The 257,990-nt window shown below is 37.4% G+C and overlaps 2 protein-coding genes, 1 long non-coding RNA gene and 1 pseudogene across 5 annotated transcripts; 1 reads left to right on the plus strand and 3 right to left on the minus strand.

The window, feature by feature from the left end:
* Window positions 1–3,037: 3,037 nt before the first annotated feature.
* C1H16orf46 (chromosome 1 C16orf46 homolog) lies at window positions 3,038–49,906 on the minus strand. 3 transcript variants are annotated; one of them, XM_074209735.1, is made up of 4 exons: window positions 44,492–44,518; window positions 30,934–31,005; window positions 30,181–30,419; window positions 3,038–4,122 (listed from the first exon to the last, which is right to left on the minus strand). In XM_074209735.1, exons 3-4 carry the CDS (start codon window positions 30,391–30,393, stop codon window positions 3,070–3,072), a joined length of 1,266 nt encoding a protein of 421 aa, XP_074065836.1. In that variant the 5' UTR covers window positions 30,394–30,419; window positions 30,934–31,005; window positions 44,492–44,518; the 3' UTR covers window positions 3,038–3,069. The 3 variants fall into 3 exon arrangements, with proteins under 3 accessions (XP_074065836.1, XP_074065837.1, XP_074065838.1); XM_074209736.1 differs by lacking the exon at window positions 44,492–44,518 and adding an exon at window positions 44,276–44,417; XM_074209737.1 differs by lacking the exon at window positions 3,038–4,122 and having other exon boundaries at window positions 30,395–30,419; window positions 44,492–49,906.
* A 7,153-nt stretch (window positions 49,907–57,059) lies between these two features.
* LOC141504613 (polycystin-1-like protein 2) lies at window positions 57,060–215,043 on the minus strand. Its single transcript, XM_074209734.1, is given in 44 exon segments — window positions 57,060–58,656; window positions 60,696–60,775; window positions 69,959–70,093; window positions 75,174–75,305; window positions 76,027–76,128; window positions 80,371–80,581; window positions 84,575–84,735; window positions 87,792–87,919; window positions 90,205–90,338; window positions 93,021–93,348; window positions 94,113–94,298; window positions 95,201–95,338; window positions 98,362–98,458; window positions 99,477–99,708; window positions 100,676–100,904; window positions 108,773–108,989; window positions 111,418–111,635; window positions 112,861–113,060; window positions 122,193–122,339; window positions 134,180–134,358; window positions 143,584–143,685; window positions 144,957–145,187; window positions 147,477–147,670; window positions 152,693–152,918; window positions 157,689–157,820; window positions 162,194–162,320; window positions 162,516–162,634; window positions 163,200–163,388; window positions 168,316–168,441; window positions 170,341–170,535; window positions 171,450–171,595; window positions 176,974–177,150; window positions 180,075–180,228; window positions 180,878–180,995; window positions 182,275–182,482; window positions 184,691–184,808; window positions 186,542–186,591; window positions 188,841–188,939; window positions 192,011–192,415; window positions 194,274–194,503; window positions 200,050–200,197; window positions 202,228–202,338; window positions 204,401–204,583; window positions 214,884–215,043. Coding segments are annotated over 44 exon segments (7,230 nt in total). The 3' UTR covers window positions 57,060–58,628.
* On the minus strand, window positions 64,374–64,885 carry LOC141515337 (transcription initiation factor TFIID subunit 12 pseudogene; annotated as a pseudogene).
* Window positions 120,607–157,936, plus strand: LOC141504615 (uncharacterized). The gene is made up of 3 exons (XR_012473429.1): window positions 120,607–120,705; window positions 155,749–155,856; window positions 157,707–157,936. It is a non-coding gene; the product is annotated as an uncharacterized LOC141504615 (long non-coding RNA).
* Window positions 215,044–257,990: the final 42,947 nt, after the last annotated feature.

Here is a 257,990-nt window from a genome sequence, read left to right on the forward strand (position 1 = left end):
ACTTTAAATAAAAACACCTACATGTCCAAAAGTTCTTTAGTTTCCTGCCCAATACATCATAATTCTTTGCAGGTTTCTTTCAGCAGTTATTATTTATCTCCATATGAGTCACCAAAAGTGAAAGTGATTTGTGGGATCAGAAAATCCATTAAAAGTCTTGAAAAGTTTCTCTGTAATGCCCTAGGATCTAGGAATAAACCTAGCTTCCCAAATAGTCGTGTTAGGTTCAACTAAAGACTCATTTCCCCTGTGTTAGTCTGGTTCTAGTTACTGTTTGTGGTTTGAAATAATTAAATGGCTTTTCTTTTTTAAAAACTATACAATTTTATCCTTCATTAATTCACACTGATTTTTACAATTAGTTTGCCTAAGTGAGAGCACAGGATAGGGAGTCCTATCTGCCATTAATTAGCTGTGTACTTTTTTGATAAGTCACTTACCTGATTTGTCTCAGTCTCCCAATTTGTTAAATTATGAGGTTGGAACAAGATAGTTTCTAAATTTCCTCTGAATGCTAACATTCTATAATTTTTAGTTAGAAGGCAGAAACCTGCAAGTTTTAAAAAGCTAAGTCATTTGTACCTTTAATTACTCCAAATTAAAACAAGATAAATTAATGTAATTTAGGTCACATTGTTTTGGAATTAAGTGAACACTCAGAATTATCTAGTCTAACCTCATTTTGTAGGTGAGAAAACTGGGTTTTTAGATATGGTCATTGATTTGTCTAAAAAAGAAAACAACTAGTAAAAGGAGAAAAGAAAATTGGAAATTAGTCTCCTGTTAGTTCAGTGAAGTGACCTTTCTTCTGCAATCAATATTTGTATTTTGACAAATAATATTCTATTTCCTTTGTCAGTGTAAATATAACTATCATATAATAACTATAATTCTGGAATTCAAGTTTACAGATCACTTTGGAGTCCTCTCTGAAAGATTCCATAAAATGTAAAATTACTGTTGTTATCAAATCAAGTACCAATACTGGATTTCTACATTATTTTCAAGTCAGCCAGGGTTAGATTTCTGTTATATACAAAGTAATTGAATAATAAATAGGGTGTTTAGAATCACCAGTATGCAAAATGTGCTCCAAAGGAAAGGCAAAGGATTGTGTCACAGAAATGATAGTTCACTCAGTCAATGTGGACCACGAGAATCTTGCCCCACACAGAAAAAGTTGTAGCTGGTAAAATCATTAAAAAATAATAATTAGGGGTGGCTAAGTGGCACAGTGGATAGAGCACTGGCCCTGGAGTCAGGAGTGCCTGAGTTCAAATCTGGCCTCAGACAGTTAATAATTACCTAGTTGTATGACCTTGGGCAAGCCACTTAACCCCATTGCTTTGCCAAAAAACCCCTAATAAAAATAAAATAAAAAATAATAATTAACAATGACTCATTACAGCTCTTCCAGAAATGTTTCTGTTAATTTCTTGCCTTCTAGCCAGAGTACCTGCAATATGGATTTTGTAACCAACTGAGCAATAATACGTAACCTCATTGGTCCTACACACCTAGTCACAGAATATGTGGTTTCTTTCTTGCACCAGGTTCCAAATGGCTAATGGGAAACAAAGTAAGGTAGAAAAATACAGTTATTACCTGTCTTAAACAAATACAACATAAGAAAATACAGATTTATAATTCATAGGAGTTAGTGCATAGACTATTCACTTTACAAAATAGCTAAGGAGAAAGCTCACCTGGTACAATAAAAAAACAATTTAGTATGCAAAAAATGGATTTTTAGGTACATGTGTACTGTGTAAAGAGCAACAGGTCTGTATATAGTATAGGTAAAGTGACACAGAAGGGAAAAGGCAAGACTCAAATTTCAATTCATATAACTCCCAGTCTGGGAGTTAAGGAATTATAATTAGTTAAGGAAATATATCTATGATGATATGAGGCGTTAAGGAATGGGGAAACATTGATGAAAGTTGTCAGTGAGACATTTTTTCTACACAATTGGTTTTCTCAATTTGAATTCTGTAGAAGTAGTTAGAACCTTCTAAATACTAAGGAAGAGTATGATACAGCAATGGATAATAATAATATATTCTATATATCTATTCATTTTATTATAAGATGGGATTTTCTATTAAAAGTGATGTATGAAATATTATACAGTACGGACAACTCAAAAACAAAGTAGTAATCTTAATTTTTGGTTTTCCAGCCTCATTTTTTTTCTGACTCACAAAATAATCTTTATTTTTTATTTTTTTTTAGGTTTTTGCAAGGCAAATGGGGTCAAGTGGCTTGCCCAAGGCCACACAGCTAGGTAATTATTAAGTGTCTGAGACCCCATTTCAACCCAGGTACTCCTGACTCCAGGGCCAGTGCTTTATCCACTGCACCACCTAGCTGCCCCGAAAAATAATCTTTAACCAAAATATTCTCAACTATCAAACTGCAGGAGTGGTGAAAATAATAAAATAATACACATGGATGGAGATGAAAACTGAGCTACAAGTTCATATATCCCCATTTAGAATATACTAGCTCTATTTGCTAGTCATTTTCAAATACACCCTTCCCACCCACAGCTATTACCACAAAGCTCTTTTCTTTAAGTAGGGGAAGAAAGTACTCTAATTTCTTCCTTAAAATGAACTCTCTCTTCTAATTCATCATAGGAGAAAACAGAAGTAGGGAGTTTCAGATTTAGTTAATGAAGGAAATATCTCTATGCTGAGAAGACTCAGTTTAGTCTAAATAAACTCTTTCAGTGAGATCAGATTATAGGACACGGAAATGGCCCTGCAGACACACCTGGAGCCAATACTAGTAAAAACAGTCAATTCTTTGGATTCACCCTGAAATATTATTCATTTCACTCCCACTAGACGTGCCAAAGGTAGTCAGAAGAATTCCCAACCTGGAATGATAAGTTTACAGTTTGCAAAATACCTAAGTATTATTTATAGAAGGTAAAAAAGACGCATTGTTTCTAAGCACAAAATAAAAGACAAACAGTAGACCTTTAGATTCCTCAGGCTCTAGAGGAAAAATAAGAGAATTTCAAAAAGTGTTTTGTTTCCAGAAGATTATAATATGAAAACATTATAGGAGTCTATGTGGCAACATGGGGATTACAACTCTGTTCGCAGTTAGAGATGGCAACACAGGACCTGAAAAAACCTTGGCCTCCACAATTTTATATTGGCTTTCTTGCTTGGCCTCAAGGAAATTTCGCTTTCTGATATTAACAGGAGATCTTAACTCATTTCTGATTTTGTCTTTACCATTCTGCATTCCCTGTTTTTCCAAAAGGTGCAAGGTAGCAAGATGGCTAAATTTTTTGGAATTAACTGAATTAGGGCTGGATGCCAAATCTTGCTCTGGCAGGAAGGACCAGTGCAGACAGCATGGCTCAGGCTCAGGAAACAAAGTCCTTGTAATTTGAGGAGAAAGGGAAGGTACATCATTTAATTTAAGATGCTTGTCCACAGAACTCCTTATTGTTTCAACAATTCTCTTTTCTCCTTTGTGATCAAAAGTCTTGTTCTCACAGGTACAAGTAACATTCTCAGCTTTATCTGAACTGGACAATTTCTCTTCCAAATGAGTGAAAATGCCTTTATTCTTCTTTACAATGACATCCAGGTTATTTTTGGAAGGTGCTTTGAGGGGAGGAAGAACCAAAAGAGTCTTGGAAGTCAGGGACTCCAAAAGAAGGCTATCTTTGTCTGAGTGGACACCAGTACTTTCTGACCTTTTGACATCCTTGAAGCTGTCTGGCACAAACCATTTCTCTGAGTTCCAAACAAACTCTTTTATTTGAAGGCTCTTCTGTTCCTCTTGACTGGGAGGTGGGAAACAGATTTTGCTGATTTCCTTGCACAGACTTTCTGTGCAGTTGACTCCATCCTGACTTGGGGGACTGACCTCTTCTTTTTCTGTCATTGCAGGGATTGGTGTGCTGTCTTGCAGTGTCACCTCAGGCTTGGGGGGCTCAGCCAAAAGCTTAGGCTCAGGCACCACGTTTTTGTCAGTGACTTGTAACATATTTAAACAAAGCAAGCAGTTGCTAACACGTTCTCCTGCCTTTGGTTTTTTGAAATTCTTTCTTGGCCAAATGCAGGCAGTTGGAGAAGCCATACCCCAGCCTTGTACCTGAAAGCAAAACAGGATGTTAATCTCCAGAGCAGACCTGAAGGGACAGTAAAAGACTATGGGCAGGCAAGCTTAATTTACAAATAGCCTAGACTTTCTGCCGCCACCCTTATCCTAACTGCTACTCCCATAAGAACCCTTGGAGGAAGAAACAATTTGGAACTTTCAGAAAAAATTTAACTCAGAAAGGAAAGAAGAGAAGAATCTGAGAAAATCAAACAATTTAGGTGAGTTCCCAGATTCCTAGATCAGGCCGTTAGCCTGTCAGTCACTCATATTCCACCAATGGCTACTTGAAATTTTCATCTCATTCTGCAACACTGACTGAAATTTTACCAGTGAGAAGATCATTGTTTTAACATGTACAAACGTCGAGAGAATTAATTAAGCCATCATCCATTCTCACTTTACAATAAATTATACATTGTTCAACTTAGAGTGCTTTGTTCTTATTGTGCTGTGACTAGCTGCATTTGAAGGTAATTAGATTTTGGATGAGGGAAGTCAGGGGAAGGGAAGTAATTTTGGAGTATGAAAACTTTGAAGAGCAGGAAGGATCTGAGTGGAGAACTACCTGGAGGCCCTTTAAGATGAGTGTCAAGGATAACTCAATCTTAAAAAGTCCTCTTCATAATAAGTATTTATATACATGTGTATTTGTGATACACAAATATATAATATTTTAGAGGAAAAATTGCAGAATCAACAATGTTTTTAGAGAATCTTTTATTAAGGCCCCATAAATATTGATAACTGATGCTCTGAATTATTTTTCAACCTTGGTTTTTCTCTAGCTATCTTAAGGTTTTGTAGAATATAATAGATCTGGAGCAGCTAGGTGGCAAAGTGGATAGAGCACCGGCCCTGGAGTCAGGAGTACCTGAGTTCAAATCCAGCCTCAGACACTTAATAATTACCTAGTTGTGTGGCCTTGCAAAAACCTAAAAAAAAAAAAAAAAAAAAAAAAAGCAAAAAAGAATATAATAGATCCTAAACTTGATTTTAATTCAATTAAATGCTTAAAATATATTTATTCAAAGTAGCGTGTTAAGGTGTTTCAATTCCAAAAAAGTTTAAAGTTGCTTTTCTAGACTTTAAAAACTTTCTGTCACTGTTTCAAAAAACACAAACCTGAAATGGAAGTACCTTTTCAGTTTTTCACTCGGAGATTTCAATTTAACTTTGCAAAGAATAATTATTACAATACTGAATAAATGACCTTTTGTTTCACAGAATTTACAGATAGAAGGGACCCAAGAGATTATGAGTCCAACCCCTAATTTTTTAGAGGAGGAGATTTAAGTCCAGAGAAGAATTTACCTAAGCATCAGAGCTGCTAAAAAGTAATTAGGATTCAAATCCAGGTTCTGTAACTCTGAAGCTAGTGCTTTTACAATTAAACCATGTTCCTTTTCTAATATACAAGGTATATATATATATGTGTATAGTTAGTATGTTACTAAACTTACATTTGACAAAAATAAAATATAAGTTAACATAACATAATTCATAATTTTTAAAAAGCACAGTTGTTTAGCTAGTTATAATAGGTCACTCTAATTTTTATTAAAAATGTACATAAGTGCCACTTATGATTTATAAATTTATAATCTGTTCAAAATAAGTTTTCTTAAGTATAGACCTGGTCATGAAACTCTGTAGCTCAAAAATCTTCTGTGGTTCTCTACCCTCACTTCAAGCTCCTTTATGTGAGATACAAGGTCCTCCACAATCAGATTTCTACTACCTTTTCCAGATTTATATTATTCTCTTCCATATACTTCCACTGTAATTAAACTGAATTACTCTCTGCCCCATGAACACGTACTGAGCTCTCCATAGTCATACTTTCCATTACATGGTTCCCTTCTTCCCTGCTCTACCTGTTGAGTTCCTAACAATCCTTTAAAACTAGACTTAAAACCTCCAGAAAGTATTATGTCAGTAAAAACATTCCTCTTGGATGTCACAAAGCACTTTGTTTTTCCTCTACGGGCTACTTATCATGTGATAATTATGTAATATAGTTACCTATGTTTTTATTTTATCGGCAAGATAGTAAGACTGATGTGGACAGGGTTTATAAACATTTAAACTTTATACCTTCCCCAGTGCCTAGAAGAGCTTTGTAACTGTTTACTGAATGTCAATTCAGTCAAATGAATATTCCTTGAAAGTTTGTCATTTTGATAAGCAAATAAATTTTAAGAGACTTTTTTCTAATATGAATAATAAAAATTGCATTTTATAAACACTCAAAACTATTAAAGATTAATAAAATACAATAACTTTGCAATTTTTTTATAACCAGAAGGATGAAACGAGCAAACCAAAAAGCATGTCCAAAGATCTGTAATCTCCTTGATAAGAAAGTTACTTTAACCAATACAAATCACAAGCTATTTATACAATGGTCATAATGAGTTGGTGTGGTAGAAAAATTCAACCCCCTGTAGCCAACCATCTGGTGATGAGCCTCCCAAAATTTATCTGTAGTGATTCTCAGACAAAAATATGTTCCTTTACTGGACCCATGGTCAAGTCCTTTCTGACTTACTAGGACCTGACAGAGCTTGGATTCCAATGTCATCGTCTTGCAATAAAGCATAAAAAAAAAAGTTTTGTGGAGTTTTAAATTAAAACAGTAAAATTTTGTTTGGATATTAGAAAAAAGCAACTTTTTATATACAAGAATTATATATTATTTAAATAATCTACAGATAGAAGTACTTGAGTCTCTTCTAGAGACTGTTAAGAAAAATAGACAACTATCTTTCTATATTAGATGATTTAATCAACTGTTTGCATTAAGTCAGGAGATTGACCTGGATGGCAATCTGAAGTCTTTTCTTCTTATTCCATGACTTTAATTCCCAAGACATTGTATGAATTAATTTAAAGTAAATTTTTTTTCTGGAACCTACCTACAATTTACTCTAAATCAAACAGCCAATTTTGCTTTTATGATACCAACAGTAATAATAATAATTGGTTCTTTCTTTTCACAAATCTACTTAATTCTTAAATGATTAAAAATCCTATACCTATTACTGGGTTTTATAATTTAATAGATATTTAATGCATATTTATTGACTTTAATTGAACTTAAGTTCTGTTTGAACTCAACTGCTTGGAATCTTGCATTTGTGGTTTTTTCCAGGATTACTTTTAAAGGCGTTCATAAATTATGGTCAAAGTTCAGTACAACATAAAACAAAATCAAGACACTAGGTTTAATTTGTAGGCTAGTATTCAAATGGACTTATCCTTTGTGACTGCATTTCATGGCTTAGCCAAGTGGCAGAACCTGGATTCAAATCCAGAATTTCTGTCTCCAAATCCAGCATTATTTTCACTTCACCATGATGCTTCCTGGTCTGTCATAACTGGACAATGTGTTCTCCAGCAGCAAAATCTGATGATCACTTTGAGTTCCGTGTTACAGAGGAAAACCACTGGCCACAAATGAGGTTTCTCTAGAGAAATGGTGAAAGCCAAATCTAAAGAGACCCAGAACAAAGCAGATTTCCTTTCAATTAAAGACTAATTTGAAGAACCATTCTGGCACAGTCAGAGGATCTGACACACTGCTCAGATTGCATCCACTTTTGCATGGTGTGATTCAGGGAATATAGTTTACAATAGTTTGTTCAGGGCTTTGATCAAGATATTGTCTGCAAAAAAGTAGCAAGTAATGAGTTGCTCTCTGAGAAGGGGATTAAGAGGGGAATTTCAGGTCATATGAAAATAAAAGGTATTACATACATTTTTATTTAAAAAAAAGAAAAGGAGCAAGTACCCTCTCCCCTATGATTGGTTTTGCTTTGTTTCCATTATGATGATGATGATGCACTGAATTGGTCTAAGAATCAGGAAGACCTGGGGTTCAAGTCTCATTAGCTTTGACATATACTGATCAGTTTGGTCATGTGTTCCTCAGCAAGTCATTTAAAACTCTTAGTGTCCCAGGCAAGTATGCTGCTATGCTGCTGAGCAGGCACTGATCTATGGTGGTAGAGGGAGTCTCTCCCTTCACTATAATCTTATTTCAATGCTTCATTGTGGTATGGATAATAAATCCCTCCAGTGAAGTCCTATTTTAGCACTTCAGGGTACTGGAAGTAACCCTGGGCTCCTGAAGTTTATGAAACACAAATTCTGATAGGTTCTATCAAGCTGGAAACAGAGCAAGCATGGACTCAATAATGCTCTATTATAGCTTTCACTTGGTCTCACTTAGTCCAGCCCATATGAGTTTGGAGCTTATCACCACCAGTTTGACTGCAGTCACAAAATTTCATCCATTATCCACAGACTGCTGTGTTAGTGGAAAGAGAGCGCCCCCTCCCCTCACCCCTGCAAAGAAATACCGATCCCTGAAATAACAAAGTATTAAAATAATTTATTAAGCCTCCAGTAACATTCTCCTCTAATATTTCCTCAAGACATGGAAAGGCTTATACCCTAGAAGCTTTAACTATCTGTTATCTGTGAACTAGCATAGGTAAGTTTAGAGAGGCTTGTGACTGTTACAAGATGATTTTTGTGAATGGAGCCCAGTAAGGCAGGAAAGGGCTGAAAATGGTGTCAATTAAAAAACATGTAAATGAACTAATGACCCTGAAGTAACAAATAGTAATACCAATTCACATTTATACAGTTTTAAGATTAGTGAAAGATTTTCCTCATAACAATTAAAGAATAAGAAAAGTATTTTGAAAACCTAAAAGCACTAGATTAGTTAATACCTATTATCCCAAATCTATGACAGTAGTATTGATTAACTTACCATATAAAACTTTAACCAATACCCTAAACATATTTATAATTATCCACATTTTATAACATGGATTTTATTATACAAAATGTTACTCATTATTAGTCATTACCCCTTCCCTTCTCTTTGCCAATTATTCTTGTATTTCTGGAGACATTTCATACAATTGCAACCATTTAATACAATGTTTTAGTTCTCCAAGTCTTATTATTTCATGTCATTTCTTCATAAATCTCATTTCTCATTGTTATTACTCTACATTATTCTGTTATGTTGCAATATACTATTTATTACCCATTCACTATGAGATGTTATTTTGATTCTCTACAATTACGAATAATGTTGTCATAAATATTTTAATAGATATTTCCTAGTTACTGTTTCCAATATTGCTAGATCTTTTGACAAAAAAAGATAGCAATGTGAAATCCTATCAGCAATGAATAAGCATGTCTTCTATAAACCTGTTGTTTTGTAGTATATAATTCATTTTGCTTACTTGATGGATATAAAAATCATAGTTCATGATGCTGAGTGAGATGAGCAAAAGCAGAAAAACACTGTACACCCTAACAGCAACATGGGGATGATGATCAACCTTGATGGACTCGCTCATTCCATCAGTGCAACCATCAGGGACAATTTGGGGCTGCATGCAATGGAAAATACCATCTGTATCCAGAGAAAGAACTGTGGAGTTTGAAACAAAGACCAAAGACTATTAGCTTTAATTTAGGGAAAAAACCTGATATCTTATTGTCTGATCTTGCTATCTCTTATACTTTATGTTTCTTCCTTAAGGATATCATTTCTCTCTCATCACATTCAATTTGGATCAATGTATACCATGGAAGCAATGTTAAGATTGGCAAATTGCCTTCTGTGGGGAGTGGGGGGGAGGGAAGTAAGATTAGGGGGAAAATTGTAAAACTCAAAATAAATAAAATCTTTAAAATATCATATTTCAAGGGGCGGCTAGGTGGCGTGGTGGATAAAGCACCAGCCCTGGAGTCAGGAGTACCTGGGTTCAAATCTGATCTCAGACACTTAATAATTACCTAGCTGTGTGGCCTTGGGCAAGCCACTTAACCTCGTTTGCCTTGCAAAAACCTTAAAAAAAATCATAGTTCAAAAGTTTTAATTTGCCTTTCTTTGATAATAAGATTGAATATAACTTTCACATGCTTATTTGTAAAATGTGTTGTATTTTGTTTGAGAAAGTCTTGCTAAGTTTGGAAAGCCTCATCACCCAGTAAGTATAAGATGATAAAATGTTTGGGCCATGGTAACTTTTTTTTTAAACCATAGTTATATTAGTCACAAATTATATATATTAGTCACAAATGTCTCATTATAAGAGTTCAAAAAAGAAATTGTTAAAAAAAATCAACAAATAAATCTGGGACGAGTTTTAATTTAAAATATTCTTCGTTGCCAATTTTCAACCCAGAATGTTTTTTTACAACCCCACTAGAAAGATCTCTGAAGACAATTTTCTTTAGGTAGGTCATAGTAACTCTTTTAGGAGGTTTATAATCTGTAGGTAGAGGGAGTAGTCTCATTGATAAAACTAGAGATAACAAAATATTTATAATGTGTATATAACCTTTGTTCACATGCTATGACTATTAAATGAAAACTGACTATTGTTTTCAAATATTTATATAATTCCTTAAAAATTATGTTAAACTTTCATTTGTTATATTTGCTGCAATATTCTCCCCAAGTTGTTATTTTTCTTTTTATCCTGATTACATTTTTTTTTGGTTGTGAATTTTATTTTTATACATTCTGAACCATTCAAATATTTTAATAGATTTACAATATAGTTTCCTCTGGAAAATTCCTCTGGAATTTGGCCACAACATTCCTTAGTGTTTTCATTTTAGGATCTTTCAGGAGAGGATCAATGTATTCTTTCAATAACTATTTTGCCCTCTGGTTCCATGATATCAGGGCAATTTTCCATCACTAAATACTGTAATATTAAGTCCAGGCTTTTTTTTTCCTCTTCAATGTTTTCAGAAAGAATTATAGAATTCTTAGGTTGTTCCTTCTTGATCTATTCTCAAGGTCAGTGGTTTTGCTGATAAGGTTTAAAATATAGTTTCCTAATTTTTCCAATTCTTTCTTTATGTTTGTCTGATTAAGAAGGAATTTATTATGGCATAAGACATAAAAATCTAAGTTTCACTTTTATTATATTACTATCTATAGTTTTCCTAAATTTATTAACTAATGAATTATTTCTACAATTTACATTTTGATAGGTTTGTCAACATGATTCTACATATTTGATTTTATTTATGATACTTCTTTTCTGGCATTTTTATTTATCATACTTCCAATCACTTATCTAAATTTTGGTTAGTGCAATGTAGTTTTTTTAAAATAATACTTTATAATGTTTTCAGATCGAAGTGGACAAGACTACTTTCTTTTCAGCATTTTATTCCTAATTCCTCGACCAATTTTATGTATTTGCTTTATTTTTTCTCTAAATTTTCATAATAACTATATTCAAGTTTTCATGAAATTTATTGGTATTTTGATTAGCATTGACATTATATTTTAAAATTAATATAGGAATTGTAATTTTTGTTATATTAAACTGAACCATCTATAAATGAAAGATTTTCTCCATTTATCTTATCCTTCCTTTTTTCTGTCAGTATACTTTTATAAAAGAGGGTGTTATAGACAATGCAATCTTTGTAAAAGATACACATGTATGTTGAGAGACAATTTTTTGTTACTGTCATAAATGTGGCTTTTAATAAAATTTCAACGAAGCTGAACTGAATTTGTATTCTTGATCTTTATTTGTAATAAAAATATATTTCTTGGTTTATCTGGTGTCTTGCATCCTTGTTGAATTCATCATCTGAAATCTTTTTTGGTTGAGACAGAAGGATTTTCTAAATTATTGCCATTTCTAATAATTATTTATGTCTCTTCATTTTTATTTGTTTTCCCCTAAAACATATTTTTCTTAACCTATTGCAATTGCTGGCATTTCTAATACTGTGAAATATAAAAATGTATAAGTAGACCTTTAGAGTTTTAATATTGGCTCTGGATTTCAAGTAGATACTTTTTATTAAGTTGAGGAGGTAAAAAATCTATACTCCTAGATGTTTCAGTTTTGTTTTTTTTCTAAATCATGAATAGATATTGTAGTTTGCCAAAGGTATTTTTTAAATTTTTTTCTGGCTATCATATGTTATAGTATTTATTTAATAAACTGAACAACCATCATATTCTTAGTACAAATCATACTTGGCCATGATAAATTATGTTTTAAATATTCAGTGAAGGGCAGCTAGGTGGCTCAACAAATATCATACTGGTTTTGGAGTCAGGAGGTCTGGAGTTTGAATCCAGTCTTAGGCTTGACACTAACTAGCTGTGTGACCTGATTGCCTCGAATCCAGGGCCATCTTCAGTCGTCCTGATTTATATCTAGCCACTGGACCCAGATGGTTCTGGAGTAGAAAGTGAGGCTGATATCTTATCACAGCATCCCTTCACTCAAATCCAATTCATGGGCTTGTCTTGTTACCACATCCTTGATGTTGTGGTCTTCTTTGAAAATGAAGGAAAAACATTGAAGAATGTGCAGTGCTGCTTGTATTTGCTAATATTATACTATTTTCACAATATAAGATAGTACATAGAATTCTCCAAGTCAGAAAGACCTGGCCCATCTGTTATCCATACTGGCTATGTGACTCTGAGAAAATCATTAATATCTCAAAATCCCAGACAATTCTCTAGGCCTAAGTTATAAAAATCTGGCCAGTCTATACTAGTAGGAATTTTCTTATCAGGTGCTTCCTTAACCAATTTAATCACAAATCTGTTTCCCCCCACCCTTTCAAATTTCATCTATATACAAATCAGCTTCAAATTTCCTTTTCTTAGTATTCCTTTACCAGATTTAGGCAGCACCTCTATATATGCACTTTATAAAAAGGAATGAGTATCATTTGAGCTTTCTATTTTTATAGGCTTCTTATATAAGAATTATTTCTTCCTTGAAGGTCTGGAAAAATTCACCTAAGATAACAACCCTATGTCAGTCAATTTTTTTTTAAAAAAACAGGATAATTCACAGCTGCACATCCTATTGTTCACTATAAAATGACTCTATATACATTCTTTTATTTCCTGTTTCATCCAACTTCATCATTTATATTCTGGCATCTTCACTCTTCAGTTGTTATGGGAGTAGCTCATAATTCTTCAGACTTGCCTGTAGTTGAATGAAGAGGCAGCATAGTATAAAAGAAATAATACTGTGAAATCACAGAACCTGAATTTGTATACTGATGGGGCTACTTATTTAATCCGTGTGAACCTGGACAAATAACTTTGCCTATGTGGCATTAAATTTTCCAAACTAAAAAATGGTGTAAATGATACTTGTGTTATGTCCCACCCTCCCTTCTTTGCAGAGGTAGGAACACTGCATGTTTTAAATTGGTTGGGTATAACTGAATTGCTTTTTCTCTTTTTCATTTTTTATTATAAAAACTGAGTTTCAGAAGAGAAAAGTAAGGATATATTAGGAATGAATGTGATATGAAAACAAATCAATACAGATTTTAAAACAAAAACAGTTAATACCTAACAGGATTGTGAAGAAAGACTTGGTAAATCTTAATGATGTTAATATAAGCTATAATTATTTTCTCCTGTAAAATCTTCTTTAAATATGTTACTTCTTAGACAATGACATATCAAATTAAGTTCCTTCTCCATTTGAGGAATTAAACTTAGATTTAGTTATTCACTTATATTAATGATGATTTTTTTTTAAGTCACAGTAACTTATCAAGAGAAGGGAATGTCTAGGACAATGAAATTGTGGATCCTATGAGGAACTAAAATAAAGAACTGATCATTTGGAAGTATATCCTAAGTAAAGTAACCAATAGGATTAGTTAAAAATATTGAGATGTCTGGACTCAAAGCTATACAGGGAGTAATTGAAGATATTTTGGATATTTGGCATGAAGAATTAGTTTAGAAGGGGAAAAATGACATTCTTCAAATATGTGTGAAGGATTATCGTATAGAAGAGTGATTAGATTTATTTTGCTTGACCCTAGAGGGATGAATTAGGACCAGTGGGTTAAAATCTAGTGGAAGATATTTTAGCTTAAACATATGAAAAAATTTTAATTAGAGTGGTTCAAAAATTGAATGGGAAAATATCTGGGGATAATAACTCATTATTACCTATAATGGATCCTCTATTCTCTATAGAGTCTGAATGGTTCTTATGTAAAATATGGATGCCCTTATCTTGTTAGGAATGTTGTACAAGTCATTCACACTTTTAGTAGGTATTAGACTAAATTTTGTCTAATATCCTTCCAACTAAGTCACTTGTGCTGTGAACTACTTTCTTTTACACAGTCAAATTCAGATTATTTATCTATATGTAAATTAGATGTATATTTTTCAAAACATTTTGCCTTCATTTCCAAACTCAGACAGTTCCAATGTCACTCATTCCCCCTCACCCTTACTTTTCCTCTTGCTATCTTCTGTTCAAACCATTTCCTTTTCTTAATGGGTAAGTGCCTTTTTACTGTTGCTTGGTCAAACGTTGCTAGGTCAATAAGGACCTACTGTGTACCAAAGCACCATGCTAAGCATGCAGATATAGATGCATAAGTGAGACAATCCTTGAATTCAAGAAACTTAAAATTCTTACAGAGGAAGACAATACACCTAGAGTAGTTAAAAGTTGGAAAGGGAGAAGGGGCAGCTAGGAGGCCCAGTGGATAGAGCACCAGTCCTGGAGTCAGGAGTACCTGAGTTCAAATTTAGCCTCAGACACTTAATAATTACTTAGCTGTGTGGCCTTGGGCAAGCCACTTATCCCCATTGTCTTGCAAAAAACTAAAAAAAAAATGTTGGAAAGGGAGGCAGACTGTATGCATTCTTGAACTGGCTACATCAGGCAGGTCTAATTCTGGGTATGATAAAGACAAAGGGTCCCAGGGGTAGGAAGTCCTAAGTAATGGTGGGAGCAGAAAGACCCATAAGTGGTATGGTTTGGAGATGAAAAAGATAGTCTTGGCCATTCCACCAAGTTAAATGCTTTTTATACTCTTCTTAGGGAATAGTAATACCCTGTTACAAATATTCATTTATAAAATTCCAACATTTTTCTTGGTAATACCATAAGGCTGGAAATCATGAAATGCTAGAATCTCCAAAAACTAAAAGTTCAGGAAAGTCAAAGGACAAAAGAAGCACATGGTATGCTGCAACATAAGGATATAAGCAGGAGGAAAAAATATTCTATCTAGGAATTCTATGATCAAAAAAGGAGGTAGGTCCTATAGAAAAATAAAGAAGAATGGATAGAGCACCGAAGTGCTGTACTGGTATGCAGCAAATATTAAAAAGGTCTAGAAGACTTCCAGTGTATTCACTGGATAATCTATAAAGAACTGTGAAAGGGTATGAAGAAGAATTTCACACGAGAGGCCAGATAAATCCTGATTTCTCCTGGTGGAGGGGGCACTCCCATCACTTAGAAAACAGATCTAATGAAGTACTAAAGTATTTATAAAGAATTCCTTAAATCTCTTGGCTCATTTCCACACTAATTTATCTTTCTATCTCCATGAATCCCAAAGGTCTTGGCTAAACAGGGTGAATTCTCTTCACTTAAGATGGTATTCTGGTAAATGCTTCCATTTAGAAGTTTGAAAAATCATCAAGCTACCTGGGTAATATGATTGAACTTTTTTACCAATCTATTCAAAGATCATGGAGGACAAATTTTTAAGAATACTCAACATTTTGACCTTTTTTGTACTTCATTAACTTGTTAAAAGTAGCCATAGCAGTGTCTTTCCTTTCATTTTAGAACAATCCTTTTCAAAGAGGGTTTTCTACTAACAGTATCTGAATTGCTGGTGAGCTTAGCATTATCTTCATATGCTTAAAAGTTAAGGATTTGTATCACTTTCCATATTTTTAAATGATCTTGAAATTTTTTTTAAAGAAGTGACTCTGTACTGTGAATTCTATTTAGAATTTTAAAATTTCAAATTTCCTTTATTGTTACTCAACTATCTACTTAAGTAATCTACCATTTATCCAGAATGGTTGGTTATTAGTACAGCTGTGGGATAAATTTATTGGTGTTGTCAGAGTCTAATACTTTTTAATTCTATTATTTCTGATAAAAAATTAGTTTCTTAACCTCTAACTAATAGTTATAAATTCGAATGTTGTCTCAGTGTGCAAAAAATGTTAGCTTGCTATATAAGACCTGCCTCCTACATCTAAAAGTTTGACTTGGCCTGTGTCAATACTACCTTGAAAGCTCAGTGATAGCACCAATAAATTCCTTTACCTGCATCAACAAACCACAAGATAAGAGACATCCTGGATGAGGAGTCCTATGATTATTTGTAAATATTCCTTCTACAGCCTAAGTGGGATTCTGATCAACAGGAATTTGAAGCAAATATTATAAGGTATGAGAAGGATCATATTTTAAAACTGTCATCTATGTGGAAATCTCATTGGTTCCCTGACTCAGTTTTATGATTCTTTGACCTTTCTATAAAAAATGCCCCCGAAATTTTGTATCAGGGTTGGCATCTATAAGGATGTCATCCACCCATGGGTTATTGGTGAGATCCTAGAGACTAAAACTTCATTTATAAAACTAACTGTGTTATCCTATTTTTAATGTAAGAAAATTATGGTTAGCATTACTTGTGCTATGGACTAGAATAGACAGCAATTTGAGGAGGGACAGAGCCTCTGTTTGGACTCAAATATTCTCCTTGGAAGGAAAGAGATCTGTAAAACAGGTTCTCAGTTGGTAGTAAGATGTGCTCCTTGAGTGCCATAATCAGGGACAATTTTAGGTTATCTGCACAGAGAATACCATCTGTATCCTAAGAAAGTGTAGAGTTTAAACAAGGCCAAAGACTATTACTTTCAGGGTTTTTTTTAAAGTTGTCTTATGTACTACATAATTTTGCTATCTCTAATAATTTATTTTTTCCTCAAGGATATGATTTTTCTCTCAACCCATTCCAGTTTGATCATTCTATATAGCATGGAAACAATATAAAGATTATCAGACTGCCTTATATGGGGGGTAGGGGGAAAATTGTAAAATTAAAAAAAACTTGTATATAATTGGAAAACAAATAAAATATTTATTAAAAAAAAAGATGTGCTCCTTGGAAGGAAAGAAGTCTGTAACTTTTAAAATCTCAGCTCTATTCTGAACTAGTGTTTTTGAGTTGACAGATGTGGGTTTAGACAATTTTGACTTGGAAATGGGGTAGACTGCTTTTTAACAATACTGGATATGGGATGCCTAAAAAAACCCAAAACAGGACAGTTTTTGAGCCTAGCCAAAACTGGCCTTGAAATAAGGTGAGGCTACTTCAACTCAATTAATTTATTTGGAAATTAAATATTCTCTAGGATTTTTTACCTGATTTGGGGGATTCTCACAACTTGAGAATTTTCTGGCTGGTGTGGGTGCTTAGGACTTATTTCTAGATCTAAGGGAGTTATCTTGGTGATGAGGAAGTTCAGTGGTCAGGTCTCTGGCATTTTTGTTTGATAAAATGTAAAGGAATATAGCCTGGCATCTTTGACATATGTCCAGTATCTGTGTTGTGTTTAAGAGACCCTCTAGTGTGAGAATAATGTGAATTTTCCCTGGAGTTTGGGGGCCTCTGGTTCAAGGTGCTCTGATTTGGTTTATGTGTTTTGTAGGTGTTTCCTTTTAATTGTGTGTTCTGTGTGGTGCCGGCAAAGTGAAGCTCTCAGCTCTCTCTGCCTAGTTGGGCTTGCTATCATGTCTCTGTGTGTCTGATGGGCCAGCTTTCTTCCTCAATCTCCCTTTTCAAATTAGATCTTTTTCTTTTCCAAAAACTCATGATTTGGTGCCACAGAACAGATTTCCTGAAAATCATGAAATCATGTTGTCTTTGGAGGAGAGAAGGGTTCTGCTGTTCTCTTCCTAACTTTCTTAAGTTCTGGCCTGACTGGCAGGATTCTCTCTCTCTCTCTCTCTCTCTCTCTCTCTCTCTCTCTCTCTCTCTCTCTCTCTCTCTCTCTCTCTCTCTCTCTCCCTCCCTCTCCCTCTCCCTCTCCCTCTCCCTCTCCCTCTCCCTCTCCCTCTCTTCCCCAAACTGCTGATGAGCAGCTAGCGAAATGTTAAACTCCTCTTTCCCCTTTCTAGTTGGGAGAAGTGAGTTTCCTAGGTGAGTAACTGTTTTTTAAGTTCAGTTGGCTATGGCCTACACTCTCTCTCTGAAAATGAGTGGTGTCTTCTCCTTCTATGATTTTTTTTTTACTTCCTCTTTTAACTGTAAAATGGGGAAAAAATTAAGTTTCTATTTTGGAATAAGAAAAGACAATCTTGATTTTTTTCCCTATTTCAAACTGACCCATTCAATTCTTAAACACTGCTGCATAGTCTCTCCCTCTGTAGCTGTTCTTATCTTTCTCCTTATCTCATTCACTTTGGAGATTTTCTCTCCAGCATCTCTCAATTCTGTCTCTCTCTAAATCTAAAGAAGATAACACAGGCTAGTTGTTATTCTGAACTGAAAGTTTGTTTTTAAAAAATTAGAGAAACATTTAGGTTATTTGGGTATTTTAAAGATTACAACTTAGGTAAAATGTTCTGTTGCTTTGAAAGGTATAGTATGGACATTTAGAATTTGGATGCAAATTACATGAAATCTAAATACATTTTAAATCTGTTTTAAATTTTAAAATAAATGTCTTAGTTCTCTTCATAAATTGATAGAATAACTTGAAAAATATTTTGTTGCTTGTGAGTAGTTTAAAGGGTTTATAAAAAGGATATCAGAGTTATAACAAAGAAAAATTAGTGTGATACATTATATGTTTAAATATTTTATTTACTAATTGGCTATTTAAATTTTTAATATGCATAATGAGGTACTCAAAGAAACCAAAATTGGCCCTAAAATTGTTTTCTGAACAGTCTTAATTAGCATATAAAAACTACTAATAATAATAATTTAGATTAGAGGTCTTTCTGTGTCGCTCCCCTAGCAGCTCTTCTTAGTCTTTACTGACTGGCAAAACTAAGAAGATGCCACTTGGCCATTTTTTTGAGGGAAGGCTAGACCAGAGTCCCTAAAAATCTCTCAATACAGGATGCCAGTGCACAATCTTTGTTCTACTAAAATTATCTCTTTAAACAATACTGGTTTAGTGAATTCATATTAAATACTCAAGTGTTAAGTTTCAGAATAAAGAAGGGAAGCTGAAAATCTTATTCTGATATTAACTATTTTTCTAAAATTGCAGAAAAGCTTTTTTGGGGTTTTGTTTTGGAGGCAAAAAAAGAGAAGATTTTATGTATCAGGAGTTAAGGACATATAAATTCAGATTTTGGTTTGATTTAATCCAAAATTTAGTTCTGAAGGGAAAAGAGGACTACATAAATTAAGAAATGTATTAAAGTTATATGATCATCTTTTTAATTAGATAACCATATATAGGTTTATTTTCTGTGCATGACTAAGAATATACATTGTTTAATTTGAGAGGCTTTTAAATTGAAAATATATAATTTAGATTATGATATTGTGCTATTCATGAATGTTCAAATATTAAGAAATATTGCCCAGTGATTGGGAATTTAAAATTGTGCTGTAAATAAATATAATAAAGACAAACTAAATTTCTTATTTATGATTATTACTTATTGTAACTACAGTTTTTGACATTTGATTTATGAATTTCATAAGATTGTGAAGTACAAAGAAAATTTTATAATCATAAGGAAATAATTTTTAGAACCAACAGGTCATAAATCTTTATCAAGAATTTTCTGTAAGGAAATCTGATGAGCACTTAAGTTTTAGTCACTTGATTTTAGTAATTTTAGTAATTAACTTTAGTAATTTAGTAATTAACTTAATTGTCAATAAATGGTTTAGATCACTCTTTAAAGTCATTTGACTTTAAAGGCTGTTTGTAAGAGTAATTTAGTTAGATATCTTTCTTCCTGGTTTAAACCAACAGAATCTTCCTTTTGTAAACACCCTTGAGTTCAAGGAAGGTGGTATTTGGGAACTGGGTTTATTGCTTATGAATTGCTTATTCACTTAGGTGAATAAGATAATGACATTTGTAGTCATATTACATGGGATAGAAGAGATAAATTTTTCATGACCAAATGAAGAATATTTAAAAGAACTTCCCTTCATAGCCTGGAAAGAAATGCAAAATTAAAAGGCCCTCTTTCTTCTTGGTCTGCAGGTAGTGTTCTGCTCCCCTTTGATTCAAAAGGGGCAATAGAGATATGAAGTTATTATTAGTATAATGGATTGATATAAAATTTATTATAATTGTTAGTAAAATTTTGTAACAATAGTTTTGTATTTTAAAATATGGTAGTACTAATTCTGTAATGATCAGACATTTTCTGAATAATATTATCAGCCTTATATATGTTAGGGTTACTATCCTTAAATTTTTATTACTACTTATCTTCTCTTCATTTTATTTCCTACAATGATATCATCATTATATGTATTGTTTGTTTTACATTCAAGTGTTTAAGGATATTAATAGAAAAAACTTTTTAAATTTTTTTCCAAATGTTACATGTTCCTAACTTTTTGTTGTAAAATCACCTGTGCAACATGGAAAACATATGATTTTTTTCCCTGTATTATCCATTGTTATTCTTCTGATCTTCTGATTATAGGAAATTGCTAAAAAAATTTCATGGAAACGAAAATTAGCTTTCTATCTTAAGTCTGATATTGAGGTATCAAAGAAAAATGCTGGTGGACCATATCCACAGAAGCCAGAAAAACTCAAAGAAGGGGATTTCAGGTGAAAGGTTTATTTGGATGATTAGAAAGAGTGGCTGTTCATTGTGGTCTGAGGTCAGACCCTTCTGGCTCAGTTTCCCAAAAATGTGACAATTAGAAAATGTATCTCACCCGGCAAAATGAAGTTCTGGTTTGAGATATTTGGCTACCTACATGACCTCTGCCTGGAACAGACATCTAAATACATAAAAGATCATTGTCCTTTCTTTTATGTCCCTGATCTTTATGCTAAATTGCTATAAATCATGTCAGATAATCAATATTAAATCAATATTAAAATCAGATAAAGAAATTTAAGTACAGAAATGACTTACATTTATCTAAATTCTAATAACCACTTAGATTGGTGTATAGTTTGGCATCACTTTTGTAGTAGAAAGCCTCTTTGTTATGGAAGTTTATTTTGTTAAGTGGAAGAGCATCCTCCAAATGGAGGAATAACAAAAAATAATAATACCAATTGATTGTAATTGAATTTTCTGTGAATATTAATAAGACAATTGACAAATCAAATGGTAAATCATCATGATTTAAGGGATTCCAGAATTTCATTTTCTAGTAATGATAAAAGTTGACTTGTTTAAAATGTTAAGAAGTTTTAACAGAAAGAAAAATCTGTACAAATAACCTGAAGAGAAATTTCTGGAATAACATCCTAAGCCACAGAACTGCATAAAGTAGCTCCAGAAGAAATAGACCTGAATCTCTCCTTGTTGATTTGTGCTTTATATGAACTATATAATTGAAATGGGACTGTCCCTCCCTTTGAATCTCTGTAATTTGCTTCTTGACATTGTTATTGTATTACCCCACTTTATGTTCATTATGGATTTTATTTTTTGCCTGCCTATATTTCTTGGAAAAACTTAAGTCTCAAGAGATATGTTAATTTTTTCCTCTTCCAATGGTCCCATTATCTCCCTAAATCTTTATTTCATTGATTTATAAATGACATTTATATCTTCCTAGATCAAAATGGGGAAATGTCTGTCTGATACTTTTAAATTCCATACTTCTGATAAAAAATTAGTCTCTTAACTTCTAACTAATAGTTATAAATCTGAATGTTGTCCCAGTGTATTAAAAAATGTCACTCTGATAAATAAGGCCTGTCTCCTACATCTAAAATGTTGACTTGGCCTGTGTCAAATCTACCTTGAAAGCTCAGTGAAAGCACCAATAAATTCCTTTACCTGAATCAACAAACCACAAGATAAGTCATCTTAGATGAGGAGAGGGGAAATCCTATGGATATTTGTAAACATTCCCTCTCCAGTCTAAATAAGATTCCTATTAATAGGAATTTGAAGCAAATATTGTAAGATAGGAGAGGATCATATTGTAAAACTATGTCATCTATGTGGAAATCTCATTGGTTACCTGACTCAGTTTTATGATTCTTTGACCTTTCTGTAAAAAATGCCCCCCAAATTTTGTATCGGGGTTGGCATTGATAAGGATGCCATCCACCTATGGATTGTTGGTAAGATCCTAAAGAATAAAACTTCATTTATAAAACTAACTTTGTATTCCATTTTTAACCTAAGAAAATTATGGTTAACAGTCTTATAAATTATTAAAAAGGGTGGTTCAGCAGCAAGAATACTATACTAAATACTATACTTATACTGGTTTATAATCCTAACATCACTCATAAAATAATGTCCTCATTTGATTTTTCTGGCAAATTCCTCTGTGAAATTAGATTGGACCAGATAATCTTTAATTTCTAAAATTATTATTATCATATAATATTAAATTAATAATTTAAGAAGACACTGCCACAGCAACATTTTCATCACCTAACTTTCTCAACTCTTTGAAATCTGATTTGAGAGATCAGCAATCAAATAGCTCTCCTTACAATTATCAATATCTTCTTTAGTGTGAGATCCAAAATGTTTCTCACATTCCTTCTCTATTTAAGGCCTTCATTTGCTCTTAACTATTTTAAGTCTCCTAATTGTTTAATTTACTTTTTTTTCTAATCCATCCTTCATACAGCTGCCAAAGTAATCTTCCTAATTCACAGAATTGATAACCCCCACTTTAAAAAAAAATACCAACACCTTAATTGTTCCTATTGTTAACTGAATAGATCAACTCCTTTAATTGGTATTTAATGCTTTCACCAATCTTGTCCTAATCAATGTTTCTACTTTTGTTTCACACAACTACCCTCTGCACCCTCTGAACTCCAATCAAACTGGTCTACTTACTTTGCTCTCTTCTCTTTCTTCCCTCTCCCACTTCTGCTCTTAGTATTCAATGTCCCTAAATGCTTGGGGGATTTCCCTCTTCTTTACCTACAGTCATCTTTTTCCTTCCTTTGTCACCCAGACTAGATGCCATATTCTTAATGACTTCTCTAATTTCCTTATTAAAAATTATTCCTTTCCTCTGAATTTAGGCTGCTTTACATCATTTTTCCTAGGTACATCCCATGTTGTGTACATATCTCACCCTCAACTATGTTTAAGTGTTTCTAAGGGCAGATATTATGATCTTTTTCATTTCTTTATCTCTAGAACTAAGCATTTTAAATAGTAGATGGCATATATGTCTATGTATATATAATTATGTATATATATATATACATACAAATATAATGTCAAAGTTAGACATCTTTAATTCTATTTCTGATCAAAAATTATATCAGCCTCAAATTGGAGTTTGCAAATGTGAATGCTAACCTCTGCCCTCCTCAAGGTCTGAGTCTCTTTATCTGTAAATCTGAATGCAGACTGTCTATGTGCAGCCTGGTCCCCTTCTAATTGCATTTGCAAGTTTGGCTTTCACAGTTTGTGTCAGCAATTAAACAAAGACCATCCTGAGAAGGTAGGCAATTGGTCTGTTATCTCTCTAAGAGACTTAAATAAATTCTTATACTTATTGATATTTTGGAAAAGGAGAAATTTCAATGTTTTATATATCTATATTATATCTGATAACATAAAATATAAAATCAAAAAAGGTGACAGTAGTCCTGCTAACTGTAACCTTGTCAGTTCTGACATAGGTCAGACCTTATGGATAGGTTAGGGAGTCTAGAGTAATCAATGACACTTTTATGTACTTATGTATAATCAAAATTTTATGACTGTGATTTCTATAAATACTTTCCTTTCATTAAGCTCTTGAGTCTTTAATGATGTATATAGCTTTTTCAGTAAGATCCTAGAGAATAAAAATCCATGTTAACTTAATTTTTTGTTATTTCATTTTTAGCCTAAGAAAATTAAGGTTAATAATAAGGAGGGAGGAAGGGAGACAGAGAGAGAGACACACAGAGAGACAGAGACAGAGAAAGACAGAGAGACAGGGAGACACAGAGAGCAAGAGAGACACATGCCAAGAGAGAGAGAGAGAGAGAGAGAGAGAGAGAGAGAGAGAGAGAGAGAAATGAATTTCTAGGGAAGAAGTTCTTATTCTTTGGAATTTTCAAAAGAAAAACAGTCTCAAGAAGCAGCATAGGAGAGTGAATAAAATACCTGAAGATACGATACAAGAAGATCTTTGTTCAAATCCTGCCTGAGATTCTATGATATTAGGTAAGTCTAAGATATTAGGTAATTTCTTTCAGGCTCTGTTTCCTCATTTGTAAAGTGATGCAGTTAGAAGCAATAATCTCTAAGATCCCTTTCAGTCTGAATTTATTATCCTCTAAGTTAATAAAAATAAAAGTATTTATGATTGTAAATGATCTTTAAACACTCCCCTTTACTTCATTTTACAGATATGAAAATAGGCCCAGTCTGAAGAAGAGGCTTGTAACTATATACAAAGGTATGTTAATTAGCAGAGCTAGGATTTTTTTTCTGGTTTTTGCAAGGCAATGGGGTTAAGTGACTTGCAGCTAAGTAAGTATTATGTGTCTGTGGTTGGATTTGAACTCAAGTCCCCCTGACTCTAGGGCCAGTGCTCTCTCTATCCACAGCACCACCTAGCTGTCCCTGAACTCAGATCTTCTAACTCCAAATCCACTGTTCTCTTCAATAAAGCATATTTAAATTTAACATAATAATAATAATATTAATTAACAAGAGTATGCTTACCAGGAACCTGGGAGGATTAGGTTAAGTTTTTGTCCTCTAGGAGAACTGGTTCTGGTTGGTCGAAGGAAAAAATTCTATTCTGGAATAATATCTTCAGCATCCAAAGAACCACCTATCTCTTTCCTTTCCACTATTTTATTACTGAGGACACAGATGAATAAGGGGTGGAAATAGGAAAAGAACTACTTGTCTGGCTTCTTTTTACTGTCAGCACTCTAAGTTCTATACAAAACTGCTAAAGCTTTTATTTCCAATCAGATTGCAATGGAACATGTCATGGTGTGCAAGTATACTGATGATGGAAGCATCTAAGTGAACCAAGACATTGGTTGTGCCCTCATGGTGCTCACAATCCAATATGGGAGAATAGAGTAGGGGAAACCAATAACAATAATACAAAATATAAATCAGAGATGGAAAAAAGGAGACAACCCAAGTGCTAGGAAGTAGTTTCAGAACAGAAAGATCATTTCATGATTTTCCATGGTGAAGAAGAATCAGGGAAAGCAATACAGATAAGTTTTTGGATTGATTCAATTTCATCACATCTCTGTACCTAAAACAAAGATTCATCTAAGCTTCTGTTTAATGTAAATTCCCCTTATATGTTTAATGAAAAGTACTGAACTTTTTCTTATTATCCTTCCATTTTCGAACTGTGTTTATCCTCAATTCCATTTGACAATCTACACAGCTCTAACTAGGTGGCACAGTAGAAAAGAGCACTGGGTCTGTAGACAGACCTAAGTTAAAATCTACTAGCTGTGTGACCTTGGGCAAGTCACTTAACCTCTATAGAATAAGATGGAATTAATAGTAAAACTTATATCCCAGAATTGTAAGACTCAAATGTGATATTTTGTAAAGTAGCACAATGTTGGCACATAATTTTGACACATTTTATATTGATATTAACTAGAGTTCTAGGAACTAGATTTACTAATATTTGATTGTAAATGCCAACGGCTTCTTGAGAAGAAGGATATGTTGGGGGCAGCTAGGTGGCATAGTGGATAAAGCACCAGCCCTGGAGTCAGGAGTACCTGGGTTCAAATCTGGTCTCAGACACTTAATAATTACCTAGTGTGTGGCCTTGGGCAAGCCACTTAACCCCATCTGCCTTGCAAAAAAAAAAACCCTAAAAAAGAAGGACATGTTATATTTGTATTTGTATTCCCAGCATCTAGAACTGTAACTGGTATGCATTAGTTGCTTAATAAATGTTTATTGACTGCTCTCAGATTTTCAAATTCAATTAGCCTGCCTGCACATGAAAAAATATAGTTTTCAAGAATCTTAATATTAAATAAATAAGCTTATTATTAAATAAATATAAATTAATATTTTGATTAAATAAGGTCTGTCATATATAAATTACTATTTTTAAAGACTTAGAACCCAGTGTAATGTTTTCAATCAGTAAAAGATAATTTTTTTCTTTCTTTAATAGATTATGCTGGCACTTCAGAACCTTTCAAGAATCATTATGAAGTTAGCCATTACTGTAAATTCAGGATAGGAAATGTTACTCCTAGGCTCTCTTTTTTTCTCCCTCTGAATTATTTTGCTTGTTTATCAGTTTCAATGATCAACTGGATGCAGATGATTTCCATTTCTAGATACTCAGGCCTAGTCTCCTGAGCTACAATCCTACATCATCAACTGCCTTTTGGAAATCTTGAACCAAATGTTCTATAGATATCTCAAACTGATTATGTCCAAAATATTCCCCAAAACTTTATCCTCTTCCCAACTTTCCTATTACTATTAAGACTACCTCCATTCTCCTAGGCACCCAGGTTCACAAATTCAGTGTCATCCTTAATTCCATATAATCAATTAATTTCCAAATCTTATGACTTCCACCCTCAAAATATTTGCTATATATATTCCCTTCCCTTCATTCACATGATCAAAAATATTAATTCAGGTTCTTATCACCTCTTGCCTAGCCTAGAGGTGTCAAACAAGTGCTGCCCATGGACTACATACAGTCTGTGGTACAGCTGAGTGTGACCTGAATCAGAATAAAATGTGTCTGGAAAATATTTAATAAAGTAATTATATAAGAAAACATATAAGTTTACATTTTAAAACTAAATCAGTAAGCAGCTGTCAAGAATTCTTATATACAGTTTAGTGACTCTGGTTTTTTTTTTTTTAGTTTCTTTTTGCAAGGCAAGGGGGTTAAGTGGCTTGCCCAAGGCCACATAGCTAGGTAATTATTAATTGTCTGAGGCCGGATTTGAACTCAGGTCCTCCTGACTCCAAGGCCAGTGCTCTATCCACTGCACCACCTAGCTGCCCCAGTGACTCTGTTTTTAGATAAGTTTGAGACCATTGGTCTAGATTATTGCCTAATTGGTATCTCACTGTCTCAAATCTTTCCCTTCCTCAAGTCTCTTTCTGTCTCAAGTCTCTCCCTGCCTCAGACCACTCTATCTTCCACTCAGCTAACAATGGTATTTTTCTAAAGCAGTTAGTTGGCCCTCTAGTCAGGAGGACCTGAGTTCAAATCTAACCTCAGACATGTGACACTTACTAGCTTGTGACCCTGAATCACTTAAACTTCCATTGTGCAGTAGGTTAACACCTATTCCATTGGCTCCCTACTATCTCCAGAACCAAATTTAAAAGTCCACTATTTGGTACTTAATAAAGTTCTTTATATCTTAGCCCCTTCCCAGCTTTCTAGTCTTCTACCACTTTACTTTGTCCCATGTTACCTATGTTATATCAGTATTGTCCGACATACTGTTCCTTGAACACAAAACTCCAATTCTATCTGTGTCTTTGCTCTGTCTGTCCTCACATCTGAAATGCTCTATCTTCTCAATTCCTTCAACACTCTGCTCAAATTCTACCTAGTACACTTGGCAACTCAGTTACTAATATCTTCCCCTTTTACAGTCTTTCATATATTCTATATTTATCTTGTATCTATCTAGTTATTTATATAATATCTTCCTCATTTAGGATGTAAGTTTCTTGAGAATAAGGACTTCTTTGCCTTTATTTGTATACTCAGGTTTAACACAGTTTACAATATAATAAGAAGTGCTTAAGAGATCCAGAAGAACTAGTTTCAAGTTTTGGATCCAATGAACCACAGATACTGAGTTTCAGTTTCCTTATTGAAGAGTTGGCAAATGATTACTAGCGCTATCTGCCTCAAAAAAGGAGTTGTGAGGACCAAATGAAATAATGTATGTTAAATGCTTTGTGACCCTAGTGTATGAATTATTTCAGAATACATTCTGATGGGGCAGCTAGGAGGCACAGTGGATAGAGCACTGGCCCTGGAGTCAGGAAGACCTGAGTTCAAATTTGACCGCAGACACTTAATAATTACCTAGCTGTATGACCTTGGGCAAGTCACTTAATTCCATTGCCTTGCCAAAAAAAAATACATTCTGGTTATTGAAATTTATTGCTTGTTTGGATTCTGGATAAAGTGAGAATTTCATATATTATTTCTAGGGACCTGATTAACAGTCTCATGTTTTTTTTAGTAATTGCGGGTCTCTGATGTGATGGTTAGTAAGGTTAGTCAGGTTAGTAAGGAGAGTCCTTCAGAAAAACTCCCTTGAGCACTTCATAGATTTTCCATGGAACTTCTTTGAGGAAGACTGCCCCAGAGTTTTCATCCCCCTCAATTTCACATTTTTCTGGTCTACAATGAGATTTACCCACCAGAGAGTTAGGAAAGATTACCATATATTCCCCATGTATAAGATAGACACTTTTTCAAAAAAAAATTGGGATCCAAAAACTAGGAGCATCTTATACAGTGGTTGTAGATGTTTTTTACTTGCATTTCTCTATTTTTCACACTTGTCTTTGCACTCACTGTTTCACATTTGTTACCAGTATATTAGGTTAATTTTGCCACGTTCGCAGAAAAAATTTCTGTAAAGTGATAAATTCAAGTTCAAAGTGATCTAGTTTGCAAAAATGAATGGAAATTGTGCTTCTGAACTTAAGTTTGATGCTTCTCCAACTGAGAAAACAATCCAAGACTGACTATGGGAAGAAGAAACCCTCCTGAAAACTCCCCAGCAGCCATGAGAGGCAAGTCAGCCAAATGGCCCCAGTTAGAGAGGGAATTGAAGAGATGAACTGAAGAGCAAAAGGGCCATTGGAATTCCTGTGTCCACAAAGATGGTTCAGCATGAGGCAAGAAGAATTGCTGACGAAAAAGAAGTGACTGATTTCAAAGGAGGACACAAACTGGTGCTTCAGGTTCATGAAACAGAATGAACTAAGCATGTGGCCAGGCACCAGACTTGCTCAGGAAGTGCCTGTGGTCAACTCCAGACCACAGCACAGGCAGGAGAGCAGTCAGAGCCTCTCCTAAGACAGTAATTCATCATCAAACATAGATGAGGATGAGCTAATGGATGGGAGTTTTGACAGTGATAAAGAATTGTTTGAATTTTATGAAGAATAAAACTTGAGTTCAATAAATTTGTGTAATACTTTTTTTTCAAAGTTCAGTCCCCCAAATAAATGGGGAAATACGATAACTGCTAAAAACATCTTAATCAATTTTGGAGGCCTGTAGATTAAGAAGAATGGAAAATAATTATTAAGAGTTTGTTTCAATTAGGTAACAACTTAAAACTGAGTAAAATTTAATTAACAAAAAGAAGGGGTGATTCAAATGAGAGGGATCCTTGAAGAGGGACCATCAACCCCATGTCCATTATTGCCAGATACTGGATATATGCATAAGGAGAATATTTATAATGACGGTAGGGAGTGGGTGACTGGGAACTAAGAATATTTTGGGGAAATCTTCAATGAAATATATAACAATCAATTTTTAGGTAAATTAATTACTAAATGACCAAAAGTCATCAAAGAAAGGAAGAAACCATGTATTTATAAGCTATAACAAACCCAGTAACAGTGTTGCAATTAGAGTGGTGTAAAATTTTGAGCTAAATTACAAAAAAAAAAATGCAATGAATGAAGATTAGTTATTTAGATAGTTTGGTATATGTTCATGAATACAGTGCTCTGCCCCTGGAACCATTTGAAGGGTGTATTCTTTAGAATCTCTTGAATTCCAAAGCAAGGGCATGGGAATTCAAGGTTGCTGCTTAATATATCTCCCTATCTTTCACTCTGGGTTAAAACTAAAAAGCCTTAGGGAAAGAGAGAGTGGGACTAGGTTATGGATATTAAAGGAAATGATTTAGCTATTTGGGTGATATTTAATATATGTATTTTAAAGTTGTGGTAAAACATTTCAAGATCTGAGAAAGAATGTAGCAAACATTCAAAAGATATACTTTTGAGAAATATGTGATAGTTTAATATTTAAAATAGAACTCACTGCTTCCTCCCATCCGGTGCCAATAAAAAACTCCTTGGATCTCATGTTTTGTTCTTGCTCAAGTATATTGTCACTTATATCAAGAAGACAATAAACATGATTCTTTTCTCTTTTTTCATCTGTATTAGTACATTTGAGTTGACTTTCTTCTGTCTTGTAAATTTCATCACCATTTGATGAATCCATTTTATTTTTTTGACAGAAATTCATCATGGTTTCAATTTCTTAAAACATTTATCCTGCAATTTGAAAAACAGTATAAATTTAATGTTAGATATTCAAACATAGCTCCAAAATACAATGCATTTGAGCTGTAGACAAAGCACCAATTCCAGAAAGTGAATCCAATGCCAAATACTAAGCCAGAGGCTGGTATTACAAAGACAAATTCAATCTGGCTTAAAGACAGATGGCCTCTTGTCATTCTCAGCAGAAGATAATTCTAAAAGTATTGTGTACATATCATTATAGCACTTATGCTCAGTATTAGTTAGGGCAGAAAATATAGTTCAGACTAATCATTTCTTCCCTCTTTCATATCCCCATCAGTCAGCTAAATCTAAACAATAGCAAAAAATGAGCTAGAAAGACACATCAATAAATTTTCCATTTTTGGTTAAGGTACTAAGACAAATCATTGGGTAACCCTGGTTTTTAGTCTAAGCATGTGAACAAACTAGTAATTATCTTACACTTGTAGGTTTTTATTATTCCATGTATTTTAACAATAAGAAAGAAAGCATTTTGCTTTACCTTGGATGATTCAAATATGTTCAGCAGCACTTAAATCTTTCCACATGTGACAGTAATGGAGTTGAATGAAATCTGAAAAGGATATATCATGGTTACAAGAGGACTAAGAATTTGAGGCAACTTTTTCATTGCAAAATAGAAGGTGATTAAAAAAAAATTCAAGTGAGAGCCTTGGAGCATAACCTGTAGGAGTCTCCCAGATTAGGGAAAGTAGGGATACTAGGCTACCTTTGTTCTCTGGAACCTATGAACTTCACTGATAGTTTCTCAACACTAAAGAATCCAAATTACATTACTTTAGCACTAACATTAATAAAAGAGGGAGGAAAGGGTAGTGGGAATCTGAAGTTCCTAAAGGCAGGTTTAAGGATAGTACAATAGCAAGACCATTGATCTACATAAGTAATTCATAATCCTTTTGTATATTAGAACCACTTTTTAGCATGAAAAAAGTCACAGATTCCATTCCCATGACAGCAATATATTGAGAAAATAACTTTTTTAAAAGCAACTTTGAATCAGTCATACTTTCACAAATATTCATATTTTATTAATCACAATTTCTACATTCAAGAAGTTGCTACACTTAAAAATATATGAAATAGTAATAGTAATTTGCAGCATTTTATTCCTTCAATTTACAGCATATAGATTCACATATTACTTAAAATAACTCTAGGTTTTGAGTTGGAAAATAATAAACTTGGGAATCTGGAGATCTGGTTTCTAGCTCTGGCTCGACCAGGACCTTTAGCTGTGTGATGAGAAAAATCCTCCTCTAAAAGACTGTTTCTTCATTTGGAAACTGGAAATTATATTTTCACTGCCTATTCCCTAAGGTTGTTGTATGTAAAATGTTGAGTACTATAGAAATAGGAGCTATTATAATGAACGAGTTTCACCTGCCAGTACAGTCAAAGGCAAAGAAAGAAAAGGGTTTTAAAGTTTGTAAAACATTTTATAAACCTTAATGCCATTTGACTCCCATAACAACCCTGTGAGATAAGGGAACCCTGACTCCAAATCCAAATCATGCTCCCTCAGTAAGTATAATTAAAAAACAAAATAACCAATCTAGGATATTAATAAATGTGGAAAAGAGCTTTAAGTAATTATAATTACCTATCTTAGTCCTAGAGAATATACAATGAAACAGACTTCTCTTCTTGGTAGAGAAAGAATGTATTCTACATTGTTAGACATGGTCATTGTTTTTAGTTGTTTTTTTGCTTAATTAAATCAACAAGCATTTATTAAGCACCTACTTTGTATAAAACATGGTGTTAGGAGGTGGGGATACTAGAATAAATATGAAACATTTCCTGTTGTCAAAGAGTTTATGTTCTAGGCAACATGCAACATGTACAAATAAAATATATTAAAAAATAGATAAAGGGATAATGGGGAAAACAATGCTAGCCATCAGAGGGAGGAAAGGCTTTATACAGATGATGGTGCTTGAGCTAAGCCTTGATGGAAAAAAAGGTTTCTAAGAGTCAAAAATGAGGCAAAATATGTGAAGAAAGAAGATAGAATATCATATGTAAGAAAAAGAAAGAAGGCCAATTTGGCTAGACCAAAAAGTGCATGAAAGGAGGTAATATATCTGATCCTAGAGACAAAAATGAGCCACTAAAACAAGGGTAACATGGCCATAACTGGGGGGGGGGGGGTGGAATCAAGATGGCAGCATGAAGAACAGCCTTTCCTAGGAGCTCTCTCAAAAAATATTCCAAAAACCTTAAAATTATGGCTCTAACTAAATTTTCAAGAGACAGACCCACAGAAAGATCCAGTGAGGCAATTCTCCAGCCCAAGGTAACCTGGAAAATCGTTCTGTTCCACGGGGCTGGAGGGGGTAGCAGCACAGTCAGGATTATCACGCTAGAGCAAAGGAGCTCTAGGCCTCCAGGAATACCCTGCTGAGCGCTTAGGTGTCTGGGTCCCAGGGAGCACTGGCTTCCAGCAACAGAAGCAATTTCCTTTCTTGACAATCCAGGGAACACCAAGCACAACTTAGAAGATCGGCGGGGAAACCTATGTCAGAATGAGTGGGAACCAGCTTGGCCCTCAGCACAGCTGGCCATCAACATAGCTGTGGCCCTCGGTGCAGCTGAGATCCCAGGAAATGGAAGCGGGCCTGCAGAGCCACCTGGCAGTGAGGCACCTGGCAGCTGCTCCCAGAATGCTCAGCCCACAGAAGGTAAGGGGGCGGGGGGAGACTGCTGAGGTCTCTCCTCTGGCCCTGGGACAGGACCCTTGTGCTTTGTTCATAAGTCAGACCCTGGCCACCATCTGGGAGCCCCCTATTGTCATTGAGCAGGTTCCCTCCTCCAGGGCAGCTTAACTGTGTATATGCCCTTTAACCCAGATTGGTGCACAAAAAGGAGAGCAGTCAGTGCCTCTCATAAGACTTTGAGTGAACTGAGGTCCCTGGTGGGGGAGTATCCCAATAATACTCAAAAGCTCAGGAAGCACCCCAAACCAGGGACAGGATAGGGAAATGAGTAAACAGGAAAAAAAGGGACCTGGTCATAGACAATTGGAGGACCAAAACACATACTCAGAAGATGAAAAAGTTCTAGCTTTTGCATCTAAATCCTCCAAGAAATATAGAAGTTGTTCTCAGGCTATTTCAGAGCTCAAAAAAGATTTTGAAAATCAAGTAAGGATGGTAGAAGAAAAATTGGGAAGAGAAATGAGGGAGATACAGGAAAAACATGAAAACCAAGTCAATAGCTTAGTCAAGGAGATCCAAAAAAATGCTGAAGAAAATAACATGCTAAAAACTAGTTTAGGTCAAATGGAAAAAACAGTTCAAAAGGTTAATCAGGAGAAAAATACCTTAAAAAGCAGAATTGACCAGATGGAAAAGGAGATAAGAAAGCTCTCTGAGGAAAACAAATTCTTCAAATGCAGAATGGAGTTAAAGGAAGCTGATGACTTTGTGAGGAATCAAGCTTGTCACAATAAAACATGACCATACCTGTGCCTTAGGAAAATCAATTTGACAGATATGTGGAGCATAGATTGAAGAAAGAAAATAAATAAACAGAGTTCCTTAAAGGTAGCAATGATAAAACATTGTTAATTTTATCCACTGGTTTGGGATTTATACTTTAAGGCTTTTCATTCATATCTAATTCAAAGTAGTACGACAGAATACCATGTATGTAGAACAGTAAGAAGGCCAGTCTGACTGTAACCTAGACAAGAGCAGAAAGGGAAAAATAGTTTAGACTCAGGTTGCAAAGACTTTTAGATATCAAATAATTGCTTTCCTTTATTACAAAGGAAAATTAAATTTGGCCATAGGCATAAGGAAAGGATAAGTATATCCAAGAATTATTTGATATGAAAATAAGGGAATTGAACCCCCAAGTAACAAATGGTCAACAATGATAAGTAATTTTCTAAAAAAAAATTCAAGTTATCAAATATCTTATGAAAAAATACTTTAAAAATCACTAATAATTAAAAAATGTGAAAGTAATTGCTGGGGCAACTAAATGGTTCAGTGGACAGAGCAATGACCCTAGAGTCAGGAGAACTGGAGTTCAAATCTGGTTTTCGAGATTTACCAGCTATATAATGCTGGGTAAATCACTTAATCCCAATTGTCTCTCTGCTCCCCCTCCAAAAAAAAAAAACAAACTCCAATTGGCAAGGTTCCCTCTCATTCCATCAGTTGGAAAAAAATGTCAAAAAAAAAAGGAAAATGACAAATGTTGGAGTTCCTATAGGAAAATAAATATTAATAAGACCATTTGGTGGAGTTATGAATTGGTCCAATCATTCTAGAAAGCAATTTGAAATTATGCACAAAAAGTTACTTAACTGTGTATATGCCCTTTAACCCAGCAATACCATTCCTAGGTCTATAGCTTGAAGAGATCAAAGAAAGAGGGAAAGAACCCATGTGTACAAAAAACTTATGGTAGGAAGAAGCTAGAAACTAAGGGGATGGTCATCAACTAGGGCATGATTGAACAAATTATATAAATGTAAAAGAGTATGTCCATACTGTAAGAAATTATGTAATTCAGTATTGTCAAACTCAAATAGTAATGGGGCCACTGCACATTGACTTAAGTTTTAAAATGTTATCAATGTTTTATTATATTTTTATTTTGTTAAAAATTTCCCAATTACATTTTTTTTAGGTTTTTTTGCAAGGCAAATGGGGTTAAGTGGCTTGCCCAAGACCACACAGCTAAGTAATTATTAAGTGTCTGAGACCCGATTTGAACCCAGGTACTCCTGACTCCAAGGCCGGTGCTTTATCTACACCACTTAGCACCCTAAAATATGAATCATGGTTTTTATAATTTTTTTAGGTTTTTGCAAGGCAAATGGGGTTAAGTATCTTGCCCAAGGCCACACAGCTAGGTAATTATTAAGTGTCTGAGACCGTATTTGAACCCAGGTACTACTCCTGACTCCAGGGCTGGTGCTTTATCCACTGCACCACCTAGCCGCCCCTCCCAATTACATTTTAATCTAGTTCAGGCTGTGTGTTTGACACTTCTGGTGTAAATAATAATAATAATGTTTGTCCTTCATTCTCAAAGACCATGAAATCAGGGAGGTGATGCTATGACAAGCACATGAACTGGATTGGAATGAGTGGATGCTGTACTAAGTTGCCAGCCTCACTTTCTCCTCCGGAGTCATCTGGATCCAGTGGCAAGATAAGAATAAGGATGACTGGAGATCACCCTGGATGTGAGGCAATCAGGGCCCAGGGTCACACAGCTAGTTAATGTTAAGTGTTTGAGCCTGGATTCCAACTCTACTCCTTCTGATCCCAACACCAGTGCTTAATCCACTGCATCACCTAGCTCAATTTTTACTCCTCTAGAAACAATGAGTAGACTTGAATGAACTGATGCAATGTAAAATGAGCAGAAATCAGGAGAAAAATTTATATAATAACAACATTGTAAAGACAAATTTGAAAGATTGACGATCTCTGATTAATACAATGATCAAACACAATTCCAAGGACACAGTGATGGAGCATGCTTGCTTACCTCCTAACAGAAGTGAAAGATTAGGGATAAAATGAGATATATGTCTTGGATGTAGTCAATTTGGGAATTTATTTTACTTAATAATACACATGGTTTTAAGGATTTTTTTTTCTTGGGCAGGAGGGAGTAGGATGGAGAGAAAATAGATTTTTGTTCAATAAAAACATTTTAATTTTAATAATACAGGCTATTATTATTCCAATGGCCATTTGGAAGATAAGAGAAACTAAAGATAAGGAGACTGTTGCAATTTCCAAGAATGAGGAAATAAGGACCTGGCCTACAGTGGTGACAGTGAAAATAAGAAGAAAAGAGTAACTATGAAAAACATTTGCAGGATTAATCAAAAGGACTTGGGAACAATTTCAATAAAATGGATTGAGTGGTGGGAATAGGCAAATACATGTCTACACCAAGAAAATGATAGCTCTTCACTGACAGTCACTTAAAATTTGGGAATGGGGCTGTGTTTTTGGGAAGTGGAGAATAGGGGAATATAATGATTTTGACTTTAAGTGTATTAAATTCGAGGTTATAGCAAATAAGATAATATTATAGCATAACTAAAAATCATAAGATTACTACCTTGGCTAAAAATATATCAGAAGGGCCTTGCACACGACAAGCATTCAGTAGTATTACTGAATTAATAAATGAACACCTTTTGCCCTCTGAATTAAAATGGAAAAATGTGATTAGAGAACATACAACCTATATAATTTCAAGGTGGAAAAGTTCACTAGTAAGGGTCCATGGAATCTGAAGTTCCAAAGAGGGGGAGAAGCACAAGTGATTCTCAAGTCCTAATGTCACACACTCCTGGTGTAAGTCAAATACTCATTTTTGTTACATTTGTATCATATCATAGGTTGATCTCCACACAGTGTAGTGAGGGAAAAAAGCACTGGATTTTAAGGAAAGACACCTGTATTTGAAATTCAGGTCTGGGTTACTATAAGCATTTGGTTCTGAATTTCCCTGGGTCTGTTTTTCTTTTTACAAAATGAAGGGAAAATTTTGAGTTTTCTTTTGAACTCTAAAATTCTATGATTTTATTTGCAAATGTGTAAAGATGACTGTAAAATATGGCCACAGACTCCAAATACCTGATGATGAAATATACTTCTCTCCTCTTAGGAAATTGCAGAATGAGGCATAATTAGATTTGTTCAATACATCTGTTTTTTCTTAATTGTATTTCTTAGTTACAAGGAAAGGTTTTTATGGATTAGGAGTATTGGGGGGCAGCTAGGTGGCGCAGTGGATAAAGCACCAGCCCTGGAGTCAGGAGTACCTGGGTTCAAATCCGGTCTCAGACACTTAATAATGACCTAGCTGTGTGGCCTTGGGCAAGCCACTTAACCCCATGTGCCTTGGAAAAAACCTAAAAAAAAAATATAAAGCTGGATTAGGGGTATTGCTTTTGGAAAATGACAGCAATATGTAAAAGAGGATCAGTAAAAGTTTTTCTTTTTAATGTGGTAAAAGAAAATACTCTATATTGACTTCTAATTATTTGTTCCTTCTCTGTTTCTATCTCTAAATGCTTGCTATTTAAATACACTGTTTAATAGATTTCATTTTGAGAATCATCTCATCACCTGTTAATTACAATTTACTTAAGTGCAGAAAGAATATTCAAACAACAATGCATTCTGTACACTCCTCCAACATCTCCATACCTTGATGACTATTCTCTTCCCATTATCCTTATTTTAATTCTTCTTTATATCTTATCTTCTATCATTAGAATGTAAGTTCTTTGAGGACAGGGGCTGTCTTGCTTCTATTTGTATCTCTTGTGTTTAGCTTATGCAGTACAGGTATTGGCACATCATAAGCATTCAATGCATTTTGTGTGTGTGTGTGTGTGTATTGATTTGGCAACATGGTAAGCATTTAATGAGCTCTCTCCCTCTCTATGAAAAACACACACACACACACAAATACACATGTGCATGTCAGAGAGGTGGCATTCCAGGGTAAGGAGGGGTTGCAAGTCTACTAAATGGGGTTAGGGTATGGGAGGCAACTTTAGAAGCAAACAGTAGTTATGTGGCTTAAACAACAAGAGCAAAATAGGGTCTTAGTTTCAACTACTAGCACAGCCTGAAGCTTGTAGTTGAATAATCAGGAAAGAAATCCTAGACCTACAGTTCTGTCATTCTGAAACAAGGAGAGCTTTCAAGCTAGCTGATAGTGGTCATGTCTGACATCAATCTACTGAAACTCTAAACATACATGCCCACAGACCTACTGCTTGAACTCAAACCCATGTCAGGTACTCGCAGAGCTCAGACCAAGGAAGCAGTGATCAGACTTTGCCCTGAATCAGACTGTTTTGGGAACACTGAAAGCTCACAGGTCCTCAGCCTTAACTGTCCCTGAAATCCTGGAATGATACAGCACTCAATACTCTTAAGAAAGCAATGGTAGGACCAGTTCAGACATTAGCTCTAGAAATATATAAACATTGACCCTAGCATTCTCTGAAGTCAGGAAGAAGTTGGAAGAATAAGCAACCAAACAAAAAAATTCCCAACATAAAACACTATTGTGTAGACAAGATCACTCTAGACACAAAGTCAAAAAAAGAAAAGCTCCAAAATATTTACAAATAAAACCAAAAAGAAAAACATAGCTTGGACACAAATTCAATTAGAATTACCAAGAACAAGATTTTAAAAGAGAGAAAGAAATGTTTTCATAAGGAAAATAATAGTGCTGGGGGGGGGGGGCGGAACAGAAAAGAAAAAGGAAGAAAGAAATAAAACAGGAATAAATAGCTTGGCATAAGAAGCAGAAAACCCTACCAAAGCAACAAATTCCCTGAAAATTAGAGTTAAACCAAATGGAAACAAATAACTTCATGGGACGACAGAAGAGTCAAGACTGAAAGAGAAAGAAAAAGTAAGTTATCTCTTAGCAAAAACAACTGACCTGTCAGATCAAGGAGAGAAAAATTTAAGAACCACTGGACTAATTGAAAGCCATGACCAAAAATAAATAAAAATCTAGACTTCATAGTTTTTTTTGGTAAAAAAAACATTGTATTTTTTTAGGTTGCAAATGGGGTTAAGTGGCTTGCCCAAGGACACACAGCTAGGTAATTATTAAGTGTCTGAGGCTGGATTTGAACTCAGGTACTCCTGACTCCAGAGCCAGTGCTCTATCCACTGTGCCACCTAGCCGCCCTCAACATTCATTTTTAATAATATTTTTATAATAATTTGAATTTGAAAAGGGAGCAGCTAGATAGCACAATGGATAGACCCTGGAATCAAGAGGATCTGAGTTCAAATTTGACCTCAGACATTTGACACTTACTATGTGATCCTGGACAAGTCACTTAATCCAAACTGCCTCAAAGAAAAGAAAAAAAAAGAAATGATGAAGGGAATTTTTTTTTTTTAAAGCTACCCCGGAAGGCCTGTATGAACTGATGGCTGAATGAAGTGAGAAGAATGAAGAGAACAAAATATAAAAAGGAAAAAAAAATATCATATAGTCAAATACCTTTTAAAAGACTTTAAAAATTCTGGCTGTAATGATTAACAACAATTCCACAGGACTAATCAATGAAATATGTTATTCACCTCCTACTAAACACTTTTTTCTTCTGGACATATATTTGTATTGTTTTTCTTTATCACCTTGAAAGGAGAGAATGGAAAGAAGGAAGAGCAGTTTCTTGCTATTAAACAGAAATAGTCATAGGTAGTTTTTCAATTAAGAAAACAAAAGTATATATTGTCATATGAAAAATTGCTCTAAATCATTACTGATTAGATAGGTTAAAATGTTGGAGAAGATGTGGAACATTAAATACACTGTTGGTGGAACTATGAATTCAGCTAACCATTTTGATGAGCAATCTGGAATTATTCCCACAGATTAAAAAGTACATATACTATTTGACCCAGCAATACCAATATGGGATTTGTTTCCCAAGGTGATCAGAAGTACCTCTATGTTCTAAAAGATTTAGAGCATCACTCTTTGTGGTGGCAAAGAACTGGAAATTGAGGGAATATACATTAACTGAAGAATGGCTAAACAAGTTGTAGTATATGATTGTGATGGAATACTACTATGCTATAAGAAATGATGAGCTGGTTGATTTTAACATTTTTTTTTTTTGCAAGGCAATGGGGTTAAGTGGCTTGCCCAAGGCCACACAGCTAGGTAATTATTAAATGTCTGAGGCCGGATTTGAACTCAGGTACTCCTGACTCCAGGGCTGGTGCTTTTTCACTGTGCCACCTAGCCGCCCCTGGTTGATTTTAGAAAAACAGGGAAAGATTTATATGAAATAATGAAAAGTAAAGTGAGTAGAACCAAGAGGACACTGTATATGTTAATAGTTTTATTGTTTGAAGGATAATTATGAGCAACAAATGTTATTCTGAGAACTAGACATACCTGAAGGAAGTAAGTTGTTCTCATCAAGGATGAGTTCCAGCATCAATCAGTTATGGGGAAAGGTAAGGTATAAGGAGATTTCTTTCCCTACCCAACTGGGTCTCCCCAGCAACAATAGCATCACCTTATAGGAATATTAATACAGAGGGCTCTAGTGAAAAAACAGATTTAACCTTTTCCTTTGTTACTCTGACTGGGTATTTGCACAGGAAAGTATGCTTTTTCTGTTTTTTGGTTTGGACCTATGATTGCACTGACATGAAAAACTCTTGGTAATTCTTTTGTAATTTAAGAGTTTGTAAAGAGTTATCCAAGGAACTTAGGGCAGCTAGGTGGCATGGTGGATAAAGCACCGGCCTTGGATCCGGTCTCAGACATTTAATAATTACCTAGCTGTGTGGCCTTGGGCAAGCCACTTAACCCCATTTGCCTTGCAAAAAAAAAAAAACCTAAAAAAACCCTAAAAACCTAAAAAGAGTTATCCAAGGAACTAATATGTTGAGTTACATGGCTAGTATGTGTTGGAGACAGAACTTGAATACAGATTTTCTATACTCCAAACTATCTACTAGGCCTCTCATAAGATGATTATTGTCTACTTTTATCATTTTATCTATTCAAATGTAAAATAAGGGAATATATACACAATTTAAAATTATCTATAAATATATAATATTTTATTATTATTCATATATTGCTTCATTATTCTATTATTTCACTGTTTATCATCTGTATATAACCCTCTTTTAGACCTTTGTTACCTTCAAATAGAAGAACATAGAGTGTGATTTCAATATTAGGACACTCCTTCTATCAATGTAGGTTGGTATCTTCTCTACAATTTTATAGTCCTAAAGAGTTGCCTAGGACATTGAAAATTTAGATGACTTCTGAGAGATGAGACCTAAATTCAGAATTTCCTGCCTCTGAGGTTAGCTTTCTCATGATATGCTACTTCTTGTTTGAAATTCTACTTACCTTAAAACATTCTCTGAGCCTGATAGCGATGATGCATATCACTGAAATCCACTGCCTAAGCAGATACTATACTTTTAGTGGTGAAGCAGGATTAACTGGAAATTAAACTAATCCAAACTAAAAGGAGCTATGCTTAGTATTCAATCTTCCTTATATTCATAAAAATAGAACTGCTTTTAATATGCTAACTTCTACAATGCATCAAAACAAGACAGTAACAGGTACCACAAATTAGAAAGGGTTAATAATGGGAAGGGTTTGGAATGAAGCAAGTTCATCAAAATTGAAACTCTTCCAAGGTAAAAATCCCTTTTCACACTTTGAGTTTGTTTCCCATGTATTAAGCAAAACCTTTAATATTGTCTTTTATAGTTTCAGTATCCTAAAATTCTAACATTTCATCACTGAATGGGCATTGTCTCAGACAAAAGCTTTAGCTTAAAAAGATCAAAATCTCCCACTACATCCTGAACTATTTCCAGTCATCTTGACTTATGTCTTGCCACTGGACTCTGATGACTCTGGAGGAGACAATGAGGCTTGTGCAGCTCTGCCTTGCTTAAATCCAATTTATTCACAAATGAAGACTTTATCTTGGTGATGTTGTTGGTCCTCTTCTAGAATGAAGACCATGACCATGACTACCACCACCACTACCACCACTAAAATACTAGAATTTTATGAAATTTCAAAAGGAAAGGAAGCTGTGGCATTAAAAAAGGATGATGGGAAATTAACCTGGAAAGGTTGGCTGGAACTTCATTGGTAGAGGGAGTGTCCTAATATTGAAATCACTGAATACTGAATATTGAATACTGAAATACAGACTGTATTCTATTGTAAGATAACAAAGCTCTAAAAGAGGGTTACACACAGAGGAACAGAAAGAAGATACACAGTGAAATACTAGAATAATGAAGCAATATATTAATAATGAAATAATATTACATCACTGGACAACAATGAAGTCAAAGGTTTTATGCTAAAAACAATTCATGAGCAAGTGGGAAATTAATATGATCATCATTGTGATTCAAAATGTTTATTTTGACAATTATGTGGAGGACAGAGATAGAAGAAACTGAAATCCAGAAGATCAATTAGTATAGCAGTCCAGGTCAGAGGTCTGTATTGATTTGTTGACCATGTGACAAGAAAATAGATATGAGTTGCTTTGAATGTATGCTCAACAAAAATTGGCAATTGGTTGAATGGAGGGAGGGGTAAAAAAGAAAAGAGTTGAAGATGACTGAGGTTACAAATCTAGCTGGGAAAATGGTGGTGACCTCAATAGAAACAAGAAAGTTTAAAAGAGGTTTGAGTTTTAAGAGGAAACTCCATGAGTTCTGTTTTTTGATAAGCTGAATTTAAGATATCTTGGGACAACTAGGTGGAATTATCTAGCAAACAGTTGGCAATATGTGACGGAATTCAATAATAGTATGATTTGAGTAAAACTACCAGGAAAAAGATTATTCAAGCAGCTGTGTTTAGAATGAATTATAGGGAGAAAAGGGATTGGGTTTTTTTTTTTAAGATTTTGCAAGGTAAATGGGGTTAAGTGGCTTGCCCAAGGCCACACAGCTAGGTAATTACTAAGTGTCTGAGACCAGATTTGAACCCAGGTACTCCAGACTCAAGGGCCGGTGCTTTATCCACTGCACCACCTAGCCACCCCAAGAAAAGCAATTGTTTACAAGTAAGATAAACCAGCACCAAACATTGATTAAGCACCTCCTATGTGACAGACATTAGGCTATGCTCAGGAGATAGATACAAAGAAAGGCAAAAGATGGTCTCTAGTTTCCAGGAAGTCTAGTGGAGGAGACAATATGCAAATTATGTCGTTTATATCTTCATCTAAAATCCTTTTGAAAAGTACAGGTGAAGGAGAAGGTAAAGGTCAGGGGAAATGAACACATTAACCAATAAAACCCTTCTGGCTGTTATCAATCCATCTAACTGTTCTATTAGCTGGTCCACTACATTTTTTTCCCTCCTATACTTTAGGTTATCTTCCTGTAGAATCCTTAGAATCTAAGAAAACTTGGAAAGATTGTTTGCCAGGAAACTGAATTAGGGTAACAAATGATATGCAGTGATCAACATTTATATAGTCTGTGATACTAAGTGTGCAAAATGCATTATAGGTTTGTATACATATATATATATATATACACATACATATCTATATATATGTGTGTGTATGTATAGTCTTGATATTATAAGACATGACAATTTATAAACTGATAGATGAATCCAAATCATGAATGATGATATACCATTATCTCAACTCAATATCTCTATGTACTGAGTATTTATATATGTATATATATATATATATATATACATATATATATATTACACACTTTTTGTATATATGTTGCTTTCTATTAAGACTGTTTGATCTCCATACTTTTGTGCTTATTTTCCTGGCACTGCAATGCAATACTAAACTTGAAGTCAGGAAGGTCTGGGTTACAATCTTGCCTCAGACATAATGTTGGTATATGATGTTGCTCTCTATTAAGACTGTTTGATCTCCGTAGTTTTATGCTTATTTTCCTGACCTCAAAGACACAAAGCTAAAAACCCTGAATTCAAGATGACCTGGGTTACAATCTTGCCTCGGCCCAACTAGGTGGTCACGAAACTTATGCCCATCTATCCAGGTGGCCCTGAGGGTCACATAAAATACTATAGGTAAAGCGCTTCTGTGCACTTTCTTGTGCCATAGAAAGGCCAGTTGTGGCACACTGTAGCTCCTTGTGAGAGGGGACCTAGCATACTTCTTTGGTATCCCGCAGTAAACCACAGAGTAGAGGCCCCCAGTTTCTTGGCACCAGATCACCTAAATCTATAACCCTGGCATCCTAGGTGCAGCTGCTGACCCAGTGACCCGCATTCACCTGTGCGACTCTGGACAAGTTACTTAACCTGAGTCTCAGCTTCCTCGTCTGTAAATGAGGGAGGGGTTGCCAAGGTCGCTTCCGGCTCCGAATAGAGGAGTGCAGAGCCCACAACACGCAAACCGCCTGCCCTCTCCCCGAGAACCGCCGCAGCCCGGGCCCCCCGGCCCCGCCTCCATCCCCGCCCCGCCCCCCGCTGCGCGCGCAGGGTCCTACCTTGGTCCTTCAGCCCCAGCCTGGCCGGGCCGCTCACCTCGGGCCGGGGCTCGGGGCGGGAAAAGCCTCCAGTCCCGCCTCACAGCCGCATGGGGGGCTGATTCTGCCCAAGCCGGGCGGGGTAGGGTGGGGCCGGGCTGGCCGGGACCGGACTGGCAACCCTGAGCCGGCCGGCCGCCGATCTGCCGAAGGTGGGCGGAGGCCGCAGTTGCCCCGGGAACGGGCCACGCGGAGAGGCTGGGGGAGCCGGGCTGCGGAAGTGACGTTTGGGAAGATCCGCTTCTCGCGGGGAAAAGTGGCGCGAGGTCGGGCTCGGCGTGCCAGAGGGCCGTTAGGGGCTGTTGGGGCCCCGGAGGGCCGGGGCGCCGCCGCCGCCTCGCGGCTGAGCCTCGCGGGGCGGGAAGGCCGCCATCGCCTCTCCCGGGCTTCTGGGCCCTGTCGTCGTGCGAAGTCGAGCCCGGGCCCAGAGACGCGGCTGCTTGGGGAGACCCCCGGGGACAGGGCCGGGCCCGGGCCGGTGCAGTGGCGGCCTCGGGCCGGCCCTCGCCTCGATGCGGCCGGCGCCGGGCACAGAGTGAAGCAGCACCACCCGCCCTGGCCCTGCCGATAGGAGGGCTCGACGGCGCCTCCCAGGAGGCGGTGGGGGCAAGGGGCGCTCCCAAACTTGGGCGCCCAGGGCAGGCGGGAGACCCCCGCACCCCGCGGCGGGCCCGGGCTCCTGATCCGGCAGGGCCGGAAGGAGTTTGCTGAATTCGTTGTTTTTGGAGAGCCGAAAGGGCTGGACTGGATTAAGGACTTGGACTCCGGTTTTGTGTGTGCCCTGGGGCAGGTCATGCCCTCTGGGTCTGTTAAAGGCAGCAGCGTGTTGAACGGAAACCTTCTTTGATTCGAAGTCCTGTAATTTAAGGTTAGGAATTCAACTTAAGTGAGGTTCTTTTGAAGTCATAAATCATTTTCTCTAGCACTTTAAAGTTTACAAAGTGCTTTCCTCATAACAACTCTATGAGGTAAGCAGTACAGGTATTATTATCTTCCTTTAACGCATGAGGAAACAGGGCAGTGAAATGATTTGCCTACCCAAGTGTACTAGTGTGGCAGCTATGATACTGTCCCAATTCCATGATCCTGCCCTGGCCCTTTCAGTCTTGGCTCTAGTTAAACAGTTTTAACCAGCTTCTGTCTACTAGTGAATGCTCTTTTCCTTTTGTCCTATCTCACCCCTTGCTAATAGTATTTACCCACTCCAAAATCATTTAAATTCACTACCTAATCCTACAGACTAGTTCTACAATTGCAACCGGGCAATTGATGGAACCTTTCAATCTTTCCTGATCTTCTGAACTAGTTTTGGTTTAGGTCTATAAGGAAATAATTTGGAAAGGGAAGATAACTCAATCTTGCATATTTATTTTCCATTTTTAGAGGAAATTGTCTTTTTCAACATCCATCCTAGAAAAGAAAAATGAAAATTTCAAAATAAAACATGTCTCTAAATGAGACTTAGTGAAGAATATTTTCTGCAGCAGATACGAACCAAGAGTCTCCAGAAAGTTTTGGAGTCCAGGGTAAGAGGCGGTCATCCATTAGCTTGTTTGGGGAGAGTGCCACCAATATGACTTTCCTTCCTTCCCTTTTTATATGCAACAAGTCCCTATCTGTGATGTGTGCAGTTTTCACCAACTTTCAGGGGATTATAGGACAGTGACTGATAGGGAAGAAAGTGTTAGCTTGCTATTCTAATGTATGCTTTTGAATCCTTAAGTATTGTCATTAGTTTGACTACACTTTTTAAGGGTTTTTTTGCCAGGCAATGGGGTTAAGTGGCTTGCCCAAGGCCCCACAGCTAGGTAATTATTTAAGTGTCTGAGGCCGGATTTCAACTCAGGTACTCCTGACTCCAGGGCCAGTGCTCTATTCACTGCGCCACCTAGCCACTCCAGTTTGACAATATTAAGTTTTGTCATTCTCAAAGAAGACCATGACATCAGAAGTGATGCAATGACAAGCACATGAATTGGGTTTGAGCCACGGGGTGCTATGCTAAGTCACCAGTCTCACTTTCTCCTCCAGAGCCATCGGAGTCTAATGGCTAGATATGAGTCAGGATGACTGGAGGTGGCCCTGGGTGTGAGACAATCAGTATTAAGTGACTTGCCCAAGATCACACAGCTTATGTGTCTGAGGTAGTGCTCTATCCACTGCGCCATCTAGCTGCCTGACATTAGCTGAGTAGGCAAAGGAAAGAAAGAGGAAGTGGAGTTTCTACATCTCATAGCTAATTAAATTTAAGTTCTCATAGGGATTGGAACCTGCTCTCAGGGTCTTCATCAGACTCAGAGCCCAAGAACTTAAGTCTGATGTACCACTGAGTCTTGGACTTCTAAAACAAAAGAAAACAAAGGTGCCTTAAAAGTCAAGACTTGAATCATTTAACTCTTCCTGAGCCAGGGTCTAAATAAAACATACTAGACATGTTGTAATCAGATTGCATTTACTAAAGGCCTTTCTGTTCATATATGGAGTTCTTTACCTATGAGCTAGGCTGATAGTAACTGAAGCTTACTTGCTCAGCTATGCTGAGAAAATTCTACACCTTCATCTTCCCTGTGCTATACTTTAAAACTTCTGTGACCTTGGGCAAGTTATTTAACCCTATTGTCTCACCAAAGAAACAAAACAAAAAAAGAAATGAGAAGTAGCATTTAAGTTAGATTTTATAGATTTAATAGTAATTTAAGAGGAAAAAGGAAGGGCATTCAGGTATAGGACAGTATGAGCAAACCTGCCCTTACCCTAGAATATAGGCTTTAATCCCCTGCTTTCCTTTGTTTTCTTCTGAATAGTTGCCAAATAATCTTAAGAAATAGGGTTGACCTTATCAGTCCCCTGCTCCAAAAACCTTCAGGTATTTCAGACTGCTAATTGAATAAAATAACAAATTCCTTGGGCTAGCATTTTTAAATTTATGATAATCTGGTTCCAACCTTATTTCATTAACTCCTTTTTGTCCTAGTATTTTTAAGCTTTCCATAATCTGGTTCTTTTTATGTAGTCTATTCTAGGTAAAGTGCCCAACATCTCTGAAAGTTATTTGTTCCATTACTTGGAATTGCTCTCATTTAATCTTTTTTCTTCAAGCCTCAGCTCAAGTATCTCGGTGAGTCTCAACTGAAAGTGGAACATTTTTCTTAAAACACCTTTCCTTTGTCCTTTCACATATATAAACTATTCATATTATTCAGCACCAAACTCCAAGAATATGCAATTTCCTTGAAGATGAAAAATATTGTTTTATTTGTACCCCAGGGCTTTGCAAACTGTATGTACAACATTAATAAATATTTGTCAAACTGAATTGCAGTTGCTAGGCCTGAAGCTAGCTTGGTAGTAGTCAGTAAAAAGTCATTAAAGATTCTCGATCTATTATTTTGTTTTAGTAATTTTCAAATGTGCTACCTGCTAGGATCCCAACTTGGTGAAGATGGCAATAGCTGTTTCCATCTGTAAAGGGTAGATTAAATAGATTGTTCCACCTTATGTTCTTATGTTTCCTTATGATTTTAAGACTGACAGTTTCATAAGGAAGAGTAATACCTGGTAATTTTTTTAAACAAGCAGTCATGTGCGCTAACGTTAGCAGACGTTAACATTAAGGCAACTATCTCTCTTTTGATATATTTAAGTGATGGAATATTATTGTTCTATAATTCACTTCACAAGGATAGTTTCACAAAAACTTGCTAAGAACTGTATGAACTGATGCAAGGTAAATGGAGCAGAACCTGAACAGTTTAAATAATAAAATTGTCAATTCTGAAAGACTTAGCAACTCTGATCAACCCAAAGATTAATCACAATTACAGAGAACTCTTGATGAACACGTTACATACCTCTAGATAGAATGCAGTGATTTCAAGTGCAAACTGAAGTACTGGGTTTTTTTTGGGGGGGTAGATTTTAAAGAAAATATAAGTTGGTTTACACATGTTGAATTTGAGATACCTGAATACAGATGAGAGTGTTAAGCATTTATAGATGACGCAGTATTAGAGCTTGGGAGAAAGACAGGGATTTGCTAGGCAAAATTTGGGAATCATCTGTGTAGAGAAAAATGAGCCCCTAGGACTTAATGACATCATAAAGAGACAAAAGGGTCCAAGAGAGAAAACCCTTAAATATATATATATAAAACCACACAAATGGTACATAACAAAGCAAACAGTACATAGATGATTCAGCAAAGGTTACTGAGGAAGTTAGGTAGGATAAAGCCAGTAAAACATTGCGTCAACTATCTCAGAGAAGGTATGGGCAACCAAAGGTGTGTGAACTTAGTTTGGGGCAGTTCTCAAGAAATTATGTACCAAAAAAACACTTTTGTCCTTTTTCTACCTACCTACCTATGGGGTTGCAGTATCAGGGAATGGAATTCTAGGGATTGATGTCTATAAACTGATTCCATTAGCATAGGAAAATCTCAGAAGAGGAAACTTCCCTCTACCAGAGTTGTTAGGGTTCTTTCCCCACAAAATTATTTTGTATCTATTTTGTACACTTTATTTACATACACACTGTCACAGCAGGATGCAAGTTATTTTTTGTTTCTATGTTCCCAGTGCCTAGTAGAGATATGGAAATACAGAAAATAATAAATGAACTAAAATAGCCCATATGCTCCTATGGTGAAGGCAGGTAATGACAGAAATCATCAAAGTACACACAAAACCAATTTCATTACTTTTAGGGAAATGCTTCCAAGAATAATTTTTAAACTTCTTGGAGAATCAATTTACTTTTTAAAATTGATTATAAATTTGTATGTAGAAATTTATGGAAATATATGCAAGTTATTTTGAGAAATGCTAGATGGAACATTGATATAAAAACAATAAAGTCAGCGTTTTTAAAAAGTTTATTAAATTTCATTATTCTGCAAGGTTGAAGCCTCATCTGTATAAAATAACTTCAGCCAAGCAGTTTATTCAAAAATTAAGTTGGTATCTGACACCAGCCAGCTAACCAATTCCAGTAAATTATTCCCATGGACAGAAAACCAAATGTATTTTGAACAAAACTGATGATAGGAATGGAGTTGAATGGCCATTACAACATTATTGATTTAAGGCTTTTTATAGGAATTCTAGCTTTGAAGTACATGATATCAGAATTCATTTTTACCACATATGATGCAATGAATTCATAACTAGACAGACATTAAAATTACTAGGAAGAAATTGTGCAAAAGATGCAAATAGTAAAAGCATTTATCCGGTCATTTGAGTGAATTTTTTTTTCATGCCATGGTTGTTGTTTCAGAAGTGTTAAAGTTGCTAACCTCCCATATACCACTAATTTAGGACAAAATTATACTGGGCTGTGTTCCTATGCTAATTTATTTGGGGATCCAGTGTTCAGTCCTCAATAGATTTTATGTATCTCTCATATGCATCCTCACTCATCAGGTCATCAAGTTCTGAAGGGTTGCTCAGAGTCATCTTGATCAGCCAACCTGTAATCAAAAAGTTATTTTGAAACCAAAGTTACTTTGTTAAACAAGAAAAGAATTTTAGAATCAACTTGTTGGGTTTATCTAATACTGAATCCACACCAGTAATTTGCTGAACATAACAATAATAAATTCAAATCTCACAGAACAGATTTCATATTCTCGCTAGTGACAAAGGAGTGAAGAATTTAACTGAGTTTTACTAAATGACCTTTGGTATCTTTTGCCATCTGAGGCAATTTCCAAACAAAACTCATTGGGTTCAACATGCTAAGCCCCTTGCAGTCATCATGACACTTAAAATTTTACAAAGAATTAAAAAAGTACAATTTGTTTTTCTAACTTGTATGTACTGACTTTATGACCATGAAAGCTTGAATAAGTATAAAACAGCTGAAGAGCAATATAGCCATTTGTGGAGACTAAGCTTTAGTACTCTAAGTCAGTGACATAAAACTCAAACAGAAACAGGGGCTACTAATAAGGACATTAACATCCTTAAGTACGTAGGGATTCCTGCAGGCTCTGTATTAATAGTTTTTCAATGTAATATTATGTGTTTTAATATAATTTTATTTTGCTAAATATTTCCCAATTAAATTTTCATCTGATTTTGGCTGCATGTCACATGTTTGATACCTCTACTCTTAATCATGCTTTAGCCCTACAGACAAAAGGGGAGGGGCTATAGGAAGAAAATTCATTGCCTCCCAGTGTTTTCATCTAGATTCTGTAGCCTTGGAAAGATTTTGGTCAGATAATTCAGTTGAAGGCTGTTATACTTCAAAATCTATAATGACACTAATCTAGCTACACTTTAGATAGGTTCTTGCTAGTGCACTCCCTTGAAAACCGAAAAATTCACAGGCCCTTAACCTTTTAGAATGGCTCTTAGATTTAAGCAAATGTGTCAAGGGTTGCTATAAGTACCAAGCCAAAGGAAAATACATTCCTAATTTACAAATGAGACCAAAGAGCTTACCCTTAAAAATAATTTAACACGTAACAGTCAACCAGAGCTAATAAGTATATCAGTGAATTTATTCTACTGAAAATATTACTCTTTTCAACATGTGAAGGGATACACCTTAGAAATGAATTTTATTAGTGATTCTCTGAATACTGGTAAAGAAGCTCTTTAGCTGAGAAACCATAAAAGAGTGGGGCAGCTAGGTGGTGCAGTGGATAGAGCACTGGCCCTGGAGTCAGGAGTACCTGAGTTCAAATTCAGCCTCAGACACTTAATAATTACCTAGTTGTGTGACCTCGGGCAAGCCACTTAACCCCATTTGCCTTGCAAAAAAAAAAACCCTTAAAAGAAAATAGAGAATGTGCCGGTGTTTAAAATTTAAGAGTCAAAACACTATTAGAAATTACTGAAAAACAACTGGAAGTTATACTTTTATCTGAATAGGTACAAAACATTTTAAAATTTTAAAATATTATCTAAACTTTGTACCTCTTCTTTTCCCCATTGCCTATCTATGCTCTTAGTATCACTAAGTACAGACTTAACTCTTGGAAGGAATCTGGTTAATCTATCCCCATTAAATGCTCATTTCAGCATTGAGAAAACTCAAGTCATTGTCAAAAATGAGGAAATAAAGTTTAAAATGAAATAATAATTGCAGCATTATTAAACCCTTTGAGCAGTATCTTACCATCTTCATAACAAGATTTGTTGACAAGTCCTGGGTCTTCTGCAAGAGCTACATTAATTTCAGTTACTTCTCCTGTTAGTGGAGAATAGAGTTCACTGGCAGCTTTCACACTTTCCAAAGCTCCAAACTCATCTAAATAAAAGAGTATATTAGATATCAGAAACATTAGTTATGAAAATGAAAAGCATGAAGAATCAATAAATGAAACTACCTCAAGTGACTTACATAATAGGTTTGTAATTTTTAAAAAATTATTCCAATGTCAGTCAAAATAATTCAGTTTAAAAGGCACTAAGAGCTTATTATATATAAGATATTGCCAAATATTAAGGATAACAATTCCTTTGGGTGATTAAAACAAGTAAATAGATGAGTAAAATATAAGATAATTTGAGGAAGGAAATAGAAGGGGGAGAAAGGATAAAGAAGTTTCTGCAAGCAGCAGATGAGCTGACTGACTCTTGAAAGAAACTAAAGACTATAAAAATGGAGGGAACACATTTTAAGCATTATAGGATTGGAAAAGAATGGTTTGCAAAAGACAGGAAGTAGGGACTTGGAACATAAGAGTTGGTGATGGAAAATAATATGAAATAAGTCTGAAAAGGGAGGTGTAAAAGGAAGACTATGAAAGATTTTAAATGTCAAGTTAAGAAATTTTAATTTTATTTTCAAGAAAATATAGAACCCCACCAGCTTAGCTTAAAAAAATTGTTTTTGTTGTTTTATCTAGTCCTAGCTTTTTGATTGTTAGCACTCTTGGGTTCCATAGTTCTCAAAACACTATTCTTTCAGGACTGAGAAGATTAAATTCTTTTTATTGATCCAATTTAAAATTAATTGATTTTGTCCTGTAAATTGCCTGTCATAATACTTTGACTGAACTCAGTTCAGAAATACAGCTGTCTGAAATAAATTTAGAAATTCAGTGCTCTTGTTGATCACTATTCTATTCTTGCCTCAAGGAAATCTGCTATCTTTGGGGAATGTGAGTGCACACTAAGGAGATGGTCTAGTATTTTTATATCACCAAGTTATCCTTCAAGGATATCTGGCATGCTATCCAAAGAAGTCTGACCCACTATTTCTGACCTTGCAAGTAGACTCACACAATGAACTTTTCTTAATCACAGGAAAAAGCAAGGAAGGATTTTAGCTCCATATTCCCCAATTTCCAACCAATCATATTATTCCTCATTCCTCAGCCCAGTAATCAATTGTATTGTTCTCAAACCTATGATGTAAACAATTCTATAACTAAATGTATTAGTTTTTCACTTACTCTGTTCTGTTCCTTGTTCTATACTACTCAAAGGGGTGCTACCCTTTCTGCTGTTCAGGGTCTTGGGTTCACTAAGCTAGTGATTAGACCCATTCTATTTTCAGGTTCACACCTTGTTAATAAAATGTTATATGACTCAGAGAATACAAGCCTACCTTTGCTGAATTTCACTTGCATCATGACTGTGACATTTGTATACATCCTGTTCCCTACTCTTCATCTTTTTTTAAAAAATGGACTGTCAAGTTCCTTGTGTGGCCACAAGAGTCTGATTAAGAACTCTTCTCTCCTTCCTTGGAATTATCTTTCTTTTTGAAATTTCCTTATTTAGTTTCTTCCTCCTTCTGGGCTGACTTGAGTACATATTCCAGTTGTGTTAAACAAATTGCAAGAGAATGTCATCAGTTCCCAGATGCCCATGATTCCTACAGCAATCAAATAATTCTTTGTTTTTGGTGAAAATCAGGTTCCAAGCAGTAGTTTTCACAGGTTCCTTTACCTTTTGAAGTATGAAATTATCATTAAGGCAAGTCAAGAAATTATTAGCTACTCTATACTCTGTATTACTAAAGTCCTCCATCAATATTATAAGATGCCTCTCTACCAAATCTTGAGACCTCTTTCCAAAACTGTTCATCTATTTCTTTTTAATTCTTACTTTCCTACCTCTACTTTGTGAAAATATTTGAGAAGACCCTATATCATCCTTGATAAAAATTCAAAAATAGGTAGTCATAAGTGACTAGAAGGTATAGAGTAGTGATTTCAAACTCCAGTAGAAATGGAGACCACTAATCCATAAATAAAGATTCCTGTGGGCTGCATATTGACTTAGTTTTAAAATGACATTGTTTTAGTGTATTTTTATTTATTTTGTTAAATTATTTCCCAATTAACATTGTAATCTGATTCAGACCACAGTCAAAGAATGGCCCCAGGTGTTTGATATTTCTGATGTAGAACATATAGGATCTCAATGGTGCTTATTATGTATTTTAAAAATATCTGATTCAACAGAACAAACTTAAGGGCTCTCCAAAACAGTCTTTCCCATAATTTTTAGAATTACACATAATCATTTAAAGAATCTACAGATACCTAATTAATAATTAATGAATAATAAGTAAAGCATAAAAAAGGAGACCCTAATACTTTGCCAGAAGTGTTTGCCAGCCTGAAGAAAGGTGTCCAGCATAATCCAGATGGACCAGGGATTCCCTAGATATTCCAAATGCATGATATTCTGTTCATTATATCAAACCTCAGAACATGATAAAGCTTTCTAAATGAGATCCAAAGTCCCTTATTTTATGTAGGAAAAAACCAAGTAAATGAAAAATGCTCCTTAAAAATTAAGGTATATAACTGAATTGACAAATCTGTAGAACTGGTTGATAAGTATTTCAGACACTATGGATGATTCCAGAATTGAAAAAGAGGAAGGCAGGTTGAAGTGCCTTTGAAAAACTGCACAGTACTTTTAATGACCCAAATTATCTCCTTGAAACAAAAGCCCATATTTCTGACACCAATATGATATTATAATTGCAAGTCATAAACTGCCAAAGACTTTGAAGAATTAAAGTAATGGAGTAAGGGGCAATGGAGAGATATAGTAAATATAGACTTCAATATCCTAAGAACCAAAAAACTGTACATGAGAACTGATAGTTATTAGAGAACTACATAACTGGAAAAGGAGGTAGACTGAGCATACAGCAAAATCAAAATGGAAAAAAAATGCAAACTCTACTGGTGACCAACTTCAAAAACATCTAGTTCCTTCCCTTCCCCTTATCCCCCCAACCCCCCAAGCAGGTTCAGTAGATCCTCTGTAAAGAATTAATGAGATGACAGGGACAAAAGTTGCATAGCCATAAATGGGCTGCAATCTATATTCTTGGAGTGCCTACATTGAAAAAGATCACAAATCCACCCAAATATAGAAGACAGGTTCAGAATGCAAATTGTCCATCAGAGTAAGCTAGTGTGGGGATTACTAAGAGTCATTGCTTTTAGTAATAAGCAAGTGAGCATCCCTCTGTACCTTGCCCTTGTCAGATCTCATCTGTTCATTTTGGAGAAGCACAGTTTAAGGGCACTGATAAGATGTAGAACGTTCATAAAGAATAAGTATGGTAAAAGTTCCAAGTCTCATTTTTATATAAGGACTGATCAAAGACCTGGGGATATTTAACCTGGAGAAAATATTTTTAAAATTAAAAATTTTAAAGATCAAGTATTTAAAGAGCTGCCATGTAGAAACATCAGACCTAAAGGCAGAACTAGGAGCAATGGGAACATTTTTTTAAAAACAAATACATTTAAGCCTAACATCAGGAATGGACTGCCTCAGAAGATGGCACACTTCCCCTTAAAGATCTTCAAATAAAGGATAAATGTCCATTTGTTAGTAAACTATGGGTGGAAATTCCTTTTGTGTATAGATTGAATTGGATGTTTGCTGAAGTTCCTTATAACTTTCAAATCCTTTGATCTCATGAATTATAACATTCAAATTCTATGATCCCATGAAGTAACAGAACAGAAAAGACCAGGGTCTCTCCTGACTCAAACTCCAATAAAGATAACTGGTGACTACCTGGAAACTTCTCCACTCCTCTATATAAGGAACAGGGGAAAAGGGTGGAGAGGAAGTAAACAATATAAATTGTTTCTCCAAACCAGCTCCTATGTTTTTTACCTTATTTATCAGACCTGGCTATTTTGGCTTAGGTCATGTTGCAGACTATTCCTATTGCCACAACTATCCCTGTCCAAAAGGCCAAACTGATTTGTAAGGAAACATCTCTCATTATTTTGGCTAAGACAAGGTTAAGTCTTTTCAAAAGAAATCCTACCATAGTACTATAGGAAAAACAAAAGGATTAGAAAGCAAAGATTTTCATTTTTAATAGAAATACCATCTTGCCATAGATTTCCTTGACTAATAGTCCAGAACCTGCTTATGAGTGTTATCATCTCCTCAATCTCTCCCTAGTTCAAAATTGTGGCTCAGAAAGTTCCTGAGTTTTGCTCCTAATTCATTTGCAGAGTGATAATTGACAATGAGAAAGGTCATCCATTCCATCTATCCCCCCTTAAGTTTTACTTGATGATTTATTACTAAGTTCCCTAGGGAAGCAATGTACTGGAATGATACTTTTAAAGTGATAGAATATTTTCATCAGTGGGCAGGGAATTCCTGGTGTAGAAAACTTTTTTTTATTTTAGGTTTTTTCAAGGCAATGGGGTTAAGTGGCTTGCCCAAAGACACACAGCTAGGTAATTATTAAGTGTCTGAAGCCGGATTTGAACTCAGGTACTCCTGACTCCAAGGCCGGTGCTCTATCCACTGCACCACCTAGCCACCCTGTAGAAAACTTTTTATAGGCCCAAATCTACAGTTTATAATCTATGTGACAATAATGTGAACCTGGATCTTTTTCTTTTTTGTTCCTGGATTTTTGCAAGGCAATGGGGTTAAGTGACTTGCCCAAAGTCACAAAGCTAAGTAAGTATTAAGTGTCTGTGGCAAGATTTAAACTCAGGCCCTCCTGATTCCAGGGCCAGTACCCTATCCACTGTACCACCTAGCTGCCCTGAACCTGGATCTTCTAGACTCTTAAAGCCCACCTTGCTATCTACTTCTTCTATATAAATAATTTCTATTTGTCTAGTGAGATTTTTCACTAAGGGAATGTCATTACCTCGTACTCTAATTATATTCAAAGCAATTCTTTTGAGTTCAAATGGACTGTAGAGAAGGGTAGGTGTTAAATAAACATCCTGAACTAGATTAAAATGTAATTGTGAAATACTTAACAAAATAAATGAAAATACAATTAAACAAAGATAATATATTTTCAAAACTAAGTCAGTATTTGACCCACAGGGATTAATAACGGCCCATTTATATTTGAGTTTGACACCAATGGAGAAGGGTAACACGTTAACATTATGTCTGGAACCTATTAGTAATATAATTTGGAAATTTCATGAAAAATACCACTACATTTTTTTTTCTTTAAAGACAAAATGACACTCACCTTGTTTGTTCAATTTTGTTCCAACTTCTGGAAGACTACAGTAAACTACATCTCCCAATGCTTCCTAAGGGTAAAGGGGTGAAACTTCAAATCAGATATAGTAACTAATATCATAGTTTCATGAAACCAACTGCTTCAGCCAAACTGGACTTGCCCTTTCCCAATTATCACATATGTCTATGCTTACACTCCTCTATCCTTGGAATGCTCACCTCATCCTTTTCCCCCCAACATAATTACCCACTGATCTTAGACTTGAGAGAGAGGCACTGAGTGCTGACAAACTGCCAAATATGGAAATCTCTTTTCATATTGTGTGACCCCAGGCAAGTCCCTTAACCAATCACTTTTTGTCAACAACTCATTATGTGCCAAGCTTATGCTGAGGTTACAAAGACAGACATGCAATCATACTTGCCCTCAATAACTTGAATTCTATTGAGGGAGGCAGCATGTACATATTGAAGTATATACAGAATAACTATAATACAATGTAATTGAAGGGGGAAGAGATTATTAGAAAAAGCCTCATGGTGATAGTGAGGCTTGAGTTTGTCTTTGAAGGAAAGAGTTCTAACAGGTAGGGGTAAGGATGGAGTACAATCCAATTATGGGTAACAGCTAGTGTAAAAGCATATAGAAAAGGAGATGGAATGTTGTGTCTGAAAAACAGCAATTAGATTAGTGTGGCTAGACTGAAAAATGCACAAAGGGGAAACTAGGAAGGGAGATTGGTGCCAGAGTATAAAAGTGTTTGATCTTGAAGGAGAGAAGTGGCCAGTGGAGTTTATCCAGTAGGGAAACCAAGACACTAGGATTATCACTTCGCCAACTATATGGAAGATGAGTAGGAGAAGGGTGAGACTTGAGGCAGAATGCCAGTTAGGAAAAGCAAATACAATAATTCAGAATAGAGGTGATGAAGAGTTCAATTAGGGTGGTGGTCATTTAAGTAAACAGAAAAAGATTGATGTGAGATTTGTGGAATTCAACATGACAATATTTGGCAACTAGCTAGATGGGTGGGTGAAGAGAATAAGAGTTACAAACCTGGGTGACCAAGAAGGATTATGACTTCAATTGAAATAGGGAAATTCAGAAGAGGAGTTGGTTTTGGATGAAACATAACAAATTCTATTTGCTGAGTTTGATATGCCTAGGGGATATCCAGGTTCAAAATGTCCAATAACCTCTCTCAACCTCAGTTTCCTGATCTGTAAAATGGGGTTAATATCTGTATGAAAAAGCATTTTGCAAACTTTAGGCTGTTAGATACAAATCTCAGTTGTTGTTGAATTCATTCATAAGGCCTAGCTCAACATGCCACCTCCCCCATGAAGTCTTTCTTCATGACTCTACTTGGAAATCACAGTGCTTTTAGTTGAACTCCTACAGTTCCTGTGTTATAGTGGGCTATGCAAGATTATCTCCCCAACTAGACTATAAAACTTTTGAGTAAAAAGAATATTTCATATTTCTTTACCAAAAGAATCTGGTATAGTGACATTCCAAAAATAGATATCCAAGAATTTTGTTATGATAAATTCACAAGTTTCAGTAGTGTATTAAGGTGCCAGATTTGGGAGCCTTAAAGGTTTAGTTAGAATTCAGCCTCATTAGTTGTGTGACCTTGAGCAAATCACTTAACCTCTGCCTCAGATCCTCTTCTGTAAAAAAGTGTTTCCTACCTCATAATACTGTTGTCAAGATTAGGAGAGAATACATATAAAGCATTTTGTATACTCCAAAATAATGTATAAACATTAGCTATTATTGAATGACAAAGAATCAATAGCTTTCCTGTTCGTTGGTTTTCATCTCATTTCTCTAAAGTAGTGGTGTCAAACTCAAATAGAAATGGATCCAATCTGAAAATTTATGCTCTCAAGTATCAACAGACAGGAAGAGGGATTGAATTTGTGATTTCACTCCCCTTTAACCATAATTTAACAGTAATTTCTATGCAACTCAATTGTTCTCAAGAGAATTGCCTAAAGCACTAAAAGACAATGACATGCCCAGTATCACCCAAAAAGTAATTATCAGAGGCAGAATTTAAATTGCGGTCTACCTAGGTTTAAGGCCAGCTTTCTATGTACCAGGCCCAGATCTTATGTCTGCAGCAGTCAAGAGGAGACTGTAAAGGTTTTATGAGAAAAGAAAACAACTACTTCATTTTAGCAGTCTCTCACAAGGAAAAAAACCCAAAATATTAACAACAGTTATATCACAAATTTAGAGCTGAACAGGAACTTAATCTAGTTTCAGTCTCCTCCTTTTAAATATGAGAACACTTAAGGTCTAGAGATGTTTCATGATTTGCCCAAGGTCACACACTAAGTGATAAATTAACATGAGAACCAAAGTTCATTGATTCCAAATCAGTACTATTCTCTCATAGTATTACTGATATTTTCTTCAGTTTAAGAGTTGGATAAATCTTTTAAAAACCCTTACAAATGGAAAACACTAGGTTGGGATAACTTAAAAAACTGGAAATCTATTGAGAACTCTGCTAAACTCAGAATATAATATTCTCAGCAATTTTAGACAATTTTAAAATGTTTTAATAACTGCTAATTCTAATAATTAAAATCTCCTTTTTTTGTAAGTTAAGTCTTACTCCTAAACTGTAAAGTCCTCCTTTTCTCTACCTAAAGGTCTAGCCAAGTATTAAAACTTATTAATGAATAAGTCCTTGAAATTGTAGTACATTCTATTCAGTTTTTTTTTTTTTTGCAAGGCAAATGGGGTTAAGTGGCTTGCCTAAGGCCACATGGCTAGGTAATTATTAAGTGTCTGAGGTCGGATTTGAACCCAGGTACTCCTGACTCCAGGGCTGGTGCTTTATCCTCTGTGCCACCTAGCAGCCCCACATTTTTTTTTTAGGTTTTTTTGCAAGGCAAATGGGGTTAAGTAGCTTGCCTAAGGCCACACAGCTAAGTAATTATTAAGTGTCTGAGACCGGATTTGAACCCAGATACTCCTGACTCCAGGGCTGGTGCTTTATCCACTGCACCACCTAGCCACCCCAGTACATTCTATTCAAATAAAGTTTTGTTTCCTTTCATTAGATATAAAATCTAAATTCAGATTTAACCCTTATAATTTTGCAAATGATAAAAAAGATTGATGCCACACTACTCAATGAAGAAAATTCCTGGTCAAAATAGACTCCATGTAACCTATAGGCTAGGTTAAGACAAGGAATAGTTAAATTTATTCTGTGGACCAAGTTGAGAAAGCTCTGGTCCAATATCCAGCCAGTTTGAGTGCAGTTAAGTACCTGGGCTAAATTGGCAGCCCTGAATCTATTCTCATGGATCAAAATGTTACATTTTCAACTACCAATAACCAAGAAAAATCCACTATATAGAATAGTATAAAGTACTGTATTAAAAAACAAACTATAAAACACTGTCACTCATTAAAAGAAAGGGTCTCAGTGACAATGTTTTAAAGGAGAGATGGCCCAGGGAAAACATGAAATCAAAATGAATTTAATTTGCTTTTAACTATAACTTTAATTAAACTAAAGGCAAGTAGACTTAAACAGAAAAAGATTCCCAGCCCTATTTTAGGATACTAAAGAACATTACCTCAAAAGAAAATTCCAAGTAAAGCCTAAACCATCATCACATGCCATGGAGGATAAAGATATTTACAGAATTATAAAAGACCTTACAGATATGGAAAAAAACAATACCTGTGCAAAGTTGCTGATTCCCACTGTTCCAATACCATTTTCAGTTGATATCCATTCATGCTTGTCTGTGAATTTTCGAACTAAAACATAAAATTTAGCATTTCAGAAAAGTAAAGGCATCATGTTTTGAAATACAAAAATACAAACGTTTCAAATGACAAGACAGAAGAATTTGGACACATCTCCAAAAAGGGCAGTGTGACAAGTGATGAAGGAACTAGGAATGCAAGTTAAGAAAACCAGTAAGTAGTCCCAAGGTTGAGGGGATTTAACCCCAGCCTTACAGGAAACTACGGAGCGGGCAAGAGGAAGAGGGCAGCCTGGGACGAGACTTAACCTGGGGAGTCCTTGGCCCCCCATCAATCTCGTCAGCCATTCACTCAGACAGATGCGCTTCGGCTGCACAATAAACAGAACTCACAGGAAAAGGGTCGGAAATCTTAGGCCTGAGACCCTGAATATTAGCAAGGGCCTTGGCGGACCTTTTAATCCAGCTCCGCACACCGGCCCTGCCCCCCCGCCCCGCACACCGGCCCCGCCCCCCGCCCCGCACACCGGCCCCGCCCCCGCCCCCGCACACCGGCCCTGCGGCGCTCAGGGACAGTCCCGAGCCCCGCAGCGGGGGCGGGCGCGCTCTGGACGCCGAGGGAAACGGTAGAGTCCCGCGGGGGCGCAAAGGGAGGACTAGGGGCCCGCCGAGCCCCCGCCCGGACGGTCCGGCGGGGCGGCGGGGAACAAAGAGGAGCCCCAGGGCCCGCGCCGCCCCACCCCCACCCCCACCCGGCCCGCTGCCCCGCGGACTCACCCGCCAGTCGCAGGGCGCCGGTGCGGAGGCCCCGGGAGGCAGCGGCCGCCGGGAAGGGCGGGGAGCCCGGGCCGCTCGGGGCCCGGAGGCGCGCAGGGGCGGCCGGGAGCGAGGCCCGGGGCCTGGGGGTCTCGGCCCCGGCCGCCGCCCACAGGGAGGAGGCCGCGACCCGCACGCTCCTGGCCGCTCGCAGCGCCATCTTCTCCGGGGGCGGGGCGGCCCGGGTCCCGGCGGCCCTAGGCCGGAGGCTGGGAAAGGAGGAGGGCCTTCGGACTGAGCCCGCCCGGCGGCCGGGGCTAGGGCGGAGCGGGCGCGGCCCCGAATCCGCGAGGCGGGCCCGGAGGGCCACGTGGCCCGGGCTGAGCCTCCGGAGAGGCGAGCAAGCGGGGGGGCGGGGCGGGCCGCGGGGGGGCGGGGCGGGCCGCGAGGGGCGGGGCGGGCCGGGAGGGGGCTCCCCGGGGCCAGTTCCTCCCGGGGCGCGGCGCGGCGCCCTCCGTGGACTCCGGGAAGGCCGCCGGGCCCCCGGCCCCAGGACATCTCTAGGGCTCCAGCCAGCCCCGCGCCCCAGTTGGCCCTGGTTCCCGGCCGAGCAGAGGGCGGCCGGGCGCGGCCTCCCCGGGGCCAGGGAGAACGGGAGCCCGGCGCCGCCACTGCGCGCCAGCCTGGGCCTCGATCTCCCGGCCCGGGGAGTTAGCGACTTGCCCCCACGCCCATGCAGAGAGAAGAAATCGGAGAAGGGGAGACACGCCTGGTCTGAAAGGGCCGCTTGTGGGGGCCCCCTCAGCCCATGCGGGTGTATATGTGTGTGTGTGTGTGTGTGTGTGTCTGTGTGTCTGTGTGTCTGTGTGTCTGTGTGTTTGTGTTTGTGTGTGTGTGTGTGTGTGCGCGCGCGCGCGCGCACGGCACGTACACGGACGTGCCTCAGACATGGGGGTCTGGTGCAGACCCCCGCAGCGGAGGGAGGCGCCGCCGCCTTGGTGCCCCACTGCCTGCTTATGCTTATTCCGTAGGCTTGTAAGCGAGCAGGAAACAGCCGGTCCGGGAAGGCCCGTGCAGACGCACCGGCCCAGCCTGGTCCTGGAGCTGCCGGAGAGCCTCGCCTGGACCCCGGCGGCCGCAGGGATAAGGCAGCCGTGAAGGCGGCCTACGAGGCCACTGTGGGGTTTTTAGTCGGCCCGGCTTCCCTCTCGTCCGGAGAAAGACACAAACAGAACCGGGACGACGTTTAGGCTGGCTGTTGGAGGAAATTAATGTTATGCCGTATCATTTGATATTTAATATTAATCAGCGATAGCGAAACCCCTGTCTAGCGTAGCTCAAGGGAGACTCAGCCGGAACTGACTAACGCAATTATTCCCGGGACTCTGCTTGTCAGAGCCAGGTTAACAGAAGGCAGTTTGAGCTGATCTTCTCTCCCAAGGGGAATGGCTCTTGTGACTTGTTTCTCTTCCCTCCCCCCCCTTTAAAATTGTCTAGTTATTCTTTTATTTAAAAACAATTTTTTTGTTTTATTTTTTTCCAATTACATGTAAAGATAATTTCCAACATTCGTCTTTGTAAGATCTTGAGTTCTGCATTTTTCTATCTCATTCCCTTCCCTCCCACCTCCCCACAGTAGTAAGATAACAAATTGTACACGTGTAAATTGTGATGTACAGTCATGTTAAACATATTTCTGTATTCCTTATGTTGTGAAAGAGAAATCAGAACAAAAGGGGAAACCATGAGAGGGAAAAAACAAAATTATGAGAAAATAGTTTTGATCTGCATTCAGACTCCATAGTTCTTCCTCTGGATGTGGATGACATTTTCTATCACAGTCTTTTGAAATTGTCCTTGGTATTGTTGAGAGGAGCTAAGTCTATCATAGTTGATCATCACACTGTTGCTGTTGCTGTGTACAGTGTTTTCTTGCTTCTGCTCACTCAGTATCAGTTCATTTAAGTCTTTCCAGGTTTTTCAGAAATTTGCCTGCTCATTTTTTTTTTGCAAGGCAATGAGCTTAAGTGGCTTGCTCAAGGCCACACAGCTAGGTAATTATTAAGTGTCTGAGGCCAAATTTGGACTCAGGTACTCCTGACTCCAGGGCAGGGGCTCTATCCACTGGGCCACCTAGCCACCCTGCTCATGATTTATTACAGAACAATAGTTACCATCATATTCATGTACAATAACTTCTTCAGCCAATCTCCACTTGATGGGCATTCCCTCAGTTCCAGTTCTTTGCCACCACTAAAAGAGTTGTAAGCATTTTTGTACATATAGGTCCTTCCCCCTTTTTCATTATCTCTTTGGAATGCAGTTATTAGGGTTATAGCTTGATGTAAAGCAAGCCTTATTTGATCAAATGTGAAAGCCATCTATGGTTCTAGATGTGAATTCCCTTAGTCAACAGTTATACAACTTGTTTATTTCTTTTTTTTGTTAGATTAACAATATCTTTGCTTTTGAAAAATCAAAATCATTTTCATATAAACACTGATGTTACAAAGAATGCGTTGGAAAGAAAAACAGAAACCTCTACAATTGCACCAAACAAGACATGGATACTCTGTGTGTGTGTGTGTGTGTGTGTGTGTGTATGTGTGTGTGTGTGTGTCCCCCGCAACAACCACTTGGGATAAACCACAAATCAAATCAAACCTCCCCTTCTGAGGGAGGGGAACTGAGACCAAAGAATGACTAAGAACTTTTTGTCAGGTCTCCTCAGTCACTATAGACACACACAGACACACAGACACACACACACACACACACACACACATACACATGCTTCTCTTTAAAGCATAAAAAAAAATTCTATAGGCAATACTGTGGAGGCCTGTCTGTTATCTCCAAATGCCGTGTGGTCTTCTTCCTGCCCCTCTCATGGATTATTTTTTGGTTGTTTTGCAAATTAAGGCCATTCTCTGTGAGCCTCTGTGTTACAGGCCTTTTTATAGGGCTGTATTTCTTCTGAACCCAAACCTGGACATCTTTGACCTCTAAAGTGCTAGATTTTTGATGCCAAACCTGCTGGCAGGCTGCCTTCATCACACTCTTGATGAAGTCATCAGCGATCTGAAGTAGCATCTTTTCTACATCTTCAGTCAGCTGTTCTTTGGGTTCTATCTCTCTAGCCAGGTCCTCTAATTTCTTCTTGGTCAAAACCTGATTGCTTTCTGGACTAAGATGCCCCCCTGTCTCCAGGGGGCCTGGCATTTTTTCCACTGTGGTACTGTTGGTCATGGACCCCTGGGGGGGGGGTGTGCTGGAAGTTTCTAGTTTTATGGATGAAAAGTTGGGAGAGGTTGATTAGGGCTGAGGGGACCAACCGGTTCATAATCTGCCAGGCTTTGGCCTTCAGTTCATGGAGCTTGTCAAGGTCCTGGTTTTGGGGAGGATTGTGGGGACTGAAATCAATCAACTCTCAGCAACTGCTTACTAATGAACCAATAATGATGACTAGCTCCATGTAGGCAGGTTCTGCTGACTCTTTGTGGCACAGTGGGATCTTGGGGGCTATCCCAGTGGAGAGCAAGCACCACACTAGAAAGATCATATGAATAGGCCCTATGATACACTAGATGTGAGTTCTCCAAGGATCGATTGGATCTCATCCAATCAGTCCTTGGACAACATAGATGGGTACCTTACCACTCTGAGATCCCCCAACCAAGTCTTATCTATCCATGATTCCCTGGGGTTCCCAGATATCACAAACTTACACTCCTAATTGCTGGGTCCAACTTTTTTTTTTAAGAAATAAACTTGTTTATTTCTTAAGATTTATGTAACCCTCAAAACTGGTCTGATGCTGCCTTTGTTTTATGCCCCAATATATGCCTTGTCCTGTGGGCAGACTTTTCGTAAATGTGTACTGATATGTGGATTTGTATGTGAACATGTTCTGTAGTGCCTGCTGCTGCTGCTACAAATAAACATTATGAACCTCCTCCCCCAGGTTCCCAAGTTTTCTTTGGTTTGTCTGAATCCAGAAACCCACAGCCAGAAGAGCTCCTGGCATATGCTAAATCAAGGGGTATACTCAGTTTTGTAGCCTGTTGGACACAGTTTCAGATTGCTCTCTAGAATGGTTGGATCAATTCATAACTCCCATCAACAGTACATTAGTGTCCCAAACTCCTGACATCTATCTTGCCTCTCCTAATCAAAATCTGGCATGATCTGATCAAAAAAAGGTGGGGGAGATCAAGCCAGTAAAAATATGCTTTAGATGACTTATGTTTTTTCTAACCAAGATTGCAGAAGGCAGCAACCTCCCATGGAACAATGGCATTCTTTATATATCAGAGAGGGTTGTGATCAGCCATTCCTAAAGGCCAGCCCACCCATTCAGAATTGCCTTTCATTTGTCTGGGGAGGTCCCTAATATATAGTCAGAAGAAAACACCTGGATTTAAAGGGCCCTGAGAGGCTCATTTGAGGAGTCTTTGGTGATCATGAGGGAAAATGACCTCAATTTATTATTACTAGCTTGTCCAATAAAGTGATCCCAGAATTTGAATCAACACATCATCTTATATGGACATTGTTCATGGTACCTTAAAGCAATTACAGTAATAACATCAAAGATCATTGATCACAGAATCACCATAATAGATATAATAATAATGAAAACCTTTGAAACGTGAGAATTACTAAAACATGACACAATGTGAGCACATGGAAAAATAGTTCAAATAGACTTGTTCAATAGCAGGTTCAAATAGACTTAACACAAATCTTCAATTTGTAAAAAATACAATATAAGAAAAGTTCAGTAAAATGAAATATTACTGTACATGTCTTCCCTCAATAGAATATATGCATTTTGAGGGTAGAAACTTTAATTTTTGTCCAGCACATATGGGCATTTCGTAAATGAATATTGATTAATTGAAGCTACCAGCTTTGACAGGGAGACTTGGGGTGATATTTCACATACATGGTCCAGATCCTTCATCCAGTACCCTGAGATAAAAACTCCCCTGGGCCTGGAAGACCAAAGTGGAGAGAGACTTGGTGTATATATAAACATGTCATCCCTCTACTCAGTAAGCTCCAGTTGTCCCCTGGTACCTCCAGACTCAAATATAAACTCTTTGACATTTGAAATTCTTCATAAATTGAACCTTTTCTACCTTACCAGTCATCTCACACTAGTCCCCTTCACATATAAAATCTAGTCACACTGACTAACTAATAGAAGGGACCCTGTAATCTCATGACTATTTCTAAACTTTTAGAGGTTTTCCCCAGAGTTCCACTCTGAGAAAGGAGTGAAGGAGACATGAGGCAGGCAAGGTTTTCACATCATGTACTTTCATCTAAATCGAGGGGATGCCTATCAATTGGGGAATAGTTGAACAAATTGTGGTGTATGAATGTGATGGAACAATCTTGTTCTATAAGAAATCATGAGGGATGGGACTTTAGCCTGGAAAGACTTATAAGAACTGATACCTAGAGAAGTGAGCAGAATCAGAACATTGTACCCACTAACGGTAACATTAGGTAATGATCATTTGTTTATTTCTGAAGTACAATAATCAAAGACAATTCTAAAAGACTTATGATGGAAAATACCATCCATATCCAGAGAACTATGGAGTTTAAATGCAGACCAAAGCTTACTATCTTCAATTTTTAAAAGTTGTCTTATGTATTATTTTTTCTCATTAATTTTTTTTCTCATTTCTATTTGATTCTCCTTTCACATCTTGATTAATATGGATTTATGTTTAACACAGTTATACATGTATAGCCTATATTAGATTGTTTTCTCTCAGAAGAGAGGGAAGGGAGAGGGGAGAAAAATGTCAAACTCAGACTTGTAAAAGAAAATTGTTGAAAACTTCCGTTGCATATAGTTGGAAAAATGAATAAAGAAAAATTAAAGAAAAATAAATTGGGAATGCAACAAGGGCAGTCCCCTAATCAAACCCCACCTATATATTATTAGAAAACTTGCAATAGGCCAGATAATGAGGATATAGAATCAACCAGTGTTGGTGCTGGCATTGTCCTCAGGCTCCTGGTTAACCTCTTGTGCAATTCTGGGGTCGAAAAAAAATCATTTGTTGTTGTTTCTCATTGAATTTCTTGATCCTCATTCCTTTTGGAGTATGAGTAGGTATTGGGGAAGCCAAATGGTTTGTCTCCAGTCCATAAATCCAGTTCTTTTGGTTTTTAATTCTCAATTCCTTCATTCACTTAGTGAGTGGGGAGAGAAAAGGATGCTGGCCTTGCCAAATGACTTTGTTCATCTTAAGTTAAGTTTCCTGGCTCCTTCATATAAAAATGAATTGCTCAAAGACCAAAAGTGAGGCTCTTTTCTCATTGTCTGTTACTTTCTTCTCACATCATGTAATTAATTTCATCTAATTAAGGGGATGCAAATGGAATAGATTCTTAAGTCCCACCCCCTGCTTGCCTTACATGTCTGTTTAATTGTGGAGGGAACATATTTGTAAATATGACTATGTATGAATATGTATATGTATTCTAGTTAAGTACTATACATATAAAACATTAGTGTATGATTGATTCCTAATTGGATTATATAGAAATTATATTAAGTCACATTTCCATAGCTCTTTAAGATTTACATAGTGCTTATCTCCATAATCTGTGAAGCCTATAGGGAAAGTATTGTCATCTCCTTTGGAGAATATATTCACACTAATAATACACTATTGGTGGAGCTATATTGATCCAACCATTCTGAAAAACAGTAAGGAATTTGAGAAAAGTTACTAAATGGGCATACCCTTTGATTCTGAATTATCTCTAATTGCATACAACCCAAAGAAATCAAAGGCAAATGGAAAGGTCTCATAAATATATATTATATATATATATATATTATATGCATATATATAGATGCAGCTTTTTAATAGCAAAAAATGGGGGAAATGTAAATACCTATTGATTGGGGAAACAACTGAATAAACTGTAGTAAAGAAAATTAAAGGTTATGTTACTACTTTAAGAAATGACAATTATGAGAATTTCAATATAATCTGGAAACATTTTATGCCTGCTAGAGGGTAAGGAAAATGGAACCAAAAGAACAATATACACAGTGACCATAATAATATAAAGAAAATTACTAAAAGACATTTAGATGAATGTAAATGATTAATCTTGATTCCAGGGAATTAATGATAAAATATATTTCCCTCCTCTCTAGGCAATATACTATAGATCCAGAATAGACATGGTTGATGTGTGGGTTCATTTTGCTTTACTGTGGCTTTTTATTACAAGGAAAGGTTTTTAGGGGAGGTTGGAAATGGAGGGTGGAGCATGTTAGGAATTGACCAATATGAAAAAACAATAGCCATCAATAAAACATTTTAAAAGAATTATCTCCATTTTATAGATGAGGAAACTGAAGCTAGCAGGTTACCATGATTTTCCCTAAGGTTTCTCAGCTGGTAAGTGTCAGGGCTGTTACCTTAAGACTAGATCAAGTTACCTCCTTTAGTAGGGACAAGAATAGAGTCAGTATCAGCAGGTATCATTGTCTATTTGTGCCTATTGGTTAATGAATGTAGTCTTACAGAGAATAAGCCATCTATAAGATTAAGTTTATTTTTTAAACCACTTATTACATGCCTACTGTGTGCAAAACTCAGTGCTAGTACTGGAGATATCACCCCCAAAGTTTAACAGCCTCATCCCCCATTCAATAGAGAAGATACAATATGTAAATACAAGTATATATTAAAGTTATACAGAAGATTAATAAGTGCTAACAACCAGAGATTTCAGGAAAAACCTAGGAGAGATTGAACCTGAGCATTGTAGGAAGCTTAGTTTAATAACAGACGATGATCAGGAAGGTTTAAAGGATGAAGAACCAATTAAACAATTGCTCTGTTGGGAGAGATTTTTGATCACAGATTTTTTTATTAAATACTTTACTATCAAGTTACAGAAAATAGAACAAATGCAATCAGTAGAGAGAAAAAAACTGACTAAAATAGGAAAAAATGCAGAGAAACAGAACTTTTCTGTGTCTCTAATTATTCTTCCTTCCTGGACTTCTATGTAAAAAACAAGAAATAACAAGTGACAATTATCCCATCTGACTCTTACAACAACACTGTAAGATAAGAACTATGAATATTATCATCCCCATTTTTTTCTATGAGGCTCAGAAAGGTTAAGTGATTTGCCTAGGGTCAGACAGCTAATAAATACCTGAGGCAGTATTCAGTTGGTCACCAGGTATTTATTAAGCATTATTAACCGTGTGAGGTTGCTGTTCTAAGAGTACAAAGATATTTCTGCTTTCAAGGAGTTCATAATCTAGTCAGAAAGTGCTATTTTCACTATATCATGTTACCACTCTAAATGAACTCTAAGACTCAAATGAATAAATAAATTCCTATTTAGGCTCAAGTCTTTGGCCTCTGGTACCTGGGCATTGCCTGCACTACCCCTCATAAAAACAGCAATGAATTTAAACCCTGTCATCTGCCTGGGCAGGCTAGGGCTGACTGATACCGGAAGTCATGACATTCTCACTCTGTTTACATTTAATGCCAAGGAAACTGAAGATTTTCATCAAGAGCAAATCAACAATCTCTTCTTCCTCTGAAGGCTATAGGGAGAAAAAGGGAAGACAGATTTATCAAATAACCCTGCTTAGCAAACTCTAAAATTCTAAATACATAGAATACATCAGCATGATGGCATTCAGGGAGATAACTTTAAACTATCATTGTTAATAAGGTTTTCAAACTATTCTGAACAGATCTGGACAGTTTCTAGACAGCCTTGTTAGACTAGGGAGACTTTCTCACATGGAGGTCCTATCCCCATACCACTTACTCCCATTTTTCACCTCTCCCCTTCCCCACCTCAGAGGTAAGAAGTCAGAGGAAGGTAATAATAGGATTTAAAGCTAGAAGGCCTTAGTGGAACTGCTTCATTTTTCAAGAGCCCCTGAAAGGTGAAACAATATACATAATACATATATGATGTACATATAGCCAGGTTTCAGTTAGTGCAAACAATGAATTCCCATGAAGTGGCCAAATTATTCACATTAGCACTATATACTTCCATGGGCTGGAAGCAATGATGACTTTTACATAATTAAATGTACCTTCAAACACTGTGAATTTAAATATATATTTTTTGGAATTCATTGTTAGAACTTACTGAAACTTAGTTGTAAAGACTTCAATTCCCTTTTTTCAATCCTTATTCTTCTTGACCTCTCAACATCCTTTGACACTGATTTCCCCTCTCCTCGACATTCTTCTCTCTAGGTTTTCTGAACACCATTCTCTTCTCCTTCTCCTACCTATTAAGACTATTCCTTCTCAATTGTCTTTGCTAGATCCTCATCTAAATCATACCTTTTAACTGCAGGATGCTATCCTGGGTCATTTTCTCTTTTCCTTCTCTTTAAAACTTCATTTAGTAATGTCATCAGCTCCCATGAATTACTATTTCTATACTAATGAATCTCAAATCTAGCTATCTAGCCCTAACCTCTCTATTGACTTCCAATCTCTCAACTCTAACTGCTTTTAAGACATTTTGAACTGAATACCCAATAGATATCTTAAATTCAATATGTCCAATATGCTCATTATCTTTCTCCCTAAACCAGCGGAGGGGAATCTTATTTCTGCCAAGGTCCATTTGAATATATTTGAATATAACATCACTCTTGGGCTATAGCTCATGGTCAAACATTTCCTTAATTTGCCCCTAATAAGTTCCTAGATTTATTGGATTTCAAGTACCACCTATGGTTGCCTTGGCAATTTGACCATTCAGTTCATAGGTCAGAGGGAAATATCCCACCTCCTAAATTCCCTATTACTGAGGGCAATACCGTCCTCCTAGTACTTCAGACTTCCAACCTAGAAATCTGTTACCAAGGTGTGTTGAGGTCATTTTTTGCAATTTTTCTTAATATGCCCCCTTCTTTCCTCAGTTGCTGCCACTACACTGAAGCAGGCTCTCATCACTTCACAACTGGTCTATTGTAATAACCTGCTGATAGATCTGCCTATCTCAAATCTTTCTCCTCTTAATATGTCCTCTATTCATAAATCAAAATGATTTCACTGAAGTGAATGTCACATCACGTCAAACCCTGTCTCCTTTACCCCATCTATCCACACACACACCCTCAATAAACTTTCTATTGCCTCTAGAATGAAATAAAAAATCCTCTGCTTGAAGGATTTGATCCAAGCCTTTCATAACCTAGACTCTTCCATCTTTTTCAATCTTTACACCTTACTCCCTGCCACATATAAATTCATTAACACTGACCTCCTACCTATTCCACAATAAGACATTCCATCTTTGGAACATGTCACTTAATCCCTCAGCTTCAGATATTTTCTCTGGTTGTCCCCATGCCTGAAATGCTCTGCCTCCTCCTCAATACCCCCTGGCTTGGGGCAGCTAGGTGGTGCAGTGGATAAAGCACTGACCCTGGAGTCAGGAGTACCTGGGTTCAAATCCAGTTTCAGACATTTAATAATTACCTAGCTGTGTGGCCTTGGGCAAGCCACTTAACCCCATTTGCCTTACCAAAAAAAAGCCTAAAAAATATAAAATAAAATACCTCCTGGCTTTAATACCTGATGAGGAGGTATTGAGCAGTCAGAACATTCTCTAAAGCTCAACTAAAATTCTACCTTCAGCAGGAATTCTTTCCCAATCCTTCTTAATACTACTAGTGCCTTTGTTCTTTAAATCAGTCCTTTTTTTAAAATCCCAAATACATATTTATTTGCTTGTTATATATCGCATTAGAGTGTGAGCTCCTTGAGAAGTAGGGATTGTCTTTTGCCTCTTTTTATATCTTTTTAGCACAATGCCTGGTTCTTAATGTTTATTGACTGACTGGAAACACAAAGACAAAAACCTACTCTCAAGGAGTTTTCATTCTACTAAGATGATAGAACATTTATACTGATAAGTATACCTAAGATTATTTGGGGAGGAGGAAAATTTCCCAGAAAAATTTCCCCAGGATATAGTATATAATCTGAGCCTAGAAGTACAATAGGAATTCTAGGAGACAGGGGTGAGGAGGGAGGGCATTCTAGGCATGAGTGACAGTCTGGGTAGAAATACAGAGGTAAAAGATAGAGCCATGAGTTCTAAGGACTGAAAATTGAATAATTTGACTTTCTCCCTTAAAAAAAATTGCATCCTCAGTAAATAGCCTGGTACATAGTAATTGCAAGAATAAATGCTTATTGAAAGGTTGATTGATGATTTATGCAGCACAGAAAGGGGAATATTGTACAAGAAGATTGCAAGGACTGATTGGAGTTATATTGTTGAGGTCTTTAAATGCCAAGTTGATGAAATTACCTTCCCCCCCCCATAGAAGTAATAGGGAAATGCTGAAGCTTTGTAAACAGGGAGAATAACCCTGTCAAAACCAGGTTCTTCGGTGATATATCCTCCAATAAAAATAGGTAGATGATTTCTGTTTTGTCAGTAAGCCCTCTTTGAGTTTGGTAAGTAATCTTCAAGGCCTTGTCTAGTGTCAGCCTACTTTTCTGGCCTCACCCCATTCTACTTCCCTACATACAAACTGTGTTCTCACCAAGATGAACAACTCTCTGACCCCCAAACAACACCCTTTGTTCATGTTAGTCCATATCTCTAGTGACTTCCCTCTTCTTCCCCATTGAGTTAAAGGGCTTGGGAATGTTTAGAGAGGAAGGAAAAAAACATTTATTAAGTGACTCTCATTGTTTTCAAACCTTTGAATAGATTTCAAGTACAAAAAGGAGTGGACTTGCTCTACATGGAACCAGGGAATAGAACTAGGAGTAGGGGACAGAAGCCATGGAAAGGAAGTTTTAGGTTTCATGTCAGGAAAATCTTCCCAACAACTATCCCAAAGTGGAATGTGCTATTTGGGGAGTTAGTGAATTTGCGAAGGTCTTTGAAGAGGGTGGATAAATTATTATAGGGATGCCTCTTTGATTATGAATTGGTCTTGATGGTCACTGATATCCTTGCTATTTTCAATTGTATGATTCTGTGAATTCTGACCCATCCTTTAAATTCTAACTCCAATGCTAATGAACTTATGTATTATATTGCTTGTTATAGTTGGCTGTCTTTTGTCTCTTGGTCCTCTAACTAAATGGCACTTTGATTGACAGCAGGGACTGTAGTTAAGTAAACTTTGAATCCCCTCAAGTGCTTAGCAGACACTAAAACTTCCCTTTGTACTGTGTTATATTTGTCTTAGCAGAGCACCCTACTTCCCCATAAACTTGAAGAGGAAATCCTGGAAACTTATCAAAAGTTTCACTTTAGTAAATATTTTCCCAGAAAGATGAGCTTGACAATGTAGCCTAAGGTTGATGACTTCATGGACAATCACAGCTGGCAAAGCGTCCTTAGCTTGTGCCTGAGAGTATCATTATTATCCCATCTTCTTCCAGAATAACTTTCCTCCTTCTAGGAATATTATTCTGTCTAAAAAGTACCTTTAAATTATGAGTAGCAATGGAGTAAATTGCCTCTATATCAGCCAATAATACTGAGATAAAGCTGGATTCATATAATTATTAAAAAAAACAGAAAAGGCAATCAAATTCTCATGAATACCTTTGTCAACTACTAAACTTTAAACACATATCTCACTAAAAAGAAGAGTGAGCACAGGCCCTGGGAAAAGTTTCCTCTCAAAAGTAGAACTAATAGTTTTTGTACCTGGGGTGAGCAGAACAGAATGTGCCCTACCAAAGGGGCAGGAAACACTTTCCCAATTCACTTGAGGGAGTGGAGATTACTGGGAGCTTACCTGGAGAGTAGCCATCGGACAAAGAGGTCACCAAATTAGTCTTTTGTTCTAGGTCCTGAGTCCAGTTGTTTCTATGCTGCCAAAAGCCTGAGAGTGCCCCCAGCCTGCCTCTCAACTTTGTCACCTGGGGCTGACCCAGGGGCTCTGTTCTTGTTATGACTCAGTTTCCTCTCTAACATTTCAAAGCTGAACTCTATAGGCTCCCCAGACCAGCAGAATAATAATGATGACAGGTTGCATTTATATGACACTTTAAAAAGCATTGTACATAAGAAATCTCATTTGATCATTCTATTATTATCCCCATCTTTCAAATGAGGAAAAGAAGGTTGAGAGAAGTTGAATAAATGATTTACCCAGGGTCATACATCCAGTAACTATCTAAGGTGATATTTGAACTTAGTTCTGTCCTGACTCCAAATCTAACACTCTTCCTCTAATTATCTGAATTGAAGCTTTGTGCAAGAGCAAAAGGCTCCTCCTTTTCATCAAATAACTACACTAAATATATATTGGGATCAAATATGGAGAGCACTTAATTTTCTTCTTAGCCTGAATTTATCTGTAATAGAAAATAAATGAGGGAACCTGAACAGACACCTTGTCTTGGCACCACTGCCAGGAGAGGCAGTCAGACAAGATCAAAAATGAGCTGCTCTGTCCAGGGATTACACTGTTCACCACTCTGGCCTGGGCTGCATTCCTCAGCATATTGACTTCAATAAGCTTAATCAATCAATCAATAAACATTTATTAGGTATCTAATTATTTAGGCACTGTGCTAAGCATTAGGGAGTACAAAAAACAAAGTAAAAGACAGTCCTTGCCCCCAAGGAATTTACAATTCAATGGATTATAATCTCATAGATTAGTTTACCTGGTGGTATTTTTGTTCCTCACTAAAGGCGACAAGGATGACAGAAATGAAGAGATTCAGCACTACAAACGTCATAAAGATGATGCAGGAACCAATCAAGAAAGATCCCAAGACAGGATTAGAATCCAAGACCTAAAACAAACAGAAGTCAAATGAATGCTATGGAATCCATCTGCAAGAGTTCCATTCAAAAAGAAAGGTGGTCTGAGAGTTCAAAAGACCTTCTCCGACTCTAACTTTGGGATGACCTATATACCTGCTATCTAGGGGAAGGGGAAAAGAAAATATTGTCATAATCCCCTCCCTATGTCTTTAAGCGACTCTTTTCTTCTTGTTGTGCCTGTTTTTTCAAGAAATAATAGCCCTCCTCCTGCCCAGATCTAGAGCAATCCCTGGAAGGAGGCCCCCTTAGCTCCTCTCTGTAAATGAACAAAATGGAGAAGATGTGAAGGAGCAAAGGTTAGGATAGGAAGGTGGGGGAAGGTGATGTTTCCTAAAGAGGATGGAAGTTCACTCTGGCTTTTTTCAGGAATAACTCCTTTCGTGAACCAAACAAAAATGGTGTGTTATCCATTGGATAAAGACAGTGACACCTGAACATCAGACCTCTTGATTTCTCCAGCCAGTCTGTCACTGATATACTCTCAGTGACATTCAATATGCAAGATTCTCAGTCTAGCTGAGCTTGCTCTGCCATTTTTACAAAGCATGTCATGTCCTTGGCACAAAGATCCCACTGTTTTCTGGGAAACATAAATGATGAAATCCTCTTGAATAGCATGTATTTCTATGTCCCTAAAGTCTCTCTGCCTTCCTCTGAAAAAGAAACCAAGGGAACAACAGCCACAGTTACCTCTTCATAGTTGAAGATCCCCAGCTGCAGGCTGACCATTGTTTCTGCTGCATCAAAAAGGGTTTTGTAGGAAGGAAGCTTCCAGCCAAATATCAAGTTTGTCTGCCAAAGAAATAGAGCTTAAGTATTACCAACAGGCAACAGATGAATGATACAAACTAAAGAGGATCGTGTTGTACAGAGTGCTAGCTCACTATTTGTCATTCAAGTTAGATATCTATATTCATTCAGCCACAGTGGAGAGGAAGCTGTGATAGAGCAGAAGGAATAGTGGATTTTGAATTATACAACCTGAGCTCAAATTCAAGCTTACTATGAGCAGTATATCAGTTGAGTCTTAAATTCTGGTAGGCACTATGCAAAGGGCTGGGAAAAGGCAAAAACAGGGGGAGTCACGATAGGCAGTATTTACTGAATCATTGACTTAGACCCAAATTTAAATCCTGCCTCAGCCACTTAGCATGTGGCCATGTGATCTTGGACAACTCACTGGATCTCATTTTTCTCCTTGGTTAAGTTAGACAATAAGACTAGATAACATTTCAAGTCTTTGACAACTCTAAATCGTATGATCATTATGAGACCTACAACATTATTAGATCTACATTTTACAGCTGAGGAACTTTGAAGAAACTAGCCTAGAGTAACATAGGAAGGAACTGAGGTGGGATTTGAATACATGGCATTATTCAGTTGTTTGATTCCTTCGATAAACATTAACTATGTAGCTCCTATTTTTTATTACATTTGCTACCTCTTTTGCACAACCTGAACTTTGAAATTGTTTTGCAAAGGGTTTTGTCAATGTTGCCAAAAATGGTCTGTAACCTTTTGTATTAGGGTAGGTGAAATGGACTGGGGTAAACACATAATTCAGAAGTTCCTCAATGAAAATAAATAGCATTTATTAAGCAAGGCACTGTGCTATTTGTTTTACCAATATGTGTTACAAATTTACAGTTTTGGAAACTGAGGCAGACAGAGGTGAAGTGACTTGTCCAGGGTCACAAAGTTACTAAGTGTCTGAGGCTGGATTTGAACCAGGATTTCTAATTCATAGTTTGTTGAATTAAAAGCTTCCTGAATATGTTTTGTAAGACTGCATATGTAAAGTCTAGAGTACATTTCTTGCTTTATTGAGGGACGAAAATAGAGTGAGGGAGAGAATTTAGAACTCAAATACTTTCCTTTTTTTCCTTTCCTTCTTTCCTTCTTTGTTTTTGCTTTGTTTTGTCTCGGAGGCAGCTGGGGTTAAGTGACTTGTTAATAAGTATCTGAGGCCTTATTTAAATTCAGGTCCTTCTGACTCTCTGCCCTGTTGCCCTGTTTACTGTGCCACCTAGCTGTCTGGGAACTCAACATTTTTTTAAAAATGAATGCTGGGGGGAGGGGTGGGGGGGTGGGGGGCCAGAGCCAAGATGGCAGCATGAAGGCAGGAATTCCCCAGAAGCTGTCCTCCAAAAACCTTAAAATCATGACTCTAGCTAATTTTTGGAGAGGTAGAACCCACAGAAAGAACCAGTGAACCAATTCTCCAGCCCAAGATAACTTGGGAGATCCATGGGAAGGCTCTGTTCCACTGAGGTTGGAAGGGATGGCAACACAGCCAAGGTCATGCTCTACTGGAGCAAATGAGCTCTAGCCTTCCAGGAACATCCTTCAGGGCACCTGGGTCCCTGGGGGAACTTGACAGTGGGAACAGTTTCTAGACCTCCCAACCCAGGGATCACTGAGCAGAACCTGGGAGATCAGTGGGAAAACTCTGCCAGAGTGAGTGCACAGCCTAGGCCAGCACAATACAGCCCACCCTAGGAAATGGAAGCAGGCCTGTGGAGCCACCCAGAAGTAGCTTCCAGAGTGTTCAGTCCATAGAAGGTAAAGGGGGGGGGGGCGGGAGACTGTTGAGGTGTGTCCACTTTCCCTGGGACAGGATTCTTGTGCTTTGTCCAGATTCACATCCTGGTTGCAGTCTGGGGTCCCCTATTGTCATAGCAGAGCCTGGACTCTTCTCTCAGTTCCAGGGCAGAGGGGAGCCCCATTATGGTCATCCACAGATCAGAGCACAGGCTAGGAAAGTAGGCAGAGTCTCTTATAAGACACTGAAGGGAACTAAGGTACTTGGCAGGGGTGTCCCAATAGCACTCAAAATCAGGACATAGACTGGGGAAATGAGTAAACAGATACTAATTCCTTTATCCCATGGAGGATCAAAGCACACATTGAGAAGATGACAAAGTCAAAGCTTTTGTATCCAAAGTCTCCAAGGAAAAAAATAGGAATTGGTTTTAGGCTCAGGAAGAGCTCAAAAAAGTTTTGAAAATCAAGTAAGGGAGGTAGTGGAAAAATTAGAAAGAGAAATGAAAGTGATGCAGATAAATCATCAAAACCAAGTCAGTAGCTTGGTCAAAGAGATACAAAAAATGCCAAAGAAAACATGTTAAAAATCAGTTTAGGTCAAATGGAAAAAGCAGTTCAAAAGGTTAATGAGAAGAATGCCTTAAACAGCAGAATTAGTCAGATAAAAAAAATAAAATTATCTAAAATGTTAGATGGAGCTAAGGGAAGCTGATGACTGTGAGAAATGAAACAATAAATGAAACAAAAACCAAAAGACTAAAAAACTAGAAGAAAATGTGAAATATCTCATCATAAAAACAACTGACCTGGAAAACAGATCCAGAAGTGAGATTTTAAAAATTACTGGGCTACCTGAAAGTCATGACCTGGAAAAGAGCCTTGACTTCATTTTTAAAGAATTTCTACAGGAAAATTGTCCTGATATCCTAGAAGCAGAAGTAAAATAGAAATATAGGGAATCTATTGATCATCTCCTGGAGGAGAACCCCCCCCCAAAAAAAAACTCCCAGGAATATTATAGCCAAATTCCAAAACTCCCAAGTCAAAGAGAAAAATAGTACAAGGAGCAAGAAAGAAACAATTCAAATATCATGGAGCTTTAGTCACAATTAGACAAGATTTAACAGTACCTACAATTAAGGGCTTGTAGGGCTTGGAAAAGATGGATCTTCAATGAAATGGGGGAGTTTCAAACTTTCTTGTTGAAATGACCAGAGCTGAACAGAAAGTTTGATCTCCAAATACAGGACTCAGGCAAAGCATAGAGAGGGTGGATGGGAAGGGCAAATTATGAGGGATTTATTGATACTGAATTGCATGTATTCCTGAATGAGAAGAAGATACTGATAACTCATATGAACCCCAATTCATAGAAAAGAAGGAGTATATATAGATAAGTTACAGGAAAGAGATGCATATGAAGGTATAATATAAAGATGGAGTCAATGAATGAAAAAGGAATGTACTCTCTTTTGAAGGAGGCTATTGGAGTTCTGTTGAATTATTCAAACAACCTAGTTAGAAAATAAATACCTATTCTGGGCTCATCATCCCTTCTATTCTCTATCTCACAGGTCTTAAGAATTCAATCATCCCACTACTGAGTATCTTGGGTTTCTTAGGTCTGTAAAGATGGAGATATTCATAGATCTACTAACCTCTAAGGAAGGAAATACATATAATTGTTCAAAAAGCAGTGCAATGCTTTGGAAAAAAAATCTGTTTCTTAGTTTTTCCTAGCCATTTCTCATCAACCAATCCCTTTTGTCATTACCCTTCTCTTGAACACATATCTGAAAACTTCTCTTCTAGGCTTTTTGTTACTGTTTAATCATTTCAGTTATGTACAACTCTTTGTGACCCCATTTGGTATTTTCTTGGCAAAGATACTGAAGTGGGTTGCCATTTCCTTCACCAATTCATTTTACAGATGAGAAACTGAGGCAGAGTTAAATGGTTTGCCATGTAGTGTCTGAGGCTGAATTTGAATTCAGATTTTCCTGACTTCAGGTCTTGTGCACTATCCACTGTGCCACCTAGTTACCTCAGTTCTAAGCTAGAAAATTCCAATTTCTTAGATATCAGTCTCTCTTAATCTGTGACTCAAGGGGTGAGAAACCAATTAGATTTACTTGAATAGGACCCCTTCCCCCCACTAAAAACCTGAGTTCTCTAGGAGCTGCTGTCACCCTTGATCTAAATGAGCTGAGTTCCGAGGTTTCCTAGTGATATCCTTGCTTGTGTATCCCTTCCTAGGGTTTTCATTGTGAGGGGGTCATACTTTAACTTGGTCCCTGCCTCCTTTCTGCTCCCTTATATCTCCAGGCCCTCCCTTTTGGGCCTTAATTCCACTTTTAGCATTGACTATATTATTTGCTTCTTATGAAAAGCTCCCCTTGACCCCAGTAGTGAACCCTGAAAATGAATTTTCACTGGATTCCCAAGTCCCTTGGAGAGACTGGACTTTTTTAGGAGGGAGATACTCACAGCTATTGAGTAGGCTAGGAACATGATAACAATCACCAAGATGAATCCAGAGATGTCTCCCCAGGCTCTGCGCAAGGTAGAGGTGAGCACATTTAGCTTGGGGTTCAGCCTGAGCAGATGCCACAATTTCACTGTGGACAGGAGCACCAGGACTGCAATCAGGTATCCCAGAACTGCATCTGCACTGGCTGTTTCTCCAAAGCTGACAGCCCTGGGGGAACAAAGAGGGAACTCTGGTGGGAAGACCAAAAGCAATGGAGCTCAGAGACTCAGCCCTTTCTATCCCCAACCTATGAAGCTGATGTGACGCAGCAGGCAAGGAAAACAGTGGATAAAGCACTGGGTCTACAGTCAGGGAGCCTCGAGTTCAAAATAGGCCTTAGACACTTAAGCTGTGAGACCTTGGGCTAGTCACTTAATCTCTCTGTGTCAGTTTGCTCAACTATAAAATGGGGATTTGATTCTCAGTGTTGTCGTGAGGTTCAGCTGAGTTATCTGTGCCTAGTTCACAATAGGCACTTAATGAAAGCTTGTTTCCCTTTCTTCCTATGGCTAGAGGAGGTGAAGTTGAGCAGATGGCTGAGCCTAATGCTGAGATTAATGCTTAATGCTGGGAAAGTTGTGGAGAAGATTCCTGTAAAGGTGCTGGCTGGCCTCCAAGGCCTCTGTAACTCTGAGACTCTATAGTTCTTTTTTTTTTTTTAGATTTTTGCAAGGCAAATGGAGTTAAGTGGTTTACCCAAGGCCACACAGCTAGGTAATTAGTAAGTGTCTGAGACCAGATTTGAACCCAGGTACTCCTGACTCCAGGGCCAGTGCTTTATCCACTGCGCCACCTAGCCGCCCCCAGACTATAGTTCTTGAATATGGCTTTCTAAATGCCCACTCCTCAGCAAGATGCCAGTAAACTGAATTAATATAGACTGAATAGGTTGTGTCCATCCTAAAGGTCAAAGAACTAGAAATATTTATTTTGTAAAAATTTTAGATATTGATGAGGTTATTTAAAAATTTGAATAATTTTACTGCTGAAGTTATAAATAAGTATCCCAGAGTCTAATTTGGAATTATGAAGAAATGTATGTACATACATCCCCTTTGACTCAGCTTTTTTAATGATGGTCATAGAGTCCAAGAATGCCAAAGGCAGAAATGAACTGGAAAACAAGTGAGTACACATTCAGTGATTTGGCAAAGACCAGAAAAAACTCTTGGGTATGAAAGTAATGGAACATTCTTGTTCTGTAAGAAATGTAGATTATGAGACATTTAGAGAAGCATGGGAAAATTTGTTAATGCAGAAAAGAATAAGATACAATAACTTCTTTTCCAGTCATGTCCGACTCTTCATGACCCCATTGAAGGTTTTCTTGGCAAAAATAATAAAGTTGTTTTCCTTTTCCTTCTCCAGCTCATTTTACATATAATAAACTGAGGCAAACAGGATTAAATGACTTGCTCAGGGTTACAAAGTAAGTATCTGAGATTGAATTTGAACTCAGGTCTTCCTGGCTCCAGAGCCAGTGCTCTATCCACAGCAAAAACCTAGCTGTCCCAAGTCTCTACTTGTATGCTAATAACCAGGCAATAGAAACAATTAGCTTTTAGCAATGGAATTTTCTAAGATAGCTTAATAAGAACAGGCACCATATAGCATCTTCCCCTTGAAGCTGGGGCAGACTTTCTCATTAATACGTGTTAGCTACAGGAAGAAAACACATACACCATGGTAGTGAGGCTCTCATGCAGATAGGGTACCAAGTCCCTTCACTACACTTGTCCTTCAGGGCTTAGAGGTGTCTTTCTCTCCTAGAGGTGTCCTCACAAAGCTCTCTCCTGGGCAAGCATCTCTGCTGTGAAAGTTGCTAGACTAAACTCTAGGTTCTGCTTTTCATGGAATGATTCTTTATTACTAGAGATCCCCTTTTTTTGAGATCAGAACCAGGTGGGTTTTTTTGGGGGGGGGGCGGGGTGTTGCTTTCAGAGATCCTACTCTTCGAAATTGCTTCCCCTCCCTCTAGTGACTGGAGTGACTTCTTTGTATCTGTGTCTCTGCTGCCTCATAGGTACCTCAAATACTTCAGAACTGGTTCTCCCACCACTGGATGGGTGCATTATCTATTGCCAGATGCCATGGCTAATGAAAGTTAAAAGAGAAAAATCACCTTCCCCTCCCCATGTAGAAAAAATAGAAAACAATTAGTAATTGTCACTCAATCTGGCTGACCCTTTCCTAGGGATTACCTATTTAAAGACTTTAGTAACATGACCTATTTTCAATCCAGCCAATCAGATTATGCCTTCTGATCCACTCAAAAGTGTTCTTTCTTAAAGGGATCATCAGATATTAACAATTACTAAACTCATGAACACTCTCATACCACTTTGTTCTACTCTTTGCTTTCTGTGACTTCATCAACTTTGGGAATAGGGGAGAATCAAATCCCCAGTTTATATTTGCATTAATCAATTAATGGAGAAACATTTACTGAGAACCTACTAGGTATCAGATATTATTGGGTAAGCAAATACAAAAGGAAGATAGTCTCTGTTCTGCCTTCAAGGAGATTTGCTAATTGGCATCACAGAATAGTGAGCAACTTCCCAGATTTTAAACTATTCACTCTCCCCCCCCCATTATTTTCTCTCATTTATCTATATCTTTCTTCTCTCTGTCTTACTCCTCCTAAACTGTGCTCTTCATCTTACCACAGCCTCTAGTCCCTTTGTTTCTATTCTCTAAATCCATCACTTCTCTCCTGACTTTTCTAATTTTCCTTCACAGTCTTGATCTATAGTTGAACCCATATAGTTGAATATTTCAAGTATGAGCTTGAATCCATTGTTCCCTTGTCCAGTCACCCCCATCATCTGTCTTCTTTGTTCCTCCTCTCGAGTTATAGAATGTTACTAGAGGAAGTCCTACAATCTACTGATTTCACTACCCATTTATAATTTCTAATCTCCTTTGGGTCTTCAGGGTTGTATAATCCTTTTAGTCTTCTACTGTTTCTCTGTCCCAGTGGAACTGGTCTTATCTCCCCATCAACCTGGGAGTCCTAATTCACGGAATCAAAACCAAACCAAACCAAAACTGGAAACAAACTCTAACTTCTTTTCTAATGCTCAGTTATTTCCCGTAAATGACAGCACTATCAATGAGAGTCATTTCAGACATAAGGTTTAATTTTCATCCTTTAGTTACAAAGCTTTGTATCTAGTCAGCCAATCAACAAACATGTATTAATTGCTTTCTATTTGAGTACTTGCTTTCTCAGTACCACAGAAGGAAGAGAATTTTTGGTTATGAGAGCAAAAGGCTGCAATTTGCAATTATTCTGATAGAAACATCAACTATAGTCAACTTCTATAGAACCAGTATGATGTGATGGAAAGCATACTAGCCTGAGAGTTAAGAGACCTAAATTCAAATCCTGCCTCTGTCACTTACTAGCTTTTGATACCTAAGGTAAGTCATTTAATTTCACATGACCTCAGTTTCCTCATCTGTAAACCTTTGTGGTCCCTTCTGCTCTAAATCCATAATCCTATACAGATTTTTGTATCAATAATTATCAACAACATTATCATGAATATACCATGTGAAACAAAGCCTTATAGAATATAAAAGTTGGAAGGCATTTTAGAACATATCACAGAATAATAGATTTTGAGAATTAGAAGAATCTTAGAGGCCATCTTAATTCAATCCATACCTAAAGCAAATCTTAAATAGAATATAGCCAAGTGGTCATCTAGTGTCAGCTTGAAGACTGAAATGTATCTCTTGAGGCAGCCCATTTCACTTTTGTAAAATTCTCATTGTTACGGAATTTTTTTTTTACTGATATTTAGCCTAAATTTGCCTTTTTGAATTTTGTGTTCCCACCCCAAATAATCTAAGCTCAGAAAGCCCATTTATGATTGTACTCCAAGTTTGAACCCTTCTTCCCAAGGACATAAAAAATATGCCCCAGACAACTTTTTAAAAAACTGTATAACATTAATAAATATTGAGATAGTCAGTTGAGAGTACATCACTGGGAACTTATAATCAACAGAACTAGAAACCCTCAACCCCTCAGTTACCCCTAGAGCTTTGAGGGGAGAAGTAGTAGACACGTCTGGGAAACTGGTCTACTAATGGAAATAGAAAAGTAGCCTTAGAGAGGGGGATCACTTCAAGAAATAGAGCTATCATTACTTGTCTTTGTGGGTCAAGTAGTACTTGACATCTCGGGCACCCAGGATAGTCCTCTTCACAAACACTGACAATGCACTCCAGCTGATGAGGATGATAGTGAGCTCTAGTAAGTTCCATTTACTTCGGAAATAGTTCCATTTCTGACTCTTCATGAGTCGACCCTGTAAGACAAGGAGGTTGTGCCTGAAGTATGGCAGGGTTCCAATATGTCTGTTCTAAAAGTTCAAGATGCCTTCCCCAGGAATCCAAAAGACTACCATTCCTTCTCTTTAGGAATCATGAAATCCTGGGGGCATAGGGAGTTCTTAGAAAATGAACAATCTCAATTGCAACATCAAATCTGATCTATGTGATACTGCCATCATGGAAAAGTTCTCCTTCAGTGAGACTATAAGGGGGAGTGAGCAACTAATTGAAAGCTGGTTCAGCATTATGGTAGAGTGTTCAAGAGACTAAGGCCCAGCAGTACTAAATGGCCTGCCATTTTCAGGGCTAGCAGGAATGGAAAGTGACAGTTCCTCATTTCCACCTGATCCTGTGTCTCCTTCAGTATTTATAGATATTTCTGAAAAATCTGTAATTCCAACCTAATGCCTCTTAGGGCTACAAGAGTGGGTAGGATTTTTCCCAACTCTGGGATAATGTTAATTATAGGAGAAAAGTTTGTGGTCCATCGGAAGCTAAAGAATAGGAAGGCTAAGCTAATATCCAGATTTCCAAGATGAAGCTGGGACCCAGTTATGGATGTGGTGCCACAAGAGACTAGTGCCTTATTAAAATGCAGTCAGATAGTATAATGGCCACTGCCCATATCCTTTAGGTTCAGGGCTGTGAAATTAGGACCTTACATTTAAGGACATACCTGGATTCTTCCTGCACATGCAAGACCTTGAGACAAGACCTTGCTCTGAGCTCTGCCCAGGAAACCATCTTTTCCAGGAACAAAACAATCTTTACAGCCTCAAGAAACTTAACTTCATCTTCCCAAAAGGACTAAGAAAAAGTAGAACGTGATTTGGCATGAGGAATGAGCTAGATTAGCAGGAGGGAAACTAATTTCCAGGATTCCTAACCCAGAAACTAGCTTCCAACTGCATTAAAATCTTTAAGAATATTAAAACCTAGGAGGACTTTATAGAATCACAGAACTTCAGACCCTGAAGGGAACTTAGACTAGAGATAGAAGTACCTCAAATTGGTTCCACTTAGGGATTTTTGTTCCTCTGCTTTTCCTGTATCACCTACAGTTCCAATAGCAATGCAGTAGAATGGCAGTTTCTCCACTCAGTCTTATTGTTTGCTGCATTTTGAATTTTTTTTGTTTCTATTCTGATACCCTAGTCTGATACTTTTTATTCCTTCCCTGTGACGATTGGGAGATTTATATATGAAGCTGTATGTGTTTCTAAAGGTCACCCCTCATTATATAAAATATGACTGTGATTATCACTCAAGCTGAGATTTGTTCTGGGTCATATCCTACTATCTGATAAATATTATTTGCTTGACTATACATAGTATATTGATTTTTGAATAAAACCATATAGTTAAATAGATGCATAAATAAAAATCACATCTTGATTTTCTTATCCCTTTGTTATTATTAGATTGCTCCTTTTGAGTAAAGGTATCATCTTCAGAAGGCCTCTGTAATACAATCCAATGTTACCTGAAAGAATAAACATATTTACCAACTAAGTAGAGCCCTCACCTTGTTGAAAATACTGTTTGAGCAATTTGTACCAGATTTTAGCTGGCTATAAATAAGAGCTGTTCAAGAGCTATTTCCTAACCATTTTCAGGTCAGGCCACTTCCACATCAGCCTTCATCCATATCTCCTCCCCATGGAAAACTTGGCCTCTTGCACTGGAACCACCCTGGATTCTGATAGATTGATTATCTCCTTATCTTACATGGATCCAGGTCTTCACTTTACTCCCCATCTGTCTCTCAGTCATGTCACTATGGTCAATTCCGCCCATTTTCCAACTCACCTTTATGTTTTGTAAGATCCTTGTAAGATTGTAAGATCCTTATAAGATTGTAAGATCCTTCAGAGCAAGAACCATATAATTTATTTCTATTGATATTCCCCATGCTTTTCCCAGGCCTGATTCATGAAAAGAACTTAATAAATGTTTACTCTATATATAGCCATTCTCATAAAAGGTGCTCAAGAGATTGAACATCTTTTCAAGGGTATTCTTGCTGTAGTTGGTCTGAGGTCCCTTCCACCTCTACAATTCTGTGATTCCATATAAGCTCCGTTTCCATAGCTCCTTAAAACTTGCTGGCAAGACAACTCTGTGAGGTTGGTGTTTGTCTTATTCCTATTTTACATGAGAAGCAGGGTAGATGGAGTAATTTCCTTGAAATCAGGAAGACTTAGCGCATATATATATATATATGTATATATATATACATATACATATAAAATCTCTGACACTGGGTGACCTTGGGCAAGTCATCTAAGATCTCAAAGCTCTGGGTAATTCTCCAAGACTAGACTACTTAAATAATCAAGAACAAATTACAGGTCCAGCCCCTATTCCCCTATCCATTTTACTTATGTGAAGAGACTTAGAGAGGTTGTGACTTGTCTAAGTTTATTCATCTAGGGAGCTTCGGAACCAGGTTTCAAACTCAGGTTTTCTGCTTTGAAGTCCTGTTTTTTCCATGATTCCATACTGATATCATCTGGACCATTTTGTCAGATTGGTAGAGACCATTGAGCATGAATGAGGAAGCCCTAGGATGGTTAAGAGATGGCCAGGAAAGATCAAGAACTCAAGGAGTTACTATAGGAAAGCAGACTTGGGAAGGTGCTAGCAAAAGGAGGCTCTGAGAAGCCTTGAGGATAAGTGAAAGCAATAGACATTGGAAATCAGAGTAGGGAGATATCAAAGGGGGTTAGACAGATTATAATGGGAGTTAGATGGGAGCTAACACCAAATCTATCTTATATCCAAATCTATCTTGAACCATCCTTGCTGAGTCTATCAACATGCTCAACTCTAGAGGTAAGTGATGATGGCCTTCTTTTACCATGAGACCCTTTCCTTCCATGCCCCAGTATAATAGTGTTTCTAAGAACCCACAATAAGATATATTTGTTTGCCACTCCAAACCTTTCTTGCCAGGAAACTGGGTACCCAGTCCTTCACTCTGGACTGTTTCAATTTCAAGTCTGTTTACTCAGAATACACCCAATCTTACCTGAATGTTCATATAATAGGCTAGGAAGAGGAAGTACATGACTTCAGCTGCTACAACAAAGACATGTAAACCATTGGTGATGGGATAAAGTCGGATACTTTGCAGTTCTACTTGTGGAAGGAAAGCCCCTGAAAAAATTAAATGGGGGAAACATCCTATTAACACACAGCAACCCCACTTTACTTCTTCCCTCTACTAAAAAGGTCTCAGTTCTCTAGGGTATATATTCATTCAACTTGCCTTCCTCCTTTTCCCTTCTCCCCTCTCCCATCTTTCCTTCCTTCTTCCTTTATTTCTTCCTCCCTCCCTCCCTTTCTAATTTCCTTCCAAATTGAAACTCCTCTGAGGACAAGGACTATTAGTTTTTTGTCTTTCTGTGATCACCAACCTGACATAGTGTATATTTAATCCTTGTTGAATTGAATTCAACTTACTATGTGTGTGGAGCACCATGATAGGTACTGGGATGGGTACAAAGTTTATGTACAAGAGGTCAAAGGAATTCCCTAATCAATTTGAAGATGAGCCTTTGGGACTTTTGAAAGCTTCTCTTTGTGTGTGTGTGTGGGGGGTGAATATGCCCAACTTTGTTGAAAGGACTAAAAGACTCTGAGGTAATCTTAGTGCCTGGAGCTTCCCTCAAGATTAATCGGTTGGCATTATAATTCTAAATATGAATATGTCTCCATGAGGTTAAAGAGGGATTCATTGGAATGGTAGGGTGTTATCTGTCTAGTAGTCTCAACTTCAGTTTCTTTCCAATGACAGTTAGTTCAACTTCAGGCTAACATTAAGTATAAAGGACTTTAAGACCCTGTGGAACAGTGGAACCCACTACGGAGCAAGATTTATATTGATTGTTTATGAGCTATTTTAGGTCCTTTATGAGCTTTCTGCATTGTTTATGAGCTCTGGAAAGCCATTTGCATCTTTTGCATTTTCTGTGAAATTAAAAAAAAGACTGTTTTCTATGTGATATATACATTATAATCTTTCATACTTGTATGACAGCTAGGGGAAATCTTTTACCCATGTCTTTGAACACCTAGACATGAACTGTATTTTCGAGATGTCTCAGAATGAATTCTAGGCTGAGGCAAAATATAAAAGAGAGTAGGAGAGGGGACAGGAGGGAACAGAGGAGAGTAGGGAAGAGGAGAGAAAGAAGAGAACAAGAGGAAAGGAAAAGAGAGAAAAGGGAGGGAAAGGGACAGAAGAGGGAGGAATCTTTTAGGTTCAGTCCTTAGGATTGGAACTAATCTGTATAAACACTGAACTTGGCTAGTGCTGAGTCACAAATTACATATAATATGATACCTGCTCTCATGGCAATTTTTATCTATGACAATTCCCAGAATTTTAAGATTTATGAAACACTTTTCTCACAGCTATAAAGTAAGGAATGTAAGTGTTATTTTCATCCTCATGTGACAGATGAAGAAACTGAAATTCAGGTCATTTGCCAAAGATCACATAAAAAGTGTAGGATTTGATCCAAGGTCTTCTACTTCAGATATAAAACACTTTCTGCTTCAGCAAACTAATTCTCTATCTAAGAAAAATTTTGTGGTTCCTGCTGGGCCTGGACAGAAAAAATTTAAAACCCCTCACAAATATAGAATTTAAAGGGGCTGAGAGAATTCCAGTAGGAGAGCCCAGGGGCAGAAACTAGAGAAAGGTCTGGAAGAAAGGGAGAAAGACAAGATGTCATTTGCTACAGAGAATGACCAGTTGGATAGTGAATACAAGCACTTAAATTCCCAGTCCTCTAGATGTTTTTAGTGTTCTGGGAGACATCCTGCAAAAATAAGGAATTTACCACTGGGAAGAGGTGAGTAGGAAGTTGTTACCAAATTGCAACTGAGCTCCCTCACCTTTAAGGAAAAAATAGGAGATGGAATACACAGTCCCCTAGCAGACCAAAATGAAGGATATTGGTAATAAGGTAAAAAACAAGGACTTCTCTTCATTAATCAACCCTACTCTCTAGATAGGTAACCCTATCTAGTCACTGGCATGGGAGCATTGAAATATAATACAAAGGGTCCTGAACTACAAATTGGGACCCTAGGTTCTAGTTCTAGCTCTGTGGCTAGCTTGGTGTAAACCTTGGGCAAGTTGCTTTCCCCCTTTGGTCCTCAGTTTCCATCTGTGAAAAATAAGGGGTTTGAGATAGTTGCTAACATCCCTTCCAGCCATAGCTGATACATCGCTCCTCTATTCTCAGTCTCCTAATCCTCCCTTGAACCCCTGGGCCCTAATCTTCAGATTGCCATAGCAGGAAGCCATTTTTCTGCCTCACACTCTCCAAGACTCTAATCCAGGACCTAGGACAGCCAGGATTTAGGGAAGTCTGGTGTACTCAGTATTTACATTGTCTTATTATGCAATAGGAGAACCAGACATTTCTTACCTACAGCATTTGTTTCAAAAGTCAGAGTCACAATGCAGAAAAGGTTCACATTAGCATTATACACGGTAAACTCCACAAACACTGCTCTAGTGAAGGTGTCCAGCCAGGTGTTGTTGAAGAGATACTGCAGAATCCTACCAAGAGACAAGAAACTCAGTATCATTGGATTTAGAGCTAGGATGAATGCTTGAGGCTTTATCATCTGAACATCTCATTTTACAAAAGAGGAAACTGAGACCCGGAGGAGGGTAGATGACTTTCCCAGAGTCTGATAAATATCAAGTAGATGAATCAAAATGAGGTTCCAGGTTCTTGAAGTCTAAACCCAGTTTCCTTTCTACTATACCACTGTGATGGTCATGTGGGATCAGTCAGCTCAGTCAGATCATTCACGTTACTAAAGATGTGACTTCCAAAGTTAATTAATAGAGATGTGCCAAATCCAAATGGTTGGTCCCTGTCTCCCACATAGAGGTCCATTCTTTGAATTAGGTAAGTATTAAACAAATTCTAGAGTATTTCCACTGTGCTCCAGCCCCACCCCATCTTTCACCTAGCCAAATACTCCCCTGTTCCCACCTGAAAAGCCAAACTTCACCTTGTTTCTATAGTTTTTTTTCCTCAGTCAGTGCCATCAAAAAGCTCTGGATCTGTGTAAAAAAACCATCTCTGTCAGCAAGGCTTTGGTGTTGGCCCCAGCATTTCTCAATGATTGCACGAATTTGTTTTACCCTGGAGCTATCCCTATTGATGGTCACCTTGAACTTTTGATCATTAGCCTTGCTTAGACATCTGATGCTTATGGCCTCCCATTTCCTGTATGTTCACTTAATCTCTGGTCTGCTCTCTGCATTGAACTTTGCTCCTCATGGGTGCCTTTGACTCTGGCTTATCCACTTGTTCTGATCCACAGCTGTATTCTTGATATTCTGTATTTTCACTCCAAATTGCCTGCCAGGTTTCAGCTTGACTCTGCCAGTTCTTGTCCAACTTCACATCCTTTTCTCATGAGACACCTCCCTGATCCCATATCTCTTGCTTCTGATTCTTCATATGCAATAAAAGATTGCTAACTCCTATGGCCTCAAAGCACAGGGTTTCTGCCACAGATTATGCTGATTCTATTGCATATCATTCCATTAGGTGGGTTAGGGAATAAATTAAGTAGATCAACAGACATGATATTTAAAATGTGACCTTTCACATATACCCAAAAGAGATTGAAGAAAGTTCTGACAGATACCAGCATATTCAGAGAAGCCTTTTTTAGGCAGCAAAGAACTAGAAATAAAAATAGATGCTCATCAATTTGGGGAATAACAAAACAAATTGTAGTATATGAATTTAATGAAATATTGCTACTTCATCAGAAACAAAGAATATGAAGAATTCATAGAAGCTTGAGAAGACTTATGTGAGCTGATGCAGAGTGAGTTAAACAGAACCAGGAAAAAATATGCACAATGACAATAACAATGTAAATAGAACAATTAATAGAAAGTGCCCCCCAAACTGACACTTTGTAATTATAGTGAGCAACTCTGATTTTGGTGAAATCTTTAAAAATTTTCTTCCCTCCTTTCTTTGCTGAAATTAGCTTCTATGAAACCTTGGATATACTTTCAAATTCAGTTGATGTTTTGGTTAGTTTTGCTGAACTGTTTTCCTATCTTTGTTTTTAAATCTTTGCAACAAGAGTTGAATAGGACAAGGGAAAGGTATGTATTTAGAAACAAAGATGTTATATAAAAACAAAATATGTTAATTTTTAAAATTAAGGCTATTGCTTTGTACACACAAATAAAAAGATATCCCTGGGTATCTACATAACTATCCAATTTGTTAGGTCTTGTCAATGACTTCTCTTTGACATTTTTTTGCAAGGCAGTGGGCTTAAGTGACTTGCCCAAGGCCACACAGCTAGGTAATTATTAAGTGTCTGAGGCTGGATTTGAACTCAAGTACTCCTGACTCCAGGGCCAGTGCTTTATCCACTGTGCCACCTAGCTGCCCCTGCTCTTTGACTTCTAAGGAGATAGCTCAAGATGACAGTAGTGACAGCTTGAGGTTTCCAACTTTACAGATGATTTCTACCATTTTGTGTTACAGGACATTTGGGAATTAAAACTTATCAGTGTGAGTGCCTCCTCACAATACCTTGGAGATTTACCAAGGTGCTGTAAGATGGTTGTGTATTAGACATTTAATTTGATGTCTAGAATCTTCTGATTTAGTAGAGAGCTATAGAGCCATCTCCTTGACGATTATGGTACAACTGTAGCTATTGAATAGAGACAATGGAAGCCTTGAAATGAGTCCTCTTTCTTGTCTACATCTCAGACTGAGTTTTTGTGTCAGTGAACTATTTTAATCTAAAGGATACCAATGTGCCCAATATTATTCCAAAGGGATACAATAGAATGATTGAGCATGACAGTGGTGTGTAATGGAAAGAGGACATGATTAGAAATCAGAAGACCTTGAGTACAAGATTCAGCTTTGCCACTAACCAGCTATGTGCTTAGGTAGGTAAGTCTTTGATCCTCTCTGTACCTCAGTAGTCTCCTCCGAAAAATAAAGGTGTTGGATGAGAATTTTCTATGAGATCTCTCTTTTTTTTTAGGTTTTTGCAAGGCAAATGGGGTTAAGTGGCTTGCCCAAGGCCACACAGCTAGGTAATTATTAAGTGTCTGAGATCAGATTTGAACCCAGGTACTCCTGACTCCAGGGCTGGTGCTTTATCCACTACGCCACCTAGCCACCCCTGTCTATGAGATCTCTTAGCTGTAATGGTTATATAAGATTATAGATTCTACCTTGATGCATTCTTTGGATCTGTTCCCAAATGCACTACATAGCCTCCTCCTCGATAGACTGTGAATTTTCCCCAGATGGGTTGACCTCGTAGCTGGGCCTGGCTTTGATACTTCCAAGCCTGGGAAAGGCTAGAACTTTCATTGCAATCATAGCTATTCCAACCTTCACTGTAGTCAGACATGTCTTCAGCCTCCAGGGAATATGGGGCATGACACTCATGAAGAGAAGCCCACAATTCCTGGGTCACAGAGCAGGAATCATTGTGGACTCTGACCTGGCGGATCTGGGCACTGCCAACCAACTTTGAGTTTCCATCTGTAACAAAACCTGGACAGAAAAATCGACTGGTGTGAGTAACCCATTCACTAAGAGGTAGTCATGGGTTCATGACTATACTGTCCCATCTCCACAGATTGGGTCCCAGAGCCTAGTTTATGACATCAACTTACTTTTCCTCTTTATCAATGGGCTGAGGGGAGGTAATGTCCAACCTTAATGGAACCACATATTTAGACTCAATGTTGGAGTCCTAGTTATGATTATAGAGGTAATGAAAATGACACTGAAAAAAATAATATACCAAGACTACTCAGAGGAGTCTGTGCTTTAAGTGTCATAATTCTGAGGATATTGAGAGACTGATTCTCAGGGTTTCAGGAAACAGAAAAGTACCAAAACTATGGGGGAGAAATTTCATATTTCTCCCCAAAAGGAGACCAAGAGAATAGCCCATAACTACTAATAATATTATTGCCATCCAAATAAAATTTTTATGAGACTAATCAATGTAGATATTGAGATTATCCTTAATAAAAGTATTTATACAGGAAAAGGCAGAACTTCACAAGTAATATTTCATTTAGACCACATCTTCACTATCACATGTTTGACTGAAAGATGGAGAGAATACAAGATCCTACTGTGTTTGTTTTTTGACTATAAAATAAAATTGATTTGTTAAAGCAAAGCAAAACAAACTCTATGAAACTCAGTTTCTCCATCTGTAAAATGAGGGGGGTGGACTAGAAGGATTTCAGGAAAGAAGGGAAGAAAAGGACAGATAAAGGAGAAAGAGAGAAGGATATCTTTACCTGGATATGAACCATACAAATTGCTCACTAATGTGGTCTTGGCCCACACAAAAAATTCCTGGAAACTGAGTACACCCTGCAGCCCTGTAGAGAAGCTGTGCTCTAGGTGCCTGTTGAAATAGTAGGCATTAGGATCCCTCTGTCCATAAGCAACCAGCAAAAGCATCCATAAGAACCCTATGTAAGCTAGAAAAGAAGAAAAAAGGATTGTTAGGAGATTCGTGAACCTCCCAAATGAACCTCTCTCATGGTCTAAGAAAAGCCTGACTTTACCCAATTATCTTCCCCTCAAAGGATTCCCCTCCAGACTATTATGCTTGCCAAAGGCATAATTGAAAATTGAGGAAATGCCCAACAATTGAGTAATGGTTGAATAAGTTGTGCTATATGAATATGATGGAATACTATTGTTCTGTATGAAATCATGAGCAGGTAGATTTTAGAAAAACCTGGAAAATTTCGTATGAACTGAGTGAAGTGAGCAGAATCAGGAGAATATTGTATATAGCAATATTATGTAGTAACCAACTATGAAACACCTGTATCTTCTCAACAATACAGTAATCAAAGACAATTCAAAAAGACTTATGATGGAAAATGACATCCACATTCAGAGAAAGAACTATGGGGTATGACTAGAATGAAGAATATACTATTTTCACTTTTAATTTTTTTGTTTTGTGTTTTTCCTTTTGTTCTGATTCTTTCACAATATCGCTAATATGGAGATATGTTTGACATGATTATACATGTATAATCTATATCAGACTGATAGGGGAAGGGTGAGGGAATGGAGGGAGGGAGAAAAATCTCCCAAGCACTAGAAATAGGAACTTTGCATAAGTAGAAAGTAATAAGTATTGTTTCAATTGAGTTGAATCTATGATTCATCCCTCCACAGTCTTCCCAATAGTGACCAAATCTTGTTGATTCTTCCTTCATAATGCCTCTACTACTCTTCTCCTCCTTACCATCTCCATCACTTCAATTCTTATCCTGGACACAAGGATAGGCTTTAGGGTTGGAGGGAAGAATTGACCCTAATTGGGAACAACTGAAAAATGAAATAAGCCAAAAAGAGACTTTACCCAATATTTCTCGAATTAAGGCAAATGCTCTCTGTTCCTTTAGGCGATTTCTCTTCATCTTCTCAACATCTGCATCAAGAGGTGGTTGGTAGATGCTACTTTGACTGTCCCTACGGGCTCGGAAGAAAATGTCTGAATCTGTCAATGCAAAACACAGTGGCACCTTGAGGCTGAGAGTGTTTTTCCTGGGGTCTGACATGTGACCCACAGGAATTTCTTTCATCAGTTACTTGGAATCTACAATAGGAAAAAAAATTTTGGGAGGGAGATCTCAATCCCAAGTCTAAGGGATGATGGCCAGATGTGCTGATGACCAAATGAATATTGAAGGATTCTAGTAAAGAAATCTTGAAGGGCTTCATAGTTAGGGAGCTGGCATCTCAGCCTTTTGGGGAGACACTCTAAGTAAGAAGGGCTTCCTAGGAAAACATGATAATTCTGTTTTTAGATTAGGCTCTGGCCAGGACCTAGATGGGGTTCTGCTTTGATCTCTACTAAAGTCCCAATCTCTAGGGCTGAGTCAAGCTCACTGGTCTCTGAATCAAGTAAAATGAGCTCTCTAACATAAAGGCTACATGCAAACTCAAAGGCTTCTACTTGCTCTGAAGAGGCCTTGGCCCTCACTGTGTCTGCTTTTTTGAGAGACTTTCATAATGAACTAATGGTGCTGCTGGTTGGTCTTACACAAATCAAATTACTCAGTCTGTGTCCTAGACACATGGAGAGATCTTGGGTCCTGTTTTGGGGTCAGAGGAAGTATCCCCCAAATATTCTAAATTCTGATTCAGACCTATAGGAAGAAAGGAGAAGGAGCTAGGATTGGGGTCTAGGAGGGGAGGGATACACTATTATTAATTGATTAACTAGTCAGTGTTAGATCCAGCACTTGACCTAGAGTCCTTTCATTTCAAATCCATTTTTCCCCTGACACGGATTCATCTTGTAAGTGTACAAGAGTAGAGACAATGTCCTCTCTTTTTCTATCTCTGGCTCTAAGTTAGAGATCATTTCCCTCTTTTCTGTATCCCTAGCAGTTAGGATAGGACCTGGAACTTAGTAAGCACTTAATAAATGCTTATTAATTAAATTTGCTAGAAAGCATTAAGTGCTTGGTAACTATTGGGATTCTAGATGATTGTGCCTAGTCGTTCCTCCTCATATCTTCTCTAGGGGGAGGTTATAGGCCCCAAATGGGTAGTGTTTGGCAGCAACTAGGAAAGCTCTGTCAGGGAATAAAGGGAAAGTTTCAGGAGACTGTGAAGGCAGTAAGGGTAGCAATTCTTCTTTCCCTCTTGTTAAAGCAATTCCACAGGAGCTATTGAACTTCATACCTTTATAGTCAGAAGGGACCTTAGTAAACATTTAATCCAGCTGTTTTCAAAGTGTGGTATGAAGACTACTATTTGTTCTAAAACCCTTTCAACAGAATTTTGAAGACAAAACTATTTTCATAATATCAAAATGTTGTTTGACTATTAAAATTTATCCCTGTGAGGCTGGTTTTTTTAATGCACAACCAAAATAATATATTGCAACAGACAGAATGCAGAAGCATTATGCTCAACTCCCTGCAGAAGATAATTATTTTCTATTAAATTTAACCTTAAAGAGATTTGCAAAAATATAACAATGCCACTCTTCTCACTAAATTTCTTTTGTTTTGCAAAATTTAGTTATTTTTCATTGTTATTTTATTATTGTGAAGATGAAATAGATTTATTGTTATTTTTAAATGAATTAAATATTTTAAAATGTATTAGCTTATTTCTAATGTAAATATCCATTAAAATGATAGTCATAAACAAAAGTTTTTGAAGTCTTCAAAAATTTTCAAGAATATAAAAGGATTCTGAGACCAAAAGATTCAAGAACTACTGCTTTAATCCAACCAACTTATTTTACAGATAAAGAAACTGAGGCCTAAAGACAAGTGACTTACTTAAGATCATCTAGTTAGCAAGTAGTATCCTACATTCAAACACAAGTCTTTCACTTAAAGGCCTTATCAACAAATCCACTACCTTCTGAGATAGCTTATTCCACTTTTGTACAGCTTTGATTTTTAAGAGAATAGCTAGGTGGTATAGTAGAGCACTGGACTTGGAGTCAGAAAAACTCATTTTCATTGGTTCAAGTCTGGCCTCACACACTTGCTAGCTATGTGACCCTGGGCAATTCACTTAAACCTGTCTGCTTCAGTTTCCTCATCTAGAAAAGAAAATAGGGCAGCTAGATGGTGTAGTAGATAGAGCACGGGCCCTGGAGTCAGGAGTGCCTGAGTTCAAATCTGGCCTCAGACACTAAATAATTGCCTAGTTGTGTGACTACAAGTCACTTAACCCCATTGCCATAAATAAATAAAAATTTTATATATAAAACAAACTACTTAATAACAACATAGAACTTAAATCTGCTTCTCCATAACTCACATGCGCTGTTCCTAATTCTCTTCTCTATAACCAAATAGAATAAGTAGGAAAAAAGCTGGGTTTTGTAGTCAAAAGGACCTAGTCACTTCTGTGACCCTGCCCTAATTGCCTAACCTGTCTGTGCCTGAGTTCCCTCATCTGTAAAATGAGTGGGCTGGACTAGGTTACCTCTGAGATTTCCTCCATACTTACATATATAATTTTTAATTTTTCCCAATTACATGTAAAGATAATTTTCAGCATTCATTTTTTGTAAGTTTTTATGCAAGATCCTAGTGATGCAATGATGAAAAAAAGCTTATAAGTCCTCTACTCTCAAGTTACATACTCCCTTCCCCTCCCCAATTCAACAAATAATCTGATATAAGTTATACATTTACACATATGATCTTGTGAGACTATGATTCTGAGTCTAGCTATTCTATAGCCTTGACAGCTGAGGCTCAGAGAGGCCAGTGAATTGCACAGGCCACACAACAAATCAGTGACATTAGGACTAGAACCTAGCCTTTGAAAGTCCTTCATTAAACTGAGTTATTTTGGTGAAATAAAATCTACTTCTTTTGAACAAATGAATATTCATATGAGGCAAAGGAATTATTATTTCTTCTGATTCACTTTGTTCAATAACAGAAGATGACTTTAGCTCTAGGTATGGGGAGGCAAAATCCCTGCAAACTATAGAATGAGGGCTATCTCCTGGGGAGTTTTTACCATACTCCCATTAATTACCTGGGCCGCATAGGTGTGCAGCTATAGGTGCTGAATAGTCTTCCTCTTGATCAATTTTCTTCAAGACTAGGGCAAAGAAGGCAGCAAATCCCAGGACCTGAAATTCAATTCAATAAGAATTAATAAAGTATCTCATATATCTCATGGACCCTGCTAGGTCCTGGAGATAAAAAGACAAAAACAAAATTGTCTACCCTTGAGGAGCTTACATTCAGTTGAGAACCTCCAGCTATGAATGCTAAAACTCACAGGACTCATTTTGCCTACCCTGGCCTAGACATTGACATGAGATTGCCTCTCCTGTCCAATGTCTCTGCTTTGGGGAAGACACAAGATTCTCTTACCCTGTGCAATCTCTATATTCTCTTGATGTGAACTGGAGCTTAATATCTTAACTATCTTAACCTGTCATTTCCTTCAAAATATTTGCAGAGGCCCTTCTCCAGATCTGAAACATCATCTTCATCTCTGCCTCTAGAAATCCTTTTCTTCCTTTAAGCTCCAGATCAAGAGCTATCTTCACCATGAAGGTGAACATTAATCCTCATAGTTGAAAATTATCTCAAATTTTCCTAGATGATTCTGTCTGGATTTTTCCTTTGCTTCCATCACTCTGTTCCTTCCATTAGACTTTTTTTGTGTCCACCTTATTTTCCCACAGTAGAATGTATGCAACTTGAGGGCAGAGGACTCGTGGGTTCTTTTTCATCATTGTATCACTAGGATCTTGCACAAATCAGAAGCTTAAAAATACCTATAGGTTGATTGATGCTTAATAAATTTGTTGAGATACAGTAAAGTGAACAAGGTAGAAAATACCACATTTGTAGTTAAGATGCAATGATGTGGTTAGATTTGGTCACTTAGATTGCTTATATGAATAGAGTACCAGCTACAATCTTTTTGATAAGATTAAAAACCACTAGGTCTTAATATCTGCTTTGCACTGAGTCCTAAGATCCACTGAGTCTTAACATTTGTCCTCTAGACCCCATGAGCATTGCCATTTGACCTGTTGGGGCACCCTAAGGACTCCTGGACTTTGCTAGTCTCCCTGCATCTGAACTCTCCTATACATGAGAAACCAGGCCCTGGGTGATTGCAGGGAATATTACCTTCAAGGGTTGGGTGATAAAAACACTTTCCACAAATGAGACTGCCATGGAAAGAAGCCATTTGATGGAGTTGTCTTTTCCATAGTGCAGCCCATATAGCATGGTGAAGAAGGCTGCAACACCACTGGTGCTCACCACAAGCAGCCAGCCAATGAGGGCAAACCACCAGGGCAGACCTGGGCCAGCAGAGCCTTGCTTGTTGCACCCAATGATGCTCCCTGTGGATTGGACTCTAGAAGGGGAAAGAAGAGAAAGAGAAATGAGAGGAAAGCAAGGAAGGAGGGCCACAACATAGAGTTTAACCCCTGGTGAAAATTCTACTGGATAGATTTTTATATCTATCTATCTATCATCTATCTGTCATCTATCTATCTATCATCTATCTATCCACAAGGAACATCAATTTGTTGGGTAGGACTATGTCTGGGAAATGTTACTTAAAACTCAAGGAAATACCTTCATTTTTAACAAACCCTTAGCCTAAAAGTAAATTTGGTTTCCATAATGAATGAGGGGAATTCTTTTTAGTCTGTTTCCAGGTTTTCTTTCCTTGTAGAATTGGGGTAGACAGTATTTTTCTATGACCACACTTCCATAAGGCTCTATATCATCTGGGTCAAACCTTTTGATTCAAAATACCTAAAAAAAAGAATCTTTAGATCAAGCCCTACAGTGTGATTTAAATGAAGTTGAGCTACCACAAAGATCTCATTAAAATGGCAAATCAAAATATATATGTCTACTGTTTCAATAAAAACTTTTAAAAGTGTTGTTGGACAGCCCTGGCTTAGATGATCCCTTGGGAAATTAAGGACTAAAGGATGGCTTTCCTTCCTGGAAAGAAGCCCAAAGGAGTTGTTAATTGACTCTTTTCTCAGACTGCAGGTGTCTGGATGTGGTTGTTGGTGAGATGTAGAAGTCTTAATTTATTTTTTCTGGAATATTCCTCTCAGGAGGGATAAGAGGACAGATTTTGATGTGCGATATAGGGAACTTAAGAAATCTTCCTTTCAGGAAGACTAAGGTGTGAGGTTGGCAAGGATGTAGGAGGTGAATCTGAGTAAAAGTGACCAAGAGTACTTCCTGAAAGGTCTATCTCCTCCCTGTATGCAGAAGCTATCAGCTGTGCTAGACTGGGTCAGGTGGGCAGTAGATTACATGCTATCTCCTAAGGCAGAATCAGCCTGATCCAAGGTTACCTCATGCTGGCTGATTCTTGGAAACTATCCTGGTTTTCCAGAAGGCTTTTCAGGTAATGGACTTGCACCATTGCTTGGGCATGGCTCTTAGAATCATGAAAATCATGAGGCCCCAGAAGTTCAAGTTCTTTCTCTACATGTTGAAGATGCATAAAGAGATAATGACTGTAGTCACTGCTGTGGAGCCAGTTCTTCATCTCCTTCTTGATTCTGGGGATTCTGATTTGATCTGGATGACAAAGAGAGAAATAATATAACAAATCAGTTGGTGGACAATTTTTAGTAAAACTGGCATAAAAAAGGAAACTCCTCTTATTGTCACCTAATCCACCAAACTCCCTGCTATCTCAAGGATTAACTCTGAATATAGGCTACTATAGGCATACTGCTCCCTTAGCATCAGAACTGATCTGGTAATAGGATGTAGTCAGAGCTTTCTACAGCATAATCAGGCACATGGGCAGGGTTTGTTAGTTTGGGCAGAACCAAACTGTAAAATAGGGATAAAGAGCCAGAATCAGTCTAAGGGGCAGAGAAAGTCAATATTTGAAATATTACCAGGCAATGAAAGTAGAAGTTAGGAGTGGGGAAGAGGTATTTGGGAGAAAGAATTTAAATTAGGTACATTATCCAAAAGCTGGAACAGTTAAGCATAGATAGAATTCAAGCAAGAGTTCAAAGAACCAGATATTCAAATAAGTTTGAGTTAATATAGAATAAATCTCCAAATTTAACTATTCTGTCATAAGGATTGGGCCTCTGTCCTTTTAAAGTCTAGAAATAAGGACTAAACTCACTCCCTTGATATTCTTTATAGAAGCTTTAGCTGTGGACAGTTCCCTACCAACGTTGGTTTTTCATGAATTAGACATTGTGTGATCTGGGAAGGGCAGAGTAGAAGACTGAAGGCAATTAGGTTATAGAAACATAGGAGAGATAGAGAAAGGAGTGACTCCTTTTTGACAATTAAGCAGACAGAAGTCAGTTCAGAGGTCAGAAACATCCCTTTGGAGGTTTCTAAAGTTGAATTCTTAAAGCTCTTGTTTTCATAGGTTTAAAGCTGGAATTTGAAATCAGAAGACTTGAACTTGAATCCTAGTCTATCACTTCATAGGACCCTAGAGTTAGTATTGGAAGGGACTTTGGAGGTCATCTAGTCAAGTCCACTCATTTTACTCATGAGGAAACTAAGGCCAGAGGTTAAGAGATTTGCCCAAGCACACATCTGAGTGTTGGAGTTATTAAAAATTATGTTCTTGTAGACTCAAGACTCCAACACTCTATCCATTATACACATACTACCTTGGGCAATCCCTTAACCTCCGTGTGAAATGAAGGAATTGGACTAAACAAACTACATTTTTTTTTTTCTGAAAATGTTGTGATGGGGAAAAAAATTTATTCAGAAAATGTACAGACCAATGCCACACTTTACAACTTCATATGAGTCACTGTTCCCTCCACCTCTCACTTTTTTTATTAAAGATTTTATTTGAGTTTTTGAGTTTTACAATTTTTCCCCCAATCTTACTTCCTCCCTCTCCCCCCCCACAGAAAGCAATCTGTTAGTCTTTACTTTGTTTCCATGTTGTACATTGATCCGAATTGAGTGTGATGAGAGAGAAATCATATCCTTAAGAAAGAAACAAAAAGTCTTAGAGATAACAAGATCAGACAATAAGATATCTGGTTTTTTTTCTAAATTAAAGGGAATAGTCCTTGAACTTTGTTCAAACTCCACGGCTCTTTATCTGGATACAGATGGCACTCTCCATTGCAGACAGCCCAAAATTGTCCCTGAATGTTGCACTGATGGAATGAGCAAGTCCTTCAAGGTTGAACATCACTCCCATGTTGCTGTTAGGGTGTACAGTGTTTTTCTGGTTCTGCTCATCTCACTCAGCATCACAAACTACATTTTTTTTTTAAACATTTATAATCCTATGGCCTCCTAAAAGGACGATAACACATACATATTCACACATTATGATGGGGACTAGATATAAAGAACTCTTAGATGAGGACATTAACTCCATCAATTTAGATCAGCACTTTTCTGCAAATTAGGTCTTAAAGAAATATCTAGAGCAAATGAGAAGTTAAGGGTCACAAAGCCATTATGCATCTGAGAAGGGACTTGAACCTAGATCTTCCTAGCTCTGAAGTCATCTTTCTATCCACTATATTATGTTGCCTCTCATAGATCTATAATATGTCTACATCGTAAATATATCTAAATCACATACACACATATACATATATATGTATGAAATACATTTTTAATATAATATAATAGACATATTTATTGCCATTTGCCAACCAGAGCAACCTTGGAAAAAATGCATATGCATCCAAGAATGTCATAATTTTTGAAATCTTTTTTGTACTTATATGTGTGATTTAACAAGACAGAAGCTGTATAAAATGAGACTTTGGAGGAAGTGAAGAAGCTGATTTTGTCTCTGGCAGCAAAAAGTAGGATTCAATCCTTAGAAGCACTGCTCTACGGTCTCTTGGGAATCCATAGGTTTCTCTACCTCATCAGGCATTGAATCACTTTCTTTTGTCTTGAAATAGTTATTCATGCATTCTTGGGCTCTTTTAGTTGATTTGGAGGCCATATTCCTTTCTGAAATTAATGTCTTCCTAGTGTTCAAAATCTTTGATTTTTCTTCCTTTTGACATCTTTGATAATTTCAGTCTTTTCCCCTTATTTTCCCATAATGCTCACTTTCTGTCTCCTTCCCCTCAGGGCTGAACCTCAAAGCTGGTTCAGCTTCCTCCCATGCTGGGTAATTCACATTTTGCCAGTCTTATTCTTTGCCTAGAAATAATTTAGGGTAAGTGAGACCGGGAGAGGAAGGAGGGGTCAGGATTATCACATGGATACTGAGCTCTTTTTCTGAGGCTTAATGGGGTACCACAGTCATACAGATGTATCCTGCCTCCTGTTCTTTTTTGTCCCTCAGTTTTCTGACTGAGCATTATTGAAATACAGAGTACTACCACACTGCTATCCTAGTCAGAGAAAGCTTCTGACTTTTGGTTTTCCTAGGTACTGGGAAGTATAAAGATAAAATGTTGCAAGTGAGTGGATTAGCTTATGCAATCCTCCCCACATGGTGGAGAAAGGATATGGGAATCCTGAGTGATTGAGTTAGGGATTTGCTTTTAGTTCATTGTGTTTTTACCTCATTTGGGTTCTTGGTGTTTTAGGCAATAGAAAAAGCTGAAAGTGCTTTATTACTACATAAATCCTACTTTGGAGAGAACTGAGAGGGCAGACATAATGTCTTCCATTTTCTTGGAAGACCAAAACCACAATTTGGGGTACAAGCTTTTCATAATAGGTGAGAGAAGGAGCTCTAGCCATAGTGGTAGAAGATAGGGAATCCAATCAAGGAGAGGGAACCATTTGTTTTTATAGGCCATGAAAAATGTAGTGTACTTGTGCTTGCCAATATACTGAATTCTATGAAGAAAGTAGATTGCTAAAAACTAGTCTGTCTATATGACATAGTTTCAAGAGGATTGGATTTGAAATTAGAAACCTTGAGTTCAAATCCTAGCTCTCTTACTACTTATATGATTTTGGGTAAAAATTGGAAATTAGGTTGGATGACATCTAAGATCCCTTTCCAGTACTAATTCTATGATCCCTCATCTACACAACATCCTTTGATTTTTCCTGGAAGTTGGCTCAAAAGTCATCATAAGTTTTCCTGGCCTAAAAACTGACTACAGTTTTCCAACCTCATGGTAAATCTGAGTCATTCCAAACAGTTCCTTTGGACTCATCCCCAGTTAGTCAATGATTACATTTTCAAATTTGCTCTGTGGACATTTGTTATTTGCACCAGGCTATTATCAGATATGGGTGACAAGTGGTACCTTGGACAGTCCTGTGCAGTGTCCTCTGTCCAGAAGATTGACTTCCCTTGGAAGAGAAGCAAATGGGGAGGAGATAAAGTTTTTTTCCCCTTCTAAGATTACTTTCATCAAGAAGGCAAAAATTTGCTTGGAACCTTTTATCCTTTTCTATACTTTTTTCCCTTGTTTTTATTTTTTAACTTCCAACAGAATCAGAATACCCATGACATAAAGGACTTCACAATTATTCTAACCCAACCAAAAAAATTTCTTCAGCATTTATAAAAAGCAATTGATTGTCCAGCACCTACTCAATGACCTCCAGTGACAAGGAATTTACTACCTCTTAAGGCAATCTATTCTACATTGAAATGGTTCTAAATGCTATCAAGTTTTACCTCATATAGAACCTAAATCTTCTGGTTTGTATTTCCTACTAGTTAGTCTTCCCTAATTCTGCCCTTTGGGGCAAAATTAAGAAAGCTAATATCTCTCCTCTGTGTCTATCATTCTTTTACATTTACATTTACTCCATTCCTACTTTCAGAGAAGAGAAATATTGATTCTGTATATCATCTCAGTCTTCTTCTCTCCTCTGTCTTGAGATTTGTGCTCAGCTCTTCTTTGACCTTACTCTATTTTATACCATTGCCCTTCTTCCTTCTATTACTTCTGGAAATTGTTAGGCAATCTCCCTTATTCCACTATGTTCACTTTCCAGACAGACCTATCCACAGTCTGGAATACCCAGAATCTCAAGGAAAGCAACATGATCTTCTATTGGAGCTTTAGCTATTCATTCCACACACATTTACAAAGTACCCACTAGTTACTGAATGAAAGTCCCTGGGCTAGCATCACAGAAGCCCTTATCCTTGCATTCAATGTCCCTATAATCTGGCTCTAACCTCTCTTTTCATCGTAGTTTCCCTCTACTCCTTTTATGAATAATAGAATGGGGTACAGTCCCATTACACTTTTGCTGGCTGTATCTAAATACAAAAAGGTCAAGAACAGGAGTAAGTGGATAACATCTACATTGACCTTTCCCCCTGGGCTTGCCTTACCCCTTTTCCTTTTTTTCCCACTTACTCATCTTCTTGGAAGAGCACAATAAGATTTCGAGTTAAAAGAAGGGAACCCTGAACCCCAAAGCTGTTTAGTGGTTATTGGACAAATAAGCTCACATCTAGAGAGCAATATGGAATATTTACCCAACATAATATCTTGCAAAAATAGATATTTAATAAATGTTGAATTTGAATGGTGTCTATGGACAATGGAGACAAGATATATTTCACAGAACACAGAAGTTTGTGTGCATGCATGAATGGAGAGACAACTTGCAAAAGAAATACCTCTAAGCCCCAAGAACAAGGTTCATTCAAGTACAGATATACTTTGTCTATTATGGGATCATTAAAGGAAACAGTTTTCCATGCCAGGTCTGGCACATTCTTATATGAGCATTTCTCAGAGAAATAAACAAACTAGAGAAGATAATTGCTGCTGTGAGTAAGGGTATCTCTTGACAAAACTTCCTGGGCAGAGTCAACAGCTCAAAGAGTGATGCACACATTGTAGAGGGTATCATCAAACTAGAAAGCTCTGTCCTTGGGTCTTGGAGGTATTTGTTTTGCAAACTCCTATTAGCAAGCTCGTGAGACATAGTAAGGAAATCAAGCAGAGAGTTGTAATTTGGTATCAAAGACTAGAATAGGCATTGAAAAAAACTGGGTTCTAGTCTCACTTATTCATATCTGCCCTCAGGCAAGTCACTTCACCCTTGGGCCTCAGTTTTTTCATCTGTAGAATGGATTCCTGAATTGAGACTTTTCCAAGGATATTAAGAGGATCAAATGACATAATGGATAGAAAAATACTGTGAAAATTGTTAAGTACAAGTGAAAGAAGGTGAATATTAATCTCATTAAGGATTACTAATATAGAGTCAGATCAATTGACTCATCATTTATTAAGTATCTAATAAATACATATATAAATACATAAATAAGTAGTGGGGATAAAAAGAAATGATTCATCTCTTCTTAAGGGATATCTTACAAAAAAGATGAGATCGTTGTATACTTAGGATTTGTCAAAACAAAATTTTAAAAGTGTGTTCAGTCTATATCTCAGAACTAATGCTAAAAAGCATAAAAACTGAACTGCATTGAAGAAAAATGAAGCCTCCATGTTGACTCTTTAACTTGTGAGTTACTGAAAAATGTTGCATAAAATATTGGATCACTTTTGGCTATTGACTCTCCCTTCATGTGTGGGATAGCAATTCTTTCTGCAGACACCTGTACTTTGATCATCTTTTAAACCATGTCTCATGGCACATCCTAGACAGAATCACAGAATTTGAGAGAGGGAAGGGACTTGGTGACTATCTTATCCACATCATCAAAGAAGGAATACCCATTATAATACACCTGGCAGGTAGCCATCCAGCCTCTGCTTGAAGAATTTTCGGAAGAGAGAACCTGCTACTTCCTGAGGGAACCACTTGACTTTGGACAGGTCTGTGAGAACACCAAGCCAAAGATGGTCTCTATACAACTTATAGCATTCTATTCCTGGTTTTGCCCATGGGGCCAAGAAAAATAAGTAATCCCTCCTTCATGTGTTTGCTTTTCAGATATTTGTTCATAGTCGTCATGATCTCCAGACTAAAGGTATGCAATATCATCAGCCTATCCTCATAAGACACATATTTAAGGACCATCCCAGTTGCCTTCCTTAAGACATTCTAATTTACTAATTCCTTCATGAACTGTGGTGTCAGAATTTTTTTAAAATTTCTTATTTATTCTGAAAAGAATTCAGAAAGAGTATCATCTACCTATTCTTAGATGTTATGCCTTTCTTATTATAGATTAACATGATATTGGGTTCTTTTGCTTGCTGTGCTATACTTATGATTCATAATATACTTCAAGTTCATTAAACTCTTCAGATCTTTTTCAGAATTGCTGTCTAACCATTCCTCCCCCAAAATTGGTTTTCTTTCAACTTGAGCTTAAAATTTATATTTACACCTATTGAATTTCCTCTTAATAGAGTCAGCCCAGTCTTCTATAATTGTCCCTTTTGGATTCTGACTCTGTCATCCACTGTGTTAGTCATTTTTCCCAAGTTTGTGTCATGTGAAAATTTGATGAACATGTGAATTATGCCTTTATCTGAATCACTGATAAAATTAATCTTCAGCAAGGTGCCAATTAGATCCCTGATATATTCCCTTGGGGATCTCTTGCTAAGTTGAAATTGAACCATTAACAACCAGTAAAAAGTTAAATTTCCTGCACTATAGATTCTAGACTTGATGTGGTGGAAAACAGGAAGCCACTGAAGGCTTTTGAGCAGGTGGGTGGCACAACACAAGAGACAAAGAAGTGATGTTTAAGGAATATTTGTCCAATAGCCTTTTAAAGGATAAAATGGACAAAGGAACACTAGGAGCTGGTAAGTCAGCTTGGTAACTGCTATGTAATATGGTTGTAAAAGTCTAAACTTCTTGGTTCTTAAAGCAATAAAAGACATATTTGGCAGGAAAAATCAGAGTTGATGACTGCCTTCTTATGATTTCCTCCCATAGAGAGGAGCCTCAAATCTTTGAGTGTGGATGACATAGATAGTCTTTCTATCAACAGAAATCCTGAATAAGAAATCTGGGAAGAGGCATTGATTAAGTTAGACAAAGGTAGGGTCTATTTTGGAACTGTTGAATTAATTGGTTAGACATGCCATACTAGAAAAGTCAAGTAGGCAGTTATTGGTATGAGGCTAGAATTTGGAAGAGTGGACATACTCAAGAGCCTAGATAGAGGATGAAGACTCTGGGATCAAGGTAGGTAGAAGAATTAGCTTTGATAAATAGAAAGGATACATTTTCTTCTGAAATGGATACAATATAGGAAAAAATCTGTGACTACGGTGAATAGGTGACTTCAGAGAATTTGGATGGAAGGCTTTAGTGAGGAATGAAAATGAAGGTACAGGCACTGGAAGTGAGGTCATCTGATGAAAGAAAGAGATTGCAAGGCTAGGATTAGGGCCTTGAAGACTATAAACCAGCCTGGATTGGGTCATTATACAAAAGTTGAAAGGAAAGCCACAAAAGATGCTTCTGCTTTATTCCAAAAAGAATGAAAGTTTCGAGGTCACATCTAATAGCTGGTCACAAAGGCTATAAGAGACTTATTCTTTTTTGCAACTTACCTTCTAAATTGAGAGACCTAAGGTCAAGTATGGAGACATTATCTTTTTTCCTTCCCTCCTCATTAAAACAATTCCCAGTTTTTTTCTGTGGGCAAATTATCTCTTCTATTAAAGCCAGTAGTTTATTAATATCCATTGATTTCCCCAGATCTGAGCCTGAAGCAGGAGATGGAATCTTCAGAGTTTTAAGCAGTGAGCTGACTATTCTCCAAATATCCTGCAAGTTGACAAAAAAACAGAAAGAAAAAACACTTTCTAAGAGACTGACTTGAGATTAGTCCTAGATGGTTTCCTACTCCCTTATAGTGACAGAAGAGGTGATGAAAGTAGCTAACATTTATATAGAACATACTGTGTTGTAGACACTGTGCTAAGTGTTTTCCAATTATTATCTTACTTGGTCCTGAGTGGAATATTCCCTCTTAAGAGTTAATATTCTTAGTGAAGTCCTCTCAGGGTTAAAAATTATTAAAACAAAGACTGACTATTATTCTTAGACTATTCTTAGAAAAAAAAGAGGGAGAGAGGCCTTGCGTTCCCAGTCAGACACCCTCCTGATTCTTTTAGGGAGGGAAATAGTGGAATACTTCCAGAGAAGAGACCTTTCATTCTTAGTTAGCCACCTATTTGATGATAGACTGGGAGAACAGCAGACTGCCTTTTCTTGTTTGATGATAAGTACTAAACTAAGAAGATAGTAGCATTTCTGAGAAGACCTTGAATACTCAGACATTAATTCATTTAGATAGACAACAAAACTATTAGAAATTTCTTCTGAGGAGCGGCTAGGTGGTGCAGTGGATAGAGCACTGGCCTTGGAATCAGGAGTACTACCTGAGTTCAAATTTGACCTCAGACACTTAATAATTGCCTAGCTGTGTGGCCTTGGGCAAGTCACTTAACCCCATTGCCTTGCAAAAACTAAAAAAAAAATCTTCTGCTGATATCCTCACCATTTGGATGGTGAGGTAATATTCTATGAAAACATTTTATTCTTCTCTTTGTTATTGGGTAGATTTTTTTTGAATAAAGATTGTAACTCTGAAAACCTTAACCAATCAGGTTGCAAGGGGGGGCTAGAGAATGGGGGAATCATGCTAGGCCATATAATCTTGCTTGATTGTCACCTCGGGGCAGCAACTTGGTCTTCACTACCTCTGTGAGACTTGGAGTATGCCCTTTAATTGAGAAAAGCCAAAATAAACTTTCTTTTCAGGAGTCTCTATATTTTTTAAGTGAATTTTTATCCCATACGGTCCTTACAACAAGTCTGGTAGGCAGGTCTGTTTTTTATTTTAAAGGTCAGGAAACTGAGGCAAATAGAGATTAAGTGATTTCCCCAAGGTTGTATACTATTAGGTATCTAAAATCAGATTTGAATGTAGTTTTCAAACCCAGTATTCTATCCATTTCATCACACTGTACCACGCTGGATGGACCTATCATACCTAACAGTAGGTGGACATTGCAAAAAAGATTGATTTCACCCTCAAGTATGAAGATGTTTGCAAGATTAGAATCTAGAAAATCATATAACAAAAAAATTCAAATGATGGTCTGACTTTTTGGGGAGCTGTTGGTATCTTTGCTTTTTTTTTTTATTCTGGGTACAAAGACCTCCAAAATCAGACTCCTCCAAGGCAACAATGTCAATAGAATCAGGAAGAAAGGGAGTTAGTGATCAGTAAGACAGAAAAGCAGAAGCTGGTATCAGTAGCCCTGAGAAAAGCACCAATATTTCTATTCCTTGAAGTAGCCTGTATGCAGTTTAGGAAAAAATAGCTAGAAATGGCTTCAGGACTGATGTTTCTACACTGATTTCCATGTTGCAGAATAGTGTTGGAAGAAGAAAAAACAAGATATGTGAGATTTCATCTTGGCCAAACAGTTTTGCTCTGGGGAGTTTGTTTAGCTGAGTCTGTTTTTGTATCCTTATCTCTGTTGTGTGTCTGTGTTAGATAGCACTGTGATTAAAGCATTGTGCCTTGAGTTAGGAAAACCCAAATTCAAATTGGACCTCAGACCCCTCCTAGGTATGTGCCCCTGGAAAGTCACTTAATCTTTGTCTGCCTCAGTTTCATCCACTATAAAATAGGGATAATAACAGCAGCTGCCTCATAGGATCGATGTGTGTATCAAATGAGATAATATTTGTTAAGTGCTTAGCATAGAAATAAATTCTTGTTCTTTCCCTCTTCCCTCAAGGAGGAGGAGGAGAGGAATCTTCTTTTTGTTGAGGGCCATTTGGATATTTATTACATAATTTTCAGCCCAAAATTATTAGCTTAAAAATTAGCCTGCTAGATTTGGTCAAACATTTAATTAATTCACCCCCTAAAAAGCTTCTAGATTTATTGAGGTTGCCATGGCCAAGCCAGACTGATTTCCAGGTCATTAAGGACCACCAGTGGGATGCTTCTGCCCTTGCCTTATGGAATGGCGATATATGGATCAAGTAGTGAAATACCAGCTTGGAAGTCTGGTGATCACCAGCCTCAGACAGTGAGAGAAGTTGGCATATTTGTTGGGTAGATTTATTGCCTTTTTATCCCATGGAATAATTCCTCTTCTTTGAAAATTGTAGTAAAATCCAGCCAGAGGGATTTCTGTTCTGTTTAATCCCAGAACACAGAGTGAAAACTTGCCTTTGTGACAGTCTCAGAGGTGAGGAGGAGCTGCCCTTGGGCAGCCTCTGGGGAGGGAGGGGTCCGTGGGGACACAGGGCACTTTGCAGTTTTCTCCTCTTTAGGTGTCCAAGGGCGTGTGTTCCGGAAGATCTGAACAATAAGTAGGTTGATGGGGAACATAAGGAGGGAGCTTTCCAAACCAATCATTACTTCCTGCCATGTGAATTCAATTTTACCTAAATAGTCAAAAGAAAGTCAATTAATCAATTAGCTTTTGTTAAGAACATAGCAGGTACTGTGCTGGGAATACAAAGAAATGCAAAAAACAAAATAGTCCTTGAAAAAAAAGTAAAATATTAGGGAAAATTTTATAGTTTCTTGGATAAAGGTCTCATATCTCAAATATATAGAGATTTTTTTCAAATTTATGAGTGATTCCTTGATTGATAAGTGATCAAAAGATATGTTTTTGGATGAAGAAATCAAAACTATATATATATATATATATATATAGTCATGAAAAATATTCTAAATAAATATTGATTAGAGAAATGCACATTAAAACAACTTTGAGATAGCATCTCATACCTATCAGATTATTAAAAATGATAGAAGGGGAATATGGAAGAAAAACATGGAAAAAATTGCAAGAAATAATGTAGAGTGAAATGAGCAGAATCAAGAGAACATTGTATATAGTAATAGCAATATTGCTCTAAGAACAATTATAAATTACTGTTATTTTGAGTATTGTAACTACTCAAATCAAATACAAAGGAAAATCCTATATACCTCCAGATAAAGAAGTGATAAAAAAAAAAAGAAGTATGCTTGGTAAAGTTTTACATATAGCCAACAATAACTATATAACTATATATATATGTATGTATATATATACACACATACACACATATGTGTATATATACATACACACGTACATACACACACACACACACATATATATATATATATATATATATATGCTAAATGGCAGCCTTCTCTGGTATGGGTGGGAGAGAGACAGCTTGAAACATAAAATATAACAAAAAATAAATAAAATTACATTCCCCATCCTCAAAAATATCCAGTCTAATGAGGAACTGATAGGCTAAAACCATGAGTCAAACAAAGCCTAGTATCTAAGCAACAGTAGCCTTTCCTCATCATTATTCTGTGCTCTAGCCCTGCTCCTTTACTGAAAGCATCCTCCTCTAAAATTTCTTCTCATTTACACTGAATATATCTGTGGGTATATGATTGTTTGAATGTTTTCTTCCCAATTAAAATGTGAATTCCTTGAGAGCGGGGACCATGTTTCTGCCATTTCTTTGTATCTCTTCAGCAATTAGCACAATATCTTAGATATAGTAGATGCTTAATAAATGCTTGCTGCTGATGCTGTAGCAATGTTGGCATCTTGCCCATCCTCTGACCCATGGTCCCCATTCAGGCAGAAATTACCCAAATCCATTTTCTGCTCAGCTGGATCTTTTGGGATCCCCCAGAACATGATGCTGGTCAGCATAGTACAGAGGAGCAGGGAGAAGCAACAGGACACCCTTTGAACTCTTGTAAATGAACTTCGAGGGGAGCGGCTGAAAATTGAATACCAAATGTGTCCATCCTGGAAACCTTTAGAGGTCTTCATGAAAAATAGGTGGCTGTAAGGGAGGAAGTGGAAAAGAGGTTTGAAGGAAGAAAGGGAAGAAAGAAAAGGGGGAGGAAGGAAAAGAAGAAATCATTTCTGACCTTTGCCTAAAACCTCTTGTGCATTTTCAAGTGCCTTCATAGTAAACCTCATCAGTATTCTTTTTAACTGTTTTAAGATATAAGCAAATGACCATAAAATATAAATAATAGATACTAAAGACTGAGCATATATGAACTGAGTTTTCAGTATTGGGGTCATTTAAAATATCAAGCCCAGTTCATCTGACCCATTATGTTAACTGGTAAGTGGGCATGAATCCCACTAATAGCAAATCACATAATAGCTTGCCCAACACCACTTTTACCTAGACAGATTATACTTAACGTTTTTTTATTTTGTTAGTTTTCCAGTATCTATAATTAATGTCAGTATTTTTGTTTCCCCCATATCACCATCATCCTCATCAATAGGCCCATTCTCTTTGCTACTCACATATGTATTGGAATAGAATCATTTATTGTGAAGAGATGGAAAAGACCCTAGAGGTCATCTGATCAAGTAGTGTGCAAAGTGGGGACTGTAATGCACATTTGAAAAGTTAAATGAGTTGTATCCTGACCTTCCAAGGATCATGGGACATCTCAAATACAACAGCACATACCCTTATTCTCTCCTCCTCTAGTCAGTCTTCTCTATAGGCTATGACAACTCCTAACCTCCCAAATTTGAAAACCATATTGGTCTTTCAGGAAAATTATTACTTAATTGCTAACTAACAGCCACTGCTGTACTGACACTATTGGAAAAATTTCCCCCCCCCCAAAAAAAATTCCCCCTGTCCTAGAGATGACATTGTGTCTATGGCAGGTACCCTCCAGAGGATGGGCTGTTATATTCAAGAACAGTGACCAGTGAACAAGAATTCTATTTCACCTGCCCCATTTTCATTTTATTTCAGATAAATTGAACCACCTAAGATGAAAAGGCATATATGATTTGTGGTCTGTATTGCAGATATCATTCCTTATCTTTTCCCCAAACCATTGCTCTTCCAATCTTCCAATTCTTTCCTCTCTATTACTAGAAAGGAAACTACAATCACCCAGACCTCACCCCTGGTTTCTTCTTTGACTCCTCACTCTCATTCAACCCACAAAGTCAATCATTTACCAAATCATGTTCTTTTAATTTTCACAACTCTTATATATGTCCCCTTCTTTTAAATCACATAGCTAGTGGGTCCTAGCTTAAACCCTAATCATTTGCCCCAGTTTAAAACAATAGACTCAACTAGCACTCAACTGCTTTGAGTCTCTCCAATCCTATTTCTCCTCCACACAATTGCCAAAATGATTTCCCTAAAATGTCTTTCTGTCTTTCATTCCCTTACTCAAAGGGTACTTACCAGTACTTACGGTACTCTAGGATAAAAATGTTTATTCTATTCTTTTTAAATTTCTATTTTTATCTGTTGTTATCTATTTTTGTTAAATTTCTATTTTGTTTTTGTTATGTACATGTGTTATCATGTACATGTTTTTTAAACCATGATAGTACTTGTATATGATTTATAAACAACTAAATATATGCATATTAGAGGTATATGCAAATTTTTTTTAACTGAGAGGGTGTACAATCTGAAAACTCTAAGACCACTGATCTAATCTAACTCCTTCATTTTATAGATGAGAAGACTCAGTCCCAGGGAATGGAAGAAATTTAGTTGAATATCACATATTTAACTACTCCCACTCCTATTGTTAGTGCTTTTCCCTCTGAGTTCACTTTCCAAATACTCTGATTTTTGGAGTCTTGATTCAGTTTTTTCTCTCCACTATATTAAACTTCCTTATAAGAAGTTCTACATCATGGTGCAGGGAGAGCTGGCCTTAGGGCCACGACTGTAAATTGCCATTGCATGCTGGTCTGCATTGGTCGAGAGTGTCTTATATATTATATCAATTATATCTTTATATATATCAATGAAATCACAGATCTAATTTAACCAAACCAACTAGAAGTTCCTCCCCAAAACCCAGGTTCTTTCTCTCCCCTGGCTTTCCTTACTCTTGCTGATATTTTTCCACAAGCCCTCCCACCCAACAAGCCCTTTATGCTTGTTCGATTCAGAGGCCCTTCAGGATCTGCCCACATGCTAGGACTTCCAAATGTAGAGAGCTTGAAGAAATAGGAATTCTGGACAATGAGACTACAGTATAATTTTGAGAAGAGGGAAAGTGCCCAGGAAATAGGAGAGTAAACTAATCCATGTGTCTTGGAGTCAGGAACAAGGGCTGGAACAAATAGGAAAAAAAATGGTAAAATTTATTATTAACTCTCCTGAGTCTCTCCCCCCGCCCCCCGGGTCAATTTTGAATCCCATGATTTCAGCAGCCAGCAGAAGATAGCTTTTTGCTTCTTTTTCTTATTGGATAAACTTCCTCTCTTGTCAAACCAAGTCCTTCCTTTCAAGGTAAGAGATGTAAATCAGAAAATGAAACATAGGGAAAAGACCAGGTCGGGTAGATGAATAACTTTTAGCCCTAGTGTCAAAGATGCTATAAGCTATCCAATGGAGTAATGAGGTCAGGAGAATACTGAGAACTTGAAGGGGGAGCAGCAATGAGATAACCAAGGGAAAATAATTATAGCTTAATAGATGACCTTGCTTTAGGGAGTATTCAGGCAAGTGACCACCTTTCCAGTTTAGATTCCTGTCACCTCTCTCCTAGTTATTAGAATATCTTCTAACTGGTTTCTGCTTCCAGTGTCATTCAACTTTCCCATTACTGCCCAAACAATTTTCCAAAGGCATAGTTTAAACATGCCATACCCTGCTCACAAAACTTCAATGGTTCTCCCTTATCTATAAGGGTAAATTCCTTGGTCTGACACACTCAGGGCCCTCTAAAAAAGATTTATGATCTTACTTTAATATACCTTTTCAGAGTTATTTCACATTATATCTTTGTCATTCTGTTCTGACTAAACCGAACTACTAGTTCTCAAAATTCAATGTGCTATCCATCACCTTATCAAGGAACACCTTTCCTCCCTATCTCTTACTTATTGAGATTCCTTTTTTATTTCACAGTTCACCTTGGGAGCATTTTCCTTTATGTAGGCCTTCCTGATCTCCCCAGTTGAAAATATTTTCCCCTGTTTCAGGAATTTTTAACAATTTTATTTAAAGTTTTGAGTTCCAAATTCTATCCCTTCATCCCTCCCTCCCTTCCCTGCTTCCTGAGATGGTAAGCAATAAGGTTATAAATAGGTTATTAAAATGCAGTCATGTAAATTATTTTCATGTTAGTCTATTTGTACAAGATGAATAAAAAGAAAGTGAAAATAGCATTTTCAGTCTATATTCATTAAATATTGGGTCTTTCTCTGGAGGTAGATGGTATGCTTCAGCATTAGTCCTTTTTGATTATCTTGAAACATTGCATTACTGAGAATAGCTTTCATTCACAGTTCTTCATCAAACAACATTGCTGTTACTGTGTACAACATTCTCCTGGTTCTGTTCATTTCATTATATATCAGTTCTTATAAGTCTTCTCAGGTTTGTCTCAAATCATCCTCCTTGTCATTTCTTTCTTTTTTTTTTTTTTAGGTTTTTGCAAGACAGGTGGTGTTAAGTGTTCCTTGTCATTTCTTAAAGAATAATATGCTCCATCACATTCTTATCCCACAATTCGTTCAGTCATTCCCCAATTGATGGGCAGCCCCTCATTTTCCAATTCTTAGCCACCAAAAAAAGAGCAGTTATAAGTATGTTTGTACATATTGTTCCATAAGAATCATGAATGGCTTAACTTGAGAAAAGAAAGACTTACACGAATGTTGAGTGAAGTGAGAAGAACCAGAAGAACATTTACACATTAACAGCAATATTGTGTGGTGATTAACTATGATGGATATGTTCTTCTCAGCAGTACAATAAGCAAAGATAACTCTAAAGAATTTGTGATAGAAAATATCATCCCCATCCAAAGAAGGAGCTGAATCAGACCAAAGGTACTATTTTCATTAGTTCAATACTATCTTATTAGTTCAGTGGTATTCTGTTTTTGTTTTTGTTTTTGCAAGGCAAAGGGGTTAAGTGAGTTGCCCAGAGTCACAGAGTGAAATAAGTATTAAATGTCTGAGATCGCATTTGAACTCAGGTGCTCTTGACCTCAGGGTCAGTGCTCATCCACTGTGCCACCTAGTTGCCCCCCCCAATAGTTTTCTTGCTTTCAGTTGTATTAATCTCTCCTTTGATTTTCAGGATTTCCAACTTGGTGTTTAGCTGGAATTTTTTTATTTTTTTCTAGATTTTTTTTTAGTTGCATGCCCAATTCATTGATCTCCTTTTTTTAAAAAAAATTTTTATTAAGTAATTAGAGCTATAAATTATCCCTAAATGCCACTTTGGTTGCAGCCCATAAATTTTAGTAGGTTTGTCTGTTAGCATTTTCTTTAATGAAATGATCAATTATTTCTACGATTTGTTCTTTGACCCACTTTTTTAGAATTATTAAATAATTTCCAATTAATTTTTAATCTCTTTTTAACCTCATCTATTATTGAAGATAATTCTTATTGCATTATGATCTTAAAAGGATATCTTTCCTATTTCTACTTTCCTGCATTTGGTTGTGAAGTTTTTATAATTTAATATATGGTCAATTTTTGTGTCAGTGCCATATATATATATCTATACACACACACACACACACACACACATATGTTTGGCAAGGCAATGGGGTTAAGAGACTCACTCAAGTTCACACAGCTTGGTAAGTATTAAGTGTCTGAGGTTGGATTTGAACTCAGGTCCTCCTGACTCCAGGACCAGCATTCTATCCACCTACTGCCCTCTGCCATATACTTTTGAGAAAAAATATATTCCTTTCTATTCCCATTGAATTTTCTCCAAAGGTCTATCATATCTAGCTTTTCTAGAACTTTATTCACTTCCTTAGCTTCTTTTTAATTTATTCTTGATCAGATTTATCTAGTTCTGAGAGGTGAAAGTTGAGTTCTACACTGGTATGGTTTTCTTATCTCTTTCCTCATCATTCAGCTTGTCTTTCAAAAATTTAGATTTTATATCATTTGGTGCATATATATTTAGTATTGATATGATTTCATTGCCTATATTTTACAAGATATAGCTTCCCTGTTTAATTAATTAGCTCTATTTTTTTTTAGGTTTGTTTTTTTTTGCAAGGCAAATGGAGTTAAGTGGCTTGCCCAAGGCCACACAGCTAGGTAATTATTAAGTGTCTGAGACTGGATTTGAACCCAGGTACTCCTGACTCCAGGGCCGGTGCTTTATCCACTACGCCCTAGCTGCCCCAATTAGCTCTATTTTTGCTTTTGCTTTGTCTGAGATCATGATTGCTATCCCTGTTTTCCTCAGCTAAAACATAATATATTCAACAGCAGCCTCTCATCTTTATCCTGTGTATATCTGTTTCTAATGTGTTTCTTGTAAACAACACATTGTAGGATTTTGATTGCTAATCCATTCTGCTGTACAGTTGCATTTTTTTGATAAGTTCATCTCACTCACATTTATAGTTAAGATAACTCTTTCCCTCTATACTATTTTTCACTCGTTCCCCACCTCTCCCCTTCCCATTCTTTCCCTCCTTCCCAATTATACTTCCCTTTTATTAGTTCCCCTCCCCTTCTATTAACTTCATTCCTTTTTACTCTTTAGATATAAAATAGATTTCTATATCTAACTGAATATGCATGTTATTATTCCCTTTCTGAGTCAATTTTGTTGAGAGTAAGGTTTAAGTTTTGCTCACCACCTCCTTTCCCTCAATCTTTCCCTTCATTTTAATAGTTTTTTTAATGCCTCTTTTATGTAGGATAATTTACCTCATTCAATCTCTCCCCTCCTTCTTCTTCCATTATAATTTTCTTTCTCATCCCTTTATTTTGTTTTGTTGGAGTATGATCCCATCAGAGTCACTTTATATCCATATCCCCTTTCTACATATACTACTAATTGCTGTTATAGTAATACATTTCTAAAGAGTTACAAATATTGTATTGCATAAAGAAGTATAAAGAAGTTAACCTTCTTGAATTTCTTATGTTTCTTTTTCTTCTTTCTTTTTTTTAACCTTTTAAGGTTTTCCTTGTGTATTATATTTGGAGGTCAACTTTTTATTCAGCTCTGGTCTTTTAATTAGAAATGCTTCAAAGCCCTTTATTTCACTAGAGGAATATCCATTCTCCCTTCCCCCACCCAAAAAATTATATTCAGTTTTGCTAGGTAGGTGATTCTTGGTTGTAATCCTAACTCCTTTTATATTCCAAACCTTCCAATTCTTTAATGTGGAAGCTGCCAAATCCTGTGAAATACTGACTGTAGCTCTACAATTTTTGAATTGTATCTTTTTTTTTGGATGCTTGCAATACTTTTTCCTTGATATATTAGTAGATTCTTTCAATTTCTATTTTTGCCCTGTGGTTTTGATAAATCAGGGCAGTTTTTTTGATAATTTGAAAGAGGTTTTCAAGACTTTGTTTTAATCATGACTTTCAGGTATTCCAATAATTCTTATCTTTCCTAGATCTATATTCTAGGTCAGTTGTTCTTCAAATGAGAAATTTCACATTTTCTTCTAGACTTTTTTTAAAAAAATTGTTTTATTATATTTAGATGTCTTATGGAGTTATTCATTTACATGTGTCCAATTCTAATTTTCAAGGAAGTATTTTCTAAAGTGAGTTTCTATATTTCTTTTCCATTTGGTCAATTCTATTTTTTTATAGAGTTACTTTCCTTGGAAAATTTTTGTAAATCTTTTCCCATGCTCTTTTTTTTCATGATTCTCTTGCATTATTCTCATTTCTTTTCCCAATTTTTCTTCTGCTTCTCTTATTTTATTTTTAAATTTTTTTTAAGATCTTCAGGAATATTTTGGTACTTGAAATCAAATTACATTTTTCTTTAATGCTTCACATGTAACCTTGAGGCTTCATATTTTGACATTATTGAACTCTTCTAAACCTTGATCTTTCCTAATCGTCATAGTAACCTCCATAGTCAAGGGGTTTTTTTTCCTATTTTTTTTCTGTCTTTTTTTTTTATTATTTGATGTTTTTTATGTTTTATGTTCTGATCCTGCTTTGTCCCAAACTTTTTTTGTTGGGGCTCTATGTCTTACTGTTGACTTTCATTGGGTTTCAGGGTTTAGTTACTTGCTTTCTCTTAAGGGTAGGCTTCCTTTAAAGCTTGTATGGGGGTGTGGGATTTAGCCTGGACCTGTTCTAGGGGTAGGGCCTTCCTGCTGGGTCTCTTTGGTAACAGAATCTTTCTGGTGACTGTCCCTGGAGGAGAGACATTGTTGCCGATCTGTCCCAGGGTGATACCTTGCTGATGGACTGCTATGGAAACAGGGCCTCTGTCCTAGCAGGTCCTGAAGGAGTAATTTTATTGTTGATCTGCCTGAGGGGTGGGGCCCTGTTGCTGGATTTCTATAGAAACCAGGTCTTTCTACTGTAGGCCCTAGGGGTGGGGTCTCACTGTTGATCAGTCTTGCAGGCCCTCTGCAGTGAGGTTGGCTTCTGCAGTTGCTGCTACAGCTGCTCTTGGACCTTGATCCCCTCCCACCCCAGTTAGAACAACCTTTCCAACTGTGCTGGTAAGCAGCTTCCCTGCTCAATTTTGAAGTGGTTTTCTAGTTGTTTGGAGGAGAATTTGGAGGGACTCCAGAGGATTCCTTCCTTACTCTACCATTTTGGCACTAGACTTCTGTCATAGTATTTTTAAAGCACTTTTCCTGATTTCTATTCTGCTCCCATCATTGCTTACGTTATATCCTAGTTTTCAATGGACAAGTGTTATTTTCCTTACAACTCTAACCCCATGCCCCAACTGTTATCAACTTTTGGGTCATCTTTGTTTCCCTAGGTCAGTGCCTACAGCTTCAGAACTGTTTAATAAATGTCTATTGAACTGAATTATGTTCAAAATATTTTCCCTTCCACTGTATATGTCCTTTGCTCTCTAGGCTGGCATTCAGCCTAATTATCTTCCCAGACCTATTCCACATTATGTGCTTGCCAAACTGAACACCTTTTCTTCCTGTTTCCCTCTCCTGACTTTTGTCCATTCTGGTTTCTTCTTGGATCTACTACATGGTTTGTCCTTCACGTGATTCCTTGAATTCTTGCATTTTGTTAATATGATCAGCCTTTAGGAATAAAGTAGGCATTTTCTTTTATTTTTATTGAGGGGTTTTTTTTTGCATACAAGGAAATTGGGTTGAGTTTGTGCTCAGAAATATCTTTTTTGTATTTTCCTGGTATTTAAAGTAAAAAAAAATCTATTAGTAACTGTATCTCAGAATTTTTCTTTGAGGTATCACAATACTGTATAATTCTAATTAACCCATTTAACCTCTGATGGAGTTCAGTTTTCTCATTTGTAAAAGAAGAGTTTGGACTAGATAATGGAAAATACTTATTTTCCCATTCAGCTGTACTGGCTTTGTGCTGTTGATGGCATTTGAGACTCCTATCTGCAGACTCCTTGTATTTGCACTGCCTAACTGCCATGCCTGGAATGCTTTACTTACTCACCTCTAAAAACTGACTCCATTCAAAATTCAACTCAAATCCCAACTTCTGTAGGAGACCTTCCCCTTCCCCTTCTCTGCCTTCTCTCTAACATAATTTTCCATTTTCACTATATATATCTTGTGTGTACAATTATTTTTATTTCTCTCATGAGAATATGAAATCCTAGAAAATGGGACTGAATTTTTCTTTTCTTTGTATCCCTAGCATCTAGTATAATTCCTGATATTTAATAAATATTTAATAAATATAAATAGTGATATTTAATAAATTAAATAAACATTTAATAAATTAAATAAATGTTTAATAAAATATTTAATAAATATAGTGACATTTAATAAATGCTACTTACCAATTGTCAACATTCTCTGTTCTATATTTTAAAGTCTAGTCTAGCTCTGAGATTCTATATAATATCCAATTCATAATTAGACAATATTATTATATACATTTGCTTCTCTGAGATTTTTCAAAGCCACAGGTATACTCAGTTTTTCTCCATGTTCTCCAATATGAACATAGGAATGGAAAATTTGAAAAGTAATCTTGCCTGAACTGTTTCATATCTTGTTCTGTGGCCACTGGGAATCTCCTGTCTAGGACACAGTCACCAAGATCAATGGACAGCCAAGATTTACAGAGGAAATACCATTTCTGATCCAGTGTCAAATCATGGATTGTCACACGGTTGACATACCTAGAAAAGACAGTAAGATTATAAAGTGATGAAGAATGTAACCTAATACCTAAGCAGAACAGAGGTTGTTGGGGCTATACAGAGATACTTCATTGGTTGGTCCAATCCCTGGAAGAAGCAATCTGAAAAAGAGACCAAGAATTTTTTTCCTCTGTGTTAAGACTTAAGAAATTGTATCAAAATTTGGCCAAACAGAAGTAGTTTATAAAGTGTTTTCATACAACTCTATGAGGTAAAAAGTAAATTAGTATCCTCATTTTACAGATTAGAAAACTGAAAAAGAGAATCACAGAATCTGATAAATAAAACTTTAGAGACTATCAAGACAAACTCTTTAACATCATCAAGAATTCATCCAGCCTTCATTTGAAGACCTTTAGTGGTTGTGGGGGGGGGGGGGGTAGGGAAGAACCTGGTACTTCCTAAGGAAGTCCATTCATCTTTTGGCTAGCTCTATTATACTCTCTACAATGGCCATTCTAAACTTTCCCATCTCAAGCTTCCTGAACATTTTCTGACCCCTTTCTCTCAGCATAGGACTATATCTATGTTATTAATCAAATAGAAGTCACCCTTTACAAGCACCACCTTCCCTATTGTAAACTTTGCAAACTTTCTATATCATCTCCCATTGTCTTCTTAGAATTACAGACTCACGACACTAATACTTTTGGACATTATGTCTCATAATGAAGTTGTTGCTGTCATTGAACTTGCAGTCTCTTAAGACTCTTAAGACATTCAGATCTTTTTTTAAAATTTTATTTATTTAGGGCAATGGTCACACAGCTAGACAATTATTAAGTGTCTGAGGCTGGATTTGAACTTAGATCCTCCTGACCCCAGGGCCAGTGCTCTATCCACTATGCCACCTAGCCGTGCCCCACTCAGATCTTTTTAACAGTAATTTTTGACTCTGCCTCCCCAACTTTGTACTTTTAAAGTTGATTTTTGTTTAAACTTTGAGTTGAAGGACTTTATAATTGTATCAGATCTGCTATTAGATTTAGCCCTCTAGTCTAGCCTATTGAGATCTTTTTAGATCCCAATTCTGTTAACCATCTAAGTATCTTTTCCAGTTTTGTGTTATTAGCATATTTCATAAAATCTTACCATCTATACATACCTTTTTTCATCTGAGTAGTTGATAAAAATGTTAAACATCACAGAACTAAAGAGAGATCCATGTATTATTACTGGACTCAAGTACTAGTAACAAAACCAAAACTCAAACCCAGGTCTTCTGAATTGAAAGTGCAACACTCTACCATATGAGACCCTCTGGAGAGCTAAAGTTCAACTAATGTGCTGACAAGGAAGGACTCTCTCAAACTGGCAACTATATGTTTGGCATTAAGTCAGAGTGCCAACACATGTACCAGATGACAAATTCTAATCTACAAAGATTGGGAGAACAGGCTTGGTGTTCCCACATAGGGATAAAGACTGAAAGCTTGTTTCATCATTCACCACAGATAAAAATGACTTCACATCTTAGTACTTGTAATTCTGGATCCACCAACAAATCATAAGAGGGATGAATTTTCCTGCTCTGGTTCTAAAGATCCAGACACCCAGAAGGGTTTGGTGTCAGAAAAAGAAAAAAAAATTGAACCCATACCTTAATTTAATTTATTTTTTTAAATTAATTTTTATTTTTATTCTAACTTAATCAAAACCAAATAGAACAGGCATTTGACACAATGAAGAAGAGAAAAAAAATAGGATTATTTATTCATCCTCTAATTCTATAGACTAGGAAGTTGGAGATCAAGTGCCTTGATTTAATTCTTTAAACCAGACTTGAACAATGGATAGGTGACTGCTGAAGAGACATCTTTGATTCCAGTGAGAAGACAATAGAATTAGGTAATACACCTATTTATATGCATTTTAAAGCATATTTGAGCCTTTTTTTAGTTCAATTGAACAATATTAAGAAATAAAGAGATTTATAGGGCAGAGCCAAGATGATGGTACAAAGCTAACAAGCTCCCAGAGCCTTTCTCTATCAAAGATGCCTGAAGCCTCTACTCAGACACTCACACTACAGATCCCACCAAGAAAAAGAGAAGATTCAAAGAAATTTTCAACTGCAGACATCATGGAGGATCTTCAATGAAGGTCTGTCTCTTTGGGTGAAAAGAGGAAGAAAAGTCCAGGGGGTGGGAGAGCTGGGAAAGCCAGCAAGAGACTTTTAGCCACAGTGCAATTCAGGTCCCTACAGCTTAATAATAACAGAGGTTCCAGCAGCTGGATAGCAAGACAACAGGGAGGATCCCAAATTCAAACAAAGTCTAAACCCCAAAACACCAGGGTAGAAGACAAGACTGGGTTGGGAACAATCCTCTGTTAAGTCAGAACCTGGACATAAAGGTGGAGGAAAAAAAAAAAAACCTCTGCAAAGGCAAAGCCTGGACTGCATAGGCAACATCTTGCCCAGCAATAAGCCATCAAACAATCAGACCCCAGCCTTAGCAAAATAAAAATTTGGATCTATACTCCATATATCCCAGGAGCAGAAGTACAACAAAGATGAACAAAAAAGCTTAAAAGAGCGCTCACTATAGAAAAATATTTCACAAATAAAGATGTCAGCAATTCCATGTCTGAAGAAGAAAGCTGTGAAACATCACTCATACGAGAAATATCAAAATAGTCTATAAATTGGACTCAAATACAAAAGCTCATTGAAGAACTTAAAAAAGAATTTAAAAACCTAAGAAGAGAGGAAGAAGAGAAATGGAAAAAAGAAATGAAAGTCATACAGGAAAATTATGAAAAGTTGACCCCAAAATTCAACACCTTTAAAAAGGAAACAAAAGGTAATTGAAGAAAATAGAATCCTAAAAACTGGAATTGAACAGTTAGAAACGAATGAATCTACAAGATTACAAGATTTCATCAAACAAAATAAAAAGGCTGAAAAAAATGAAGAAAATGTAAAGTACCTTCTAAGGAAAACAAATGACCTGGAAAATAGAGCCAGGAAAGAGAAACTATGAATCATTGGACTACTAGAAAGCCTGGACCAACAGAAGAATCTGTAAAACATGCAAGAAATTATAAGGGAAAACTGCCCCAAACTACTAGAACAAGATAACAATTAAAAGAATTCACAGAACCCCTCCAGAAAGAGACCCAGGATAAAAACTCCAAGGGCTGTAATAGCCAAATTCCAGAATCCTCAAATAGAAGAGAGAATATTGCAAACAGCAAAAAGAAAACAATTCAAATACAAAGGGAACACAATCAGACTAACACAGGACCTATCAGCCTCAATACTGAAGGACTGCAAGAACTGGAATAACATGTTGGAGAGCTAAAAACCTGGGATTATTCAGAGATTATACAGAGAATTCAATTGCCAAATACATGACTGAAGAGTTACATAAAAAAAGGTAAATGAAAAAGCGGACTGAAAAAACAAAACTTTTAAACAAATGTTGGTCCCTAAAAGGGAAGATATAATTTTAACTCATTAGAATTTTACTTTTCTAAGAATAATTAGAGGGGAGAATATAATTGAAGAGAGTGAACCTAAGGGGATACAGGTTTAGTTGGGTCTTGCCCCTCAATTGAAGAGGTCCAAGATCTCAATCGCTATGTTTGAGATACAACCCCCTGAAAAAAAAGTCTCAACTTTAACTTAAGTATCTCATTACATTCTGACTGGCTTTAATCAAAAGGTGCTAAGCACCTTGTCTAATGAAGGCTTCATAAACTACAAGAACTTGAGACAGTGTCTCTATTACTTTACAATCATTTGTAAAGTTCTCAATGAGACCTCCAGAGCCTCCCAGTACTTAGAGATCTCCAAGATACTTTCAGTTAATTAGATAAGGATGTTTCACTTAACAAGTACCCTGGGTTGGGGGTTGGGGGGCTGGGAGAAAGTGGGAGGGCCTTGGTTCATTTAACAAGGTTTTAAGTACCCTGGGTGGGTCGGGGGGAGGTAAAGTGGGAAAGAAAATAGGCCAGGGGGAGAGGGGCACAAAGAGTTCAAGAAATGATAAGGCTTTGGGAGGATATTTTGGCTTGTGAAGAGGATTGTGTGTACTTGAAAAGCAGGTAAGGTACAAAATGATTATAATTATACTTTGATGCAATTTGAGTCAATGCTCCTTTTAAAAAATCAAGTAAACAATCTGTGATGATATCTTGATAACAATAGGAGCTTATCAAGCACTATTAGAGCACTTGAGTGGAATATTCCCTCTTAAGAGTTAATATTCTTAGTGAAATCCTCTCAAGTTTAAGAATCATTAAAACCAAGACACAGACTATTACTCTTAGACTATTCTTAGAAGAAAAAGAGGGAGAGGCCTTGCATTCCCAGTCAGACACCCTTCCAATTCTGTTAGGGAGGGAAATAGTGGAATACTTCCAGAGAAGAGACCTTGCATTCTCAGTTGGCCACCTATTTGATGATAGACTGGGAGAACAGCAGACTACCTTTTCTTGTAGTAGAGTTTTTGAGAAGACCTTGCATACTCAGACACTAATTCATTTAGATAGACAACAAAAGACTATTAGAAATCTTCTTCTGATATCCTCACCATCTGGACGGGTGAGGTAATATTCTATGAAAACATTTTATTCTTCTTTTTGTTATTGGGTAGATTTTTTTCAAGTAAAGATTGTAACTCTGAAAACCTTAATTAATCAGGTTGTAAGAGAGGGAAGGGGCTAGGGAGGGGAGAATTAAGTTAGGCCACACAATCTTGCTTGACTGTCAACTCTGGGCAGCTCTTTGATTCACCTTCAGTGTGATACATTTGAGTCTGTCCTTTCTCAAAAAAGATAAATAAACAACTTGAGAAGTAAACAACTATTTATTTTGCTCAGATCCAGTCTCTGAGATTTTTTCTTAGTATTGCACACAACACCAAGCGAATAGGCACAAAGATTTATAATTTTATTTTTTTATTTTTATTTTTTTTAGATTTTTCAAGGCAGTGGGGTTAAGTGGCTTGCCCAAGGCCACACAGCTAGGTAATTATTAAGTGTCTGAGGTCATATTTGAACTCAGGTATTCCTGACTACAAGGCTGGTGCTCTATCCACTGTGCCACCTAGCTGCCCCAAGATTTATAATTTTAGAGGGGGGGGAAAAGGGAGAATCTGAATGCTGTATAAATTCTATTCAGTAGATTTAGCCCAGTGAGGAAATAAAATACATTCCCACTTGGGTTTAAAAATCTAACTTAATCTACAAGGAAGGGGGGCACTGGGAAAGGGGAAGATAAGGGAAGAAGGGACTGATAAAAGGGAAGGGAAGGTAAAGAGAAAATAAACTGAAATTTAAATTTTTAAAAAATAAATCAAAAGTTAAAGGCAGTAAAATTTTGGTGAGGAGGAATAAGAGAAAAAGGAAAGAGATAAATATAAATGAAGAAAGATAGCATAGAGGGAAATACAGAATTAGTAATCTTAACTGTAAATATGAATGGGATGAATTGTCTCATAAAACAGAAACATAGCAGAATGGATTAAAAACTAGAATCGTATAATATGTTGTTCACAAGAAACACATTTGAAGCAGGGAGATACACAGAGTAAAGGTAAAAGATTGGAGCAAAATATATTATGCCTCAGCTGAAGTAAAAAAATCTGGGGTAGCGATTCTAATTTCAGACAAAGTAAAAGCAAAGTCAACCTCATTAAAAGGGATAAGTAAGGAAATTACATCTTCTTAGAAGGCACCATTGGAAATGAAGCTGTATCATTACTAAATATGTATGCACCTAGTGGGATAGCTTCCAGATTCCTGGAGGAAAAGTTGAGTGAATTACAAGGACAAATAGATAGCAAAACTTTAATAATGGGAGACCTCAACTTCCCTCTCTCAGAACTAGATAAATCTAACAACAAAATAAACAAGAAGGAACTTAAGAAGGTGAAGGAAATTTTAGAAAACTTAGATATGATAGACCTCTGGAGAAAATTTAATGGGGACAGAAAAGAGTATACCTTTTTCTTGGCAGTACATGGCACCTTCACCAAAATTGACCACATACTCGGGCACAAAAACCTTAAAATCAAATTCAGAAAGGCAGAAATAATAAATACACTCTTCTTAGATCATGATGCAATAAAAATTACATGTCATAAAGGGAAAGATAAACCAAGAACTAATTGGAAATCAAATTACTTTATCTTAAATAATTGGTAGATCACACAGCAAATAATAGAAATAATAATTATATCCAAGAAAATGATAATAGTGAGACATCATACCAAAATTTATGGGATGCAGCCAAAGCAGTTTTGAGGGGAAACTTTATATCTCTAACTGCCTATATGAATAAAATAGAGAAAGAGGAGATCAATGAATTGGGTATGCAACTAAAAAAGCTAGAAAAAGAACAAATTAAACATCCCCAATTAAATACCAAATTCTGAAAATCAAGGGTGAGATTAATAAAATAGAAAGCAAAAAAAACCCCATTGATCTCATAAATAAATCTAAGAGTTGGTTTTATGAAAAAGCCAATAAAATAGCAAACCTAGTTAATCTGATTAAAAAAAAAGAGACAATCAACCAGTATAAAAAATGAAAAGGGTGAACTAATCACCAATGAGGAGGAAATTAAAGAGAAAACTAGGAGCTACTTTGCCAAACTATGCCATTAAATTGGACAACTTGAATGAAATGGATGCATATTTACAAAAATACAAACTGCCCAGATTAACAGAAGAGGAAATAAATTACTTAAATAACCCCATTTCAGAAAAAAAATTGAAGAAACCATCAATAAACTCGCTAAGAAAAAGTTTCCAGGTCCACATGGATTTACAAGTGAATTCTACCAAACATTTAAGGAGCAATTAATTCATATTCTACATAAGCTATTTGAAAAAATAGGAGAGGAAGAAGTTCTACCAAACTCCTTTTATGACACCAATATGGTGCTGATACCTAAACCAGGAAGAACCAAAACAGACAAATTAATTATAGACCAATCTCCCTAATGAATATTGATGCAAAAATCTTAAATAAAATTTTAGCAATGAGACTACAGCAAGTTATTACCAGGATAAAACACCATGATCAGGTTGGATTTATATCTGTCAGGCAGGGATGGTTCAATATTAGGCAAACACTCAACATATCAACAGTAAACAAACACTAAACATATCAACAGTAAAACCAAAAGAAACTATATGAGTTTCTCAATAGATGCTGAAAAAGCCTTTGTTAAAATATAACATCCATTCCTATTAAAAACACTAGAACATATAGGAATAAATGGAGTTTTCCTTAAAATAATGAATAGTATCTCTCTAAAACCATCAACAAATATTATATTTAATGGAAATAAACTCAGAGCATTTCCAGTAAATTCAGGGGGAAAACAAGGATGCCCACTATCACCATTACCATTCAATATATATTAGAAATGCTAGCAGTAGCAATAAGAGAAGAAAAAGAAATCAGAATAGGCAATAAGGAAGCAAAACTTTCGCTCTTTGCAGATGATATGATGGTATACCTAGAGAACCTGAGAAAATCATCTAAAAATCTCCTTGAAACAATTAACAAATTCAGCAAAGTAGCAGAATAGAAAATAAACCCACATAAATCATCTGCATTTATATATATATATGAACAGCAAAGCCCGAGAACAAGAGATAGAGAAATTCCATTTAAAATAACTAGATAACATTAAATAATTGGGAATGTACCTCCCAAGACAAACCCAGAAATTATATGAATACAAGTATAAAGTTCTCACCCAAATAAAGTCAGTTCTAAATAATTGGAAATATGTTAAATGCTCATGATTAGGTAGAGCTAATATAATAAAAATGGCAATTCTACCCAAATCAAATTACTTAATTCAGTGCTATACCAATCAGACTACCAAACAAATACTTTACTGAGCTACAAAAAATAGTAACAAAATTCATCTTGAGTAACCAAAGGGCAAGAATAGCAAGGGAACTGATGAAAAAAAAATGTAAAGGAAGGTGGCCTAGCTCTACCAGATCTAAAACTATACTATAAAGTGGCAGTCATCAAAACTGCCTGGTAAGGGGAAGCTAGGTGGCGCAGTGGATAGAGCCCCTACCCTGGAGTCAGGAGTACCTGAGTTCAAATCCAGCCTCAGACACTTAATAATTACCTAGCTGTGTGGCCTTGGGCAAGCCACTTAACCCTTGCAAAAAAACTAAAAAAAACAAAAAAACCTGCTTGGTACTGGTTAAGAAGTAAAGTAATGGATCAGTGGATTAAGATAGGTTCAAAAGAAAACGAAATAAATGACTACAGCAATCTACTATTTGACAAATTCAAAGATATCAGCCTCTGGGATAAGAACTCACTATTCAACAAAAAGCTGTTGGGAAAACTGGAAAATAGTATGGCAAAAACTAGGCATAGAGCCACATCTTACACCCTATACCAAAATAACTTCAAAATGGGTACAGGATTTAGACATAAAGAGCGATACCATAGATAAATTAATAGACCAAAAAAATATTCTATCTATCTGATCTATGGAAAAGACATAAATTTTTGACCAAACAAGAATTAGAGTACATTACAACCTGCAAAAGGAATGATTTTGACAATATTAAAAAGGTTTTGCACTAATAAAATCAATGCTGCCAAAATTAGAAGAAAAGTGGAAAGCTGGGAAACAATCTTCACAACCAGGAGTTCTGATAAAAGTCTCATCTTTAAAATATATAGAGAATTGCATCAAATTTATAAGGCCACAAGTCATTCCCCAATTGATAGTCAAAGGATATGAACAGTTTTCAAATGAAATTAAAGATTATATATATATATAGAGAGACAGAGAGAAAGAGAGAGAGAGCATTTTTTCATATGCATATATATGCATATGAAAAAATGCTCCAAATCATTATTGATTAGAGAAATGCAAATTAAAACAACAATGAGGTATCATATCACACCTATTAGATTAGCCCAGATAAGAATAAGGGAAGATAATCAATGTTGGAGAGGTTGTGGAAGGAGTGGGACATTGATGCATTGCTGGTGGCGTTGTGAACAGATTCAACCTTTTTGGAGAGCAATATGGAACTATGCCCAAATAGCAACAAAACTGTTCATACCCTTTGACCCAGAAATTCCAATTCTGGAACTATATCCAGAAGAAATTGTAAAAAATGGAAAAAGTCCTTCATGTTCCAAAATATTTATAGCAGCCCTTTTTGTAGTGGCAAAGAATTGGAAACTGAGGGGATGCCCATCAGTTGGGGAATGGCTGAACAAGTTATGGTATATGAATACTATGGAATATTATTATTCTATAAGAAACAATAAATGGTCAGACTCTAGAGAAGCATGAAATGACTTACAGGATTCAATGCTGGGCAAAGGGAGTAGAGCTAAGAGAACAATTTACACATTAACATTATGAGATGAGCAACCTTGATGGAAGCAACCCCTCTCAGCAGTCCAGAGAGCTAGGACAACTGTATATGACAGATTATGGACTATATTAAACCCAACCAGAGGAAGAAAAACAAAACAAAATACACAGAGAAAAAAAACGCCCCTACTGAATCTGATGAACACTTTATAGAAATTACCTCTTATGTATCTTTTCCCCCTTAATCCTAATTCCTCATGCCAAAAACTACTAATTTGTAAATAATGTTTAACAAAATATGTATGTATAATGAATGCTAACCTGACTGTTCCCAACTGAGGGGAGGAGGGTGGGAAAGGAGCATGGAGGGAAACTTTGTAACTTGGAAATATACATGTACAAATGGATGAAAATAAATTTAAAAAAAGAAATAAACAAAGAAACTTTACTGTCACTTAATCAAACATTTTAGCAAACAATGTCTTCAATTGAAATCTGTTTTCTTTCACCTAATCCCTTACTTTTAGGAAAGTTTATTTCCTCCCAGAAGGAAAACAAAAGTTCAGGAAAATGAATTAGAGATAGTAACCAGACTTACAAAGAAGAATATCTCACCTCTAGTTGTAATCATTGCCTCCTCTCTTCTCCAGAAGGAATTAGGGTATTGATCAAAGGGAGATCTCTTTGTCTTGTTTCTGTAAACTGCTCTTGACAGGTCATAAAAGGATTGTGTGGATTTTCGGGAAAGGATTTTTCATAATTAAGTGACCCTTGTTATGGATTAATGAAACAATATATTAACTTTTACTTTATCCTGAGTTGTGTAATTATTTTTCATCATATAGTAAAATTTTCCTATGTTCAAAAATCCTATAGATATGACTTCAAATTATCTTGGGGAAAGAGATATCTGAGGGCATGAAAGGACTGTCAATTTAGGCAATTGTCTCTTTAAAGGAAAGCCATGCTAGGATTAGAATAAGAATAACAATGACATTATATAATGTTTGGCAATATGCCATGGGTTTTATATGCTTTATTTGATCTTTACAACAACCCTGTTGAATTAGATGCTGTTATTATCATCATTTTGTTGTTATTTGGTTGTTTCAGTGGGTCCAACTCTTCTTGACCCTGTTTGCCTGTTTTCCTCAACTATAAAATGAGTAGAGAAGGGAATGGCAAACCATTTCTTTGTCAAGAATAACTCAAATGGGATCACAAAGAGTCAGACATAATTGAACAACAACAAAAAACTGATATACAGAGTTTAAGTGAATTAAACAAGGTTACACAACTCTTAAGAATCTGAGGCAGGATTTGAAGTCAGGTCTTCCTGGCTCCACATCCTGTACTCTATGCACTATGCCACCTAACTGCCTGATTTATCAAAAATTAATAAAAATTATTTCTGTCAGACTTAGGTCTACAACACAGCACATGATATTAATAGTTTTTTCTATATTTCTTAGGAACCCATTGCACTCATTCCCCTATGAGGTACTCTCCAACTCTGATGTTTAGATCTCAGTACCAGGATTCCTATATGTCTCCTTTCTAACTGGACCCCTTGCTTCCATTTCTTATCCATGCCAAATTCCCATTCTCTGGCTATGTTTCCCTATTTGTAAAATGAAAAGGACTGGACTGTATTATCTTTCCTGCTGTGACATTTTATGTTATATATTCCCTCTTGTCTGGAAATTAATGTTCATTGACTCCTAGCTTTGACATTCTATGCTTGAAGGCCCCTCTCACCTCTGACATTCTGTATTCTGTGTTTTTCTTTTTTTTTTAACAAGGCAGAGGGGTTAAATGACTTGCTCAAGGTCATCTAGGTAATTATTAAGTGTCTGAGGCCGGATTTGAACTCGGGTACTCCTGACTCCAAGGCCAGTGCTCTATCCACTGCACCACCTAGCTGCTCCTGTATTCTGTGTTTTAAAGTCATAGGATCATAGACTTAGAATTGGAAGAAATCTTGTAGGTTATTTGGTACAACCTCCTCATTTTATGAGCAATGAATCTGAGGCCCAGAGAGATTAGGTTACTTCAACAAAGACACAGGTGGCAAGTGATAAAGCCAAACCAGAATCCAGTTCCTTTGGTTCCAAACCTAACACACTAATTGACCATTTCCCTAGTACTTTGTTTCCAGCACAGAGACTGGAAGGGATATCAGGAATGTTTGCTTTTCTGTAATTGTAACCACAGCACCTGCAACTATGAACCTGGTCCTTTTAGGCCTACACAGGAAAAAAAAGAAAAAAATGTTATGGTTACTCAGAAGTATTTTCATCATAGGTCTTGGAACTTCAGAACAATATCTCATTTAGTCTTTTAGTGTCTGTGGAAAGTAAAAATGGATATTATAACCATTTTACAGATAGAAAAACTTAGGTACAAGGTCACATGGCAGGGACAAGGTCTCTTGACTTCTTGCCTATTCATTCTGTTTGACTCCCTGAGCTCTGGATGCTCTGCATGAGCTTACCAAGATGGCCTGTCTCCAGAGTTGTCATGCCACAGTCTGATGCTCTGCAGTTCCCCAAGTGGAAAGAGGGTAGCCAGCAAGAAGACATCCATACCCCCTCGCTCAAAGACTGGCGTGTCTGGGTCTGTTAGGTGGTGAGGCTCACTTTCTCCTTCCAAACCATAAAGAGTAATTGTTACCTGAAATAACAAATCCAAATTCAGATTATTTAATAATATGTTTGAGGACCTTAAGATACCAGGGTACCACACAACAACTTAAAGGTTTGCCCTTTGCACAGCTTTAAAAATTTACTTTTGTTATTTTTTGCAAGGAAATGGGATTAAGTGACTTGCCCAAGGTCACACATCTGAGTTAGTATTAATTGTCTGAGGCCAAATTTGAACTCAGGTCCTCCTAACTCCAGTGTTCTATCTACTGTGCTACCCTCTTCTCTTGCTTTACAAATATTTGGGGTGAGCCATCCACTTCTCAACCAAGCACCCTTGGACCAGAGGTATAGATTGATGAGATGGCAAGGGAAGTCAAGGAACAGAGCAAAGGAAACAATCCCTATTTGAGGTAAAACTTGGCTATACTTCAACTTGAACCAATAGCACCATTTACAACAAGCCTCCTAAACTGGTAGTCAATAAATTCTTGCTAATAATCACCTTAGAACTTAGCAAATATGCTTAAATGTGAATGCAGAGAGATTCTGCTCGAAATTACATTAAATTGCCTCTTTGTGTGTTCTCTCCTCCATTGGATATTAGCTTCTTAAGGACAGGGTTTATTTTTGCCTTTCTGTTAAATATCACAGAGCTAAAGGCCCATTCATATATTGTTACTTGATCTATGTCCCTTGGTGGTGGTCCTTTGTTCTCAGATAGGACCATGACATCAGGGAGGTGATATCATGAGATGAGGTTAATCAAACTTAAGTAAGGGAGAGCTGTGTAAAGTCACCAGCCTGGCTTTTTCCTCTGCAGAGTTCAGTGGCCAGATATGCATGAGGATGATGGAGATGGCCTTGAATACAGTGGAAGACCTTGGTCTATTTAAGCTAAGGTCTTTAACTGATTCCAAGATCAAATACTAGTAACAGAGCCAGAACTCAAATCTAAGTCTTTTATCCCCCAGTAGTTAGCACAAAACTTAATAATTGTTTTTCTATTTATTCATCCTTTGGTGAGAACAGTCTAACATACACCTAGATTTTGGGAAAGCTTCTTTCTTTTCTTTTGAACATTTCTATTTTTTCTTTTTTTAATAAAAGAAAGATTTTTTTTATTTTGAATTTTACAATTTCCTCCCTTAATGTTGCTTCCCTCCGCCCATTCCCCCGACAGAAGGCAGTCTGTTAATCTTTACATTGTTTCCATGGTATACATTGATCTAAGTTGAATGTGATGAGAGAAATCATATCCTTAAGGAAGAAAAGTAAAGTATAAGAGATAGCAAAATTACTTAGATTTTTTTAAAATTAAAGGTAATAATAGTTTTTGGTCTTTGTTCAAACTCCACAATTCTTTCTCTGGATACAGATGATATTCTACACTGCAGATAACCCAAAACTGTGCATGATTGTTGCACTGATGGAATGAGCAAGTCCATTAAGGTTGATCATCACCCCGTGTTGCTGTTAGGGTGTACAGTGTTCTTCTGGTTCTGCTCATCTCACTTAGCATCAGTTCATGCAAATTCTTCCAGGCTTCCCTGAATTCCCATCCTTCCTGGTTTCTAATAGAACAATAGTGTTCCATCACATACATATACCCACAGTTTGTTAAGCCATTCCCCAATTGAAGGACATTCACTTAATTTCCAGTTCTTTACCATTACAAACAAAGCTGCTATGAATATTTTTACAAGTGATCTTTTTACCCTTTTTTCATCATCTCTTCAGGGTATAGACCCAGTAGTATTGCTGGATCAAATGGTATGCACATTTTTGTTGCCCTTTAGGCATAAATCCAAATTGCTCTCCAGAAAGTTTGGATGAGTTCACAGTTCCACCAATAATGCATTAGTGTCCCAGATTTCCCACATTCCTTCCGACATTGATCATTGTCCTTTCTGGTCATAATGGCCAGTCTGAGATGTGCCTCAGAGATGTTTTGATTTGAATTTCTCTAATCAGTAATGATTTGGAGCAATTTTTCATATGGCTGTGGATCACTTTGATTTCGACATCTGTAAATTGCCTTTGCATATCTTTTGACCATTTGTCAATTGGGGAATGGCTTGTTTTTTTAAAAAATGTGACTTAGTTCTCTGTATATTTTTAGAAATGAGTACTTTGTTAGAAATACTAGTTGTAAAAATTGTTTCTCAATTTACTACATTTCTTTTGATCTTGTTACGGTGGTTTTGTCTGTGCAAAAGCTTTTTAATTTAATGTAATCAAAATTGTCTAGTTTGGTTTTAATGATGTTCTCCATCTCTTCCTTTGTCATAAACTGCTTCCCTTTCCAAAGATCTGACAGGTAAACTATTCCTTGATGTCCTAGTTTGCTTATAATATTGTTTTTTATCTCTAAATCCTTGTATTCATTTTTATCTTATCTTGGTATAGGGTGTGAGGTGTTGGTCGAATCCAAGTTTCTGCCATACTAACTTCCAATTTTCCCAATAGTTTTTATCAAAGAGAGAGTCTTTATCCCAATAGCAGAACTCTTTGGATTTATCAAATAGCAGATTATTGTAATCATTTTCTTCTATTGCACCTAGTCTATTCCACTGATCCACCACTCTATTTCTTAGCCAATACCAGACAGTTTTGATGACTGATGAGGAAAGCTTATTTCTAAAGGTTTAGATGAAGGCTAAATAGAATTCTATAGGCTAAAATGTTTAAAGGGAAAACAGTCCAAAACAGAAGGGAAACTCAAGAATGAAAATATGAAGCCATAAAAGGAAACAATTCAGATAAGGAAGAAAAGTGGAAATTATCAGAAGAGACTAATATGTAATAAAGGATAACTATGAGGAAAGAAAGACTAAGCATTTGCTAAACACCTGCTCTGTGCCAGTCATTGTCCTAAATGCTTAATAAATAATCATCTTTTTGTTCCTCACAACAACCTGGAAGATGGGCTTATTATCCCAAGTTTATCGTTAAGGAAACTAAGGCAGGCAGAGGATGAGTGACTTGTGCTTACACAGCAAGAAACTCTTTGAGGCTGGATTTGAATTCAGGCCTTCCTGACTGGAGGCCCCTTGTTTGCTCTACTGTGTTACCTAGCTGCCTATGACACATAGTACAGGTCTGTACAAATAGTTTCAGCAAGTACTCAGGTGCAGAATAAGGTGAAGCTGGAGAAGAAAGCTAATGACAACAAAAAGATCATTAAAAGCTATACTGAGAGGAAGAAGAAGCTCAAAGAAGGGACAGGATTGCTGTTTGGGATGACCCAAACAATAGCAAAAAGAGGGCAGAAATGCTGTTTTTACTTTGATTCTATTTTCTTAGTCAAGGATAATGATCTTTGCACTGGAAAGGAGAGAGCAAACCTGGTTAATAGGTAATTGATTCCCAAAACAAGTAAGGAAATAGTCACAGAACATGGGGTGATCCTTGATAAATTCAAGTCACCTGGTCCAAAGGAATGATACCCTTAGGTTCTGAAAAAACTAGAGGATATGATGCTGAACCATCTGTAGAGAATAAGAGAGGTTTCTTAGGACCAAAGAAGGGCATATGACTCCATTTTAAAAAAAAGGGAAAGAGGGTAGAGTTTTCTAACAAAAATTAGAGAGATTGATTGCAATTCCTGAGAAAATTCAAAAATAGTCCAATAAAAAGGTGATTAATGAACAGTGAGAAAAGGGAACCTTGATTACCAAGAATCATCATGGTTTCTTCAAGAAAAGTTTGTGCCAGACCAATCTTATTTGCTCTGTTGTAGGGTTCTTAAGCTCATGGATTGATAAAATGCTATAGATATAGTTAATCTAGATTTTTATGAAAGCAAAATATATATATATATATATATATACTTATAGATTTAAACAATAATATAATTAGATAGATTTGGAACTGATTGAATGACTAGATTTAAAGAGTATTCATTAATAATTCCGTGTCCACTTGGAAGGAGTTATCCCGTGGAGTGTGCCAAGAATCTGTGCTTTTCCCTAGGATTGTTAACATTTTTATTAATGATTTGACTGAATGCATCAATGGCACACACTAATAAAATCTTCATATGAAACAAAGCTGGAAGGAATAGCTAGCACAGTGATTGACAGGGAGGGAGCTAATGAGATGGAATTCTAAAGGCATAAATGTAGAGTCATACTAGGTTAAAAAATTAGCTTCGCAAATACAAGATGAGGAAAGAGTTATTTGAAAGTAGTAATAAAGCCATATGTTGGGTATTATTTTTAGTTCTGGGATCTCTAGGATGTTGTTAATCTGAGGAATGTCAGAATACAATCAGAAAGGTAGGTAATGGGTTTCTCTCCTTTAGTGATCTTCAAGTAGAGGGTCGATGTCTGTTTGTCAGGCATGTTAAGAGTAGGGTTTCCTTTTTTGGCTCTTGGTTGGAATGGCTAGGTGGTGTAGTAGATAGAGCACTGATCCTGGAGTCAAGAGGACCTGGGTTCAAATCCAACCTCAAACACTTAATACTCTCTAGCTGTGTGACCTTGGGCAAGTCACTTAATACTGATTACCTTGCATTCAGAGCCATCTCCAGTTGTCCTGAGTCATATCTGGCCATTGGACCCAGATGGCTCTGGAGGATAAAGTGAGGCTGGTGACTTAGTACAGCACTGTCTCATTCAAATCTAATTCATGTGCTTATCATGGCATCCCCATCTTGATGTCATGGTCTTCTTTGAGAATGAAGGTGGGGAATGAGGATCACTAAAATTCCTTCTGAAATTCTGTGAAATATTCCTTGTACTCAAGGAACTTAAATTCTGTTGGTGGGGGGAATGTACCCAAAGAAATAAGTGCAAAATAGAGGTATAAAACATCATGGAATAGTAGGATACAAATAACTTTGAGGAGATCAACAGTTCTGGAGTGAGAGATGGCATTTACAGGAAAATAACCTTAAAGGAAGAGAGAAAGGGGTGAATTTCTGATTTAGAGGGCAACCCATAAAAATGCATTGAGATAGAGATGGATTATTGTGTATAGTGAGCAGCAAACAGGACAGAATGCAGGAAGGAGAATTATGAGCAATGAGTCTGGAAAAGTAGATTGGCGTCAGATGTAAAGGATTTTAAATGCCAAATAGAAGAATTTGTATTTTATTCTAGAGGAAATAGGGAGCCACAGGAGCTTCAGGAATATCTTTTTAGCAACTGAATGAAACATGTATTGGAGAGGAAAGATTATTAGAAGTAGAGACCAATTAAAAGACAATTGCAATAATTTTGGCAGTAGGTGATGAAAACCTGTATTAGGGAGGCAAATATGTGAGTGAAAAAAATAGAACAGACACAAAAGGTGTGGCAAGAGATTGGATACTGAGAGTGAATATTTGAGGATGACACTACAGTTGCATACCCAAGTATCTAGAAGGATGGTGATGCCTTTGATAGATACAGGAAAGGTGGGTTTGGAGAAAAACATAATGCACTCCATTTTGGATCTGTTGAATTTTAAATCACCATACAGTTTGTTGATGTGGGACTAGAGCTCAAGACAGATAGTAGACCTGGTTATCTACACCTGTGAATTATCTGTGTAGAGATAATTAAACCCATGGAAGTTGATGAGATCACTGAATGGGTAAACAAAAGGAAAAGAAGATCTAGGAGAGAACTTTGGGGGTCACTTGTGTTTAATGATGGGAGAAGGATGATTATCCAGCAAAGGAGACTGAGAAGAAGCAACCACAGGTATAGAAGAACTAAGAGAAAATGATGTCATGAAGACTAAGGAAGGATAGAACATTTATCAGTTAGGAATGCCCAACAGAGAGGGAAAGAAGCATAAGGATGGAGAACAGCACAATTGAGCAATCAAAGCTCTCTCTTGAAAGAGCTGTTTCAGCTCAATAAAGAGGTGCCAGTGTGGTACAGGGAAATATTGTATTTAGAGAGTTATGCTACTTACCAGCTGTGAGATCATGGGCAAGTCATATGACCTCAATAGAGTTCAATTTCTTCATCTGTAAACTGAGGAGGTTGGACTAGATTACATTGAAGGACCTTTCCAAGGAACTTTTGTTACCCCAAGCACCTAGCATAATGCCTGGATAGTAGGTACTCAATAGACATTTGTTGATTGATTAAATTTAATCCTAAAATTTTTACTTAGTTGTCCTACTATCATCTCAAATTCACCTTTTCCAAAACTGAACTTATCCCCACTCCACTTCCAGACCTTCCCTTCTTCCCAACTTCTTCATTTCTATTGATAGCATTACCTTGCTCCTGTCCATACTGAAATCTCAGTCATTTTTGGCTCTTACTTTTCTACATCCCTAATCAAAAAAACAGCTTCTAACCAATAATCAGTAACCAGATTTTACAGATTTTTCCTCCCCAAATCTCAACCAACCATCCCTTTTTCTCGATAAACAGTACAATCATCCTAGTCCATCCTACATAGATTACTGTGCTACCTTCTTACTTGCCACTAGTGTCTCCTAGATAGAGTATATCTGCTCTAATTATCCTATTAAAAGTCACCTTCAGAAACCTTCAATTACTCTCCATTTCTGGTTCTTTACAAATAAATTCCTTATTTTGGCATTAAGGTCTTTATAAACTGTTGTGGACCTCTGCAGCCTTCCCTGCTACCATTCATCCCCTTCAATGAACTCTTCTTCTTTTGCATCCTTCATTATCTTCATTATTCCTTGAACATATCTTGTGTTTTCTACCAGACTTGTTTCTACCATGCTGACTTTTTTTTTTTTTAACAATTCACATCAAGGACATGTCATAGACCTCAAACACACTCACTTGTACTTACATTCTTAGCCCTAGGTCCACTTACTTGTTTTGGGTGTAGACCATAGACAGCTCAGTCATTTGCCATCTGATCAGAGAGTTTCCCATTACTGCTCCCAATTATATTACTGCTAATTGAAATCATTCAGTCAATCTAAAAGCATATCTTAAATACTAACTCTCTTCCAAGAACTGTGCTAAATGCTAGTGATAACCCCCCCCCCAGGCAAAAAAAAATATTGCCTGCCCTCAAGGAGTTACATGTTAATGTGTGGATAAAGAACATTAGCTTAGGCTCTCAGGTGAAGACTAATTTAACTTCTGGGCTCAGGTAGAGCTAGGCTGTCAATTTCTGCTCCTGCCCTGGCACTCATTCTCTCTTGGGTATGCCTAATCCTGGTTGCTGTTCCCAGCTACCAGTCACCTCTTCGTTCTCTCCCAAACACAGGCTCACTCCCCCTTTTTTGGACTCTGCAGAGTCACTCCAGAAGGGCCCTTCATAAACTCTCCCACATTCTGACTTCATACACTTTTGGAGACTTGTTTCTGCCATACTGATAACAAGGCACATCAAGGTTATGTCTGGACTCTCCCTAAATATTTCTAAACATTCCTAAATAACAACTAAATATTAGTTGATACATGTACTTATATACTTCTGTAGCCTTGGGTACAAAACTTAATATCCCTCCCTGCCCCATCCCCTTTTCTGTCATGTGTCCTTTTGGTTATGCCATTCACTTCAGTTTATATGCCTTTGTTTCACCCCTCTGTCTACTGTAATCCTTCACAGCCCAAATCAGATGCTACATCCTCTATGAAGCTTTTCCTCACTAACCCAACTGGAATTGATAACTAACTATTTAGCTCTAGATCCTACTATTTCTATCAATTTATCTTCAAGACATACCCTCCTGTATACTGGCCTCCTGCAGCTAAATGGGACAGTAAATAGAGCAACTGACCTGGAATTAGGTAAACTCATCTTCCTGAGTTGAAATCTGGCCTCCTTTACTTAGCTGTGTGACCCTGGGCTTAACCTTGTTTGTCTCAGAATTAGGAAAACTCATCTTCCTGAGTTGAAATCTGGCCTCCTTTTCTTAGCTGTGTGACCCTGGGCTTAATCTTGTTTGTCTCAGTTTCATTATCTACAAAATGAGCTGAAGAAGGAAATGGCAAATCATTCCAGTATCTTGGCTAAGAAAATCCCAGATGGAGTCACAAAAAGTCACAATAACAACAATAATACTTGCTTCTCTGTCTCACCTCTACAAGTAGATTGTAAATTTTAAAAGAACAGTTGTGTGTTCACACACATCATAGCACTTGGAGATGCACATGGTAGGTATTCAATTAAATATTCAATAAATACATGCTGACTGGTAAGGAGTTTCACAGAAATTAAGTAGGAAGGATCCTATGATATCTGAGCAATTATATAATAAGCATATTATAAAATTATTATATATTACTAATCTTAAATTATGTTATTCTTTATATTATTATAGATTATAAAATTATATACTAAAACTATAATGTCACATATGACACTTTAAGCCTTCTAAAGTGCTTTTTCCCACAATAATCTCAGCAAGCAGGGAATACAAGTATTACCATCATTTTATAGATGGGGAAGCAAAGATTCAGAATTGAAGTGACTTGTCCATGGTCAAATAGCCAATAGGTATCAGAGCTAGAATCAAATCCTTGACGAAATGGATTATATTTTATTTTTGTCTGAAGTGAATGGTATAACCAAAAGGACACATGATAGAAAAGGGGATGGGGCAGGGAGGGATATTAAGTTTTGTACCCAAGGCTACAGAAGTATATAAGTACATGTATCAAGTAATATTTAGTTGTTATTTAGGAATGTTTAGAAATATTTAGGGAGAGTCCAGACATAACCTAGTCTAGTTTCTAGTACAACATAATCATGTATTGCTTGTTGAACTGAACTAAATTCTTTATAATAACCCTTTGAGGAAGGTAATGCAGATATTCTTCTCCCATTTTATAGATGATGAAACTGAGACCAAGAGAGCTGAAGGTTCTTGCCAATGATCATACCACTAGTAAATATTAAAACTTGGTTTTAAACCCAGGTTTTCTGATTCTGTGTTCAGTGACCATTCTACTACACCCTACTGTGGTACAGATAATTTAAAATTAGGATAGGCATCTGGACCAAAGTACTATTATTCTTTGTGTTTTGTGCACAACTTCATTTTTTCCCCCCTTTTAAGGATGAGCTTGTTTTTCTGTTCTTAATTCTGGGATTTTTATTTTAGACCCGTAAGATATATTACAGTTATGGAAATTCAAGTCCTATCTCCTGGGATAGGTTTCTTTGATGCCTAGTTAAACTGGGGTTCTTAATCCTCTGATTTTTATTTTGGACCCATAAAAGACATCACAATTACAGAAATTCAGATGCTGTCTTCTGGGCTAGGCTTCTCTGATGCATAGTTAAATTGGGGTGATTTTGTCCATCTGACCCTTTTTACCTTGGAAGTGGTAGCAGCTCCCCGTCGGTAGCCAGTAAAGACTGTCACCAGGTAATGGTATTGGGCAAAGGGATCATTGTCCTCTAGCACTGTAATCTTCACCTGTTTGGAAAGAGGATGTTATTAAAGTATTTGCTGAGCAGTGCCAATGCCAGCAGAGAGGGTAAGTCATCTCTCCTTGCAGGTTATAGGTGGGCTGTAGGTTGTAGGTTGCTGGTGGACCCCTTCAGCTTTAGGCACTAATATGACTGGCTAGCAGCAGAGCTGGCACCCAAATTCACATCTTCTGACTCTGAGACCACTGATGCTCAGAGCTGGGAGAGAGCTCAGAAAGCAATCGTTCTAAAATATCCCTGACAATTCTTCAACCTTGGCCTAAAGACCTCCAGGGAAGAGTACCTATTGCCTTCCTGTGTTTCCAGAAGTCTTGACTGGTCCATAATCAAACACTTAAACATCTGTGATGTCATTTTTAGCTTTGCAACTGCCCTGTGAGAAAGACAAGGTGGAAATGATCTTTATTTGATAGACAAGGAGGAGACTGAGGCCTAGAGAGGTGAAGGACCCTGCCAGAGGTCACCCAGTTAGTGAAATGGGTTAGAAAATAGACTTCTTGATTCCCAGCTTCTGTTCTAGGCTCACAAAGGATGGTTAAAAAAGGAATGACTCTATCGCTTCAATTAATAGCAATAATATAATAATTCACATTTCCATAATTTTTAAGATGTGAAAAGTGCTTTGCATATATTATCTCACTGAGCCTTTACAGCTACCTTTAGAGGTGGTGAGCTCTATTATTAACCCTATTTTATATATGAGCAAATGAGACTTAGAGAACATAACTGATTTGCTTAACTGGTGTAGTATGGAATTTTAATCCAGATCTTCCTGATTCCAGGTCCACTGTCAGTGTCAGTAATCGGTCAATAAACATTTATTAAGCACTCACTGTGTGCCTGGCTGGGTCATTTTACCACAGTGCCTCTCCACTAGTCATGAAATCTCAGGTCTAAACTAGATCTTGTCTAGTGGGGATCCTAGGATTTGTGACCTGATCTGGTCAATAGTTGTTTATTAAGCTCTTATATGTGCCAGACACTGTGCTGAGTGCTGGGGATGGGGATGCCAGCACAGGTCAAAAGAGAGACAGAGACATAGATAGAGAAAGACAGAGACAGAGAGAGAGAGAGAGAGAGAGACAGACAGACAGACAGACAGACAGACACACAGACACACAGACAGACAGACACACAGACACAGACAGACAGGAGGACAGAAAGATAGAAAGACTAGATAGAGAGACAGAGAGGAAAGAGAGACACACAGAGACACAGAGACAGAGACAGAGAGCTGAAACCTCTCAGACCACTTACCTTGGCATTGTCCTCAATGTCTTTCCTCCTTGCCCAGAATGCTACCATCACATACACCACACAGAGGCAGCCCACAGTGGTCACAACTACAGGATTGTCCACAAAGGTGCCAAAGAGTTCAGTTGTTTGGCTCACGTCAACAGTATTGGGCATCACAAAGAAGGTGCTTCCAAAGAAGGTGAGATGGTTGCAGAGGCAGTGAGTACTGTAAAGGGTAGTCTGCGGACCCACCTAAAAACACCCCCCAAAGCACTTCATTAATAAGATAAAGAGATCACAAGTTAGAAAATATCTCAGAGGTCAATTAGTTCACTACCCTCATTTTTCAGTTGAGGAAAAGAGAGGTTAAGTCTCTTGCTCAAGATCACACAAGTAGTAATTAGCAGAGCTGGTAGGTGAACTCAGGGCCTCAGACATTGATGAACAGATGAACATTTTTGGTTTGGGGATCTCATTTCTGAGCTGAGAAACTTGACTGAAGGGGAAAGGAAAACCTGTTAATGCTTTAATGAGATGGTAGATGGGTCAATGTGTCCATGTGTCCACAGTTTTCTTTTCAGAAAGAAAGAATATGGTTTTGGGGGGGAGGGTTTAGGTTTTTGCAAGGCAAATGGGGTTAAGTGGTTTGCCCAAGGCCACACAGCTAGGTAATTATTAAGTGTCTGAGTCCGGATTTGAACTCAGGGACTCCTGACTGTACCACCTAGCCACCCCCTGGACAGAATGTTAATGACCCAGAACTGGATCTGGAGTCTCTGCTTGCTAGAGCAATGCTAGGCATAGGTAAAAAAGTTTTTTAAACATTGGGATAGCTCCCCAGGTCTGTACCCTGAAGGGATCATGAAAAAGGGTAAAAACATCACTTGTACAAAAATATTCATAGCAGCTCTGTGGTGGCAAAGAGTTGGAACCTGAATGAATGTCCATTGGGGAATGGCTGAACAAATTGTGGTATATGTACATTATGGAACACTATTGTTCTATTAGAAACTGGGAGGGATGGGAATTCAGAGAAGCCTGAAAGGATTTGTATGAACTGATGCTGAGTGAGATGGGCAGAACCAGAAGAACACTGTACACCCTAACAGCAACATGGGGCGATTGTGAACCTTGATGGACTCACTCATTTCATCAGTGCAATAATCAGGGACAATTTTAGGGTATCTGTGATGGAGATCCAAAGAAAGTATCTGTGGAGTTTAAATAAAGACCAAAAGTTACTTTAATTTTTTGAAAAGGTTATTTTGGGGTGGCTAGGTAGTGCAGTGGATGGAACACTGGTCCTGGAGGCAGGAGTAACTGAGTTCAAATCCAGCCTTAGACACTTAATAATTACCTAGCTGTGTGGCCTTGGGCAAGTCACTTAATCCCATTGCCTTGCCAAAAAAAGCCCTAAAAAAATAAAAAATAATTTAAAAAGTCTCTGAAAAAAGTTATCTTATTATGTAATTTTGCTATCTCATATTTTATTTTTTTCTTAAAGACATGATTTCTCTCTCAGCACATTCAATATCGATCACTGTATAGCATGGAAACAGTATAAAGACTGTCAGACTGCCTTCTGTGGGGGTGCGGGGAGGGAAGTGAGATTAGCGGAAAAATTGTAAAATTAAAAAAAAAAGAATGCCTTCAGCAAAAAAAAAAAGATAGTTCCTCAGGGAGTTTGGGGCACTTTGCTGCTATAGCATCTGCATTCTCAAGGTTGGCGAGAATATCTGCCACTCAGCTACCTTTCAATATTCTGAGATGGAGGATTATAAGGACATAAATCTGGAAATGGAAGGGACCATAGAGTTTCATCTAGACCTACTTCTTCATATTAGAGATGAGGAAACTGAGGCCCAGAGGGGTGAAAAGGTTTTTCCTTAGAACACATGCATAATAAAATGCACAAGTAGAATGATGTGTGATTAGTCATTTTAAGAGATATAGATGGCTTTGTCAATTGTAAAGGACAATATGGGGACAGTTCTGCAGACCATACATTTTGTCATTCTACCCAGGGAAAGATCTACTCTCAAGCCTCTTCACAAACCTCCTCTCATTAAGTTGTAGTCCCTGAGAGTGGAATAGAATGGGTTGATCAATGTGCATAAAAAAAAAAAATGGACACATGAGTGTTAGCCTATTGCTAGTACAGAATTTGTCCCTGCTCCTTTACTTGTCCCTGACCTCCACCCACCAATCAATTGCCATTTCCCACCACCTTCAGCTTCTTATGGGATTTAAATAGTCTAGAAATTAACAGATCTAGAAAGTAACAGATCCAATTCCCTGGAGGATGAACTGCCCTATAGCAATTGCATCCAATTGGGCCATTAGTAATGTTGGCTACCCATCCATACTATCTTACTTAGCATGTATACAAAGCAAGTTTTCATGTCAAAGCCAATTATGGTACAATGAAGATCTGTGAAGCCTTTATCCCCTAACCCCCAGTGAGTCAGATATCATAAGGGCTTAAAACCAAGTGATAATCTGGCCAACATCTTTTTTCTCACTTCCAATGTTTTCCCCCACCTGGCACCCATCACTTCTCCAGTCCTCTTGGAACTCATCCCAGAAGACACACTGGGAAATGAAGCACGTAATACCAACAGTGACATCATGCTGGGCCACTGGATCCAATTCAGATGCAGGAATCACTGTTAAGTAATAGGTTCCTTCGCCAAAAGACAGATCTTCAGCACTTAAGATCCAGGTGGCCAATTTACCTGAAGGGAAGCATTTCAGCGGCAGCTCAGTCTGTTAATAGTTTCTGAAAATGCCCTATACCAAAATAAGGTCAAAAATGGGTATAGGATTCAGACATAAAGGGTGACACTATAGATAAATTAATAGACCAAGAAATTATCTATCAAAACTATGGAAAGGGGACAAATTTATGACCAAGTAAGAAATAGAGTACATTATAAAATGCAAAATGAATGATTTTGACTATATTAAATTAAAAAGTTTTTACACTAATAAAATCAGTGCTGCTAAAATTAGAAGGAAAGAAGAAAGTTTGGAAATAATCTTCACAACTAGGAGTTCTGATAAAGGTCTCTTTTCTAAAATATATAGAAAGCTGTATCAAATTTATAAGGTTGCAAGTCATCCCCAATTGATAAATGATCGAAGGATATGAACAGACAGTTTTCAAATGAAGAAATTAAAGCTATATATATATATATATATATACATATATATAAAATCATATGAAAAACTGTTCCAAATCATTATTGATTAGAGAAATGCAAATTAAAACAACAATTAGGTATCACCTCACACTTATCAGATTGTTCAAGATGAGAAAAGGGGGAAATGATCAATGTTGGAGACATTGTGGGAGGATGGGGACATGGATGCATTGCTGGAGTTGTGAACTGATCCAACCATTCTGGAAAGCAATATGGAACCATGCCCAAAGAAATAAAAGTGTTCATACTCTTTGACCCAGCAATTCTGATTCTAGGCCTATATCCAGAAGAAATCATAAAAAAGTGGAAAAAGTTCCACATGTTCCAAAATATTCATAGCAGCTCTTTTTGTAGAGGCAAAGAATTGGTAATTGAGGGGATGCCCATTAATTGGGGAATGGTTAAACAAGTTATGGAATACTATTGTTTTATAAGAAACCATAAACGGTTGGACTCTGGAAAAGCATAGAATGAATCACAGGATCTGATGCTGAGTGAAGGGAGCAGAACCAAGAGAATAAAGTACACATTAATAACAACATTGTGAAATGATCAATCCTGATAGATGCAACTGCTCTAAGCAATTCAGAGAGCCAGGACAACTCTTTTAGACTGACTACAGACAATACTATCCCCATCCAGAGGAAGGAAAACAAGATAAAACAAAACAAAACAAAAGACTCCCTTCAGAACTGATGAATACTACATTCATTTAAAAGAAATCTCATATCTTTGCCTTAATCCTAGTTCCTCATACTGAAAATGACTACTCTGTAAACATGATTAACACAAATGTGTATGTACAATATTAACCTGACTTTTTGCTGCAGAGGGGAGGGGAATGGGAAGGGAGGTGGAAGGACATTGTGTAGCTTAAAAATATACATAGGGACAGCTAGGTGGCACAGTGGATAGAGTACCAGTCTTGGAGTCAGGAGGACCTGAGTTCAAATGTGACCTCAGACATTTAATAATTGTCTAGCTGTGTGACCTTGGGCAAGTCACTTAACCCCATTGCCCTAAATAAACATATAAATAAATAATTTGCATAGGCATATGGATGAATGTTGAAAAACTTTCATAACATCTATTTGGAAAAATAACATAAATAAAAATAATATTAAATGTTAATAAATGTTAAATAATAAGTATCCATGGAGTTAGACTTCATGATCCTCCAATAGAAAAGTTTCTGAGAATGGACTTTGTACAAGAAAGGACACTTATTTATATAGGAAAAAAGTACTAGAAGTGATATAGGACATGCTATCCCAAATCAAGAAGAAGGGAAAGTTATCCCCTGAAATTCTATAAGATATATTCTCTTTTTTCCCTACCCTACACAAGACTTGATTAAACGTAAGTGGGAATATACCCAAGAGCTCAACCCCTAGCATGTAGTAGGACTCAGTTTTTTGTGCTTGGAAATAAGTGGAACATTCCCTGTTCCCAGGGAGAAGATTCCTCAATCACAGGGGTGAAGGGAATGAGAAGGAGGATGCTCATTTCCCTTCTCAATCTGGCAGGGCTTCCACCACTCAGAACCTTCCCAACTGAAAACATCATTTTAGCTTTTTCTTGCACTACCACGGGAACTGAGGGCTCCATTTTCTGCTTTGTCCCAAGAAATTTCCTTTGCCTTACTAATCCCTGAAGTCTGTACCCAGGAGAAGGGGAAGATCTACTAGATAATTGCTTGGAATCCTCTTGACCATCAGACCTAAAATAAAAATTGTGCATGAAGTTAATGCTGATAGGAAAAAGGAGACAGTGTGTTAGACTCCTGAACAGATATGCCTTATAACCTGATCTCATCATCTTGAACATACTGAATCTGAAGTGAAAGGAATGTCAGGTGGAGATGTCCAGCAAGGAGATGGGGTTTAGAGATTGGGGTTTAGAATTTCTCATGAGTGGAAAAACAGATTAGAGGTGTCACTAGTGAAATTGTGGGAGTGGGTGGGAAGACTAAGGGAAAAGAATACTGAGAGAAAAGGCAACAGAGGAAAGAGCCATGAAACACCAGATTTGTAGGATAGGAGAAGAATGAGGAGCCTGCAAATTCAATTCAATTTTATTCAATAAACATTAAGTGCCTATATGTGCCAGACACTAGGGATACAAAAAAAAAAAAAGATGGTCTCTTCCCTCAGGGGATTTACTACAATATAATAGGGCAGTAAACATGGAAACATATAAACAAAGCAAGGTATATACAGGAGAAATTGGAAATAATTAAAAAATGGAAAGCACTGGAATTGCAAGAGGTTAAGAAGACTCCCTGTAGAGAAAGTTCTATTTTAGTTGTGACTTTAAGGAAAATAGGAAAATTGGTAATTGGAGCAGAGGAAGAGCATGGGAGATGGCCAGAGTAAAATGCCCAGAGCTGAAGATGGAGTGTCCTGGATTGAAGAGTTCTTATCAGGGAGTGGGCTCTAAGGAAGACTGGAAAGGGAGGATAAGCTGGGTTATAGAGAGCTTTGAATGCCAACAGAGCATGTTGTATTTGCTCCTGGAGGTAGCAGCAAGCTACTGGAGTTTACTGAATATAGGGGTGACATACTCAGACCTGCATTTTAGGAAAGTCACTTCAGTGACTGCATGGGGACTGGACTGGAGTGGGGAGAGACTTGAGGAAGGCAGACAGACCCCCAGAAGGCTATTGCAATAATTGAGGCATGAGGTGATGAGGGCCAGCACTAAGAGTGGTGGTATTGTCAGAGGAGAGGAAGGGGACATTATCAGGAGATGTTGTAAAAGTGAAATCAATAGACCTTGGTTGATTAGCTTAAATGGGGGGAGTGGTGTAAGAGATAGTGAAGAATCCAAGATAACTTCTATTGTGAGACTGAGGGACTGGGAAGATAGTGTTGCCCTCTGTAGTAGAAGGAGTAGGAGAAAATATAGGGGAAAAGATGAGTTTTGTTTTAGTCATATTGCATGTAAGATGTCTACTGAACATTCATTCAGTTTGAGATATCTGAAAAATAGTTGGAGATGTGAGAATGGAGGTCATGAGAGAGGTTGGAACAGGAAAGGTGGATTTGAAAATCATCAACATAAAGATGGAAAATAAATTAATGGGAACTGATGAGGTTACCAAATGAAGTTGTGTAGAGGAGAAGAAAAGAGGACCCAGGACAGAATTCAAGGGATACCTACAGTTTGAGGGTGTGTTCTGCAATAGGATCACAAAAGGAGTGATCAGATAGGAAGAAAACTGAGAGAATAGTGTCCTAAAAATCTAGAGAGAAACAAATATCAAGAGCGATCAACAGTGTCAAAGGTTGCAGAGGTCAAGGATAATGAGGATTGAGAGAAGGCCGCTGGATTTGGCAATCAGAAGATAATCAGTAACTTTGTAGAGAGTATTTCAGTGGAATCAATCAGAATTGATTATAGGGGTTATGAAGAGAAGGAGAAGAGAAAAAGTGGAGGTACATATTGTATGTAACTTTTTGAGTTTAGTTACAAAAGGCAGAAGAAATATTAGATGATATCAGAATTGGAAAAATCAAGTGAAGGATTTTTTTTCAGGATGGGGAGACATGGATATGTTTATAAGAAGTAGGAAATGAGTCAGTAAACAAGAAGAAAATGAAAATAAATGAAAGAGCAGGGATCATGAGAGGAGTCAATCTGTTGGCAGAGACAGATGGAATGGCATCACTTGAACAAGTAGAGGGGTTAGCCTTAGTAAGGAATAAAGCTACTGCATCATGTGAGACAGGGATGATAAAAGAGACAGTGGCAAAGGCACCTGAGTGACAGGAAATGAAGAAGGGAGAAGGGTCTCAGTTTTTTCTGTGAAGTATAAGGCAGGGTCTCAGTTGAGAGAGTGGAATGAGGAGGAACCATGGGAGGGATTAAAAAGATTTGGAAGAGCCACTGTGGAAAATGGGGTAGTGAGTTCATAAGGGAGGTATATAAAAAGATTGCCTAGCATCAATGAGTGCCTTTTGAGGTTATGTTACAGAAATTTGCTCCTGGAGCTGCATGATTTTCTTGACCTTCCCCAGCTGAGGTTTGGCTGGGCATAATCAGCAAAATGACAAGTGGGGCTTTAAGAGATGATGGCAGAAGGCTGAGAAGGAATAAAAACCATGAGAGCAGAGTTTCATAGAAGCTAAGAATCAAGAAAGAATCAAAAGAAAAGGTGTTGTCCACATATCCACACAGCAGAGGATACAAAGCTGGACACATGGTAGATGATTAACGAGACACCAAAACAACAGAGACAATGACATAGGAGCTACTAAAATGCTAAGTTAATGCAAATGTTAGTAAAATGCTAGGTGCCTAGAATCAGCTAAATTCTAAATTCTATATCCAAATTCTAGTTCTGCTCACAGGGGGTAGATTGGCATCACTATGACATCTGGGTAGCTCAGGGATTCAAGAACTTTCCCCTTAATTCTAATTAAAGCTGTTGTCTAGCTGGTTTAGAATGGATAATATCTTTTTTAAACGCTGTTTAGTGGCATATAATGAGACCCATAGCCATCATCAACATACAATTATGTTATGCTAACATTCTAATAGAGGAATACATACCTATAAAAGCAGTCTTCTGCTGAAGGTGAGTTTTGACATCATAGTTGGTCTCATTGGGGTAGTATCCATAGCCCAAGTACAATGTGAGTGGGAGATCAAAGTCCCACTCAAGGTGGATCACCAGAGAAGCATTTCCAGAAGTCATATTCACTTGCAAAGTAGATGAAGTTGTTAGATTCAGGATGGTATGTGTGTCCTTTAACTTTGTAAATCGAGGCAATAAGATCTACAAAAATAATGGCATAATGGCTAATAAAAAGCTAAGTAGTTCTTAGAAATGTAGGAGCAACTGTAGTTCAGTTCAGCGTATAGATTTATCATCAATTGTATATTAGATCCAAATAATGCATGTAGTAGGTCTTGGATTCTGTTACATTCTGTTTGTATTACAAACAGCGGTAAGTATTAGAAAGCTCAAAAGCTCCAGAATCCCTTGTTAAATTTTCAGTGTGAGATTTACATTTCAAAAATAGGTAAATGGTATAAGTTAGATGACTTGATTTATTATTTTGTTGATTGTCTAGACTTAAGGTAATAGAGAAGGAGGCAATTAATAATGCAGACTAAACATATTGTACATGGTTTTTTTGTTTTTTGTTTTGGCAAGCCAGTGGGGCTAAGTGACTTGCCTAAGGTCACACAACTAGGTAATTATTAAGTATCTGAGATCACATTTGAACTCAGGTCCTCCTGACTCCAGGTGCTGTACATGCTTTTTTTTTTAAGAAAAAAAGCTGCTTGGTGGGGGGGCGGCTAGGTGGCACAGTGGACAGAGCACCACCCTGGAGTCAGGAGGACCTGAGTTCAAATCCGGCCTCAAACACTTAATAATTCCCTAACTGTATGACCTTGGGCAAGCCACTTAACCCCATTGCCTTACAAAAACCTAAAAAAGAAAAAGAGCTGCTTGGTAACCACATACCAGCACACTGCTATATACAAAGATTAAAATGACATGGACCTCACTCTCAAGGAACTTCTGTTAAGGGTAGGTAGGAGACATATATATTTAATAATTTAAATTAGAAAAGGATTAAGAACATAGGAAAGATCAATCAAAGTGACTTGAAAGGTTCAGGGAATGAAGGGGTATCCAGATGAGGGAGAAGGATTGTAGAGAAAATGGTACCTGTATGAGTCTTGAAGTGAAAGAATTTTACCTAATGGAAATGAGTCAGGGAGAGTCTGATCCATACATGAGGGCAACATGAAAAATAAGGGACATGATAAGGTCAAGGGACATTTAGTAGTCCAAATTATCTGGAACATAGAGTTCATGAAATCAGTCTATAAGGACAGCTTGGAGAATGTCAGTTTAAGGTGTTTGTATTTTAGTCTGTAGACAATAGTGAGTCATTGATGTTTGTGGAATAAAGGAATGACTTCATTAGACTATGCATTAAGAAGATCATCTCTCAAGTTTTATGGTCCCAGAATCCTAGATTATTCTATCAGAGTGAAGATAACTTAGAGAAAAGAGAGACCGGATGGAGGCAAGGAGACAAGTGACAAGGTTATAGCAATAATCCAAATAAGACATGAGGAGTATATAATAGAATGAGAGCTATGAGAAGGGAAAAGAGAGGATGGATTTGAGATTTTTCAAAGAGACTTAGGTGGCCATTGGAATTGGGAAATTGGAAGGAAAGGGTAGATTTTGAAAAGAGGATGACGAATTCAGTTTTGAACATGCTCAGTTTGAGGAACTGGTAGGACATTTAGGTGGGAATAAACAGATACCAGGTGAAAATGCTACTTTTTTTTCTTGCAGTTTTCCCAGCACTTAGTATAGTTTAATAAATATTTAAATAATATTTAATAAATCCTCAACAAATTAGTTGATGTGACTTTAAGCTCCCTTCCTTCTCTAAATCCTACAAACAGCATAGCCCATTAGTGTTCATGTCTATGTTCATGTGATTCTCCAGAGAAATGGACACTAAACAATGTTAACCTGACTATTTGTCCCTGAAGGGAGGGGGTGGAAAGGGAGGGTGGAAGTACATTGTGTAATTTAAAAAATATATATTTATATATATATATATATTATGTATATATATGCATATGGATGAATGTTCAAAAAACTTTCTTAACATGTATTTGGAAAAATAAAATATCAATTAAAAAAAGACATGATCACTGAAAATCCTGTTCATTTCCCAATCCTTTTTATAAGACAAACTTGAAGCCTAGTCTGACAGTGTCAAAACATGAGAGCATGACTCATAATCAGAGAATTGGTTAATCAGTCCTCTGTTTGCTGAGTCCAGAGTATTCTTAACATAACACAGTCTGTCAATAAACATGTGTTAAGCACCTACTATACATCAAGGTACTTTGCTAAGCAGTGTAGAAGAAAGAGAAAGAAAGAGAGAAAGCAAGTAAGGAAGGGAGGGAGGGGGAGAAAAGAAAGTTAAGCAACAAATAGTCCTTGCCCTCAAGGAGCTCACAATACAACACCTAAAAATACACAGAAAAGGGAAGGGGAACAAACCAGGGAGGAGATATGAAAGGTCCAAAGGAGCAGCCAGTTGGGAAATGCAGAGATGGCTGCCTTGAGTATTGTCCCTAAATGGAAAAACTGGGAGTTCTCTTCTGTTAATCCTCTATTCTCTTCAGTCAAAGGGAGGGAGGAGCCCCAGGGGCAGGTATGAATTTCAGGGTTGATGGGGTCTGGTAGGTTGATGAGAATGTCACCAAAGTTCAATGGGACTTTAGAAATAATTTGATTTGGGGCAGCTAGGTTGCACAGTGGCTAGAGCACCAGCCCTGGAGTCAGGAGGATCTGGGTTCAACTGTGACCTCAGATACTTAATAATTGCCTAGCTGTGTGACCTTGGGCAAGTCACTTAACCCCATTGCCTTAAATGAATAAAACTTTTGAAAAAAAGAAATAATTTGGTTGAATTCTCTTTTGTCATAAGGGAGAAAATAGAGGCACTTCATGGCTATGTGACTTGCTCAAGGTTACATAGGAATTAAGTAGAAGATTCCAAACTATGTCTTCTGACTCCAGATCTAGTACTTTTGACTTTGTATTGTTCATTCTTCTTAAGGAAAACCATCAATGCAGTCAAAACCTTAAAAGGGAAACTACTTTTCCTTGCTTCCAGACATTCCAAGGTCTGTGGCTGGCCTCTGTCAAAGACTAGTCACTTTGTCAGGTAAGAGGGGCTAGCTCTTTCTATTGAAAAAAATTTTTTTTTATCATAAGAGAGTTTCCCCCACCACTACCCAGCTCATTCTGCCTGAATAATAATATTATTTAGATGTTTTTTAAATGGAATAATAATATTTAAACACACAATATTTCTCAAAGCTCTTTAGTACTGGACTTCTTAACCTGTTTCTTGGTCATAGATACCTTTGAAAATCTGACTAGGGGCAGCTAGGTGGCATAGTGGATAGAGCACCGGTCCTGGAGTCAGGAAGACCTGAGTTCAAATCCGGGCTCAGACACTTAATAATTACCTAGCTGTGTGGCCTTGGGCAAGCTACTTAACCTCATTGCCTTGCAAAAACTTAAAAAAACAAAATCCTGCTCTAGGCAGGTTTGTGATTTAAGTAAAAGAACAAATATGACAATACATATACCAAAAAACTCCAAACAATGCAAAGATAATAAAAAACAGTTATCTATTTCAAAGTAGAATAACAGAAATTGAGAAAAATACCTTTAAAAAATTTCTAAACTAGGGGTGGCCAGGTGGTACAGTGGATAAAGCACCGGCCCTGGAGTCAGGAGTACCTGAGTTCAAATGCAGCCTCAGACACTTAATAATTATCTAGCTGTGTGGCCTTGGGCAAGCCACTTAACCCCATTGCTTTGCAAAAAAAAAAAAAAAAAGAAAGTCTGACTAAACCCATGTCCCCCTTCTCAGAATAATATTTTTAAATGCATAAGATAAAATACAAAAAATTACAACAAAAACAAAAGGTTAGTAAAAATAAAGATGTATTTTTTTTCATCTTAAGTTCATGGACCCCCTGAAATCTTTCCACAGACCTCAGGTTAAGAACACTTGCTTAAGTGGCTCCTAGTTTACAAATGGTAGGGATTTAAACCCTTAACTACCTGACTTTTCAAGGCCCTCCTAAATTTGGCACCACCCAGATCTCTTCTAGCTCTAAGTCCTCAGATTCTATGAAGTCTATTGATTAACCCAGAGATAGTGTATTGCATTCCACATCTGGAACAGGAAGATAGAAGTTTAAATCTTGTCACAGACATTTAACTAATTGTGAGATCATGGGCAAGTATCTTCTGAGTCTCAGTTTTCTCATCTTTGAAATAGAAATGATAATACCTGTAGTATCTGCTTTTTAAGGTTATTGTGAGGCTCAAATGTACTTTGCAAACCTCCAAGAGTTATACAGATATTAGTTATTCTTATTATAAAGCCCATGTGTTTAGAGAAAAAAAATTTGAGCTCCTTGAGAGCCAGAACTATCTTTTGACTTTCTTTGTATAGCCTCAGGGCATAGCATAATGCCTGGCACATTGTAGGAGCTTAATAAATATTTACTGACTGCCCAGCCAGACTGTTGGTTCTGGTGCTTTCCCCTGTTGTGTTCTTTCATCTACCAGGGAAACTCTTTGAAGAAGTCTAAAAAAGCCTCACATTAGGAGCAGGACAGCATATTCTTACCATCTTGAGTCCCTCTTTGAAATCTCTATCTCTCAAGAACCTCTGCTGAAAACCTCTGCCAAAGCATTTTTTCCTTTTTTTTTGCATCATTCCAACCTTGAGTGAAAAATCAGACTAAAGGGTTTTTTTTCCTTAAAGTTTCTGAAGTTAGGGGCAGCTAGGTGGCACAGTGCATAGAGCACCGGCCTTGGAGTCAGGAGTACCTGAGTTCAAATCCAGTCTCAGACACTTAATAATTACCTAGCTGTGTGGCCTTGGGCAAGCCACTTAACCCCACTGTCTTGCAAAAACTAAAAAAAAAAGTTCCTGAAGTTAGAGAGCATGCTCAAATAGAACCAAATACTTACCTCAATATTGTCTTTCAGATTCCTCACTGGGATGAGCTGTCCCCCAGGGCTGGTCAGATGAAGGCCTGCAACACTCCCTTGAACATCAAAGTTGCCACTTGCAGGGAAGGGATTCTCAGAAAAACTCACCATCTAGAACCAAAAGTCAAGAATATTTGGCCTAGGCTAAGGGAGTAGTCACTGTAACAGACTAGAGCTCTATTCCATGATGGATGTGACATGAAGCCAACTGTTGCTTCATTTGAGGAGTGAATGAATACAAGTGGGGCTTCCACTGGCAATGTTTTTATTCCCTATGTTTCTAGTATGCTGAGTTACCAACATTTGAATCTTCAATGGATAATGGAACTGGGAGTATTTATCTTAGAGAAGGAAAGACTTGGAGCTGGTATGAGATAGTTATCTTAAAATAGTTGAAAGGCTGGGACAAGAAATATTAGAATTATCTTGTTTGACCCTAGTGGGCAGTACTAGGAACAATGGTGTAAAAATTGCAGAGAGATAAAAATTAGGTTTGAGGTCAGGAAAAACTTCCTAACAATTTGGATTGTTCAAAAATGAAGCGGGCTGCCTTGGAAGATAGTAGAGTTCTTCTTTCATTGGAAGTCTTCAAGCAAAGAATGGCTGACCACTTGTTGGATGTGTTAAGAGGGAAGATTCTTTTTTAGTTATGGGTTAACCAGATGGTCAATGAGATCTTTTCCCAATTTTGAAATTCTGTGATTAGAAGCAGGTACCATCACAAATAGAAGTTTTTTTGCCTGATTCAATTAGGTAAGGACAGACCCATCCCCTGAAGCATCTGTTTGCCATTCATTCTTTGCATTTAGTCTTCTTTCCAAAAATGCTGAAGAATAGAATTAGTCATTCAAAAATTGCACAGACCAACACAGGCTGGAATGGAAATCTCTTTCCTTCTAATGCTTTTCTTTTTTTTTTTCTTTTCCAATTTCACTGTAGAGAGTTCTTTGGGTAAGGTTGGCCTGGTGTCTTGGGTCATCCAAGAAGCTTACTAGATTGTAAGATGTGGTTGGTCAACAAGTAAGGTGGAATGCATCTGGGTGGCCCATCTCCTGGTCCACTCAGATACATGTTCAAACTTCCAAATGGCAGCCAAGCTTCCAATGAAAGCATTAACACAACATTGTTGCAAACAGGTGGTATAGAAGGGAGAAGCTGAAAAACTAGGCAAGAAATTTCTGAAGTTCTTTCCCGGTTTTGGATGTATCAAACTTAGTCTAGCATGGAATTGGGAAGCTGGTGACTGGAAGAAGGAGCAGGAAAACAGAGCCTTAGCCAGGACAAGACCTTGCATTGATACTGAATGTTTGTATCTGTATAGTGTTTTTATATTGCCTTCCTGTTAGAATGGTAGCTTTTTAAAAAAGAGTTTTACAATTTTTCTCCTATTCTTGCTTCCCTCCCCCACCTCCCACAGAAGGCATTCTGTTAGTGTTTACACTGGTTTCATGTTATATACATTGATCTCAGTTGAATGTGATGACAGAGAAATCATATCCTTAAGGAAGAAAAATAAAGTTTGAGATAGTAAAATTACATAATAATATAATGCTTTTTTCCTTCTAATTTGACGGTAGTCCATAATTCTTTCTCTGGATACAGATGGTAGAATGGTAGCTTTTAAAGGTCAAGCACTATGTTTTTGTCTTTTTCTTTGAATCTCCAGTGTGCATAGCCTGACACATTGTAAGTTAAATAAATACACACTAAGAACAAAAGACTCAGAAGAGAACACACAATTTTGAAGAGGATACACACAAGGCTGTATCCTAAAATAGAAAGAGTGATGAAGAGGTGATCTTGGTTCTATATATACCTAACTAGCTCTATGATCTTGGGCAAAGCCCCTCTCTGGAATTTGATTTCTTCATCTGTGAAGTGGGGATAACAATATTTGTGCTAGTTATCTCTCAATGAACAACTATGAAGAATGAGTTTTGTTAAGACTGGAAGTAATTATCGGCAGGTGTTATTATTGGGGAGTGAGATGGAGAGTGGGTGGATGGGAAATTAGGGGTTGGGTAAATGGACCTGGAGGAGGCGAGAGTAATGAGAGGACAGGTGGTAGGAGGCAGATGATGAAAGAAATGGATGGTAGAATCAACAAGAGATTGTTGCCAGGACAGATTTCTCACTGATCAATTCTTTCTTGGGCTCCTCTGACCATGTAGACCAGATCAATGAATCCTGGTAGGGGAGGGTGGACCATGGGTGAGCATGGTCCAGATTAAAGGACATCAAATTCAGGATGAATGCATGCAGAGAAAAGACACTGGGGTAAAAGAGGGAAGAGTGATCCAAAGTCATCCAGATGATGAATGATAATTTTATAAGGAAGCCAATGCTTCCCAGATCTCCATTCCATTCCAGCCCTCCTTTTAGCCATGTCTGTATGTCATAATAACACTTGGAGGAATTGTGGGAAGTCAGAGTTAGACTGGGAACAGAGTTAGAAGGGATCAGAGCTAAGTTAGTTCAACCAATATTACCTCAACAGAACTTTCTTAATCTAGAATATGCTTATTCAATCTATTTGGAAGTCTACAAATAAAGGGCAACCCATTGCAACTTTTAAGAGGCCACCATGAACATCTGTCACTAAAAAGGTGGGCCTTGATCTCTCAGTTAAGAGTGAATGGGTGAGATGAGCAGAACCAGAAAAACACTGTATACCGTAACAGCAGCATGGGAGTGATGATTAGCCTTGAAGGACTTGCTCATTCCATCAGTGCAACAAGCGGGAGCAATTTCGGACTGTCTGCATGCAAAGGAGAGTGCCATCTGTATCCAGTTAAGGAACTGTGGAGTTTGAACAAAGTTCAAGGACTATTCCCTTTAATTTAGAAAAAAACAGATATCTTATTGTCTGATCTTGTTACTTCTTAGAATTCTTGTCTCTTCTCTAAGGATATAATTTCTCTCTCATCACACCCAATTTGGATCAAGGTACAACATGGAAACAAAGTAAAGACTGACAGATTGCTTTCCATGGGGGAGGTGGGGGGGAGGGAAGTAAGATTGGGGGGAAAATTGTAAAACTCAAATAATATCTTTAATAAAAATTAATTAAAAAAAGAATGAATGGGACTCCAGTTATCCTAAGCCAACAATATAATTCTAAGGGAAAAAAAATTCCTTTGGAATCTGCTGATTCATGCGTTATTAGAATATTAGAGTCTTATAGACCATTTTAGTTCAAACCCCCTCTTTTACAGATGAAAACACTGAGGCACAAGAGAGAGAAAATGATTTACCTGAGAACATACTTCTATGGTGACAAAGGCATGACTTAAACCCAAACCTCTTAGCTCCTAGTATGTAGCTCTCCTCTCATACCATGACCATATTGCCACCCAGGCAATCTGGGCTGGGCTGGATTAATATCTTGGATCAGGGTTATAGGATTGGAAAAGAATTGTTGGGAGGGAGAAGGAAGGGGGGAAAGCAAGAAAGAAGGTCCAGTGAAGAGTAGCAGGTTACAATAAGGAAAGGAATGGGGTGTGTAGCACACATACAATACTGGCTTTCAACACTGCCACCTGTGAGACAAATGTGGGAGGGAGACGCCCAGATTCAGAACTATGGGGAGTGAGATAAAAACTAAGTAAGTATACATCAATTTTGATGCCTTGGGTGATCCCAGTGACTTATTTTCTATTATCAACTTTCCTGAGCCCTCAAGTCAAAGAAAGCACTGAATCACAGAATCTCAGAGTTGGGAACTATTTCAGAGGCCTTATAGTCCAATCCTTACCATTACTGGCAAGCAGTCAGTCAGCCCTTGCTTGAAATCCTCCAGTTGGGAAAGAGAAGTAGGTATGGGTGGAGATGGGAGGAAGCAGCTCAATTCATTTTTTGGATAACTATATCTGCTAGATAATTTTCCTTAATCAAGCCTAATTTTGCCTTACTGTAGCTTCCTAATTCTGCTTTCTAGGGCTAAGTAGAGTTTATAGATTATTTCTTTTTTCATTCCAGCTTGATCTCTTCCAGTAATTTTTTTTAAATTTTTTGAATTCTTGTTATTTTTCTTAAAAGGACTAATTGAAGTTTACCTTTTTAAATGAATGAATAAATAATAGTGACTTTGGACTTCCAACTAAAGATTATCTGGTCTAGCTCTTTCATTTTGTAGACAAAGAAACTGAGTTTCAGAAAGGTTAAATGAATTGCCCACAGTAATGCAAATAGTAAGTGGCAGAGACAGGACCTGTTGATATTTCTTAGTATTTTAAGGTTTGCAAAATATTTTACATACAATATGATCCTCAAACAATTTGAAGTAGGTAATGCAAAGATTATTTTCTCCATTCTACCAATGAACAAAGTGAGGCTTCAAAAAGAGACTCTTCCCAGCATCTATCTAACAAGGATACCTGGAAAACCACTTCTCCCTAGTCATTTTCATGTAGGGTAACACAGAATAGAAACATGGAAGGAATCTGAGATATTAGAATCTTCAAGGCAGGTCTGTGAACACTCACCCTTATGTCCACAGGTTCATTATCATCCCCCAAGAAGTCGAGGGAGGCAATACTGGGCATTGTGAAGACAGCAGAATTGCTCAGGTTGAGATGAAAGGAAGCACCATCTAGATCTTGTGGCTGCACCCTGATCTCAATGAAAGAAAACAATCCCCAGCGAGAGAGAAGAGGAAAATCAAAATTAGATGAATACTTATCCCTAAATCCTTTCACTACAAACCCAGCAACCTTTCCACTAAACTCCCAATAGTCTTTTGGTCAATAAAAGGCTCCCAGTGAAGGACCAAGGCCTTTCCTGAGGATACTGAGAACTTGCCATTACCTGTTGATATACATGGAGATGGTGGGTACACTCAGCATGGTGGGATGTTCTCTAGGAGGTCTTCCCAGTAAGAGGGCACTCTGTAGATTCTCCAAGGTACTGAGCAACTGTGCAATCACCTACCAAGACAGGGAAGCATAGTCAGTCCATCTGTTCATCCTAGGCTCAGATTTCTCTACTACAAGACATGTAGTATAGAAATACAGAATGGTTCACAAAAGGAAGTCCATTCTCCCCTCTGGTTTAGGCTAGACTTGGTCAAGCATGTCTCCCACAGGAGTGAAAAGGATAGTTTACGGATATTTTAACAAGGAGGAGCAGTAAGATGGTCTCACTGTCCCCAACAGTTCCCTGTTGACAACGAGTGTATCCACTGGCATCTCATCCTGAACCCCACTGAAAACTGGTGCCTCCACTCTGATGATTATCTCTAATTTATCCTGTATGTAACTTGTTATCTCTCCCTTTAGACTGCGAGCTTCTTGAGAGAAGGAGCTGTCTTTTGCCTTTTTCTGCATCCTCCACATTTAGTACAATGCCTAGCCCATAATTGAATGATGCCACCACAGAACTAGTGTTGTGTTCTGAGTAACTGTGCTTCCCAGCTTGTCCCATCTTCAGAAACCTTCCCACAAATCCTGTCAGGTATCTATGAAAGACAATGCCTTTTTCCATGACAATGACCTGGTTGGTATCAGAGCCCAGTGGCTCCTGAGGCTCCTGACTCTTCGATGCTTCAAGTACATTTCCCACTGCATGAAATAGGTGCATGGCCATCATCTGGTGCTTCTGCATGACAGTGTCATCCTCAGGGCTAGACATTCCTATTGCCAGAGACTTGCTGACATTCCAAAGCACATGGCTGGCCACCAGCTGGTTGCCCAAAAAGGAAAGGGAAAGTTAGTTGAGGACAGAATTAAGCAAAAGTTGACTGACCCCAAGGATATAGCATTCCAGTGGTAAGCCACGAGCATCATCTCCTCCACACCACAGGAACTTGTAATGCTTAAATGAGGATATTCTGTAGGACCTGACTAGAATTTTGATTGGTTTGACTTGTATTATAATTACATGTGTGTGTCATATCTCTCCCACTGTCTATAAGGATAGGAACCACACTGCCCTTTCTCAACCTGTTGAAATCCTTCTCTTCTATCAAGACCCAGCTGAAAAGCTATCACTACCATCAAACTTTCCCTGATTTCTACAGTCAAAAGGGCTCTCTCATTCTCAAATTTTTCTAGGGAACTTTATCTAAATCTGTTCTTCCCCCCTTCTTTTATTCCACTTCACCATACTATTTTTTTTAGGTTTTTTTGCAAGGCAAATGGGGTTAAGTGGCTTGCCCAAGGCCACACAGCTAGGTAATTATTAAGTGTCTGAGACCGGATTTGAACCCAAGTACTCCTGAATCCAGAGCCGGTGCTTTATCCACTGTGCCACCTAGCCGCCCCACCATACTATTTTATGTTCCTTATTATGTCTTCCCCTTCCAGTAACCAGTCCCCTCTGCCCTATCCATGAGACTACCAGCTACTTGAGGGAAGGACTCTGATTTAATTTTTGTATTTACAACTTCAGAGTAGATAAAAGGCTCCCTTGGAGTAAGCAAGACCAGGGTTCAAACATTGCCTCTGACATAGGTAACCATGAGCAAGTCACTTAGTGCTCAAGGTCCCAAGCTACTCTCAAAGACTGAGTTATAGATGAGTCACTGATATGCATCAATGGAAGGAAACTTTCCACATTAGGTGATTCCTGTGTCAAGGAAATCACAAGTAAGTCCAGGGCCTGCCTTCTGTCAAATATCCCCAGCTACAAGAACAGAGCAATGAGCATGGAAACCACTTAATAAATGTTTGTTGAACTGACTTTATTTTTGTATCCCTCATGCTGCCCAGTGCAAGGTTTTGCTTAATAAACATTTGCTATTTAGACACTGCTGTTAAATATTTCCAAATAAAGGCCAGACCATGCAGGTTAGATTGCTTGAAGGTCAGACCCTCCAGACCCTACATCCATGACTATATACCAGTAAAACTGGTCACTATTGTGCCTACCCCCCTCCACAAGTTTGCCTCATCTCTTTTTCTAATCCTAAACTAATGCATCCCTAAATAGGAGAGAACAGGCCTATAGGAGAGCATGAGAAAGCCTGGCACCTACCAGGAGCAAATGTGGGAGGATAAGAGAGCATCCACTTAAGCAAAGTAACTGGCATTCATCAGGGCCCTCCCCATGAGCCTGGAAGACTAAGCTGCTTGAGAAGGGAAAGCAGAACCAAGAAGCACAGGAATATTTTTTACATGTGGTAGATTCAACTGCTCCATCTCAAAATGTGTGTGTATGTGATGTACTATCTACTGATCTGACCCTTGTCAAGTCAATGTCTCTGAGCCTCAGTTTCTCCATCTATAAAATGATGGGATTCAACTAGGTGTCTTCTAAAATCACTTCCAGCTCTCAGTCTCTAACCCTGAAACCCTCTCAGTACATATTCTTTAATGGCTGTGTGACTTTTGTGTAAAGAATATTGAATTTGGAGTCAAAGGTCCTGGATTCAAATTCAAGATCTGATCATTGCTAGCTGTATGATCAAAAAAAAAGTCATTTTATTTTGCTTGATTTCTGCCTCTATAAAATGGAGGAGGTGGGTGGAATGATTTCTAACACCCCTTCCAGGTAAAAGTCTGGTGGTCCTTTCTGAACTTTGTCCTCTAAATGCCATTCCTAAGATTAGTTGCTTAGAAAGAGTTCTGAGTTTGAAGCCAGGAGACCTGGTTCTTTGACTTAATGCCTGTATGACATTGAGAAACCCACTATTCACCTTTTTGGGGTCTTAATTTCCTCAACTGTAAAAGAAAAGATTGGACAAAATGGTTTCTGAAGGTGTTCCTATATTTATGCCCTGGAATGTAGGAAAGGCTATGTAGCACCTCAGCCTCACAATACTTTGAGGGGTACAAACAAGGAAATTACTCTTTCCCTGAAGAGGCTGACTCAGTCTTTCACAAGGGCCCCCTTCCCCACCTTCTAAAGAGGGGAAGGTATCCTTGGAATCCTTATCTGGTGCCTCCTATCTTCATCATTCAAAAATCTTCAAAGTCTCAACCAAGTCCCTTCAGTTATCCTGAAGCCAACTTTCTCTTATTCCACTATATCTTGACAGTTTCCCTACCTAGCCTGGTGAGATGGAAGGCTCTGATTGCTAAGAGTATTTTTGCCATTAACTTGATTATGACTTTACTGTAGCTACTTCAGCTTGATTTAATTTAACCAACATTTATTTAGTGGGAGGCAAATAACCTACCATGTGCTAGAAACTGATAAGTTCTTTGCAAATATTATTTAATTTGATATTTATAATAACTCTGTAGAGTGGGTGCTGATATTACCCTTATTTTACAGCTGAAGAAACTGAGGCAGACAGAATTTAAATGACTTGCCTGGGATCATATAGCTAGGAAAAATCCAATGCCATATTTAAACTCTGAGTCCCTCTGACTCTGACTTAGTGCCCTATTCCTTGCATCACGTAGTTGCCTCCATTATTATAATTGTCATTATTATCAAGTGTTGGCTATGAACTAGGTCTTAGGGAGAGACAAAGTTTAGATAAAATCCAATCTTTGCTCTCAAGAAGTTTATCATCTAGTAGGGAAGAAGGGGGGGGCACTGAAAATCAATGTGGGAATGTTGCATGCCAACAAGGTCCTTATTAAGATTAAATAATATAAATTTGCAGAGAAGTCATTCAGTGTGGTTTTGTGATTTGGGGGTAAGAACAGAGGAGGCAGACAAGTGAGCTTATTTAGAGGCAGAAATCTAGCAAAGGCAGGAATGATGAAGGATCAAGGAAGCAAGGGAATCAAAGGTGGAAGAGGATGATTTGTTAAAATCATTGACTATAGGCTTGACTGAGCTGAGAAAACATGAAGGTATAAAAAAGTCTAAAAGTCACAATAATGGTGGAAAACAACTATGGGAAGAAGGAAATGGAGAAAAATAGAAGAAAAGGAGATTGTTTCTAGAGAGGAGAATTTCAGTATCCAGGATCATTTCCTATCTTTGGGTGGGTTACTTCTTCTGTGCTAAGGTACCCTTAAATTTAGAAGGTGATTACCATAACAACACACTTTCAGCAGATAAATACAATTGTTTAGTACCTTTTATTGTTCAGTCATTTTCAGTTGTGTCCATCTCCTCGGATTCCATTTAGGGCTTTCTTGGCAAAAGATTTAACATTTCCTTCTCCAGCTCATTTTATAGATGATGAAACTGAGGTAAACCGGGCTAAATGACTTGCCCAGGGTCACACAGGTAGGAAGTGTCTGAGGCCAGATAGGAAGATGAGTCTTCCTGACTCCAGGTCTAGTACTCTATCTCCACTGTTCCACCTAGCTAACCTGCTTATAGTACCCAGTTAAGAATCATTAGTTAAAATAGGAACTACCGCCGCTTCCTCTCCATGACTGCTCCCTCTCCCCATTCCCTTATTCCAGGACAGATTTCCCTCAATGCTTTTACTCTGTGCTAAGGTCTCTTCCTATTTCCCCCACCCCAATCCAATTTTAGACTGCTTGCCCTAAGTATGAAAAAATGCTTGTTATGCCTAGCATATGACTGTGTTTAAATGTGGTGTCAGATTGCTTACTAGCTGTGTGAACCTGAGCAAGTCACTTATCCTCTACTTCAGTTTCCTAAACTGTAATAACAGCACCTCCTCCCTTCTAAGGTGGTTGTGAGATCTAGATTGGTCTAGATTAATAATTCTCAAACTTTCTTTTATCTTAGGACTGTTTTATATTCTTAAAAATTATTGAGGATCCACCCCTGCCAAGAACTTTCATTTATATGGGTTATATCTATCAATGTTTATGATATTAGAAAACATCTTAGTATCATTATGAAAAATAGTTTTGATCTCTTGGATCCCTTGAAAGGGTCTTGGGCACTCCCAGGAGAACCTGTTCACATTTTGAGAACTATTAGACTAAGTGAACTTAGGTAATCACCAAGAGATCTGATTTATATGAAGTTCTTGGATATCCAGAAGCACAGATGTCTCTCACTCATTACAAAGGGAAAAAAAAAAAAACAACTTGAGGAAATTCAACATGCATCAAGAAAATGACATTAACAGCATTTAACAGGTTTATAAAAATGCTTTCTGGGTCCACAGCTTCCCAGGCACTGCTGTGTCAAGAGGGAAGGAACCAGGACACCCAGAGACCCCTAATACCTGAGGACATGGGTGTGAACATATTCCCTTCAACCCTGGGTAGAAGAGAGTGAAAGAGTTTTCATTCCTACTTTACAGACTAGTAACTGTGGCATAGTGAGGTTAATTTGCCAAGGAATCATTTGTAAACGTGAGATTCAAACTGGAGTCTCACTGCACTGTGCCAACCTTGCGACTGTCCTAAAAAATCTAGGAACCCTAACTGCTTACAAAGTCACAGAATCAAAGTTACAAATCAACTGTCCTTTGCTTTAAGAAATGATAATACTTTAAACAAAATAGTAATACAAATTTCATTCATAAAAAGTCATAAGATCCACAAGAACACAAAAAGAAATTTTAATTATCTCTGGGATTAAATTCTGACCATGCCAGGATCATAGATGTAGAGTTGGAAGGTATATTATATACCAATGCGTTCAACTCCCTAATTTTATAGAAAAGAACACTGAGGCTGAAAAAGGTGACCCCAGGCTTCTTTGACTCCAAATAGGCTGAAGGACCTTGTATGCATACATGAAGGGTAGAGGACAGGGTGGGAGTTGGGATGCTGCTGACCTGGGCTGAAGGGGAGAGCTCTTCATGGCGGAAGGTGACATCCTTCAGGGCCTCTGCCATTCCCAGGGTCAACTGCATTTCGTCATCAGGAATAGAAGCTAGGGTCCTCAACATGAGCTCTCTAATCTTAAAGTGGAAAAAAGAAGTTACAAAGAGTTAATAAAGTGTTTGTTGGATGGATTAAAAAAAATGATTAAGGTATACTGTATATAAATGCTAATTAAGACTAATTACTACAAAATCATATGTTAAGCCTTTTTTGGCAAAAACTTGAGAACTGATGCTTTTCACAATAACAGAGATCCTCCACTGATCTCCAAGGTTGTCACAAATCTCTTAGTTATAATTACTTTCACTGTCTTCACTTAAAAACATATATTCTGTTCTCTAGACATAGCACTCTTTGGATAGAGATGTAGAAATCAAAGATAGTTGTAAAATTTGTGTCTATTTTCCAAGACTCAACCATCAAAGGTGTAGGGACAAATAGGAGACCCTCAGAGTCTCAAGGTTTTTTTTAATATGAGGAGAACTGAACTTAGAGTGTTTCCAGCATTTCTTCTATTCCTAGGGGCAACATGATATAAAATAAAAAAAAAAACACTGACATAAGGCCTGAGCTCTATCCTTGACTCTGCCTCTAATTCAGTGTATAAAAGTCTTTGTCCCTTTCTGGACGTCAGGGTCCTCCCCTGTAAAAAGAGTCAGTTGAATCAAATGGGCTTTAAGCATCTTCCTAATGCTTCATTTTTCATTCTATCCTTTTAGATTAGTGGGGACCTCACTTGGTCTGAGGAGCAGCTAAGAGGGGCTGAGGTAGGCCAATATGGGCCAGAAATCTGCCACTCCCCTGTCATAGAAATGACAATCCGAGGTTGGGGTTGACAGGGCCCTTGGAACACAGAACGCAAAGGAACTTTAGAACATACATTAACAGAACTGGAGTAGGGGAAGAGCAGACTTTAGAGATCATTTAGTCTAGCCCTTTAAGTTTATCATTGAGAAAACTGAGAAGAGACTTGATTAAGGCCATTCAGTGATTTGGTATCAGAGCTAGATCTTGAATTTGGGCCTGCTGATCCCTATTACAGGGTTCTTCCCATGACTCAAATCTGACTGGTAGTTCTTTGGTTGGTCCATCCTTTTATCAGTGAGGGAAACCATTGATATGACCTAGAAGGAAGCTCTTTTCTTTGCATTCTTTTGAGGAACCCTGAGCTCATCCTAGTAGGTATGGTTGCAGGGTCCCTGATGCCAGGGTCTACAAGAGATCCATAGCTTCCCAGGCACTGGGAAGGGACCTAGGACATTCAGGGTTCCCTAATACCTGAGATCATGGGGTTGAACTTATATATTACAATCCTGAATGGAAGAGAGAATCCTAAAGTGAAAAAAAATTCAGAAAATAACCCCAAAGTTTAACTTAATGAAGGCAGCATAATTCATTCAGGGGAAAGAGAATTGCATTTGAAGGCAGAGGATACTCTTTTGCTACTTTCTATTGGATGTAATCCACTTTATCCTGCTAGGCAACATTTTCTTCATTTACCAAATTATAACATTGAACTAGGCAGCCTCTTAGATCCCTTCCCTCTATAAGTCTGTTTTGCCCTATTGAAGGGGAAGAGGAAATGTCATAAATGTGAAGGATCATAAGGACAGGAAACTTGGGTTAAATTCCTCCTCTGCTTCCTGCTACCTGTGTGACCTTGGACAATTTATATCACTTCTGTGGTTTTAGTGTTGTCATCTGTAAAATGGGATTATGTGTATGCATGAATGAGTAAAAAGGGATCTATTAAATATCTGTTGTTTTGGGCATTATACTGGTATCAAATGAGGAGTTGGAGAGATGACTAGATGATCTGTAAAGTCCCTTTCAGTTTTAAGTCTTATGACTCAATAACTTTTTCATGACTATGGTCAGATATCTCTAAAGCCTAACTCCTCCTTGCCTTGGCAGAGGTTTACTGTTCCAAGGGTTTGTCTTTTACCACCCTACAAAAGAGAAACTACATCAAGGACCTCTTGTGCAGGACTGGCTCTCGGAGGTGTACGGAAGCCTTCATCCAGGTCTTTCAGATTCAAGATGGAGGACAGTGACTTAGACAGTTGGATAAGTGCCAGACTGCTGTTCTTTCCTATTGGTATGTTGCTTATCTTCTCTGACATCAACTCATGGAGTATCCGGTTTCCCTTAATTATGTCTTCTTGTTCTACCTGAATGGGAAAAATCAACAAGACTGGGAGAGACAGAGAAAGGTGGCCTGGTCTCCTGTACTCCATGGCCAGAACCATAAATTGTGAGCTTTCTTTTAGAAAATATAATAGCAAACCCCAGCAAATTTAGCATGGGGTGAGTGAAAAGCAATGATGTGAAATCAACAGAGAATGTAAGAGTCAAAGAAAATCCATACTAAGAAACATTGGCATTGGAAATTATTTGCAGTGAATATAGAATATAAAAAGAGCTGACATTTCAGAATCTATAAGAAACTGATATCTATTCAAAAGGATGATACATATGCCATGTTGGAAAAATGGTCATATAACAGATACTTAAGGAAGGTAGGAATACAAATAGCTTGTAATCACATTAAAGTTAAGGACTTTGGGGTTTTTCTCATCTCATCATGTATCATCTCGGAGTTTCATTTTCCTCAATTGTAAAATGAGACTAATGGACTCAATGACTTCTTAGATCCTTTCCAGCTCTGAATTTATTAGTCTATGTCCCAGTTCTCAAATAATCAGGCCTACAAATGAAAATAATAACTCATATTTATGTATTTCTTTAAGGTTCACAAAAACATTTTCCATAGTTTATTAACTCAACTTATCCATACAATAACCATCTGAGGAAAGTATAATTATTAATGTCATTTAAAAAATAAGGAAACCAAAGATGAGAAATTAATAATGTCACATCCAAAGCCCTATCCACTATAGCACACTGCCCCTTCCTATTCTAGTTCTATTATTTGCTAGAAATATAACTTTGGGCAAATTACTTAACCTCTCTAGACCTCAATTAATACATAAGTAAAATGATGAGATTGGATGTTAACTTATGAGGTCCTTTCCTGCTTTGGGAGGAAGGAAGAAAGAAGTGGGAGTCAGAAGACATTACCTACCTTGACTGTTAAGTGAGTATGGGCTGTGTCTCCAGCCTTATTAGCAACAGAAATGAGGATCTTCAGAATGAAGTTATTTTCTTCCTCTCCAAGTGGCAGATAAACTGATGGGAGTTCTGACTTGTGACCACAATAGAGGCATGAATCTAAACATATGAAGATGAAGAGTCAGGGGAAAGAACATTCTCCAAGTTCTGGAAAACTTGTTATAGGAAACTTTTGTAGGGAAACCTACACTATGTATCACAGAAGCACAAACACACATAACAAAATGCTAGTGGTGTAATTGTAACCTTTCCTAAATGCAGTCATAATTTTCAGACTCTCCTATCACAGAACAAATTTTACAAAAATCTGTTAAAACTAAGTGGAAAAAATGATTAATATGGAATTATTTTATATGGTTGCACCTATATCAGAATGTTTAGCATCTCAGAGAGGGAGGGAACAGGAAGGAGTGAGGGATAGAATTTAGAACTCAAAACGAAAAACGTTAAAAAAATTGTTCTTACATATAATTAGGGGGAAATTTTAAATATTATTTAAAAAGCCTACTGTGATGCCCATTTGAAAATTTTATCAGGGTTCATTTTTATATCTGTATAGCTATCACCTTTGGAGTCAGACTGTCTGTCCTCTAAAAAAGACATCATGGAAATCTGGAAAACCAGAAGTGTCTGTGCAGATAGTACCCAGAGTTCACCACATTCCTGTCTTTTCTGATGCTGATTTTTTACCCAGTTAGTAACCATGAGAGGAACCTTATAGATGGTAATCTCAACCATGATTGAGCTTAAGTCATAGCTTCTTGTGACAATGTGGAACAATGGAAATGGGCTTAGATGCTGATTTGCCTGTTAGAATTCCATCTCTCTAATTTATTTGGTGTGATCTTGGACAGATCACTTAAACTCTTTGGACCTCAGTTCCTAATCTGAAAATCGAGCAGGTTGGACTCTGTAGCCTCTAAGGTTCCTTCCAGCTCTAAAACCATATTCCTTTTAGCTATATCTATGATCCAATGACAATAAAATTTCCTTTTCTCTAGTGCAAACCATGCCAGGAGCAGCTAATTTCATTGTCTCCACCACCTTCATCCATTCATTCTTGTGCAAATTTTCTCTCCAGAAGAATCCAGGATGAGGAGGAAGAGAATATTTGAAAAATTCAACCTAACTTCCCTTAGGGCAAGATGGGATCACAGGATCATAGATTTAGAGTTAGAAGTGATCTTAGGGATTTTATAGCCATTTTAAGACTTATCTCTTTAAGAGATAGTATGGTATGGGAAAAGATCATTGGCTTTTAAGTCTGAAGATCCAAGTTCAAATCCCACTTTTTTTATTTGCTACCTGCATGACCTTAGATGTCACTTAATCTCCCTTCTCAGTCTAGAGTCTATGACATGAGTCGTATCATTTTATACCTAGCCTCTATCTCTCTGTAACAAAGGAATGAAGGAATGCCTCTTGTGTACTGATATTTGAGCTAAAATTCAAAAGAGAGCCCAGAGTCCTAAAGAGAGATGAGGAGAATCATTTCATTGATGTGAATGTTCCATAAAATCACAACCTATCTATGCCCACCCATCTTGTATGATTGTCTTTTTCTTTTAATGTCATTTTAACACTTGGGCCTGTGTTTCTTTGGTAATGGACACTCCTTCCCCCAATACAGTAATGCAGTTCACTACTTGCTCTAAAATTTATAGTGTGAAGATCACAAAGCCAAGATTTTTCCAAGATTAAACTGGAACCTAGATCTTTCTGACTCCAAAGCCAACTTCCTATCCATTGGGCCATGCTGTGTCTCTTCTGTCCATTAATAAGCATTTATTAAGTAGGTGGATAGAGCACTAGCCTTGGAGTCGGGAGGACCTGAGTTCAAATTGAGCCTCAGACACTTGACATTTACTAGCTTGGGTAAGTCATTTAACCCTGATTGCCTCACATCCTGGGCCAGCTCCAATAGTCTTGATTCATATCCATCTCCTGGACCCAGATGCTCTAGAGGAGAAAGTGAGTCTGGTGACTTAGCACAATACCTCCTCACTCAAATCCAATTCATGTGCAAGCCATGACATCACCTCCCTGATGTTATGGTCTTCAAGAAGGAAGGACAAACATCATAATCAAGAGCCAGATACTGTATTAGGCACTTAGAATACAGAGACTAAAATGAAACTGTCCCTGCCTCAAAGAGCCTTTATTCTACTGGGGAAGATCATATGTATGCATAAAATAAATTCAAGAATACAGTATAAATTTAAGCATATATATATATATATATATATGCATATATATATGTATATATATATATGCATATATATATATATATATATATATATATATATATATATATATAATATGTGATAATTTAGAAAGAAATGACACCAGCAATAGAAGGGATAAGAAAGGTTTCATGTAGAAGGTAGGACTTGAGCTCAGTCTAGAAATAAATAATGGATTTTCTTTGAGGCAGAGGTAAAGAATGAAAAGGCACAGAGAGATAGGAGATGGAATGCTCTGTTTTAAGAAGGCTGGTTCTACTTTTGATAGCCCATACTCTGATAGTCCAGGTTAGAGGTGATGAAGATAAGGTGATCTGGTAACACTTGGGTGGGAGAGAGGAGGAGGAGAATAGAGGGGAAAATGTGGGGAGCAAGAGAAAGGAGGGGAGAAAGACAAGACAGGAAGGAAAGAGAGTGAATATTGTCAAGGTTGAAAACTTCAGAGAGTGAAGAACGGTGGTGCCCTCAACAGAATTGGTGGATTTAGGGGAAAATATGAGTTTTGTTTTGGACACATTGAGTTTGAGATGTCTATGAGATACCTCATTTTCAACTGAGCAAATGGAGGCCCAGAGCAGTGTAGAGGGATGAAACTGATGTTCGCACTCAAGTTCTCTGAGTTCAATTTGGGAAGAGAATGAGGATGTTTCTTTAAACTCCAAGTCTTGAGGTGGGTGTGACATCAGCAGAAGACAATCTGCCTGGATGCTAAGCATTGGCCCATCATCACTCTGTATGGAATTGAATATACACATTTTTTTGAATAGTAAAAGAAGGGTCTATTCCCATAGCACCTCAAGGGACCCATTTGATGTGAAAGGGTGGGTATCCAGAAATATAAAGATTTTTAAGAGTGCAAAGACAGCTGACTTCTGAGGGGAGGTTTTGAGATATTTGAGGGAGGAAGGAGCTCTAGTGTGATGGGTCTATATGGGCCAGTAACTAAAAAGTTGGTCCCCTGGGGAAGATAATTAACATCATTTGCTAGAGAACAGTAGAATAAGAGGAAAAGGAGAGACTGAGGAAGTCAGCAAAGCAGCTGGGCTTAGAATTAGAAAGAAGCCAAGTTTAAGAGGATGGTGGTCCTAGGAGGCAAGAGGACAGAGAGGTGACTAGTGATTCATAATAAGAAGTTGTTGAGGAAAGAGCAATAAAATACAAAGGGGTCCCTGAGGGGAGCACAAATATTAAGGCACAAACCTTGGCCTCATCAGCTTTGGGGAGGTCTCTGTCTTGACCTCATACATGCTTAGAAGTTTTTGAGTCAACTCAATCATCAATACGCATTATTAATCTCTGGTAGTGGTCCCTTCTCCCAATACAGCAATGCAGTTCACTACTTGTCTACTGTGAGTGAGGCACCATACTAAGCACTTCTAAGTAACTAAAATAAAATATTTAATAATATTTTAATTAAGAAAATTAAATCAAAACAAAATTTTGTTTGTGAAGTTATAATATTAATAAAATATTAAAATAATATGCTAGATACTAATACTAGATACTATTGATCACAGGTATGACTTGAATATGGTCAGTGAACTAGAGAACAAGTGACACAATAGACAGGGTACTAAAGAGCTGGGTTCAAATCCAACCTCAGACATTTAGTAGCTCTGTAACACTAAACGAGTCACTTAACTTTTGTCTACTTCAGTTTCCTCAATTGTAAAATGGGAATCAAAATAGCACCTACTTCCCAGGGTGGTTGTGAAGATCAAATAATATTATATTTATAAAGTGCTTAGCTTAGTGTCCAGCACATTGTAGACACTTGTTAAATAGTGCTTCCTTTCTTCCCCAAAATTTAACTAGGTTCTTTGAATTAGGAAAGAGTCTCTGATACAAGGATTAAATTGTCAGTCAGCCTCAGACTGATAATTAGGAGTTACGCTTTTACTGGTCCCAAATTTCATTCAAATTCCTCAGTCCCAGTCAAAGTTATCATGAATTGGATAGTCGAGACAAATAAGAAAAAAAACCTTGACCTAATTCCCAATCTCATATTTGTTCCTGCTCTTAGGTAGACATTGTGTAGGTGAATATATGTGGGCTTGGAAAGCTAAGATCCTTCTCTATCTTTCTTCTGCCCTATATTTTCTTTATACTAGTGGTAAGGGAACCTTCTTCTGCGAAGGGAAATCTCAGTAGGAAAAAAGAGACAAACAAGTAAACTGATGCTGAATGAAGTGAGCAGAACCAGGAGAATGTGTGATGATCAACTATGATAGACTTAGCTCTTCTCAGTAGCACAATGATCAAAGACAATTCTATAAGACTTGTATTGAAAAATACCATCCATATCTAAAGAAAGAACTATGGAGTCTGAATACAATCCAAAACATACTATTTTCAATTTTTAAAATTAGTTTTATGTTTTTCTTTTTTATGCTTTTCTCCCTTTTGTTCTGATTCTTCTTTCACAACATGAGTAATATGGAAATATGCTTAACATAATTGTACATATATATAAACTATATCAGATTATTCACTGTCAAAGGTGGGGGGGAAGGCAGAGAGGGAGAAAAATATGGAACTTAAAATCTTACAAAAAATGATTGTTGAAAACAATCTTTACCTGTAAATAAAAAAAAGAAAATGATAATTAAAAAGGATTTAGAATTGGAAGGAAGCTTAAATTTCAGCTATTGTTCACTTGTCTCCGACTCTTCATGACCCCACTTTGGGGTTTTCTTAAGCAAGGTTATTGGAGTGGTTTGCTATTTCCTTCTCCAACTCACTTTATAGATGAGGATCTGAGACAAACAGGTTGAGTGACTTGCCTAAGGCCATGAAACTGAGGCTAGATTAGAATTTATGAAGATGAGTATTTCAATTCTAAGTCCAGCGCTTTGTTCACTGCACCACCTAACCATCCATAAATTTCATTCACCCCTTTCACTTTGAATCCAAGAGGCAATGCCCAATATCCCACAAGCAGAAAAGAAGGTAGAAAACATTTCAGGCCAACATTTCTGATTCTAAATCCCATGTTCATTCTGTTCTGTTTTACTGTCTTTGACTGGTGGAAAGATACCCTTCTAGTATTTCCAAGATGAATTGAAAGATAGGAGCCTAGACTACCATTGGGGAATTCTTGACAGTGCAAACTTTATCCCCACATGGACAGTTCAATTTGTTCCTAAATTTCACACTAGACCCTGCAAAAATATAAAGAGTTCTGGACAGTCTCCACGGCACAACAAACAGAAAAGGGAGGTCCTTAGATCCCACCTGGTTTTAGGCAGAAACAATAGATGAGCAAACCAGGCTCTGCAGATGTGTTGCAGGAGATCCTAAAGCTTGTCAGAATGGTCCCTTGCTCTGGAATGACAGAACAAGCTGGAACTTTGGGGGGATAAAGGGTGCTGACAATGTAAGTCTGTTCTCCATAGGCCCACTTGGTCATTGCTGAAAATCAAAGAGAGGAAACTTCTTCAAAACCATCTCCCTGGGAACATGGAAAAACTTGTCAAATCCAGATATAAGAAAAGAGTTTATGACCAAACAAAAGAGAGGATCACAGGAAGTAAATGGACAATTTTGATTACATGAAATTAAAAAAGGTTTGCACAGACAAAACCAATGCAGTCAAAATAAGGACAGTAGAAAATTGGGGGAAAAAAGTTTTTACATTTTTCTATAAGGGTCTCACTTCTTATATACAGAGAATTCAGTCACATTTATAAAAAATAAGATCCATTCCACAATTAATGATGGTCAAAACTATATGAACAGGAAGTTTTCAGCAAAAAAAGAAATGAAAGCTATCAATATTTAATATCTAGAGAGAAATGCATATTAAAACTCTGAGGTATTGCCTCACAAATATCATATTGGCTAACATGGAAGAAAAGGTAAATGACAAATGCTGAAAGGGATGTGGAAAAGTAGGTAATGCATAATTGGAATTGTGAACTAGTCCAAATTTTTCTGTAGAGCAATTTGGAATTAGGTCCAAAGGGCTATTGAATAGTGCATATCCTTTAACCCAGCAATACCACTATTAGTTTCAAAGAGATCGAAGGGGTTAACTAGGCAGTACAGTGGATAAAGCACAAGCCCTCGAATCAGGAGGACCTGAGTTTAAATCCAGCCTCAGACACTTGACACTTACTTACTAGCTGTGTGACAAGTATGTCACTTAACCCAAATTACCTGGTCAAAAATAAATAAAAGAGATCATTGAAAAAGAACTTACCTGCTCAAAAATATTTATAGCAGCCTCTTTGTTGAGGCAAAGAACTAGAAATTGAGGAGATGCCCATCAATTGGGGAATGACTGAGCTAATTGTGTTATACAATTGAATACAACACTTTTTATGCTATAAAAAATGAGGGATGGGTTTAGAAAAACCTGGTGAAGAACTGATACAGAATGAAGTGAGTAGAACCAGATCACTGTACATGATAACAGCACTAGTATAATGATCAGCTATGAAAGACAGCTATTTTAATCAATACAGTGATTCAATACAATTTCAAAGGAATTCCAAAGGAAAAAAAAACCTGTCTACATCTAGAGAGAGAATTGATTAATTCTGAATACAAAGTAAAGCATCCTTTTTTTCACTTAATTCTTTGGTCTTTTTTTAAACAATATGGCTAATATGAACATATATTTTGCAATATAATTGCTATAATTATTGTTTGCCTTTTCAATAAAGATGGCAAGGGTTGGAGGAAGGTGGCCACTGGGAACTCAAAATTTGCAAAACTAAATGTTAAAGTATAATTATTTTTAAACCATCTTCCTGGATCCCATTCCTATCGTGCACTTTACCCAAGTACCAACTTTAGCTTAAGGTAGCTTGATTCTCCTGAATTACCTCTATTCAATGTTTTTTGTAAGCCTTAAAGTACAATAGAAATACAAGCTGTTGTTAGCTGCTATCTGTTATTATAGTTTGCAAACCCAGATCTTTACAAATTGGGTTTGCTTAAAGAGAAATGTTCCTGTATTATAAATGAGTGAACCTAGAAGAGGAGCAAATATTGGAGTCTAGATGTGGAACTGGACCAAAGCTATGGCTCTGAGGGGGAGTCATTGGTGACTGTGTACATACAAGGTCCTTGTAGGGAAAGCAAAAAGTCCCAGATGAAAGGATGGGAACTCCAAAAGGAGGCTCTTGGCTGATGGGGAGAAACAGGGTTTTTAATCAATGTTCCTTGTATGTAAAAGATGTGCTTTTGGGAGGAAATGCTTATTTAATAAATTGAAGAAACTCCTTTGTAAAGAAGATCATCATTCCTCAATTTATATAGGTTATGTGATATAGTAAAAATGGTAATCAATTTGGAATCAGCAAACTTGTGATACTAGCTGTAAGATACTGGACAACTGATTTAGAATAGAATTTAGAGGGGAAAAGGACATTTAAAGGTCAAGCCCCCTTATTTTATAGGTGACAGGTGAAAAGCCCTGGGATCATGGATTACTTAGAAGCCATTCAATCCTTCATTTTACAGATGAGGAATCTAAGATTCAGAGGTTATGTGACTTGTCAAAGATCACAGAGGTAGCAAGAGACAGAATCAAGATGTGAGCAAAGGTTTTCTGACTTGAAAATCGAATGGTTTTACTATTTAGCCTACCTCCAAAGTAGTTACTTGACTCTTAACTGTTCTGAGACTCAATTTCATCATATTATCATTTTTATAAGATTCTCATGAGGAAAGAAATTTTAAAATCTTAATGGACTATATTGACTTGTTTTTGTTGCTATTAGTAGAAAACTAAGATTTTCATATATTGGGTTTATTTAAAAGGAAGTACCTAAATACTAGAATAAATATAGAATTGAATAAATGCGTGAAATTCCCCACTCATATACCCAGAATATCCACTCTAGGACCTAGTGAGAATTCAAGGAAGGACTGACTTCTGAGCTTTCATGGAAATAACTACATATATATATATATATATACATATATATATATGTATATATATATAAAACTAATTAGATATATAGATATAATTATTGTTATAACCATATACATGCACATATGTATGTGTGCATGTATATATGTTACATACATATATAAATATACATATACATATATTTATGTTTATCTCCCATGAGAGGTATTGTAGCAAACTGGCTAAGAATGGGTTTGGAGTCAAGACAACCTATGTTCAGTTTTGTCTCTTGTCAGCATGTACCACCTGTGCGATCACTGCAAGTCACTCAACTTTTCAGAACTTCAGGCAATTCTCTGAGAAAATAAATTGCAGAGCAGATGCTGAGCTACATGGATAGAGGCCATTTCCTCACTAAGATTTACTTAAGTCAATGAATCACAGGTTCATTAAAAAATTCTTCTCATGTGCCTACCTGTGACTTTAATTCGAACTGCACCAGTGCCTGAGGCCTGGAGTTCAGACAGGAAGAAGCTGTTCATTAGCAAGCTGGTGGTATTCTGTTGTAGTAGCTTTAAGGTGCTCGGCCTAAATCCTTTGAGACCACAGATAGCAGGAAGAAGGTCCGCCTGAAACATTTATAGACCCTGAGTCCCTGTGTGGTACACAAAGCTCATGAATGGAACAGGGTACAAGTTTTTCTAATTCAACTTCTACCAAGATATCAGCCCAGGCGGTATCACAGAACCCCAACTCTGGCTCTGGCTTTCAGGACCCTGGCCAGCTGCTTGGAGATTACAAATGGCTTTCTTCTGTTCACCTAGAAAATCAGCCAGGAGCTTTCCCACCCTCCCAGAGTGACAAGACACACTTGCATTGTCCTTCTCACACTGAGAAGGCACATTGGGATATTTGTATACTAAGAACAGACCTCTCTTCTGTAACTTGGGGTCTCAGCAGTTTCATCAGGCACACCTAAAATGATCCGATGTTGTAATTTGGGTGGGGATTGGACAAAATGGCATAAACCTCATCCTATGGTTCTATCCCCTAAAATCCTTTTCTCAGAGAGATCACATCCCTGGGATCCTCCAGTATTATAGGTCATAGAGTTAAGCTCCAGTGGCTTCATGATGAAATAAGAAAGTCAAACTCTTAAGTTATCTCAAAGACTTAAACTCTAGAGGAGACATTATCCCTGAAGCTTCATGAAAGGGGTGACCATAGCACTAGAGCTCTGTGAATACTCTTTATAATGCATTTGAAAGTCTGGCTCACCTTCTCCTGAAAAGAGACATCTAAATACCAGCTGTAGGTCACAAATTCTTGTTCATCACAAGTGACCCTCAATATGACTTCTTCACTCACATTCACTGGCTTACAATTCTTTTCACAACTGGAAGAAGGGGGAAATCACAAAAAATAAAAATAGGAGAGTTAAAAGAGACCATCACCATTCACTAAATCATTCATTAATGAGTCTCCATTGTAAAATACCCTGAAAAGTGGTCTGGAGAGAAGGGAACCTACCCCCTAGCAAAGCAATCCACTCCATTTAGGGACAGCTCTAATTATTAGAAAGAAAATTGTTTTGATTTTTTCCCTCACATCTTTTCAATTTCTACTCGCTATTCCTGTTTCTACCCTGTGATTGGATTAAACAGAATTTTCATAAACATCTGGATGATGAAATCAATAGAGCCTTGGAGTTGACATCCTACTTCATAAATTAGCAGTGGGAGCCTGTCCAAGTCACTTAAACTCCATTTATCTCAGTTTCTTCATCTGTAAAATGAGTATAACAATAGTATCCATGTCCCAGAGTTTGTTGTGAGGATCCAGTGAAATAGCATAGGTGAAGTGCTTTGCATACCTTAAAGCACCATATAAATATGATCTATTATCACTACTTATTTATTTATTTTTATTCCAAATGACAGCCCCTCAAAGATTTTAAGACAGCTTTTCACATCCCTCCAAATTGCAAGAACTTTTTAAACTGAAAAGTCAGGAAAGACTGGATAAAGACCATCATCTTTTGCTATTTCCTCTGTCTCCCATCCACATGCCTTTAAAACCATTCTTCTCCCATGTTGAAAATATACCACTTTTCACCACTGTCTCTCAGGTTCCCTATCTTTCTTCCTTCAAAAGTTATCTCAAATGACTTTTTTCCTGCATGAGGTCTTTCTTGATTTCCATAGTCCCTACTACCTCACCTCCCCCCATAAGTAACTGCTACTTATTTTGTTCATAACACACATTTTGTCTCTCCAAATTGAATGTATGTGTTCCAGTTGTCTAGCACATAGCTGGTCCATAGTAGGTGTGCCAATGATTTCTGGATGATTCTCTCCCCACCTTCCCTTCTAGTCCCTTGAGAGAGGGACTTCTTTTCTCCCCTTTCTCTAAAGCCTAGATTAATGACAGAGCACAAACCCTCCTAGGAGTTCAAATAAAATTTCTCCCTTTCACCTCTAACTTTCCAAAGCAGCTTATTCCCAGGAGAGGATTATTAGATTATGGCTATGTGAAATCAATAGTTTATTCATTCACTTATAAATATGAATTGAACTCCTATGGCCAGAGTCCTGAACATACATCAAGAGGAAGAAGACAAAAGAAGACTGATACATATCCCTTGCCCTCAAGGAGTGTATTCCCAACTAGCATACCTGATTTGAGGATGAAGCTTCCGTTCTGCTGTCACATAGAGGCACTGCTCATCTTGCCACTGTTCTCCCTGTGCATCCTGTACCTGGATGTAGAGAGTGATGGCAGAGTTGGGAGGGGGAAGGCAAGAAGGTTCTATCAGCATCTCCCTTTGGTCTGTGAGGAGCAGCTGCTGCTGGACACATTCTCTCCATTGAGGCCAGCACCTCCCTGCCAGAACAACAAACAAGAATATTTCTGAGAAGGCAAAAAATGGGCAATCTTTGGTTTGTCACTCAATTTTTATTGGGTGAATAGAAGACAAATTGTGTGCAATTTAGACTCTAAAACCTTTCTAGAATGGGTTCAGAATCAACCTATGTTCAGTTTTAGAAGATCCTTAATTCCACAGAAAGATCCAATGATGCTCCCTGTTCTCTAATTCCTTAGACAGGAAATAAACCTTGGAGAAATTTCCAGTAAGTGTTAAAGTGGAAAGTTTTCTAGACCTCTAGCTACCTTTTATTTAGTCAGAAAATTCTCCTACCAAGAAGAGCTTATTTCCCAAACACTAAAGGTAATCAAAGTTTCAACGAGTCAGTTTACTTCAGTAATATAGTCTAGTCACAAGGAAAGACAGCCAAGGAAAGAGCCTAGACTGGTAATCAGGAAACTGGGGTAGAAAGCCAGTCTGTCACTAATTTAAAGAGGTCATGTCTACCCATTGGGTAGTAGTAAAGAGATGGGAATGGACTAAAAGATCTTTGTTATAAAAATCTTTACAATTCCAACATTAAATGTTTTAGGGTCTCTCTCAGCTCTGGTGGCTGAATGGGGTATTGCATCTTCTTGAGTTCAAATCTAGCCTCAGACACTAGCTTTGTAACACTGGGCAAGTCACTCAAACCTGCTTGCTTTAGTTTCCCCATCTGTAAAATGACCTAGAGAAGGAAATGGCAAACCACTTTAGCATCTTTGCCAAGAAAACTCCAAATGGGGTCAATTAAGACTGAAAAACAACTGAACAACCAGCTCTGATATTCTGAGATTCCAAGAATTCTCCAAGTTCTAATTCTCTGAATCTAGGTATAAGAATTGTTCAAGCTGGGGAAAGGCCAGAGTTGAGATACAGATAAAAAGAAAAATAGGCATCATTTGGAGCTGAGATTATTAGAATATAGGACTTGAAACAAGATTGATTCATTTTCCTGAGTTCAAATCAAGCCTCAGAAGGTGGCAGTGGATAGAGCACCAGACCTGGAGTCAGGAGTACCTGAGTTCAAATCTGGCCTCAGACACCTAGCTTTGGGCAAGCCGCTTAACCCCACTGCCTTGCAAAAACCTAAAAAAAAGTCCCTTAACCCTTATTTGTCTTAGTTTCATAATCTGTAATAGGAACTGGAGAAAAAAATGGCAAATCTCTCCTGTATCTCTGCCAAGAATCATAAATGAGGTCACAAAGAGTTAAATATGACTGAAAAATGAGTGAACAAGCTTTCTTGAAGGCAAGTTATGTCTGATTTTTATCCTAGTATAAAGACAACTTATAAGTGTTTAATAAATATTTGTTAAACTGAATAAAATGAAACAGGTTACTGGCTAGAATGAAGAGCATTGCAAGAGATCTTAAAAAAATAAAAATGAAGTCTAGTCAGAGGAGGTAGCTGGGTGGTTCTGTGGATAGAGTGCTTGAATTCAAATTTGACCTCAAACATTTACTGGTTGTGTGATCCTTGGCAAGTCACTTTACCTCTGTTTGCTTTAATCCACTGAAGAAGGAAATGTCAAACCACTCCAGTACCTTTGACAGTATGGTCCATAGAATCACCAAGAGTCTGGCAAGACTGAATAGCAACTAGTTAGAGGAAACCCCAGAAACCCATTAAGCAAGAATTGTTTCATGAATAAAGAAGTAATCAGTGACAATATAATTTTGAGGTAGAAGTGCCCAAAACAAGGACTAGGGAAGATGGTTCTTTTATGCATTGATGGGATCTGGTCCAAATGGGAGTGAGGCTCTAAGGTATCAACCTACACTCTTTGAACAAACCTCCCTAAAGTTATAATTGATTTTTTGGAACAGTTGGGATATTAAAATGTAGAGCAGGATAATAGTGCTTATACTTCTTCAGCAGCATAGAAACAATTGAGCTTAGCTCCTAGGGAGCTGGAATAATTAGTAAAAATAATATACCAGATGGCATTCTTTCTCTCCTGAGTGGATACACACCAGGAGAATTCCTTTAGCCCAGCTACATTTTGCTACCCCTCCTCTCTGGCAGTCACTTCCCAAGCAGTGACCTTGGAGCACTCTTGGTCTCTGTATCTCAAGAAAATCCCTTGTATCCCCACTGAATTTGTATTTAAAAGTTGATTATATAGTATAGTTTATGCCACTTATCCTAGAAGCTAAGATTGTAGCAATAATTCCACACCTACCACATGACCATACAAAATTCAGGCTCTTGTTGTAATCTGGCCAGCCCAGAGTCACCATGGTGAAAGGATCCACATATCGACTTGGTTTAATATACAGTTGTCTTTTCCCTTTATCCTTCTAGGAAAGAAATGCAGAATATTATTATCATTATTATCCTTTAAAAACCTAAATTATCCACAACAATTATAATACCTGCTGCACTATAAAATGACCCTTTTGGGTCATACATATAATAGAAAATTGGCACACTCTCAAAACAAAGGTCAGAAATATTCATGGCAGCATTTTATATCTGTATGTTGGCAAAAAACAAGGGAAACAAAGATAGTGCCTATCAGTTGGACATACAAAGAGGCATTATGTGAAATAAAAGGGTCAGGAATGTCTGGGGTTCAAGTCCTGCCTGTGCATATATTGGCTAGATGATACTGGTCAAGTTATTTAAGCTTTCAATACCCTAGTCTCTTCTTGAAAATCATAAGTCGCAGAGCAGGTACTGATGTACCTTAGTAGGAGGCATTTCTTCATTAAAATTTCCCTATACCAATAAAATCAGGTGGATAAGCATACACCCACACAGTCAGATTTCCCTTGACTCAGAAAGAAACAACCTGTTCTGGCAGCATAATCTGGCTTCTTGATCTCTGAACAAAAACAGGAACATGTCCACTTTGTCTCTAGTGCACACCTAGCAAAAATAATCTGGGAGGTGTACCAAGATCGTTTTCTTGGAATCTGCTTAAAATATTCCTGCTCACCAAGGAATATCCCTCTGCAAGTCCTTTCTTCCATTGGTTAATTCCTCTTGGAGCCTCTATTTTGTGAAGGAGACAGACCCAATGCTGAGTATCTTTTCCATTCTCCAGTTCTTTTCAGTTCTCCTTTTTATCTTCCCCCATTAAAATGCAAGTTTTTTGGTTTTTTCCCCCTTAAAATGTAAGCTTCTTATTTCCCCCCTTAAAATGAAAGTTTTTTGAGGACTGGAATGGTCTCTCTCTGCTTGCATCTGTATCCCAAGCACTTAGTACAGTTCCTGCTTAATAATAAATACTTGTTTCCTTCCTTTAAAAACCTAAATTGTCCACAACCATTTTAATGCTTGCTGCACTCTAAAATGAACATTTTGGGTTATACATATAATAGAAAACTGGCATTATCTCAAAACAAAGATCAGATGTATGTTAGAAAAACAAGGGAAACAAGATAGTGCCTATCAGCTAGAGAATGATTGAACAAACTTTAGTGTAAGGATATAATTGAATACTCTGTATTGTAAGAAATGATAAAAAGGAAGAATTCAGTTATACAGGAAAATTAGCATGAATTTATGCAAAGCTCTTTTTAATGAACTATAGATAGATACAATGACCACAAAAAAGTAAACAAAAACAGTATAAGACAATACCATAATAAATAAAACCTCAATAATGTCTTGAAGACAATGTTAAAAGGCAGCCAAACTGATAATCTTGGTTTTAGAGAATAGACGATGAAACACCTCTCCTCCTCTCAGGACAGAACTGGCAGCAGTGCAAAATGCTATATACACTGTCAGGCATAGCTTCAGCATCAAATGATTTTGCTTAACTGTTTTTTTGTGTCATGAAAGAAGACTCAGTGCAATGATAGAAGTATCTTGGCCAAAGGCTGTGATGAAAATAAAAAGTCATTCTTAACTTTTTTAAAAAAAATAAAGATATCAATATTTTTAAGGTGGAATCCATCACTATTCCAATTGCTTTATGTATACATATATGTATATGTTTGTATATATGTATGTATGTTAGAGTGCTATGGTTTTACATGAGCATCTTTTTAACTGTGAGATTAAGACTTTGAAAATAACTTACATTTTCCTTCTGGAAGTTCATCTTGGAGGTTTCTTGATTAGTAGGAGTTGCTGAATGAGACATATGCAATTAGAAGAAAAGTGAACATTTTAGTCAGAGGGAACATATAAGTCATTCCTGCTTCTGCCCCTTCTGATGATTTTTATTAGTTTATGTGAATGATTCTACTGCAGTGAACATATGTTCCAACAGGTTTATGAGCTCCTCATTGCTGGTTGTATATTAGGAGCATGTGTAAGAGGAAGATGGTGCCCTCTCAGGTGGAGTAGGTACACACATATCAAAAAAAGAAAAATGGAAAGAACCACTTAATTTACAGATGGAAATGCTCCTGTGATTTACATGTTCTCACATCAAAATTATTATTACAGAAATTATGTGATTGCTATTGATTTTCCTCCTTTGAGAATCTGGGCTTATCAGGACAGCTCTTCCTTCCACTGTTGCAGATGCCCACCTTTCTACACTTAGAGTAGGAAGGGACCTCAGATATCATATAATCCCACCTATGCTTGAACAAGAATTTCCTCTTCAATTTAAAAGACAAAGGGTCACAGAGACCTCCTTTGAGGACTTCCAAACGGAGAGTTCACTGTCTCTTATAGAAGTCTTCTATTCTACTTTTGGAGAGCTAGGCAATTGCAGAGGATAGAATGGATACAGTATTGGGCATGGAATCAGGAAGACCTGAGTTCAAATCCAGCCTCAAACATTCACTAATTTTTGTTAGTATGTGTGTGAGATTATTTGCCTCAGTTTCCTTAATTGTAAAATGAGAAGAATAATAGCTCCTGCCTCCTGGGATTGTTGTGAGGATCAGTTGAGATACCATTTATAAAGCACTTAGCATGGTAAGCATTTAATAAATGCTTGTTTCTTTTCTTTCTCCAATTTTTGGGAAGTTTTAGGCCTTACATCAAACTTAAATCTGTCTCTCTGCAGCTTCTACCCCTGTTCCTAGTTCTTTTCTCTAGGTTCAAACAGAAAAGATAAAATTGCTCACTCCTATCATGTCAGCCTTTTAAATATTTGAAGATTGCTATCTTATCCCACTGTCTTCTATTCACCCAGCTAACAAATCCCATTTTCTTCCACTGATATTAATGTGACATGCTCTTGAGGTCCTTCCTCATCCTGGCTGCTGATCTCTTTTTGTTCTCCATCTAATCAATGTCTTTTCTAAAGTGAGGCGCCCAGGATCAACATCAATATTCCAGGTCTGACAAAGTAAAATTCATAGGACTGTATCCTTTTTGCTTCTGGAAGCAACACCTCTCTTACTGAATTTCAAAATTGCATTTTATTTTTTTTTTGATGCCCCATCACACTGCTGACATATTCAGTTTACAATTCACTAAAACTACCAGGAGTTTTCCAAACAAATGACCTTTATGGGCAAAAAATTCATCATCTTGTAGTCAAACAAGTGATGAGTCTCTTTAAAGTTAATTAGATTTATCTGTGGAAAATGGATGTGGAATCAACAGCACTGCTTCTAGAGACAGAAGACTGAAGTTCAAATCCTGTCTGATTCTTATTATCTGGGGAACTTGGTAAATTATTATATCTCCCCCAGGCCTTAGTTTCCACATCTATAAAAATGAATGGGTTGATTTAGATGCTAGATATTCTCTGAGGTCCCTTCCAGTCTTGGAACTATAATCTTATGATCTATTTCCCAAGTCCATAGTAAAGGATTTTTCACCTTGTTCAGAATAAATTTCAGATTTTAGAATAAATTTCATATATCTGGCCTAATCTTTGAGAAGTCACCTCCAATGCCAAGATGAAGCCAGGAAGAAGACTTTAACAGACAATGCCTATTGTCATGATAGAGACTTGAAACATCAATGTTCTTAGGGTCCTCAAAGACCATATATTCCAACCTTCTAATTTTACAAAGAGAGAGCCCAAGGACCATGGAAGGAGAGTTATTTATCCAAGATCACAGGTTTGGTATATGATACGTGATTCATATGACCATATGAGTCTAGACTTAGAAGATGTTAGACTAAATGGTCTCTGAAGCTATAATCTCATAATGCCCAAGTGCCATCATCTGTAAAATGGAAGGATTGAACTGAAGGCCCTTCTAACTGTATCTATGACAAATCCATGATCCTATGAGTACTTGCTAGGGATGTGGCTACTACAATCATTGCTTTAGTATCTATAGACAATAAATCTGCTCTAAGGTTCCTTCCTATCCAGAGAGATTAGGATTTTATAATAGAGGACTGTCATGATAAAAGATTGGTCCCATGTGCTCACACTCAGTTCTATGAAACTGTTTTCATACCCTTGTAGATAGGTTCCTTAGAGGATACACTGACTCTCCCAATTGTTGTGTTCAGCTTTGAGAAGATGTTTTGAGTGAGCACTGTGACCAAAAAGGTTCCTGCAAGGAAAGGGGTGAGAGGATGAAGAATCACAATTTGTATGTGACAATTGTACTCACCTGACTTTGGTGAGAAAAATTTTCCCTGCCTTTGACCTTCTTGTCCATTGATGATGGTAAAGCTTCTTCACCTTAGTTGCTTTAACTGAGACCCTAAACAGTCCCCTGTGGGGACTCCCGCTGTGGGAATGGGAGGATTGAGAACTAGTTCACACAGGTGAATCTCATAATCATAACATAAATGAACTTAAAAATATCTCTTTTATTCTGTGCATTTGTGTATTGTTACTTAAAATATGAACCTATATTAAAAAGATAAGTTTCTGATAACCCTTCAGCTCTACTTGAGTGATATCTCTCTGCTAACCCAGGTAAAAACAGGGGGGAAACCAGCAGATGGAGGTCCATACTTGTAAGTGTCAGTTCCACATTTATCAGTTCATGAGTATTTCTAAGTTAGCAGCAGAGAGTCTGGCCTTTTGTGTGCTGAAACTAAGATAGGATTGTCTGTTCAGGTTCCCTGGAAAGGAATGACATCTTTCTCTTACATAATAATCATACTTCCTCTAAAAACAGCACTTTTAGATTTATAAAAAGTTTCATATATTTTTATTTGATATTCATAATAATGTGATTAAGTGGGTATTATTTTTCCATTTTATTGATGAGGAGATTTAGACTCAGAGAGGTTAAATGACTTTCCTGGAGTCACATAGCAGGAATCTGAACCCAGGTCTTCCTATCCACTGCACCATGTTGCATTTCCTCATACCATGTTACTTTGTGGCCCCTTGATCTTCTTGGATTGTTTAACTACTGAAGATAGGAAGACCATGGTGGAGAAACTAGTCTTAGGTCAGTAAAGTTAGGGCATGGGAAACCTAAGAAGAACCTTGACTCACAAATGTATCTGCAGGGAATGACCTAAGATTGTGTTTTTTTTCCACCCCTCCGAAATACAGTAGTTGAGAATTTTCTAAGAGATCCAAACCATATCCTCCCATCCTATAGGAATAGTCAGAAGCATCTATGACCTTAGTTTCCTAGGACTTTCTCCTGTTACGCAACTCTGATATTTTTAAGGTTTAAACTATACCTAGTTCTAGTTAAAACTGGTTGCTAAAACTCTCCAGCAAGTTTGCTGATACTGCATAGTTACAAATTCTTGTTCCTCATCCTGAACTGGCCTTCCTAGTTAATTTTTAGGAACCTCCTCCTCCCCTTTTGCTACAGATTCATGCTCTCTGTCCCCTGGGATAGTGGGGTTTAAGGAATTTCTATGTGGCTATCACTGACTGAATCTGTTCCTATACCCTCCTATATTCCATTTGACTGTTTCAACGAACCATTCAAACCCATCATGGTGTCCTTGAGTGCCATTCACCAAAACTCCACTCTAAATTTGCAAGTCATTGTAGCTCCAGAAGAGAGATACAGGAGAAATTTTGGCATGTAAAAGCAAAAACAAATACATCAATTAAAATTTATTTTTTAAAAAATTATAGTTCTAGGTCAAGAACTCCTACAAGATTTTCTCCATTAATATAACTATTTAAAATTAGCCTATAGAATCTCTATATTCCTTAACTTATGACTCACAGGGGACCGAGACTTCTGACGCAGTCATGCCCAAGAAAATATGGAAGTTACATACATGTTGCTGACCTTGTTTAACATAACCAGGATTCCTTAATGTTTGCCAAGATCTACCATGTTGCACTTTTCTAGGATATCCTCTTATACAGAGAGTTGTATGAATACTTTGAAAAGTTGTGCTTCTGAGAATGATATTCTAGAAAATACAAGTGCGATGCTAAGAAATGCAGTACTCTGTGGGGCTATCATCCTCAATCCCTTCAATGTTCTCTGAGGCCAAAAACCTTATACAATTTACCATTAAGCATGGTGTACAAAAAGTTCCCCAAGAACACAGACAAAATGCACAGTAGAGCCACTAATGTTTCCCCCATGATTGCAATGTTCCGATGGAGTCTTGTTCAACTTCCTGCCAGCTTGGCCAGTATAATACAGTGAGTCAGTTTAATAGCTTGGGCTCTTACTAGGCAGCTTTAGTGTAGCAGAAGGGTTGGTGTATTCTGGTGTAGTGGCAACAGCTATTACCTTCTTCATCCTCCTTGACCTTCCTGACTCTGTCTCTGCTGACACCCTCACCCATCTCCCTCCAGAAATCATTCTATGTATTTTGACTTAGTTATATTTAAGGACCTTCTGTTAGACTATTAACTTCCTGAAGTCAGAAACTCTGCCTTGCTTCTGTTCTGTGATATCAAGAGTGATATTGTGCAGAGTGCTAAGGAGCACTTGGTATAGTATTGGAATAGGTAGAATGTTATCAGGTTGAGAGGAAAGTGAAAAAGATTCTTTCTATCATTATATATCATTGCTTTATATTTTTTTCTTGTATCATACAAACAATCACTGAGTATGGTTCTAGGTCTTCTAACCTAGAGCAGAAGTTAGGTTTAATGGGGTTTTTTGGAGAGGGAAGGACAATATGTTTATACAGTTGTGTCACTTGAAGGAAACCCAAGAGATTTAAATCTGTCCTTAAAGAAGATAATACATCTGTCATTAAGAATATCATATATTCTTCCCAACACTGCTGCTCTCTTGTGGAAGAATGTCAATACTCTGGCTCATCAAAGGAAAACCAGTGGTAGGGGCCAGGTCGCTTCACAAAGCACATTAACAGAGTAGAAATTCAGTAAATTCTAATAGGACACATCCTTAGCTGTTTATTTAATTCAAGGTTTTTTCATTAAAGTGATTGACACATGAATATAGTCTATATTTCAGGGTAGGAAAAGACAAGTTAGGGAAACAGCAATGCAGTAAAATACCCTGGACTGGGAGCCAAGAGACATATATTCTAGTCCCAGTTTGCCAAAATAAGCTTAATGACCTTGAGAATGAAAGCCTTTTCCCCTCTCTCTGAATTTCATTTTTTTCCTCACCTAAAAATTAGAGGTTGTGATTAAATGGTCTTGAAGTTCTCATAAAGATTATTAACTCTTTGATATGAAAGCAAGCGACCAATAAACAAGTCTTACCTTTTGCTGGAATGGGGATGCTGTAAACTCTGGATTCTTTTCCCAGATACTCTCTCACATAGGAAAAGTTTCCATTAATCCCTGTCACCTCAAACGTCAGTTCTTCAGGGGACCCCTGGGCCACAGATACATTAATGAGAAGGTCTTGTCCCAGCTCCAAATGATCGAAAACAGAGAAGGCCTGAAGACCCGACAGTGGCTCAATGATCTGAACAGTGAGGTTTCTGGAAAGTTTGGTGGTGGTGGTGTTGCTGACTGCCCGAATTTCCAGATGGTGAATTCCTGGCTGGAACCATGGCTTTGCTATGCTGACCAGGGTCAGATTATGTGGGATAACCCCTTTCTGGATGGTGGATTCTGTCAGAGTGATGTTATCTGACAATAGTGTATAAGTTACCCCAGTTCCTAAGTGGAGGAAGAGGGTTTTCAGTACATTAAAATAACAAAGCACACCACTGTTTATTTGTTTATTTGTCTGTTTGCCTGTCCTTCTGCTGAAAGTGTAGTGACCATACAATGTAGGTCTTTATATTTACCAGCAGAGAAACTTTAATCTGCTTTGTTTTTTTTCTGACCTAGATTGGTTTGTACCTCCTTAAGCAGCCACCTGACCTCAGCTCTCAAGCAAATCTCATCACATTTATGGGGATGCCAAATTGAGTTTTGCCTGTACTATAGTTCAGAATTCCATAGTTCAAGTGATCTACCAACCTCAGCCTCTAGTAACCCTCCATTTTCAGGTGTTTATGGTATAAATATAAACAAATTCATAGACAAAATGACTAATGTATTTGTCAAACAATTAGAAATTTCACAAGTTAAAGTTCCGTTTATTTTCCGATTGTTAAGATCATAAATTGCTAGTTTTAAGTAAAGACTGAATAAATCTACTATGTGCCATGAATAAATGAAAATAGATTAGGATAACACATATTGCATTTCACAACAAGGAATTAGGGTCTCCAAATCAGGGTCATCTCTAGAAAATTCAGACTAAAGCAAATTGTGTTTGCATATTCCCTTCTATAATATTTTTATAAAAAACAAATTTAATAATAAGAGAGATCTCGAAAGGCAAAAAAAAGACATTTAGCTTAAGTGGAGTATATGGAATTGGGGAAGAAGTTCTCTTCAATTTGCCTTGGTAGTGGAAGACTCTGGGCTCAGCTGGAGGGGCTTCTTGTCTACTCTTTGAATTACTGCTAAAGAGCCATCAAAGTGCAGACTGATGAACCAGAGTCAGTTTATGTGTTGATAACTGTAATTCATAAGATCTTTTAAAAATTTATGAGATTATCTTTGACATTTTAAGAATAAAACAGAATCAAATTTATAAACTTGATAATTTTTACTGCCTAAATTAGCAAGAGGTCAATCTTTAGCAAAATAACACAAATGCACCCATAGACTCCTTCACTCTTCAAACATTTTCCTCTTTTTTTAATGGTGAAATCTTCACCAGATTATACATGATTAAATTCACTCATTTGATTCCAGCCCATCAGCCTTATTCTGAATGAAGAAATAGTTCATAGAAGTAGAATAGTGTTCTTGTTGTGTGATTATGGACAAGTGACTTCCCTCTTAGCCTCAATTTCCTCATTGGTAATTTGGTGATAATGACATTTGCAGTACTTATCTCCCAAGAAATAGTTTTGTAAACTGTATTTTCTATTTTAACTTTGACTTAAATTGTCTTAACCACTCCACTACAAAAGTTGTCTTTGGGAAAGTGGTAATTGCTGCCCTCTTGTGTCTATGAGGATCATTTACTCACCTTAGGTAGCACATCTTAAGCCTAACAACGTAAAGAAGGATCAGCACAGATTCTGGAATCACTATCTATCTTCCCCTATCATAAGAGATAATAGTATCCCACATACTTTTCTGGATAGACCACTACCTCTGGAATTAGAGGCTGTGGGTTCAATCCCACATCTAACATTTACTAGCTCCATGACCTTGACAAAATCATTTAACTTTCCTGGGACATTCCTTTATCTGCAAAATGAGGGAATTGGACTAGATGGCCTTTGGAGGTCCCTTCCCTCTTTGGAACTATGAGCCTATGGTTCTATGATCCTGGGCTTAAAAATAAAAAGTTCACTTAAACATCTATTAAGTATTAAAAATATATAATATAATTAAAATATTGTTAAATACTGAAGTGTATAAAGCTCTTGCTAGGTACAGGAGGGAAAAAGACAAAAGAAATATCACTTTGTATCCTGTATAAGTGAACTTCAGGTAGCAGGAATCTTACCTCCATCAAGTTCAACTTGTATCCATAAAGGACTTCCATAAAGGGTTCTGCAGTGAGAACTATTTCCAGACTCCCATTGATTATAACATCCAGTCACACTGAGTTTCTCCATCTTATCCCAAATAGTCACTTGTCTCTGAGCACTCACATGCCACTCACTGGCTGTACACTCCACAAAAATGGTAAACACTCCAGGAGATGTAAATCGATGAGTAACATTGCTAGACAAACTAACGGTTAAAAAAAATCACACATTACAAAGATCTAATTGTGAAATGGTCCTCCATCATTCACTGTACATCTTCACCAGGAGAAGAATTGGAAGAAAAAGGCCTCAGTGACTGATCAAAGGCCATGACACCACCAGAAAACAACAACAAAACCATGAGAAATCCAGATTCCTATATTTTAATTCAAAAACAGATTTAAACTGAGAAATCACATATCCTAAAATCTGATCCATATTTCTTTTTGGAAGAATAATAGGATGATTAGAGGCTAAATTTAATATCATTTCACTTATCTACTAAGACTCAATGGAATTGGACTTTGGCTTAAGAGAAAAAGAGACAATGTGATTTGTTAAAACAAGTTCTGTAGCAGCTAGGTGGTACAGTGGACAGAACACCAGCACTGGAGGCAGGAGGACCTGAGTTCAAATATGACCTCAGACACTTAATAATTGCCTAGCTGGTGAAAGTCACTTAACGACATTGCCTTAAATAAATAAATATTTTAGAAAAAGAAAGAGTCCTGGCTCAAGAGTTAGAGGGACTGGTTAAAAATATTGACTTTGCTACTAATTATAGGATATGGGGTAAATCACTTTTTTTCTAAACCTCAGATACCTCCTCTTTACAATTCCTTCTTAGTGGTATTGAGAGGGTATTTTTTTAAACCTTGAAATATAGTAGCAATGAAAATTTCTATCATTGTTATTAATTATATTTAATTATGTCATAATTATTAAATCATTAAATTTATTTATTACAATGATATTAATGGATAATTATGATAATGATAATAATTATACTAATTTATCTACCTGTGTAATAGTTTGCAAAGTATTAAATATAAAAGGGAAATAGTAGAATAGTGACTTGTCTTGGGGCCATTCCTATTTTAACCCCATTGAAAAAAGATGAGAAGAATGAGGTAATAATGAGGACAACAACAACAATCAGGAAGTTAAGTATGATACAGTGTTGGGTCTGAAGCCAGGAAGACTGAGTTCAAATCTTCCCTCAGATACTTACTAACTGTTTAATCTTGAGCAAGTCACTAAACTTCTGTTTGCCTCGGTTTCCTCAGCTATAAAATGGGAAAAATAATGGCACCTACCTCAGAGGGTTGTTGTAAGGATCAAATGAGCTAATATTTGTAAAAGCAGCCCTCACATCAGAGGTGTTACTTCTCCCTGAGTACCCTATATATCCCAATTTCTTGAGATTTTGATGATGAAGAATCAAATGGTGAACTGAGAGAAATAATCAATTGAGATTTGTTGTCAAGCTGGGACTGACAGAACAAAGGAAAATAGAAAAATAACTTTTTCATATTCTCCTCCAAAAAAGTTCATATGAGAAAGAAAACTGGAACAAAGTAATTATAGTCAGTATTATCAAAAAGTAAAGTAAATTTTACTTTCAGAAAGAAAGTAAATAATGAAGAGAAAAATGAGCAGATCTTAAAGAACATTGTATAATATTTTAAGAATGACTTTGAGGAAATAAATTATTTTGTCTATTATAAAATACCCAAATTAACTATAAAAGAAATATGGAGACACTATGTGCATGCAAAGAAAGAACTGATAAATAGAAATACATATATAATAGTTTTACTAAATATATATATATATATAGTAAAATTACATTATTGGAATAGCAAGTTATGCATAGTAGATTTGCAGTTTCGTGCAAATCTTTTTTTCATCTTAACTGTTATGGAAATGCTTGTTTTAATCCATAAATTAAAATTTTAATTTAATTTATTTTTTAAAAAATAAACAAAGGAGGGAATCATTCTCTCCACCTAGTATACTATCCCAACCCTGGTCAACTCTTACCCATTTTTAAAGGCCCATCTAAATCTTCTAGGAAATTCCCATTAACATTTCCTTACTGGTCTTTCCATCCTTTAAGTCCTTTATTCACAATCTGCACCAGTTCTAATATTATCTGAAATTGTTCTCTCATTTTCTCCATGTGTCAGCCTCATCTCCCTGAGATTATAAATAATTATAGTTCATGATTGTTTTTGCTTTTCTTAAACCTCCAAATGCACTAGTTGAGGTACTTTAGAAATAAGTTATTCTCTTTATCTTAACCAGTATTTGGTGGTAATTTTAAAAAGTCAGTTCATAGATGTGTCGATAGATGGCGCAAGGCAAAAAGTGAATCTCGTATTTTGAAAAGTGAAAGATAGGGAAATGACTCTTCTACTAATAATAATGATATCATAATAAATTTAGAACTGGAAGGCATTTCAGCATCCATCTAGGCCAATTTCTTCACATTATAGATCATGTAACTGAGGCCAGGGGAACTTAAATACCTTGCATGAATAAGCATTTATTAGGGCTTACTGTGGGATAAGAATCATCCCACAGAGAGATTTGAACTTAAATTCCCTGACTTTAGCATCGAAGTATTGATGTCATATAACTCACTGCCTCTTCATGCTTTTTTTAAAAAATTGCTTTTTCAATGTTATTTCTATGGATTGTTCATTGTAGTAAAAAGAGCACTGGGTTTTGGGATCATTGAACCTGACCCTAGAAGAGATTCTCTAGGTCCAATTTCAACTTTTTACCAAGGCACAGAGAATTTAGGTGATTTGCCCAAGATTATACAGCAATGAATAAAGATATCATCTGGCTCCAAATCTGAAATCTTTGCATTATTCCTGTTGCATTCTATACTGTTACCTGTTTAACTTAGGGCAAGTCACTTCTCTAGGCTTTTGTTCTTTATCTATAAAATTAAGGAATTGAACTAGATGATTCCTTAGATCCTTTCCAGGTCCAAATTTGTGCTAAAATATGTTGCTTTATTCTCACAATAGTCTTATGAAATATGTACTTGGGGAAATTAAGATTACCCATCCTCAGGACACATCCAAAAGTCAAATAATGTCAGATTCTGGGGTTCTGGGAAAGGGGAAACAGTTGTCTGAGGTTATAGAAACACATAGTCTGTCAAAGATGTTGGGTATGTCTTACCTAGGACATACACTCTACCAGATACTAAAAGCATGAAGAATGAAACTAGCCTACTCTATGTGTAGGGAAGAAAGAAGTGTGGCACTGCAGTCAGCACAACTTGGTGCAGGGTTGGTGTAGGAAGAGGCAATTTAAGGAGAGAGATAGAGACACAGAAAGAGAAAGAGAGAGAAGAAGGGAATTTCAGGAGGGAGAAAGGAAGAAGGAAAGAAAAAAGGAAGGAAGATGGAAAAAAGAAGAAAGGGAGGAAGGAAGGAAGGAAGGAAGGAAGGAAGGAAGGAAGGAAGGAAGGAAGGAAGGCAGGCTACAATATAAATGACAATTAGTTCAGGAAATACTCTTCTGGGTAACCTTACTTTTTTGGAATAGGGGCTATGAATCTGTGAACAGAAGAATGAGAGAAATAGGCAGGGAAATGAGATGGTGAGTTGGATGAATCAGGATTAGAATCCCAAAATCACAGAATGACAGAATTCAAAGGTACTTTCAAGGCCATTTGTTCCAACTTGTGCTTAAAAAAGGATCTCTTGTACAACATCCAACAAATGGTCATCCACCTTAAACTTAAAGATCACACATGAATGAGGAAGTCCATTCCACTTTGGACAGTTCCTATTGGCAGGAAGTTTTCCCTGACACTAAGCTTAAATTAGCCTTTCTGCAACTTCCACTCACTTCTCCTGGTTCTACCCTTTGGGGGTCAAAGGAAACCAGTCCAATCCCTCTTCTATATGCCAACTTTCAATTATTTAAAGACTTTTTATTATATTCCTTATAAGTCTTCTCTTCTGAAGGTTAACCATCCTCAGATACTTCGATCAGTCCTAAAACAGCATGAATTTATCTGATGCTTTCTGTCACTCTGACTGATTTCCTTTGGATACTTTTTAAGCTTTTTAAAAATATAGCTACCAGAACCTTACATAGTCCTCTAATTGTGATCTGACCAGGTCAGAGTCCAGAAATTACATCTCTTGATGAGGGTTAAAATTACTACATTGACTGGGGCGGCCCTGGAGTCAGGAGTACCTGAATTCAAATGCAGCCCCAGACACTTAATAATTATCAAGCTGTGTGGCCTTGGGCAAGCCACTTAACCCCATTGCCTTGCAAAAACCTAAAAAACAACAACAGCAACAAAAAATTACATTGACCTTTATTTTTTTTTAGTTTCCATAGCATATTGTTTACTCATTTTGAGTTTGTGGTTCACTATCACTCTCAGATCTTTTTCAGATAGTCAATTATTAAGGAGATTCTTTGTGAGTTAAAGTTCAATGTTTAGGGACTTGGTATAATTGTATGGGGATAGGAGTGATGAAAGAGAAAATGGTGATGGGGGTAGAGAGAAAAAGTTGTGTTGTGCTCTTAGATTTACTACTAATGCAGTATACCAGAGCTCTGTGATAAGAAAACCTAGTAAGTAATTTCATTTAATGTGAATAGCATGCTTTTGAGCTCCTAGTAGTTTATTCATAGCAAAAGCGAGCACCATAAAAAGCAAAAGTGGTCTTGGAGTATGAGCTATGTTGGTAAATGTTTAACCATGGACTCTCTAGAAGGAAAAAAAATGTACTCAGGAATACTTCTGAATTAATATGCATTATTCATATTTTATCCAGCTCTCTCTTATGTCTAGAGACAATGATAAATAAGACTCAATTTGGAACATTTGCTGATTTCTGTGGTGTAAATAATTGACACAAAATTTAACAATCTACTCTTGGGAACCAGTTTGAGCAGGCTCCAGCATACCACTGGGTATGAATAGTTCTAAATAAGTAAGCTCCTGATAAAATTTTGCAAATTAATCCCTCTTTTAAAAGTAAAGAAAATATGGCTCATTGAAATTAAATGATTTGTTCAAGGTATACAATGTCTAAACAGTAGTGTCAGAGCTGGAAGCCAGGTCTCTTTCTTCATCCCTTTCCATTAGATGATCTGAGGGCCTGGGAACAAGGGCCATTGTAACTTATCTGGCCCTGGCTGGGTAAACTGCAGGCTAGGTCCACACTGCGTGACCATAGTGACTTTCTAGCTGGTCCTAAGGGCTATGGGTTTCCCTTTTCCCTCTGGCTATTGTGTCTAACTGGAGCCAGAGCCTACAGGTCCCCTAGACCCCGGTAAGAGGAATAGAAGGGCAGGGTCTACTCTATCCCTGGGAGCACTGAAGAATTTGGAGGAAACCAGGACATCTCAAGAATGTCAATAAGAGTTGAAAGTTACTTTTTTTGTTGTTTGGTTTTTTTTGGGGGGGGGTGACATAAGAGACCAGTACAGAACCAGTACAGAAAACAGAAAACAGTAGCTATGGGAAAGAAGTGTACTCATTCAGAGAAGGAAGCATGCCCCTCTAGGTGTTGGTACCCTGATGAAAACCCCATTTACTTCATGCTAGTTACAACTCCGGCTCAAAACACACTGGTCATGAAATAGTGTACACATCTATCCTGAATGTTTTAAGCTGCCTCAAGTCCAGTCAATGGTAGAAATAAGTGATTGATGACTGTCCTGCAAACATACGTTACTAAGTGTAGTCCAATCTTCTCTTACCTTGGGGGATAGTATGGATCAATAACTGTACCATCACCAGTATTGATAACACAGGACAGGTTTCCAGTATAGGGTGAGAGCAGCCACATCAGAGAAATGGTGATATTATCAAAGATGAAACACGAATCAGGCAAAATAACTTGCAGACCTGTGCAACATGGGATGCTGGGTGTCACTGTGATGAAACAACCTTCCATACATTTAAAAACTCTTCTCCTCTGTCCAAACATGTTTGAAAATGTCCAGAAGGGAAAGTCAACGCCCTTTTAAGAAGCATCTTGGAAGAAGCTTGGAGTTTACTAAGGTGGCCAATTGCACAAGTTTAAGCAATTTACAGTAAATTAACTTTAATGCAAACTTGAGCATCAAAGACCAGAATGGAGAAACGGATTAATGGAGAGAGAAGGATGGTAACCTCAGAGATTTGTTTCTATTTGGAAAGAGTCCATCACTGACTATATTTTATAGTCTGCACATAAACTATTTTATATAGACTCACAGCATGTCAGATGACCTGATTGTTCTCTTTCTTTATGAATTTTATCTAGAATAAAAGAAATATAAGAACATAGGTAAATAGAAAGAGTAGTTAAAGTCTTAAAAGAAAACTAATTTACCTACATAAGTACTAGAGGAATTGGGGCATACTAGAAGGAATGCTAGAGTCAGAAAATCTGGGCTTCAAACCCAGACTTGTTGGGGTTTATTGGGAGGAGGTGCCTAATTATACTGAAATTATTTGTCAATATTTCAAAGATTTATGACTGCTAATCTGAACACTTTCTCCACAAATATATTTGTAATTCTTCTATGACTCTTCAAAAATTGCTATGACAGAAAAAAAAATCATCATCCTGTAGCTAACTTGGTGAAAAGCCCTTCAAAACTTAGGCTTACTCTCAGGCAACAGGAACTATTCCAGTTTGCTGCCAGAGTCTTATTCATAGCTGGATAGAAACTGCTGAAATTTGCACTCTCATTGTTTTTGAGAACCCAGGGTCATCTTCATTCCACAATGAGACCTCTATAATTAATAGCATCAAAGGACCACCAAGTTCTTATATTTCTTTAAATCTTTTTCTGAAGTGAATAACTTTGTTTATAATTAGTGGTGAAATATTGCTAAGAGCTATTTTAATACACAAATAAGTAAACAATCTCAAATGTCATCAATGTAAGGAACTCCTTATGTGAGAACATCTTTTACCAACACACAGATCATAACCTAACTCTGTCTAGAAGCTAAATTCTAGAAAATAACCTGAAAAATACAAAAGTTAAACAACTTGACCATGGTCAAGTGTTAGAGGAATTTGAAGTCAGATCTCCCTAGAATCCATCTGGATTCTAAGTCCAGAACTTTATCAACTATGCCATGCTGCCTTTCATTATTTTAATAAAAACTAATATTTTTCAAAAATTATATGGATGACTGGTCTGTAGACCAATGTTCATTCTTTCTTTTTTACTTATTATTAGAAGCAGCTTGGGACAGCTAGGTGGCACAGTGGATAGAGCACCGGCCCTGGAGTCAGAAGTACCTGAGTTCAAATCCAGCCTGAGACACTTAATAATTGCCTAGCTGTGTGGCCTTGGGCAGGCTACTTAATCCCATTGCCTTGCAAAAACCTAAAAATAAATAAACAAACAAACAAGCAAACAAACAAACAAATAAATAAATAAATAGAAGCAGCTAGTTGGTACAGTGAACTGAAAATGTAACTGAATAGAAATGCTTGGAGAATATGACACACTGTATCATTGTCACTAGTGATGGCAGAGGTTAGCTCTGGGACATAATACTCAAGAAGAAGCAAAATGTAATGACTTTGGGATAAATGGATGCCTTCCTTTTGAGCATAAAGTTGAAGTTTTTCAGTCAGAAATCTTAAGGAGCACATTTGTTTTAATTAAGGATCAAAAAAAAGGAAGTCTGGCTGAAATCAGAGATGACTTTTTTTTTTAGTAAAATGACTTTTGTTTGTGATATACCTATGTTATGCCTGGGCATCCTATGTCTTTATAAGATAAATCTGACTGTGAGATGTTCCTTCAGGATGCTGAGATATGAAGGAAGGTTGAAGACCCTGCTCTGAGAATCAATTATTTATCTTTCTGTGAGTCACAATACCATCCTGGCTCATTCTTTCACCCCTACAGCCCATTTAGACCACTCACCTTCCACACAATGGTATTGGATCCAAAGGTAACTGCCAAGAGAAGGGCACATATCTCCAAAGAATGCCCCATCTGCTGCCACCTGGCATGCCTGGAGTCCATGGCACTGTCCTGGGAATATTACAGTCCATAGGGACGAGTATGACATACAAGAAAAAGGGAAAAAATGTTTCAGAGATATTTTTTTTCTCTAACAGTTGCAACGAACCTGCAGAAAAAAACCAATTCTGCCAAAAGCAGAGAGTATTTGTTGGCAGGAGGGGAATTTCAAGAAACACAAAGGAACCCTATGGACAGCCCCCAAAATTCTACAAATCCTACAAAGGAAGCTGGATTCAGATCAGCTAAGAGGGCCTGAGGCTGAGCTCCAGGGCTAATGGGAAAAGTTCTCAAAACTTGTTCAATGACAGGGACACCTGCTAGTTAACAAATCAACAGCTCTCTCTCAGTTCTACATTCACAGAATCTCAGAATTATAAAAAGACCTCAGACCCTATCTAAACCAACCCTCTACCTGTCATGGAATCCCCTTCTCAATATCTCTGACAAATGTTCATTCTGCCAGAATACTTCATTGAGGAGGAACCTCCTAATCAGAGGTGCACTGGAAATGTTTAACAACCAGATCTCCAGAGGAAAATAAACCCAACCTCAACAACAATGTTCTAGTTTAACTTGTATTAATATTATTTTCTCCATCATTTTTTAAAATTCAGATAATGAACAAAACAATAAATCAAACTCTGATTTTACAATTTGCAGTTTCCAAGGTATAAGTGTTTACCCTGAAACTTTACAACCAACAGTTTTAACAACAACAATTCTAAGCCATAAGAGCTGGTTCCAGAATGGTTGCATGAGACCAATTTAATTTAGGTTATTTTGGGAAATTTTTAGCTTACTTTTAATAGGCAGCTTCAACTAATTGTCCTAGTTTTACTTTCTGGGATCAATCATTCCAAATCTAATAGCCCTTCAAATATTTGAAAAAACTACTAAGTTCCCCTAAGTCTTCTTTCTTGCATGCTAAATATTCCTATTTCCATTGATCAAACCTCATATAGAATTTTCCCTTACCATCTAAGCTATCTTTATCTGGACACATTGCACTTTGTCAACATGCTTCCTAAAATATGTTGACCAGAATGAAACATAGTGCCCTAGAATGCCTGGATGTAACTGTATTATAGTACAACTAAAAACTCCCTTGTTCTGGAAACTTCTTCTCAGTGCAGCAGCCTAGGATATAACAACAACAACAACAACAACAACAATAGCAATAATGCTATACCATAACAATGGCTACCATTTAAATGGTGCTTTATGGTTTGCAAAGCTTTTTACAAAAATTATCTCATAGTCCTGGAAGATAGATGCTATTATTATCCACTTTTCAGATGAAGAAATTGAGCCAGATAAGAGTTAAGTGAAGTGCCCAAGGTCACTTAACTAGCAAGAATGCAGGTCTTCCTGACTCTAGGCCCAGCACTTTGTCCCTGAGTCACCCAGTTGCTTCTACTATTAGCCTTTTTTTTTACTGCCATGTTATGTTTTACATAATCATAGAACTTTACATTTAGAAGGGACTCTACTGACCATCAAACTCAACTCATCCTTGAAAAAATTATGGCTGTTTGAATACTTTCAGTGAGAGAAAAACCACTACTACCTGAAAAAGACCATTCCTAACATTAAACTTAAATTCATCTCTTCTTTGCAATTTCTATTCATTGATATTAGTTCTGTCTTCTGAGATCAAACAAAACATATCCAATCCCTCTTCTATAGCATAGTTCTTCAAATACTTGAAGACAGCAACCATAGCCCTCAGCCTTTTCTTCTCCAACCTAATATTCTATTTCCATTACTGACTTATACCTCACTAAAAATACCCTATCTTTCCTCTCATAAATTGTTTATTTGCACCCCCACACAGAACTTATTACTTAAAATCTCATATCCAGTTTTCAAGATAGAGAATTTTCCTGTCATCCATGTTAATCTGTAACATGAACCACAACCATCATGAACCACAAATCAGTGGCTCTATCATATCTATCACTCCACAACAGAGTGGTTCTGACACACTCTCCTTCCAAGGAAGGATGTTGCAGACATTACTTTAGAATATAACCTTAGAACAAAGTTTCAGAGAGAGCAGTTAGAGTCTCACCTGCTATTTCATCTCGGATGCTGATCCCATCACACTCTTCTTGCTCTTCGGGCTTAGCTACATTCATCATGCAGTAATGGGGAGTCTGCCGTCCATAGAAGCCATCATCAATCTGAATGACTTCTCCTGAACCACAGTGCATGGTGGCATTGGAACCTTCACAGGCTAGGCTATGGCCAAATCCTGTGGCCAAGGAGAAAAGACTTCTTTGTTACCACAGTTAGGAAGTCCAGTTCACTGATATAGGGACAGAAAGGCAACAAGTATTGCCAAAAATTCATAGGAGGGTACCTAGCAAGTCTCCTACTGGGAAGCCTACAGTCAATCTATAAAAGCTGATTTTTTTTTAATTTCTAAATTAGTCCTTTGACTACATAATCTGCTGGGTTGTCAGGAGAAAGGAAAAGAGTGATAATAGAGATCCTAGAGCAGGGCATCTCTAGGGAGTCTAGTTTTTTGGGAAACTTTCAAATCAAATTCAATTCAACAGTTATTAAATATGTAAGACTTGTAGAGGGAAATTGAGGAAGGCTCCTAGTATGTAAGACAGAACTTCTTTGTTGAATCTATGGATAAGAGTCTCACAGGATGGGAAAATATGGTACTATCTATATGAAAAGACACTATGTGTCTTTTTTAAATGTTCTTTTTGTGTTACATGAATCTCTGGAGTCAGAGGACCTGTGTTCAAATGCCAGCTCTGCTGTTCACTGCCAATATGAACTGGGTCAAATTTGTTCACCAATAACCCTCAGCTTTCTCATTTATGAAATTAAAGATTTGCAGTAACTTTTAAGTGATTTTTCTATGATATTATTATGTTCACTATGATCCCCGTAGAGAATCTCAAACTTCCTGAAGTCTTTAGCACAGAGAACACTAAAGGGCTGGGTAATGATGATTCCATATCACAAGCTCATTTAATTTTTTTAATTTTTTAGGTTTTTGCAAGGCAAACGGTGTTAAGTGGCTTGCCCAAGGCCACACAGCTAGGTAATTATTACGTGTCTGAGACCGGATTTGAACCCAGGTACTCCTGACTCCAGGGCCGGTGCTTTATCCACTATGCCACCTAGCTGCCCCGAGCTCATTAATTATTGTATTTGTAAAAATACTTTCTGAAGGTCAGAAGGAAACATGGACAAGCAAGACATATGTGTGTGTGTGTGTGTGTGTGTGTGTGTGTGTGTGTGTGAATTTTTTTAAGAAAGCAATGAACTATCAAGTGGAGATTTACAGTTTCATATATTATCCCTTTTGTGTTCTTTATATGTAGAAATGCTCTTTTAGCTGCTTAAATCTAAAATAAAAACACAATTTTTTTCAAGAATAGCTTTTCTGAGTCCTTTCCCTTTGTCAAAGGAACTGGAAATTAACATCAAGATACCAAGAAAAATATTTTCTTCCCTTCTAACACTGAAGGTAACACTTGCCAAGTCAAGTGGTTGGTGGTTGGTCTGCCTCCAAGACAGAGAATTTTCCCATCAAACATTCTTTTAATCAGCTTGTGGTACACAGAAATGGACTTAGATAACTCCACTGGTAACCTCAGTAATAAGAGCATCACTGCTAACTGAATCCACAAGTGTTCCCCTACCCTCATTCCACTTATAGTAGGAACAACTACTCCCCTCCTTAATCGATATGATCTGCTTTTTAAGATCTAGTCATGGCCCTTGACATATCTGGTGAGTATGGTCTTTTGGTAGGGCAGATTTTTTTTTTGAGGATTACTTTAGGTTGGTCAATGAAGGAGAAAAGACACACACACATTATATATATATGTTAATCAGTGGGGAAGGAAGGAATCAACTATTACCAATAATTGTGATGATGGCACCAAATTCTCTCCCAAGTTCACCAAATTGCCTATAACCAGAAGAAGTTAATTCAAACCATTAGCCTGGTTTTCCTGAACTGATCAGGAATGCAGGTGCCAGAAATATAGGTAATTATAGATTGATATGGTGAAGAAGAAAATAGGAATGGTTGAACTGATGTAAAGATGGAAGTTTAGTAGCTTAAATACAAAGAAGGACCCCAAAGTATTTGCCAAAAGGAGCCAGAGATCAGAAATCTGATTAGCCATTAAGTTAGGGACTGTGAATCATAGGATCATAGATTTAGAGTTGAAAAGAATCTTAAAGGTCTTAAGACTAAAGTCTGACTCTTTATAGTTCATAAAAATGAGGCTCAAAAAAGAATTTAAAACTTTTAAGAAATTTTTAAAAAAAAATTTAAAAAGAAAAGAAAAATGAGGCTCTGAGAAATTATGAGATTTACCAAAGGTCACATGGTAGTACAGGCAAAAATTGAAATTCAAACCAAAAATTAAATTCCAAAGCTCATACTCTTTCTCCTTTATTATGCATTACCAGTACTCAAAGTCAGGCCTAGACAATAAATAATAGCAATAAAGTGATCTCATAAGACTTGAGAGATCAGAGCGCTATCAAAGATGGAAGAAGGATCATAGGAGTGGAACCAAGATGGTGACAGGAGAGGATCGTCTCTTAGGTGCTCTCTCGCTGGTATTTCCAAACTTATAAAATAAGGACTCTAACTGAATTTTTGAGAGACAGAACCCACAGAGGGATCCAGTGAGGCAATTCTCCAACCCAAGGTAACCTGGAAAAGAGTGGAAAGGCTGGGCTCCACGGGGTCAGAGGGGTGGCCTACCAGAGAGAAGGAACTTCAGCCTCCCAGAGGCAGTCCCAGGGTTCTGTGAGCTTTGGCTCACAGCTGTGGGGGAAGTTTCTTGACCTACACTGGAGGAGCACCAGGCACAACCTGGAGAAAATTGGGAAAAGAAATGAGAGAGATGCAAGAAAAACATGAAAAAGAAGTTCAACCCAGATTAGTCAAGGAGATCCAAAAAAATGCTGAAGAAAATAACATATTAAAAACCAGCATAGGGGTGGAGCCAAGATGGCGACAAGAGAGGAACGTCTCTTAGGCACTCTCTCATAAAACTAATAAACTAAGGACTCTAACTTTTTGAGAGACAGAACCCACAGAGGGATCCAGTGAGGCAGTTCTCCTACGCAAGGTAACCTGCAAAAGAGCAGAAAGGCTCTGCTCCCCAGGGTTGGAGGGGCGGCCTGCCAGAGGGGTGGCCTGCCAGAGCTCTGGGGCTCACAGCAGTGGGAAGTTTCCTGAGCTACACTCCAGGGAGCACCAAGCACAACCTGGGGGAACAGCGGGGGACCTCTGCCAGAGCGAGCACGTGAAGCCCAGCCCTCAGGGCACACAGCAAGCAGCATGGCCACAGCAGCCCAGATTCAGGAAACAGAAGCAGGTAGAGCAGTGAGCAGGAGCCCCCAGGGTATGAGCCCATCGAACCTAGGGAGGGGAGTGAAGAGAGACTGCCGAGCTCTGTCCTCTGCCCCTGGAACAAGACTCTAGGGTTCTGACCACATTCAGATCCTGATCGCAGTCTAGGCCCCCCCATAGAACAGCAGCAGCCTCCCCACCCCAGATCCATGGCAGAGGGGGGCACTTATGGTTATTCACAGGCCAGGAGGGAGGACAGAGCCTCACACACTGAGACCCTTGTGGGAGTGTCCCAAAAGCTCAGGAAGCACCCCCAAAACAGGCTTAGGCTGGGAAAATGAGCAAGCAGAGAAAAAAGAGGAACACCATTGAGAAATATTTTGCCTGTGAGCCCAAGAAGGATCAAAACACTCAGTCTGAAGAAGAAGAAGCACAAACTCCTGCATCTAAAGACTCCAAGAAAAACAGAAATTGGGCTCAGGCTATGACAGAGATCAAAAAAGACTTTGAAAATCAAATAAGGGAGTTAGAAGAAAAACCAGGAAAAGAAATGAGAGAGATGCAGGAAAAACATGAAAATGAAGTCAACAGCTTAGTCAAGGAAATCCAAAATAATGCTGAAGAAAATAGCATGCTAAAAACCAGCTTAGGTCAAATGGAAGAAACAGTTCAAAAAGTTATTGAGGAGAAGAATGCTTTAATAAAAAGCAGAATTGGCCAGATGGAAAAAGAGATAAGAAAGCTCTCTGAGGAAAACAAATCTTTCAGACAAAGAATAGAACTCAGGGAGATTGCTGAATTTACAACAAATCGGGACTCAATACTTCAAAACCAAAAGAATGAAAAATTCGAAGAAAATGTGAAACATCTCATTGAAAAAACAACTGATATGGAAAACAGATTTAGGAAAGATAATCTAAAAATTATTGAAATACCTGAAAGTCATAATCAGGAAAAGAGCCTTGACATCATTTTCAAAGAATTACTACAGGAAAATTGCCCTGATATTCTAGAAGCAGAGGGCAAAATAGAAATGGAGAGAATCCACCAATCCTCCAGAGAAAGAAATCCCAAAGAACCAACCCCCAGGAATATTATAGCCAAGTTCCGGAACTCCCAAGTCAAAGAGAAAATATTACAAGTAGCCAGAAGGACACAATTCAAATATCATGGAGTTGCAGTCAGGATCACACAGGGCTTAGCAGCAACTACATTAAAAGCCCGTGGGGCTTAGAATATAATATACCAGAAGGCAAAAGAACTTAGAATGCAACCAAGCATCAACTACCCAGCAAAACTGAATGTCCTCTTCCAGGGAAAAAGATGGACTTTCAATGAACCAAGGGAATTTCAAATGTTCCTGTTGGAATGGCCAGAGCTGAACAGAAGGTTTGATCTTCAGATACAGGACTCATGTGAAGCATAGAGAGTGGAGGAGAAGTAGAAAATATGAGGGACTTAATGATGATGAACTGCATGTATTTCTGTATAGAAAAATGACACTGATAATACTCATATGAACCTTCTCAGTTAACAGAGCAGGTAGAAGGAGGTTTTATAGATGAAGCACAGGAGAAAACTGAATTTGCAGATATATTGTGGTGTAAAAATGGAGTCAATAGAAAAAAGGGAAATGTAATGGGAGAAAGAAAAAGGAGAGGAGGAATAGGCTAAGATATTTTATATAATAAGATTTTTCTTCATTACAACGAGCTATTGCAATGATATGGAAACAGGGAGACAAGGGGGAATGAGGGAATCTTCTCTCTCATCAGAAGTGGCTAGGAGAGGAAACAGTATATATACTCAATGGGGTATAGACATCTGGAGTAAGAAGGAGAGAAGGGGGAAAAGGGAAAGGGGTGGGGATATGAATGATGGAGGATAGGATGGACCATGGGGGGAGAGTGGTCAAATATAACACATTTTCTTTTTTACTTCTTGCAAGGGGCTGGGATTGGATGGCCTTTCCAGGACCATAGGGCCGGGTGGATACTGCGCCTAAGGGGTGGTATGGGGGCTCGGGGCCTCTTGGCCCCACAGCCAGGGATCTGTTTGCTGTGCCACTCAGCTACCCTACAGCAGAGTCAGAGTGAAAGGAGAGAGAAAATATAGTACATGGTAGTGGAGAAATACCAAAGGAGGGAGATGTGATCAGCAATGGCAACAGTGGAAAAATATGGAAGTAACTTTTGTGATGGACTTATCATAAACAATGTGATCCACCTGTGACAGAGTTGGTGGTGTTGGAACACAGACTGAAGCACATTTTTTATTATTAATATTTGGGGGGGGTGCAGGGCAAATGGGGCTGGGTGGCCTGCCTGGGGCCACATAGCAAAGTGACCGTTGGGTGTCTGAGGCTGGATTTGGACCCGGGTGCTCCGGGCTCAAGGGCCAGTGCTCTGTCTGCCACCCAGATACCCCTACTATTATTACTATTTTATTTTATTTTGGGTCTTTTTTTTTCTTTTTTTTTTTTTGGTTTTTGCAGGGCAGTGGGGTTGGGGTGGCTTGTATGTCACGCAGCTGGGTGATTGTTGGGTGTATGGGGCCAGATATGGGCTCGGGTGCTCCTGGCTCCAGGGCTGGTGCTCCATCCACTGCACAACCTGGCCATACTTACAATTATTACTATTATTTTTTTAATTTTAATTTTAATTTTTTTCTCTCCCCTTTACTCTATCACTCAAGCGAGTCTATATTTTTTTGGGAGAGGGGGTATTTTGTTTACTCTTAAACAAGAATATATTATTAATGTATATAAAAAATTATTTGTACAAAATGAGAATAAATATTAAATTAAAAACCAGCATAGGTCAAATGGATAAAACAGTTCAAAAAGCTATTGAGGAGGGGCAGCTAGGTGGCATAGTGGATAAAGCACCGGTTTCAAATGTGATCTCAGACACTTAATAATTACCTAGCTGTGTGGCCTTGGACAAGCCACTTAACCCTGTTTGCCTTGCAAAAACCTAAAAAAAAGCTATTGAGGAGAAGAATGCTTTAAAAAGCAGAATTAGCCAGATGAAAAAAAAAAGAGGTAAGAAAGCTCTCTGAGGAAAACAAATCCTTCAGATCTAGAATGGAACTGAGGGAAGCTGTTGATTTTATGAGAAATCAAGACACAATACTTCAAAACCAAAAGAATGAAAAATTCAAAAAAAATGTGAAACATCTCGTTGAAAAAACAACTGATATGGAAAACAGATTCAGGAAAGATAATTTAAAAATTATTGGAATACCTGAAAGTCATGATCAGGAAAAGAACCTTGACATCATTTTCGAAGAATTACTACAGGAAAATTGACCTGATATCCTAGAAGCAGGGGGCAAAATAGAAACTGAGATAATCCACCAATCTCCCCAAGAAAGAGATCCAAAAAAGCAACCCCCAGGAATATTATAGCCAAGTTCCAGAATTCCCAAGTCAAAGAGAAAATATTACAAGCAGCCAGAAGGACACAATTCAAATATCATGGAGCTGCAGTCAGGATCACACAGGACATAGCAGCAACTACATTAAAAACTCATAGGGCTTGGAATATAATATTCCAGAAGGCAAAAGAGCTCAGAATGCAACCGAGAATCAACTACCCAGCAAAATTGAATGTCCTCTTCCAGGGGGAAAAAGATGGACTTTGAATGAACCAGGGGAATTTCAAATGTTCCTGTTGTAATGGCCAGAGCTGAATAGAAAGTTTGATCTTCAAATACAGGACTCAGGTGAAGCATAGAGAGTTTATACTCATATGAACCTTCTCATTTAATAGAAGGAGCTTTTATAGATGAAGCACAGGAGAGAGATGAATTTGAAAATATAATATAGTGTAAAATGGCTAAAAGGGAAATGTAATGGGAGAAAGAAAAAGGAGAGGTGGAATAGGCTAAGATATTTCATATAATAAGATTTTTTATTACAATGACCTATTGCAATGATATGGAAGAGGGGAGGCAAGGGGGAATGAGGGAACCTTCACTCTCATTAGAGGTGGCTAGGAAAGGAAACCTCAGTGGGGTATAGACATCTAGAGCAAGAAAGAGAGAAGGGGGACAGGGGGAAGGGGGGATGTGAGTGATGGAGGAGAGGATGGACTATGAAGGGAGAGTGGTCAGATATAACACATTTTCTTTTTTTTTTACTTCCTGCAAGGGACTGGGATTGTATGGCCTATCCAGGAGCATAGGGCTGGGTGGATGCTGGGTCTAAGGGATCTTATGTGGGCTCTGGGCCTCTTGGCACCAGGGCCAGGGATCTGTCTGCTGCACTACTCAGCTACCCTACAGCACATTTAAGAAGAGCAAAAGAGTGAAAGGAGAGAGAAAATATAGTATATGATAGTGGGGAAGTATGAGTGGAGGGGGTTGCGATCAGCAATGGCAACATTGGAAAAATATGGAAGTAGCTTTTGTGATGGACTTATGATAAAGAATGTGATCCACCTGCAACAGAGCTGGAGGTGTTGGAACACAGACTGAAGCACATTTTATTATTATTATTATTATTATTATTATTATTATTAAGGGGGGGTTGCAGGGCAAATGGGGCTGAGTGGCTTGCATGGGACTGCACAGCTGGGTGATTGTTGGGTGTCTGAAGCTAGATTTGGATCCGGGTGCTCCTGGTTCCAGGGCCAGTACTCTGTCTGCTGTACCACCTGGGTGCCCCTACTACTACTATTATTATTATTAATATTATTATTATTTTATTTTGGATCTTTTTTTTCTTTTTTTGGTTTTTTCAGGGCAATGGGGTTGGGGTGGTTTGCCCAGGGTGACACAGCTAGGTGATTGTTGGGTGTCTGGGGCCAGATTTGGGCTTGGGTGCTCCTGGCTCCAGGGCTGGTGCTCCATCCACTGCCCCACCTGGTGGCACCTATTATTATTATTGTTGTTGTTGTTGTTATTGTTGTTGTTATTATTTAATTTTAATTTTTTCTCTGTCTTTTATCGCTCATGTGGGTCTATATTTTGGTGGGGGAAGGGGTATTATGTTTGCTCTTAAACAAGAATATTTTAGTAATGTGTAAAAAAAATATCATTCATACAAAGATAAGAATAAATTAATTAATTAATTTTTAAAAAAGATGGAAGATCAAAGGTCTAGGATCCTAGGAAATATTCTGGACTGCAGGGGATCAGAAACCTAGGCAAAGAGTATGGGCACTGCACCGATAATAAGTGACAACTTCAATATCAGGTCATTACTTTGCATTAGTCAGAGAATGACTAGCTGGGTCTCTGGGGTTGATGTGTGCCAGTAATTAGGTAGACTTTTAAATGGGGAGAAAACAGTACTGAGGAAGGGAATCAGGTCTGAATTGGGAGAAGACAAAGAATAAATCAAGAAGGCATGCATCCAATAGCAAAGAGAAGATTCTTTAAACCCTAGCCTCATATCTATGTCTCTCTCTCTCTCTCTCTCTCTCTCTCTCTCTCTCTCTCTGTCTGTCTGTCTGTCTGTCTAAAATTCTTTTATTTTCTATTGGTTCCAGTATGTTCAAATTCAAAGGGTTATAACTATTTTTCCAGAGCAAGGATGCATGCAGGGCAAAGCAGATCAAAGGATCAACATATAGGGAATGGAGTGCCAGAGAATTGACATTTTGTCTGATTCTATCTGATCCCCCAAAGCATTAGTCTTCTTTGTATTGTCTCTTATTGCAGTCTTCATTTCTGGCTAGGTCCAGCAGGATATTGAGGGGGTCTGCCAAATCTCTCTCACTCAACCAGGGACTGAGAGAGTAGTCTCTGATCAGCCTGGTGAAAAAACTATCAACCTTGAGCAAGGGGATAAGGGATTGATTTTAGAACAATGACTCCATTTAAATCCTCCTCTGTTAACTTATTGAGGGATGAAAGTGGCCCTCTCTGTTCAAAGGATATGCCACCAGAGCATAAATTCTTTTTTAAAATAATTTTATTTATTTAATACAATGAAGTTAAGGTCACACAGCTAGGTAACTGTTAAGTGTCTGAAACTGGATTTGAACTCAGGTTCTCCTGACTCCAGGACCAGTATTCTATCCACTGCCCTACCTAGCTGTCCCCCCTCCCAGAACATAAATTCTTGAAGAACCAGTTACTAATCTGGAAAAGTTCATATGGATAGACTATATCTTATGTTTGTATATATACATATATGACACTAACATATGCAGATACATTTGTATTTGTAGTTATATAGTTTCACATATGTTGTTGTTCAGTCATTTCAGTTGTATCTGATTCTCATGACACCATCCAAGGTTTTACTGTCAAAGTTACTAGAGTGGTTTGCCATTTCTCATTTTATAGATGAGAAAATTAAGGCAAACAGAATTAAGTAACATGGCCAGGGTCATACAACTTCTAAGTATCTTAGACAGGATTTGAAGTCATAAATACGAATCTTCCTGACTTCATTGTGCCCCCTGGCCTTATTTTATTATAATCTTATAGTTCTTATACATATAACATAATATATATAAAAATTTGTGCCACCTAGCCACACTACATTATTGTTTTACATAGCTCTTATACATATAATATACCTAGCCACATTACATTGTTGTCTGAGAGAAATTAAGGGATTTGCCCAGGTTCACATGGCTAGGAATTGATGGCAGTACACCAGGATAGAACTCTGACCTTTCTAGTTCCAAAGATCCAGCTTAACTCAGTTAATCACCAAGTTGAATTCAGCAGGGGGCATATTGGAAAGAGAACTAGCCTAAAGTCAAAGGACCTGAATTTGAATCCCACCTCTTCCATTTCCTGGGTGACCTTGAGCAAATAATTTAATTATTGTGGGCCTATTTGTAAAATGATAGAGCAGGGCTAGATGGCACCTGTAGTCCCTTATATACCTGAAAGATTTTTTTTTTGCAGGAGTGGATGGGTACACCATCTTACAAACATCTACAATACTAAGGTTAAGGGGAGTTTTCATAACTGTCAAAGGAGAATATTACCAGCTATCTTAGAATATATACATTTTAATTTTCATTTGAAGAAAAGTGTTAAATAATCATGTCCTTAGACTCTCCTAATATGGGAAAATTAAACATAACTTCTCTGAAAGGAAAGAATCCATAGAATGTTGAGAAATTATGTCCTTCTAAGAGCACATAAATATTACTTTCATAGATATGTTTGTGTGTGTATGTCTATCTGTCTGTATACCAAGGAAGAATGGAGAGTAATTCTGTAAATCCTGGTGAGAACTTACCAAATTCACAAATAAAGGCAAACTCCTGAGTGCAGTTTTCCATTGCAGCCCATTCATAGTGGGAATTCTTCATAATGTAGCCACATCTGGCTAAGAAAGAAGGTGGCTGGTCATCATGCCAGTGACTATAGCTTATATTGGACATGTCCAACCAAACCATCCACCCTGTGATGGAAACATAATTGTCAGGACTTGGTTAAAGAGAAAAAAATGTAAGATATACATTAGAACTATTCATTCTTTTTTTTCTTTTTTAAATTTATTTTTCAGTGATCAAAAAACTATTTTCTCTCCTTTCCCCACCACTGCCCCCCAAAAAGAAAAACAAAACCTTTATCCTAAATATGTACAGTTAAACAAAACAAATTGCTATATTAGCCATGTCTAAGATATATCTCAGAGCTATTCGTTTTCAGAAACACAGTTTTTGACTCCATTCTACCCTTCCAAATTTATTACCCATTATTTCTCTTCACATATTTTTCCTTCTAGACAACTTTTCCTTCTAGACAACTGGTTTGTGTGTTGTTCAGAATAGGCAATATTCCATCTCCTGTCTCCTGCCTCTCCCTCCAACCCTTAGAGACCCCAAGCATCTCTTTCCCCAACTGCAGGTGGCCCTTCCATAGCTTTGTATTTATTCATACATATATATATTTGAAAATCAGATCCTGATTTTCATTCTTACTAGCTTTATGACTATGGACAGATCATAGGATCATAGATTTAGAGGTGAAAGTGACTTTAGAAGCCTTGTATATACAAATATATATATATATATATATATATGTATATATATATATATATATATATACATATATATATATATATACCTTACCAGGAACTTAGAGTCTACTGGAGAAAACAAGATATATATATATATATATATATATATACATATATTTTTATATGTATACATGTGTGTGTGTGTGTGTGTGTGGTGTGTGCAGGGCTTCTAGAGTCACTTTCAGCTCTACATCTATGATAATCAAGAATACTGGGCCTTTATAAAATTACTTTAAGATTTTCCTAATGCTTTATAGACAACTGATTTGAGCTGCACAACTGCCCTATGAGGAAGATGTGTTTATGAACCCTATTTTATAAATGAAGAATGAAGTTCAGTGACTTGCCCAGAGATACCCACCTAGTAAGTGTCTGAGGTGGGATTCTTTTTTTTTTTTTTTTTTTTTTTAGTTTTTGCAAAGCAGTGGGGTTAAGTGGTTTGCCCAAGGCCACATGGCTAGGTAATTATTAAGTGTCTGAGGCCAGATTTGAACTCAGGTACTCCTGACTCCAAGGCCAGTGTTCTATCCACTGTGCCACCTAGCCTCCCCCCCTGAGGTGGGATTCTAATCTACATCTTCCTACTCCAGTGACAACATTCTACTCACTCTACCACCCTGCCTCAGGAAGAGCTAGATTGAAATCCTGAATCTGTTATAAACTAATCTGACCTCAAACATTTACCAGCTTTGTGACTCTGGGCAAGTCACTTCACCTCTGTTTGTCTCAGGTTCCTCAACTGTAGAATGGAGATAATAATAGCACCTACATTCCCAGGATTGCTCTGAGGATCAAATGAAATTTTATTTATAAAACACTGGTGTGCCCCAGCATATAGCAAGCATTATATAAATGTTGGGGCAGCTAGATGGCACAGTGGATGAAGTGCTAGGCCTGGAGTCAAGAAGACTCTTTCTGAATTCAAATTTGGCCTCAGATACTTACTAGCTGGGTGACCCTGGATAAATCACCTAACCCTGTTTGTCTCAGTTTCTTCATCTGCAAAATGAACTGGAGAAGGAAATGGCAAAGTACTCTAGTATCTTTGCCAAGAAAACCCACATGAAGTCACAAAGAGTCTGACATGACTGGAAAAAAATTGACTGAACAAAAATATAAATGATGCTATTGTTTTTAATTTTTACTATTATTTGTATTATGATCTTTTAACAAATCATTTCCTCTGCTCTGAGTCTCAGTCTCTTCTGGAAACTAGGAGTAATGATATTTGGCACTAGCTGCTTGATAGGGTATTTTCAAGGAAAGCATTTCATAAAACAATCTAGAAATGACAAGTATTATGATTATTCCTGAACTTTGAGCCAGTGAACCTACTATGTTTCAACATCTTCTTTCAACTTAGCCCAACCCATTGCTTTCCAAAGCCCTGCCTTTCCCACAGACCAAAGTGTACCTACAAAACCTATGTGACTGGTTAGAAAGAGTTTACCTTTCCCCTTCTGTTCTAGTGAAACGGAAGCTGTACTTGAAACCTCAAGGAAACTAGGTTCAGGTCTTGATTTTCACATGGACAGATCATAGGATCAAAGTTTAAGAGCTGAAAGCGACTTTAGAAGCCATCCAATCCAGCTCCATCATTTTACAGATGAAGAAACTGAGACCCAGGGGAATAATTGACTTGCTTGGGGGGTCACATCACAAGATTCAAATGATAGACATTATTATTCTAACTGAACAGAGAGCATTGATATAAACCAGGAAATCATTTGGTCCTCTGTTCTATTCCTTCAAGTCACTGTGCCAAGCATAAGGGAGCCTGCCCTTTTCATTTATGTGGTTTTTAAAAGGTTTGTTGGTTTCTAAAGAGACAGCATTAGCATTATGGACCAGATAATGGTCCTGAGAAACCCTGACCTTGTTATTCCCAGCCCAAGCTGTGAAGCTGGAGTCTTAAAACTAGTAAATGGAGGAGCCAAAATGGAAGAACCCACAAACGCCAATTTTAAAGTCAAGCAGGCAGTTCATCTGTCAGCAGCATCTGTCAAGCTCTTATTATATATTTGGTACTATAATGTGATAGAAAAATAAACATGGATTCAGAGGTTCCCATCTCCTATCCATTAGCAAAATAAAGAATGTTCTTAATTAGATTAGCTAATTAAATTGTAGAATTGTAGAACATTTAGACATGAGGAAACTGGCTCCAAAGATGTGGAGAGAATTGATACACCCTGATTCTGCTCCTGACTCCAGGTAAAATGACAGGACTATGTTAGAGGACCTCTGAGGTTCCTTCCAACTCTATATCTGTGATCCTTCCTCTCCACCATGCTGCCCCTCCAAAGTATCTTGGAATCATACCATATGGCAGTGCACTGCCCAAAGATGGGAACAAGTGATCCCAATGAAATTCAGATTAGGAAGTAGAGATTTCACACCTCTCTTTCAGAACCTACCTTTTGTAGTTTCATTCCCAGCATAGTTCCAGGTAAGTCCTATCCACCACTCCCTTTCTTCGGGGATGTTTCTTTGCAGGAACTGTTGGGTTTCTGGACTGTTGATGAAGATAAGATGCCCCCCCTGCCTCTCACACCACTTCTGGGCACCAGCAAAAGAGTGCTTGTGTCCCACAAACTCATAGCATGAGTGATTAAAGACCACTTGGTTCTTGGAGCAGAGGATTCCTTTTTCTAGGGCTGCATCAATGGCCCTCAAATTCAGAGATAAAGAGAACAGAAAAGGGATAAGCAACCACATTTTAAGCTCTCCAGGGCTACCTCCACCCCAGTACACATAGTGGGTGTCCTCCTGTTGGGGCTTAGTCTGTTGCTTTTCAACTGTGTCTGATTCCATCAATCTCTCTTTCCCGACGTCACCTTATAATAGCAGCAGCCATTAGAGAAGTCCTATCTTTGTATAAAAGACACCCACTCTCAGTGTTCCCTAAACCACTTAACAATAGCTATTGTTTAAATGCCTATTTCTTATCAAACTAATTTGTGTATTACTCTTGGTGGAGAGCAGATCAAGTTGATATATGTTACCTGCTTTTTCAAATAATTGGAACATCTGCTAACTTGAGATAAACTTCTTTATTGTCAGATTTGAGCCAAGAGGGTCTAAAGTGTGTGAAAAGCTCCCAGAATCTGAAAATCCCATGATAAACAAGGAATATTAGGCAAATCAAAATTATTTGTGGGAATAGAAGTCCAATTACTGCTCCCCATCCCCTTCTATTGTCTCAGACTGATAGCTGTGCCCCATGATAACAGCTCTCTGTCCCAGATGGTCTGAATGACTGTATATCTAAGCTTCACCAGCCTTTGTGATACAAACCTTCCTGAATAAGACCATATTACAAAATGAGTCTGACTCTAACATAAAAATGGAAACATACTTCCTGTGTCCTTGAGATACTTAGACCTTTCTGACATTTTCTTTGAGTGAGATGATTTTTTAACATAGAATTTCCTTTTTGAATCTGCAGCTGACTTTCATTCAATGAATTCAACCTGATAAATATTTAAGTGCCTACTATATACAAAGCTTCATACTCATTGCTGAGGGAGATGCAAAGATGAATGAGATTTGACTCTTGTCTTGCATAAAGATTATAGTACATGTGAGAGTTCTCAAATATCTGTGTTGGTCTGGGAGTCAAAGACATACATGTTGTCTCAGAAACAAAACATATCAGTTACCAGAACTGGTGGATAATGGCCCATGATCCAATCAACCCTGGAACCAGACCAACTTAGGTTAATTGGCATCTTTTCTGTCTCACTTATTCTTGTACAGAGACAAATTGAAAACTGAGACCTTCAGAAATGAACTCAATTCTAGACATTTACAGCTACTCACCATGTTAAAAGATCCAGTAGCATGTTAAAAGATCAAGTAGCATTGTTTTAATAGAAAACAATTTAAGATAGAAATGAAGAGCAACACACACGGACAAAAATCAGTTACTGATCATATCTCTGGGGCTCAGAATCTCATTTCCCTTTCACCCAAGGTTCAAAGCTTTAGTCCTCCAAACTCATAATCCTCATAGGAAAAGTATTATCATACTCAGAGTGTGTTCCTAGATAATCTCAGTTTAAAAAGACACAGCAAGTCTGCGTCTAGTCAGTGATTTTACCTTCTTTCTGACCTGGATTGCCTCACACACTGTCTACTCATTACTTCTGGTGTGGAAGACATTCTTTTTCTTCTCACAGTTGGGATGTCCCATGTTCTTGCTCACTTTTGGATGGGAATATATATATATATATACATACACATATATATATATATATATTATAACAACAAAATCTATTTCGTTTTCACACACCTTCATCATTCTATATAGTCATGAGTGATATCCATTACTTCTCAATCTTTCTATAATTCTCCTCATCAATCTCCAAAACTATAGATACATAGACTATTAGGAAATGGAGGACTTAATTTCCTCATGCTCTGGATCCAACCATCTGTTCTAAGTTCACAAAATCCAGGAAAGGCATTAGAAATAATACCCATGATCTCTGAAATTCTGAAAAAGTATGGGAAACAAGCAAATTTGAATAAAGATGTTGACACAAGAAGGTAATTTGATCATGAGGTTATTACTGAGGCATGATGTTAATGAGACCTATCTCTAGAATATGGCTCTAGATATTCAAAAGAAGACTAGATAAAAGAGAAGGTGTAGCTCTGTATAACAAGAAAGTATAGGGAAGCTAGGTGGTGCAGTGAATAGAGCACTGGTCCTGGAGTCAGGAGTACCCGAGTTCAAATCCTGCCTCAGACCCTTAATAATTACCTAGCTGTGTGGCCTTGGGCAAGCCACTTAACCGCATTTACCTTGCAAAAACCTAAAAGAAAAAAAAATATTTGTGTGAGGAAATCCAGGAACCAGAGGGAGCATATTGGAGAGCATGTGAGTGAAGATGAATGGTGGGAGAAACAAAAATTGTTGTTGTCATCATCAGAGTAGACTAGATTACCTGGAGAGAATGTAACAATAAGTGAGGGGTTCAGAAAAGTGATTTAAAGCCTAGCACAGACACAAGATGCAGTAGTGCTTTGCATAAACCTCAGTCTTGGACCTTCTTCTATTCTCTCTCTTTGTTTCTGTCTCTGTTTCTCTCTAACTCTGTCTCTGTCTCTCTGTCTCTCTCATATTACTCTAAGAATTCATCAGCTCCATAGGTTTAATAATAATTTTGAAGCAGATAACTCCCAAATTATAATATTCAATCGAAATCTCTCTCCTGAGGCCTTTCTTACCTTTGCAATCTTCCTATATTTTTATCCCCTCCTCAAATTTTAGAAAGCAGTCAGACTGACCTGTTTGTGATTCCTCAGACAGGACATTCTACCTTTTTTAGTGCATTTGCACTGACTTCCCCCCCCCCCCATGTCTAGAATAGCATCCATTCTCACCTCTTCCTCTTAATTTTCATGGTTTCCTTCAATGCAACTCAAATCCCAACTTATTCAAGAGAACTTTTCCATTTTCCCTAGCTACTAGTGCTTTTTCTCTCTAAGATGATGTACTATCTACTCTGTGTACCTAGTTATTTCCTTACTAGATCCTCCCTTAGAAAGAGAGCTCTTTGAAGCCAGGGGCTGCTTTTTGCTTTTCTTTATATTCTCCTTGCTTAGCATCTTGCCTGATACATAAATTTATTAAGGTTTGTACACTTGACTAGGGTAAACAATATGCAGATAAATAACTATTTACACCCATATACAGTTATATACTATATTTTTATTTATATGTATCTTTAGCTGTATAAAAACAGGCAAAAACAACTGGTAAAATCAGAAACTGCCTCTTATAAGAGATGATGCCTTGAAGGAAGCAGGGAACTAAAAGGAAGAGGTGAAGAGGAACTGAGTGAACTTCAGGGATCTGGGACAGCCCATGCAAAAATGGGAAGATGGGAGATAGAATTCCTTTTCTGGCCAGCTGGGCCAAGGGTCAGGTCTGGCACCTGAACCAGTTCAGAGGGAAGAGCTGTTGTGAAGATATTGAGGTCTATTCCCCTAGTCCCAAGCCTGAGGGGTATTTTTTTTCCTAGAAATAAGACAAAATTGTTTTAAAACTGGACTAGTTGCTGTTTTCCAGACTTAACACACTACCTCTCTCCTCCTAGTTCCCACCACTCCCCTGTCTGGAATTCCCTCTTAATTCCTCCTCTAAACTTCTTTATGTGCCTGCCAACTCCTTTATGAAGACTTTCCTACACCTCCTAACTCTTAGGACCCTGTTTTTCTCTCCTTTATCCCCTTCTCTCTTGGATCCTATTTGTACTCTTTCCAATTAAATGAAAGTTCTCAGTGTAGGGACTATTTGGGGGGTGGTGGTATTGTTTTGTTTTTTACTTTTTATGCCCAATACCTAGGACAGGACCTAGCATTTACATAATCAATACCTAACTACGCATTTACTGAATTGAATTGAATTGCTAAGACTTTCACTACGTCCACAACTTCTTCAAACATCTGTCTCTCTACCCTCTGCACATTCTCCTTACCTCCATGATCCCACTTGTGAAACCATGAATCAGGATCAAATTAACTCAGTATCATCATTTTTAATTGGAGTCTCATAATTTATTCCTCTAGGGCCTCATCTCTAAATCCAAGTACCCCTCCCTGGTCACCACTCTCTTATATGTGCAGTTTTCCCCCACTAGAATGTAAGCTGCTTCAATTCAGGGACTAGATTGCAGATGCTCAATAAATGTTTGTTGAATTGACTTTCCTTTGGAAGACCAGTGATCCACTCTACCAATTTACTCTTTCCACAGGTTCAATTTGGAATAACTCGGTACCTTTTTAACTTGTGCAATTCCATGTTGTATCTTTCCCTATCTTTCCCATCTTCCACATGAGGAAGGTGGGTTTGATTCCCTGAATTGCCATAATGACTGATGATGAGGTGTTAATGGGATAACAAGGTGTTAACACTCTCTTAATTAGGATGATCCAACAGTACAAAAGGCATGGTTTCTAAGTACAGAAAATCAGGAATAGAGCCAGGAGAATGAAGGCTGCAACCCGAGATTTTCCACAAAGCTATCCTCTGGATCATAGTTATCTTTTAAAAAGCTCCAAGGATTACTGTAGTGATTGTTGGCTGAGTAGTAGACAGAACTACTACTCTGCTTTCCCGAACCCCCCTTTTTTGGGTAGAGTCTGATCAATGGGTACTGGTTCTGCTGCAGATGATGGTGGGCAGGGAACAAAGCATTAATTCCAGAGGCCCTTCCAGGACCTCCAAGACATGGCATCTCTTTTATCTCTCAAGCTAGATGTCTCCTGTTCCTTTGCTTGTGAGACATATGATCAGAATCTATTCCTGGCTATGCCTTCAGTCCTGGTCGTGACTTTCCAGATCTCTAGTGAGATGATGGGGATGATGGTTGTCCATTTTCAGATCATGACATCAAGGAAGTGGTGCTATAACAAGCATGTGAATTGGATTTGAGTGAGAGGGATACTCCAGTAGTCAGCTATGAATCAGGATGACTGGAAATAGCCTTGGATGAAGGACAATCAGGGTTAAATGACTTGCCTAAGGTCATACAGCTCATGTCTGAGGCCACATATGAACTCAGGTCCTCTTGATTTCAGGGCCAGCACTCTGCCCACTGGGCTGTTTAGCATCCCAATAAGATGGTAGTTATGAATGCACCCACCCAAGGCCTGGAAGAATTCCTTTTAAACTCTGGAGGTCTTCTAGAAGGACTATCTGGCTTTTAAAAAAATTTTCCTAATTAAGTTTCTTTTGTATTTATAAACTTAATATATATCAATAAATATGAACTTTTTAATAAACAAAGACTACAAAAAGGGAGCAATTGTATTTTGAAGCTGTGAACTATTAGGTACAGTCTGTTTTTTTCCAACATATACACATATGTTTTTTAGGAAAATAATTTCAATTTAACATAGTAGGTCCAAAACTTCCCTATTTGTCCACAACTTCTTTTTGCTCTCCTATTTTTTAAAATGATTTTTGATGCTCTTTTTTTTAAGTAGTGCAATAGTTAGAGTGAGCCTGAAGTCAAGAAGAACTGGGTTTAAATCTAACCTCACAAATCAAAGTGATCCATAGTCATATGCTCCAAATCATTTGCTCCAAATCATTACTGATTAGAGAGATGCAAATTAAAGCATCTCTGAGGTACCACCTCACACCTCTCAGATTGGCCAACATGACCAGAAAGGACAATGTTCAGTGTTGGAAGGGATATAGGAAATCTGGGACAGTAACACATTGTTGGTGGAGCTGTGAACTTATCCAACCTTTCTGGAAAGCAATTTGGAATTATGCCCAAAGGGCAACAAAAATGTGCACACCCTTGGATCAAGCAATACCACTACTGGGTCTGTACCCTGAAGAGATTATGAAAATTTGTACAAAATTTGTACAAAAATATTCGTAGCAACTCTGTGGTGGCAAAGAATTGGAAACTGAGTGAATGTCCATTAATTGGGGAATGGCTGAATAAATTGTGGCATATGTATGTGATGGAACATTATTGTTCTATTAGAAACCAGGAGGGATGGGAATTCAGGGAAGCCTGCAAAAATTTGTATGAACTGATGTTGAGCGAGATAAACAGGATCAGAAGAACATTGTACACCATAACAGCAACATGGGGATGATGGCTTAATGGACTTGCTCATTCCTTCAGTGCAATAATCAGGGACATTTTTAAGGTATCTATGATGAAGAATATCATTTGTATCCAAAGAAAGAATTGCAGAGTTTACACAAAGGCCAAAGACTACTACCTTCAATTTAAAAAAAAAAGCTGTCTTATGTACTAATAATTTTGCTCTCTAATATTTTATTTTTTCCTCAAGGATAGGATTTTTTCTCTCTCAACACATTCAATTATGATCAATGTATAGCATGTAAACAATGTAAAGATTATCAGACTGCCTTCTGTGGGGGGTGGGAGGAGGTAAGGGAGGGTGAGGGGGAAATTGTAAAACTCAAGACCTTATAAAAATGATAGATAGAAACTACCACTCTATATAACTGGAAAACAAATAAAATTTTTATTAAAAAATAAATCCAATCTCAGATCCAAAAAAGTTCCAAGGAACTGATGAAAAATGCTCTCCAGAGAACTAACTAGTACAGTCTGAATGCAGTGAATAGAGAATGCTATATAGCTCCACCCAAATGGTTGGTCAAAGGATTGTCTGTGTGTGGGTATATAATATGTCTGTATATGTATATGTATATACATATATACATTTATACACACACTTAGAATATACTAGACTATCTGTTTTTGCTTCTATAGTTTAGCAATCTATAAGAAGAACTTAATATAATCAATCCACTCATTCTTATACAAGGCAGATAGGATTTTTTTTATCTCCTGATCACTCTTTCCCTTTCAGGTTTCTAGGAGTTCTAGGAGTTCATTGAAGTGTGGAGATGAAGGGCACAGTGTGGTCTCTCTGGCCTATACCGACAAGCCCTGCCCAAGGGCCCCATTCCATGGATTATGAATTTACTAATTCAAGCTAGAGGACAGACCAACCTGGACCAGTTATTTCAGAAGAGGTGATTTTTGATTCTTAGTTCCAGCTGCCCTGCCATGTGTTGTGCTAGTCTATGAAGAAGGCACCTGGCCCTGAAGGTGGCAGAGATGTTAGGAAAGACTGGTTTGGCATTTTGAACAAGGTTTCCTTCTTGATGAGACCTGAAAGGAGTGGCTTATTAAGAAAACAACATATTTAATTTTCCTGGGTTTTTTTTTTTTTTGGAGTTAAAGGAGGGTGGAAGTGGAATAGTAATAGTGATGCTAAAAAGAATAATAGCTAATTATAGCTAACATTTTTATAGTTAAGCACTTCACAATATGATCTGATTTTATCCTCACAAGAACCTTGGGACAAGAACCTATTATTAACCCCATTTTCAAATGAGGAAACTAAGGCAAAACAGAAGCTGGAACTTGCCCAGGATCACACTGCTAATGTCTCAGGTTGGATTTTTCTTCTTTTTTTGTCCATTTAATTTTTATTTTTTCTTAATTACATAAAAACAAAAATTTTATTTTTTTAAATTTTGAGTATCAAATTTTCTACCTCCTTTTTTATTCCCCTCCCTGAAAAAACAAGCAATTTAATATAGATTAAATATATATATAGTAGAAATGCTAGGTAGTAAAAAATGTTATGCCAGCAAATAGTTTTGACTTTTTCTTTTCCTTGTTGACTTTCTACCCACAAAAAGCTCATCTTGTGTAACATAAAGGAATGTTACACTTTTCTAACATATCTGGAAAAACTTGTTGTTTTATGCCCTTCCTTGAGCTGATAGAGATTATCTCACATACTCTGTATCTGGTTAAAAAATCTTCCCATAGATCACATACCCTGTATCCTATAATATCATGTGAAAGCTCTTGTGCTGCAGACAGGGACCTGTCCTGGAGGGGAGACTGAGGTATACAGACAATGTTGAGAAAACAGAATGCTATCCAAATAATGAACTATCCTTGACTATTTCTGATGTGATTCTCTAAACCACACTTGTGCAGAAGACATCCTTCCCTAAACTCTCCCAAATCCTTTCCAGTTTACCCCCTTTGCTTAGTTTTTCCCTTTAAAAATCTTTACCTATCCTCCCACAAGTTGCTAATCCATCCATTTGGAAAATCATTTCTCTTATCTCTGGGACACTGAGTCTTTGTGAATTCTTCACTGCTTGAACCCTAAATTAAATTTCAGAATAATCATGTAAAACATTTCCATATGACCCATTCTGAAAAAGAAAAAGCAGACCAAAGAAACAAAGAATAATAAAGTTTTTTAAAAAGTGCTTCAATCTGCATTCAGCCTCAATTCTCTGGAGGGAAAGAACATTTTTCATAATAAGTTCTTTGGAATTGTTTAGATCTGAAGTTGGATTTAAGCTTAGGTCTTCCTGACTTTAGACTCAACATTGCACCACTTTAAAAAAAATCAACAAATCATTTTTAAAAATAAGAGAGCAAGGGACAGTTAGGTGGTGCAGTGGATAGAGCATTGATCCTAGAGTCAGGAGAGACTGAGTTCAAATATGTCCTCAGACACTTAATACTTACCAGCTGTGTGACTTTGGGCAAGTCACTTAACCCCATTGCCTTGGAAAAAACATTTGAAAAAAGGAGTGAGCAAAAGGAAGTTGTAAAGGAGACACAAACATATATGGAAGAGTTGGACCTACCATGTTAAATTTAAGTTATTTTACTAAAACACTCATGTACATACTGGAAAAGCAGACTAAATGTAACAGTTTATAGTTTCATTGCCCCTTTTTTCTTCATTTATAAAAAGTTCATCTTGATTGATATATATATTATGCTTATAAATACAAAGGGAACTTAATTGGGAAAATTTTTTTAAAAATAGACAGTCCAGCTGGAAGGCCCTCAGAGGTTTAAAGAAATTCTTCCTGGCCCTTGGGTGGGTTCATTCATACCTATCATCTCACTAGAGTTTTGGAAAGTTACCCCAGGATTGAAGGCACACCAGGAATGGTATTTGAATCATGCTTCCCACAACAAAGGACCAGAGATAAAAGACAGATAAAAAAGATGCCAGACCTTGGAGGTCCAGGAAGAGTTTTGCAAATTAATGCTTTGTTTCCTGACCTCCATCTTCTGCAGCAGGACCAATACTTAACTGATTAGAATTTTAATGAAAACTATAGCTTTCCCTTTTTTTGTAGAGAATCTACCATGTGTCTCCTTGAAGCAATTAGAAGTAAAATCCTTTAAAAAAACACCCAAGAAAATTACTTCTGTATTGTTTTTGATGAACAAGACAGCAAAGGAAGAAGAACAACAGGCAAAGAGAGAAATAAGTAGGAAGAGAGGCTTTGTCCGCCAAGAGGTCTCCAACAAAGTCAAATCTGGAGGCTTATTGGTGGAGATGCTCTTCCACCAACACATCTCACCATAACTCTCCTTCATGATTATAACCCTGAACATTGATATTACATTGCAATGTTTCAGTATTAGCATGAAAGAGTTACTGGCTTTCTGAGGCAGAAAACTAACTCAAAGGGGAAAAGCCAGGAAGGACATAGGCCAAGGCTTTTTATCTCTGGAACCTAATGTCTACAGATTTCAATTAGTAAATTGATAATGTTATCACTCCAGAGTTAAAGCTTAACTTTTTCTGGTGGAACCTACTCAGAGGCTTTGAAAAAAGAATTTGAAAGACAAAATTCCATTCCAGCATTCTTCAGATTCACGTTAAATTGCAGGAAAAACATTCCAGGAAATTGAACTCTTATTCTGGGACTCAGAGAAACAGTGATAGACTAACCAACAAATCATTCCACTTAGATTCTCATGTTTTGGGGGTTTCTTTTGGCAAGGCAATGGGGTTAAGTGACTTGCCCAAGGTCACACAGCTAGGTAATTATTAAGTGCCTGAGGACAGATTTTTAATTCAAGTCCTCCTGAATCCAGGGCTGGTGCTCTGTGCCACCTAGCTGCCCCTAGATCCTCATGTTAAAGGGTTAATGGTAATAGTTCACATTTATGAAGTGCATTTTCTGATTCTATCTTCCCAACAGCCCTAGGAGGTAGAGAAGGTTAATTATTGTTATCCCCAATTTCCAGATGAGGAAACTGAGACTCAAATAGAGGAAGGGATTGCCTACAGGCTTTAAGTCTAACTTAACAACAGGTCTGCTGGCTTCAGCTCAATATTTCCTAATCTCTGATTCTAGGACTTTGGCACTAGTCAGAGGAAACCTTCTACCAATCTGTAAAACTTTTACTTACCAAATGTACCTTTTAAAGTTTTTACAACCTCTAAATTAAAAAAAAATGAAATGAATTCTCCTTTCACCCAGAGTTCTGATCCACCCTATTCAGGTTTTTCCTCCCTAAGTAGGGTCAGGGCAGTTTGTTCTCTGAAGGGAAGACAGGGCAGAGCCGTTTGCAGAACACTTTGATGAAGAGGTCTATTTGCATCCAGTCCAAAGCTAAACTATTTTGTCCCCTTTTATTATTCAGTATGCTTATAAAATGAACATTCTTTAGAGATCTTTCTGAGACAGATTCAACACAGAACTGACCCTATTAAGAGACAAAGATTGGGTGGCAAGTCAGGTGAAAATTCAGGTTCTTATCTCTAAAATTCTAGTACTTCCTTCTATCACTGAATTAATGACTATTAATTGCATGAGGATCAATTAATCAGTCAACTTTTATTAAACACCAATGACAAACACAATTGACTGAGAATTTACTGATCCCTACCTGGTTTGGTACCCCAGCCTGGGGCTAACTAGGTGTTGCCATTCTGGTCTCTGATTATTTTGCAAACCTCTCAAACTCTCCCCTCCCCAGATTCCCATGATTTTTTTTAAATAAATTTTTACATGGTATACAAAACAAATTTTCTGGTGAAATTGTGAGATATCTCACTCCTCCCACTGGCATTCTAGAGTTTTTCTCTGCCCTTGTACTCTATATAAACCTTATTCCTAGTCCCCCTCCTTGAATACTCCAGCACTTGTTGGGGGATACCACCCGTTGTAACTCCTATGCCCATTTTGTTGTATTGATTATTTTCATTAAAACTCAGACAATTACTATGTCTAGGCATTAGGCTAAGTGTTGGAGATATTTAAAGAAGGCAAAAGATAGCCCCTGTCCTCAGGAAATGTATAATCTAATGGGTGAGACAACATGTAAACAAATATATATATATATATATATATATATATATGTATATGTATATCAATCAATCTTTATCTAGGATAAAAGTCCCTGCTTTCATGGATTTCGCACTGTAAGAAAGTAATCAGATACTTTTATAAAATTGCTCTGTTACTAACATCACAGAATTGCAAATCCAAGAAGTAGACATTTCACAGCTCAACTTGTCCAAACCATACCTGAACATGATTTACCTCTAGAGAATATATTCCCAAGTAGCCATCCAGTCTTTGTTTGAAGACCTCCAGTAAAGGGGGAAACACTAATCTTTGAAAGTGGTCCATTCCATTTTCAGAGATAGTTCCTTATAAAGAAAGTTTACCTTATATTCAGCCTAAATAGAATCAAAATAATAGCTAACATTTACATAATACCTACTATGTGCAAGATACTTTAAAAATATCTAATTTGATCTTCACAGCACCCCAGGAGAATATTTTATTATCCCTATTATAAAGATTAAAGAAACTGGGACATGCAGAGGTGAAGTGAAGATGTCTTTTATCACCTTTGCTATTCAATATTGTACTAGAAATGCAAGTATAGCAATAAGACAAAAAAATTGAAGGAATAAATACATTCGATGAGGAAACAAAGCTATTACTTTTTGTAAAAGATATGATGGTATACTTAGAGAACCCTAGAGAGTCAACTAAAAAACTAGTTAAAACAGTGAACAACTTTAACAAATATCAAAATATAAAATAAACCTTGACAAATAATCAGTATTTTTATAAACAACAAAGTCTAGTAGGAAGAGATAGAAAAAGAAATTACATTTAACATAACTGCAGACAATATGAAAAACTTGGGAGTTTACCTGACAAGAAAGAGGTGGGAGTTATATGACCACAATTACAAATACTTCTCATACAACAATTCTAAACAACTAGTGAAATATTAATTGCTGGGTAGTTCAAGCCAATAGAATAATAATAATAATAACAATAACAATATCTAAATCAATTTACTTATTCAATGACATACCAATCAAACTCCTAAAGAATTATTTTCTAGAAAAAATGATTAAAAAATTATCTGAAGGAAAAAAAGGTCAAGAAAATCAACAGAAAAAAAAAGAGAAGTGCAGCAGTCTAGCAATACCAGATCTCAAACAAAGCAATAATAATCAAAAGAATCTATTACTGGATAAGAAATAAAGTAGTTGATCAGGGGAATAGATTAGTTTCACAATATACAAAAATAAATGACCACAATAACTTAAACTGATTAGTCCAAAGATTCAAGCTACTGGAGCAAGAATAAACTATTTGATAAAAAAAAAACTGCTGGGAAAACTGACAGAAATGAAAGGTTCTCTAAGTATACTATCATCTTGTCTACAAAAATAGTTTTGTTGTTCATTGAATGTATTCATTCCTTCAATTTTTTTTTGTCTTATTGCTCTACTTACATTTCTAGTATATACTCATTTTATCAAGATGTGGGGAGCTAGGTACCAGCACAGTGGATAGAGTTCTAGGCTGGAAGACAGGAAGACCTGAACTCAAATCTGGCCTCAAACATTCGTGTTACTGGAGGCAATACTTAATCCTGTTTGCCTTAGTTCCCCATCTGTAAAATGAGCCAGAGAAGGAAATGGCAAACTACTCTAGTATATTTGCCAAGAAAACCCCAAATGGAGCCATGAAGAATTGGATATGACTGAAATGATTAAACAACAACAAATACCAAGATAAGCTCAAAATGGATACATAACTTAGATATTATAAACAAATTAAGAGAGAATGGAAAAATGTACCTTTCAGATTTATTGATAAGGAAGAGTTTGTAATTAAATGAGAGATATAAAAGATAATAGGAAATAAAATGGATAATTTTAATTATATAAATTAAAATTTAAAAGATTTTGTACTAACAAAAGCAATACAGTGAAAATTATAAAGAAACTAGGGGAAAAATTATAAGCATGATGATTAAAGGCCTCGTTTCTCAACTATATAGGAAACTGAGCCAAATTTATAAAAATACAAACCTTTTCCCACGTGATACATGGTGAAAGGATATGAACAGGCAGTTTTCAGAAGAAGAAATCAAAACTATCAATAGAAATTAAGCATGTTCTAAATCACTAATAATTAGATAAATGCAAATTAAAACAACTCTGAGATATCAATTCATACCCATCAGACTGGATAACATTGCATAAAAGGAAAATGACAAATGTTAGAGGGAATGTAGTGGGGAAAAGGCATATTAATGAATTTTGTGGGGCTGTGAACTGATACATTCATTCTGTAGAACAGTTTGAAATTATACCCAAAGGACTATATAATTGTGCATTACCTATGACTCAGCAATACTATTATTCAAGAAATTTTTTAAAAAAGACCCATATACACAAAAATATTTATAACAGTTCTTTTTGTGGTAAAAAAAGAAAGAAATTGAGGAGATATTCATCAATGGGGAATGGCTAAATAAATTATGGTATATTGATTGTGATGGAATATTATTGTTTTATAAGAAATAATGAGGGGATAGGTTCAGGAAAACCTAAGATAATGAAAAGTGATCAGAACTAGCACAACATTTTTCACTGTAATAGAAATATTATATTGATGACCAACTGTGAAAGACTTACTCTTATTAATACAATGATCCATGATAATTCCAAAGAACTCATGATGAAAAATGCTATCCACCTTCAGAGAGATAACTGATAAACTCTAAGTATAGATTGAAGCATATTTTCTTTTACTTTAATTTTCTTACTTTTTTTTCTTTCACATCATGGCAATGTGGAAATATGTTTTTGCATGAATATGCAGGAGAGATAGGAGAAAGGGAGAGAATTCAGAATTGAAAATAAAAGCTGAAAAATAATAACAAAATAAATTATTTTTTAGAAGTGGAAGGGTATAAAGTAACATTTTTATATGGGTTTGTGTAAATTTATATATAAGTGCATATATGCATACTACAAACTAGTCAGAGGAAAGAGGACAGTAGCATTTTGTATCAGGAAAGGTAGTGATTGAACTGATTATTGAGTGTCTTCAGGGATTCTTCATAGTAATAACGAAAAAGGAATACATTCCTGGTGTGACCAGAGCAAGGGTCCAAAGATTGAAGGAGTATTATTTGTGAGGAACAATGAGGACAGTTTGTTAGATCATAGAGTGCAATTAGGAGTACTATATAATGAATTTGAAAATGGGTTGGAAGGGGTGGCCATTAATTGGGGAATGGTTGAACAAATTGCAATATATGAATGTGTTAAAGTACTATTGTTCTGTAAGAAATCATGAACATATGGACTTTAGAAAAGCCTGGAAAGACTTACATGTACTCATGCCAAGTGAAGTGAACAGAACCAGGAGAAAACAGCAACATTATGTGATGATCTAATATGATGGATTTAGCTCTCCTCAGTAGTATAATGATTAAAGACAATTCTTTTTTTTTAAGAAAGATTTTATTTATTTTGAGCTTTACAATTTTTTCCCCTATTCTTGCTTCGAGGGCAGTCTGTCAGTCTTTACATTGTTTACATGGTATACATTGATCTAAGTTGAATGTGATGAGAGAGAAATCACATCCTTAAGGAAGAAAAATAAAGTATAAGAGATAGCAAAATTACATAATAAGATAGCAAGGTTTTTTTTTTCTAAATTGAAGGTAATAGTCTTTGGTCTTTGTTCAAACTCCACAATTCTTTCTCTGGATACAGACGATATTCTCCATCACAGACAGCCCCAAATTGTCCCTGATTGTTGCACTAATGGAAAGAGCAAGTCCATCAAGGTTGATCATCACCCCCATGTTGCTGTTAGGCTGTACAATGGTTTTTTTTTGTTCTGCTCATCTCATTCAGCATCAGTTCATGCGAATCCTTCCAGGCTTCCCTGAATTCCCATCCCTCCTGGTTTCTAATAGAACAATAGTGTTCCATGACATACATATACCACAGTTTGTAAAGCTATTTCCCCAATTGAAGGATATTCACTTAATTTCCAATCCTTTGCCACCACAAACAGGGCTGCTATGAATATTTTTGTACAAGTGAGGTTTTTACCATTTTTCATAATCCCTTTCAGGGTATAGACCCAGTAGTGGTATTGCTGGATCAAAGGGTATGTTCATTTTTGTTGCCCTTTGGGCATAATAGACAATTCTTAAGGACTTGTGATGGAAGGTGCCATCCATATCAAGAGAAAGAACTATGGAGTCTGAAGGTATACTAAAGCATACTATTTTTCCATCTAAAAATTTGTTTTATGCTGTATAGTTTTTTTTAACCCTCTCATGGTTTTTTGTTCCCTTTTGTTCCGATTCATCTTTCACAACATGACTAATATGGAAAAACATCTAACATAGCTTTACATTTATAAACTATATTAGATTGCTCACTGTCAAGGGGAAGGGGGAAGAAGAAAAGTATGGAACTCAAAATTAAAAAATTAATGTTGAAAACTATCTTTGCTTGTAGTTGGAATAATAAGTAAATTTAAATGAAAAAAAAAGATAGGTTGAGGCCAGGTTGTGAAGGACTTTTAAAAAGTTAAATAGAGGAATTTATATTTTATTTTAAATACAGTAAGGAGTCACTGGAGTCTTTTGAATAGGAAAGTGGTAAGATTTTCACCAAGGAAATTAACTTTAAAAAAAAGGCAAAAATCACATAAGTAGTCATCTGGAAGATATATGAAAGTGGGGAGAGATTTGAAGAAGGAAAACCAATTAGGAGACAATTGCAATTAAACTAGGGTAAGAAATGATGAGAGCTTGAACTTGAGTGGTTGTTGTATGAGAAGTGAGAAAGGGTCAAATTGGAGAGATGTTATGGAGGTAGAAAGAGCAAGATTCAGCAACTTGTTATGTATATAGGCCAAAAGATAGTGAAGAATTGCAATTTTGAGCTGGTCCCAAATGATAGTTCCCTTCTTTGGTTTCTTCCTTTCTTGAAAGGAGAAATGATTGCCAAAAAATTAGGTGGTGCAGTGAATAGAGCACTAGCTTTAGAATCAGAAGGATCTGAGTTCAAATTTGCCCTCAGACATTTGAAATTTACTAGCTGAGTGACCTTGGGTAATTCTTTTAATCCAGATTGCCTCCATCCAGGGCCATCTCCAGTCTTCCTGATTCCTTTATGGCCAGTGGAGGGGAAAGTGAAGTTGGTGACTTTGCATAGAATGCCCTCAACATAAACCAATACATTTGCTTGTCATGGCATCATGAAGAAATATGACCATGAGATCATGGTCTTCTTTGAGAATGAAGGACAAGCATCAGTAGCTGGTATGCTTTTCTGGGAAAGATGGCACTAGCAAATTTCTGGAAAACCCCTACCTTTACTTACTATGTCATGATTCTATGCTGTTTGTACTTTGATTCCTAATAGCCTCATTTATTTTTTTTCTAGTTAGGTATTCTGACTAGACTACCTGAGAGAATATTACCTCCTTTTCTCCTCCAATTAATCTTTTCCCAAATATTCTCTACCATATTTCCCCATAGTTCCTGTATTTCCTCATATGAGTATAATTTAATATACAATAAACTCAGTATGAAATGCTTCCAAGAAAAAAAATTTGAAATTCTTTCTCATATACCTATTCTATTCTTCTGAAAAAGGCATGCCTTCCAGAGCATAGGTCAAATCCCTCTAAGGTAATTTTGTGTGACAGTAGCTAAGGAGCAGCAAGAGACAGAGTCCTGGGTCTTGAGTCAGGAAAACATTTGACCTCAGATAGTTCTTAGCTGTGTAACCTTGGGCACTTAATTTCTGGTTGCTAGAGATTGGAAGAGGAAGGAGAAGGAGGAGGAGGGGGAAGGAGGAGAAGAAAAAGAAAGGAAAAAGAAGAAAGAAGAAGAAGGAGGAGGAGAAGAAGAAGGAGAAGAAGAAGAAGAAGAAGAAGAAGAAGAAGAAGAAGAAGAAGAAGAAGAAGAAGAAGAAATCAATCTGTCTTGAGATGACCATCAGGATTTGTCCAAAATAGAAAAAATTGCTAATTACATTCACTCATCAAGACCCAAACAACATCCAAATGAGGCTTGGATTGAGACCATCTTTTGGCCAATCAATGAGAGTCTGAGTGATTTAGGTATGTGGCAGGGTCCTTAAGAAAGAAATCTAGCCAGAAAACCCCAAGATATTCTGTAAGGTTTCAGCAATCAAAATTTGCATTCCTTTGGGCAGAGCACAAACAGATAAGGGTACAATATCCTATGTGGAGAGGGAGAGGAGGAAGAAAAAGAAGGGAGAGAATAAGGGGAAAAGAAAGGAAGGAACTAAGTTGCCTAACTGAAACAAGCCACTTGAGTCCCCAGTGAGGCAGTTTCTATTACTCAAAGGTTAAGATAACTAACCCATCCTCTTTTAGAAAATTGTACCTATCAGGAATGCCCTCTCTTATTATGCAACTTTGACTTTAAAAATAGCAAAAAGTTTGTGAACTCAGTGCTCTAAGAAACTCCTTTAAATTTTATCTTCCTGGGTTTGCTTTATAATTGAAGGTAATACCCAAAGATTTTTTTCTAAATACCTCTTTATGATGTTTAGTTTAGTGGTTCTACGTAGGCAATTTTCTACCTCTCTCCAATTGAATGACAAGTTTCCAAAGCAAATATATTTTTCCAGGCTTAGTTGAATGTATTCTATTCTTTTTCAGGAGTACATCATTACTATATTTTAAAGTATGGTCTAGAAATTGAAATTCTGTTCTCAGATATATTAACCTCACTGCCAAATTTGATATTCTCCTCTCAAGTCCCTACTATTGACTAGTAGCAGTGATGAAAATATTACCTATCATACTAAGGTCTTGATTTTCTTTTTTATTGTGAACTTAACAATCATCAACAAACATTCTTATTTCAATATACAAAGTCAATCAAATAAGTGGATTGAATAAAAAGCTCTTAAGCTCTGTTAAATATGGTTTATTTTTTAAGATGCATATAATTTTTTCAATTCAATAAAGATTTATTAAGCAGCATCTATTAGATGCCAGGAACTTTGCTAAGCTCTTGAGATACAAAAAAGAAAGGCAATGCCTGCCTTCTAAGAATTTAAAATCTAATGGGAGCAGTAGAATTGATTAAGTAATAATGTTTGTCCTTCATTCCCAAAGAATCTTAATACAGCAGGGAGATGATGCCATGACAAGCACATGAATTTAATTTGAGTGAGGGGGTGGTGTGCTAAGTCACCAGGCTCACTTTCTCTTCCAAAGCCTTCTGAATCCAGATATGAATCAGGATGACTGGATGGTCCTGGATGCAAGGCAATCAAGGTTAAGTGACTAGCCCAAGGTCACACAGCTAGTAAATGTCTGAGGCTGGATTCAAACTTGCATTCTCCTGACTCCAGAGTCAGTGCTCTATCCACTGTGCTATCTAGCTGCTCTTGAAATCAAGTAGTGTTTATATGTGTGTGTATGTTTGTGTATTATAGAAATATAAATACTCATCCATATCTAACTATCCAGCTATATAAAATTAACAAAATTGTTTCATTTTTTCAGATGCTTTTGGTTTTCTTTTGCATTAAAATGTTTTATTGATATCCTTTGTTGTGTATTTATCATTTCTCAAATGATATCAGCTTCTTTGGCCAGTTTTTCAAGACTTCATTATCCTTAGTGAAGCTTTTGTAGCAGTGTCATTTTTTGCTCACCATTTTGTCCTAAAATATGGCACCCAGAACTGAACATACTATTCCAGACAAAGGTTGAAGACAGAAGGACTATCAACCTCATTCCATCTGGTATTTATAAAACTCATGAGTTGCTCTGCATGGTGAATCACTAAGTTTTAATTCTTCTCACAAGCTCTTTATGTCCCTAAAATCAGGTGGTTCCCAGAGTCATTTGTTGTGAATCAACAGTTACAGTTAAATCAATCAATCAATCATGCATTCAGCCAACAAACATTTGCTAAATGCCTATTAGATCCAAATCTCTACTAGGTGCTGGGGATACAAAGAGAAAAGTGAATCAATTCCTGACTTTAAGGAGTTTTCTTTTGCATCCTAGGCACAATCAGGGGAAAGTTTTTAGAGAAGAGCAGGAATTTGAGGAATAGCCTTAGCAATGCTGTTGCTCAGCTCAGGTCCAATTTAGTCTGAACTTTATAGAATGAGATCAATTACCCTTGTATTTTCTTTTTTCTATAGATGTAGCTGTCCTGTGGCTATGGGAGGAATATGTCAGAAGGGATATATGTTTGAAGAGAGCAGTTGTTATTTGCTTGTATAACCCCTGATTCAAAGCCGATTGGTTTCAGACTATCTCCTCATTGGAAGAAAGGAAAGCCCTGCCCTTGTTGAGGCTCCCAGCAGAGTTAGTGAAAAGTGGGAATCAATTATCTGTCAGTTCCCCCTTAGGTACTCCTTAAGCAAGAATCTTCTAGTGTATATCTAGTCATCTTTTATCTTCCAGAAACAGATTGGAAAAGGGCAAATCTGCCTCATGTTGCTGAAGAAAACAACTCTGGTAATACATGAGAAGATCAGGCAATCTACATCTTGTCTCTATTCTGAGCTTACTACTCTAGCGACTTGAGAGAGTTTTCTCCTTAGGTGAAATCAAAGTCATGCTCTCTTGGTTGAGTTGAGTTACTTCATTCCCAATGAGAAAACTTCTTCATTACATATTTTCTGGTATAAATTCTCCTGTGTATATCTTTTTTTTAAATTTACTTTTTATTCTCATTTTGTACAAATGTTTTTTTTACATTAATAAAATATACTTGTTTACAAGTAAACAAAATACCCCTCCCCCCATGAATATAGATAGACTTGCTTGGGCGAAAAAGTAAAGGGGAGAGAAAAAAATTAAAATTAAAAAATAATAGTAATAATTGTAGGTATGGCCAGGTGGTGCAATGGACGAAGCACCAGTCCTGGAGCCACGAGCACCCAAGTCCATATCCAGCCTCGTAAACCCAATAATCACCCAGCCATGTGACATGCAAGCCACCCGATCCCCACTGCCCTGCAAAAACCAAAAAGAAGAAGGACAAAAAAAAGTAATAATAGTAGGGGTGGCTGGGTGGCAGACAGAGCATTGGCCCTTGAGCCAGGAGCACCTGGGTCCAAATCCGGCCCCAGACACCCAAAGATCACCCCGCTATGTGGCCCCAGGCAGGCCACCCAGCTCCACTTGCCCTGCACCCTCCCCAAAATAATAATAACAAAAAATGTGCTTCAGTCTTTGTTCAAACACCATCAACTCTGTCGTGAGTGGATCACATTCTTTATGATAAGTCCATCACAAAAGTTGCTTCCATATTTTTCCAACTTTGCTATTGCTGATCGCAACTCCCTCCTTTCTTATTTCTCCACTACCATGTACTATATTTTCTCTCTCCTTTTACTCTGACTGCTGTAGGGTCACTGAGTGGCGCAGCAGACAGATCCCCGGTCCTGGGGCCAAGAAGCCCTGAGCCCCCATACCACCCCTTAGGCCCAGAATCTACCTGGCCCTATGGTCCTGGGCAGGCCATCCAATCCCAGCCCCTTGCAAGAAGTAAATGTGTTATATCTGAACACTGTCCCCCCATGGTCCATCCTCTCCTCCTTTATTCACATCCCCATCCCTTCCCCCTGCTCCCCCCTCCTTCTTACTCCAGTTGTCTATACCCCATTGAGTATACCTGCTGTTTCCTGTCCTAGCCATCTCTGATGAGAGCAAAGGTTCCCTCATTCCCCCTTGCCTCCCCCCTTCCATATCATTGCAATAGCTCATTGTAATAAAAAAAAATCTTATTATGTGAAATATCTTGGACTATTCCCCCTTTCCTTTTTCTTTTTCCCTTTCCATTCCCCTTTTTTTCCTATTGACTCCATTTTTACACCATATTTTATCTTCAAATTCAGCTTTCTCCTGTGCTTCAACTATAAAAGCTCCCTCTACCTGCTCTATTAACTGAGATGGTTCATATGAATATTATCAGTATCATTTTTCTATACATGCAGTTCATCCTCATTAAGTCCCTCATATTTCCCCCCTCTCCTCCAATCTCCATGCTTCACCTGAGTCCTGTATCTGAAGATCAAACCTTCTGTTCAGCTCTTGCCATTCCAAAAGGAACCTTTGAAATTCCCCTTGTTCATTGAAAGTCCATCTTTTTCCCTGGAAGAGGACATTCAGCCTTGCTGGGTAGTTCATTCTTGGCTGCATTCTAAGCTCTTTTGCCTTCCAGTATATTATATTCCAAGCCCTACGAGCTTCCAATGTAGTTGCTGCTAAGTCCTGTGTGATCCTGACTGCAGCTCCACGATATTTGAACTGTGTCCTTCTGGCTGCTTGTAATATTTTCTCTTTGACTTGGGAGTTCTGGAACTTGGCTATAATATTCCTGGGGGTTGCTTTCTCGGGGGGATCGGTGGATTCTCTCCATTTCTATTTTGCCCTCTGCTTCTAGAATATCAGGGCAATTTTCCTGTAGTAATTCTTTGAAAATGATGTCAAGGCTCTTTTCCTGATCATGACTTTCAGGTATTCCAATAATTCTCAAATTATCTTTCCTAAGTCTGTTTTCTATATCAGTTGTTTTTTCAATGAGATATTTCACATTTTCTTCTAATTTTTCATTTTTTTTTTTTTTGGTTTTGAAGTATTGATTCCTGATTTCTGGTAAATTCATCAATCTCCCTGAATTCTATTCTTTGTCTGAAGGATTTGTTCTCCTCAGAGAGTTTTCTTATCTCTTTTTCCATCTGGCCAATTTTGCTTTTTAAAGCATTCTTCTCCTCAATAACTTTTTGAACTGTTTTATCCATTTGACCTAAGCTGTTTTTTAGCATGTTATTTTCTTCAGCATTTTTTGGATTTCCTTGACTAAGCTGCTGACTTCATTTTCATGTTTTTCCTGCATCTCTCTCCTTTCTTTTCCCAGTTTTTCTTCCAACTCCCTCAATTGATTTTCAAAGTCTTTTTTGAGCTCTGTCACAGCCTGAGCCCAATTTCTGTTTTTCTTGGAGTCTTTAGATGCAGGAGCTTGTGCTTCCTCATCTTCAGACTGTTTTGATCCTTCTTGGGCTCATTTGCAAAATATTTCTCAATGGTCTTCCTCTTGTTTCTTTGCTTGTTCATTTTCCCAGCCTAAGCCTGTTTTTGGGGGTGCTTCCTGAGCTTTTGGGACACTCCCACAAGGGTCTCAGTGTGCGTGAGGCTCTGTCTTCCCTCCTGGTCTGTGAATGACCATAAGCACCCCCCTCTGCCACAGGCCGAAGTGGGGGGGCCCTGTTGTTCTATGGGGGGCCTAGACTGCGATCAGGATCTGAATGTGGTCAGAGCCCCAGAGTCCTGTTCCAGGGGCAGAGGACAGAGCTCTGCAGTCTCTCTCTCCACTCCCCTCCCTCAGCTCAATGGGCTCATGCCCTGGGGGCTCCTGCTTACCCACTTGCCTGCTTCTGTTTCCTGGTCTGGGCTGCTGAAAGACCAAGCTGCTAGCTGTGTGCCCTGAGGGCTGGGCTCCACGTGCTTGCTCTGGCAGAGGTCCCCCGCTGTTCCCCCACTTTGTGCCCAGTGCTCCCCGGGGTGCAGCTCAGGAGACTCCCCCGCTGCTGTGAGCTGCGGCTCCCAGCGCCCTGGGGCTGCCTCCGGGAGGCTGAAGTTCTTTGGCTCTGTCGCACCGCCCCTCAGACCCTGGGGAGCAGAGCCTTTCTGCTCTTTTCCAGGTTACCTTGAGTAGGAGAACTGCCTCACTGGTTCCCTTTGTGGGTTCTGTCTCTCGAAAGTTTAGTTAGAGTCCTTAGTTTATGAGTTTTTATCAGAGAGCTCCTAAGACTCGATCCCTTCACATTGCCATCTTGGCTCCACCCCCCTCCTGTGTATATCTTAATTGAAATTTATGCTGACTCAGTGACTCAGTTTCTAGACCTGGTGTCAGACAGTGTTGCAGGGAAACATGTCCAGTTTGCAGCTTTGTATTAACTGGTAAGAAAGCCACCTCCTCCTCCATCTGTACCTGGAAATTGTCATGAACTTGATGTCTTGGGGAGGAACTAAGATGCAATGGCACATCCCCTTTTACTGATGATATGAAGCTTTCCAAACTTCTTCCCATCTCATTACAGGGGCAGCTAGGAGGTGGATAGGACACCATCCCTGGAGTCAGGTAGAGCTGAATTCACATCTGACCTCAGACTTTTTTTTTTAGGTTTTTGCAAGGCAATGGGGTTAAGTGGCTTGCCCAAGGCCACACAGCTAGGTAATTATTAAGTGTCTGAGGTCAGATTTGAACTCAGGTACTCCTGACTCCAGGGCTGGTGCTCTAGCCACTGTGCCACCTAGCTATGCCCCCCCCCCCACTGTGCCACCTACCCACTCCCTGACCTCAGACTCTTAACTAGCTGTGTGATCTTGGGCAAGTCACTTAAACCTGATTGCCTCTCATCTAGGGCCATCTCCAGTCATCCTGATCCATATTTGGTCTCTGGACCCAGATGGGTCTGTAAGATAAAATGAAACTTAGCACAGTACCCCTCTCTTACTCAAATCGAGTTCATGTGCTTGTCATGACATCACCTCCCTGATGTCATGATCTTCTTCGAGAAGAACAAAATCATCATCATCTCATTACAAAAGCTATTGACAAAACAATATATTTATTAGTACAATGATGGAAAATTGTTAATAGACATTGTAATATGGACTGCCTAAACCTCTTAGCCATTCTGACAATGTGCAAATTCCAGTAATATCCTTAGATTCCTATTTTTAAGATCATGAGATTAGATTGAGCTGAACCACTCCCAGGTCTCCTTGCAAGGAGCTCAGCTCAAAGTGGATCTCAGCTTCTATTGTCCTTGCCCCCTTCCCCTGAGATTCATGGCATAAAGAGCAAAATAGTCAGAATTAGTGACATTCCTTGCCCAGATAACCAAGAGTCTGTGGTCTCATGATTAGACCTTTCTACCTTACCTATTTCCTCCCCTTCTCTTCCTAAAACTATAAAAACTTTTTCATGGATCAATTTAGTTGGAAAATCCACTTTGCTATCCTATTATCTCTAATTAAAAATTCTTTATTCCTCAACTCATGGTTTTATTTCAGGACTTGACATAAAAACTAGCTCCATCTTGAAGCCATTGTTAATCTACAGTGATTCATCAGTCAATGTGTTATGCTTTAACATACTTTCTTTTTTCTCTTTTTCTTTTTTTTTAACATACTTTCAATAAACACCTTTGAGTTCTCTTTGGCCTGGGTTCCCTCTTCCCCCCCAAAATAGCAAACCAATAAAAATTAGCTTGAACTCACTCATATTCCCTATGATCAATATTAAAGAAAGTATATAGATACATTTCTAGTCCGTCCTTCCCTCCATACTTATGAGGAGAGGAGTGGCCTTTCTTTTATTCATTCTTCCATTAGTTACTTCATTGATTTATTTGTTTTTTTCAGTGTCATTTCCTGATTACTTCCCCAGTAGGAATGAGAGTCTCCCTTGGAGATGTGTTAGGGGAGATGAGGCTAGATATCAATTTAACCTCCCTAAAAGCCACATAAACTTATACAACACATTGAGCCTCACTATAGACTTGACTCATCACTCTCACTTTACCCTTAGGCTTCCTATATCCTTATTGTTGTATCATAGTATTTCATTTTTATTAGCTGGGCTAGGTTCTGGTGCTCAGTGATTCAGGATATGATTATGTGGTTTCTATCTTTTTAAGTCATATAGCATATTATTTCCTTTCATCAATCCTGTATTCCAGCTAATAAAGTCCTGGTCCAACAAACATCCCATACCCTCACCTCTATGCCTTCACTGTGAGCTAGATGACTTCTAAAGCTCCTTTCATCTCTAGATTCATTATCCTATGGTCTCAGCCTCATAGAATCAATGCAATGCTTCCAGTCTCCATTTTGGTACATTTCTTCAATGAAAGGTTGATCACTGATTCCTCATTCTTGACCCCCTCTTCAAATTACCTGGTAATACACTTCTTTGGATTTATGTTGTACTTCTAGAAAATGGATTATTCTGTTTTTGCCTTTGTATGCCTATAATAGGGACTTAATAAAAGTTGATAGAATTTGAATAATTTAAATTTGAAATTCAAGTTCTTTTTAATGTAATAATCATGTCATAGTCTATGCTTTCCTCAATTTTATTTCAATGTTAGAAACAATGTGGTATAGTGGAAAGAGATCTGGATTTGAAATCAAAAGACCAGCCTTTCAATCTGACTACTTCTGTGAATTTGAGCACCTAGAGGCAGCTAGATCTCTCAGTGGAAAGAATGCTAGACCCAGGTTCAAATTTACTGTCTAGCTACCTTTCAGCTAGTCCTCAAAACATTTTGGCCCCTGGACCCCTTTATGATCTGAAAAATTATTGAGTATTCCCCAAAACTTTTGTTTATGTGGGTTATATCTATGGATATTTACCACAGCAGAAATTAACTATTTTAGTATTATTATGAAAATAAATTTGACTTCACAGTCCCCCTTAAAAGAGTTTCAGGAACCCTCAGGGTCACCAGAACACACTTTGACAACCACTACTCTAAGGTAAAATGCCTTTCCTATCTATACTCTAAAGAAGATAAGGGACTATGAGTATAATTTTGAACCCTGGCATCTAAGATATCAGAGTTTTAAATAGTACTATTCCTTATCTGTCCTAATTAGAAGGATCATTTTGATGGAAGCTTAATTGGATAGCAGGAAAGTCATAGAAATTTGATAGCTTATCTATCTCATAAAAGAGAAACATTAATTTGTTTTAGGCAATAATTCAATAAGGAAACTCTTATAGATCAAGGACTGAGTTTCCTAAAATTTGCATATCCAATAGCCCTGAGCATGTTTTGGACATGCAGTGTCTCCAACACCAGTTCTGGAGTCAGGAGAACATGAGTTCAAATCTAGCTTCAGTCACTTGACCCTTACTACTGTCTTAACCTTGTCATTTAACCCTGATTGCCTCAAATCCAGGGCCATCTCCAGTTATCCTGATTCATATCTGACCACTGGACCCAGATGGCTCTGGAAGAAAAAGTGAGGCTGGTGACTTAGCACACCCCCCCCCCCCTTCATTTACCATTCACTTGCTTGTCATGGCTCCCTGATGTCATAATCTTTGAGAACAAAAGACAAACATCATCATCAGTGCATTTTAATCCAAATGCCTATTATGTGCAGAACCCTTTTGCCCTCTCATCTCTGCCTCCTGGTTTCTTTCAAAATCTCACCTTCTACAAGCTTTTCTTAGTCCCCCTTGAACCCAGTTCTTTCCCTCTCTTGATTATTTCCAATTTATCCTGCCTATAGCTTGATTGTACTATTTATTTGTAAGTTAGACTATGAGTTAGAACTTTGAGAGAAGGGACTATACTTTACCTTTCTTTTTATTTCTAGCACTTAGCTTGGCACATAACAAGCACAATAAAAGTTTATTGATTGACTGGGAAAGTATAGATAAGACTCATAGTACAGTGGAAAGAGTGTTGGATATGGAGTCAGAGTACCTAGGTTCACATTCTGATTCTGCTGCTTACTATCTATGTGACCTTAGTCAAATGACTTAAGTTCTCTGGGTCTCAGTTTCCTCATCTAAAGAATGAGAATTTTTGGACTAGATCACAGCTGTCAAACCCTGGATTCCTAGGGTCCCCAGAATACATGTTGACAACTATTGTTGTTTCCACTCTAGTGATGATGAGTGTTGTACAGGAAACAGATTGAAATGTAACTGGGAAAGAGTTAACAAAATACAAATACAATAGAACATGGATAATGCTAATTTGGGGTTTTCTAAGACCTTATGTGAACCACATAGAAAGCCTTATTTACAGTTTCTACTTGTGCATGACACCCCAGCATTAGATGACTTCTAAAGTTCTTTCCAACTCTAAATCTATAATCCTGTGATTCAATCTCTGCCCTCCTTAGTTCATAGCCTAATAAAGGGGATAAGATCCAGAGATAGGTAACCATAAATCATAACATTACATGAAAAAATATTAGAGAAATGGACTAAGACCTTAGAACTCAGAGGTCAAAAGAACAACTCATTAGTGATAGGTTGTTGTCCAGTCATGTCCAACTCTTCATTTCCAACTTTCCATGATGTCATTTTGTGGTCCAGGGTCACAAAACTAAATGTTTGAGACTGGAATTGAACTCAGGTTTTCCTGACTCCAGGTCTGGCACTCTATAGCTGGTACCACCCAGCTAAATTTATTATTGACAGGATTGGAGATAAAAGGAAAACTTCACAAAAGACATGGGATTTGAGCTGCACCTAAAGGCTGGATAAAAATTCAAAGAATAAAGAGGTAGAGGAAACAGTTTGGTCAAAGAATACCACATGATGAAGGGGTAATTTGGCAATGGTTTAGAGTAAAAAAGAAGCAAATTTGAGATAAATCTGGAATGGTTGGTTGACATTAGATTGTAGGAGACCTTGAATGTCAGACTAAGGAGACTGAACTCTACTTGGTAAAAAAAATGGTGAGGCACCAAAGATTTTTGATCAGAGAAATGCATGAAGAAAAAAGAAAAGTGAACAGAGGCATAAAGAATAGACAGGAAATTATTGCAAGAGTCTAGGCATTAATAATAAAAGTCTGAGCCTGAGGGAACAAAAGAGGAAAGAATAGATTAGAGAGATGATAACCATGTAGAATTAATAGGAAAATAGTAATAACTAATATTTATATAGTATTTACTATGGAGAAAGCACTGTATTAAGTATTTTACATTTATTAGCTCATTTGCTCCTTACAACAACTCTAGGGGGGTAAGTACTATTATTATAATTGTTTTTTAGAGATGAGGAAATTGAAGCAAATTGAAGTGGGTCCAGGGTAATTGGTGAGAAATGAAAATTTAGGAAGAGAGAAAAGTTGAAGGTAATTCTAGCTCTTTGAGTATGACAGCCTAGGTGGATGGTTGTACCATAGGCAAAAATAATGAAATCGGAGGAAAGAAGAATTATTTGATGAAAAAATAAGCATGGTTTGGGTCATGAGTTTGAGCTGGAATGTTCTACTCAGACACTAGCCATTCAGAAGGAAAGACAGCAACAAAACAGTTATTCATAGTATATTCTCCTACAAAATACCACCAGTATCAGTGGAAAGGGTAGATATATATGGGGGTTCATTTACAAACAGTAGGAACTTATGGCTAAGGCACACTTTAGGAGGGAAAATTCCAATAACACTAAAGACTTCTACAGATGTTACTGAGCTGTTCCAGATAGGTTTACTCACTCATTGTCTCTATTAAATGGGTCTGTATCCTACTGGTCTTGGAGTTTGTGTAGGATACTATTTGGCCAGATACTTTGCTGGATGGATAGCATCCGCTGAATGCCTTTAGGCTAGAGTCTCTGCCACCTCCAGATTCAGGCTTATTTAAAATCTTTGTATATATCTTTGTTATCGAAGTCTGACACATGCACAGACTGCCTTTATTGCTATTGACTATCTAGGAGAGGCTGGGGAAACCTGCTTCTAGGAGTCTCATATAATGGAAGTACCTTGGAGAGATTTTGGAACATATGTAGACTTTCTACAACTGATTCCAGTCAGCTAACCCCATGGTGAATGACAACTTTTGAAAGGATTGCATATTTATAACTGGGAAAGACTTCTGAAGCATTAGCCCATTAGATCTTCAGCTATTCTCTTCACTTGCTCATTCTTGATTTGATTCCCTTCTAGTGGTGTAAAGACAAGGCTATATTAGCCTTCTCCCCTCTGAGGAAATGTACCTCACTCCTTTGCCTCCGTATTTGCTTTTTTCCATTCAAGGTGAATGGATTGGAGACTGTGACTATGAATTCCAAAAGATCAGGAGAATAAACTTCCTGGAATCCAGCAGTCAATTAAAGACTGGGATCTGAGTATTCTAGGGTTTTCAGTCTAGTATCAATGCCAAAAGACATTCTTCTGAATCCAATCCTATAGTGACTGAGACGAAAACTCATCCAGCAGTTATGTAGTATTTGGATGTGAACTTGGTGGGATCAATGCTATGGAGGAATTACTAATTCTGGACCCACTCTCTCCAAAGCCTGAGGTAATATAGTGGATAGTATGTTCCTGAGATGTTGAGAGAAACCATATGTAGTTTCATTATTGGTATATCTTTGAGGTTAACATCTCTTTGTAAAAGCTTATTAATATTAAATGATTAAATAGGACCAAGGACAGTTGTTGATATCTAACAGGAGAAGCGGAGAATATAACTAGTTGTCATTGATGTTTTAGAGAAGAAACACACTTCAGTACTTCAGGTATCCCTTGAACTCTCAGGGTCAGGTGTAGCAGGCTCCAGGAAGAGTAAGATTAGAGAGATACTTATCATCCTAATGAAAGAACTGGTGGCTACAGTGTTTTCTTTGCTAAAAGTCTATGCTACACGCAATGATTTGGAGTAGGGATGAGAACAATAGAGGCAAGCAACATAGGTTTCTTGAAGGAGATGACACGGAATTGAACCTTGAGGGGAGCCAGCAGTTCCAAAAGAGGAAGCTGAGGAATAAGAAGTTTCCAAGTATGGGGGCTCTGTACAAAAGCATAAAGGTGGGAGAAGGAATGTCATATATTGGGACAGCAAACAGATCAGTTTGGCTAGAATGTAGACTATGTGAAGGTGTGGGGGGGGAGGTGTTATGTGTAATCAGTCTGGAAAGATAAGATTGGTGTCAGATTGTGATAGGCTTTAAATGGGGATGATTCAAGCTACTTTAGCAGGAGAATAGGGTTATCAATTTGACAGTTCTGTCGAGGCTGGATTAAAAGGGAAAGAGATTGAATATAGGGGAACCAATTAGGAATGAATGTATAAATAAAGAAAGCATTCATCACTGTATATAAAGCACTGTGCTCATTGCTGGGGATAAAAATAGAAAAATATGGCAGTGCCTGCTCTCAAGGGGTTCATATTTTAATGGGAAAGAAAATATGTGGGAGGTTTTAGCTGCAAGTTACATAGAAAGATCTTATAGCTCTTAGAAGGCAATAGCAAAGCAGTTGACAATGCCTTTTCTTTAATGAAATTTCCATTGATAAAATTGTTAAGTTTCTAAGTTAAAACATTTAATACTGCCAAGGACTTCGGTGGCAAGAACTTACTATTCTAGTGGCTATGGCTTGAGCAGCTGTAGGAGCAGTTGCCAGGTTGTATCTCTCCCAGGATGATGGCTATTAGAAGCATTACTATTCCCCTAGCTCTTGTGTTCAAGCTTCTGGGCTCTTTTCATCAGGATCTGAGGGAAATGGTGGCCAAGATGAAGGGTAGGGTAGATAGACTTGCCTGGCACATACTGCCTCATGTCTCTCCCTCAGAGTACCATGCAATCTTAGTTGGGATAGTTTGCCTACCCGGTGGGCAACACTTGGTTAGCAAGTGATAGGGATAGCTGGTCCTTTCTCCACAAGAATTGTTTCTTCATATGATGGCTGTGATGGACTGGAAGCAGGACAAATGCCACTTGCAAAGTTTCTGTGCCCATATACCTTTTAGTGACAGTTGGTTAGTAGTGTTGGTGAAGACAATGACTTTCCCCCCTCATTTATGAGTTAGTAATTCCATCAAGAGATGATGAGGGACTACATTTAAATAATTGTAGTGTAGAGAGAACAGAACAGAGGCAAGAGATATTGAAGAAGCAAATTCAACAAAACTTGGCAACTGATTGCATATGAGTGGGGGGGATAAGAAGGTGAAGAGTTTAAGGGGTTGGGTTGTTTTCTCATCTATAAAAGGGATGGATTAGACTAAATGATTCTTTGATTTCTACCAGTTCTAAATCTTCTGAATTGCCAAGTAGGCACTCCTATAATCCCACTTTCCCCCACTATATATTTTCCACATTTCCTTGTGGGAAGGAAAATTTCCTTTTACTGCTAATCTGTTAAAGTCTCCCCAATTCCTTCTATATTCTCTCTCACCTTTTTAATCTGATTTCCACATATCAGGACCATTTGACTTAGTAAGCGTCAACCTTTGGCATGACTTCCTGAACCCTCACACCTGCCTTTGCCTATGCTGGTTGCAAATCTGTACTACCTTAACTTGAAATCAGGAGTCCAGAGTAGATCCAACATTACTAAATGTATGGCCATGGGTAAGCTACTAAAATTTTGGGGGGCCTCAATTTCCTTTGTTGTAATATTGCGTAATAATACTTATACTACCTTATCTTACAAATTGTAATGAAGGAAGTACTATATAAGTGTGAATATCATTATTAATGCCTCTTGTCTGCTTGTTCTTTTACTCATTAACCTTCAATGGCTTCCTACTGGCAAGAAAATGAACCAATTTAATGCAAGACCTTCTGTCTTCTTACTTGATTCCTCACACCCTCCTTCTAACCTGATCAGTTTCTTCAATATTCAATAATATAATGGGAACTTCCCTTTTTTAAAAAATATTATTATTAAATTTTTAGTATTCTTTCCTTTTTCAAATTTAAATTGTAAAATCTTTCCCTCTTTCCTACCTGTCCCCCACCTACTCAAGAGGCAAATAATATTACATCGATAATGTAAGTGAAATAATACAAACCATAATGCCATATTAGTCATATCACAAAAAAAGCAAAAAAAAATACTCCAATTTGCAATGAGTTCAGCATTCATCTCTCTGGATGTGGATAGCATTTTTTATCTTCTTTGAAATTGTCTTGAATCATCATAAAGATCAGAGATTTTCACACTTGATTAGAATTATAATATTGCTGTTACTGTGTGCAATGATCTTCTCACTTTATTCTGCATCAGTTCACACTTTGCTAATTTTTCTCATTGTCCTTTCTTATGGCATACTAGTATCTAAATTCTCCTTTTTCTTTGAACTCTTTGAAGTATAGACCTAAAGCGATCTTGTTCAATCAAAGGATCTATAGTTTCATTGTCATTCGAATATAGTTTGAGATTATTGTGCAGAATGATTGGACCAGTTCACTGCTTCATCAATAATTCATTAAAAGGGGCAGCTAGATGACACAGTGGATAGAGCACTGGCCCTGTAGTACCTGAGTTCAAATCCAGCCTCAGACACTTAATAACTGTCTAGCTGTCTAGCAAGTCATTTAACTCCATTGCCTTAAATAAAAAAATTTTTAAAAAATAGTTCATTAATATACCTATTTCCCTCATCCCCTCTAGAATTTGTCATTTCTTATTGGTTAGAGGTAGTACCCCAGATTTGTTTTAATTTGCCTTTTTCTAATCAATGGTGATTTAGAGCATGTTTTCATATGATTATAATTACTTTTGATTTCTTCTTCTGAAAACTGCCTGTTCATATTCTTTGATCATTTATCAATTGTGGAATGGCTCTTATTTTTTAATAAATTTGACTCAGTTAACTTATATATTTGAAAAATTAGGCCTTTATCAGAGAAACCTGTTATTTTTTTAATATTTCACTGACCATGGTGCCTTCTAGGAATATGTAGTTTCCCTAACTATTTCTTTCAATTGGGACTTTGTCTGAGATCATGATTACCAACCCTGCCCTTTTTACTTTAGCTGAAGCATAATAGACTCTGCTCTATCCCTTCATTTCAATTTTGTGTACATCATTCTGTTTCAAGTATATCTCATATACAACATATTGTTGGATTCTTATTCATAATTCATTCTATCAGCTTCTGTTCTTTGAGTTAGTTTATTAGATTCATATTCACCATTATAATCATCAACTGCTATTTCCTTTCATTCCATTTTTCTGTTTATCCTTCTCTCTATCTCCTCTCTCCTCAAAAGTCTATCTTATTTCTGATGTCTGCCTCCCTTAATGCCCCTCAATGATAATGATAAAGTTCTTAGTATTTACATGTATCCTCTTCCCATGTAGGATAATGAAGTTGATACACATATTTCCAGGGTTAGTTCAGTGTTTGGGAGGCTCTGAAAGTTTGGGAGAGAAGAAATATTAGACTATCAAACTGAAGGTCTTCAGAGCTATTTTGCTGATCTCCTTGTTGCATGCCTGTGAAACCCAGATATACTAATACCAGCACCAGTATACTAGTACCAGCACCATGCCAGAAAATTGAACTATTTTTCATTTTTATTGTCTCAGGAAGATTTTGATGATCACCTGGAAAGATAGGGTATCAGACACTGAGGTCCTTTCTCAAGCTGAACTGCCAAGCATTCAAATTCAACTACACAACTCCAATGAATTGGCCATGTTGTTCAAATGACTAAAAGACTAATTTATGGAGAACTCACACAAGGCAAGAGCTCACATGGATGTCAGAAGAAGCAATACAAGATCACTTTTAAGGTCTCTCTCTCTGAAAAACTTTGGTTCAATTGTGAGACATGGGAGGCACTGACAAGGGACGATCCAGTATGGCATGCTTGCATTAAAGAAGATGCTGTGCTCTATAAGCAAAACAGAATAGCTCAAAAGAAATGTAAAATGCACACATTTAGAGACATCTCTCTCCCAAATGTACATACAGATTATTTATGTTCAACCTGTGGCAGAGCCTTCCAGACTCATATTGTTTCCATTTAGTCAAAGTGGGACATACTATACATTGATCTTGACTAAATTAAATAAAAATGAATTAATTGAACAAACATTTATTAAGTTCCTACCATAGATAAGACTGTGCTAAGTGCTAGGGATACAAAGCTAGGTATGAGCTAGGACCTGTCCTCAAGGAACTTACAAAGCTTTGTTGGGAAAGATTGACATAACTCTGGTAAAAGAAAAATGAGGTAAGTGCAAAGGAAAGATCCGGATAAAATCCTATGAGAAACATGAGTAGAAAAGAATCACATTAGCCTACAAGAGGGGAGGCTTTAAAGAAAACTTCTTTAACAAAGTGATATTTGAATTTGGTCAAGAAAAAGGGAGAGACTTCAACACAAGGAGATGGGAAATGAAAATGAGGATGGGTAATACACCACAGGAGGATAACAGGAACAAAGGCAAAGTAATAGGAAAAGACAGAGCAAGAATAAAGGGTGGCGAAAGGTCCAGTGTATCTGCATTGCCAAAGTGAAGGGGAACAGCATGAGGGAAGGCCAGAAAGATCATTTGGAGTCAGACCTGGGTCTTGAATGCTAAGATCAGAGTAAACATTTTTGTACCTTTCTTTCAGTTTCCTTTATTCAGGCAATAGGTCCCTCATACAATTGGAAATATTAGAGTTGAAAAAGAATTTAAAAATTATCACAGATTGTGGGAAGAAAGCTCTTTGAAGGTGGGGATTGTGTAATTTTACAAAGCACACTACATGGAGTAGGAGCTTAATATATTCCTGTTAAGTGTATCTAGTCTAATGTCCTCACTGACAAAGGAGGAGCCTGAGACCCAATTAATTATTTCATTTAGTTTTTGATCTCATATTTCCTGCTTATTCTCTCATTGAGGGCTTTCAGTATTTATGACAAGAGCTACTCATCAGTGGTATGTGAGGCAACAACCGCTATGTTTGCTATGGCCTCTCCAATTGACCAGAGGGTCAGAAAGTCTCCTTGTTGGTTTTCATTCTAGCTTTCCCCTGTCCAGAGTAGTGGCTTCTGTCTCTAACCTTATCTCTATTTATAAATAAAACTGCAGAAGGCAAAGCAGGCTAGAGGCAGCACAAACACTGAGGAGATCTATTCCTACTATTTACTGTGAGGTGGGGCCATGTTAAATTCCAAAGGAAAAATCAAATGTACAAAGTAAAGTTCACATATGATCATTTCTTTTGAGACTCAACTCTTGCCTCTAATCATTGTAATCCCATCTTTGGGGCCTCCATTTGACAGTCTTCCAGGAAAACCAAAAAGTCCATGATTCTGCCTTGATGGACTGATGGAGAATTAAAGTCACAAAGCCTCTCTTCTATGATTAATTTGTGTAAAATTCATGGGGAAGGTAGAATTTTAAAACCCTCCTAGAGCTTTCTAAGGCACTAAGCACATGCTGTCCTGGATTAGAGTATTGTCCATATCTTATCTTCATAACCAAGCTTTTGAATAGGCCTAGTTTGCCCAAGGTGGAATCAGCTGTCTCCTAAACATGTAGATGAAAATCACCTTCTTTGATAGGCTACCTTGGTCTTTAAAATCTAGTGAGAGTCGGCAGCTCACTTTCTATTTCCATCATCTTCCTGTCCTGTTTCTCAATGCTGTCTCTGGAGACAGTGAACTGCTTTGAAAGTATTCCCTCTTACCTCCACCCTGAGCCCCACCTCCGGGGATATTTATTTCTGCTTTGTCTTATTTGCCCTTACTTTCCTCTTGGAAAGTGAACACAGAAGCTAAAAGCATTGCCAAAGGACGGGGGAAAGGGAGAACTGCATAGGTACACTATTTTAAAGGCATAGACAGATAATCAAGGATACTGCTCCTCCAAGGTAAGGTCATTTCATGGTAGGTGAATTGAGCATGCCCAATGCTAGGTTACATCTTCCCTGGCCCTGGAGATAATTCCATTAGGATTGTTTAGTTCAGTTCAAGCCTTGATGTTTCCTGGGATTAAATTGTTGGGCCTACCCCCTGATCCTGAGGTTAGGGAGTGCTAAAGGTCTTTTGCTGCATAACTGTCTCTTAGCCATTTCATTCACCTAGGCAATCAGCAATAGCCATCAGAAGACCCAAGGGAAAATTGTTCTTTTGTCACTTCATCTCTACTGGTTTGGGCTCAGAAGTCCTGAGTCAAGTCAACTATTTGACAAAATTTCCTTAAACTTCTCTAAGTCCCCAGTTGTCAGTCTGAATCACCAAAACCCAAAACACATTTGAGGACTCTACCACAAAAGGACCACACAGATGACAAGACTTTCCACAGCAGCCCTGTTTCTCCCTCATTGGCTTTAAACATAAACCTAGAGATAAAGGGCTAGGTGAAACTGACATGTGCCAACTTTTGTTCTATATTCTGCCTTTATTATGCATATTTTCTAGCAACTTTGGTTATTTGGCATTTTCTGGGTAAGACATTAAGAATATGAAATCAAAAATGAATAGCCCTTGTCCTCAAAGAGTATACATTATCAAAGAACATATATCTACACAACCAAATTTAATAGAACTGGAACCAATGTGAGTGAAGGGGGTGATAAAAGATGATAGGCATCACTGTCCAACTTTCTGTTCTACAGTAATTTGGAGTTGTTATTGTGTTTCTGTTTTCTCTGCTGAGGAGAAATGATTTTTGGATGAGAAAAACATAATAAAAATGTCTAATAAGCATACATAATACAATAAGCATACAGAATATATACAAAATAATTGGGAAGACAGCAGAAAGTGCCTAATTGCTTTTGATTTCAAGGCAGCAGGTTAGGAGGCAGCTAAGTGCTATAGTCAGGAAGTCCAAGTCCAGAAGTCTCCAAGCCTTGACTTGGAGTCAGAAAGAACTGACTCATATAGTCCTGATCTGTGTGAACCTGGGCAAGTCACTTAATCTTTCTCAGTTTCAGTCTACATATCTATAAAATAAGGATATTAATAGGCCCTCCCTCCCACAGTTGTGTAGATCAGCTGAGATATCATTTATAGAGTTCTTTGAAAAACTTAAATCTTCATACACATGTTACTTATCACCATCATCATCATCATCATCATCATCATCATTATCATCATTATTACCGGGTACTGAAAGACTAAGGAAAATGTGAGACATAATATTAGAATAGAAAAATGAAAATGCCATTTTTAAAAAAAAGAAGAGAGTAGAGAACCTGCAAACTATAGGCAAGCAAATTTGACTACAATTCCTGGCAGATCAAAACTTATGTCTATCAGACTCCTTCTACTTTTCCAAGGGAAAAAAACGTAGAGGGGTAGAGGAAGTGGGAACACATGTGAACAGTGTGTCACAAAGTTTAAAAAGTTACCCTCTGAAATATAGTTAAGCATATGCCTCTTCTCTGCCAAGTATGGTCTGTAACTGGGTTAAGACTAGAGTATTTTTAAAAATAGACTTGAAGACATCCCTTTAAAATCTACCTGCCTGAAGAAAGCAAATCATAGAATTTGAAAATTGAAAGGGCCCTAGTCTAATCCATACATGAAAGCAGTATCTCAACTCTTACATGTCTAACAAGTGGTTCCCCAAACTGTTTGAAGACTTCCAAAGAAAGGGAAGTCATTGTTTCTTAAGGCAATCCATTCCACCCCTGGATGGCTCTGATTGTTAGAACAGCTAGGTGGTACAGTGGATGGAGCAATGAACCTTGAGTCAGGAAGATCTGAGTTCAGATTTGACCCTAGACGCTTATTAAGTATGTGTCCCTGGGCAAGTCATTTAACCCTGTTGGCTTCAGTTCCTCATCTATAAATTGACAGTAGAGAAGGAAATGTCAAACCACTCCAATAACTTTGCCAAGAAAACCACATAGAATTGAACAGGACTGAACAATAATTATTAGGTTGTAAATCTAAGTTAGCTTCTTTGCAACTTCCATTCATTTCTCCTGGTCTTGCCCAATAGGATAGTGATGACCCGTCAAATTATGAAAATAACTCTATGGATCCTCTAGTCGTGTCTTGTTCGAAATAAAGACAATCAGTTCTTTCAAATTATCCTCAGATGACATGGAATCAAGATCCTTTATTTTCCAGCTTATCAGTGTTCTTCATGAACTGGCACCCAAAGCTCAATTCAGTATTCCAGATGAGGTCTAATGAAAGTAGAAAATAGTGGAACTATCACCACCCCCTCCCTATTCTTAGAACCCCTACCTCTTTTAATACAGCCAAGAATTAAATTCACTGTTTTTGACTACCACATCAAACTGCTGCTGTGCACTGAACTGTGGCTCACTAAAACTTACATATCCTTTTCAGACAAACTGCTGTTTTGGTACTTGTGCGGTTAGTTTTTTTTCCACTGAATGTAATATTTAACAATCATCTCTACTGCATTTTATCTTATTAGGTTTATTTCAATGCTTTATTTTTGTCAAGATCTTTCAGCATCTCTGATCTCTCATACAATTTGTTAGCTATCTTCCAAGTTTTGTGTCAGTTTAATGACAGAAAGCTTTGATGACTAGTAAAAGTCATAAAGGGGACCTCCAAGACTATCTAATTAGATAGCTAACTCATTCCTTTTACAAATGAAAAAACCAAAACTCAAGGAGTTTCAAGTGATTTGTTCACCTAGTATGCATCGGAGGCAAGATTTGAACCTATATCCTCTGACTTCAAAACTAGTACTCTTTGAACTGATAGAAAGAGAAGAAACTCAACAATAAGAATTTGTCATGCTCTCCCAACATTGAATAAACAAGACAGCTAGCATATCTGGCAGATATTAAGATCTTGTCATTATAAGGAATGGCCTTAGGTCAGATTTATAAATACTTAGTTTTGCTTTATAAGTGAGAAAAAGAAATTATACTTCTATGTATAAATAGAGCAAAGTACTTTGTATAGTGATATCTATTTTATGGATTTTTCCTTGAACATCTTTGGGTACATGCAAGTTTTGCATAATTTTTCTGCTTTGGGTGCCCAAGGCAAGCACTTTATTTGCCTCACCCTTGTTATGGTTCTTATTATGTTGGAACAGGTATTCCACTCCAGGCTCTAACACAGCTTGCATGAAACCATCTAATGATCTTATATTGACTCACCTAGCAACTTTCTGATGACTAATATGATTTCCCAAATTACCTTGATCCTGAGCAGAGAAAAATTTGGGAAGTGGATATGAATATTTGGTCATTGGAATATAGCATAATAAGAATATCATAAAGCATAAACCTCAAGCTGGAAGAGACCTCAAATAGCAAGTCTAACTTCCTCATTCTGTAGGTGGGTGGTGCCATGGATTGAGTGTTGGACATGGAGTCAGGAGGAACTGAATTTGAATCCTGTCTATGTGTGTGACTCTCTCAGCCTCAATGTCCTCATCTGTTAAAAAAAAAAAGGGGGGGGAGGGAATAATAATAACAACTATCTCCCGGGATTTTTATGTAGATAAAAAATGTCAAGAAGTGCTAAATAAATGTTTAAAAATGTTATAAATACTATTATTGTTCCCCCATGCCTAGAATGTTCTCTTCCTTCATCTTCTGGTTTCCCTGCCTTAATTCAAATCCCATCAAAAATCTCACCTTCTATAAGAAGCCTCTTCCTCCTACTGGTTATCTCCAATTTACCCTGTATCTATCTATCTTGTTTGTGCATTGGTTGCTTGCTTCTTGTCTTCCCCATTAGGCTGTGAATTCTCTAAAGGCAGAGACTGTCTTTTGCCTACTTTTGCATCCCTAGCCCTTAGTATCATGCCTAGAACAAAGTAAGAACTTAATATGTTTGTTGACTGGGGTTCAAATGGCTTAATAACTTATTTAAGGTCATACAGAGTTAGAAGAAGAGTTTGAACACAAGATTTGAACTCCAGACTAAAAGAATAAGAGCTAGTGATCTTTCTACTGTATATATGGTTTTGCAATGACATCTAGGTTCATCACAAGATGTGGTCATAAGGACATCATAGGATTCACTACATCATTTTTATATTTCTAGAAACTGAAATTCAACCCCCGAAAGGATATCAAGTAGCAGAACCAGGATTCCAATCCAAATTCTTGGAATTCAAATCCAGTGTTCTCCCAATATATTGTTTTGTCTTTGTAAACTAATGCATTGTCATTTATTCCTTTTGAATCAGTAAGTTCCTCAGAGTTCAATTACTCCTGAGTA

The sequence above is a fragment of the Macrotis lagotis genome, chromosome 1, assembly GCF_037893015.1.
Source record: "Macrotis lagotis isolate mMagLag1 chromosome 1, bilby.v1.9.chrom.fasta, whole genome shotgun sequence".
Lineage (NCBI taxonomy): Eukaryota > Metazoa > Chordata > Mammalia > Peramelemorphia > Peramelidae > Macrotis > Macrotis lagotis.

Excerpts from the sequence above, each read along its gene's own strand:
- C1H16orf46 (XM_074209735.1), bottom strand. The coding sequence starts at position 30,393 with ATGATGAATTTCTGTCAAAAAAATAAAATGGATTCATCAAATGGTGAT. Across the intron at positions 4,123-30,180 it reads GCACCGGATGGGAGGAAGCA|GTACAAGGCTGGGGTATGGC; the intron begins GTGAGTTCTATT and ends TTTTGCTTTCAG.